The sequence below is a fragment of the Callorhinchus milii genome, unplaced genomic scaffold (genome assembly GCF_018977255.1).
Source record: "Callorhinchus milii isolate IMCB2004 unplaced genomic scaffold, IMCB_Cmil_1.0 Scaffold4, whole genome shotgun sequence".
Taxonomy (NCBI): domain Eukaryota; kingdom Metazoa; phylum Chordata; class Chondrichthyes; order Chimaeriformes; family Callorhinchidae; genus Callorhinchus; species Callorhinchus milii.
The window spans coordinates 52,709,103-52,997,460 of record NW_024704745.1 but is presented as its reverse complement, the minus strand read 5'-3'; the positions used below and the strand labels follow the sequence as shown (position 1 = coordinate 52,997,460).

Sequence of the window (288,358 nt, the reverse complement as noted above, 5' to 3'; positions counted from 1 at the left end):
ATAGGTCAGAGTTTTATGCCCCTTTTATAGAAGGATAAGATCACAAGAGAGGTTCAGATGAAGAAGGTCCTTTTGATCTCATCCTTCCAGAATATCCATCTTACGAACTTTCCATTACGGCCTTAAACTTAAATGAGTCCAGCATTTGGGTCTCTTATCACTCTTCCTGCTAACCTATTCCAGTTGTTAATTACCCTGCTTGTGTTTCCCAATGTCTGTCCTGAAATTGTCCTTCAAAACCCTGAACAGATGCCCTCTTGTCTTGCTATAACTGAAAATATTGCTCTGGGTTTTCTTTTTAGCATCAGTCTGTAGATCCATAGGACCATAGAAACTTACGACACAGAAGAAAGCCATTTGGCCCATCATTTATGTGCCAGCTTCCTCACAAGCAATCCTGTCAGTCCCATTCACCTGCCCTTTCCCCATATACCTGTAGCTGACTCTTTCTAAGGTATCTGTCTAATTGCCTCTTGAATGGATTTTGTCTCAGCTATCTATACAATATCTTTTCAGACCTGAAGAAGCTTGTCTAACCCAGTTGCTCCTGGTAGTTTTTCAGACTGTTTATTTCCTCTGCACTTTCTGAAGAGTTGGGCAGCTCTTTGTCCTAACTCTCTGGAACTCCATCCCAAAGACCTTGCAACTTCCCCCTCTGCCTTCAAACCTGCCTTGAGACCAATTTAACTATGCTTTCAGTCCCCTTTTCCCTCCCCTCCTCAGCTGTCTCTCGCCACCCCCCCAAATTGGACTTGTGTCTTCTAGTCAAGCCCATACCGACAAAATTAAACATCTTTCGTACAGCTACTTTGCCTTTAACTGTCTGAATTGTAGCCATCCTCCACTGCGAATTACTTTTCTCCAATTAAAATAAAATTCAGCTTCTATGAATCTTTGTTCATAGATTCTTAGACCTCAGGCTTGAAATTATTCCTGTCACTTTCTTTTGAACTCTTTTTTCCAACATCTCTATCAATTTCCTTCATTTGTATTCAGAACAACCAGACATCTTCACAAATCATAGTGCAGACCATGTTACATGATACTGTACCTAGAGGTACTCTCCATACACTGGAGATACCATAATAATAATAATAATAATAATCCTTGCATTTGGTATAGCGCTTTTCATGTCGGGAGGAGGTCTCAAAGCGTTTCACAGAACACACTGTAAAGTGAATTGACACTATATTTGTGGGCAAACGCGGCAGCCAATTGCGCACAGCAGTGTCCCACAAATAGTCGTAGATTGAAAATGACCAATTTATTATTGTTTTTGGTTTTGGAGGGATTATTATTAGGCGTGTGGAGTAAGGAAACTTGCCCAAGGTTTCGCCCTCTGCCTGGAATTGAACTCAGGTCTCTCGCTTGCAAAGCGAGTGCTCTAACCACTGAGCTACAGGACTCCACATGTAGTTCTGGGCAATTTGCTACCACTGAATGCAAACAGTTGGCAAAGCCAGGGTTATGTAGGCATTCACCTGCCAAATGCAGTCACTTCACTTTACGGTATATTCTGCAAAGCACTTTAAAACATTCTCCTGACAAGAAAGGCACCATCTCAAATGCAAGAATTATATTTTTGTTATTTTCCCTTCAAAAAGGGAAGAAGTTTCTTCTGGTCTTCTATCCAACATTCCCCCAAAATAAAATTGGTCATTCACTTCACAGCTGTTTGTGGGACATTGCTGTGTGCGAATTGTCTGCCAGGTTCACCTACAAAATACAATCAATGCACTTCACAATATATCCTGACAGACATTTTGATATGTCCTGCTGATATGAAAGGTGCTATACCAAATGTAACGATTATTCTATATTTTTTTATTCATGGGAAGATGGAGGGATTAGATTCAGAAGGTTGAAAGGGTTTGGGAGTTAGGTGGCACTTGCTGTAGATAATGGTGGTAGATAGAAAGGCACTCAAACCTCTCGCTGGTTCCTCCACTCCATTCTCCACTGCACAGTTCATGAATCACTGACATATGTAGCATTACTCCCTATGTGCCTTACTCACAGGGTCATCATGGGAGTGTAGGGCAGTGCCACAATTTGAGATGCACATTCCTGCCAAATGCAAAATGAATGAGGCTGGAGACTTTCTGTTACTCTGTGGTACAGTTCAGACCTGGTAGATATTATGACTAAATTATTGACATACCTCATTTTTAAAGTCAGAACTAAGGGCAGTCAAAACTAAAGCAGGGACTCCTCCCACTCAGGTCCTGTTAACCCTGCAAGCAAAGGCCCCAACGGGTAGAGTGTTCCCAACTGGACAAGCAGTGGGAAAGCTTGCAAGACAGTGCTATTAATGGCAAGCTATCTGGTTTTAGCTTCTTAGACTCCAATAGTACCCCAACTCACACTGTGGGGTCCCCAAGCCTTGGCTCTTGCCAACCTGCATCCAATACTTTCCAGAATTAGGTAAGTAAAATGCATCTCTCCAGGGAGAGAGCACATTCCATTCTAACAATCTGTCTCTGGGATTTTCATGCGTAGGTTGGATGCATGGAAATCTCAGTTTGGTTTGGATATTCTAAAGAATGGTGATGGGTTCCCGCATCTGTCAGACACTTGGCTGACCAAAAAAAAAGTAAAAATTGGCAACTTACTGAGGACTAAGCTATTGCGCAAAATAGTCCTGGAGGATTTATTAGTTTCAGCCCCTTGAGCCCATCTAAAACCTCAGTTTTGTTAATGTCAAAGCACTGGACTCACATAACATGTGCTAAATGGCATTTTATTTCAATATCCTCCTGGTCTGCCACCTCCAAGAAGAGTCATTTAATATGTCTCAGATTAACCTCTTGTTAGTCCTCTTTTTAAATATCCTGACTGCTTTAGCCTGAGCTTTTGTGACTACTTTTAACTGCTTCTCTTCCCATTGATGTGATTTTGATGTCAAATTATTTTCTTTTCTTATACATTTGAATGAGTTCAGAGGTTCAGGTTTTATTGTGTTTGGTTAACTACAATTCGTCTGCACTGCATGGAATACTTCAATAAGGGTTCTCTGTTGTGTGTGCCCTTTTCTAATGGTACATGTCAATAGTTTGCTCACAAGTAGTTATTTACCAAGTGTTTTCAACTATCTGGAGTCAAGAAGAATCAAAACACTTGGCAGAAGGTTTTATTTCAAAATTCTAGGGTGAAATGGCTACCATTACTTCTCAATCCAGTGAGTTCTGGGGAAGAAATTTTTTGATTCCAGTATTATAAGTATTTAAGTTCCAATTGTATTTTGGCTAATAAATAATTTTGTATTGGTTGTGACAAAAATATAGGATTACATGCTTTATGCCAGAGTTCTTAATGACAATAATACTAAATTAAAAAATTGGATAAGGTTGTATTTGACTAAGTTATTGGAATGTATAATTTTTCAATGAAAAGCTTGGCTCGGTTAGTACTACTACGATCATACTCAAAGTCCCACATTGCAACTTTGAGCTCATAACATAGGCCGACATTTTAGTGCAGTGCTGGGGAGCCCTGCTTTGCCGGCAGTCTCATCCTTGGGTGAGGTGCTAAGCTAAGATCCCGTTGATCTGTTCAGATGAAGAAACGAGAGTTTCCTGGTGTGTTCACCAACAATCCTCAACACAAATTGATGATTCACGTGATGGCTGTTTGTAGGACATTCCTGTGCGTAAATTAGTACACAGCAGTTCTCACAAAATTTGTCTACAAAATGTATAGCCACAACATTTTACAATAACTTGTTCTGGTATTAAATGTAAGGATTATTATAATAACTGAGCTGTTCTATTGCATTTTATAAAAATATTAAAACATGAAGAACAAAAAGACTTGCATTTATATTCACGTGAAGGGCACAATATAAATGCAAGTCTTTTTTGTTCTTTTATGTTTTAATGTCTCGGCGTGCTTTATAATGGTCGGGCGGACACCAAGCATGGGGCGAGAGGAGAGGGAGGAAGCAGGTGACCATGGATATGGTGAAATCCAGGTAGGATTAATAATAATAATGATCTTTATATTTGGTAATGCGACTTTCACATCAGGAAGGCATCTCGAAGCACTTCGCAGGAAATGCTGTAAAAGATAGTGATTTTATATTTGTAGGCAAACACGGCAGCCCAGCAATGTCCCACAAAAAGCCAAGAAGTGAATGACTCTTTTCAAATAGTGCTATGCAATCTTTAACTTCCACCTGAACAGGCAGACGGGATCTCAGTTTAATGTCTCATTTGAAATACGGCACCTCCAACAATGCACTGCACTGGAGAGTCAGTCTAGACCAGGATATCCAACCTTTTGGCTGCTAAAGGCCAGATCCTGGATTTGAGAAATATTTGGCCAATATTTTGGGTGTTTCCCTTCCAGAAACATAAAGCTGTGATGATCATATAGAAATCCTTTTTTTTTCTATATCTCTGTCTGTGTGTGTCTCTGTATCTCACACACTCTTTCTCTCTCGCTCTCTTTGTGACTCTGTATCCCTCTGTGTGTGTGTTTGTGTCTTTGTAGCTCTGTGTGCGTCTCTGTATCTCTCGCTCTCTATCTCTCTCTGTCTGTGAAAGTAATTGACAGGTTCTGGTGCTAACCAGTGTCTTACGCTGGTATTTTTCTGGTATTTGTCCCACCGGGTCAGACCAAGCTTGGCTCCATACTAGATGAAATCATCCCCCGGGCTGGATGCAGGAGAACTCATAACTTGAATGATTATAACTTGAATCCTACCTCTCACACCGTCTCCACTTCACTTCCACAAACTGCGTGCGGAGTTCCTCAGGGCTCTGTCCTTGGTCCCCCCCTCTTCAATATATGCTCCCTCTTGGTGATATCACTCGCAGACACGGGGTCAACATCCACATGTATGCGGATGACATCCAACTCTTATCTCTCTGCCTCCACCCTCGACTCCAAGACCACTGCTGTCCTGACAGAATGTCTGTCAGACATCAAGTCCTGGATGAGAGCTAACTTTCTACAGTTAAACGTGGAGTCTTGTAGCTCAGTGGTTAGAGCACTCGCCTTGCAAGCGAGACACCTGGGTTAAATTCCAGGCAGGGTGAAACCTTGGGCAAGTTTCCTTACTCCACACGCCTAATAATAATCCCTCCAAAACAAAACAATAATAAATTGGTCATTTTCAATCCACAACTGTTTGTGGGACATTGCTGTGCGCAATTGGCTGCTGCGATTCGCCCACAGATATAGTCAATTCACTTTACAGCATATTCTGTGAAGTGCTTTGAGACGTCTAGAAGATGTGAAAAGCGCTATATCAAATGCAAGGATTATTATTATTATAAACGTCAACAAGATTGAGGCTCTCCTGATTGGCTCCAGGAAGTGCCTCCACACCTCAGGCACTGACAGCACCACCATCCAAGGACGCACACTCCACCTTACTAAGCCAATCCAGAACCTTGGCGTCTTGTTTGACCCTCAACTGTCCTTTCTACCACACATCCGTACCATGTCCCGCTCTGCATTCCCTCACCTCCACAACATCACTTGGCTCCACCACTGCCTCACCCCTCAGGCTGCCAAAATCCTCATCCACGTATTCATCACATCTAGGCTCGACTATGCCTACTCGCTACTTGTTGGCCTTTCCAACTCTTCCCTCCACAAGCTGCAGATCATCCAGAATTCTGCAGCTCATGTCCTCTCCCAAACCAAGCTCCATGACTCCAATAACCCGACCCCCGCCTGGCTGCACTGGCTACCTATCTCCCAGAGGATAGAGTTCTAAATCCTCACTCCTTGCCTTCAAGTTCCTCTACAGCCTTGCCCCCTCCTAACCTCTACGACCTGCTGACCCCATACCAACCCTTCCGTTCCCTATGCTCAGCAGGCTCTGGCCTGCTACACCATCGGCAGTCGGGGCTTCAGCCTTTTTGCCCCTACCCTATGGAACTCCATCCCACATTCCCTTGGCCTCGTTCCCTTCCTTGCCTCTTTCAAGGCGTATCTCAAAACCCTCCTCTTCGACCAAGCTTTTGGCCATCCTCCCTATTCTCCACCTTCCCTGAGCCCGACCCCCGGCTTGGGTCCAAATCCCTGACTGTCCAGTGCCTTGGGACATCCTGCCGAAGCGAGAGGCGCTATACAAATGTAATCTGTATTGCGTTGTATAACATTCTGACTCAGAGGCAAGAATGTTACCAACTGACCCAGGCTGACAGGACTTGAAGATAAATAGGGAGAAGTATGGTTCCTGTCCTGAGGAAATAAAACATGTCATTACACAGTAACATGGCTGCCATAATTCATTGATTTTTGAATCTTGAAACTCAAACACAATCTAAGGGTATACAATATATTGAACTAATTTGATACTTAATCTTTTAATCTATCAGGTGATGTCTCTGTGACAGCTGCAGCCACAGGCATAGGGAATGTACTGCTCGAGTGTATTTACACATGAAAATCGTACTGCACTTCTAATTAATTTTAAAAGCATTTTTATAAAATGTAATTTTTTTATATAACAGATTACATTTTTTTACTGATGGTATCCAAATGTTACTGAATATTCTCTGCCAAAGCCAAACTGAAATCCATAGCCCGGCTCTTGTAATTTGGGAATTATTTTAATATAGAATCCAGAGTGTCTTTCCCTTTGAAATACTTCATTTTCATCCATATAATTGACTATCATTTGTGAAGAATGTGCAGGCTTATTGTAATAGCAATAATAATCCTTGCATTTTATGTAACGCCTTTCATGTCAGAAGGACATCTCAATTCGTTTCACAGGATTTTATTGTATAGTGGGTGCCCAGTCAGCTGTGTGGGGTGCTTTGGGATCTCCTTCCAATGTAAAATATGCTATATAAATGTAAATAGTTGTGTACCCGTTATCTTCTCATCCTGCATTTGGCTGCTACACTGACTCATTGGTAGAGGGAGAAGCATCCCATACCCTGGAGCAGCTTCATTAATTATAGGGAGGGAGGGGCAGTGGGAAGCTTTGATCTGGCCTGAAAGGTGATATAAAGCTGCCCTACCCAGTAATGTACAATATCAGCTGGCATAGTTTTTTTGCTAGGGATCGGCACTCTGGATCAGCTGCTATTAAAATGATTGTTTAGAACAAAGAGCAGTCTCTTTGGCAGTCTTGCTTTCAGCCATTCTCTAGATCTTCTTCCAGAAGTAACTCTGCTTTACTCCTTCCCTATTTTCAAAACTTTTCTCAAAGCCTACCTCTTTGACCATGTCTTTCATCACCTCCCTCCTACTTTCCTGCCTCCTGCAATTTGCCTAAAACACACAGTCACTATACTTTACAGTAAATCCTGTGAAGCACTTTGAGATGCTCTCCTGACGTGAAAGACACTATTATCAGACACAACTATTATTGTTATAAACACAGAAGTTGCTGGAAATGCAGCAGGTCAGGCAGCATCTATGAAGAGAATAAATGAGTTAATGTTTCATGTCAACGACCCTTTGTCAGAAAGTTCTGCTGAAAGCTCATTGACCTGAAACATTAATTCTTTTTCCTCTCTCCATAGAAATGTGACTGACCTGCTGCGTGTTCCCAGCAACTTCTGTGTTTGTTATCAGATTTCCACCATCTGCAGTAATTTGCCTTTTGTTTAGACTATTATTATTACTAATTTTTACTTTGCCACATTGGTGTATCCACACAACACTTTTAAGCACTCAATCATCAAGTCCAACCTATTCAACCCATCTGTTTGCCAGACTCCCACAACTCCTTACACACAAGCTGCAGATCATCCAGGTCTCTGCAGCTTGTATCTGCTTCCACACCAGGCTCCATGAGTCTATCCTTCCTAGAGATCTTTGCCTCGCCCCCTCCCTCCCCACCTTTAAAGCCCACCTAATGAACTTTCTTTTTAACCACAATTTTGGTTACTTATTCCCCTACCTACCTTACTCAGCTATCTCTATCCCAGCTTGGGCTCCGAGAGGAATAGGAAAGGCACTATATCAATGTAAAATTGTTGTTGTTAATCTATGTGGAAGGTATATGAGTGCTTTTGTTTGCTGTATTGCAGGTATCAGAAATTGCCAAACAGATCAGACAATCCTCCAGGAAATGTTGTTCCATTAATTCCAATATGTGAAAGATATGAAAGAATATCTTCATTTATTTGGAACAAAAATATACAGAATATACTGTAAAGTGAATTGACTATGTATTGTGTGGGCGAAACGCGGCAGCCAATTGCGCACAGCAGTGTCCCACAAACAATTATGGATTGAGGATTGCCCACTATTAAGAATATCTTCATTTATTTGGAGCAAAAATCATTCTGTGTGCACATCTTCAGCCTTTTGACCCCTTCAGACTGAAATTTGCAATAATAGTTAATTATTAATTGTGTTCAAAGTGGTTTTCCTTTGTTCATTGTTGTACTGCACTTTGCAATTTGTATATTTGCTTTTCTTGATCAACCAACTGATCATATATTATTATTATATATGATAGGAGAAATCTGTATGGGTGGGGGAGTGTTCAAAATTTTTGGATGTAATGAGATGGAGACTTACAATACTGTTGACCTGACTTCATGACATTTTTAACCCTCAAACATTTTAAAGTGGTGTTTACATCTTTAGTTCTCCTTGTTGGCAATCGGTGATGTCTTTGTGGTTTGTGCTGAAAGGTTTTCACTTGACAAGTGGAGAAGTGCCTACAGTCTATTTGTCTAATGAACAAAAACTATGCCAAGCTTCTGCAATATTGAGTTACATAAATCCAAACTTGTCTGCTTTTCCTGTCGTCTTTTTGTCTGCCATTATGCTACATGCCTGCAGAATGCAGCAAAGAGAAAGAAAATACGAACTTCTCATATTGTATTTTTTTAGAAGCATTAGCATGCTCTGCAGTGCATTCCAAAGAGGTAACGCATTTCAAGGTTAAGATAACCTTGATAAACAACTTGAGCTTTTCTTTTATGGCTTATGATGCCATCTCAAACCCTGAATGTGTTTTTGCTGTGTAACACAATGCGGACTGTAAGTAATCCAGGTACAATGCACACATATTATTACACGTCTTCCTGATAAGCACTGTTCAAAAATGAGACTGATAAAGCCATAAAGCTTATCAGCCTATTCTAACCTGAGAAAGTGGAGTGCTCATGGCCAGGCGCTAAGCAACAACACAGTCACTGCTTTTTCACAGCTGACCTGATTTATTGCAAGTGACAGACGCTTATAATAATGTTGAATTATAATAAGTGACCCTAATCAGCTATTTTATTACCAACCCTGAAAGTATTAGACCTTGTCTGTCAGAGCTGTATTTAATGATATTGCAGTTGCTTGTTATGACATAGGGAAGATGGAAATGAACTCATTTCTACACTTGTTTCCCCTCCACACGTCTTAGGAAATTTGAAATCTGCACCTGTAAGCATGGATTCAATCCAATCCGAATCAGATTTAACGTAGCAGAAAGCTTACACAGACAAAGTTGCACATAGACATAGCTAGTTTGAAATGCCCCAGGGGATCGTCCCTGTAGAGGAAGCCGAGTTAGAAAATGCACACTTAACTTGGGTTGCTGCCACTTTCATCCAAAGAACACATTATAAATTAAGGATCTTCCTACCTCCTTGAGCTGGGAGACCATAATAATAATGATAATAATAATCCTTGCATTTGATATAACGCTTTATCATGTCTTCTAGACGTCTCAAAGCGCTTCACAGAATATCCTGTAAAGTGAATTAACTGTGCATCGTGTGGGTGAAACGCGGCAGCCAATTGCGCACAGCAGTGTCCCACAAACAGTTATGGATTGAGTGACCAACTTATTATTTTTTTAAGATATTATTATCCCGGAAAAGTGATCCGCCAGTTGACTAACAACCGGGTTTCTACTTACTGCTAGGTAAACAGAGGTCTTATAAGGCTTCAATGTTTAACAAGCAGAAGCCCAGCAAGTGATTACCCTGCTGATCTGTATAATTCCACACCGATTTACTGAAATTGAGACAGTATAAATAATTGTATTATTAGCATAACTAATAATTTCGTAACGTTGCTCAGGCTGGCACCACCCAGAAATGGAACCCAGCTACTGTAAAGTACGACAGGGCAGGATATCAGTTGTCAGTGAGTTAGTACATACATTCCTTCACACAGACTGCTACCACATGACATTGCCTTCTTAGCCCATGACCGCAGTGCACAGCAGTCAGACCTCACATGGTTAAGGTGAGATGAATGGCATGCCCAGTGAAATGACCATTGTTACTGGTATGAACGCCCTTTCCTTTCCACTGTTTACATCTATTGGGTTGTGTTACCCTCAGGTGGCGCTGGAATGCATTCTCTCCAGACAGCTCTCCTAGAAAGCCACCAGACGATTGTCTCTGTTGGTGCAAAAGTCCATTAAGTCTTTCAGCAGACAATCGGCAAGTTTTTCATCCTCTGTCGTGCTTGATTGCCAGGTTTTGATCAGCATGGTGTTGTAGACCCAGTTAAGGCCAATCTTCTCTTCCCCGAACATGGTCTGGTTGCTGGAAATGGTAAAGTTGCTGCTTCGCCTCTGCTGGCCAGAAGTCAGCTTGCGTTTGGAATATGGCAACTGGAGAAACACGGTGCCTGTGACATGGATATACTGCGGCTTGTTCTCCATCGGAAAATTAAAGGCTACGGCGGAGTATCTGTCTTGAATAAATCAAAACCTGGCAATTATGGCTTCCTGTAAACGTTGCGTCCGATCCCAGCACGTCTCTTGTTCAAACCCATCAAAGAGTTCCTTCACTAAGCAACTAATATTCAGGGGGGTGATAAGTTGAGCTTGTAGATCGTGTCCATACAGATAGTTGGGGAATGCAAATGGACCTTCAAAGACAAGTATCAGGAGAAACCCACAAGAAGTGGTTTTCCTGTGCCAGCCCTGTATCATCTCAAAGAGGAACGTGTGATCAGTTTAATAGATTCCTAACTATTTTGGCCAACAGTTGGCATTGTACATTGTTTGATATCACAAGAATGGGCAAGGTACTGAAGTCTATAATAAAGGATGAAATGATCCATGTGAAGAGATCTGCATCTTGATTTCAAAAGGAAGCATGGCATAAAAGAATAAACAAGATTCATTTAATATGAACCTAATATCCACTAAGTAGTTTATTAATTTGTTTTTCTTTAGTCAGTTTGGTGTCTGACACATACGCAAATCCATTAACGTGCTTGAAAGTAAAATAGGGAAAATAGGGTCAAAAGCTCAGCATTCCACTCTATCCCAATAATATCGTCTTAAGACTGCACACACACAAAAATTCTGCATCCTTTCGTCAGAATTCCAATTGGGTGTTTTTGGACAGATAAATGTGGAAACCCATCAACGTGCTTAAGAGCATCGAAAATCAGACTGAGTTTCACATTTCTTGTGTATGGAATGAAATATTTACTCTCCCTGAAAGAATGCACCCTGCTTACCTAATTCTGCGCAAGTTGGCAAGGGCCAAGGCGTAGTGACCCCACCCTGTGGTTGGACTTGTACTTTGAACTCTAACCACCAAAAATTGCAAACCTTGTCATTGAAAGCACTGTTTTGCAAGTTTCCCACTGCTTGTTCAATAATGACCACTTTAGCCTTAGGGGTCTGGGCTTGCAGAGATAACAGGAATTGAGTGAGAAGGATTCCAGCCCTCAATAACTGTATATCAAACAAGTACATCAAACAATGTACAAAGCCAATTGTTGGCTAAAATAATTAGGAATCTATTAAACTTCTTGAGTCCAGATGATTATAAATATCACAGTAGTGGGTAAGGTACCGAAGTCTATAATAAAGGATGAAATAACCAAGAGTCTCAAGAAGGAGAGTATAGTTAATAGCAACCAACATGGAATTATGAAAGGAAATTCATGCCTGACCAACTTTATCAAAATCAAAGAAGTAGCAGATAAGGTAGATAACAGAAATGCAGGACATGCGGTGTAAATAGACTTTCTGAAGGAATTTGATAAGGTGCTGCATAAGAGATGCATGGCTAAAATCAGGGTATGTGAAGTCATGGGAGGGTAGATGAATGGATTGAAAGGTGGCTGAAAAAAAAACAAAGCATAGGAGTAAAGGGCAATTTGTCAGACTAGTGAGAAATAGGAACTGGTGTTCTGCAGGGATCCGTATTAGGACTCTTACTGTTTGCCACGTAAATAAATGATTTGGACTTATATATATGAGGTGTGGTAGCAAAATTTGCAGATGGCAGCAAATTGAGGGGGTTGGTATTAATCATTTTATTTGATGTAGCACCTTTCACATCAAGGCACCTCACAGGATACACTAGAAAGTGTTGTGACTGTGCATTCTGTATCATATGTGGCAACCAATTTGTGCACAGAAACATCCTACAAACTGGGGTATTTATTTGAGGGGTTGTTGGATGGAACATTGAGAGAAACGCCTTTCTCTTTTTTGAATATTTATGGAGAGAGGTAAATGGGTTAGGTTGATGACCTTTTGTCAGAACTCACTTCACATTTCTCTGTATTAATAACCCACTTTCCCCTCTCCACCTTTCTCTTTTCATAGGTGCTGCCTGACCTGCTGAGTGTTCCCAGCAACTTCTGTTTTTGTTTCAAATATCCAGCATCTGCAGTATTTTGCCTTTTTGGGTATAAATATAAGATAGCCATGAAAGATCTAAAATGGTAATCTAATGCTAAAATAGGAGGAACTTTAAGAGGAAACTAAATGCATATATGAGGGAGAAGGGAACAGAGGGATCCAGGAAAGGGGGTTAGGAGAAGTAGGGGTTAATGTGAAGTAGAAATACGGCAGACTAGTCGGGCCAAATGCCCTGTTTCCGTGCTGTAGCGTTATATCTAATACTATGTAATTACTTGATGAATATTGCGGTGTTCTAGAAACATTCTCTTCGTTGGTGGGGCGGGGGAGGAATAAGAGAGGGATATATAACTTCTCTGCTCCTACAGCAGTGAGGATTCAGGATACAATCACCAGTACTGAGCAATAGCTTTGCAATGTGTTAAAATTCTTCTATTGTAAAGTTTCATCTCAGATATAATCAAGCTGGTCTGTGTGGGAAACATGGTGAGAGAGAAAGAGCTTGCATTTTTATAGCATCTAATTGCATCAGCGTCTCTCAAAGCACTTCAAAATATAATTACTGTCAAGTATATTGACTGTTTTTGTAGGCAAAAGCATCATCAAGGATCCAGACAGATATAAAGTGAATGACTAAAGAGTATTGTTGGCCAGGACGCTAGAAAAAACTTCCTCCTCTTTTCAAACAGTGCCATGGGATCTTTAATGAATTTTTGAGAAACACAGGGGTTTGCTTAATGTCTCATGGAAAAGTCAGCACTTCTGACAAGTCTTCCCCATAAAATTCAAGCTCATTTCCTAGCTTGGGACTTGCAGCTATAAATGTCTGAACCAAAGGCAAGAGCGATAATAACTGAACCACACTAAGAAAACAACAACAAGTTGTATTTATATAGCATTGGAGGATTTGCTGAGGCATTAGAAGGTTAAGCAAGCAAAAACAGTCTCAGGGAACAAATATTTACACTTATATATAAATTATAAAGCGCTCTGGGATGCTATTCTGTGTGAAGAGCGCGATATACATGCAAGTTGGTGCTGTTCTATAACACTCAAACAATGGACAGCTGACTGAAAAATGTACCTGCTGATGTGAGAACGTTTTTCTGAGATCTCGAAACGCAGGTCATTGTGACACAGTAGTTCTAGTATTGGAGTTTGGGCACATTCCAGGAACAATTTAAAGAAGTTTTAAACACTGTCTAACCTATCCAGGACCTGACCAGATAGCACTGCACTCTCTAATATGCAAAAAATAATAAACTATCTTCTTTCCCCCAAAAAACTCTAGAATAAATAGTTTGAAGAATAATAAACAAGCAGTATTTTCAATAGTTGTCGATTTGCCTTCATAAGAGCACGTCTTTGGAGAAAAGAATTATGAAATTGCTCAGTTGTCAGTGCATGATTGAAGAGAAGCATTAGCACATTGCGGTGTTGTCAGTACATCAGTAAGAAGAAGCATTTGGAGATTGAGGCATCATAAGTACATCATAATATGAGTGAGGTAAAATTGCTGTCCTGTCAGTACATCATTGAAAAACATGAACAGATTATTGCACTGCCAAGTACAGTAGAACTTGGGCATTGCACATAGGGGTCTACGCTATTTGTGCAATGTACGCTTCATACCAGACAAACAGAAACTGTATGTTATGTTTGTACAGAATTCTTTGTTTCTTTGGGAATGGCAGATTTGGTATGTATCTGATAATCTAGGAATTAAGCTTTTCCATTTCAAGTTGCATTTCCTTGAATTATGATTGTGTAATGGTAAATTATTTTTGAATAAATGTATTCATGTTACATAACAAGGGGAATACATTGTTACTGATGAAATGAAGCCCACTGACTATGTTACCAATGAAATTATATATGATTATCTTGAGTTTTAATATTAGTTTGTGTATGAGCCTAGCTCAGTTGTTAGCACTCGCGCCTCTGAGTCAGAATCTTGTTCAAGACCCATGTCAGCAACCAATCATTTACTGCAAACAATTTCAATCTTTAATGTTGCTCATTTTCAGCACAGACTGTTGTGCTCTTAAAGAATTTCTGGGGGTTATCCTGCTCCATGCTTTCCATGGTGGACATTTGCTGGTATGCATTAAGCACTATTCACCTCTGTTAAAGTTTTGCAGGTATCTTCCAATGTTGTTTTAATTAACTGTTAACATATTTTCAGAAACATGGGAATATTTAGGACCACAATAAACATACTATTCATCAATCAGACTACAGAGTAAAAATAGTTCTGATAAATACTAATACATTATTATATGTTAGCTTGGGTTAGTTAGTAGCACTCAACAATAACTTGCATTTATATAGCGCCCTTCATGTGGGGGAGCGTTCTGGAGGACTCTGGCTTCTGAGACAGATGGTTGTGGGTTCAAACCCTAAGTTTGAGACTTTGAATTTTGGCTGATGCTCAACTGCAGTGCTGGGAGAGCATTGGATTGTCAGAGGTGAGACATTGACAACAACAACTTGCAGTTATGTAGTGCCCTTTATGTGGATTAGATTCTTAGACACTTAATAATTGTGTGATTTAATGCCAAGGAGAGAGACAAGGTGGCCGTAGGCACAGTCAAAGAAGAACATCTTCAGGTGCCATATGAAGATAGGCAAAGAGGGGGCAAAGCAGAAGGATTTAGGCAGTGAGTTCCAGAGGTAAACCAAGCTTCTGCTTACTTGTTCAGTTGGACTTTATAGCTTCCATGACACTATGTGAAAAAAGACGGAAGCTTCTCTCAGCGGCCTGGTCAACAATCCTCCATGTAATTTGATCATTCACTTCATGGCTGTTTATGGGAACTTCTGTGCATAAAGTAGCTTCTGTCCTGTAGCTCAGTGGTTAGAGCACTCGCTTCATAAGCGAGAGACCTGGGTTCGATTTCTGGGAGGGAGACGCCTTGGGCAAGTTTCCTTACTCCACACGGCTGATAATAACCCTTCAAACAAAAAACAATAATAAAATTGGTCACTTCAATCCACGACTGTTTGTGGGACACTGCTGTGCGCAATTGACGGCCATGTTTCACCCACAAATATACAGTCAATTCATTTTACAGTCTATTCTGTGAAGCACTTTGAGACGTCTAGAAAACATGAAAAAGCGCTATATCAAATGCAAGGATTATTATTATTATTCTGTGATTACCTTTAAATACAGTGACTACAATAATTATCCGTTTTGAGATATTTCAACATTATATCAAATATATATCAAATATAAGGATTATATTAAATGTCTTGTAACCCTTGATTGATTTCTTCATCAAATTACCATCTAATTCCCTCTTAACATCCAACATAAACTGTCACCACTGCTTCCCTGGATACATCATTCCACATATTAGACTCTGATAAAAATTATTAAATTGTAACTGTTTGTTCAGTTCTCTATTCCTTCCCTCTTCTGAACTTGAGTCTGTGTCACTGTTTGAAGTGTCATTTTATTTTACATCTTCTATGTCCCACTGTTTTTATAATCCTTGCATTTGATATAGCGCTTTTCATGTCAGGAGGACATCCCAAAGCCCTTCACAGAACACACTGTAAAGTGAATTGACTATTTGTGGGCGAAGAAATGCTGAAGAAATGTCAACGGTTATTTTAATTATGTGGAATTCAAGGATTTTTATTGTTAAAACACAAGTGCACACAATCGTCTGCAGGAACTTGTTAATAGAATTATATTTTATACACACATTATATGCATATCCAGTACAATACAAATGTGTATGTATATAGCATATTTTGTGTCAGAAGGATGTCCCAAGGTGCTTGACAATCCTGGCTTCAACCTGAGTTGTCCAATGCTTAGAAAGGGACTCAAACTGTCTATGATAAAGTGTGTGGGTGTGAGGAGCTACAGGTTGGTGCACTCCTATGCTGGGCATTTCTTTCTTGCTGGAACAACGCTACCTACACTCTTCATCCTGGTGACAGTGGGGCTGACATCACAACCTCGCTCTATACAAAATCCCAACCGACTTTGTTATGCTATGCAAGTATACTTATCCGCAGGCTGTTGTGTTTTTAGTGTTGCCTTGACACAGTCATTTGCACCACATCAGTGCCAAACACATCAATTGTTGAGAAATAGACAGTTCCTCTCTGGTGAGAGGCCACCTGGAAGTGGCTACAGCGTGGCTTTGCCAGCGATGTATACTGGCTGCAGTACAATTCTAGGGTGACTCATTAAATTTAAACCACATGAGTTTGGAAAGTATTTAGACATGCCGCTTTACAGACATTTAAACAGCAAACTGTCTGCCAAAATGACAGATTTCACTAGCAGCTAGAAGTCAGTGAGCAAAAAGGCCAAGTCTCCAGGAGAAACTCCCTTCACTTTTCAATTAGTGCCATTGGTCTTTAATGTCCACCTGAACCAGGCAGACAGGACCTCAGTTTAACATCTCATCTGAAGGTCCTTGGTTTTACATCTCATCCGACAATGCAGAGGGCCCCAGAATTGTATTGGGGTGTCAGCTTAGACTATATGGGTCCAGTGTCCCAACGTGAGTCTTGAATGCATAATTTTCTGACTCAGAGGCAAGTGTCAGGCTGGCATACATATGGAATAATCTTGGCTCCTCACTCACATCGGTTTACAAAATATTCCTAATAAAGCAATGCTTGGTCAATATAATTGGGACCTAATGCTGCTCAGAGCTCCTCAAGCGCTTGCTCCCATTTTAATATGTTGCAAGTAACGCTCTGCTCACCTTGCAACCTCTGTGCATTGTTGAATTTCAGGATCTCAGAGGATTCAACCATCATTTCTAATTTCAACTGATTGAAATATTTTACTGACAGAAGAAGAAATAACTGGTAAACCTTTTTTTACGAGGCAACCTATAGAATGCTCTACACAGATTTGAATGAATCATTTAGACCTTGTTTTACACAAGAGCATGCTCATTGTTGTAATAACTAAAGAGTCACTGAATTTTTTTTCATATTTTGGAAAATTAGCATATCTATTAACGATTAATAAAAACTCAACAAATTGGGATTCACCCGGCTGAAGATACAGCCACTACATTGTACAAAGCACACAGCACATACTTATTCGAATTATGGGCCTAGGTTTGATCCATGCTCTCCAGGAACTCCATGCTGTAGTCCTTCCGACTTGTCCCCTCCCATTCCACTTTCAAAGCCTGCCTCAAGACTCTACGGTATGCTTCGGTCATCTTTCCCCTCTCCAACCTCTTCAGCTTCCAATCTACACTTCACCCCAGCTCAGATGCACTGCCAGCATTGTAAAGGACATTAAGACACCCTCCTGATGTGGAAGCCACTATACAAATGTAATTGTATTGTACATTCCATTTACGATATTGTCTTGGAGAACTTATTGTAATTAGCACCCCTGGATATTATCCTATGCGAAGGGTGCTATATAAATTGCAAATTGTTGTATTGTAAGTTGTGGAGTCCTGCAGCTCAGTGGTTAGAGCACTCGCCTCACAAATGAGAGACCTGGGTTCGATTACCAGCAGGTTGAATTGTTGGGCAAGTTTCCTTACTCCACACGTCTGTTTACCTAGCAGTAATTAGGAACCCGGTTATTAGTCGATTGGTGGATCACCTTTCCGGGGGTAATCATTCCTTCAAAATAAATTGGTCACTCAATCCACGATTGTTCGTGGGACAATACTGTGTGCAATTGGCTCCTGGGTTTCATACACAAAATACACAGTCAATTCACTTTAGAATATATTCTTGTCAGCACTTTGAGATGTCTCACAGACGTGATAAGGCGCTATATCATTATTATTATATCAAATGCAAGGATTATTATTTGACCTTAACAAACTCTTTCACAATGTTAAACACCTCTATCTTGTCCTCTCTCAAACACCTTATCGGCAGAGAAAAAAAATTAACTTGTCCAGTGTTTCTTTGTAGCTGGATCCGCTCATCCCTATTAACATACATTTTTACTGCTTTTGTAATAATGTACCTTGGTTCTCAGTAGAATTTAGAAGTCCAATATTACACCCTCTTTAAGTATCTTTGCAGTCTTTTCAAAGCATAATATTGTTATGATGACTGGCAAATGAAGAATGCCAAGCTTGCTAGTGACGATCAAGGAATTATCTGAAGTTTGACAATTGGAAGAGAAATATTTGTCAGAGAAATATTTTCACACCGAAGATTGTTACGACACAAAATGCTTTGTCACAAGTCCCTGCTCAGGTTTAGATCCCAGCAAAGTTCACAAGTGAATTGAATTTAATAAAATAATCCGTTTATTTGATATAACGCCTTTCACATTGGGAGGACATCTCAAAGCGCTTCACAGAATTTACTGTAAAGTGTAGGACTTTATTTAATGTAGGTGATTTGAAGAGGAAGGATTAAATAAGCATTTTGGGAAAGAGCAGGGATTGTGATTAAGGTTCCCTCCAATGAATAAACTAGCAACAATGTAGGTTCTGTTTTCTGGTTTTGTGACATGTAAAATGGAAATACGTAAAAAACAAAACTACTTTTGCATCGAAATGCAAAATACTGCAGATGCTGGAAATCTGAAACAAAAACAGAAGCGGCTGGGAACACTCAACAGGTCAGGCAGCATCTATGGAGAAAGGAAAGTGAGTCAACGTTTTGGGTCTATGACCCTTCGTTCTAATGTAGGGCTCTGTCCTTGGCCTCTCCTTTTCAATATCTATATACTCCCCCTTGGTGACATCATCCGCAGACCTGGGGTTAATTTCCATATGTACAGATGACACCCAACTCTACCTCTCTGCCTCCAACCTCGATTCCAGGACCACAGACCGCCTGTCAGACATCAAATCCTGGATGAGAGCTAACTTCCTGCAGTTGAATGTCAACATGCTTGGCTCCTGTCAGCACCTCCATACCTTGGGCACTGACAGCTGTAAAGTGTAGGACTTTATTTAGCATCTCCCTCCATGGATGCACTCTACATCTCATGGAGCCAATATGGACCTTCAGCGACCCGTTCGACCCACAACTATCATACCCCGCATCCGTGCCATGACCCACTCTGCCTTTCCCCACCTCCACAACATTGCCCGGCTCCGCCACTGTCTTACATCGCAGGCCACTGAGACCCTCATGCACGTATTCATAACATTCAGGCTCGACTACGCAAGCTCCCTGCTTGTCAGCCTCCCCAGCTTCTCCCTCCATAGACTGCAGATAATCCAGAACTCTGCAGCCTGTGTTGTCTCCTGTACCAGGCTCCACGACCTTATCACCCCCATACTCACCCGACTTCACTGGCTTCCCATCACACAGAGGATGCAGTTCAAGATCCTGATCCTCACTTTCGAAGCTCTCCATGGCCTCGCTCCCCCCTACCTCTTCGACCTCCTAACTTCCTACTAACCTTCCCGCTCCCTCCACTCAGCGGGTTCCACCCTGCTTCATGTCCCCTGCTTCACCATTGGCAGGCGGGCTATCAGCCGCTCTGCCCCCACCCTCTGGAACTCCATCCTGCAGTCCCTGCACCTCGTTCTCTCCCTTGCCTCCTTCATGACCCATCTCAAGATTCTCCTCTGCGACCATGCCTTCAGTCCCCCTCCTTCAAACCCCCTTTCCCCCCACCCTCCCCGATCCCGACCCCCAGCTCAGGTCCGAAACACACCTTGGGACGTCCTCCCAGCGCCTTGGGACATCCTCCCGACGTGAAAGGTGCTATACAAATATAATTTTGTTGTTGTGTTGTTAGTAGCTTGTTCAGTAAAGAGGCTGAGAGTTTGAGTTTGCTGCTGTCTTCTGATGGACATGAGTTTTGAATTGAATTCAAAAGTAGGATCATCACAGGAAGACCATTAGCAGAAGATTTCATCTTTACATCTTTGCAAAATGATGATTGCTGTAAGAATATAGCAGACTATGTCCGCCCGCTGTCCTCTTTTCTATCATTAAATATGCTGTTTTATCAGCACCAAGGACCACAGGCATACTGGAGTCTGGTGTCATTTATTTTTTTACTTGCAAATAAGCAAGTAGAATAGAGGACTTTTAAAGCATAGTCAGTTCTTATTTGATTTCAGGTTTGTAGATTTGTTTTGGTTTTGATTCAATAGAAATGACAGAATTTAGGTTCCATGAGTTCCTGGCAAGAGAAAGGGAGATGTCAGTGATATGTCTTGGAGCTGGATACATACATAACAGCTTCAGGAGTTATATCTTCCAATGCATTACCTCACTTTTGTACTTTGTTGAAACAGATGTGACAGTTGTGACTTAACTCTCACTGAGATTGAATAGAACTGCAAAAATATCATGACAAACCATTACAAATATTTGCTAATAATGCAATTGCAATTTTGTGAATTATAATAACAATAATCCTTGCATTTGATATAGCGCCTTATCACATTGTTCAGACGTCTCAAAGCACTTCACGGAATATATTTTTTGGGCAAAATTGTTCGACTTTTGCTAATATGATCTTGCAAATGGTTAGAGAGAGAAGTGTAATTAACAGTAATTATATGTTAGACCTTTGAAGACCTCGCATCTGAAAGGAGATTGAACAGGAGAATTAATAAAAATCTCATATTATAATATCCTGAACTGATTGCCTTCCTTGAACCTGTACTTCTGTAGTCCTAGCAATTCAGGAACTTTCCATTTCCACACAGGATTTGATGATCTCTCCCTATCTGTAGAAACGTTCATCCACTTTCTGGTTTGATATTCATCCAGCTGGTTTGAAACTTGGTTTTCACTGGTGGTTATAATGTTAATGATATTATTCCCTGGATGCTGGCTCCCAATGCAGCTTGGGCAGAAGAGGACTGAGGTACAAAACTTTACCTTGTCATAGGCTGAAAGACCACTTTGTCTTAAAATGTTAAATTGTAGAAAATGCTTAAACCTGGAAGCTGGCTCTTTTTTAGTAACTGTGAGAAATCGGCTTCCAAATTAAAGCTGAATTTATGAATTATTCCACAATTCTGTAGGCATTTAGGATTTTAAGACTGAATTGTTGAAGTTTTGGTACCTACTTTCTCAAAAGTGAGGGAAAGAGCAACAGTATTGAGTGAATCAGCTCGGGCCACCTTTTTAGTGCCTGGTTGCAGCACACATTTAGCAGAAGGCTAGAAGCAGAGCACTTGGCAAACCTTCTTGTCTAAGACCTGGGATGAGGAGGCACTTTTAAAAAACACAGGAAAAAAAACTTCAAAACAAAAAAGGGCAGAGGAGATCTAAATATAGAATCAGTAACTTACGCCACCTTATAGTCCTAGTAAGATTGTTACATTTATGATGACAGAGAAATTATATAGTAGGCGAAGAATTTGAACTTTGATGCTTGTACTTGCTGATGTGTGTCCATCACAGTCTCAGAGCCTTGTGAGATGTGATCATTCAGACAGTGAAAAGTCTGAACGTAAGGCCACAAACAAGGTTAGTTCTTTGCCTTGGACGCAGTTCAACATCAGGCAGATAGAAATGTTTTTGTTTGGTTTCTGCTCCGTTTCTGATGAGGCAGAGCGCGCAACATCCACAACCCTCAAAAGATTTACTTCTGCATCAACAGTTGTGACAAAACGGCAGCTGGTTGACGTCAGTGAAGTAACCGGTTCACCTGGAAGAGAACATTTGTCTGGATGAAACACTTCACTAAACTTAACTTGTAACCCCAAATGAAAGGGAGTTTCCCACTGGTGCCAGTTCTGAAGGTCAATGAGCATTCTCATGAATCTCTTTGCATGTTTATATCTAAAAGAACACGATGAACTTGGCAGTGACTCTCACGGGGGCAGCGAGCCTTTCTTTTAATTTGCAAAGCAAACTGTTAAGCATCATTGCTTACTTCTTTGAACAGATTTTTACTGATAAAAGTAATGTATGCCAGGTTCAATCTACTTTAAAGTGAATCAGCCAGTTTTCAGCAAATTTGACTCTCCAAGAGGTTCAGGTTGAGATATTAATGGATGAACAATGTAAAATACTTGATTATAAAAAGAAGTTCAGCAGTAAGAACTCCACTAATAAGAATTGAAATGCAGCCTGATTCAATGGGATGATTACTCCCTTACAAAAGGTTTGTGAACTGGGTTGGATTTTAACCTGCAGAATGTCACGTGCCTTTCTTGGCTAGCTTTCCCCTAGCTTTCTCCTCGGGGGAAGCTAGTCGAAAGCATGCTTGAAGAAATAAGTCTTAAGGCGAGTTTTGAAGGCCTAAGATGGAGACGGCAAGGTGGAGTGACACCAGGATGGAGTTCTGGATATTGAGGGCAGAATAGCTGAAAGCTTGCCCACCAGTTTGAACGGAACGGGTGGGGAACATGAAGCAGGCTGGTATTTGTTGAGTGGGATGAGTGGCAGGGGTAGTAGGGTTGCAGGAAGTTGAATAGGTAGGATGGGCTGAGAATCTTGAATTTGATCAACTGGGGACTGGGAGCCAGTGGAGCCAAGTGAGGAAGGGGATGATGGGCACGGCTTAGCCTGGTATGCAAGAAGATATTGGCTGTTGGGTTCTGGATGGTCTGTAGCTTGTGTGAGGAGCGGCTGGGCCATCCAACGAGCAGAGCATTCGGTAATCATACCTGGAAATATTGAAGGTATGGGTGATAGTATCAGGAGTTTGGGGAGAGAGGTAGTGACAGAGGTGGGCAAAGCTGTGGAGTTAAGGAAAATCAAAGTGATTGAGATCCTGGTGCAGAAATGCCACCAGGAAGATCAGACCAGTCACTGGTGGCGTGGATTCTGCCCACTCAGCACCTGTTAACCTGCAAACTCAGTGAGGGTTTCTTGAGGAGGTGGGAGGGGAATGATTTTAGTTTTACGTTAATAAGCACATGTCAGCCTGGCTCAGTTGATAGCATGCTCACTCACCTCCCATGTTGGGACTTTGAACTCATATAGTCTAGGGAAGCATACATATCAGTGTAGTGCTGGAGGTGTGCTGCATTGTTGGAGAAACTGTGCTCTGGATGAGTCATTAAACTGAGGTTCTATCTGCCTTTCAGGTGGGTGCTAAAAAGATTGGCATGATTCGAGAAGAGAAGGGAGTTTCTCCTGTTGTTCTGGCCAACAAACTGCCAAATAAAATTGGTCATTCACCTCATGGCTGTCTGTGGGACATTACTGTGTTGTAAATTGGCTACTGTGTATACCTATAAAATATATAGTTTTTCCTGTGAAGTGCTTTGAGACATCCTCTGATGTGAAAGGTGCTATATCAAATGTAAGGATTGTTATTATATTTATGAATATTGTTGGCTGGTGGTAAATACTGAGGAAAGATTAGTCACTTATCGTTTTATTTTTAGAGTAGCACTGATGATGTGTGAACGTCTGATACAAAATTCTGTGTTGGCTCAGCCCAGAGCACAATACTGCCTGTCAGCACATCAGCATTGTTTTCAGCATATTAGGTGTTTATGATGAGAACCCTAGTATCAATAGCCAATATTCGCTTGTAGTTTGTTGAGATATGTACTTTTATCACTGTGTGCAGTTTTGGTCTCCTTATTTAAGGAAGGATGTACTTGCCTTGGAGGGGGTGCAGCGTAGATTTACTAGGTTAGTACCAGGGATGAAGGGGATGAGTTACAAGGATAGGCTGACCAATTTGGGCCTATATTCTCTAGAATATAGAAGAATTAGAGGGGATCTTATAGAAACCTATAAGATCATCAAAGGGCATGATAGAGTAGATAGTGGAGATTGTTTCCCCTGGTTGGAGAAACTAAAACCAGGGGTCACAACCTTAAAATCAGAGGCCAACCCTTTTGCACTGAGTTGAGGAAGAACTTCTTCACTCAAAGGGTGGTGAATGTATGGAACTCGCTACCCCAAAGGGCTATTGACATATTCAAGACTGAGATAGATAGATTTCTTATTGCAAAAGGGATTAAGGGATATGGGGATAAGGCAGGGTCAGGCTATTAGCTGGAGTTAGATTAGAAGATCAGCCATGATTGAATGGCAGGGCAGGCTCGAAGGGCCGAATGGCCTACTCCTGCTCCTTCATGTTATGTTATGTTATCGCCAATGAAAATGATCACAACACCTCACAATCTTCACCCCATGATTTCTTGATACCTTAAGATGTAACTGGGATTAAAGGGATGGTGTGGAGCAATGATTTTGATGTCAATGGAACATGCTATGTAATAGTCTCTGCAAAGCCCGCTTGCAATAGGTGGCGTTTATGCCAAATTCTTTAAAGTGGTAATTTTCGATGACTGGAGACAATAACATATCAAATGCAAGGATTATTATTAATACTATTATCTGCTAACACTTTCTGATTGTAAAACAAGGACCATATCCCCAAATGTAGGCACAAGGGCAACTATCTTATTTCTTAATAAAAATAATCCTTGGTTTTGATATAGCCCCTTTCAAGTCAGGATGATGTGCATTTCTGTGCATTTTCTAAGCAAATACAGAATGTGTTTTAATAAGAAATGATTGCAGAGCAGAGTACTGTAGTCTGGAATGAGTGAATCTCTCAAGAAGACTTTAGAGGCAAGTGTACAGTTACACAGGATTGTTGGATTAAGGTACCCTTAGCAACTGCATGGCTATTTCGACACAGAACATTGATTAGTGAGTCAAAATCAGTTGCAGCACAAGATGAATGGTGCATTGTGTAACACTGCTCAAGGCATGGTAAGTACTTTATGTACTCATGTAGTAGCAGAAAGCATTAGTTCTTTTTAGCCTGGTTTGTATCATGTAGATAATTGCCTGTTAACGACTTCTTATCCCTATACTTAATCATTGACACAGTTCTTTCAAAAAATAAGTGGGAACAAACTTTCCTTGTTAGTAATATTTTACATGTAGGCACACTGAAGAAGCACATATTCGTAACTTGGAATAATTCAAACTACAGTACTGGATATCCAAAGCCTATGAATTCATCTTGAACCATATAATCAACCACTGCAGCCAAACACTTGTTTCCTGTGTTATTGGAGGTATTTATGTACATTGCTGTCATGTTCCTATTACATCTCTGCTGTATTCATCCATTTGTGCTGGGATGTCTGATAACAATAATAAGATGTCATTGCTGACGTCTAGAAACAGGTCACTCTGTTGCTCGCATTAGTGCAGCCCAGACTGAGCCTGCATTACTGAATGAGAGATATGATGATACATATGACCTTAAGGTATTATTTGTAGATCACTGTGATTTGTATGTTAGGGTGTATTGGGTTATTTCAAAAACAAGATTAATTCTTAAAAAACTTGAATAAATAGTTGACTTTTCAGCAAAATTCAGTAAATTTCTCTTTATTTGTGCCTGAATTTTTAATGTTGCATTGGTATAGCTTGGATTTGTATTACAACACTTTATATAGCAGTTTATATAGTATTATCTCCTCCAGGAGGGGTGGGGTTAGGGTGGTACTAGCTGCAAAACCAGCTGGAAGCTTGTTAGACAGTGTTTTCAAAGTCAAACTATGCAGTTTTAGCTGGTTAAACTCTAGCAGTAGCCCAAAGCACACTCTGCAGTTCCCAAGCCTTGGCTCTCAATATTCTCCACCTAATGGTCTCTGGAATTAAATAAAAACAACATGTCTGTCCAGAGAAAGGGTTTGTATTCCATTCCAAAGACATTGTCATGTGTGGGTGATATATATATATATGGAACTCTCACCCTGATCTGGATACTCTTAAGTATGGTGATGGATATCCCCATGAGTCACACACCTCTTGACCAATAAATATTCTTCTTCTCATAAAAGTGTCAAAGCACTTAACCATAAGACCAGTGGACTCGTGGGAGGAAGTATTTACAGAAAGCAATTTATTAAGGGTGCATTTTATTTGCGACTAATTTAAAATTACATGAAAGCTTTGTATATATGTCTGTCTTTGTGGAAGATGTAACAAGCATAGAATGTAAGTATTTGGCTTCTCAGTGAAAGCCTATATACATTTTTAGGCTGATGAAAAGGTCAGGCACAGTAACATTTCTGCCTGTTCAGAATAGCAAAGTAAGATTCAGGGATGTGCACTACAGAGATGGTGTCAAGCATATAGAGATACTAACACTCAGCAATACAGAACACTTAGAAGTGTTTGATAGTGACAAAGTTAACAGCGAGTATAACAGCAGTGAAGGTCTATCGTTCTGCCTCCACCCTCAACTCCAGGACCACCGCTGTCCTGACGCACTGCCTGTCGGACATCAAGTCCTGGATGAGGGCAAATTTCCTACAGTTGAATGTGAACAAGACTGAGGCCCTCCTGATTGACTCATGCCAGTGCCTCAGCACCGCAGGCTCTGGCAGCATCAACCTCCATGGTTGCACACTACAACTCACCAAGCCAGTCAGGAACCTAAGTGTCTTGTTCGACCCTCAACTGTCTTTTCTTCCCCATATCCAAGCCATGATCCGCTCTGCCTTCCATCACCTTCGTAACATCGCCCGACTCCGCCACTACCTCACCCTTCAGGCCGCTGAAACTCTTGTTCATGCCTTCATCACCTCAGGCTCGACTATTCAAACGCACTGCTTGTCGGCCTTCCCAGCTCCTCTCTCCACAGGCTGCAGATAATCCAGAACTCTGCAGCCCGTGTCCTCTCCCGCACCAAACTCTGTGATCACATCTCCCCCACTCTCGCCCGACTCCATTGGCTCCCTATCCTTCAGAGGATCCAGTTCAAGATCCTGGTCCTCACCTACAAAGCCCTCCATGGCCTCACCCCACCCTACCTCTGTGACCTCCTAATCCCCCTACCAACCCGCCCGCTCCCCCATTGGTGGGAAAGCCTTCAGCCATTCTGTCCCCAACCTCTGGAATTCCATCCCCCAATCACTCTGACTCGCCCCTTCCTTAGCCTCCTTTAAGTCCGGCCTCAAAACCCTCCTCTTTGGCCATGCCATCGGTTACACCCCTTTGCCTCCCCTCTCTTCTCCCCCAGACCCCAGCTCGGGTCTCAAATGCTGTACACTGTCCAGCGCCTCAGGACATCCTCCCGCCGTGAAAGGCGCTATACAAATGTAATCTTGTTGTTGTTGTTGTAGTTGTGAGTACATTGGGAAAGTATTGCAACTTGTGATGTGTTAATATAATGATCAATAGTTGACATCGGCAGATGAAATAGTTTACAATAAGACTGACAGCAAGTAAGAATCGCTTCTTGATTCCACACAATGGTTAGGTCTGAAACATCCTGTGGTCAAATGGTTACGATTGGATTTTGCAAGTACTAAAGTGATACCAGTGTAACTATAATTTTATGTTATGCCACCAGACTGTATACGACCACTGAAATACTGCACTACATGAGCTATCAAGTACAATGGAGGCTGTGGGCTGTCTTTAGTCCAAACAGTGGAGGTGTGGGAGTTATAAGAAGGATGATATGCACAACCTGTGTTTAGCTATTGACTGTCTCAACAGAATTTATCAAAGACATGATCATTATCATTGTTATTTTCACACAACAAATTACATTTATATAGCGTCTTTTATGACAGAACGACGATCCTAGACGCTGGACAGTTAAGTTATTTAGAATCACATAATTGATTAATGGGTCCATTAATTAATTTTTAATAGTACCGGGTGGGGAGGGGTGAAAACGACAACAAATCGACAACAAACTTGAAGTATTCTTAAACAGGTTAATTAATTATGTTCCTTAGTTAATTAAGGAATTATTATAAGAACAGAAGGTGTCTTTAGCAATGTGTCCTGAAATACCTTCCAACTGTAAATGTTGCAAGCTACCAAATTGTATTCCTGTTGACTATTGGGCGAGGTCAGTATTCTACAAACACGGTGGCCCTTCCCATGAACAATAAACATGGCACAGCCAAATTGGTGATGTTACCAAATCCTCCATAGTCTTGCCACACCCTACCTTTGCAAGCTCCTCAAATCCTATTGACCCAGCTGTTCCCTTCACTCAGCAGGCACCAGCGTGCTTCGTGTCTCCTGCCCTGCCGAGCCTATCATCGGTGTTGAGCTTTCAGAATAGTTGCTCCCAATTTCAATCCTGGAATCCCTCTGACCTACCCCCTCCCTCACATCCTCAACACCCTTCACTCTGACTGAGCTTTTGGGCATTTTCCTCCTCCCATTCCCCTCAGCTCCCACCCCCAGCTTGTGTGCCAAGTCAGTATAGTAAATTGCTTTCTAACATCCTCCTGACATGAAAAAGGTGCTATATAAGCAAAAATTTGGATTGTGTATTTGTTATTTAGCATTAAGTTTTGAATCTTTAATTGTGCCCTTTGAATGCTGTTTCACAGGATAATGATGTATCAAAATCAATATCCTATAAAGCGGATCCAAATTCAAACACTATGACTCCACTAAACAGGAAACCAAGATAGCAGTTCTGAGCATTTTTAGCTGCCTTTGGGCACTATCATTATTCAAAAGTTGGAAGTGAGTATATTCCAAAACACATTTCAACCTCANTTTTTAAATAAGATCACAAGATTGGTCTGGATGAAGAAGACACTCCATCACTGCATCAAACTGCTATTTAAATGAGTCCAGTGTCAGGTCCTCTACCAGGCAACCTATTCCAGTCATTGCTTACCCTCTGCGAAAAGAAAAAACTTCCTGGTATCTGTTCCAAAATTACCTTTTACAATTCTAAACCCATGTCCTCTTCTTCTACTGTCACAATACATCCTAAAGTATTGATCTGGGTTTAGCTTTATAACCCTATTTAAAATTTTGTACACCTCAGTGAGGTCTCCTCTGAGTTTCCTTCTCTCACGACTGAAGAGCCCTAACTTATCTAATTGTTGCTCATAGCTCATTCTTCTAACCTGGGGATCATCTTCGTTGCTCTTTTCTGCACTGCCTGGTCACCTCCATATGTCACGTTGACTAGAACTCTGTGAAGTATTCATGGTGCGATCTGACCAGAGCACTGTACAGCCTGAGAATAATGTCTGGGGATCTAAACTCAGCAGATTTAGCAAGATAGCCCATTATCCTCTTTGCAAATAAGTAATAGAATGTGTTTAGAAGGACTGAGGTTTTGACCCTGTGAAGACAGTTAGGTTTGCAGGAGTCCTTTTGATTAGTTTACATTTGACTTGAGTTGTAAGGGAATCCATAATAACAACTGGAATTTATATAGCACCTTTTATGTGGGGCAGTATCTCAGAACACTCACAGGACTCTTGTTTATATGAAAGTTGCACGGTTGGGAGCTCAGATATTACTTTTTTAGTTGTATTTACAGAATTTTTCCAGTGGTCTTAAAATTAGTGCATGCAAATGAAGATAAATTGTATCTTTCTACTGTTTTGGAGTTGTAAGTGGAAGCCTAAATTTTTCCATATACAGATTAAACACTGGGGATTATAAAATGGCTATTTTACAACTGGACCTGGCAGAAATATAATGAGGAAATCTGACTGAATATTATCACATGAGAAATGCATTTTGTTTAGTTATTTTGGGGAAAAAATCTAGAGTACAACAATCTTGCCAAAGACTTTCAAACATTTCATTTCATCCTCTTTGATTAATGCTCTTTGGTGGCAGTGCAGTGCTTATTTTTCTGTCAAAGCTAACATGACAATACTCATTTTGATAAAAGCTTTTCTGATTGTGTCATAAGTGTTTGTTAACTTCTCAGTTCACTAGCAGTTCTATCGGTAGAGTCAGCTATAAAGCGATGGGTCTTTATTTTGACATGGAGAACCAAAATTCCACTATGTTTAATCCAGTGCCCATCTGTTGAGTATTATTTAATGGAAGTGGCTAGATATTCTACATAACCTTTCTGTCTGAATAATCCAGGCTAGTGTTATCAGGTTAATTCTTGCAGATTCTTTTGGCAAATGTTTAGCTCAACAAGTACATGTGACTGCAGAAAGCAAATGTGAGATAAACTGTTGAGTCTTTATATCAAGATCATACAAAGGCAGTATTGTCATGAGATATATATTAACGCACTATATAACCAACCACTTTAAGCAATTCTAATTGTTTAGCATTGGGTCAATATTCCTGCTTGTTCTCACACCAAATCCGTAGTATCTTGTACTTTCCAAATGAAGCCTAAAATGTCAGTGAACAGCCATTTCCTGTCCTCCCACTAGGAGTACATGAATTAATCGCCTAAAAGATATTACATAATAAAATATTAATTTGATTTTTTAAAGCCAATTGGAGACTTACAGATAATGGGCTTTTGTTTATTTTACCCTCTGGTATAATCTAATCTCAGTTTGTTGCACATTTGCCTGTGATTTGCATGACAAGCTTCCAACAAATTGGGGTCTATTGCAGAACCTGACCTTTTTAGTGCTAACAGATTAGTTAAGGCTGCAGGGGAAGATTTTCCCCTTGAATTGCATTATGCAGCAAAAATGCCTGGTTCCCATGTGTGGGTATATATTACTGTACAATTACCATTTATTGCCTTGTGGCGGTAATCCAGTATTGATGGTAATTATTGCTATATACCATTCTGGACTTCATATTAATCACAACTATAATGGAATACAGCAAATGGAGTTAAACAATTAGTAACATTCTGGGAACAATTTCACTCCAGTGAGAAAAACTGAGGGTGCTTAAAATACATTATGTCAAACTGATAGCATGGTTTAATACCTCTCAGTATCTTTCAGTAACAATCAGTTGCAGATATTTCTTAATTTATGAATAAATATGACCTATAATTAGACAACTATTCCATGCCAGTGTTGTCCTAACTATAAATCTCCCAATGAAATTAGTCATTCACTTCATGGCTGTAGGACATTGATATGTGCAAATTGTCTGCCCTGTTTGCCTACAAATGCACAATCAGTAAACTTCAAAGTAAATCATGTGACAAGCTTTGAGATGTCCTTCTGACATGAAAGACACTATATCAATTGCAAGGATTATTGTTATTTGCCATACTCTGGTGTCATCTGCAAATTTCGACAAACAATAATTCTAGTACATATCCCTGCAGAACACTACTTTCTCACCAATATGAGAAGATGCCCTTTAATCCTATTCTTTTTTTTTCCTAGTCATCTTTCAATCCATTCCGCTATCTCTCCAATGACTTCACAAATCTTGGTTTTAACCATAAGTCTCTTAAGTGCCATCTTATCAGAGGTCTTCTGAAAGTCCATGTACACGACATCCATTGCGTTTCCTTCATCTACCTTATTTTTTTTACTACATTTGTCATCTTCTGGCATGAGAGTCTACAGAGTTCTGAGGTTTATATATTAGTGCCTCAGGTATCTTCTCCCTAGTTTAAGGAGGAAACTCCTGAGTCCAATAACTATAGAGATTAGATTAACAGAACCCATGATAGAATCACAGAGGGGTTTCAGGATTTTGGAACAATACATGATGTACAAAAATAACTGTGAATAGATTATGTGACATCGCTGCCTGAGACTTATAATAATGTAAAGTTTACTAATTGCAACTTTGCTTGATGCAAGGCAGGCTGACTTCTACAATTAGGCAGAATGGAAAGTATGCAGAGAATAAAAGAGCATGATCAGAGCCAGAAATGAAAGGAGCCAAGCACAGAAGCACTCTGGGGTGAAAATAGTATGGTATGATATGATAATTATCACCAATTTTGACTCCTGATGTTTCTCACCCACAAAAATATTTCAGGAATGACAAGGATCGGAGAAATGAAAAATAAAAGTGAGAAATACCAAATTAATTTTAATTCAAAAATGAATTTGGAACAGGGAGAACAACAACAAACAACAAATTACATTGCATAGCACCTTTCACGTCAGAGAACATCCCAGAAATCTAGCAACGTGAAGCTTATTTTTTGACAACTGAGTTTTCCGCATTTATTTGCAAGCTTGCTGAAAGTTATGTCCAATTATTTTACATTTTAATATATTTTATATAATATATTTTATATAGTTTACACATGTCGGACACCCTGCCGACTAAAAATATGTTTTGTTTTACCTATTATAGAGGAGTTGTGGAGCCCCCCAATCGCTTTTCCGGGGATAATAATTCCTTCTAAAAAAAATAATAAATTGATCATTCAATCCACGACTGTTTGTGGGACACTGCTGTGCGCAATTGGTTGCCGCGTTTCGCCCACAACCTACACAGTCAATTCACTTCACAGTATATTCTGTGAAACGCTTTGAGACATCTCAAAGAGCGTGATAAGGAGCTATATCAAATGCGAGGGTTATTATGATTATTATTATTATTATGGACACTATTCAGTGGCAAGATACAGAGCTTTGTGATAGGACTGTGAAACATTACATGGGATATATTCAACAAAGAGAAACAAATTATTTTCCCGAAATCTTACTGAAGACAGATGTCTTTGAACCTATGTGTGTAAGAAATTAATATAGCACCATATTTGATTGAATAGTTCTTGAACATCTTCTTAAGAAGATGTTTTGACAACTGAAATCTTCCGAAGAAGACTTTCCCCTCTGTATCCACAAAAGTAAAAATTTTACTGAGCATGGGAGCACAAAAGGAATAAAAGCTGTTGAAATCTTTGGTGAATAGTTCAAATCAGTTATACTTCCCTATTGGTTTGTTGAGTTTATCCAGAGTTCCTGTTCCTGATTGTTTTCCAGAAACTACCCCGATATCATGTTGCATATGCACATGTGTTAATGATGAGAGGACTGGATTGAGCTTGACACCCACTATGAAACAATATTGGCCAGTGCAGAAAGGCCAAGATCGTGGACAGGCTCTTGGAGATCACTTGGTTCCTGTGCAACTGTAGCCCATAGAAGGAACGAGTCACTGTGAAGCAATATTGGCCCACAGTGAGCTCCTTTGTGACAGGAAAAGAGAAACATGGTGGAGAAAATTGGTGAGGTTTTATTTTAAAACAAAACACAACAAAAATGATGAAATGATTACACCTGGTCCAGTCTGGCGTCTCTCCACCGTGGTATTTCCGCAGTGGGTCCCACATACTAAAAATATTTGGACCTCTGATATCATGAGCACACACATCCTGCCTGTTCTGTCACCTAATGTATAATGTTCTAGTTTTTAAATCACTTCATCTTGTTAATAGACTTTTTCTAGGACTCAATGCACTCCTTTGCTCTCTCCTTTATTTTCCTGTTTGTTGCCAGTTCTGCTGAATTTTGATTCAGCCAACATTTCCAGTAAAAAAACAAGAATTCCCATTAATAGGGAAATAGAGAAATAGGGGAAGGAAGATTCTCAGAAATAAGGAAAGATTGCTGGTTAATATTATCACTTTTAACTGGGATTAATGTGTCTTTAGGAATCCAGATAACATAAACCATGGGCACAATTCTTTGAACAAACTAAATATACCAACTCTGTTGGGCAAATACATCATTGTGGGACACTGCTGTGTGCAATTGCCTGCCACGTTTCGTCCGCAAAATATACAATGACTCCACTTTACAGTATGTTCTGTGAAGTGCTTTGAGACGTCTCGATGACATGATAAGACGCTATGTCAAATGCAAAGATTATTATTAATATTAATATATGCACTGACTTATCTGGACAAGAAATCAATAAAGTTTAAGGAAATACTGAATAACACAACTAATCTAAGGGGTAAAATAAGTTTGGCAATTAATCCCCTTAAAAATGAAATGCAGAATTAATGATCTGAAAGTGTAAAACCTTGAAATAGTTGCATGTTATAGGTGGTCAACCCTCAATGCACAAGAACTCACTGGCAATCTCACTCACTAATTCTCACTCATGTGCCTAATGATTACCCACATTTAGGCAAATCAGAGAATCAACCGTTGATTTATGCAGATATAATCATAAGAGCAATTCAGACCAGGTTACATGTGATAATATTCCCTAGCATTCTTAATAATAATCCTTACATTTGGTATATAGAGTGGATTGACTGTGTACTTTATAGGCAAATGTGGCAGCTTATTTGCACACAGCAATGACTCACAGACCACCATGAAATGAATGACCAATTCTACTTAGGAAATTGTTGGCCAGCACAACAGGAGAAACTACTTTAGCTTTTCCAATAATTCCATGGGACCTTTAACACCACCTGAACAGACAGGCATCTCTTGGTTCAACGTCTCATCTGAAGGACGGCACCACTGACAATGCTACACCCCCTTAACATTGCATGAGGCATTAGAGTGTCACCCTAGACTATGAGTCCTGATGTGGGTTTTGAACTCATAACTTCCTGACTCAGAGGCAAGAGTGCTACTAACTTAGCCAGGCTGACACTGCAAGTAGAACAATACAATCTTTTCATTGCATCTTTGTAGAAGCAATGCTTCCTGCACAGTATAGTGCTCCTGTGCTACATCCCAGATTGTCTCTTTTTATTGTGAAGTGTTTGCTTCTCTCAGTAGAGTTGTCAGTATTTTGATTGACAGGTAAAAAGTAACAGCAAACTACCTGCCACGATGAACATAAAATGTTGCCTTTTCTCTTGGCAAAACCTTGATGTCTCTAAATGTTATATTACGGTGTTGATGTAATTGCATTTGCTCTCTCGCTCTTTTCTTCCGTTGAATATTTTTAAACAAATTACAAATCCTTCCATCGCGGATTGGTTCCCTACTTCTGTTGTAAGTGCCTAATGCTTCTCTTTGCCTAAATATAAAAAAAGTTATTGCTGCATGAAGAAACCTCTTCCAAATGTGAGCCATTAGTAGCCTTTCGATTATTGAGTCCTGTAGCTTAATGGATAGAGCGACAGGACCTGGGTTCAATTCCTGGGAAGGGCGAAACGTTGAGCAAGTTTCCAAAGGTGAACCATTCTGCATCAATGTTACGGCAAAGGGTTGATATGACCTGTCTGCATACAAATCATCAAAACCAATCACATTCTGTACATATCTGTATATGTTTCTCTCCAGAGCTCTGCACAGTTGTCAATCTCACCTTTGTCTCAGTGCTCAGCAAATCATCATCCAAATCCATCTTTTGATTTTGTGAATACGATCTTTGTTAGCAAAGACAAAATGGAGCACAAGCTCTGTGAGCATTCCATTTCTGATGGGGTGTGTGGTGAGTTTCAACGTGAAGGAAACTTTCTGCATTTGCTATTGCTCATTTACAGCCCCAAAGAAAATGTTCCAAAAAGAATTTAAAAGTAGCTTCTGAACTGGTAAAATGCAAGCTATTTGCAATTATTGAAGGCAGTTTATCTGAACGTATGGAAGATTAATGCATTTATCTTCTTGAAGTAATTAGTTGCCAGTCACAGCATAGCAAACTTCACCCTGTCTGCAGAATTGTTTTAACAGAACTGCTTCATGCAAAGTTGTATATAACACTTTAAGATGTTCGCAATGTGAAAGCATAAAAGTGCAAATTGTTGTTGTGAAGTATGGTGCCATTTAAATGAGGGAGAAAATAATTTTGAACAGAAATCAGCATCGCTAGGTTTCTTGAAACAAAGCAACATTTAAGGTATTTAATCTTTTTCTCCCCATATTTTTATCCACTTCACACCTCCTCTTCTGTTGGTGTTTTGAGTAATGTTCTCTTCTTTCCCAAGTCCTCACTTTTCACATTACAATTAATTTTTGACAGCCTTTATAAATGGGCTCCACAGCTGAAGCTAATCCTAGGTCTGAAATGTCACCTCATCCTAACCTGCAGAATCATTTTGTTTTAAACTATAAGATTGTCCAGATTTATAGAAATTTATTAAATTCATCTTGATAATAAGGAAACAATAATCCTTGCATTTGACAGAGTGCTTGATCATGTTGTCGAGATATCGAGAAGTGCTTCACAGGATTTTTAGGTGCAGCAACCACGTATTTTGAGGAGGAACAGCAGCCAAGTTGTGAACAAACAGCCATGAAGTGAATGATCAATTTTATCTGAGGGACTGACAGCCAGGACACTGGGCAAAACTCCCTTATCTGTAATTTTGTAACTAGTTTTCTGCAGTTCTTAAAAAGAATTAAGACTAAATTTAAGAATTTGTCAAAATTCTTTGTGATGTTAAATCTTCCGACAAAATATGCTTAGGGGTAAAGACTAGGCAGAATTTGGGGTCTTCTATCCCCATCTGTCATGTTCATATATATATAGCTTCCAGTAGGGGGTGTCTTGAATGTGAACCTTGGCTGAATTTCCTCTCTCAAATTCACAGATATTGAGACTAATTGTAGTGCCCCTAATACAGGCATAACTATGTCCTAATCTGTGGTGTTGATTTTTACAAGAGGGAAAAATTAAAGATCTTCAAAAAAAATTCAGCTGAACCTTTCCTTCATGTGTTTGCAAAAAATATATTTCAATGAAGTTAAGCGCTCTGGGGCACTATATTAATGCAAGTTGTTGTTGTTATCAAATTAAACACCCTTGCCTATGTTACTTTCACCATGGTGAAAATAACACTTAACTCTTCTTCAGACAAAAAATTTTTATGAAGACATGATTGTTGCTTTAGAAATGCTCACTGCACTCTTCTAATATCAAATTAATCAAACCTCAACATTGATGTTACAATCTGTCTCATTGCTTTATATATAAAGTACCATAACAAGTTGCATTGTAATTGTTGGGCAACTATATAATAATAATCATTATTTGATAGCTAAGAATTTAAATATTATTATTAAGTTATTTTAACTGTTATTAAAATAAAATAACTTAGCTATTTTAATAAATAATAATCCTTGCATTTGATAAAGGACTTTTCATGCCTTCCAGATGTCTCGAAGTGCTTCACAGAATATACTGTAAAGTGAATTGACTGTATTTTTTGTGGGCGAAACGCGGCAGCCAATTGCGCATAGTAGTGTCCCATAAACAGTCTTGGATTGAAGTGACCAAAATGTATTATTGTTTTTTTCTATCAGGCGTGAGGCATAAGGAAACTTGCCCAAGGTTTTGCCCTTCCAGGAATCGAACTCAAGTCTCTCGCTTGTGAGTGCTCTAATCACTGAACTACAGAACTCCACACCATTATTTTAACTATTCCTTTGGTTTGTAAATGAGCAATATTAAACATGTATGCAAATTGGATGAATCAACGGAAAATCACAGCTGAGGAGAAATATGCATTGTAAGATGCAGAAAAGGCTTGTGTTCAATTTTATAATTTTTAATTAGCGTCTTGTCATTCCTATGTGCAGTGTCACTGAGAATCAAGGTGGATGTTTCTTTGCAATATGTTGGAAACAAATGAGCCAAACTGCACTCAGAATATAGCCGCAGTTCTGGTTAATTATAACTGATCAAGACATAGAGCTTATGTAAAGTACAGACAGCATCAAAGCTGATGAAAGGAGTGTGGTTTCCGTAGTTTAAATTATTGAAAGCAAAAGGAAAGATAAGATGAAAGCATATCCTGTAGAAACCCTTTCCCAACTATAACCAGAAAATAACTCAGGAAAATTTGTTTTATTCAGTCACTTAACTTCTCATCAAGATAATTATCGCAGTGTGGCACAATCTGCTCATGGAGTTGGTAAAGTTGATAACTGCCATGGAGAACACACTCTCCCTTATCCCCCAAGACTTTGTTCAGCTGATTTCGCTCACAGCAATTTGCTGCACCTATCGAGTTCAGCCCTGATTTTCTTTTAACCTGTCATTATATCACTTGGATTCGAACATTCGATTGTCAATCAGGGCATACAGTTTTAACTCAGCTTTAAAATTTTGGACAGCTTTTCCAGGTGAGGAATGCCCCATGATGTGATAATTATCACCATTCAAGATCATGACTGAGAGTCAATATCACATCATGCATTTTTTACTCCTTAATTGTATTCATGGATCACAGGATTGACCAATTGAGAGTGAAGGATAGCTTCTGCACTGAAACTAACTATCCTGTACTCGAATCTCAATTTCCCACTCTTTCCTGATATCTCTCTAAATTTTTCCTTTTCAAATATTTATCCCAAATCCTGAACAGATATTTACGTATCTCCTTATTTCAAAAAGCTGTTAATCTATACAATATTCATTGGTCTTGCTGACAGTTTGTCCCATGTATCTATTAAGTTTTAATGAATGAAGAATGCTATAAACAGCCTGCAAGGAACAGAAGTTTATTTTTAATGACATGAATAAATGATTGAGTGAAACATTTTATGTTTTCTTAAGAGATAATAATAATAATCCTTGCATTTGATATAGCGCTTTTCATGTCGGGAGGACGTCCCAAAGCGCTTCACAGAACACACTGTAAAGTGAATTGACTGTATATTTGTGGGCGAACGCAGCAGCCAATTGCGCACAGCAATGTCCCACAAACAGTCGTGGATTGAAAATGACCAATTTATTATTGTTTTGTTTTTTGGAGGGATTATTATTAGTGGAGTAAGGAAACTTGCCCAAGGTTTCGCCCTGCCTGGAATTGAACCCAGGTCTCTCGCTTGCAAAGCGAGTGCTCTAACCACTGAGCTACAGGACTCTATGAGATATAAAATGGACAGAAATTTGAACTTTTTCTGAGAGTACAATTTACTCCAGAAAACTACAACAACAACTTGCATTTATATAGTGCCTTTCACATGGGCTAGCGTTCCAGAGTGCTTGGCAGTGGCAGAGTCTGACAACGAGCCAAGGCGAGATGGATGGAGTAAGTGACCGTAAACACGATCAAAAAGGAAGGTCTTTAGGCAGGATTTGCAAGTGGGGAGGGAGGGCGCAAGGCGGAGGGATTGAGGGAGAAAATTCCAGAGTTTTGGGGCAAAGTGGCTGAAGGCACGACGACTGGAGGGGACGAAGGACAAACAGGAGGCCGGAGCCAGCCAAGCGGTGAACATTGAAGGATAAAAGCTGAAAGCTGTTCCTTAAACGAGTCCATTGTGCTGAGCTTCACTTTCTATTTCTACTGATGAACAACTGTCCAGATTGTGGATATACACAGCTAGCAGGTTTGAGTAGCACCACTCCAATAACAGCCTATACAAGGCTGCCACACCTTGCTACACAAGGTTCTAGGATAATAGAGAGAATGTCAGCAGTCTAGCATTTGTCTTTATTTGGCTGTTCCTCTTATCTGCTGCGTAGATTTGGCTCTATAATTGTGTCATCTCAGAGAAGACCTTGTGGACAATATAATAATCCTTGCATTTAATTATGCCTTATCAACGCCTTATCAGGTTTTTGAGACGTCTCAAAGCATTTCACAGGATGTATTATAAAGTGGATTGACTGCGTGTTTTGTGGGCGAAAACATCTGATAAGAGCTGAAGGGTCTGGCTGCCACTGGGCTGCATTTGTTAATGGCTATTGAGAAGTCATTTAACAGCACAATTATGTAATGTTCCCCACATCAACTGAGATGAGGAGCTCTGGGTTTGTTTGAGCTAATGTCCTACAGGCTGTAAGTGGATTGGTAATATTCAAACCTGTTACTTCCACACATCCACAATCTAGCTGTAGTAGTTTCAGAAAGGAATGAAAGAATTCCAACCTTAACTTTTTGAGTGTCTTCACAACAACAACAAGATTACATTTATAGAGCGCTTTTCACGTCGGGAGGACGTCCCAAACACATGACACTGATCTCTACTTGCGTTGATTCTTGAACAGAAAGAATCCACTCTGGAATTTGACCAAAGTATTCGTTTGTGAAAGTGGCTGTGGCAACTCCCAATCAGGATTTATTGATTCCTTAACTGGCAGAACACTGCTAACACCACTAAAGGATATCTTTGGATTCCACCAGTTAATGCAAGCAATCTGCTCTTCCATTGCTTTCTTACATCCTTTAACAATCCTTTATCAGCTTGAATTGCATCTTATAAGACTCCCAATTGTCACTTTTTGTGCACCAATGGTATCTGTTTGGGAATAGTAAAATTCTAATCAATTTATTCTGTATAACCCTATAAGAATTGATAGGATCTTCAAGAGAATATTTTTCAGGACATCTGGTAGAGTTGGCTTAGTTTCTTTCAAAATAAAAGCTTACATTATAGGGGAAAGATGTTCACTTTTACTCTCGATAAAACACCAAGCACCCGATGAACAGCACTTTTGTATTGCCTAATGCTTCTAACCAAAGGTAAATTCAGTAAATTTGTATCAAGCAATTGGGTATAATTTATTTCTCTTATTACATACAATTTCTTAGTAATGAGGTATAGACTTCGAATGTTTCAATGCCTTGACATGAAAGCAAGCAATTAAATTTGCTACACAATAGGTGTTCGGTTTGTTAAAATTGAAAAATGCCATTAATATTCCTTCTAAAGTTCCATATGTGAAGGTTATTTTCACGGCACGTACACATTACCCATTTTTGTCCAGACAGATGGAATTGAAGTCTTATTTCTCTGATAATGGTTAAGCAATTGAAATGAAATCAATTTAGGCAGCCTCAATCATGCTCACAGCGCAAAACCGTCATCTAGTTCAGCAGCAGGTGGTGCCCAATCTAATTGAAAGGACCAACAAGGCGTGACTTCAGAGGCTGGGTTGTAGCATGATGTCGTCGGAGTTTTTTGTTGCATTCAACTTATCTCTATGCAAAGCTGTATATATGCTTGTTGCTGCAATTGAGCACACCGAGTGAGAAATACTGCCCTGCTTCCTACCCTTATATGCAGTGCACTCAAGTAACAAAAAAGTTGCAGTTTATTAAAATTCAATGAGGGAATATTAAGAGTCTGCTGAATAAAAGTTAAATTAATACAAAGAATACAGAACAAGTAAATATTTTTTTTAAAAATCTGTTCTAGCTGAACACACTGAAGAAACCAACCACCCTATCGCTTGGCATAATGCAAAACCAATAATACCAATGCATTGTAATATGTAGTTGATGAGCAGTCATTCCGAGAATTATATTAATTTATCATGTAAAGTGCAGTGACTATGTGTTTTGTGGATATACACAGCAGCCAATTGATGCATAGCAATGTCCCACAAACAGCCATGAAGTGAACAATCAATTTTATTTGGGGGATTGTTGGCCAGGACAGCAGGAGGAACTTTTTTTGAATAGTGCCAAGGGATCTTAAAATGTTCATCTAAATAGGCAGACAGGCCTTCGGCTTAACATTGGATCTGAAGGACATCACCTCTGACAATGCAGAACATCCCCAGCACCACACTGGAGCATCAGCTTAGATTTAAAAGAAAAACAAAAGTCACCGGGAACACTCAGGTCACCCAGTTGTGTTCCCAGCGACTTCCATTTTTATTTCAGATTTCCAGCATCTGCAGTATTTTGTGTTTAGCTTAGATTTTATGACTTCTAAGTCCCACTCGAACCTACAATCTTCTGAGTCAGAGGTGAGAATGCTATCAGCTGAGTCAGGCTGACATACAAATAATAATAAACCTTACGTTTGGTATAGCACCTTTCACGTCAGGAAAAAAAGAAGAGTTTCAAAGTGCTTCACAGGATATATTGTAAAGTGGAATGTCTATATGAATTTATGGGTGAAAGCACCAACCAAATGGAGCATAATGGAACTATTAATCATGATAAATGTACAATACTCTGGTGTTGGGAGTCCATTGTAGTAGTTCCATCTCTTCTCTGGCTTTTTCTTCTGCAATATCAGGACTTCCTGAAGCAGAGACACTGATGACGGTCAAGATAATTGGCTTCTAGCTTTTAAACTCTGGAACGACTTGTTGTACTTGACCTGCTTATTTTTTCTTCAGTTTAAATTAATATACATAGGCCATTCTGCGACACAGCTTTCTAATGCTGATTTGGTTACTTAGCATCGATTGTATGTTGCACATGATTTTTGAAATAAACGTTTGGCAGGGAGGAGCATTCCTTATAACCCGAAAGTATTTTTCTTGGCAAATTATTTTTGCATTCTCTAATACGTGGATAATCATTGGTTTTATTCTGCGCATTGCCCCACCTGAGTTAAACTTGAGGTTGTGTGTGTTTGTGTGTTCTTTTCCTCAGCAATTGTTCTCCTCTTCTGTCCCAAAGGCATTATCTAATTTTTCCATCTCAAGTAACGTTCAACAGCTGGTCCATGGTCCTCAGTTATTCATGTGTGAATCTTGACAGTGAGTGTTGGGCAAACTATTTAACTGGAAGGAAGGAGGTTTTACTGCTGTACCCAATTCTGACCTCACCTGGTGTCTTCGCACATGCAACTTCTAGCAGGATCACAGGATCTCTCCATAGTCCCTATTTTGTACCATATTTGGGGATGAATGTGTATGAGAAGCACATTTGTTGGCCACCTGGGTGTCTGACACATGCAAAAACTGACTACCAAGCTTAAGACCATCCAGATCAGTCAGGAACGTTTACCTGCATCTGGAATGGAGTTTGTACTCTCTCCCTGGAGGGAAAACAGTCTATATACCTAATTCCAGAGAGTATTAGGTACAAGTTGACAAGATGACAGAATATGTATTGGGGCACTGCTGCTGCTTAACCAGGCAACACCACACAACTTGCCATTAATAGCACTGTCTGGCAAGCTTCCCACTGCTTGTCCAGGTTAGAACCTTCTGACCTGTTAGGGCTTTGGCTTATATGGTTAAAAAGTAGCTAAGTGAGAAGAATGCCTGCTGGTCTGCCTCTCCAAGTCCTGCCAGTAAAGCAGGGTGGCTGGTTGGTCATCAACAGTGCCCTGGAATACTGCAGACCCACCTGAGTCAGGAACCAGAATTCTAAGACTGCCATAGAGGGAAGACATTCCCTTGACAAGCATATCATCTTTGAGCCCTGTTGAATACTCGTGTAATTCCTCCCTCCTTGAAGTACTGTTGTCAAAAGACAATTTTCTGATTTTCTTAAGGTATTGGCTATTTGAGTACAGTAAGAAATAATAAAAAAACATCTTATTAGGCACAAAGTAAGAGGGAAAAATTGCAAGTAGAAGAAAAATGCCTAAATACATGCATTAGTTGTGTGAACAGGTCATCTTGTCTGTGATATATAATAATAATCCTTGCATTTGATATAGTGCCTTATCACATTTTCGTGACGTCTCAAAGCACTTCACAGAATATACTGTAAAGTGAATTGACTGTTTATTTTGTGGACGAAACACGGCAGCCAATGAGCACAGCCGTGTCCCACAAACAGTCGTGGATTGAAGTGACCAATTTTACTATTGTTTCTTTTTGAAGGAATAATTATACCTGGAAAAGCGATTCACCAATCGAATAACAACCGGGTTCGTACTTACTGATAGGTAAACAGAGGCGTGTGGAGTAAGGAAACTTGCCAAATGTTTCACCCTGCCGGGAATTGAACCCAAGTCTCTCACTTGCAAGGCGAGTGCTCTAACCACTGAGCTACAGGGCTCCATGTGGAGGCAGGATATATAAAATAATCCCTGCCCCCAGTGACTGGTCTGCCCCTCCAATTCCTGCCAATGAGCCAGCCTGGCTAGTCTGTCATCAGCAGTGCCCTGGGGTACTGTGGACCAACAAGGCTCAGCCATGCTTGTACCACAGAGGGTAGACGCAATTCATATTTCCAACATGAAATAACTGCATGAGTGAAACTGCTGATTGTTACCTTAAGAGCCAGTATATATTAATGTTAACTTTGATATCTGTAATTCAATGTTTAAACTTATTTTATAAAATGAAAAACAGCTAGATTTGTCAGCCTTCACCCTTCCCAACCCCCTTCAATATTTATAAATAAAGCTTAAATCACACACAAAAAGGCTATTGAATCTTTCATCGATTAACATGCTGTCAGGTACCAGTACATGAAAGAACAAATTGATATAGATTTTATACTTCTATCTAATAAAATGTTTAAGTATGGATCCATTCAGTAAACCTGGTTGCAACAAATGGTGTTTTATTTCCATAACTCTATTTATGGAAAAAAATATTGACTAAGAAAAGGTCATTCAGTTCTTCAAACCCATGACAAACTTATCCTACTGTGTATTTTGTTCCACCATTCTAAATTCTTGAAGAAAATCATGAATTGAAATGCCTTGATCACTAGGGAAATCAAATAGAAGTTCTGATGTTCCCACATTTCAACTAGTGTGTACTGTAATCAACATCTGACTGTTTCTCTTACACAGAAATATTACCCCCCACGCCCTGGCAGCACAGAAACCAATGTGTTCTATACTTGTTCATCTCAGTCTGTTCGTATATCCTCCAATACTACTCTCAACCAGACACTTAAACTATTTATTTTGAAGGGAATTAGTTGAATAATCCATTAATTACTCGATTACCTTCTGGGTGTGCTTTTGATTAATAGGGATATTGTATTGATAGTGTTATCTAAATCATATTCAACTAACATACTGCATATGTGTGCATCATTCTTTTATTCCTAGTTATCTTTTTTGTGGATGAAGGTGGCAACATTTTCTTCAAAGAAATCTATTTGTTTAGTGTTAAATTTCTTTTTTTTTAAATGATAAACCAATTTCTAGAACTGAATTGTAATGAAAGTTCTAAAGTCAGTTGAACACGAAGCACTGTGATAGAATGAAGATGTAGGGTAATATATTTTTTGGCAAGGACCTTTTAGATCCAGTATGTTTCTGGATACAAGGAAAATTCAACTACTGTATAATGAGTTGTCAGACTAGTTCCCTTTGATGCTGTAATTTAACAAACCTTAAGAACCAATATGTGGTTCCTTGTCTCCTTCAATTGTATATGGCTCACTGTCCTATGGCATTACACTGGACTTTATACCATTTGTAAGTGCATAAGTCAACTATATAAAATTCTATATCTGAGAAGAAATTGAAATACGTTGATCTTGTGAACCTCAGGGTGAATGGAGGAAACGTTGAAGAATTAATTGGCTTTGTTAATCTGATTTAAAAAAAATAAGGCTTGTAGAAAGGCAGCCAAAAAGAAAAAAAATTGTGTCTAATGTGTTGCCTCATTATTGGACTTCATTGAGTTTAATTTAAAATTAGCTACACAACACTTTCACTGCTGTTCCAATACTATGTTTAGTACAAGGCTAATTAACAAAACAAATGGTGTCATCCCAACATCAAGATGACATGTATGCACTGTTGATGCTCAACTGAAAACATTAAATGCAAAAAATAAATCTTAGATTTTATTGAAAGCAGAAAAAAAGATGTTTTCCACAATATACTTAGAAAATCTACTCCCACTCCCCCTAACACAGACACAAAAATGAGTCTGATTTGTTTTTTCATGTTAAATGTGGTGAAGATATGAACTCAAAGCGACAAAATAACTGCAGTTAATCTCAAGCATGGAGTTTGGTAATGTTAAAGCAGACACAATAAACAGACCCACATTATTCACATGTTAAACAGTTTTCATTTAAGATAGAGCTAGAGAAGCACCAGGTCTTTAATCTTTTAAAACCTGTCGACTTTACATTAGCACGCAGCGGTACTGTTGGTCAGTACAAAAAAGCTACAAACTGACACATATGTACAAAAAAATTAACTATTAAAACAATTCAGTGATGCCAGAAAGTACCAATTAAAAGCACAATATATATTGCTGGTGAACAGATGACAGAATACTGCCACGTGCAGTTGCAGAAACTTGTTGATCGGCTTCAATGTGACCATTACTAACAACGTACGATATTTCATGACGTAGCATGTCATTTGCTGGAGTTTTAAATGCAGCACAGGAATTACAATGTGTAATAAAGTAGCACTAATGATGTCAAATATGCATTTCGGTGAATAACACAAATAAAGATTAGGCAACCATTAGGCAAAAGCTCATAGACAGATCACTGGCTAGTAGTATGTACTATTCATATCTAATCATGCTTTGTTGATAGGTGCACTTGACACTGCAATCAATTAAACTTCTTCAGTGTTGAAATGTCATTCACCGAGCAATTGTAAGTGTTCTCGCTCAAGTGAGGGATGTTGGTGCTGCAAATGGAATATTTTCTATATTGCACCAACTTAAGTATAGCACAATGAAGATGCAATGCACTGCTCAAATTGCCATGAATATGCCTAATACGCAGCCTGAACACAGTCGATCGCAACCACAAACCCATTATGACTTTCACCCCACTCCCAGTACTTGTAGGCTCTGCTCTGTATTAGAAAGAAAATGACCAATTTCAGTCTTTGTCTTTTTAGAATGCAGTTGTGGGGCCCCAGTTTCAAAATGAGGCATTTGTGCCAATGGTCTGAATTTAAACAAAGCCACACATTTGAAAGCACCAACTGTGGCCTGCTCCCCCACCCCCCATCCCACGCCATATTACCTGAAATGTAATATTGGCCAACAAAAGCGGTATGTCTCTTTATATTTGATAACTAGTTGACAAGCTATTTTATTGCAAACTGTTAAAAAACAATAGAAATAAGGTACATTTGCACATGAATAAATCAAAAGCATAAACATGGTGCAACATATTGAAGAAATAATGCAAAAACAGAAACCTTTCAATGAGGAAGGGAGTATTCTATTGGAATTGCAGCCTGGACCATGCTACTGTTTTGAATGCAAGTGATTAGTGATGTTTGGCTTGCTATGGGAACTGGTTTCATTCCTATTGTCTATAGAAATGGCAGAGTTAATCATACTTCTCTATCAGGTTTAGCATTTGAATGCAGCAGTTCAGGAGCAGGAATTTATATCATATCATCACTGCGTGCCAAGGCTTGCTTGTAAATATGATTGCATTCTAGGATATTGTTACAAGCTGTGAGTATTATCACCGAAACAAGTAAGAGTATTTATCAAGCTATTTAGAATTATGTCAATATCTTTTCTTAACTCAAATGCCCTGAGATCAAAGGGGTAAGTGCCAATTTTGAAAAATACCCTTTCAATAAACATTGATAAAGCAGCAATAATTTGTTATATTTTACGTGAATATTTTGAGATTTCTGTCTTAATGTTAGTTTATACACATGCTGGTAATCATCATACTCACTTTTGACATTACATTTCTATCGGGTGAGGGTGCTTTTGCTGATATAAGAAAAATGCTAAAGCTTCCTTTTAAAGAGTAGAATGTATAAGCAGCCTCTCTGCTATATTCACGGCTCAAAAAATAGACATTAATGCACTAAATACTCAACATTCAGTAGTAGATGTCCCCTCATTAAAACATGTGGCATACAGTCCAGATTTATTTTCCAGTTGCTGAGTTTTGAGATCATTTTACCTTTTAAGGATCTGCAGGGAGGCTGGTACCATCCTACAAAAACTTCAAATATACCTTGAAGGATGAATGTTAGCATGATTATGGTCGCAAGTGAACACATACTGCTCAGCCACCCAGGTTTTGGCAGTGCTGAAAGCTCTGACTGGTTTCAGCTCCAGCACCCAAGGCAATGGTATCCTGCCATCAGGGCAAGGAAATCCCTTGGTCACAGACAATCTGTTTGAAGGTGCATGACCTAATGGTATTCCACAATAAGCATAGAACGCCACAACAAAACTTCAGAACAAAATTCCAACAATAATCTGTTCTGCTATTGTTGCTCCTTTGATCTTGTGATGTTGGTGTGTACATGGTTTGCTGAGATGTACAGAATGTAGAGAGCGTATAGAGAGGTACTGACATTTGCCCAAAGCCATTTTTATTTTTACTGTGAAATAGGGCTGCAAGAACTGTGAAAATAGTAGTAATGGATGCATAATAAAAAGCTACATAACATTAATATATTTCCTTTTGGTTTCAAACCCAAGAGACGTATAATACAGTAACTGTAATCATTCCTAGATTTTTACATTTACTACCACATTAATTACACAAACCTTCAAGGTAACTTAAAAATTTAAAGCCGCATGATCCCATCATTTTCTTTCTTCAACTTATATATTTGCTCAAACTTGAAAGCTTGTTTACAAGGCTCCCATACTAAAACATAAAACATGAGTCAAAGCAGATACAGCATAGATTAACATTGGGTAATCTGTAATCGTTCAATTTCTATAGTTCAATACTGCTTTTAATTTGGCATAAATCTAATCTACAGGACTTTCCAAAATAACCAAATGTTAAAAAGTAGTCACTAAACACCCATTCATTACTGAATTATGTGGTGAAATGTGGTTTTCGAACATTAAATGTTGTATCTAACCTGTTATGGTTAACCATGTGGTTATGAGTGAAACAACAGGCTCTCTGAGCTTCACCTATGGTACTAGTCATTTTGTATATCATTGATATACACTTCTAAAAGTAAACAAAATCACACAAGGATCCTTACTACATCTCAGAAACAAATCATTTTTTTCTAGCCTTACAATTAAAGATATTTTGGTAAGTATAATGTGAGAACAGATTCCTAATCTGTAATTATGATGATCACCAATGAATGACAGTACATTCCGCTCCCAATAGAGAAAACTAGTCACTTTAAGTGACTTTTCAGATGGAGATTAAGTGACCTTCTCTTATTATGCCCTATGAGAATAATTCTTCAGGCTTCTCTAGTTCATTGTGCAGAAGAGGAGTCTCATTCAGGATAACGTTGAACAATTAACCTCATCTGTCCTAATAATCTTATCATAGAAAGTTGGGGAAGGTAGAAAAAATTATTTGTGCTATGGAGATCACAAAAGTTACAGCTTATAATAAGGTCTTATTCCAATATTTTTCTGCAGTTGAAAATAGCAGCAACAAGCTCTAAAGCCTGAGGACAAGAGACATTTCTAAACTATTACTTTATACCTCAACAGATAAAACAGTGTGAATAAATTCAATTATGAACATTTGTACATGAGAAGTAATATTTGGGAAGACAAACAATGTGGTAATATGCATAAGCAAAGATAAAAAATGAAATAAGAATTAAGGTACCTTCCCTGCAGTTCACCACCTCTCTGACCAAGATAAACACAGAGACTCACACATATATAGACATATAGACACATACATATGCAGACATATGCACACACACACACATACAGACACACATGCATACAAACACACACAAACAGACACATGAACACCCAAAAACATACACAAAGACATACACGTACACAGAAAGACACATACACACAAGGTCAGACTATAGGTAAGGAGAGCAGGAAACATGAGTAATATCCCTTTTGTAAATAATGATGATTGCTGCACCTAAATATAAACAATAGTTCTTTCTCATTTATTATATCCCTCATGGAGAAACTGTCTGTTAAGAGCACAGCTCTGCCAAACTTCATATCTACAGCTCTTGTTTTATGTTTCTATTCTTCGAAGCAGGAATTTAGGCTATGGATGAAGAGCTGCTCTATGTTCTTGCCAAATTAGATTGAGTTGCTTAGATACCAGCCAGACTTTTACTGAATGTGCCAAAATGAGAGCCAAGACTAGCACTATCTTCGAACATGACATTGAGGTTAATGGCAGTCACTGGCTCCATAGTAGGTGCATGTGGGAACAATGACATGACCAGTAGCCAGAGTGCCAGCTTTTTTGAATTGAGGACCAGGCTGTCCAGTTTCAATAACATTCCTCGATCAATAAGCTTAAAAGATACATTGGAAATGGTAAAGATAGAGCTAAATCAAAAAGAAAATGTTCATGGTATTAAAATATGGGTCAATTCTGCAGTCTTGTCAACAGCGTCCAGTGCTTCTGAGTAACACATGGAATCTGTTTATCAATATTGGAGGAGCCTGCTTCAGAGATTCAAAACATCAGAGTTTCCCTAAAAGATCTTGTGATCATTGTTCTCTTTCAATGAAATGACGGGGGGAGGGGTCTCCTCTTTACAATATTGGGACCAATGTACTCCCCAGACAGGAGAGGCAGGGCTGGCACTGCATTTGACTTATAGAAAATGTGTGTGTGTGTGTGTGTGTGTGGGGTGGGGGGGAGAGGAGGGGACTTGCATAGCTCTTAAAGTGGAAATATCACCATGGGAAGCAAGTGGACTACTTTATAACTAAGCACATAAATTTATAAATTATAGAGATTCCTGAGGAGAACGAAGCATTGCAAGACATTCCAATTATTGAAACAATGCTGACAGAGAACCAACAGTTTAGTCCCAATAATTCCTTGGACATAACAGAAAAATGTATACAAATGCCTTCATTCATTCAATTTCTTAACCATTTTCTGTATTTTCAAGTGAAGGAGCGGATCCTTAGCTAGTCACCAAGGAGATCTTGTACTGCAATTTTTGATGGGCATCTTTATACCTTAACTTTTTCCTAAAGCTCTTACATAAGAGGAGAATGCAATTGTATTCCATGTGATTTTAGTAATCTGGCACTCTGATATGATTTTCACTGTCTGGCAGGTTACCTTTCAAAACAAATGATCTAATTTCAATTCAGAGTAAGGTGGCAAAGTGAAATAAGAATGGCCAGCATGGTTTTCTTTGTGGGTACCTTGTGGGAAGGTTTAATAAGATATCACAATTATAATCCTTGCACTTGATGTGGTGCTTTATCACATCATCGAGAAATCTTAAAGTGCTTCACAGGATTTATTGTAAAATATACTGATTATATATTTTGTAGGCAAATGCAGCTACCAATTTGAGCACAGCAATGTCCCACAAACAGGCATGAGGAGAAAGACCAATTTTATATGGTGGATTGTTGGCTAGGAGTAAAGCCAGGAAGGGAGAATAAATGGAAGATCACTTTATCTCATTCAAAAGCCTTAGGATTTATATGAAATATTATCATTGTAATTCTGGAATTTTTGCCCTGCCTTTAGGGATCGGGGGCACATTTCACCATTTTATATTTTTGGAGTTTTTAACCTGTTATTAATTCCCTTCATTCAGGGGAATAAATTGGGGGAAAGCCCACTGTGATTTAGCACTACTTCACTTTACAGTATATTCTGTGAAGCGCTTTGGGACGTCCTCCCGACGTGAAAAGCGCTATATCAAATGCAAGGATTATTATTATTATTATTATTACCATCTGCCAGCTAGCTAATGCCAACAGTTGAAATACCCTCTGTTATGAAACAATAGATTGACCTGTCCAGCACATAAGCTATTAAATTTCCAGAAACAAACAAACATATTGAATAAGAAAAGAAATATTCAGCTCAGCTATCCCAAGCTCTACCGACAAACCACATATAAATAATAGGCATCAGCATGGACTCCTCCCAAATTAGAATCATAGAAATTTAAAGCAGAGATGGAGAGCATTTGGCTTATTGAGACTTAACCAGCTCTCAGAGCCATCTATACTTTAAATCCCATTGCCCTGCCCTATCCCCATACCCCTCCAAGCCTCTAATTTTCATGTTTGGTCCCTTGAAAGCAGTGAATAATAGGTAAAAACCCCACAAATATAAAATTGGAAAGTGTCCCTGATCCCAAAGGCAGGTGAAAGATACAGTAATACAATGATGGTGATTCATAGAGGTCCGACAGAACTTTTTTATGTGTTTTAAAAATAATACCAAATTAGATTCAGCCATTTTGTCTCATCTGTCGCAGTTTTTTCCAAATTGACCCATATTGTCAAAGTGAAGATTTCACCATTTAATGAGAGATAGCAATGGTATGACTGTGCTGGCAGGTGAAGAATTCCAACAGTAACTCGGAATTTAAAACCAAATGACACCACTAAGCACCTCCAAACCCTTCAAACTAAAGAAACATTGACTAGCTCAAGACAAAACATGTACTGCATTAATTTTTGAAGGCTTACTCTCTCTACTCGTGATGTAGCACCCACTCAAACTATTGGCTTCAGCAAAAAAGAAAGAACTGAAGAAACTGGGGCTGTTTTTCTGATATGACTTTATAAGAGGTCACAAACTCCAATTGAAAAGCCATTTCAAAGTACTGTTCTTCCTCTGATCGTCAGTTACATGATTTGCAACAATCATGGTACGTAGAACATGATGAATGAAGATTTTTTTTGGGGGGATGGGGTTTTTGCAGCTTTAGAACTGATGAACAAAGCATTTGCATTTCAATATTATAGCGGGTGCAGAAACTTTACACAACTTGAAAGTTACAAAATACCATAAAGTACCAAAAGATACAAAATCTTTTTGATCTGAAAGTTACACATTAACCAAACAAGACTGAATTCACATTTCATTGCTTATAAAACATATAGATAGTGCGGCTATTGCAATGAACTTCCACTATAACTGTATGCCAAACAGCATTGCTAATTTTTGTTTGTAATAAATTCAAAAGGAATCTTCATTCGCGGTACTGTCATGGTCACAAAAATAGAGTAAAGCTGTCAACTTGCATAATGCAAAAAAATGCTGCCTGTAAATCAAGGTAATCAGGCACAATGAAAAGAGAAAGTTAATCACTTTTTGTGAAAGAGCAGGGGTTTCACCAGGCCGGCGAGGATCTTGGGTAACTGTGTGGTGATTATCTCCGACATCATCTCTGGGAACTCTACACTCAGTGCCTGGGACTGAACAAAAGTGTTCAAGCAGAACTGTTGCAGCTTCTTGACCAGCTGTTGAAAAGAGACAATGAGGTTATTATTCTCCCTCCCCGTATTTTACTATTCCACCTTTCAAAATATCATATGTGTCAGTTAGCATAAAGATTACATAGATTGACATATAATGTCCAGCATGAACAGGTCATTCAATCCAATTAGTTTATGCCGGTGTTTATCCTACACATGAGTATCAACCCTCTCCTTACTCCCTCCCATTTCCTTCTTCCTCGTGAGTCTAGCTAGATTATGGAGGGAAATGTGTAGTGCGTGAGGTGGATGTGATAATTATCACAAGACAGAGTATTTGACCAGTTTTATCGTGTACTTTACAGCATTTTGGGGGATGAACCCCTTCCCCCCAATGACTTATGGAGAAATATCACTGACTGTTGCCTGGAAAGATATCTATGAATAGAAAAGCTCTTTAAGCTTTGTGGGTAAAGTGCTTTGACAAATCTCCAAAATAAAAATCGTCTCAAAGCACTTATTAATTCTTTGTATTAGTTTTTGATAGTTACTACCAACAGGTAAGCAGAAAAAGATATCCAATACTTGTCAAACTTAATGCAAAAAGCCACAGGTACCGCCTACTTCATGCATGGAGTCCATGAGTTTGGTGAGCTGGTAAAGACGCTGGGGGCTGCCCAGTGCCCCTTTCTCCTGTAAGCTGATAGCTCTACTCAGCTCTCTAATGTAGTCTCTCCGCATCTCTTCAAAGTAAGGTTGGCTCTTGAGGCCTTCCAGGGGAACTGAAAAAACAGAAACCATTTTCTACATAGAGCTTTCGAAAAGAAACTCTAACATTATAACAAGCTTCTCTGGGCAAAATTGTGGTGCAATTTTGTATGTTGCATCATGCCCAAAATTTGCAATAGTCATGTCATTTAGGGAGTGAAGATACATAAATCACATAAATATAAATACCAAACTCCTCTGATTTGTGTTTTTGTTGCTGTATTCCTAGCACCAAATCAATTATCTCCCCATTAAATTGCCCTGAGCCAGATGAGTCATTTATTCACTTATCAAATTATATCCTCTTGGCTGGGGCATAGCAGCATACACCTATGATCTGAAGCTAAAGAGAAGCAAGTGCACAAGAGAAGATTGACAGCAGGGGTGCTTTGAGAGGCTGAGGCTGGTACATTGGATAACTATTTGGAGATGTCACATGGTTGTTAAGTCCCTGTTGATCATAGTCACCTACTGTTGTTAAGTCCGCTAGAGGCACATGGGATCTCTAGGTTTAGGCACTTGGCAAAAGGTAGGCAGTAACTTGGTATATGGACTTATGAATTGGACTCTGCAGTGTTGTGGTCACCAAGGTAATGGATCACTTTAGAAATCCTTTGCACTGTAGTCACATTGTCATGTATGAAGGAGTATAAGACTGCATAATAATTTAGAGTGAATATTTTTGTTTCATTCTGTTTTATTCATAATAAATATAGTTATGGCGGAGTCTTGTTAGTGGTTGCTTCATTAAAGCCCTAACCTGCCTTAAAAATGGTGGCAATAGCCAGTTTCACTGTGCATATGAGGAGCCAGCCAGCTTGGTTCATGCATCCCACCCAAAACTGGACTTGAAGCATAAATCACGACATACAGAGTAAAACAAAATATTGTTACTGAATTGTCAAGATGGAAATTTATGTCACTTAATGAAATAAGGAAGATGCACCCCTCTAGGGAGAGAATGTGCATTCCATTCCAACAATCTGTCTCCAGATTTCCATCTGCAGGTGGGAGGCATGGAAATCTCAGTTTGGTTTGGATACTCTTAAGCACAGTGATGGGTTTCCGCATGTGTCAGACAGTGTCTATAGATTGCAAAATTACTCACTTAGGCAAAAAATACCATTATTATACACTTAAAGCCAGGATTCATTTTGTCAGAGAAGCAGGGAAACAGACATGGAAAGAGCAAAAGGTGGGTAGAGGTTGTGATCAGTCTGTAAAACGGCTCAACATCCAAACTAGGAAAAGTACAAAACATTTATATAATGCCTTTCATGTCAGGAGAATGTCCCAAAATGTTCTGAGGGAAATTTCTGTGATTTATCTTATCAGATTGCACCTTCCTTAACTGGTGCAACATTTCAAAGAGTTACAAAATTTTAAGGTGTAGCTCTGAAAAACTGGTCAGACTCATATCCACTTTTAGAAAATTATAGAGGACAAAGTTATGTGAGTTAGAGCAATGAACCAAAGAGTCAGGCAACAATTCAAGAAAAAAGATAGAAACCACAATAAAATAATAATTCTCACATTTCATATAGCTCCTTTCATATTGGGATAAAGCACTTCATGAAATTTTACTGTAAAGTGTAGAGACTGTGTAATGGTGGGTGAATATAGCAGCCAATTTGTGCACAGTAATTTCTCACAAACAGACAAGAAGTGAATGACCAATTTTGTTTGGGGGATGATTATTATTTGCCAGGATACCATGAGAAGCTCTCCAGGATTCTATGCCGCGTAAAGGGTGCCAAATAAATGCAAGTTGTTGTAGTTGAAAAACTCCTGTCTCTTTTTGAATAATGCCATGAAATCTTTATTATCCACGTGAAAAACTAAATGGGACCTTGCTTTAATGATTCAACTGAAGGGCAGCACCTCTGACAATGAGACACCCCCCAGCACTACAATGGAATGTCACTCAAGACTACGGGAGTTCAAAGTGCAGCTGTGGGGCTTGAACCTGCAACTCAGAGTTGAGAGCCAAGCACAAATAGAAACAAAAAGAAAGAAAAATATCCAGAAAGAAGGGAGAAGAAAAAGGATTAGAATCAACCACTTTCTGATATTTGGTACTTGCCCTTTGGAACTCCACCTGCAGGTCTCTCTGACCTGCTCCCTCCCTCCCTCCCTCCATCCTTCCCCTCTTTCAGTATTTGCCTCAAACTATACCTCTTTGACAATGCTTTTGGTCATCTTTTCCCTCCTCACCCTCCGCTCAGCTCCCACCCCACCTCCGGTGCCCAGCCAGAATTGTCAAGCGTTTTGGGATGTCCTGAAAGCTGCTGTCTAAGGATTTATATTGTACTGTATTGTATTGGAAGGAAAGAGTTGCTAAAAGACAGAAAGAGGGAAAGATTTGATACAGAACAAGAAGAAATAAAACCAAAGAAAAAAGTGTTTAAAGAAATATTTGGTTTAGGACATACAGAAATACAAGGTCTGTCTCAATGTGGATGAACTATGCTCCACTATATTAATAAAAGTCAAGACTGAGCACTTTTATGAAACATATCAGAATATTAACTGGAATATCGACAGCTAAAGCCACAATAAAGTATACAATTTCACTGAAATGAAATTGGTCTGTGCTAAACTCATCAAAACAAATGATCATCAAATAATTCAACATAGCCTTTCACTTGTGGTTGGAATGTGCTCCTAATTAGATTTCGTTCCTGATAGTTTGACGATCATAAGAAATAACATTGCATACGTTGTAAATATGGATCTGGAATTCATAAGACTTCAGATTCTAATCATTTTAAAACATGCCAACTTTTATTTCTGTATCTGCTAATACCAAAGCTTTCTAATACCAGAAAGTAATTTAATTTTCACATCTTGCATTTCTCATTTCATTTCTGTTTCTTCTGGAATATTAGTTAAATGGAAATTCAATGAAAATAAAAGTACTTACTCCAGCTAGATGCAAGAGGTTCTTTTAAAAAATGCACAACATTCCATTGAAAGGTTACACTTTCCTCCTGTTTTTATAAGGTGTAATCTTGAAGTGTGAATTATGTACAGCAATAACATGGTGCAATTGACGCAAATGCAACTTTTACTCTGGTATCAGTAAATGCAGGGTCTTACAGTAGATTTGAAAATATTCAAACCTGTGTTCGACAACCAATCGGGCCAAAGTGGTCTTTATACAAGGATGGCCTTTGAGTAAGGGTTTGTTTGTGTGCAAACCAGACTCTCCTGTTTCAGGGTGGTTGTTAATAGGGGTGTGGTTGTTGAATGGAGGTGGTTGCTTGAACAGGTTTGGCTGTATTCAAAACTTGCTGTGGCGCTTTGTAAATTAAAGGATCTTTATGATCTATGTCTGTTTTGTGTCATGTTTTTGGAGTCGTCATTAGGCGCGTAGTTCTATTCAATGGCAGAGAAGTAACAATGCTGGCAGTCTACGCAAGTCACGTTTCAGAGCGCAGAAAGTAGTACCTGGCACCAATGGCAAGGGGACTGTTTAGAGGAATACTTGAGAACAGTTCCCTCTATGATTCACAAGCAAACACATCCTTAGGTTAATTTCCTTATTAGATTTCATTATTAAAAGGGGAGGTTCAATATTAACTTGCTAAGTAAGTAATTCACTCATGTTGTTATTTTGTCACCACCTCAATTATACAATTTATCCAGCCTGGGAACTGGGCCTACTTTCCTACTGGCCAGTCTGTCGGTCTCCATTACTTTGGCACGTACGGTTATACAAACATGAGAGTGAAACATCTCGGAATGTTAAAATCCATGAACCTTTAGTAGAAATGTAGAACTGCATTTTGGAATTTTAACTGATTTTTTATAACACATTTGAATCTGTAATGAAACATTGTACTTTTGAGTCCACTACTAAAGCCTGGCCAAGAATGTAATCCCCACTCCACCCTAACTGCAGCACAATGATTGGGGCTGGAGATTTCAGCACTCCCATACTTGGTCCCATTAGAAACTACAATTGCTGTGCCAACCAGGAGCATGGCTTTCAGTTTGGTTTCATGGGAAGCTAAATGGCCTGTGTCCAGATCAATGCCGCCATCACTTCCTGCTATGCACATATATAGTAATAATAATAACAATTTTTGCAATTGGTGTCGCATTTTTCATGTCAGAAAAATGTCTCCAAAATTGTTTCATAGAATTTACTGGTAAGTGTAATGACTGTGGCAATCACCACAGGCCATTAGTCTACAGCAATATCTCACAAATAATTTTTAAGTGAATGACTAAATTTATCTGGGAAATTGTTGTTCAGGACACTGCAAGAAACTCCTTTTTCTTTTCGAATAGTGCCTTTAACATCCACCTGAATAGGCAGATGGAACCTAGTATTAATGTTTCCTCCAAAGGACAGAACTTCCAACAATGTAGCATTACCCCAGCGCTGCACTGGAGTATCAGCCTTGACAATGTGAGTTCAAAGTTCCAATGTACGGTTTGAACCCATAACCTTCTGACTTATAGACAAGAGTGCTACTAACTGAGCCACACTGGAACCACCAGTAACGCAGCAAGTGACATAAATGGTGACCTAATGACTCAGAAGTTGGCTAATTTAGTATGAAAAGCTGGCTGCCATGCAGGAACCGAATGGGCTGGCTGAGCACAAGTGCAGTGCATTATAAGTGAATTTGCACTATCGCGAACTGCTTTACAACAGGGATACGTAACATATCTAAAACAAATACTTTTGGAGGGTGAAAATAAAAGGGGTCTCCCTGAGGTTGAATTGGGCTTAAGGTAATACCTAGGAAAAGCTGGGAAATCTGTGATATGGGATAAGGTGTTATATCAAATGCAAGGATGACTTATTTAACTCTCAATCTCCTTTATAGGTTCTGATGCCAGTTCAGTGCCATTACAACGCCCTAGGGGAATGAGAGGATGGATTGCTTTTGTGAGCACAAAAGCTGCAGAGACCACCAATATTGCTTGGTGAAAAGAGTGCCTTCAGTAGGGAAGCACTATCCTCAAGTCATTCTGATAATCTTAAATGTGTAAAAAAATAAATTTGCTTGAAAACAAGGAAAAATTAAATCTGATTTGGAAAGATTACAAATAGCATGCAATACTCTGTACAAGTAATGAAACAATATGTTATTAAAGGATAAGTTAGAACAGGTTTAAGTACTTAATTAAAATAGTTATACTTATGGATACTATTAATCAGTATATAAATGGATATTAGGTTGCCCCCTCCCTATCAACTATCAACAAACTATCATTTACAAAAGTGAAGACTTGCATCTCTGATTGGCTGTTGAAGGACACATTGTGCAATGCTGTATCAAATTATATAATTAGATCAAAATTACACGGACTATTATATACCTACAAGAGATTAAGCATAAATTCTAAATTCTAAATTCATAAGTTCTAAATCTTAAATTCTTACCATCAAATGTGCATTTTAACCCTATAAGAGCCATAGAAGAGTTTTCCAGTCAGAAGCTCCCACTTGTTTTTTGGTGCTATTTTACATCGACAGATTGATCTGGTCACCTCTGTAATGCAGCCAAGTTAATTTTGCTTGTATAGGTTTTTTATTGGCTGCAAACCTAGCTTTCAGAAAATTATGTTGGGTACATGTACAGGTATGTAACAATGCAAGAGCAATAAAAGGACAATTAATTTAAAAAAAATTAAATGCGTTCAATGAGTAATAATTCATGTGAAGTAAACTATAACATATAATACTTTACAGTCAGATCATGCAATGGTTCAGATTCATAAAATGAGATTTGTGTTACAATAGATTGTGTTCTAGAGTGGACGGCAGTCAGCAGTTCCGTGACATTGTCACAAGGACATCATGGCTGAAGTCAATGAACCATGCTACACAAAGGCACAGGAAGTTGACTGGTCAAGGGTGAGTGGTCTTGCAACCATTTCCTTCAGTTGCTGGGATGTCACTGGCATCCAATTTCTGGCCAGTCAATGCCAGAACCCAGAAACGTAAGTAACATAATCCTTGCATTTGACACAGCACCACATCACGGTGTCGAAACATTTCAAAGTGCTGTGCAGGATTTACTGTAAAGTGCAGTGGTGATGTACTTGTAAGTGAATGTGACAGCTAATTTGCACATGACAATGCCCCACAAACATCTAAGAAATTAATGAGCAACTTTGTGCGGGGTTTCTTAGCCAGGAGAAACTCCCTTTTCTTTTTCAAGTATTTGAACCTTTAATGTCTACCTCAACAGGTAGACGGTACCAAAGGGCAGGACCTTTAACAATACAGCGCTCCCCCAACATTATATTGGAGTGCCAGTCTGGACTGTGAGCTCTAAAAGGTGGGAGAGGCTTCAGCCGCTCTGTCCCCAACCTCTGGAATTCCATCCCCCAATCACTCCAACTTGCCCCGTCCTTAGCCTCCTTCAAAACCTCAAAACCCTCCTCTTCGACCATGCCATCGGTCATCCCTCTTCCCCTCCCCTCCCTTCTCCCTCCCTGACCCCAGCTCGGGTCTGAAATGTTGTACACTGTCCAGCACCTTGGGACGTCCTCCCGACTTGAAAGGCGGTATACAAATGTAATCTTGTTGTTGTTGTTGTTGAACTTACAATCTTCTGAGTCAGAGGTGAGTGCTCTCACAGAACCAATGATATACTAAAAATGCATTTCTGGTAGACTGCAGGCGTACCAACCATGTACAGACCTGCAGTATACTGAAGTCTGTATAACAGACTCTGAGTGTATTTCAATAACTAATTTCCAATTGTGAGATAGTCTGTAATTCAGCATGAACATTAGATTCCTGCAAAGGTTTGATTAAATGAAAACCAGCCACAAAATGCTGATTTCCTATATCATTTTTTTATCACAATGAGAAATCATTTGCTCACATTGGTGTCAATGCAATCACTTCTGCATGTGTCAGGAGTGACATTTACGATCAGTAAAAATGACAAAATGTGCAAGTCAATTTTAACATAGAGAGCTGTGTCAATTTCTAAGAGGCCCACACATTAACATGACTCATATTTATGAACCAAGATGAGTGATTGTCCTAATAACTAATTCTAGCTGACAGGACTGTTAAAAAATAAAAGATTTTCCACGTGGGTGAAGAAACTATACCACTGATCAATGATTTTAATGATAGAGATTCCCTGAAAAGTAAAAAAAGTTGCTAAGTACAGTACTATGGTCAATTGTATTCTTCTCATTCAACACCAAAGCCATAACAAGAAAGGTGGTCCCATCTGAGCAACCAGTGGGATACTTGCCAATATTCACAATTGAAAACTGTATTTTGGCTGGTTATACTCCCACTGTAACTGATTGCACATCCTGAAGCCCCAAGTCTTATCTCTTACCAACTTGTACCTAATAGTTTCTGTGAATATGTTAGTGTGCATCCCTCTAGAGAGGGAGCTCTAGAGGGATGCACTTAAGAACTCTATGCTAGCCAAAAATAAATTTCCATTCAAATGTGGAACTCCCAGTAGTTTGGTTTTGGAGACTCTGAACATGGTAATCTGTTTCTGTGTATGTTAGCCCATCAGTAGCTGAGGTAAAATATTGTAAGCTTTCATTAACAAACAAAAAGAGCAAGTAGAGCAAGTATAGGGTGAATAGATAAGGCATTCTTTCGATCAAGTTAAAAAACATTATTTTAACATAGGATTGTGTCCCAGAGTGCTGCAAAGTGGCAAAAGGACATTTATTGACATTGATGTGACCTTACATTGAACATATGAAACACAGAAACTGGAAATGTAAAATATGTGCGTAAGAGTTTTTTTTCATTTTCTACTTATCCATTCCTCTCATGAAGAATTTCCCCTTCTTTCCCCTTTCTGTGGTTTCACAAGGGCTGGTTGTCCTCTGGAACTTCACCAAAGTGGTAATTTTTCATGTGTAAGCCTGATAGTTTGTGGGAAGTCTACTGCATCAAAGCCCAATTTTGTTCTGGCTGATCACACACATACAACACACCAGTAAAAGTTTGTGTGTACTGATCAGGAGTGGTAATTGTAGTTAATTGTTGTCTGCCTATCATTGAGTGCTGAGTGGGAAGGGATGTGTACCTGAGCTGTGGTCAGGAAGATGGTTGCAATGCTGTCACACAATTCATGCTGAGCCGTGTTGCCAACCGGGAAACTTGCAGGGAGTTCATGATACCTACCACACACCTAGTGAGGCTCAAACCTGTGCTTGTCGCGTGTCAGCAACCAACTAGGGACTATACTCCTAAGGGGGAAGTAAGTGGAATCTTCATGTCTCTGAACTGGCTCCAATGTGACATCTTTGGCAATGGATTGTCAGAAGCGAGCCAGCCCTCTGTGACTGTCTCTGCAATCTGGTTCCTGAGCCAGGTGGGTTTGCAGTACTCCAGAGCACTGCTGATCAGCCTGGCTCATTTGTAGGACTTGTAAGAGCAGATCAGTCACTTGGGGCAGATAATCCTCCCACTCAAGTCATTTAACCCTGCAAGCCAAAGCCCTAGTGGGGAGGGTGGTCCAAGATGGACAAGCAGTGGGAAAGCTTGCCAGTCAGATTTTTAACACTATGATGTTCACAATGGCCAGAATACCTGTAGAAAACCTGGTTACACTTATTCCAAATCTTGTATCCAGAGTTGTCAGATAGATATTGATAGTGATATCAAGGTCAGCAATAGCCAGATAGACAAAGACGAGGGTTATGTGCATGATCTTTTAAACCTTTAGCTGAAGACTTATTTACAACATGATTTTGGCTATATTACAAGCCAACAAAAACACCTCACGATGTACTCCATAAAATTACAGGACAAAAGTTATGAGATGTAAACTAGTTCACTTTAAAAGTTATGAGATGTAAACTAGTTCACTTTAAACCTCATCTTTTTCACTTACTTGTATTAAGAAGTATTAAGGTTTTCATGCACAGATATTCCTCCTGGGTCACTTGAAGATGAATGAATTCTTGAGAGATCTGCCGCATTGCTATGCACAGATCATACATCGCAGATTTCTGCATCCGCTGCCTGTAAAACATAACCAGCGAATCTTCACATAATGCGTACATATCAAACTTGCCTTTAGTTCTATGTCATGAATCATTTTGTAAATTGAGGATCTCCATTTTTTATTTCTGTAGAGACCACTCTATTTAGACTTCCTGAATTCCCATGAAATCGTATTCCAATCAAAAACTGAATAAATGGAATCTAAAGTCGGGGAGATTTACTCACGTTAACACAACATTTGCAGAATAACATTATTCAAGCAATGAAACTATTGTTGTGAGAAGAAGGGGATGCACAGGTGAGACCCGAATTGCAGCACTGACTTTTTCCTAATTCCAAATGGGAAAAATGTACTGTATCTCTGCTAAAATTGTGTTAAGTAGAAACAATAAAAGGCAATATTAATAACAGGCATATCAGCCTTTTGTGGGAAAAGTTCATGTTTAATTTTTTTTCAGGTTGGACAATTTTGAAAACGTTTTCTTTTTCAAAATGTCTTTAATCATTAAAGAGCTGAAAGAATACTAGTCAGACATTAAGGATCCCAATTCAGAAGACAACATTTGTAATCATCTTTCAGAAATGAAGTGTCTCAGCATTCTCCATCCTAACACCCATCACAACACTAAATATCCGACAGTAGGAACAATAAGACATCCGACTAAAATTCAGAGATTATACTGTAAATCAATATCAATATAAATCATCTTAAATACTACGAGTGAGCCACTTGAACTATGCAAATGACTTGCTTTCCCACTGTGCACATGAAGGAAAACGTAGGAAATTTTGTTGAGGGCAGAAGTACAGAGGATACATTTTTAACTGTGGAACTCATAGTACTCGTTAAACCTTACAAAATGTAAGAATTAATTTGTAGCCAAATGCTTTTAAGTGGCAGCTTCTCGCATGGCAGCTGCACTGTAGCCAAAAACAATTAAATATTTCTTCAGATGTCTTAAAGGCTAATGTAATTACTTCTCTTTATGGGTCTCTATATTCACTGGGTCACTCCAGTAATGTTATTGATAGGGAATCCACAGCACCAGCTGGGCATTACTGGATGCTTGCTGCTGCTGTGTTGTTTTCCAATACCGAGGAGTTCTCTGGATCCCAGACGAGTCTAATATGTTAGTCTAAAGCAATTGTGTGCTTCTATGACTTTGGAGAAGGATGTCTTACGGAGCAGGAGGAATGGGTTTGCTCAAAAAGAACTTGCGAATAGAAGGCACACAGCAAATTCAATATAAGGAGATCTTTCCAGGCACACTTAGGTATCTTGAGGAAATCTTTTATACACAGGCTTCTTCTGCAGGTAAGCGGAACATAACAATCACAATGCACAATCTTGGTCCCTTTATTTCCTCATAATAGTTCCACAGTTCACAGCAGGGAGAATTTAGCAGAGATTAGATACACTTGTGAAAAGTATACCATGTGGATTCAACTATAAATGTAACTAGATAAGAATGATGCAAAACATAAAACAAAGCAACATTATGGGGCCCAGGAACAGCAGAATGCCACTTCTCTGAACACATTGGCATAATGCCTCCAGTCTTTCTTTTTTCTGTACTGTTATATCACCGTGCGGACTTCCATAGAGTTAACTGAATACTATCTTAAACATTGGGACATCACCCAGTGGCAGTATGGCTCATTTTCATTTCATCTTGAGAGTAAAGGGAATCTTCGTTGATAATTCCTCCTAAACCTCTACAGAGATATATGAAATCTAGAAATATAAAAAAATGTACATAGTGTTGTTGCAATATACCATTTGCAATGCTACCGTTTATCTATCTTACAATTCTAGTTGAACAGAAACAGTCTAAATTTGAATTCTGGTTTATAAAATAACAGATTGCCACTTAAAAAGTATTGCTATGTTCAGTTAATTCTTGTAGATGCTCATTATTGTTTAAGATTGCCAGTTAGACCAATGAATGCAAACTAATTTGAACTTCAAAATATTTATATTCAACAGGTTTCCACCTACCATAAATGCTCTCTCTGTTCTTGGGAATAAAAGTTTGACCATGTGATTATTCTTTCCATATCATTTAAATGTTGCACATTAGTCCCAATTTACCAGTGCAGTGTGAGATGTGTGTGCTGCAGAGCTTCTGAAATGATGTGTATCTTCTGGTCCTCNTTTTTTCCTCTGTGCCCTGCCTTCATTTGTATACGAACATAGGACGTGGTTTGGATCGTACCATTCCACAAATACATGTATGTTATTTGTATAAACATAAATGTTCACAAGCACATTTTTGTCGAGCTGCTTATTCTGTGCAATCTAGCAATATAATAGTCATAGCAATATAACAGTTTAGGTCTGAAAATCAAAGCAGCCAGCAATGAATTCAAGAATCATTACTTTACGCAGTTGTAATGAAAAATAAAGGTTGCTTACTGTAATGTATTATGAATGCTGTTTCTGAGAACAAATATCTTTTTATTGAGTTTTTGCAGTTTTACAACCAACTGTAAATAGGATTCTTTTTCTACACATCTGGAAAGTTGTACTGGTGGTAAATGGTCCAATGGATGTATGCTTTGAATTCATCTCCTTTGCACGAATTGGTGGATGTCAGGGCTCTGTGGAACCCTATCAGATGTATTGGCACTGCAAAAGTAGAGTTTTCTGGCATTTTCATTTAAGGGTCAATAATTGTCAGCTTGTCTGTAGGACAAGAGCTGGATGGGCGCAAATTTCCTGCTTCCGCCAACGTCTTCTGACCCATGGTTCCGACCTCCTCAACCTATCCAACCTGTCCTTAAAACTCTTTGCGCAACCCGTGCGCAACTTAAGGTGTCAGGTTCGATCCCCAGTTATCCTTCCTCCCCCACATCCGGTCCCTGACCAGCACTGCTTTCTTCCACCTCCGCCACACTGCCCATCTCCGACAATACCTCACTCCAAAAGCTGCCGAAACTCTTGTCCATGCCTTTGTCACCTTCAGCTGGACTATTCAAATGCCCTCCTTACCAGTCTCCCCTCCACTACCATCCATAAAATCCAGGTCATACAAAACTCTGCCGGCCGCATTCTTACCCGCACGAAACTCTGCTTCCCGATTACCCCAGTCCTTGCCAGACTGCACTGGCTGCCTGCCCCAGAGAGGATCGACTTCAAGATCCTCACCCTTGTCTTAAAATCCCTCCACTGCTCTGCAACCCCTGAGCTCTCACCTCCTCTCTCCTCAAAACAGTGCCCTTTGCCTTCATTCCACCGGCTCTGGCCTCCTCCTTGTCCCCGAGTCCTCCGCTGCATCCTCGGTGGCTGTGCCTTCAGCCACTATGCCCCGAGGCTCTGGAACTCCCTTTCTCACTCCCTTCGCCTCGCTCCCTCTCTTCCTATTTTCAGGTCTCGGCTGAAGACCTTTCTTTTCGGCTGCGCTTTTGGTCACCTTCCTCCCCCTCCCCCTGGCTCGGCCCCGGGATCTGTTACTGTGAAGCGCTCTGAGACGCCGTTCGGCGTGGAGAGCGCTATATAAATCCAAATTGTTGTTGTTTAAATCCCTCCATTCCTTGGCACTCCCCTATCTCTCTAACCTCCTCTCTCCCCACAGCAGTAACCGCTTCCTCCAGTATCCTGGGTCCAGCCTCCTCCACGTCCTCCGAACCTTCCGTTCCACCATCAGCGGCCATACCTTCAGCCATTACACCCCGAAGCTTTGGAACTCCCTCCCTCAACGCCTTCACCTCGCCCCCCTCCTTCCCCATCTTCAAGTTGCGCCTGAAGACCTTCCGTTTCGATCGCGCCTACGGTCACCTTCCCCCTCTCCCTGGCTTGGTCTTGGACTCCACCATTGTTAAGCGCTCTGAGACGCCGTCCGGCGTGGAGGGCACTATATAAGTGAAAGTTGTTGCTGTTGTTAATTCATACCAATGGAAATTTGGTAAAATCTAGATGTTCATTTGCAAAATACAAATTCTACATAGACACAGATGTTAACAATATTTAGTAGATAGTAGATTCTTTTCTTTCTATTCTTGACCCCAGTATTTCCTCTGGTCTCTAAGAGAATGCTCACATTTCCTCCAATATTGAAGCTGTTGTCATAAATCTTAATTTCTTGTTGGGTTAAGTAGGGGTCAGCCTGGCGCAGTGGAACCATCTTGCCTCTGAGTCAGAAGGTTGTGGGTTTGAGGCTCATATCGGGACTTGAAATCATGCAGTCTAAGATTACACTTCAATCCAGTGCTGGGAGTGCGTTGCATGTTTGGAGGTGCCGTCTTTCGAATGATACGTTAAACTGAGGTCCCGTCTGCCTGTTTAGGTGGATGTTAAAGATACCGAGGCATTATTCTAAAAGAAAAGGGTTCTCCTGGTGTTCTGACCAACAATTCCCCAAATAAAAATTGGTCATTCGTTTCATGGCTATTTTTGGGACATTTCCCTGTGCAATTGTGCTGTTGCATTTGCCTACCAATACACAGTCACTCCATGTCACAGTAATTCTTGTGAAGTGGTTTGAGACATTCTTACAATGTGATAAGGTGCTATATCAAATGCAACGATTCTTATTGAATATTATTATTGTAAATAAATGTTTTCCCTCTTCCACAACTCTTAAACTTTCCATAAGCAGTCGATTTTTCTAAGGTTGAATACATTTAGAGGATCTTTTAGCCGCTCTTTTGTATTTATAGTCTGAACACAAAAGAAAGGCTTTTCACCTGACAAATCAATGCTTTCCTCCCTTTTGGCCTCTTTCTCATTTTTTGAATGTATTTTACGGTCACTGCTCAGTGCCCATGTGAATGTTTCTTTCTCTCTCTCTCTCTCTCTGCTGCTCACTGTTTGAAATAAAAAACTCATCATACTAATTCATTCCTTGCATGGATTATTATATAAGCACCTCAAGACTGTAATTTGTTACTTGACTCAGTCTTCCCTTTCTCCTACATTCTACTGTATGAGACGTTTAAAACATGAGCTTGATGCAATTAACTAATTATTGATTTGTTTTGCTTTCTCTGTCACTCTTGTTAACCTCAGTATATCCTACTTTCCAAGCCTTGGTCCTTCACCTAGACTTCTCAGCAAAAATAAAACCTCCCAATAGGTTATGAACATAGGAACATGATTATGCCATTCAACCCCTTGAGCCTATTCCGCCATTTTATTAGATCATGACTGATCTCTACCTCAACTCCATTTATCTGCCTTTGCTATCCCTTGATTCCTTTACCGAGCAAAGATCTATCCACCTCAGTCTTTAACATTTCAATTGATCAGGCATCCACAGCCTTCTGGGGAGAGAGTTCCATATTTCCACTACCCTTTGAATGAAAAAGTGCTTCTCTCTTAAATTGCCTAGCTCTAATTTTAAGATTATGCCCCTTTGTTCTGGATTCCCCCACCAGAGGAAATAGCTTCTCTGTATCTATCCTGTCGAATCCTGTTATCATTTTAAACACTTTAATTAGATCACCCCTCAACCTCCTAAACTCAAAGGAGTACAAGCCAAGTTTATGCAACCTGCCCTCCTAACCTTTTAAGACCTGGTATCATTACACTGCTTTGATTCCATAAGGAATATTTCAATTTGAAAATGTGTATATGATTTTAGCTACTATCTCAGATGAAGGGTTATTTGTTTTGAAAAGTGTCAAATTACTTATTTAAGATTAATTAAATATGTTATGACTGAATTTATCAAACTTGGCTTGTCAGCATAGCCAGAGGATCCACCTAACAGGTGGGGTAAATTCACTTCAACCCTCCTCCCATCCAACTGTCTTCTGTCTTCACGTTAGAGGACACTGAAAACTTACCGAAAATAGAGGGGAACCTGGAGGCTAATGTTAGTGAGGAACTTAACACAATGAACATCAGTAAATCAATAGTACTAGAGAAATTGACAAGATTAAAAAATAATAAATCCCCTTGATCTGATGGCCTGCATCCTCGGGTTTTAAAAGAGGTAACTGCAGAGATAGTGGATGGTTGTTTTTGATCTTCCAAAATTCTCTGGATTCCGGAATGGTTCCCAGTCATTGGAAGATCACAAATGTAACGCGATATTTAAGAAAGGTGGAGAAAAAAAATGGGGAACTATAGACCAGTTAGTCTGACATCAGTGGTAGGGAAAATTCTAGTGTCCTTAATTAGGGAAGTTGTCTTGGGGTACTTAGAAAATCATAACATGATTAGGCAGAGTCAACATGGCTTTACAAAAGGGAAATCATGTTTAACAAATCTTATAGAGATTTTTGAGGATGTAACTAGCAGGTTAGATAGGGGAGAACCAGTAGATGTGGTGTATTTGGATTTCTAGAAGGCAGTCAACAAGGTGCCACATAAAAGCCTGTTGCATAAGATCAGAGCCCATGGAATTAAAGGTAATATATTAGCATGGATTGGAGAGTGGTTAACAGGAAGAAATCAGAGAGTAGGGATAAACGGGTCCTTCTCAGATTGGCAAGATGTGACTAGTGATTATCAGTCACTGATTCAGAGGGCGGAGCTGGGACAGCGCGGGGAGGAAGGGGGAGCGGGGAGGAGGGGGAAGCAGGGAGGAGGAGGAAGCGGGGAGGAGGGGGAATAGGGAGGAAGGGGGAGCAGGGAGGAGGGGTGAGGAGGGGACAGCGGGGAGGAGGGGGAAGCGGGGAGGAGCGGGGAGAAGGGGAAGGAGGGGGAGCGGGGAGGAAGGGGAGGAGGGGGGACGGGGAGGAGGGCAGGAGGGGGAGGAGGGGGGAGGGGGGTGGAGGGGGCAGCGGGGAGGAGGGGAGGAGGGGAATAGGGGGGAGCGAGGAGGAGGAGGGAGTGGGGAGGGGTGGGGAGGAGGGGGGAGGAGGGGGGAGTGGGAGGAGGGGGGAGGAGCGGGGAGGAGTAGGGGGGAGGAGGGGGGAGCGGGGAGGATCCGGGAGGAAGGGGGAGAGGGGGGAGCGGGGAGGATCCGGGAGGGGGGAGGATGAGGGGGGAGGGGGAGAGGCGGGAGCGGGGAGGAGGGGGGAGGAAGAGGAAGGAGGGGGGAGCAGGGAGGAGGGGGGAGCGGAGGAGGGTGAAGAGGAGGGAGGGGCGGGAGCAGGGAGGAGGGTGAGGAAGGGGAAGGAGGGGGGAGCAGGGAGGAGGGGGGAGCGGAGGAGGGTGAAGAGGAGGGGAGGGGCGGGAGCGGGGAGGAGGGGGGAGGAAGGGGAAGGAGGGGCGAGCGGGGAGGAGCGGGGAGACAGGGGGAGGAGGGAGGAGCGGGGAGACAGGGGGTGGAGGGGGGAGCGGGGAGGAGGGGGGAGCGTGCTCTGTCCTGCTCTCTCTCCGCCCTCCCCGCCTCCTATCCCTGCTTGACCCCTCCCAATGCCTCCCTCTGCTCCAGTCTGAGAATCCTCTGCCGGGCTCATCGCGGCACTCGGCGTTGGGTGTCCAGCAGTAGTCACACCGACTGCCCCATTCCCCACCACATCCGCAAGCCCCACCCCGGACCCAGACCCCAGGGGCTAACCTCTCCTCCCTCATCCGCATTCCCACCCTCCCTGCCAATCAATCCACTACCCTCTCCCATCCCACACATCCCCCTGCCAACTCTCCACTCTGCATTGCCCTTCAAAACGTCTGTTATATCTGCAACCAGACCCTGGCCATCAATTAACTCATCCTCAATGAGAACATTGACATTATGGCCCTCACGGAAACCTGGATCACCCCAGATGACACCTTCCCCCTCACTGAGGCCACACCACCCGGCTACAGCTACCACCATGCCCCAACCGCCATGGAAGTGGTGTGGCCCTCATATCCAGGGTGTCACTTGCCCTATCCTCCGACTCCACCGGCTCATTCTCCTCTTTTGAACACCTTACCTTCTGCCATCCCTCCCACTTCTCTCTAAAAATCCTCTAATTTACTGCCCCCCAAAATCTTCCCCCACCTTCATCTCTGACATATCCACCCTCCTAGCTTCCCTCTGCCTCTGCTCCGACCACCTCATCATCCTAGGCAACTTCAATCTCCACCTCACCCCCTCTTGCTCCACCTCCTCAGATTTCTCCTCTCCTCTCTTAACCTCTCCCTCCACATCCACTCTGTTACCTTGACCTGCTACCCGCTTGACCTAGTGATCCTGGGGCCTCAGCATCTCGGATGTCACCATCAATGACAAGGTCATCTCTGACCACCATTTCAACTCCCATATCCCTTTCCCCACTGCCTCCAAACCTACCCACCATCTTCTACCGCCCGTGGAAGAAGATCTCCCCACAATCCCTCTCCACTGCCCTGGAGTCCTCTGATCTCCTCCCCCTCTTGCCCACCTCCCGCAATAACCCATTGACTGCGTTTACTCTTCTCCACAGCACCCTCTCCATCACACTCAACATCCTTGTCCCCCTCATTTCCCGAACTGCCTCCTATTCCCGATCCTCACCCTGATTCACCAGCCACCTCTGCTCGCTCAAGGGCCAGGTGCAGGCTGCCGAACGCACCTGGCTCAAATCCGGCCTACCACTCCGCTCTCGCCTCGGCCAAATCGTCCTTCTATTCCAGGTTAATCCTAGAGGCGAAGGGCAACCTCAGGCCCCTGTTCTCCACCACCAACCGGCTCCTCCACCCTCCCCACCATGCCTCGCAGATTCTTTCCTCTGACTCTCACTGCGAGGAAATGCTGGACTTCCTCGAGTCCAAAATCGAGGGAATCCGCTCAGCTGCCACTGCCCTCCCAACTTCCACCCCCTCCCTACCCCCACCCCACACTCCGACAACTACCCATCCCTCCTTCCACATCTTTGAACCTGTCACCCCCTCCTCTCTCTTCACCACCATATCCTCCATGAAGCCCACCACCTGCTCCCTGGATCCCAACCCTGTCCCTCTCCTTAAATCCCTGCTCCACCTCTTTGCCCCACTACTCGCCGAAATCATCAATCTCTCCCTGTCATCTGGCACTGTTCCTACCCCCCTCAAAACAGCCACTAGGACCCCCACCTTGAAGAAACCTTCCCTTGACCCATTACAGCTATCCAGCTACCGGCCCATCTCAAACCTTCCTTTCCTGTCCAAGGTCCTTGAGAGAGCCATTGCCTCCCAGCTTCGCTCTTTCCTCTCCTCCCACTCCATCTATGAACCCCTCCAATCGGGTTTCCGTGCTGCCCACAAGGTCACAAACGACATCCTGACCATGTGCGACCAGGGCTCCATCTGCCTCCTCGACCTCTCCGCCGCCTTTGACACTGTGAACCAAACAATCCTCCTCCACCCCCTCTTCTCCCACCTCAACCTTCAAGGTTCTGTCCTTGACTGGTTCAGGTCTTACCTTTTACCACGCCTCCACTTCGTCGCAGTAAACGGCTTCTCCTCCAGCCCCCACACCGTCTCGTGCGGTGTTCCTCAGGGCTCTGTCCTCAGTCTCCTTTTCTTCACCCTCTACATGCTCCCGCTTGGGGTAAATTTCCACATGTATGCAGATGACACCCAACTCTATCTCTCTGCCTCCACCCTCAACTCCAGGACTACTGGCGTCCTGACCAACTGCCTGTCTGACATCAAGTCCTGGACAAGGGACAACTTTCTCCAACTCAACATCAGCAAGACTGAGGCCCTCCTGATTGTCTCGCGCTAGTGCCTCCGCACCTCAGGCACTGGCAGCATCAGCCTCCACGGCTGCACATTCAACCTCACTAAGCCAGTCAGGAACCTGAGTATCTTGTTTGACTCTGAACTGTCCTTTTTCCCCCACATTCGCGCCGTGAATGACACTGCCTACCACCACCTCCGCAACATTGCCAGACTCCACCACTGCCTCACCCCTCAGGCTGCCGAAACCCTTAACCATGCATTCGTCACATCAAGGCTCGATTACAGAAACTCCCTCCTCATCGGCCTTCCCAACTCTTACTTTCACAAGTTGTAGACCATCCAAAACTCTGCAGCTCGTGTACTCTCGCGTACCAGGCTCCGTGACCCCATCACTCACACCCTCACCGGACTCCACTGGCTCCCCATCCCTCAGAGGATGGAATTCAAGATCCTCGTCCTCACTTTCAAGGCCATCCCTGGTCTTGCCCCCTCCTACCTCTCTGACCTGCTGACTCCCTACCAACCTGCCCACTCCCTCCATTCAGAGGGCTCTGGTCTGCTCCATGTCTCCCGCCCAACCTGCCCTACCATCGGTGGCCGGGCTTTCAGCCTCTCTGCCCCCACACTCTGGAACTTCATCCCATGGTCCCTTCGCCTCACTTCCTCCCTTGCCTCTTCAAGGCTGGTTTCCAGACCCTTCTCTTCGATCGAGCCATTGGTCCCCTCCAACCTCTCTTCTTTCTCTCGTCCCTACCCCACCCCTCCCCCATGCTCAGGTCCCGGTTCTTAAGGATCTTGACAGGGTAGATGCCCATGAGATTGTTTCCCCTGGTTGGAGAATCTAAAACTAGGGGTCATAGTCTCAAGATTAAGGGTCAGCCTTTTCGAACTGAGTTGACGAAACATTTCTTCACTCAGAGGGTAGTGAATTTGTGGAATTCTCAACCCCAGAAGGCTGTGAATGCTCAGTCCTTGAACATATTCAAGACTGAGGTTGATAGATTTCTAAAAGATAGAGGGATTAAGGGATATGGGGATAGGGCGGGTAAATGGAATTAGGTTAAAAGATCAGCCATGATCTTATTAAATGGCGGGGCAGGCTCGAGTAGCCTACTCCTGCTCCTATGTCTTATGGTCTTAATGTTGTTGGCTATATTGCAATTCTACTTCTATCTATATGTCACTCTGATAATCTGTAGAGCACCTTGGTTCTTGCCAACCTGCACCTAATACTTTCCGGAATTAGGTAAGCAGGTTGCGTCCCTCCAAGGAAAGAGTGCACATTCCATTCCAACAATCTATCTCTGGGATTTCCATGTGTAGGTGGGATGCATGGAAATCATAGCTTGGTTTGGATATTCTTAAGCCTGGTGATGGGTTTCCGCATGTGTCAGACATCCGGATGACCAAAAAAACCCCAGTTAGTTCCTAAACCCAGAACTGCTGTATAAATGCAAGTAGCTGTCAGACATAAAGGAGCAGAGACAGGGCCCCACACTCAATTGAAGAGAGTCTACCATAGACTCTGCCATTAACACACAGCTAATTCGTGGAGAACCTCTTAATTCAGGATGTATTCTAAATCATACACCATGTGTAACAAGTGTTGATAAAAACACAACAAGTATAAGGACAAGTCTACTCACTCATTAAATATCAGATCTGGAGCGAAGTACAGCATTTTGCCTTTGACATGTTTGTATGACCGCCACCCCATTGCAAATACCATCAGGCCCATCCAGGAATACTGAATGAGGGTCATTTGATCATCTATGTGCAAATTCCGAAATCCTGAAAATAAACAGATAAATGTTAAAACCATAAAGATAGAGAACACAATGTGTTTTGTGTCCTTTCCACAACTTAAATCGTACAATTTACAGGATGCAATTTGCCTGGGTATAATATGGATAATATGTATATTTTTCCCAAACACAACCACCAAATTAGTTATCACTTTTTCCCATAGAGTATACAGAACTAACTTGATGCCACACTTACTCATCCTATTTTGATCTGTCATATTTTGCTGACTCAGATATTAGTAAGATATTTAGCAATAACATCACGATGACTCCTGACTTAGGCTTCCATCATCAAAAGAAAAAATCAATCCGCAGAAATATAGAAATTTACAGTGATGAAATAGGCTATTCAGCCAATCGAGTCCTCACCAGTTTACAGAGCAAGGAGGTCAATTTAATCCCACCACCCCTCCTTATCTGCATAACCCTTCAAGGCATTCTCTTTCGTATGCCTGGTTATTTACCCCTTGAAAGCTATAATGCAGAGTATTCACAACAACTCTCCAGGTGAAAAATTTCTTCTAAGATCAACTTTCTCTGTTTTTACTAACTTATAAATTCTCACCAAACTATATGTTATTTTCCAATGGTAAATGTTCAGCTGACATGAGAAAGCAAGATAACGGAACGCCTTTTTATAGTAAAGACTTTCACTTGAGGTAAAAAAAAACTATCTGGCTTGACACTTCTGCTATTTAGTAGCTACAATTAAAAGACAACAATTTTGAGTTGACAAACACCAGGATTTTCAGAGGAAGGCAAAGTATAGAACCACAATGTTGGACAAATTTGTTTATTTCTGAAAATAATGAGATTGCAGAACTACTTAAGGGAAACTTCTTTGCTTGTAAGCCACAAAGGATTCTGGTGGAATATCCTTGATTGCAGTTTAAGAGTTCATAATGCTAACTTGTAACAATTGACAATATATTTTATTACAAGATAAAGTATCAAGGAAATAAATAACTGTATGATGACTTAGTAAAAATAAGGCTCTCAGTGCACATTAGTTCAGTTGAATTAATACAAGATGAAATAATAACCTCCTAAGATATATGGATACAAACTCTTCAGTAGGAACAGGGTGCAGCCAGATTGAAACACTGATGGCAAAGAGGGCTTGTAATTCACTGACCTGCCAAGCTTAAGGCAAGGGACAGCTGAGTTCCTGTTTTCCAAAGGGAATAATTGTGTCAGATTCAAGGGAAATATATATATTTTTAAAATCTAGGATCAGCTACCAGGGTGAATAGGAACAATGTATTACATAACGTTGTTTTTTGCCAAGAAGTGGTCCTCTTTGATTGTCTCCACAATCTTGACCCTGGTCACAATGATGCTTTTTACAGAGAGAAACACAGGTGAAGAGCCAAAGCCAATAGTGCAGGACAGTAACAAGGTTGTAAACAGTGGGAGAGATGCTCTATCTTCCCTTTTCTATATATTTAAAATAGTTCCTAATCTTGATGGACCGTCACGATACGAGTCCTTTTGAGGAAGTCTCACTTCCGTTCTCTTATAACCTTACCGTACTTCAAGGAAGGAAACACTGTCATCCATAAAAGAAAGTATATTGGTATTTGATATGTGTGGTTCAGCAATCCTCTGCCATCTATTAGCCTAGACTGTTTTGCTATCTGTTGCCTAGTTCTAACTGATGCAGTGTTGCAAATGGTTGCAGCGTTGACTGTTTCCTGTAACTCTCATGCTTAGGATATGTATTTCTATTCAACTTTGGAAAAGTTTACTGCAACTGAAGTAGAAATTCTGATGAGATCCACATGTGCGATGTCCACAAACTATTTAAACAGACAAGAACTTGAAAGAAAGTAATAAAATAGGCATTTCTAACTTTTCTGAGTAAGGCAGTTGAGAATTAAAAAAGAACTGTAAGTACTTCATGGTGCTTATTAAGAATAATCATAGTGAAGAAATGGATTTCAGAAACTTGCGAGTCTAATTTGTGACATTTCTAAGAATACTATCAACCTGTAGGATCTTCTACTCTGAAAGCATACTGTGTCAAGAGTGGAATTGCTGTGAATGAATCAGTGCGACATACTTCGAGTTACCGAAAGGAGTCCATATTTTGTGACTTAGGTTTCTTATAAAGGAATCCTGAGAAGAAATACTTTAAATTAGGCCCTTTCTATTAAAAAAATAATATTTTGATTGGAGAGTACCTGTGCTTGACAGAGTCTAAAAAGAAATACCACCTTATAAGACCATGTTGTTTTAAAAATGTGGCAAAATTGTGGAAAATTCTTATATTCAGTCTTAATTTGGAAACTGAAGAACTGCAGGAAAACAATTTTCAATTTAGGACAGAATTTCTAAATTCTGTGGGATCTAATATTTTAAGACAAAACAGTCCTGAAGGTTTAGTTTTGGATGAAATTGTGGACTTCCAAACTGCAGAATTGTCACGGTAATATTCATATATATGGAGAAACACTCACTTTGCAAATCTGTAACTTCCATGCCTTCTTCTGTTGAGCCAATGCAAAACAAGATTTAGGTATAGGCCCCCCCCAGGATCTCGGTAACATTTATGAATGAGATAAGAGGACTTTCTCTAAACACGATTGGGAACCCATATCTTTCATTGAGGGGGTGGCCTTTTTGCCATGTTGTTTACTTCCACCTCAACAAATAACAGCATTTAAGTGAAACTATTTCTACTTATAATCGTGAGTCCCTTTTTTTTACAAAATATATATAATGCACCCAATTATCCCTTCCTGTGTGCTGTATGAGTGCCTTCACTTCTTGGTAGACCCAATCCTAGTCACCTGAATTTAGGGTACAGCAATGAGAATGTCCGAATCTTATTTCCCCTGTGACCAAAAGGAATTGTGACATTTTTATTCCTCATACACCAAGCAAAAGCATAATTATGAAGGTGAAGAGAGGAATTGTCCTGTATTCTAAATTAATCCATTTACAAATATTCAGAAGCCAACTTAAAAGAAGATAACATAATATACAAAACGTAAATCCTGACCTGTTGGTTTCCATTAAATGAGCAGAGTTGTAGAATTAATAATATCATAATTTGTCAAATTATCTGTTAAAGGAAAATTCTGTTTGAAGGTTGATATGCATAGATTTACATGATACATATTTTAGAGAAATAAGCTAATTTTCCATATTTTTTGCTGTTCAAAATTTTAATTAAATCAAATAAAAAATCATCTTTGATGAAAAATATGGTTTGTGTTAATAATGGTGCTTAAGTGGGTGATGGTTATCCTAGCATAAGATAATCACATTTCACTAGAAGGGAATTGAGAGAAAGCTTTACTTTCTTAAAAGCAGTGGTACGTTCCGGATGTTTCAGGAGATTTGATGTTATCTTTGTCATTCAACCCAGGTCCCGACTGCTTGTTCAGTTGGATGTTAAACACCACATCCATTACTTCAAAAGAGGTTTCTTTTGACCAACAATCCTCCAGATTAACTGGTTATTCATTTTATGTCTTGCAGGAGCAAATGTCTGCTGCATTTGACTATAAAAACAGTCATTACACCTGACAGTAATTATCCATGAAATGCATTGAGACATTTGATATGATAAGTTGCAATAACAATGGAAGTAATTTCTTTGTACTTTGAAAATGGATGAGTGAGTATGGATGCCAAAGATGACAGAACTAATGGAAGATTTACTTTAAGTAGCTGTAGCTTCTGAAATGGTTCTGTCAACAATAACCGTGGAAGGTGCATAAACTTGCAGGGAAAGGGAGGCAGTTTGGTTCCCACCCACACAAGGAATCTAATATTAGCACCAATCATGAAAGATGGCACGCAACTGTGGTAAATATGTGGATATGGGCAATGTTGAGAAAATGCCTGCATTTTTTGTTAGCTACAAATACCACCAGGTAAAAACATGCGATTGTGAACCTGATATAACAGCAATTTAAATTTCGGGTGGGTAAACTCAACATTATAACCAAACAATTAGTTGGCTCAAAACACATTACTTTATCAAGCTTATCCCTTTGCAAGAGTTCAGGAGAAGGGCAGAACTACTGAAGTGTCAAGTACTGTTTCTAAAGTTTGAGATTAGAGACTTCATGACAGACATTGATAAGGAAATAGTAACAGTTCATATGAAAAATGAAGGCGTATTGAAGAATGATATTGTGCTGTGACAAAATAGTTCTTTTGTTTTTTTGCGGCCAGGATGCAAGGTTAGGCAATACAGGATATGATTATTGACCTTTCCAGCCATCCAACACACATTACTGAACCCCTTTCAGGGACGTCCTCCTGACGTGAAAGGCGCTTTATAAATGGAATCTTGTTGTTGTTGTTGTTTCTGCACCAATGCTATAACTTGCTTATATTCCTTGCTGCATTTTGCAAATTATAGGCATTGATACAGAAAGGGGTTCAGTGATGTGTGCTGGGTGGCTGGAGCTATTTGAAAATGCAGCAGTGTCATGACTGAGCTGTGCAGATATTGATTGGTGGCAAAGTTTATGGTATTAAATAAGCTGGTCAATTAGCGGCAGACAACTGCGAACAGCCGTGCCCCACAAACAGTTGTGGATTAATTAATATTTTTTTTAAGGGTTTATTACTCCCGGAGAAGCGATCTGCCAATAGACTAACAACCATGTTCCTACGTATTGCAAGGTAAACAGACACGTGTAGAGTATGAAAATTTGTTTCGCTTTGCCCGGGAATCTGGTTTCTTGCTGGACACGCAATCTTAGGCATTCTGTGGTAAGACACAAATGCTGAACGTTGCCTGTGTGCTACAGAGACTATAACAAAACCCCATAGAATGTGGGTTGCTGTGTGTCTCGTGCCCTCTCCACAAAACTTTTGGTGGCTGAGCCTTCGCTTCCCTTGCTCCAAACCTAACCGTCTCCCCCTTTTGCTTTGCTTGGTGTCCAAGCCCTTCCATGTGAAGTGCTTTAAGATGTTGCTCTATGGGAAGGGTGCTAAATAAATGCAAATTGTTGTTGTTGTTATAGGTTGCACCTTTGATATGTGGAGACTGCATATGCTGACAACGTGACACTACTCTCACTGCTGCTGCTCTGGTTAGTTTGAGTTTCACCAGTTCCTTCTAGGACATGAATGGCTGTGGAAGGTCATTCTCTACCATGAAATATTTTTCTATTACAAAAAGTTAAGGTAATTAAAAATCTAGCTCATAAAATGAAGTTTAACCATTTGATGAATGGTAATTCTGTTGGGAAGGTACCATTCCAGTCTTGTTTACCACCTTTTTTTCTAGCAATTTGTGGTTCAAACAAAACACTTTATTGTCAAAGAGGCACACTCATAGCAAGTGTTGAATGGTGTAATATCATAACTTGCAGTGCTTATATTTTGTGGTCTGGAAAAGCCTATAAAAATATACACAGATGTGAATCAACATGGATTACATGATGTGCTACTCCAGAAACAACTTTTTGCTAAGTCAGCTTTGTGTCTGACACGTGGAAACATAAGAACATAAGAATTAGGAGCAGGAGTAGGCCAACCTATCACCCCGTTTAATTTTATACAAACCAGACAGAGTTTCACATAAGTATGCCACTTACACATGGAAACTCCTATATCTGGAATGGAATTCACAGTCCCTGGAAGCATGAGCCCTGTTAACCTAATTCTGGAGAGGTTGGGAAGAGCCAAAGTTTGGGGACCCAGAATGCGTGTTGAGGTTCTGCTGGAGTACAACCAACAACAATAACAACAAGATTACATTTGTATAGCGTCTTTCACGTCGGGAGGACGGCCCAAGGCGCTGGACAGTGTACAGCATTTCAGACCCGAGCTGGAGTCAGGGGGGGGAGAAGGGAGGGGAGGGAAAGGGGGGTGGCCAATAGCATGGTCGAAGAGAAGGGTCTTTAGGTGGGACTTGAAGGAGGCTAAGGAGGGGGCGAGGCGGTGTGATTGGGGGATGGAATTCCAGAGGTTGGGGGCAGAGTGGCTGAAGGCTCTCCCGCCATTGGTGGGGCGGGTGGGTCAGGGGACGTGGAGCAGGCTGGAGCCGGCTGAGCGGAGGGAACGGGCGGGTTGGTAGGGGGTTAGGAGGTCACAGAGGTAGGGTGGGGCGAGGCCATGGAGGGCTTTGTAGATGAGGACAAGGATCTTGAACTGGATCCTCTGAAGGATAGGGAGCCAATGGAGTTGGGCAAGAGTGGGGGAGATGGGGTCACGGAGTTTGGTGCAGGAGAAGACATGGGCTGCAGAGTTGTGGATTATCTGCAGCCTGTGGAGGGAGGAGTTGGGAAGGCCGACAAGCAGGACGTTTACAAAGTCGAACCTGGAGGTGATGAAGGGATGAACAAGAGTTTCAGCGCCCTGAGGGGTGAGGTAGTGGTGCAGTCGGGCGATGTTACGAGGTGAGGGAAGGTAGAGCAGGTCATGACTGTCTGGCACACTTCCTTCTACTTGTCCAGCCAGGGCCACCCTAATGTTAAGGCTTTGGTTGATAACAGGAGCAGAATAGGAAGGATCGCCGTCCTCAGTGGATCTGATGGGGCAAAGCATGGGAGGTCACGACAATGTGTCAGAAGAGCCTTGAGGATTAGCTAAGGAATATGATTACTGTTAAGACTGAATAAATATGATCAAGATGTACATTTAATATACAAAGCTGCTGCCATCTTGCCACTACCCTTTAGTTAGAGTACCAATAAAGAGGTAGAAGCAACAGTGTATGCATAGAGCATAACATCATCAGTGCTAGTGTCTGAATAGAAACTGAGTCAGATTAGACAGGAAACTGTGAAGGACGGAGACAGAAATATATCCAAGAGACCATACAAAGTAGATGGCCTGAAATAAACAATCCTGTTTGAAGGAAATGGTGGATTACTGGAATTGGAGATGAATTTTCAACATGAAGAATGCAGTTTTCAAAGGCTACATAATTGCAATTCCTTGCAGTCTACATAGGGGATAGTTTTAGAAAAAACATGTGGAAGATCTTTATACAGTTTGGAGAAATGCAAACAAAGCCATGGATGTTATGTACTATAGTTGCCAAGAGCAAACCAGGATACAAGTAATCTAGTAAAAGATTATGCTCCATGCCTCATTTATCAGAATAACCAACAGACAAAGCTACTCAGCTCACATCTGACAACCCTGGCAGAAAGTTGCTTCTGATCTCCTTGGAGATAAAACAGAGCCATTGACAGTGTTGATTATTATTTCAATTACCTATCTGTCTGTTTAAGCAAATGCCAGTAGCAAACTACTCACTCAAGCACTGATATCCATTTGCTCTAGATTTGATGATCCAGAAGATGAAGCACTTTGAGACATCGAGAAGATGTGAAAAGCACTATATCAAATGCAAGGATTATTATTATTAAGAGATCCTCAATGGGTTGGAAAAATATAATAGTGCAAAATGGATTCAATATGATGATTATTCACCATCTTTCAGACTATTAATAATATCATGACATTTTAAAACATGCTGGCATATTTAAGAGTGGGAGTGTAAGATTTGGAAACTCCAGATAAAGCTGAAAATGAGGAGTCTCCATCCATCATTGCTAGGTAAGGCATTAGTCATTAAAATATCTGATATGCCTACTCCACTGTATTTAATCTATGTTTATATCCCCTTCCTTGTCAGTTCCGGATTCTGATAATCAAATTAATATTTGAATATATATGGGATGAGTGAAACGGTTTTATGAAGAGGATGGTAATGTATCGATTTGTGCAAGATAGGTAGATGTGATTTCCCATACATTCTTCTCAAGCTGGCTTATTTTTTTACATATAGTTTGTGCAAGTGGCCAAACTCAGATAAAGCATGTGTTTTGTCTGTGACTGTAATACATCACAGGATCACAACATTGGTCTGGATGCAGCATCCAGTTGGTCTGGATTTAGTCCATCCAATCTCATCCCTGCAAAACACCCATTTTACCATCTCTTATCACTGCATCAAGCTACTTTTTGAATAAGTCTAGCGTTCTGGCCTCAACCACTTTGTCTGGCAACCTGTTCCAGTTGTTGATTATCCTCTGCATCAAGAAAAACGTCCTGTTATTTGTCCTGACTCCCTCGTGATCCATATATATCAAAGTACTCAGCACAGAAAGCTTCATAACCATTGTAAGAATTCAAAGAAGTTTTGTTTCATAAATAACAGGAGATACAGTAAACTTCTGATACTTCAAGGGAAAAGGGCTAAATGACTAGTCATCCAGAGTATCAAGTTAGGTATATCTATAAATACATGTAAAACTAAATATAGTCAGGACAACTTGATAACTTAAGTAGAAGTGACATGTTAAAGCAGGGTAGAGTTATAAAGAGTTCACTGTACATAGATCACATCAGTGTACAAAAAATTAACTTTTAAAACATTTAGATGAAAAATCTAATTTCTGAAGCCTGATATTCCACCTGTCTGAGTCATTTAACTTTAAAATGTAAGACTTGTGTAAGATTTTGACAGTATTTCGGATAGTTTTTAAACTGGGGTTAAATTTGAAAGTTTGTTTTCTACAACCTGAGCTTGCACCCTTTACAACCAATTGACCTATGAGTGGAATAATCTTGCACTATTTATCGTCAAGTCCTGTGAAAAAGCCAAAACCCCAAATTTGTGACTAAAAGGCAAGAATGCTATTAATTAAGTTTGACAGTTAAGAACATTTGAGTAACGGTTTACCATGCTATTATATGCTAAAGATAGTTGCAATAATGTGTCTTCATCACAGGACCTGATTTCATTATCAGCCTAGGCTAATGGATTTACTCTGCCACCTCAATTAATTTCCACTACAAATTGTAATAAACATAATAAAACAATCCAGAGAGCTACCAGCATTAAACATGTAATTTAAATATATTCTGTATCTAGCCGTTGATAGAAAAAAAATTTCATATGGCGGCTGGAGTAGAAGGGAATTTGATTAGTGAGTAGCAATGCTGTCCTTTGCCTTGTGACCCTGAGTTTGGATCGAGGTTACAACTGATATGTTACAACCTCCTAAGAGTTCTAAGCAAAATTAATTTGAGATGCTTCATCTAGTTTTTAGTGGTCAAAGTCCACAACACAAAGATTACTGAGCAGCTACCCATTATGACTTTGGATTGTATGGTTCAGAAATCGATATCTTCAACTCCTCCTTAAATTACAGGTTTGGAAGAACATTTACCCCAAATATTTTTCGGTCCATCATCCTTGTCCTACCACTGAAGACTCAATTCAAACATTTTCCACAATTCTAAGTGATCTTAAATATTAAGAAAATATAGGCTTCCAGCTTAAGACTAGGTGAACATTCAGACCTGGGAAGTATCCTGATAAAAATAGCAAATTTGCAAGAGTCACAAGAAAAGTTGCTGTGGTAAAGAGAAAGACGCTGTTGCACTAGAAAGAACTCATTGTGATGTTCACCACTTTAACATGCAAAACAAAGAAAAAAATAAAGAAGAAAATAAACACTGTACATTGTTTCATTATTATAATTTTTAGATTTTAATCCTATTGTTACCTGGTACGGACTTGGCCCATTTCACAACAGAGACTAGTTGTTTCTCGCACAGCCTGTTCAGACTGGTTAGCAGGTAGTTAGGTGAGTCAGGCTGAGTGTTATCATAACCTGCGAAAATAACTTCTGGTTCTATAACGTGTAAAATGGAAATGAGTGCCGGTGTGAACTGGATCCCTCGAGCTGAAGGAACCGTGATCTTTGGTGCAGCAAGTGGATTCATATTCAGAGTCATGTCTGGCTGCAGAGTTGACTGGTTGTTTCCGATGTGTTTTAGTTTACTGAATTTCCTCAATTTTCGTGCTGAAAAACAAAACAGAATTTCCTGTTCAAAGACTGCACTAAATTCACAATATCAGTGAATTATTTGTCAGTGTACAGACTCACACTCCAAAATTGTTTCAGACAATATCTGTATTTGCTTCAGTTTTCGAATTGCAATTCTCAGAAATTAGCGACCAAGTAAACATGTTTCTCCAAAGAGCTGGGTAATTCACACTATAAAGATATAATATGATGAAATAGAAGAGCAGTATTACCAGGCATTAACACTCAGACTCAGACGAGGCAAGCCACATGAACAGCATATAAGCCATGCAGACATGATCAAAGATATCCTCAGAAGTAAGATTCATATAAATTACTTGAAGAAGCAAATTTGATGTGAGAGGAGGCAGGGGGAAGAGAAGAGTGATTTCAATATACACGGCCCACCCTAAATAGGTAAATGCTATTTAAAAATCTCCTACCTCGTAGGAAATATCCTTATTTAATTTCAGGTTTTTAGAGGCACCATTCTCGATTACCTTTCTAAACAATAAACTGGTCCCGTAATGTCTGCTAGGAAAGTAAGTACTGTATTAACCAAGTATTTCTGTATACCGAATAATGTAACACTGTGTGTGGATCAGTGCTGCATGCTGATAGGAGCCACCTAACTGAGTAAGATCAGTAGCAAGCGGTTGCGTATTTTTTGTTAAGAGACATATAAAAGAAAATTAGATGCATGTAATAATAATCCTTGTATTTGATATAGCATATGAGAAAACTCAAAGCGCTTCACAGAATATACTGTATAGTGAATTGACTGTATATTTTGTGGGCAAAACACAGAAGCCAATTGTGCACAGTCATGGATTGAAGTGACCAACTTTTTAAAAGGAATTATAATCGCTGGAAAAGCGATCCGCCAATTGACTAGGGTTCCTACTTGCTCCTAGATAAACAGAGGAGTGTGGAGTAAGGAAACTTGCCCAACATTTTGCTCTTCTGGAAATCAAACCCAGGTCTCTCACTTGCGAGGCAAGTGCTCCAACCACTGAGCTACAGGACTACAGGGAGAGGGGATTAGGAATGGTGGAGGCTGATATGAGAATAAACAGCTGAATGACCAGTTTCCATGCTTGTAACAGTCTAGATAAATGCAAGGAATATTATTATCATTAATATCATTCCAGATTAACTCAATGGTAATTCAGAAACTGGGCTCAGTCCATGATAACATAGTGAGGGCTCAAACCCACGCTTGTCAGATAACAAATGACCAACTAGTGACTATCCTTCTTGGGGGAAGATTTTTAAGCTTCAAAGCCCTGGTATTAATTTTCAATCCACAACACAGTTTAGCTTCAATAGTTTCTTTATTTCGACCTTACACTTCTACTCTCTTCAACATTCTGTCCAGTCACTTTCCCAGAATCCTATAATGCTTCCTACTTGCTTCTCATTGTCAATGTCCAATTGTTAATTTAGCCTTAAAGCAATATGCAACAGCCCTAATGAGTAGGTGGAGAAGAAGCAGGAAAATTTACTAGGCAGTGCTCTCAATGGCAAATTTGTTGTTGCTTAGACTCCAGCAGTACTCCAACACATCCCCAAAGCCTTGTTTTTTTGTAAACCTTTTCCAGAATTAGGTAAACAGGATGCATCATTCCGGGGAGAGTGTGTGCATTTCATTCCAGTAAACATCTCAGGAAATTTCATGTGTAGGTGGGATGCATGGAACTCTCAGTCTGGTTTCCATACTCTCAGCATAGTGAAGGGTTTCCATGTGTGTCAGACACCTGGCTGACCAAAACAAAAATAGGGGTAAAAGGGGCTCAGTGCACCCCCCAAAAAAAAAATCTATTTGCTGCTTGTCTCTTTAAGAGGAGCTCAGAGGAGGACCACAGGCAATTCTCCTGAGCCTTGAGGAGGACAACAGAGGATGAGTAGGAAAAAACCCTCTTCCAATCATTTGAACAATCTGACACAAATTCTTACAAAAAGTAAAATAACAAAATATCAGCCGATAAACAAATAAGGCCCCCCCCCCCACCCAATACCCAATATAACACAAATATTAGGGATAAAGGCATTTGATCAGGAAGTATTGACACCTAGCAACATCATCTTTTAAACCTCATCACATGATCAATTCTGATGGGTAATATAAGGTTGCACACAGTCTGTGCATATTAATGTACACTTTTCTCTATTTTTGGATCAGTTTCTAATACAACAGGTTTTACACAATATAAAATGATGTATTCTTGATACAGAATCATTTTAACATATTTAGTTATAGTGAAACATTGATCCGTATAATGTGTACATGTTCATAGTTCATCTGCAAAATACACAGTCATCTCAAAGCATTTTGATATATCCTCCTGACGTGAAAGGCGGTATATTAAATGCATGGATTATTATTATTATTACTATCTCTACAATGCGGGCCCAGTCTCCAATGTTAAATATGAAAATTGTAGTAATTCCTTACCTTGTTCCTGAAGTAATAATAATAATCCTTGCATTTAATATAACGCCTTATCACTTAGTTGAGACGTCCCAAAGCACTTCACAGAATATAGTGCAAAGCATCTTTCTCAAGCTACTGTGGTTGATTGGAAAAGTTCCTTTTTATAATCTTCAAGCAGGGAGTCTTTTCCAGTCAAGCACAGTAATCAGTGTCTTTTTGTTGCCTGAAGAATGCAAATTGACATCAGCAAACTGACTGAGGGAATAGAAAATGGAAATCTGTACAGAATAAATCATCAAAGGCAATATCAAGCTTCAAAACTCTCAGAAAGCATGAGCCCATGGTGCTAAGGACAATTTGTTAACAAAACTCCAAAGGACTTAAGGTCTCCCTTTTTATGTCTAAACAGAGGCAGAGAAATCATTAAAATCAATTATATTATCAGCATGGCAGAAATGCGACTGAACTAAATCTGACAATTTTTTAAATCTGTTAAAGGTAGGGGGATTTTGATTTCATGAAACGAGGGGTACCAGTGCTAGGAATTGGAAAATTTTTTGGAAGCCATTGAGATCCAAACTCCAATAACCAAGGGATTCAGAAACCTCACTGAATCTCATAGGCATCCTGCAGAGATGGCCTTCACAGCACAGCTACGGCTGCAAAGCTGACTGGCACTCATACAGCCATCATGCAGCCCTGTACAGAGAATAATAGGTGACAACGCTAAGAACAGTTCTCCCACAGCGACTACAGCACCAGTGACCTAGCACCAGTTGAACAAATCACAAAGAACAAACAAAGAGTCATGCACATCAGTCACATTGCACATCTGAGTAAATCCTATTTTATTCCAATACATCTTGTGGTCTGCGATCTTGTGGATAAAGGAAAAATTCTGTAGGAAAACGATAACCCAACAAAACATATGCAACAAATTGAATAAATGCCTATAGTACAAGAAGGTAATGGTGCTCAATTACATAGTTCACTGAAAGAACTGGGTAATGAGCACCTCTAACACTTGTCTCCTCTCTAGCTGTCGTGGCTGATCTGCTACTGGTGCATTAATGGGCAAACCTCTATCATGTAGTGGTCTACTTGTTTACAAACAGAGAGAGGATAACTAACATTAGCAATCAAAAGAAGTTCTATTTCTGACTTCTTAAAAGGTAATGTTATCATAAAATAATATTTTTTCAAATATCAACTTCCTGAAGTAATTTTGCAAAGAAACAGTACAAAAGGGCAATTTTCAAGAGCTGCTACAATGAGGTCAGCAAAGCATTAAACACTACTCCATTTTGTTAGGATTTGCAGCATAACTCACTCTCCTTACTTTGTGGTTTGAACTGTTCTATCATGCGAGTCAGTTCCTGTTTTCAATAACTTTCTAGACACACAAACTCGTATTCGTCCCAGCAAGAAACTGATCTAGCAGAATGTCTGCCAGACTCTCCAGTCTTCTAGTTTGGAAGCTTCCTAAGTATCTGTATGTGCTGCACTAGGATTGGGATGAGAGGAAGTACAGCCATTTCCCCTTTCCTTGCTTTAAAACACTTTCTGCTTTGTAAACTACGGGGTAGAAAAAGCAGCACTAGCCAGGAAAACAGCAGCATGACTGGTGCCTCTCATCAGGAAAAATGAGAGCAGAACGCTGTACAGCTCAGGGGAAACCCACCTGCATTGAGTCCATCAAATTTGGTCATTCAATCCATGATTATGGGGCATATCTGTGCATAATTAGCTGCCGAGTATCTCCCACAAAATATACAGTTACTTCACTTTATCGTTATACTCTGTGAAGTGCTTTGAGATGTCTAAACAACGTGATCAGCTGCTATATGAAATGCAAGGATTATTATTATCGATTTCCATAAGACTTGGGACCTAGTGCCTCATAGCACCATATAAATTTATAGTACAGAAGGCCATTTAGCAATTCATGTCAGAGTTCTCATGATGAAACTGGAAGCTATGGGGGAACTTGGTCAAATCTTGTCCGAGATTTAGTTCCTCAAATCTGCATAAGGATTGATGTGAGTTTTTTCAGCACAAAGCACCAGATATGCTGTCAATTTTGCACCGTGTTTTGCAACCCCCTTTCTGACATTGGTATGATTTGTATAAGATGTCCTTCTATTGTTTTTGTTCATTTTGTGCATTGGCTTGGATCACAGCGAAATAGTGTTCTTCAGGTTGAAGCCAAAAGCAATACAATTTATTCCTCTTCATACAAAAAGCAGCAGCCATTACAATGAGAACACTGCTATTGCTACTTCAATAGCAACAACAAATTACATTTGTATGGTGCCTTTCACATTGGGTGGACGTTCGAAGGCGCTAAACAGTTCCCTGACCACAAACTCACTTGTCTAACAACTGGAAAACCAACATTCCTGACCGTGTGCCCAATCAGCTGTAGAAATTTTGATGTGCATATTTGATGGTTTTTATATTAAAATAATTTAATAAATAACAGCCAACATGGGTTCAGAAAAGATAGGTCTTGATTGACTAATCTCATAGACTTCTTCAGCTTGGTGCAGAGGTAGCAATCTTGCTTTTGAGTCAGTCATAATAAAACAAATCCTTGCATTTGGGTTCAAGCCCCACGTTGGTACTTGGAATCGAACAGCCTAAACTGACACTCCAATGCAGTACCGGGGGGGTGTTACAATGTCAGAGGTGCATTCATTCAGATGAAACATTGAACCAAGGTCCTGTCTGCCTGTACAAGATAAATTGATTGAATATGTGCATGGGCTAGCAATGATGGATGTTAAAGATTCCATGGCACTTTTTGAAAAGAGGAGTGGGGTGGTGGGGGGGGCTTCTCCCGGTATCTCGGCCAACAATCCCCCAAATAAAATGGTCACTCACTTCATGGCTGTTTGTGGGACAATGCTGTGTGCAATTGACTGCTGCCTTTCACCCACAAAATACACAGTCAATCCACTTTACAGTATATTCTGTGAAGCGCTTTGAGATGTCTCGAAGACGTGATAAGGCGCTATATCAAATGCAAGTATTATCATTATTATATCCTCTAAAGTGCTTTGAAACGTCTCAACAACGTGATAAGATGCTATGTCAAATGCAAGGATTATGTTTTATTATTATTATTTATTGAGGAGGTGACAGCCCAAATTGGCTCCAGGAAGCCATATGAGATACTATATCTAAATTTCCGAAGACATTTGACAAAGAACCACATGAAAGACTCCTTCACAAACTGTGGTCACTGGGTATCAAGGGCAAGACATGGACATGCATTCAGAATTAGATGAAGGGAAGAAAGCAGAAAGTCTTTGTTAGGGGAACTAGGTCAAAATTAGGAGTGCCTCAGGAGTCTGTACTGGGATCCCTCCTGTTCCTTGTATGTATTAAATACCTGGATTCACAGACTTAATATAAGAAAGTTAAATTTGCAGATGAAACCAAGTTAAGGGAACTTTGGAATCACAGGAGGCAGCAAAGGCTCTACAAGAGAACTTGATCAGATATGTGCATGGGCTGGCAATGAAGTTGCAATGTTCTCTTTAATTTTGGGGGGTTAGCCAGGTATCTGATACATGCGGAAATCCATCATCTTGCTTAATAGTATCCAAACCAAAGTGAGATTTCCATGCATCCCACCTACACATGGAAATCCCAGAGATAGATTGTTGGAATGGAATGTGCTCTTTCTCCCTGGAGGGACGCATCCTGCTTACCTAATTCCGGAAAGTATTGGGCGCAGGTTAGCCAGATCCAAGGCTTAGGGACCCCAGAGTGCGCATTGGAGTCTAGCAGCTAAAACTGCATAACTTGCCATTGATTGTACTGTCTGGCAAGCTTTCCTGCTGATTGTCCAACTCGGACCACCCATTAGGGCTTTGGCTTGCAGGGTTAACAGGAGCCCGTGGGATGACACTCTGCCCTCCAGTGACTGGTCTGCCCTCCTAAGTCTTGTCGATGAGCCAAGCTGGCAGTGCTGTCATCAGCAGTGCCCTGGAATACTGTGGACCAGCTAGGCTCAGGAACCGGACTACTGAGACCGCCACAGAGGGCTGGCTCGATTCTGACATTCCTTTGCCAAACATGTCACTTTGGAGCCAGTTCAGTTCCAAGGAGACACAGCTTACCTCCTCCCCAAGGAGGATAGTAGTTGTCATTCAACAGCTGACAAGCACGGGTTTGAGCCCTCACCAGGTGGTACTATTTCTAGTACAATAATACAGTATAGGACGTAAATTCTAAAATTCAGTCTTAATCTGGATCTGGTTTCTGCAGATCTTAAAAACACCAGCTTCCAAATTAAGACTAAATTTAACATTATCAAAAATTCTGCACTGTGTTCAATTATGAAACAATGGTCTTACAGGCTAATACCCTGAGAAATATCAAACCTCTGATATTCTAAGGCGAATGATGGATAGGTAAGTGCATACTGTTGTGACTAGTGTTTCAAAAAAAATTGTGTTTATAAATGCATTACAAAGTAAATTAATTTAAAATCTTTAAAATCTATGATCAAAAAGAAAGTGTACATTATATTTATAAGTTCATGCTCTGCCAATACAGGAACCCCAAAAACCTAGGTTGCACACCAGAGCAATCATTTGGACATTGGAGCTCTAATTTGGGACTTTCAACAAGGAGAAATATGCTTGAGACTATCTGGTCAGGATGACAACACTACCCAGTAAATAGGAACAAGTGTCATGCATTTCCTCTTGAAGCAGGCCATTTCGTTTAGACAAGCTTCTTCAGTAAGCTCCTTTACAGAACCTAAGATTCTATTTTAAAACACTGACAAAAACAATGTGGATACCCAAAGATAACCAGCAATGAAAAGCAATAAAGAGGTTATTAAGTCGGGCTAAATAGGTTTACGAGTGGGAGGATGATTTAGAACTATGAAAATTTACAGCAGTGGGAGGTCATTCAGCATATTTGTGCCTCAATTGCTTCTCGGGAGGAGTGGTCCCATTCTCCTGCCTTTTCCCCATGACCTTTAATATTTGTCTTTTTCAGATATTTATATAATTCCCTCTTGAAAATTAAAATGGATTCTGCTTCATCTATGGTTCCAAGTAAGGATTCTAACACACCTCTGTGTGAAGAAATATCATAATACCTCCCTTAGAAGGAAAGAGAAAATAAATTAGAAAGGAAAATATTTTCACATCAATTATCAGTGAGTAATTCTTAACATCAAAGTGGCATATCTTACCCTGATCCAAAATAAGTACTAGATAGCTTCCTTGATGTGTGTGCACAGGAAGATGTGGTACTGAGTCAGAGGAGCTAGTTATAATCATTCTTCTATGCTTTAATCATTGGTCTTTGTTGGGTTAGCCAGAGCAACGGTATGACCATTACAACTCATCTCAATAGCTTCGGGCATTGGAGGGAAGAAAAAGAACTGAGCTGCACATACCTAGTTTCCTATGACAATTGACGCTCAGCTACTTATGTAATGTACCAGACTGGTACAACTGGTTATTTACTTGATTTATGTTGGGTTTGTGATTAATACAAATATCTGAAGAGGTCATCAGAATACTGCCACATCCATGTGCAAAATAATGAATGCTGCTACGTCAGTCTGGCTCAGCACTCTTGCCTTTAAGTCAGCAGGTTGTGGGTTCAAGGCCTATGTTAGGACTCACAAACTGAGGTCCTGTCTGCTTGTTCAGATGGATGTTAAAGATTCCATAGCACTACTCAAAAAGAGAAGGGAGCTTCTCCCGATGTCCTAGCCAACAATCCCCGCAAAATAAAACTGTCATTCATTTCTTAGTTTCTTGTGGGACACTTCTGTTTGGAAATGGGCTGCTCCATTCATCTTCAAATACAGTTATTGTATTTCATAGTAAATTCTGTGACGCCCAATATGAAAGTCGTTATGCCAAATACAAGTATTATTATTTTTGTTACTGTACACTATATAGCATGTTAACCAAGTACAGACGCAATTACATTGGAGTTTAACTGAAAAAAAAGTAATGCATTTGATATAGCACCTACATCTTGATAAAGAATATTTCACAAATCTGTGCAATATTAGATTAAAAGACAAATTGATTCTACTGACTAGGTAGGAAATTGGGACGTGTAGGTTCTACTCCACTGAAATGAGGTCAATCCACCCAGTTGATAGCACAATCAGAGGGCGGCAAGACTGCAGTAGAAAAGCAATGGGGCTCATCCTCACTGGCACCTTTTCAAAAATGCACAACTCGTGGACTACAAAGGCACATTGTGCTATAACGTCTCTTAGATGGAATGAGTAACTCATATTGATTAAGAATATTTAACCCAGGAAATTGTGTGTCCCTGTTGAAATGAGAGAACCAGCCAAGTGGTACATTATAACAAGTTATTCACTATTACAAAATTCACACTGATTCCCTGTGCCAGCGCAGCACAATACTTGGAGACAGAATCAATACTTCTCCTAATGATCTTCAAAACCCTTGAATATAATTTAAGCAAGATACTGGTTACTGGAAAAGCTGGAGACCAAAGCCATAAAAAAAAGGAACTGGAGTGGCAATATTTAAATGGGTTTTGGGACATCTGAGTATTCAATGTATTACAGTGCTGGGATATTCAATGTATTACTAAGCAGCAGGAAACACCGATAATAATGGAAGCCGGGTTCATTAAGCACTGCTGAAAATGTTTACTATTAAGTATTCCATAGTGAAAAAAGAAACCCACTTCAAAATATTTATGGTAAATAGAAATTGTTTTTATCTGCACCCAATTTTAAAACAATGTAGGACTGTGGTGTAAAGACTCCATTGGCAGGATGTTTGGGCAAAAACATCAGCCAAATTGTGCATAATAATGTCCCACAAATAGAGATCTTTAACATCCACCTGAACAGGTACACAAGACCTTGGTTTAAGTCTAATTGATGAGGCAGCACCTCTGACAATTCAACAACCCCAGCACTCCACTGAGTATCAGCCAACACTGAGCTCAGAACCCTGGGGAGGGATATGATCTGACGACCCTCGAACTTGGAAGTGAGAATGCTACATTACCTGAGCCAGGCTGATACCTGAAATCAATGTAGATACCTTTTTGGGTGGCAAGACTATTCAGCATACCACAAAAAAGGTTGACACTTGGCTAGACTATAATGCAAAAGAAAATTCTCTCCCCTCCCACCACCGCCACAAGCAAGCTAGTTACTGAAATGATTGCTACTTGAGAACATTTAATATTTCCCTGTGATGGATAGCTTTGCTGTACACATATGGGTGTACATTGTTTATTGTTGCCTCACCTTGTTTTGACATAGTGAGCGATGAGTCAACTAATACATTTCCATAAACCTATACGTTTCTTATCTAATAATAATAATAATCCTTGCATTTGATGTGGAGCCTTATCACGTGTTTGAGATGTCTCAAAGGTGCTTCACAAAATATACTGTAAAGTGAATTGAGTGCATATTTTGTGAGCAAAATGCAGCAGCCAATTGTGCACAGCAGTGTCCCACAAACAGTTGTGGATTGAAGTGACCAATTTTTTTTAAGGAATTACTATCCCTGGAAAAGCGATTCGCTGATCGACTAATAACCGGGTTCCTACTTACTGCTGGGTAAACAGAGGCATATGGAGTAAGGAAACTTGCCAAACATGTTGCCCTGCTGGGAATCAAACCCAGGTCTCTCACTTACGAGGCGAGCGCTCTAACCACTAAGCTACAGGACTCCTATATAGAGGTGATTGCCATTAAGTGAGCCAATAGACATATTTAGTACTCTTAGACAATATATTTACCTTTTCTTGTTAAAGACGTTAAAATAAAAAGTTGTTTCATTACTTCTGTGTCCATTCCTTCTATTCCCTCAATGCTTGCCAGATACCATTTCAAAATAAAAGTTAAAATAATGAGGTTCCTGGCTTCACCACTATTTACAGATCCCAATTACAACAACAACTTGCATTTACATAGCGCCCTTCACACAGGGTAGCATCCTGGAGAACTTGACAGTGGCGGAGTCTGACAATGAGCAGTGGGAGAGGGAGGTGATCGTAAGCACGAAGAAAAAGGAAGGTCTTTAGGTGGGACTTGAGGATGGGGAGTCAGGGGGCAACGTGGAGGGCTCGAGGGAGAGAGTTCCAGAGTTTTGGGGCATAGTGGCTAAAGGCATGGTCACCACTGGTGGAATGGAGGGCACGAGGGACAAACAGGAGGCCGGAGCCAACCGAGTGGAGGCCGCGGGCGGTGGAGTGGGAGATAAGCAGGTTGGATAGGTAGGGAGGTGAGATAGCATGAAAGGATTTGAAAACGATTGAGAGGACCTTGAAATCAATCTGTTCGGTGATTGGGAGCCAGCGGAACCTGGCTAGGACTGGTGAAATGGAGGTACGGAGTTTCATGCGGGTGGGTATCTGGGCGGCGGAGTTTTGAATTAATTGGATTTTGCATATGGTGGAGCTGGGGAGACCAGCGAGGAGGGCATTGGAATAGTCCAGCTGGGTAGTGACGAAGGCATGGACGAGGGATTGAGCTGCGTCGGTTGTGAGGTACGGACGGAGGCGGGCAATGTGGAGGAGAGGGAAAAAAGCCGTCCTGGTCAGGGAATGGATGTGTGATAGAAAGGAAAGCTGGGGATCAAACCTGATGCCTAAATTGCGCACGGGTTCAGTGTGTCTGAGGGAGAGCCCGGGGAGGTTGAGGAGTTCATACCCGCAGGAGAGAAGACGTTGATGGGAACCAAAGAATATGGCTTCCATCTGGCTGACATTCAGCTGCAGGAAATTTGCGCTCATTTCACCTTGATGTCCTTCAAACAAGCTAACAGATATCAGCGGACTGGGAGTTGCACCTGGAGAAGTAGATTTGGGTGTCATCCACATACATGTGGAAGTTGACCCCATGTCTGCGGATGACATCACCAAGAGGGAGCACGAGCATGTAATTACCTAGTATATAAAGAAATACTTCCTTGGGGACAGGAAGGACAATTATCTTCTGAGCAACCCTCAACCTATTTCCTCATACTGCTACCTTGGCATATCTCAAAGTATTGTTGTAATATGACCTTCTCTACTCTTCTTACATAGCTCTTTAAGAGCCCCTCTCTTTTCAAAGTTGAAGAGTCCTATCTAATTTAATCTTTCCTCTATCAATGGGGGTAAGCCTAATTGCTTTCCTCTGCACTGCCTCTTGGGCCATTCAGCTCCCTAATGTCACAGTAACCAGAACTCTTCCAGTAAACAGACTTTGAGTTTTTTTTCCGCTGTAAATGATTGATGCTCAACTTTCACGGACCTTACTTGCCTGGTTCAAATCCTACCTCTCCCACCGTATTAACTTTGTCTCCACTAACGGCTTCTCCTCCAGCCCCTGCACCGTCACATGTGGTGTCCCTCTGCCTTTGGTCCCCTCCTTTTCAACATTTACATGCTCCCTCTTGGTGACATCATCCGTAGACATGACATCTCCGCCTCCATCCTCGACTCCAGGACCACTGCTGTCCTCACAGACTGCCTGTTGGACATTTGTCCCGGTTGAGAGCTAACTTTCTACAGCTGAACGTCAACAAGACCGAGGGCCTCCTACTTGGTTCCTGTCAGCGCCTCCAAACTCGGGCACCGACAACATCATCCTTCATGGATGCACTCTATACCTCAAGGAGCCAACACAGAACCTTGGCGTCCTGTTCAACCAGCAACTGTTCTTCATCTCCCACATCTGTGCCATGACCTGCTCTGCTTTCTCTACCTCCATAACATTGCCTGGCTCCACCACTGTCTCTCACCGCAGGCCACCGAGACCATCAGACACGCATTCATCACATCCAGGCTCGACTACGCAAATTCCCTGCCTCTAAGCCTCCCCAACTCTTCCCTCCAGATGCTGCAGATTATCCAGAACTCTGTAGCCTGTGTCCTTCCCAGCACCAGGCTTCACAACCCTAACCACCCCATCCTCCCTCGGCTCCATTGGCTTCTCATCACACAGAGGATACAGTTCAAGATCCTGGTTCTCGTCTTCAAAGCTCTCCACAGCCTGGGTCCTCCCTACCACTGTGACTTCCTAATGCCCTACCAACCTGTCCGCTCCCTCCGCTCGTGGGCTCCAGCCTGCTTCACATCCCCTGCCTTGCCCGCCCCACCATTGGTGGGCAGGCCTTAAGTACCTCTGTCCCCACCCTCTGGAAATCCATCCCACAGTCCCTCCACCTCGTCCCCTTCCTTGCCTCCTTCAAGTCCTGTCTCAAGACCCTCCTCTTCGACTGTGCCTTCGGTCACCCTGATTTGATTTTGCATTTCCCAATTATTGAGATTAGGCTAAATAATGGTGTGTAATTTTTCAGTGTGGTCATGTTATCTTCTTTGAATGTCGGAACCACATTTACCTTTTTCCTGTCTGGTGGACCCTCTCAGGTGTTGATTGACTCCCTCAAAATGGCTGTCAGTACTTCACAAAGCTGTTCATCTTTGTCAATCTAAGTAACTTAGCTTATAGTTGGCCTGGTTAATTGTTTTTTATCCTCTTAAGCCTGCCTGGATCCTCTGCCTCACTAATGTCAAAGTCCTTGACCTCACAGTGTGTTGGATGTTGGAATGTGAGGGTTAAAGCAAAAGAGTTAATAATTTCATATATATAGTATCTCTTGTTCATCTTCTTTCTCACCACACTTTTGAGTCTTTTACAGTTTTCCCTAACTTCCTTCTTATTCTATACTATAATATCCAAAGACATTTTAGCATTATACATTATTCATTTTTCCCTTTCCAGTCTTGGCTCCTCTCTCAAATCTAAAAAATCTGCATCAGAGTTCATCTGATTGAATGTTAATGGCTCCTTATGGTTATATAAATCACAGCAAATTCATGTGTAGCTGAAAACACGTGGCAGATTTATGAATGTTAGTTAAACAGAATAGGAACTCTACATCAAAGCCCTCTTACAGTGCACATAAAAAGGTAAATAATGACATCTTGGATCATTTATTAAGATTTGCCCTTAATAATTGGCTAAGCTGTTGTTTAGTGATTGTCCATTAGACCATTATGAACTAATTCAATACATAAAATAAAAAAACTAGAATTGTTAAAATACTAATATAATACTAATATGGATTATAATACAGTAAGTGCTAAATCTGTGGTACAAAACAATTACATCCCACCTATAATGTTATGTGCACACATACTAGTGTCTCTCAGGTTTTTTGATGCCTGTATATTATGTTGTGGTTACAGGATGCCTGAGAACAGACACTGGTGTAACTATTATAATAGCAATCTGTGCATTTGACATAGCACCTGTCAAGTTGGGAAGGTGTCTCAAGGTGCTTACAAAATTTTATTGTAAAATGTAGTTATTGTGTATTTTGTAGGCATATGCAGGCCTGCTGTGCACGTCAATAACCCATGAACAGCAAATGATGCCATAGGAGAAGGGTATCTCTACCAGTGTTCTGGCTAACAATCCTCCAGATAGAATTGGTTATTCACTTCATGGTTGTTTGCTGTATACAAATTGGCTACAATATTCGTCTACAAAATACACAGTCACTACGCTTTACAGTAAAAATGTTATTAAGCTGAAGAAATTACCTTGGCACTTATTGTTGTCATGTTGTTTATGGCACACGCTAACTATCTCATTCCAAAAACAAAACATAATATGAGATAATGTGAAATGGTCCAGCAGTCATCTTCATAAAGGACATCTTAATTTGTGATAATCAAGTATTGTTTAGCAAAACCCAAACTAATTTATACAACAAACAGAAGGTATGGAAATCCTTGACTTCACTTCAGCAATTTTGTTACTTTTCAAGGTTTCTGATAACGCTTAGTTTTCAGTTCAATCAATGCTAAAACGCAAAACTGTTCCCTAAATAGCCATTAAAATATGTTCATGTAACAGTATGACTAACTACATTCCAATAGTGCAACATTTTTAAGGATATTGGGTGATAAATGGGCTAGAACATTTTCCTTTCACCTCTGGGAACTGTACTCCAATACAGCCAAGATAAATGAGATGGGAATCTCTCTCTCTCCCTATTTTAGCTGCTAAAGGAATATTCTAGGATAACACTCTATATTAACTCTATGATATTTGAATTATCATTATGAAAACTAAAATAAATATTTTAAAATTGAACTTGATCAGAATATCTTAGAAGCTGGTCAGCAACAATTAATTTCTATCATAAATGTCATACAAAGTTCAGATGTTCTGTTATTGAAAATTGTTGGCTTTGTTTGGAAGACCAATATTTATAGTCACAATTTGACACTGGGCTGTAATAAGAGTATGGTGGCAGTTGGTTTTAGAGAATATGAAGTCATACCAGGAGGTATTGCTTAAGGATCCTAATTGAAAGGCAGAACTTGTTTTCCAAAAGATGTACATTTAATATGTCGACTACTCATCCAATACAATGTTTAGTGACCACAATTATATTTCTCTCAAACCTTTACATTATTTTAATCAACTCTATCATATGACCACTTAACAGTCTCTGCTCCAACAGGAAGAGCCCTAATCTCTCCTCAAAACTATATCTTTCATCTCTGGTATCATCTTTGTGAACCTACACTGCACCCACTCCATATCTTTGATATCCTTTCTATGATGTGATGTCCAATACTACACAAAATATTCCACTTGAGGCTTAACCAATGCCTTATATAGATTCATCATCACTTCCATACTTTTGTATTCAACGGTTCTGTATTTATACACCACCTTTCACATCAGCAGGATATCCCAAGGCATTTGACAGTCGTGGATTTGCACTTGACCTGGTTGGATTTAGGAGGGGTAGGTGCCGGGGGTGGGGTCTGGGGTGGGGGGTGTGGAAACGTGAGGCAAGCCAGTGCCTGCCGAGCAGATGCAGTGGGCAGTTTGGTAGGATTTAAGAAGATCGCAGAGGACAAGAGATATTTAAAAGTGAGGATGAGGATTTTGAACTGGGGATGGGAAGTCAGTGGAGCTGGGCAAGGATAGTAATAGTATCGCAGAACCTAATGTGGGAGAGGACATGAGCTGCAGAATGCCGCATGGTCTGCCACTTGTGGAGGGAAGAGATGGGAAATCAGGAGTGCAGAGAATTGGCGTAGTCTAGTCTGGATTAGGTGCCTCCCTTTCTAACAGTCTTCTTGACCTGCAGTCCCACTTTAAATAAACTATGTAATTGTATCTCCAGATCCCTCCATTCCGCCATTCCATTGAAATTATGACACTTATTCTACAGGATATAATTCCGCTCGCTATTCTTTTACCCAAAATTTTCCACTTATATTAATAATAATAATAATCATTGCATTTGATATAGAGTCTTATCACATCTTCGAAATGTCTCTAAGCGCTTCACAGAATATACTGTAAAGTGAATTGACAGTATATTTTGTGGACGAAACGCAGCAGCCAATTGCGCACAGCTGTGTCCCACAAACAGTCTTGGATTGTTGAAGTGACTAATTTATTACTATTTTTTTTTGGAAGGAATTATTACCCCCCAAAAAGCGATCCCCCAATCGACTAACAACTGGATTCCTACTTACTGCTAGGTAAACAGAGGCATGTGGAGTAAGGGAACTTGCCCAACATTTCTACATTATTCTATATTAAATATATTATTCTATATTGAACTCCATTTTTCTATCAATTATAAATCTGCCGACAACACTAACCTGTCAATGTCTGCCTGGAGCTTCTGTCACTTCGTCACTATTAATAACACTTCCTAATTTAGTGTCATCTGCCAATGAAAATATTATTTACTCAACTCTTCCATCCACATTGTTGATATACTCTAAGGAGAAATAAAGAAATCAGTTTTAGCACTGATCTCTGATGTACACCACTAACTATTCTCTACTGATCGGAAAACTCCCTAAATTCCCTACTCGCTCTCACTTGTCATTCAGCCATTCCTCTAATCACTTTACTGCCTTTCCGTCTATTCCAGGTATCTTAATTTTCACCACAAGTCTCTTATATGGCACCAATACCGTCCTAAATTCTAAACACACAATATCGACTGCAACTCCCTAATCCACATTTTTGGTTACCTTTTCAAAGAATTCATTCAAATTAGTTAAACACAATCATCCCTTTACAAACCATGTTGTTATCCAGCTTCGCGACCACATCACTCCCACCCTCGCTCGCCTCCGCTGGCTCCTCATCCCCCAGAGGATTGAATTCAAGATCCTCATCCTCACCTACAAGGCCATTCACGGCCTTGCTCCCTCCTACCTCTCCGACCTACTATCCCCCTACCTACCTGCCCTTACCCTCTGCTCCTCTGGCTCCGGTCTGCTCCACATCCCATGCCCAACTGCCCTACCATTGGTGGCCGGGCCTTCAGCCTCTCAGCCCCTAGGCTCTGGAACTCTATCCCCCAGTGCCTTTGCCTTGCCTCCTCCCTTTCCTCCTTCAAGGCCGGGCTCAAGACCTTTCCCTTTGACCGTGCCTTCAGCTCCCCTCTAGACTCTCTACCCCTTCCTCGCTCCCTCCCTTCCCTCCCCTCACCCTGACCATTTCCCCCATGCTCGGGTCACTGTCCCACTGACCCACTGTACAGCGCCTTGGGACATTCTCCCGACGTGAAAGCCGCTCTATAAATGGAATCTTGTTGTTGTTGTTGTTGTTACAACAACAACTTGCATTTATATAGTGGCCCTCACGTGGGCTAGTGTCCTGGAATGCTTGACAGTGGCGGAGTCTGACAATGAGCCAAGGGGGAGGGATGGGGCAGTTGACTGTAAGCACGATGAAAAAGGAAGGTCTTTAGGCAGGATTTGAAAATGGTGAGGGAGGGGGTAAGGTGGAGGGGTTGAGGCAGAGATTTCCAGAGTTTCGGGGTGTAGTGGCTGAAGGGACAACCAGTGGCTATAGAGATAAAGAAATCCATGACTTCTTAGTACTTTGCATCTGTTATCACATCTTCAAGAAGTCTCAAAGTGCTTCACAGAAAATACTGTGAGGTGAATTGTGAGCAAAATATGGCAGCCAATTGTGCACATTAGTGTCCCACAAACAGTTGTGGATTGATTGACCAAATTATTATTATTATTATGAAGGGATTATTACTCTCGGAAAAGCGATTCACTAATCAACTAAACAGCCGGATTCCTACTTACTGCTAGGTAAACAGAGGCATGTGGAGTAAGGAAACTTGTCTAACGTTTCGCCCTGCCAGGAATCGAACTCAAGTCCTCTCGCTTGCGAGGCGAGTGCTTTAATCAATATACAACAGGACTCCACATTCGCTACTGGATTCCACTCTTCTACCTATCCTAGCATAGCTGTTTGTGGGACATTGCTGTACACAATTGGCTTCTGTGTTTCGTCCACAAAATACAGTCAATTCACTTTACAGTATATCCTGTGAAAGGCTTTTAGATGTCTCGACGACACATCTATTCTGATGTCTGTCTGTCTGCATCTCAAGAAGCACCTCAATAACCGATTGACATAGAGACATGATTTATGCCTCATCAGAAAGATCTTGCACCTAGGAGTGACATGGGCATATTTGTTTTCAGGTAGCCAAGCGGTGGCAGGAACAAAGTAAAGAACACAGATGAAGCTAAGACACGGCAAGAACAAAATTAGATTTTAAAGTGCCTTTCACATCGGAAGGATGTCCCAGTGATTATAAATTATACATTTATATTTATCATTAGAAAGATGCCTAAGCGAAAATCAAACCTTTCAAGGATAAGTAAGTGTGTGTCTGTGTGTCAATCTACATTCCATATTGGATCTTTTGGTTGCAAGTGTAGCTGTAACGGGTACAGCTAATATACATATGTATATGTGTTTGTATATATATATATATATATATAGTTGGTAGCAATCTTCCTCTGGCAAGGGTTGTGTGATCAAGTCCCTATTGTGGGATGTACTCATGCTGTAGGCTAAGCTGACACTCTAGTACAGCGTTAGGCAAGCTCATTAGCGGCAATGTGTCCTTTGGATAAGATGGTAAAACTAAGGTCCCGTCTACCTGTTTAAATGGACATTAAAGATTCCATGGCATTAGTCAAAAACAGAAAATAGTTTCTTCCTGAGTCCTTGCTAAAAATTCTTCAGATAAAATTGGTCATCTGCTTTGTGGGAAGTTGTTGTGTGCAATTGCCTCAAAATACACATTCACTACACTCTACAGTAAATTTTGTAAGTACTTCGAGATGTGTTGAACAATGTGATAAGCCACAATATCAAATGCAACGTTTGTAGGATTAATTTTAATGCATATCATGAATATTAATAATTTGAGATGAAACAAGAGAAATATTCGCAAAAGTATCCTGAACCTATGAAGAATCCTCATTCAGAATTGCACTCTGTTAATAATCCCAGAAATAGAACATCAAAAGATTGAACACCAATGTAGGTGCTATAGTTGTAATCAACAGCTGTAGTACCCATCTGTGCTTCTAATAGATAATAGGCACAATGTTCAAAAGCTTATTTATTATTATTGACTTTCTTAAAAGGTGAGGTTCCATCTGTAACAAACTGATCTGGGAAGATGTTCAGTGACCTGTCACTACATTAATACCTTAGCTTTGATGAGAGGCTGGGTTGACTGGGCTTATATGCCTTTGAGCAGATGAAGTTAAGCAATGGTTTGATTGAGGTATTTACAACAATGAAAGTAATGAAAGTAGAATTTTTCAATGAAGTAACGGAGAGGGTGGATAAAGGTAGTGCAGTTGATGTAGTTTATATGGCCTTTCAAAAGGCATTTGACAAAGTGCCACATGAAAGACTTGTAAGAAAGATAGAAGCCCATGGTATAAAAGGGTCAGTGGCAGCATGGATCCAGAACTGGCTGGGAGACAGAAAGCAGAGAGTTGTGGTGAACGGATGCTTTTCTGACTGGAGGGAAGTGTACAGTGGCATCCCCCAGGGATTGGTATTAGGACCACTGCTCGTCTTAATATACATAAATGATCTGGACTTGGGTATAGCAAGTACCATTTCCAAGTTTGCGGACAACACAAAGTTAGGTAGTGTGGTAAACAGTGAGAAGGATAGTAGCCAACTGCAGGAAGACATAGACAGAATGGTAAAATGGGCAGACACATGGCAGATGAATTTCAATGTGGAGAAATGCGAGGTATTGCATTTTGGTAGAAAGAATGAGGGGAGGCAATATAGGCTGGTAATACAATCTTAAGGGGGGTAAAAGAACAGAGAGACCTGGGGGTGCAGGTAAATGAATCCTTGAAGGTGGCAGGACAGGTAGATAATGCTGTAAAAAGGGCTCATGGGATACAAGGCTTTATAAATAGGGGCATAGAGTACAAGAGTCAGGAGGTTATGATTAACCTATATAAAACACTGGTTAGGCATCAGTTAGAAAACTGTGCCCAGTTCTGGGCACCACATTATAGGAAGGATGTTAAGGCATTGGAAAGGGTACAGAGGAGATTTACGAGGATGGTACAAGGAATGAGGGACCTTGATTATGAGGAAAGGCTAGAGAGGCTGGGATTATTCTCATTGGAGCAGAGGAGGTTACTAGGAGACCTAATAGAGGTCTACAAAATCATGAGGGGATTTGATAGGTTAGAAAGGGAAAAACTGTTTCCACTGGTGGCTGTGTCGGTGACTCGAGGTCACAGATTTAAAATAGTCTCTAAAAGAAGCAGAGGGGAGGTGAGAAGGAATTTTTTCACGCAGCGAGCTGTTCGAATTTGGAACGCATTGCCTGAAAGGGTAGTCGAGGCCGATTCAATAACAACTTTTAAAAACGTGGTGGACAAGTATTTGAGAAGGACGGGTCTGCAGGGTTATGGGGAAAGGGCTTGGGAGTGGGATTGATGTTACATTGCTACTTTCAAAGAGCCATCACAGACTCGAAGGGCCGAATGGCCTCTTTTTGTGCAGTACGATTCTATGATTCAATGATAATTGACAAGTTAGATAGTGGGCGATTTTCCCTTCTGGTAGGGGCATCCACTCTAAAAGGATCTTAAAATTAGACCTAAGACAGTCAGAACTAAGGTCACAAAGCACTCCTTCACCCCAGGGGATCATGACGATGTGGAATGCTCTGCCCCAGAAAGCTATAAGAGAGGGAATCAACAGAATTATTTTTAAAGTGAGAGACACATATACTTGAGTAGTAGAGGTATTAAGGGAGAAGGAGCAGGGGACACTGGAATTAATAGATCTGCCAAGATTTAATAAACTGGTGGAACAGGCTCAATGGCATGAATGGGCTGAATGGCCTCTTGTTGCTGTTTTATCCAAGTTGCAATTGGAGATTCATTGATGATTAATGCACTTTATGAGTAGTTCAGGCATGTTTCAAGCCAAATTTTCAAACGTTTGCCTTTTGGTGCAATTCTCATGCACTTTATAATTGAACTACAGAATTTGTTCTGCTCAATTGTGCGAATATTTATGGGCTGAATATTCCTAGACACATTCCGTTCTTTAATTATCCCTGTGTATAATTAAGGAACACTTTGCCAAACAGAAATTTTAAAATCTGTCCTTAACGTAGCCTTTTGTAGTGGTCTGTGACAGAACGCCCCCCAACTCTTCCTTAGTCTTTACAAGATCATAAGATTCATCTGGATGAAGAAGACACTCCGACCTATCTGATCTTATCCCTCCAGAATACCCATCTACCATCCCCCCACACCTACCATCAAACTGCTTTTTTTAAAAATGAGTCTAGTGCCCTGACCTTGATTACCTTTCCTGGCAACCTGTTTCAGTTGTTGATTACTCTCTGAGAAAAGAAAAACTTTCTGATTATCTATCCCGAAATTGCCCTTCACAACGTCCTGGGTTTACTTTTTCAATTCAATTTAATATTGTATACACCTCTATGAGATCCTCTGAGTCACCTTCGCTCAAGACTAAAAAGCTTTTCTCATAGTCAATTTGTCCATTGTACCTTTTTAAACATTTTTGGGTGCGATTTTGATCCCCAGATGAAATAACATTACTTAAATAATTGATAAATACAAATTTAAATGCCAGTATTTGACAAATTAACGTGAAAATCATGCTCTCCATAGTTCAATGAATGGCTTTCTCTTTTGTGCTGATTCAGGATAAAGACAGGTTTTAAGTACATATTTTAGCTGCAGTTACTGAGTTACTGTACCGTTCCTTAGTTGTCGGTGCAAGAAATTAAAGAATGGATGGGAAAAAATCCACCTGGGTCTCGATTTTCTCTATTAATGTAGCACTGAAGCTTTTTGAGAAGTCCCATTGGCATAAAAATCACTATATAAATGTAAATTGTATTGTAGCATCCAGAATCTGGGAAAGTATTGAATTAGTCTTGTCTTTGAAGTTGCTTTTTGGTAGTTCTTCAAAGAACTTACAGAAAACTGGCTTCAAAATGAAGGCTATGTTTAAGAATTTGCCAAATTTTGGACATTGTAAAATGTTGCATAAATAGAGTAAATCTAGACCCAGGCAGAATGTTTTACAGAAAACTGAAATGTTGACAGCTTTATTTTTGTGAAATCTGAGGATTTTTCTTTAAATTTATATGCTGCAGTACACTTCCAGTTACACAATGAAAGTACATCAGGCTCGGGCACATTTGCAGTGATGTGTACATCTTAGCCAAGCAAGTACATTTGATTTCCAGTATTACAACAACAGCTACTTGCATTTATATTGTACTCTTCAGGCAGCATGGCATCTTGCGGCACAGCACAACAGAGGAGTTGGACAAGAGAAAAAGGAAAGGGAGGAGGCGCGGTTGAAGAATTAGGTCGATTAAGGGAATGCATTGGAGAACTTTGTTTTGTTTTTTCCTTTTGGAGTTTGCAAAATTATGAGTTCTAAAAAGGTCATATGCAGTAAACAAACTCTGCCTTTGATAATGGTGAGGAGTCTTGTCATCATCGTCCTTGACCAGTATAAATTGTTTTTGTTTTTAAAAAATATTCCCATTGCAGATTAATCAAAATGTCCTTCTCAGTTCTCATAGAATGCCTCATAGCCATTTCAATATCAGAAGTTTCTGGGTTCAAAGCCTCACATTCAGACTTGATCTCATTGCTCAGGCCAACATTCCACTGAATTTCTGGGGAAGTGCTGCATTGTTAGAACTGCTGTCCTGCAAATTACATGGTCCCATCTGCCTGTTCAGGTGGATGTTAAAAACTCCACAATACTATTCGGAAAGAGAAGAAAGTCTCTCATGAGGTCCCAATATTCAGATGAATTGATTATTCACCTTGTGGCTGTTCATGTGATCTTGTTGCATGCAAAACAGCTCCCATCTTTGTCTACACAAACAGCCATACATTTTGACTATAATTACTGTAAACTAAATTTAATGTTCAATGTATAAGCCACTATAAAATGACAGGTTCTTTATTCTTTCCTTCAAACCGACAGGGAGTTAAAAAGCAAGCCTTTCAGGAGTGATTGAATTGTAAATTCAGTATCAGTAGCCCTTAGAAAAGAATCACAGCTGGATTTTGTTATTTTGTCAATTCTCTTTTTCCTCTCCTGTCATTCTGGGATATGGTGCTACTGGCAACAGCCACTTATTGGTGCCTCATCCAAATTGCAATGTATGAGCTTTAGACTGCGAATAGTGATAGGCTAATCTTCTGTGGGATGCATCATAGCCAAGACCAATCGTGTTCTCACCCAATGTCTATACATGCTCAATGTCTAGCAAGGGGTCAGTAGAAGTGGAAAGGAGTGGAATTCTTGGCTGAATTACCCGCACTCCAGCCAAAGGCAGTTGAAGCCAATTGTAGTTCTCCAATTGCTGCTCTGCCTGAGATCAGCAAACTGAAAAGAATCGGGAATTGAAACAGCAAACTCCAGAGTTCTGTCTGACTTAGTGTTATTAAATACCACTGAAACCTTGGTTCTTTTTTAACGCTGAAGCTGTACAGTTAATTTATGCTAATGTTTTTAATTTGAAATTATTGGTCTTATAAAGTTATAATAATAATCTTTGCATTTGAGACATTTTGACAATTGATAAGGCACTAAAATGTGATATAGCGTTTATCACATTGTCAAAATATCGCAAAGTGCTTCGCAGGATTTACTGTATACTGTAGTGATTATGTATTTGCAAACAAAATTATTTATCATGGGTAAAACAACATTTTTGTTAATTCCAAGTACAGTGTTGAGCCTCTCATCAAAATGAAACTGCCTAATCCTTACCAAATGTTCACCAATTTTATTTTAAATTTCCATGCTTGCACAAAAGACTTTCTTTGACAATATCCAGTTGAATCTCTAATCATATCCCATACATGTCTTTAATTTATTGCATACTTAACCTCGCCAGAAGGAAAGTTCACAATTTCAAGAACTGAAATTGAAATCTAGGTTTAGAAGACTGATTATTTTCTCTTAATATCTCTCTGAGTGTATTTGTTGTGCTATCCACATTATAATCCAGTAACCCTTTTAAATTTATCAACAACAACAAATTTGCATACCTGAGAAAACCCATCACCATGGTTAAGAATATCTAAAGCAAATTGAGAGTTTGGTGCATCTCCCCTATTCATGCAAATTCCAGAGATATTTATTGGAATGGAATGCACACACTTTCCCTGAAAAGTTACATCCTGCTTACCTATTTCTGGAGAGTATTAGGCACGAGTTGGTAAAAGCAGGCTTGGGGATCCCAGAGTGTGTGCTGAGATACTGCTGGAGTCTAACCAAATAAAACCACAAAGCTTGCCATTGAAAACATTGTCTGGCAAGCTTTCCTGCTGTCAGCACCTTACCCATTGGGACTTTGGCTTACAGGGTTAATGGAAGCTAAATGGGAAGAGTCCCTTCCCCCAGTGACTGGACTGCTGCTCCAAGTCCTGCCGATAAGACAGCATGGCAGTTCCCTGGAATACTACAGACCCACCTGGCTCAGGTACTGGACTACCGAGAATGCTACAGAGGGCTGGCACAATTTTGACATTCCATTGCCAAACATGTCACCTTGGAGACAGTTCAGTTCCTAGGAGACACAGTCCCTCCACCCACTCACCCCCCGCCCCGCCCCCCCAGGAGGGCAGTGTCTTAATAAGAATTTCAAGATTTACTTCAGATTATTACTTTCATGCTTTATAGACTCCAATGAAAGTGTTTTAATCTTCTTGAACAGAACATTTCTTAGCAGAGACGTGTAAGATGATTTTTTATTCATCAGTAAGACATGTCATGAGATTCAAAGTATTTTAATAAGGCATTCTTCTAAGTGATATAGTATAACCTCACTTTTGAAAGGCCTTCAATTACATTGTAAGTAGGCTTTCAGTAATGCTGTCTTTTTAAATACAATCAACATATGAGAAGTAGACAGTTATGTCACGCAAAACACAATCACCTCCTACGTCCTTGTTTACAGACAACTTGATTTCTTTTTCCTGGCAAGATAATTTCATTTTTTAGGCATAGCAGGAGTCTGCAAATGTAATTTGGTAGAGTGCGCAGGTACATCCTGCCCTCAATGCCTGTAGCTCATGTTTAAAGCTGGGTCGATAAGCCCTTGTGAATCTGAGAACCACTGAACAAAACACATCTCAAGTATACCTAACATAATATGTCAGCAGTATTGCATTGCCTAATCCCAGGCCAAATCATCAGAGAGAAAAAGAGAATTAATTGGGCTTGATGTGAGATGCACAGAAGAAAATAGTTATCATAGATTTAAACTTGCTTTGCTGGTGCAATCCTAAAATGTGCCCTCCCTATTTGTTTGTGTTTTATGGGTTCTAGAAACATTTTAATCCCAAATCCTTTTCTTCTGGCATTGTAAACTAGTTCTGTAACATCTACATGAGGGAGTGTCCTTCCATGAAGTGCCATAAAAGACTGAAAGGTTGGTTTCAGAGCAACCAACCCATACACATTTGACAAACTTACCTGCAAACTTCTTCAACCACAACTCTAAATTCAAAAAGTCACTATTATTTAACACAAAATTGATCTTTACCAGTCTCTGCATATGACTTCCTGCTCTGTGTTGATCAATTTGCAAATAATACATCTAAAATGTTAATAATGAGATGTCATTGAATAGGCTAAATATGAGTTTCTCTTTCCCTTCACCTGCACGCATGGTACATCCATGTACCAGATAATCAGAATGATTTGAAGTAAATGATAAAATAAATGAAAGTTTGCAGCACACAAGGAATCCATTCTACCCATTTTTGCTGTGGTTTGGTGGTAGCCCTCCCACAAGATTAATGTACTCTAATCCCAATCTCCCCATAATCTGTATTATGTTTGTCAGACTGGAGGTTATGGGTTCAAGTCCCACATCGAGATTTGAACTCACACAGACATTGCTGATTAACCAATGCAGTGCTGGGGGTGTGTTGCATTGTTGGAGGTGCTGTCCTTCAGATGAGACATTAAACCGAGGTCCCGTCTGCCAGTTTAGTTGGACGTTAAAGATCCCAAGGCACTACTCAAAAAGAGAAGGGAGTTTCTTCCCAGTGTCCTGGCTAATGATGCCCTAGATCAAGATTGGTCATTTGCTTCATGGTTGTTTGTGGGACATTGCTGTGCCCAATTGGGCTACCGCATTCGCCTACAAATACACAGTCGCTACGATTTACTGCAAATCCTGGGAAGAGCTTTGAGATGTGCTCCTTTGTGTAAGGTGCTATACCAAATGCAAGGATTATTATTATTATTTTTCCTCAAATATTTATCCAGTTCTCATTTAAATGATGTTATGGACTCGGCTTCAACAGGTATTTGTGATAAAGCATTGCACATTCTAACAACCTGCTGTGTGTAAGAAAATACGCCTACTTTTTCTTTTCTGGTGATATATTGTCAGAAAGAAATGCATGCTTTGTTTTGACAGCTCAGCTCAGGTTTTTTTCTTTTTCAAGTGAGAAAACCACAGTGGACAGTGATTATTCATGTTCACATTGAGCACAAGAATGAACTCTACACGTAGGCCTGTGTAGTGTCATAGGCAAGAATAGTGTTAAAATTACAGAAACATGACCTTTAAAGCATGTGGTTTGCTGGCCTTGGCTGCAGACTGTGGAAGGTCAAGATTAAAAAATAGCACGTGGACAATACAAACCAGGAATGATGAGGGGGAGAGAAAAGGAGGGATGGAATCAAATAAAGTGACAAGAACAACTTGGATTTAATAGCTCCCTTCATATGGGATAGCGTCTCAGAGCACTTAACAGTGGCGGAGCCCAAGCCGAGCAGGGAGGAATGAGGAGATGACCATAAGCACGGTCGAAGAAGAAGGTTGAGAGGTTTGATCTGAAAAAGGGGACACAGGGGGCAGGCCGGACAGATTGAGGGAGAGAGTTCCAAAGTTTCGGGGTATAGTGGCTGAAAGCATGGCTGTCAATGGTGGAGCAGAGAGGATGAGAGAAAAGCAGGAGGCCGGAGCCAGTCGAGCAGAGGTGGCAGGTGGTGGAGTGGGGGGTAAGCAGATCAGAAAGGTAGGCAGGTGCCAGGACATGAAGTGATTTGTAGACAAGTGTGAGGATCTTGAAGACAATCCGTTGTGTGATAGGGAGCCAGTGGAGCCTGACGAGGATTGGTGTAATGGGGGTACGGAGTTTAGAGCGGGTTATATGCCATTAGAGTTCTGAATTTGTTGGAGTTTGTGCATAGTTGAGCTGGGGAGACTGGCAAGTGGGGCATTGGAGTAGTTGCAAGTACAAAGAACGAGGAGATATAGAACTTTTAATGCCACATTTGTGGAATGGAATGAATTGTCATGGTGAATTTCACTAGTATGCTATATTTTTACTGTCTGGTCTCATGAGTTTGAAGTTAGGGGAAGGCAGTGAACTAAAAAACACCCAGGAAGTTCTACTCCTCTATTTCCCACCGCTGTGCCATTTTCAATAGTTGAAAAGAACACAAAAAATAGTCAGCTCTTTTCAATCATTAAAGTATGAATGGTGGTACTGAGCGCCAGTAGAGTTTGTCTTTAACTTTGAAAGCTTACCTTTTCTGGCAGTGCTTGTATCAACTGCTCTTATACTAAGAACCTTACTGATGCGAAACCACCTTTCCAGGTGGTTTCACTAAGGATTCATTGATGTCTTTTTGCCAATTGTATACTGCATATGGTCAGTGCACGAGTGGATAGAAATTCCACCTGAGTATAGCTTTACTCTATTAATGTAACCTTTCAGAGTATGCAGAATTTGACAAATTGCTGACTTCTGTTTTAATTTTAAAGCCTATTTAATGTAGAGTTTAAGAGAACTTACTAGAAATCCAACAACAAAATTAAAAACGAAGCTGACAAATTTGCTAAATTCTGGACAATTTGAAATAAAATACAATTTACATTTATATATGACTTTCATATCAGGAGGATGCCTTTAAGTGCTTAAAATGCTATGTTAATAAAGTAAATCTAGACCCAGGTGGAATTTCTACCCACAAATACACAATATAAAAGCAGTAGAATTGGCTTAATACAAAAAATATGATCTCCAGAGGTTTAAGACGTAGTTAATTGTACCACACAAGGTCATTAAGTCTCAAGGCAAGCTAAGTTAAAGCTAAGTGCTTTGAGTTTTCTCATATGTTCCTGAATTTTGGGAGCCAAGTTCCTACTTTCCTGCTGACGGATATAATAGTAAGGCTCTATATCAAATGCAAGGATTATCACGTGACTGAATTGTTTCGAAGCACTTCATAGTGTTTTCTGTAAAGTGTAGTGACTATTCATTTGTAGGGGCAACGGCAACGAATTTGCGCATAGCAATGTCCTGCAAACAGCCATGAAGTGACTGATCAATTTTATCTGGGAGACTGTTGGCCAGGATACTGGGAGAAACTCTCTTTTCTTTTCAAATAGTGCTTGGCATCTTTAACATCCGCCTGTACATTGAATTAATGTCTTATCCAAAGGATGGCACATTGAAGAATACAGCACACCTCCAGCACTACACTCTGGAGTGCGAAAAAAAATGGATTTGTCAAATTAAAACCCCATTTCTTACAGAATAGATCTAGGATATGCTACTGAAGAGTTTGCAATAAAGTAATAATCCTTGCATTTGATATACCACCTTATCACGTCTTTGAGATGTCTCAAAGCGCTTCACAGAATATAATGTAAAGTGAATTGACTGTATATTTTGTGGACAAATCTAGACTATGTAGCTTCAAAGTCCTGATGTGAGGCTTGAACCCACAATTTTCTGATTCAGAGTGCTACCACTATGTCAGGCTGACCAGCCAAGCATTCACATTTCAATCTGTCTTTCTCCCTTCCCATAGAAAATTAAAAATTGAATGCCCAGCTTGTTAATGCCTTCATGCTCAGGATGTTGGTAAATAAAATACCTTTCTGTAATTTTTGCTATATTTATTTTATTGGCTCAGTATTTTAATAGACACAATATCATACAAGGTCTATCAGATAACTCATTTTGGTAAAACTGCTATAATTCATTTTATAAAGTAACCTTGATTAATCAAGCTCTACTGATGGCCTAGTAAGTTTATCTAGTAAACAGCTGAGTCATAAATACTGGTTTACGCCCAATTAAATTGTCTCAGACCAAGCAATCTTGTGGTGTTAACAATTGGTGATGAGATAGAAAGGAAAAAATAAACAAGGGATCCTGCTTCTTATCACTGTAAAGTTCCCTGCTTGACATGTTTATGTGTGGTTATCGGGTGAGGACAGAATTGGACTCGGTTGCAATGTCCTTATGGTTAAACAATCCACCATGTTGGATACTAATTAATAAATAAGGACAAATTGACCAGGACCAATGAATCGAGATCAGAAGGGAGAGAAAGCAGGAAGAACTGGGAAAGAGGGTGTTTCGTGTGACTGTTGGATTTTGTAACTGGAGACCCAAACAAAAGAGTGTTCTACACATTATTTGTTGAGAACATAACACACCATACTCTGAGTCTAATTCACACATAATAATGGTTACTTGAATGAGGTACTAGGGGCAGTCAAGATTCATGGAGCTATAATCATAGCCTATAAATAATAATAGTTGTGGTTTCAAGCACCACATTAGGAAGTTTAACTTCATCAGCTAGACTGAATTTCCAGCTGGGGAATTATCAGAGGTGCTGTAAACAACAACAAGATTGCATTTATAGGGTGCCTTTCACGTTGGGAGGACGTCCCAAGGCGCTGGATAGTTGGGTCGGGACCCGAGCAGGGAGGAAATGGTCAGGGTGAGGGGAGGGAGGGGAGGGGGCGAGGAGGGGGTAGAGAGTCGAGAAGGGAGCTGAAGGCACAGTTCAAGAGAAAGGTCTTGAGACCGGCATTGAAGGAGGAAAGGGAGGAAGCAAGGCGAAGGCACTGGGGGATGGAGTTCCAGAGCCTGGGGGCCGAGAGGCTGAAAGTCCGGCCACCAATGGTAGGGCGGTTAGGGCGGGGGATGTGGAGCAGACAGGAGCCAGAGGAACGGAGGGTATGGGCAGGTAAGTAGGGGGATAGTAGGTCGGAGAGGTAGGAGGCAGCAAGGCCGTGAATGGCCTTGTAGGTGAGGATGACGATCTTGAATTCGATCCTCTGGGGGATGGGGAGCCAGTGGTGGCGAGCGAGGGTGGGAGTGATGTGGTCCCGAAGCCTGGTGCGGGACAGTACACGAGTTGCAGAGTTCTGAATGACCTACAGCTTGTGGAGGGAGGTGCCGGGAAGGCCGACGAGGGGAGAGTTCCCGTAGTCCAGCCTTGAGGTGATAAAGGCGTGGACCAGAGTTTCAGCAGTGTGAAGTGTGAGGTAGTGCCATAGTCTGGCGATGTTCCGGAGATGGTGGAAGGCGGTGCTAGTTGTGGTGCAGATGTGGGGAAGAAAGGACAGCTCAGGGTCAAACAGAACCCCGAGGTTCCTGACCGGCTTTGAGAGGTGGAGAGTGCAGCCTTGGATGCTGATGCTGTCAGCGTCTGAGGTGCGGAGGCGCTGACGTGAGCCAATCAGGAGGGCCTCAGTTTTGCGCACGTTGAGCTGGAGAAAGTTGTCTCTCGTCCAGGACTCGATGTCGGACAGGCAGGCTGTCAGGACATCGGTGGTCGTGGAGTTGAGGGTAGAGGAGGAAAGGTGGAGTTGGGTGTCATCTGCATACATGTGGAAGTTAACCCCATGTCTGCGGATGATGTCACCAAGGGGGAGCATATAGAGGGTGAAGAGGAGGGGACCAAGGACAGAGCCCTGAAGGACGCTGCACGAGACAGTCCGGGTGCTGGAGGAAAAGCCGTTAGCAGAGACCAAAGTGAGATAGTAAAGTGTCAAGTGTAGGGACTGTATATTTCTAGGTGTAGTACAACATTCAATTGCACACAGGAATGCCCCACTAACAGACAATCTATTTTGGAGGATTGTTGGTCAGGATACTAGGAAAAACCTCCTTTATTTTTTGAACAGTATGATGGATTCTTCAGTGCTCACACAAATAAAATGATAGGATCTTGGCAATTCCCTAGAACTGCACTGGAGGTCAGTCTAGTGAGCTCAAAGTTGCTGATGTGTTGCTTGAACCCATAATCTTCTGGACCGACAGATCACAACCATCTTTATCAAAACAAAGGCTAGCAAAGAGTAGACAGAACTCCCTGGGCAGAACAAGGTTAGATTGGCTAGGCGCAGTGCGAACATGCTATTTTATAAAGTTTATATAAAACTGACCCAGAGAGTTAGAGTTCTACTGACTGAGCCAGACAGAATTCCCAGTAAAAATAAAGCAGGGATCAAACACATTCAGGAGAGGAGAGAGAAGAAAAAAATATTCCGACAAGCAAAACATTTTTGATGAGCCAAATTAAAACCCCATTTCTTACAACATAGATCTAGGATATGCTACTTATTTTGCAATAAATCAAAATAATAATAATAATAATAATGCTTGCATTTGAAATAGTGCCTCATCGTGTCTTTGAGATGTCTCTAAGCGCTTCAGAATATACGGTACAGTTAATTGACTGTGTATTTTGTGGGCGAAAAAAGACAGCCAATTGTGCACAGCAGTGTCCCACAAACAGTCATGGATTGATTGACCAAATTATTTTTTTTAAGGAATTATTACCCCTGGAAAAGCGATCCACTAATCGACCTACAACCGGGTTCCTACTTACTCCTCGGTAAACAAAAGGCATGTGGAGTAAGGACCAATGTCTCGCCCTATATTAGGGAAGGACCTGTACAATCAACTCTGTCAAAGCTTCAAGGAACCTGAGTGACAATCTTTTAACAATATTCTCTAACATTCTATTATTAGTATTTATTATTATTATTATTTATTTTTATTGAAGGGATTATTACCCCTTGAAAAGCGAACTGTTAATCGACTAACAAACTTACTGCTAAGCAAACAGAGACGTGTGGAGCAAAGAAACTTGTTAATGTTTCGCCCTGCTCGGGAATCCAGGTCCTCAAGCTTTCGAGGCGAGTGCTCTAACCACTAAGCCACAGGACTTCACAATGTACTTTCTATATAAAAGTTGGAACAGTAGTTTTACAAGAACTTTTCCGACACACAAAACTGAGAAATAATACAGAGGGACAAAATCCCAAACATCCCTTCCTCTATGGGAACCCTGAGAAAAGTAGCAACTTTGTAATAGTGGCACTTTGAACCTTATTATATGCAAGTTTAATATTTTATTTAGACCTCACTGTCGAGACAAACTGTATAAAATAAGCATGTTCGGATTGAACCTAGATCCAGCACTAGCCAATCCTGGTGAAGCAAATAACTTTGTTTTGCCCAGGGAGTTTACTCTACGCTTTGCTAGTCTTCGTCTTGGTAAAGATGGTTGTGTTTTGTTGGTCCAAAATGAACTGCTCAGAAAGTAAAGCGCTGTTAAACATTAACATACGGTACATAGTGCAGCACGTCTGAGGCACATTGTGTTCATCTTTTGCAATCCAAGTTTGAGTTCAGCTCTTTATCCCTGAGAAAGAGGATAAATTCTCTCTCTGCTCTCTCAGCTGTTCAGGTTTCCAAGTACAGTGTGTGCTGGCATTCTCAATCCAAATTGCACAACATCAAGGTGCTCTGGAATTCCAGTTTCACAGACTTAGTTTTTGAGAAACACAAAGGCAGTTTGTAGAGAATGGAAACACCTTACTAGCACAGCTGGCAGAATGGGAGTTTGTATTGGGAATGTTCAAGGAGTGCTTGATACTGCGTACAGAAATCTTAGCTTTCAATGTACTCATTTACTGTATCACACTGCCAGAGCCAATTCTTCATCCCCATCAAAGGTGGGAAAAATGCAGTAATGTCCAAAGTGGTCAAAGTTAATGCAGGGACAAACCATTTTTTACACACGGTAATCCCCCCCATCCCGAACATGCTGATATCTGCTGTGTAAGTAACAAAATAAATGGGGCATTTGGATATTTCTGCCACAACTTGTTTGCATTCTGAGACTTGCTGAGCAAAATACATATTCTCATAGCTCACACTGTTATCAAATAGAACAGCGTGGTCCAACAGGCAGCACAAGGGGGATTTTATGCAACCGACGACCATTTCCATCATTCCAACTTCCTTTCCCTCCCGACCTGGTGAACATCCTCCCAGGGCAGCGGCAGGAGCCTGTGGTGGGGAGGACGTAGCGCGCAGAGCCAAGAGTCAGGAAGTCAGGAAGGCAAGCCAGTCTCTTACCAACCATGTCCTCAGCAACCACCGGCTCCTGCCACTGCAGATAGTGACCTGCGCTTGGGAGAAAGAGGGATTGAGACAGGGGGAAGAAGTGGAGGGGGAGGAGGGGGGGAGAGAGAGGGGGGGTGGAGAGAAGGGGAAGAAAGGGCGAAGAGAGAGAGAGAGGAGAGAGGGGGGTGGGGGAGAGAGAGGGGGAAGAGAGGGGAAGAGAGAGGGGGGAGATGAGGGGGAGAGAGGTGAAGAGGGAGAAGTGGGGAGAGAGGAGGGGGGAGAGAGGAGGTTGGAGGGAGAGAGGTGAAGAGGGAGAGAGGAGGGGGGAGAGAGGAGGTTGGAGGGAGAGAGGTGAAGAGGGAGAGAGGAGGGGGGAAGAGAGGAGGTTGGAGAGAGAGTGTCCCCCCCCTTCCCTTTCTCCTTCCCCATCTTTCTCTCCCCTCCACCCTCTCTCTTCTCTCTCTCCCCCCTCTCTCCCAACCCTCTCTCCACCAGCTGGCCCACGCTGGATGCGGCCCGCGGACCTTTCTCAAATAGGGAATGTGTTCCTCAGCAGCCGAAATGCTGGACCATCCTGAAATAGAACATCTGAACGTTGATTTCCCCCAAGGCTGCACAAGTTTAAAGGCAGCCATCAGCACTTGTGAGCTGTGCATTGGTGAAGAAGCTCCTACAGAGCGAAGGGGGAGAGAGAGTGGGGGGGAGAGAGAGGGGGAAGAGGGGGGCAGAGAGTGTGATTGAGAGAGAGTGTGAGGGAGATAGAGTAATTGAGAGAGGGGGAGAGTGTGTGAGAGGGATGGCAGGAGCGAGAGAAACAAAAAGAGTGAAAGAACAGAGAGAGAGGAGAATTGGGGGCAGCTGTGTTGTGGTTCAATGTCAGAACAGACAATCAGAGGCTCCCTCGGGTACCCTTCCCATCCCACTACAATGGGCTCCCACCCTCAGCTCAAATGCCCAGCCGACAATGTGGAGCACTTTGAGATGTCCTTCCAACGTGAAAAAGTTGTGTAAATGTTATGTTTTTGGAAGGGAAACACAAAACATTGCTTATGCGGCCCACTGACCTTTCTCAAATAGGGAATCTGACCCTGGTCTATATAATCATCAGCAGTTTATATATGTATATCTATTTACTGCCTGACTATTGAAATGTGAATTTCAGTTTGATGATTCGTCAGTGGTACAGCACGGTTTTGATTCCTTGTTATTCATACATTTGTCTAATATTTTCCCTAGTTGACAATCAAAATACCAAAGTAAGAACATAATACTGGTATGCAATGTCTGGTCTCGTCAATTGTACATTGCTATTACTGGTGAGTATAGAATTGCAATTTGCGTATTGTGAAAGAAAAAGTATGTCTCACATTATTCTGATTAATAGATTGATCATCATAAAATACATATAGAAATCAGGATGTTAATAGAGGACAGAATGCATTAGAGAGCATTATACAGAGAGCCTCATTACATGGCAATGGTTGGGGTCCATAAAATCCCAACTCACCTTATAACAAGGCCACATAGCCATTTTCACTGTGCAAGTGCACAGCCGACCAGCTGGCTTTTTATGTGCCACTGAGGAGAATCCCAGACTTCCAGGTCATCAGGTTGCCACTTAGACACTTCATGTGTACAGGAAGCGAGCCAATGACAGTGTACATGCACAGTGAATAGGATGTGCATCCCATTCGCGGTACAAATGAGCCAGCACTATAACCAAGCACGTTATAACAGGGCTGCGCCACAGTCAAATTAATCTATCAAGTGATAAGACACAAGTGATATTGTTTCTGTTTTCCACCTGTATAAATAACCCGTGCATCTCATAGAAAGTATCATTGACATTTCTAAATCATTCAATCAGTTATTGGTATCAGTTGGGTCTCTTTCACTGTCTGGTGAAGTATTAACCCTTTATGTATGCATTTCAATTTATCATAATCTTGATCACATTTACTTGTTTTGATGAATTTTTTGTCACTTTTTTTCTCTTACCTCCCAACACCATACCAGCTTGATAGCACTTCCTGAGACGACAGGCTGGACAGTTCTTCCTCCGAATTTTGTCAATAATGCAGTCATTCCTTCCAGCACATAAATATTTATGCTGTCCTGAAAAATTATAAGTGAACAGATGTAAATGGTTTCCAATAAATGCAGCAATATAAATGCATTAACCTAAGCGGAGGATAAAAAAGGACAAGAGATGAGACACTACTCAGTTCAGATGATAAACTAACGAAACACAACTTTCCTATTGATACTTGCTTTTGTTATCGTGCCTAGAATCTCAAAATCCCTCGAAGTACTTTACACTAATTGCAGTTAAGTGTCGTTATTCTGTATTTTTTCACCCACAAACACCACAGTCAATCAACTTTACAATATAATCTATGAAGTGCTTTGAGATCATTAATGACGTGATGAGGCACTATATCAAATGCAAAGATTATTATTATTATTAAGAAGGAGGGGTGAAGTGAAGGTTGAAATTTCCAAGATGAGGACGAGTTCAGAGCAGGAGAGGAAAGCATTGGTTGGTTTGGGGAGACCATAGATTAAGAGAATTTTTAGGGAGAGATGGGTTGATTGGCAGAGAGTGAGGTGTTCAAACAAAGGAAATTCAAAGTTCCTGGAAAAAAAACCTTGTGAAACGCCTTGAGATATCTTCCTGGCATGAAAGGTGTTTTATCAAATAAAGCATTACTATTTTATTTTGACAACATAGACAAAAAAACTGCTGGAAATTTATCAAAACACATCAATGTGTATTAAATCCAAGTTTCATTTTCGCCCATTATTTAAATAACTCTTCTTTTACAAACAGTGCAGATTTGAACTTTAGGAAGAGTACTTGTGAAGGAGAGGTTTGTTCATCCCATTCCTGGGCTGTTTTCCAGAACACTGTGCTGCTATGTTATTCTTCAGGTAACAACAATGGTGCTATGCATTGAAATCATTCTACTGATTTAACAAGAGCAACAATAAATAAATATATTACAAATATTTGTGCAAATTCTTTATAATTTAATTTTCCAATAATATTTATTTAACAAATGCGGTGAGAAATCAATTCAAGAAACTCAATGCGGTCATGCTGGTTCCTTGTAGACAATTGGTAGATCATGCATGAACTCAGTGCAGTTACTCACTGTATAGGCTTTGTTCAAGCATAAAACTGACTGGCAAAGAACCAAAAGACAAAGTCTGACTGCATTTGTGTAAAATTATAGGTAAGAGCCATTTTTAATGATTTTTAACAATAACATTTGTTGCGGTGAAAGCAATTAAAAAAAGTNAAAGCGATTTTCACCCAAATTTTATTTTTACCACAAGACGTGTCTCGTAACAGCTTCAAATGAATTTTTAAATTAGTCCAATATGCTGGCTTCAATCACCCTCCCTAGCATCCTGTTGCAGTCTATGACCCTCTGGGTAAGGAAATATTTTCTAATGTTGATCCTGAAATTGCTCTTTTTGCAGCCCTAAAACTATGTCCTCTTGTTCTACTGTCTTTGTGCATCTTAAAATATTGATCTGGGTTTGCTTCTTCAATCCCATTTAAAATGTTGTATACCTCAATGAAGTCCTCTCTAAGACAATTCCCTTCCTGACTGAAGAGCCCTAGCTTGTCTTATCATTGCTCATAGCTCATTCCTCTGACACATGAAGAAGTTGCCAAGAGGGAAGCTAGGGTTCTAGTTGACTCATCACTCACCATGTCAAAACAATGTGAAGCAGCAATAAACAAAGCAAACAGACGCTGGGCTATTCAGCAGAGCCTCATTAAAATGTGGTGGTTTGGATCCATAAAATTCTGACCTATAGTGAGGTATAACAGCTGAATTTACTGGCATGCAGAAGATTGATTTGGATGAAGAAGACTCCTGCCCAGCTGATCCCATCCTTTCAGAATACCGACCTGACTGTTCTCCCATCCAGCAGCAAACTGTTTTAGTAAATGAGTCCAATGATCTGGTCTCAATCATCATTTCTGGCAACGTGTTAAGAGTTGGTAATTATCCTCCAAGTATAGGAAAACAAGTTATCAAGTCAACTTGTATAGGCTCTGATCAGGCTGCATCTGGAATACTGCATAAGGTTTTTGTCGGCACAACACAACAGGACCTTAGCCTTAGACACAGTGCAAAAGAAAGCAACAAGGATGTCCTCTTGTTCTACTGTCTTTGTGCATCTTAAAATATTGATCTGGGTATGCTTCTTCAATCCCATTTAAAATGTTATTCACCTTTATGTATGCTGTATGCTGGTACAGGTTTACAAAGGCCAATTTCAGCTTAGACATCAGAAAGCATTTGTTTTACACAGTGAGTAATTAACAACTGGAAAGGGTTACCAGGAAGTGTGATTGAAGCCAGGGTGCTGAACTCATTTTAAAAAACAGCATTATAGTGTAATGGAGAGACCAGAGAGGGGCATTGTGGTGGGTTGAGAACAAATTGACCAAATCTCTTCCTCTCAACAAAATGTTGAAACAGTTATAGGAACTAGGAATACAATTATTATTTATTATTATTATTTATTATAAAATTGTGTTAAAATAAATTTAAATTCAAAACTAGTATTAATAATCGAGGTTGTTGCTGAATATATCAGTCAGTATTAGTTAAAGATATGATTTTACAAATACATCTGACAAGAATGAATATGCTTTGAGACCTAAAGTCAACATTCTCTTAATATTTCACATTGTGCAGAATTATTGAAACTTTTTAAATGCAATATGATTTGACTTCATATGAATCTTACCAATACTGTCTTTAAACTGTGCTCACTCTTTACAATGCCAACAGATGGTGCAAAACTCTAGTCCCAATCTACTAAAAAGATCACAAAGTCTAACAAAGCAAGCACAATGTCACTCATACCTAATTTATACCACCAGCACAATACATAAAATACAAGACACCACTTAATAAAAATTCTAAATTCTACCCCAACAGTAACCAGTTAATAACCTTGTCAAGAAATACACTGTCATGTATAACATTCTGCTGTTGCTGTGACTAACTTTTGATATTGTATACCTAATAGGGAATCTACTCATTTCATTCACGATGCTACCAATCGCTGGAACTCCCCTCCTCAGCCCCTCTCACTCTGTCTTTAAACCCCACTTTAAAACCTTCGACCACACTTATGATTTTCTCCCTCTACCTCTTCTTTCTCCTTGCTCGATCGACTGCACCACTGTGAAGTATTTTGAGATGTTATATGACATGAAGGGCGCTATATAAATGTAAAGGGTTATTTTAAACTCTTCAAAACCATACATAGGGAAAAAAATACATGTGTTTATTTTCTTTCTATGATCTGTAAAACTGAAGTATAAATAATTGAAATTCAAGCGAGGTCATTTGCGGACTAAATTGGTTTGAGTCTTCCTTAGTTGCTTTCACTTCATAATAACTTTTCAAATGTTTTCTCCATTTATACCTAGTTTCTAGAGTAAGCAATTCCATTTGAAAAAGAAATCTTCCTTTCAATTGAGCAATCGGTGCACAACTTGTGGAATTGTAAAATGTTAACCAAAGGAATAGTAAAACTAACACAGACATACACAATGATAGAAGAGTCCTGCACATTTACGAATGGACTTTGTGGTATTTCAATTCAAAGATATAATGCTTGGTCCATCATTATACTCCCATATCAGGAGGGTAACAATTATGTAATGTCAAAACATAGAAACAGAGGAACATAGAAATACGAGGAGGCCATTCATCCTATTGAATGTTATCCCTTAATCCCTTAACAGATGTTACCCAAAAATCTGTTTATTTCTCCTTTAAACTTGTATTCCTATCAATTCCTCCTCTATGGCTTTATGGGACAAAGCATTCCACATCTTCGCAACCCACTATATAAACAACAACAACAAGATTACATTTGTATAGTGTTTTTCATGTCGGGAGGATGAAAAAAAAAGAAAAAAAATGCTTCCTGACCTCTAATTGTTCTAGTCTTGATCAGGGATAAGAGTCATCCACTATAGAACCTTTTATTATTTTAAGTAACTCAATCACACTATTCCTAACCTCCTCTGCTCTAAGAAATATAACTCTAATCCACCCAGCCTCTCATCATAGTTAAAATCTTCCAGACTGGATATTAATCTAGCAAACTGTCACTGGCCTCTTTCCAAAACTATTATATCCTTCCTAAGATTAGGTACCCAAACCTGAACACAGCACTCCAAATAAGGTCTGACCAATGCTCTAATAAAAATGGAGCAGTTTTACATTCATCTGAGTATATTTTATTACAGCTAGAAGACAAACACACTCACTGAGAATAAGTTTCAGTCATATCAATTCCATTTTGTGTTGCAGAGAAAACAAATGGTAGCCTATTATTTATTTATAATTTTGCAGTTTCTTTATATTTTAAGATAAATAAATATTCATGCAAGATCCCTCATTAGCCAGTGAGTTAGATTATTGTGCGGCATTTCCAATTAATACATTTTCAGCAACTTTATCAATCGCACTTGCTACATGCTGAGGCCTAGAGGAAGTTTTATGCTCAATGTTGGAATTATTTTCACTTAATTACTGTGCTGCATTGTTGAAGGTGCTGTCCTTTGGATGAGGTGTTATACTGAGGTCCTGACTGCCTATTTGGGTGGATGTTAAGTGACTCAATCACACTATTCCTAACCTCCTCCGCTCTAAGAAATATAACTCTAATCCACCCAGCCTGTCATTATAGCTATGCTGTGGCACTATTTGAAAAGAGAAGGGAGTTTCTCCAGTTACAGTAAAATCCTGTGAAATACTTTGAGACATCCTCCAGATATGAATGATGCTGTACCAAATTCAATGATTATTATTAGAATTTCATATTTTATAAGCAAAAGAAATATCCCTTTATAAGTTCAAAGAGATGCATACCCTTTATATCCTCTAACAGATCTTTCCAAGCACTAGGTCAAACCTGAAGTATGTGGAGGAGATGAGAAGTAAAGGGGAAGACTTTATCCTTTAAAGATTATGTCACGCTGACATCCTGTACAATAATAAATTCAGACTTGAGTGAAATAAGTTCAGCAATCATCCGTACTTATTTTCAGACATACTATAAATATGTCCACCCAGCCTGATAGGAAGAGGGGATGGGCAATGCAGAAATCCCCTGAGAGTGTGGCACTGACAAACCGGTTCTCTGTACTGAATACCGTTCAGGATGATGACACCTTTGGGGAGGGGAGTCAAAAGCAAATGGATGCACAGTGGGACACAGGGAAGCGTGTCAATGCAACTGTCATTGGGGACACAATGGTGAAAGGAGTAGACAGGTGTTTCTACAACCAAAGACGTGACTCTCGCATGGTATGTTGCCTCCCTGGTGCCAAGGTTGAAGACATCATGGAATGGGTGCAAAACGTTCAACGAGGCGAAGGGGAAATTCCAGAAGTCGTGGTCCATGTTGCGATCCATGACGTAGGAAAAAAAAGGGCTGAGATCCTACAGGGAGAGCATCAGAAGTTAGGGAAAAACCTAGAGTAGGACCTCAAAGGTGATGATCTCTGGAATATTCCTGTGTAAGTGAATAGCAAAACAGCAGGATCAAGCACATGAATGCATGATTTGAGACATGGAGCAGAAAAGAGGGTTCCTGGATCTTTGGGACCAGTTCTGGGGCAGGTGGGACCTGTACAAGGTGGATGGGTTAGATTTGAACAGGGCTGGGACAAACGTCCTTGCAGGGAGGTTAACTAGTGCTGTGGGGAAGGGTTTAAACTAATTTCAAGAGGGGAAGGGAATCACAATGTAGCATTAGAGAGGACAAACAAGTTACATAGAGGGCTGGGAGAGACAAATAGCAATGTAATAAGGAGTAATCCAGAAATATTAGGGATTAGACGGGGGAGAAATACAGAACAGACTAAGTTGGCCTTGGAGTGCATGTGTGTAAATGCACGGAATGTGACAAATAAGATTGGGTGAGCTGTAGGCTCAAGTTGCCACATAGGGTTATGATGTAGTGGCAATAATGGAGAGCTAGCTCAAACAAGTGTAAAAATTGGAGCTGAATATTCCTGCCCACAATGTATTCAGGAGGAATATGGAATGAAAAAAAGAAGGGGGTGGCATTATTGATTAAAGACACAGATATGACCCTGGAAAGGGGCAATGTGCTAGAGGGCCCCAAAACAGAATCTATTTGGTTAGAGTTAAGGAGCAGAAAACTCTGTTAGGTGTATACTATAGACCACCAAATAGTGGGAAGAAGATAGACAAGCAAATCTGTAAGCAGATTTCAGAAAGATGCAAAACCAATAGAGTAGTGATAATGGGGGACTTCAATTATCCTAACATAGACTGGAACAAAAACATTGTAAGGGGCAAGGAGGGGGAAAGATTCCTGAAATGTGTGCAAGATAATTTTCTGGATCAGAGTATTTCCAGTTCAATGAGGAAGGAAGCAGTGCTGGATCTAGTTCTGGGGAATAAAGTGGGGCAAGTGGAGCATGTTTCAGTAGGAGAGCATCTGGACAGCAGTGATCGCATTATCATTAGGTTTAGAGTACTATGGAAAGGGACAAGGAGCAATCAAAGGTGAAGATACTCAGCTGGAAGAGGGCTAATTTCAGTGAGTTGAAAAGGGACCTAGCCAAGGTGGACTGGAAAGAAAGACTGGCAGGTAAAACAGCTAACGAGCAATGGGAAGCCTTCAAGGAGGAGATAGTTCAGGAACAGAACAAATACATTCCCACAAATGGGAAAGGTAGGGCATCCAAACCTCCCTGGATGAATAAGAAAACTGGGATTGAAATAAAACAGAAAAAGGAGGCTTATGATAAATGTCAGGTCCAAAATACAGAAGATAATCAAATAGAACATAGAAAGTACAGAGGAGAACTGAAAAGGAAATAAGAAGAGCAAAGAGATTGTATGAGAAAAGTTCAGTGGGTAACATAAAAGGGAACCCTAAGGTATTTCATAAGCGTATACAGAATAAAAGGTTAGTCAAAGGTAGGGTGGGTCCAATTAGGGACCAAAGAGGAAATCTTCTTGTAGAAGCGGAGGGCATGGCTGACATACTGAATGGCTGACTGGTAACATGGGCAGACACGTGGCAGATGAAGTTTAATGTGGAGAAATGCAAAGTGATGCATTTTGGGAGGAAGAATGAGGAGAGGCAATATAAGCTGATGGTACAATCTTAAAGGGGGTGAAGAAACAGAGAGACCTGGGGCTCATATAAGTAACTTTGAAGGTGGCAGGACAGGCAGATAAAGCTGTTTTTTAAAAAAAAGCCTATGGGATACTAGGCTTTATAAACAGGGGCATAGAATACAAAAGTCAGGAAGTTATGATGAACCTTTATAAAACACTGGTTAGGGCTCAGTTAGAGGACTGTGTTCAGTTCTAGGATGTCAAGGCATTCGAGAGGATGCAAAGGAGATTTACCAGGATGGTACCAGGAATGAGGGATTTCAGTTATCAGGAGAGGCTGGAGAAGCTAGGATTATTCTCCTTGGAGCAGAGAAGGTTAAGAGAAGACTTAATAGAAGTTTTCAAAATTATGAGGGGATTCGATAGGGTGAACAAGGAGAAACTACAACAATAACAAAATTAGATTTGTATGGAACCTTTCACATCAGGAGGATGTCCCAAGGCTAACTATTTCCATTGGAGGGTGGGTCGGTAATCCAAGGACACCGATTTAAAATAGTTGTTAAAAGAAACAGAGGGGAGGTGACGAGAAATTTTTTTCACACAGCGAGTTGCCTGGAAGGGGTGGTAGAAGCCGAATCGATAACAACTTTTAAGAGAGAAGTAGATAATTATTTGGGAAGGGCAAGTTTGCAGGGCTATGGGGAGAGAGCGGGGAGAGGGATTTAATTGGATAGCTCTTTTCAAAGAGCCAGCACAGTCACGATGGACCGAATGGCCTCCTTCTGTGCTCTGTAATTCTATGATTCTATGATAAGTGAAGCTGGCATGTATGCATCTGAAAATAAATAGCTGCATGTTAATGCTTTTAAAGATTTTTCCATTTTGGCTGGTTGATTTTTTCCAGCAGCTACACAGATTGTACTCACTATAATCCAGTTTGGCTTGGAGGAAAGAGTTCAGAATTTTATGTTCAATGTGTTTACTTTCTCGTTTCACATTGATTTATATTTAATTTACATAACATGGGATCTATGCATAGGATCAGGAAAGTCCATTGTGATCCAGCAAAGACAAGTATTTTTAAAAAACATTCATATGTGATTATAACTCTTATATGGTCATCAGGACTATAACCTCCTCAATTGATTTATTGGCCAACCAGACATCTAATTATCTCTTGAATTTACTGACACAACCTGCCTCCATCACTGTCCTAGATAGTCTACTCCAGATTTACCATTCTCTATGTAAGTATTTAGGTCTAAACTGTCTCTTTCGCCTTCTTTTCCTTTTATTAGTTTTATTTCCTTCTATCATATTTCTATTTGCTAAATTATATATGATGGTTTGTGCAAGATTCTTTCCAAAATATCTTTATAGTATAAATAATAATAATAATCCTTGCATTTGATATCGTGCCCTATCAGGTCGTTGAGACGTCTCAAAGCGCTTCACAGGATGTAAGGTAACATGCATAGATGATATATTTTGTAGGTGAAACGATACAGATCGAAAAGAAACAATCTCTATCCATATTCTGTTTGTGAATTGCTTTTTTTTGCAAACTATTCAAGATTAAAGCAGTTTTCCTGCAATAACAGCTGTGTGTGACGCTGGAAGCCTGCACTGGCACCATTGTGACATTCCTGACTGGTACTGCTTGTGCTCCAAAAGGAATACAAATACTAGAGATAAGTGCTGACTTGCTACTAACAGCCTATAATGAATTTGGCAGCCAGGGAAACCCACATTTTTTGTGGGACCAGCAAACCTGTGCTTTCGGTGTCTAAAAGTGATCTGCTCTGCTGGAGATTCTCTTCTGCATTGTGTTGATTATACAGTTAACGTATCATCAATAAGGGGAGTCAGTCAGTTTGCTTTCTTAGCACTTTTAAAAATTTGTTTCAACCGTGTGATAGGAATTGGGCACCAGCAAGAACCATGACTATAAATCCAGGTTTTTCCTCACAGACAAGAAAACTGGAAAAAAAAGTGTACATGTTCCTAGTTTTGCAAGATTTCGGCAAGATGTCTGCAAGATGTCTCTAGTATCATATTTAAAGTGTGGTTGGGTGCGGTCGAATGTGAGATGTCATGCATATTTTTACTGTTAAAACTTATACCAAGTAAAAATGGCCGATTGTATAAAAGGATTTAGTTTTAAGGAGAGAAAGGGTATCAAATTTATTCCAGATATATCACCTGCAAGTAATATGACATAATATAATTTGCAATGTTTGCAAACTGGATTAGTTTATTTTTATAATTTATTTATATAATTTATTCTTGGTGTAAGTTGTAAAGGTAAAGAGACAACAGCATTTTACATCTCATAAATGGCACTTTTCACATTGGAAGGAAATCTCAAAATAGATCACAAAGCCGACAGGGAGGTTGAGCTGAGATTTGGGGGGAAACTGGGGAAGGTGCGGTGGTGGGGGTTGGGGGCAGCTTTTTTTGAAAATATATATTTATTTATAAATATAATATTTAGTACAACAGAAGTCCAAAACAAACAACATCTTTTGTTACAATTTTTCCCTTTTCTCCCGATACAAAAAACATTCCTTTGTTTACGGTATATTCCTTCACTCACGCAGGTTGTGTACACGTTTTTGGGACCCTCCCTTTAGTCGGGAGTCGCCCCTGTGTACACCACATCCATGTGCATGCCCGCACACAACCTGATAAGTGATCAAAAGTGAGGTCAAGGGGTCTTTAAAGGTCAAGAGGGAGGGGTCGGGGCAGAGGGAATCCATATGGGGGCTTTTCACATTTAACTGTACATGAACACATCTACAGAATAATACACAATGGCTAACATCCTGCAGAACTCTTGCAAAAATAGGAAGATATGAACAGTATGGTCCAATTGGAAAAATCGGAAGGAGTTTGATTTGCAAGATTTACAAAACGGGAAATAATAAAAATCCCGAAAGTTGGTAAAGTCTAGCAAAAAGTCTGGAATCCCAAACAACCAGAGTCCAGGGTTAACACAAATATGATTTATCAAAATCGCAAATTGGACATCAAGGAATCATTGACACAAATTATATCACAACGTTTTTTTTTGGAAAGAGATGAAATAAAGTTTCTCACACTTTTTTTTGGTCTTTTTTATGTTTGGAGCTAAACCTTTGACAGATTAATTTTGAAATATCAATTGAAGGTGGTAATAATAATCCTTGCAATTGATATACCATGTTAGGATGTTGTCTCAAAGCACTTCACAGGATTTACAGTCAAGTGTAATAATAATAATAATCCTTGCATCTGATATAGCGCTTTTCACGTCTTCTAGACATCTCAAAGCGCTTCACAGAATATGCGGTAAAGTGAATTGACTGTATATTTGTGGGCGAAGCGCGGCAGTCAATTTCGCACAGCAGTGTCCCAAAAACAGTCGTGGATTGAAAATGACCAATTTATTATTGTTTTGTTTTTTGGAGGGAAATGTTTAGTAACATGTATGAAAGATTAACTATGTAATGAAGGTCAAAACTAAAAGAAAATAATAAAATCATTTATGTGTATTGAAATGTTTTCAAAATGTTGTCATTGTAAATATAATGTGCTTGAATGTCTAGTTAATTGTTAAGGCAAAAGACATCAGGCTAAAGGTTAAAGAATCAAAGAACAAAATATTTTAAATAGATTAGAAATCAGCTGCAGTTTCAAAACCAACAATGTTAACGACAGATTTAAACAAATATAATGAAAGAAATAATCCAGTCCAGCAGGAGGCCAGGTGACATTACGTGTCCATCTGAAGGATCAAAGATTTTTTCCAGAGTTTGTAGATTTGCGATCGACACATCAAATGGAATCTCAGATACGGATACATGGGAAGATGTTGAAATGTTCGGTGGCAAATGGCTGTAAGGTGTCCAGGTTCCCCAGCACTGCTCGAATGGCTCCCTCACGTTTTAGTTTTAGCAACAGTCAGATAAAACTATTTTTCTGCTCCATTTGCTAAGTTCATTACAAGTACTGTATACATTGAAAGCTGCAATACACAGTTATTCTGCTCTTGGGGGTAAAAATGTTTTCTGAATGATGGGCTATTAAATACACAAACCAACAAGAGCCACCAATTCTGTTTAATGGTCATTTGTATCACATTAATGGACATCAGCAATGAAGCTGAATTGACACTAATTTTAAGTGGCCAATAATTGTGTTTGAAAGTACATGCTTTGCCAATACAGCGGTGGAGCACAGAATTTTGGGAGATAATGGTGCTATGCCAAAATCTTTTACTTGGATTTGTGACAAGATAGAAACCCCAGAGGACAAACATTACTTCTAGCAGGAAGTTTATGATCATTTCAATTGTTTTCCAAGCACATGATTTGAAATCAATGTTTTTCAGAGGTAGTTCTCTATCATGGAAGCTAAAATTGCTGTTGAGGCCTCATTTCTGATGTTTGACTCTGTGTGAATGGTGCTTTATTTGTAAACATTTTCGAAGAAAATTTGTGTTCTATAAGCTCTGATTTTTTTTCCAGGATAATACTTAAATACTGTTTAAAACATTAAGTACTGATGGTGAATATGAAGATATGAATAGGACTGTACACCCAGCACATTACAACAGTAACAATGCATGAGTGCTGCCAACCGTGGATGCAAGTGACGGGTTTGCTGAAGCCCTGTAGATAAGATTTTTTACTCAGTAGCAGCAATACTGTGTTGACTTATTCCTCTTAGCGCAATCCCAAATATTGCCAGTGAGGTTTAAATTTAGAAATTTGTAATGTATTGATTCGAAATTTCCTAGATATGACAGATACAGTATTGATTCGAAATTTCCTAGATATGACAGATGCAGACTGCCAACATCATTCTCAACAATGTTGTTCATCAAGTTGAGCATTCGACTGCCAGCTCAAGGGTTATTATTATGCAAAAAGCCACTATCCCATTAATTGGCAATCAGATGAGCTGGGAATCAATTGCAAGATCTGCTTTCTGATTTGGAATTGTGTTAGGCGGGGGAGGAGGCAGAGTTGTCCTCTTCTGCTTTGTCCACCAATCCAACAATCATTATATTACACTGGCTAAATTTAAACCTCTTTAGATCCATTCCTCTTATGTTAGACAATTAGGGATCCTAGCTTGACAAGCAATGGGAAGGTGAGAAGATGTTCACAATGGAATGGCAAGCCACATATCACATGTTATTTGTGTCCTTTTATCCTGATGCTGGCATTTTGCTATCAGGAAGGAGTCAAAAGCCATAAAACCTGGTAATGGTTAAACCATTAATTTTTCTGGTTTAAACACCAGCAGTACCTCAATGCACATCTAGGGTCTCTATGTCTTGATTCTTGTCAATACATTGCAGATTTAGGTAAGCATTCTAGACAAAAAGGAATTTGTATATGCAGAACTCTCAGTTTAGTTTGGACACTCTTAAACGTGATGAAAAGATTCCATGTCTGTCACAAACCCACTGACTAAAAATAAGCAGATTATGGAATTTTGAGGATGAATGTTGGAAATCATGATATCTGTGCCTTTTTTGCAACCTATTATCCTGATGCTGGCTGGCATTTTGTCATCAGGAAGCTGCGAAACGCTACTCAACCTGGTGACAGTTAAACCATTCATTTTTCTGGACTGAGTAGTATTTGCCTCAAAATAGATTGGAATATCTTGGAATCCGTGCCACTCGGGGCATAGTGATCTGTACAATGGTTTGCTTTCAGCTGACACTGGACATGGCATGGTCTCCCTATGGCTATGCCTTTTGCGAAGTGGGGCTTTAAATGCCATCAGCCACTGTGGTTCACAGAAATGACTTAACGCTGTACATTTGGGACGTCCCACATCAGATCAACTTAATAATGCGGCAGTATGAAATGCATTTGCAAGTTTATGTTATGATGTGTTTTAAAACACATTACAGTGGAATGATGAATGTTCATTGAAGAAAAAAATGAATTGGAATTTATCCGCACTGGGGCCGGTTCCAATTACTGTGGATAAACAGTTCTCCACTGTATTCGTTAGTGAAAAAGATACAGGGGGAGAGAAAGTTGCGAAAACAAGTCCTTACTCAAGCGTCTTGCTATTTCTTATTGCTTAAATATACATAATTGAACATAATAAATTTCATATAATATATTTCATATGCAAATAGATAAATATTAGAAATGCTAATCTTAGAAATGATAGTGTAAATGAAATAAGTGATGTCCTTTTTATCCAATCATACCTATACGCTTATTTAATGGTATTTTTAAATGTGCAGGAACATGCCCCCTTGGAGCTTGGTGGTTGAAATGTCTCTCTGGGTCTGAGCTAGCTCCAAGGAGATACACCCGGTAAATCCAGCCAGAAACATTGCTTACTGCTTTAGCAGTGTTTTGAACACCGGGCAGAATAGGTTGCGACAGCTAATTTCTGTGACTAACATTCGACTAACATATGACTAATAAGCTATTCTATTCACCAATTTACTTATTTTTAAAGGCCTCGTTAGTTGATGGAGCAGCAGAGCCCTAATTCAATGCTGTGCATTTTACATTTCGAAATACATTGTCAAAGATTTATACTGTAATAGGATGGATACATGAGCACGAAACAAGCCTAGTTGACAGGACCAAAAATTCTTCACTCCAGGCAACTGCAAACTCTGGAGTCTGTTAAAGTTCATCTCATCTTCATTTATCCTTTGGATGGAAAGGAAATCACCTTCATACACAGTATATGTGCTGCTGATAATAGTGCAGGTATTACACTGACTTTCGATCAAGCACAACTGGTGAGTTCCTTATTATACTAAGAGACATTTTTAATGTTGGCATGCATAGCAAGTTTAATGCTGTGTTTGTATTGTACCAAACATTTGGAGGAGAAATTATATCAAATGGCAAGTATATATAGTGGCCAGATACTGTGAATCTTCCTGGAGCCTTACTACTTACACCTCCTGGAGGAAGTAGTTTCATGAGCACTGCACTCTCATTCTTCTATTCCTCTGTCAAACCTCTCACTGCTCTGTTCACCTGTCAAAGTTCTAGTGAGGTTCAAGGGCCCTGGTTACAGTCAGGTGGTTGATCACTTTTAACATTAATTGTCTGCATTCAACTCTAATCTTAATTTTATTTCAGATGCTATATGGTACACTCATTATAGTGATGTGGTCACAAAACATGGAGTACTTTGAGGGTGTCAACCATTGCTTAATAAAAAGCTCCTTGGAGTCAATAAACCAAGCACCTCAAAGTTGGCAAGTTATGTTACAATCCAGCATTATAACATCAAATTCAAATTCATGGCACTGGTTTGATTAGTTGATTAGTTACTGGGAGCCATTTGACATGTTCATTAAGTTGTAATTTCGGGTATGGTAGCAGCCAGAAGTTCTCAGGTTCCCCACAGTTAGTTTACGAGCAAAATGTAAGAACTTCAGGTCACATAAAGTAACTGTATTGTTTGTCAATCCATAACACAGTTTAACTTCAAATGGCTCCTTTATTTCAAGCATCCTCTTCAACATTCTGCACAGTCCCTTTCCCAGAACCCTTTTATGCTTCCTGATCCTTCTCATTGGTCAATGTCCAATTGTCAATTTAGCCTTAAAGCAATATGCAACAGTAATAAATGTTTGAAGCAAAATGAATAAACAATGGCCATGTTAATTGGCATCAATCTCAAAAGTCACAGGATATCAACTATGACACAGGAGCTACGTGATGAAAGTAACCCCACAAGGCAACAACAATACGGCGCTTGACAGTGAAAAGTTTGCACTTGAGCTGGGGGATGGAGTCAAGAGGGGTAGAGCGCAAGGGGGGTGGAGGTGGGAGGATGACCGAATGCACGGTTAAAGAGGAAAGTTTTGAAAAGGGCATTGAAGAAGGCAAGGGAGGGGCGAGGTGCAGGGACTCCAGGATGGAGTTCCAGCGGGTGAGGGCAGAAAAGCTGAAGGCCCGACTATTGATGGTGGAGCAGCTAGGCCATTGCCTGTCGAGCAGAGGGAGCGGACAGATGATAATGTTTTCAAGGCAATGGGTTGGGTAGTCCAAGCTGGATAAGTGGTTGGAAGCTTGATAAACAATGTTTTCAATGGCAACCTATGCGGTTTCAGCTGCTTAAAATTCAGCAGTAACCCTATGTACAGGATATAACCATAGGCAAGGTGAATTTCATTCCAAGTACAGGGAAATTTCTCTGTGTAGATGGCATATAGATATGTAACTCTCAGTCTAGTTTGGATTCTCTTAGTGATGGATTTCCATATATGCCAGCCATCTAACTGACCCCCCAAAAATCAGTGAACTTATCCCTGGTAGTTTAGTCAGTGGAACACCAGTCTTGGGGTGAGAATGCATCTGTGCCGAACTTCAACCTTTTGAAGTCAATCAAATGAGCGCCATCCAAAAGTATTCCCCTTGGAACTTAATGGTTGTCTCCCTGGGACTGAACTGCCTCCAAACAGATATGTCTGGCAAAACAGGGAAGATCTGTAATGCTGTAGCCTCTCTGGCCAAACCATGGTCTCAAAGCCAAAACCCTTATGAGTAGATCATTTCTATCTGAACAAGAACTGTGAAATTTATTAGCACTTCATAGCTGCACAAAACCTCCCTGAGCTTTGAGACTTACACCAGGAAGTGGTAGATGATAGCCCAGCAGTTCCAACATAAGGGAGATTTTTCACACAGGCTTTCGTACTTTCTACTTTTAACGCATTTCTTTTCCAGGACCTCTAGTCTGTGGAAGCCCTTATCTCTCAATGTTCTCTTCCTCCTACAATTTAGAAGCTTTTAAAATGCAAGCTTGGGGTCACCTAACCAGTAATTCTTGATTTATCTTGATTTCTTGCCTACGCTTTTTGACCATTAAGGACCTTGGCCCTTCGCCTAGGTTCTCAATAAAATCAACTCAAAAAGAATCCATGGGAACCACTGGAGTTCAAAATGCATTCACAGAGTAAATGACCCAGCCTTTCTGGCTGAACCATGGTCTCAAATACCCTAATGAGTAGAAAATATAAATGATGCCTCTTGATAAAACATTGTGAACCCATTTTATTCAGCAAGTTTGCGCTCTGATGTCTGCCAGACAGAAGCTGATGGAACATCGGTAGACCTGGAGTCGCAGCTGAATTTGTAGTAGATTTGTGTGTCATCCATATACACATGGAAGTTAACTTTGTGTCTGCAGATGACATCGCCAAAAGGGAGTATGTAGATGAGGAAGAGGAAGTGACCAAGAATGGAGCCCTGGGGTACACCACAGGTGACCGGGCAGAGGTGGGAGGAGAAACTGTCTGCAGAGACAAAGTGAAGGCGTTTTTTAAATAGGAGTCAAACCAAGCAAGTGTGGTCTCACTAAGGTGACTGAGGAGGAGAGGCAGCGGATGAGGATGGGTGGTCCACTGTGTGAAAATAAAGTCATACATTATGTATCTGCCACTCTTAATAATGCCTTCAAAAACAATCAAAAAAATAATAATAATAATTTGGTCACTCAATCCATGACTGTTTGTGGGACACTGCTGTGTGCAATTGGCTGTTGCGTTTTGCCCACAAAATATACAGTCAATTCATTTTACAATATATTCTGTGAAGCACTTTGAGACATCTCAAAGATGTGGTAAGGAGCTATATCAAATGCAAGGATTATTATTATTAACTGATGAATACAAACATTATGTATGTACCACTCCACAGATTAAATAGGACCATTACAACAAACATCAAAAATAAGCAAATATTCGACAAGTGACAACACAGTTATTGTGGAACTTGTAACTACTTTTGATACTGTCAACATAACACAACTTGGGTGCATGGAGAATGCAAACTGGCTGGTCAATTTATTTTTGGTCAACCAGCTGCCTGACACATAGGGAAACCCATCACCATGCTTAAAAGTATTTAACTCAGCCTGAGATTTCCACACGTGCATGCCACCTATACATGGGAATGTCCAAATGTCTGGAATGGAATGCATACTCAGCTGAAGATTTACATCCTATTTACCGAATTAGAAAGTATTAGGTGCAGGTTGGCAAGAGGCAAGTCTTCAGGACTCCAGAGTGTGCATTGGGGTTTAACCAACTAAAACCTAATAGTTTGCCATTGAGCGAACTGTTTATAATGATAAACAATAAAAATAATAATTATTGCAATCCTTGTATTTGATATAGCGCCTTCTCGCATCTTCAAGATGTCTCAAAGCGTCTCACAGAATATACTGAAAGTGAATTGACTGTATATTTTGTGGGCGAAACGCAGCAGCCAATTGCGCACAGCAGTGTCCCACAAACAGTCGTGGATTGAGTGATGAAATTTTTTTTTCATTTGAAGGGATTATTACCCCCTCTATTTATTTTGCCCTATAAATAAACTGAATGGGTTTTATATTGGAAGTATTTTTGTAGAGATACCACTTTAAGGCCACCAACTTTTGATTTAATGACTTGAGAGAATCAACTGATTAATAGAGATGAAAGACTATAAAAATACACATGGGGGAGGGTTGTTATGAAGTAGTTTAGAGCTCTACTGATTTTGATAAAGGTTGGATAAACTCAATAAAACACCTGTATTGTGTGAGTACATATTACAAGTTTGATGACTCGGTTGAACTTGCCCTCCCAGGTAACATGCCTGACCTGCTATTCCAACTATTAGCAATTCAATTGCTCCACCTCCCTTTATACGCTTATTTCCTAATATATATATGTGTGTAAACATAAATAATTAAACATATATATATATTGGCTCTCTGTAGAAAAGAACATACAGTATTGGCTGTTGTGTTTGCCTTTGCAGTGCACAGTATACAACATAGCCTGTGAAGACTTTGAAATGTCCTCCCAATGTGAACGGTACTACATCAAATGCAAGGATAATTTTTATTTGTTTACATTCCATCACTTTGAATGTTTCAATGACTATGTAGTCCACTACTTATTGTTTTCTACCCCTCCCCATGAGTCAAATCATCCCTCATCCTTGTTAAGTTCAATCAATATAACCTCAGGTTACTCATAATAGCTGAGTCATTTTCATTCCTATGTCTAATTCTCTGGGAGTAAAATGTTTGGAAATACAATATTGCAGCCTCACTAAACCGATATCTTCCTTAATATCTTTCCCTCTGTTGAGCGGCAAATAATATTCTTTAAAAATATATGCTGGCTACAAATCTACTCAAAGAAACTTTCTAATTCATTAAATGTCTGTTAAAATATGCTTTCCCATTTTCAATTGCATTATTACTGTTCATCAGTTATGTATTTTCCAATCCCTCTTGCCCTTCAAATACATTTTTAAAAGGTTTCCTTTTTTCTTTAAGCTTCCTCTAATGTATTTCACCATTTAAATTGTTCTCACATTATTATTCTGTATGGAATCTCTAGTGATTTTTTAAAAAAATACAATTTACTAAACTGTCTGGAGGAGTGTATTTTCACACAACACACTTATCTCTGGGCTTCTGTTTCAATCTTTCTCAGACTAATGGCAAGAAAACCTATATATGTTGACCATAGGGGTCATCTTAAATGTAGACAGGCAATCTCAACCCAAGCAAAAGCCTGCAGATTAACTGAGGCTAAAATGTGGCTTATGTTTGGAGTGGAAAATTTCACAAATGCTGCTGTGTTTTAACTTGTGAAGCTGAAGTAAATGAGTACAGTTGGGGAAAATGAAACAATCTTCAGTTTGTATTTCACCATGTTAAACCTGACCTTGGAGTGCTTGTTGCTGATGCTAGTTTTATAGTGTAAACAAAATGTTCCGTTGCCTGTTGCTAGATGAGCACACAGACATGTTTGCATACAGGCAGCACTTAGAGATGTCATACACACACATGCACAACCATCCCCACCAAACGTGTTTAGGAACAAGGGGGGGGCTATTTAATTTATTGAGATTGTTCTGCCATTTTATCAAAACGTAGCATATCAATCTTTTATTCCCATATTTCTGCCTTTCCTTGCATTTCCACCATCTAGGGCAGTGGATTACATATTCTCCCAATCATTTATCTGAGTTTGCAGAATCCCATCTTCAGCTGAGACAAGATGTGCGTCCCCAGCTCTGATACCTTTGGAGAATTCTGCTCGCCACTCCCCCTCACCCACCCCCACTTCCAACAAAAATGTGAGAAACACAGCTGTGGGATATTCATTTTCCGTTTCAAGTGAGCAATAACCAGTGTGTCCAAAGATGGGAAAGCACAGCTCCTCTGAATCCCAGAATAAGTTCCTGTCACAGAATAGTATCAACAATATGCATAGAAATATATAAGATCTATATTGTGTACATATGTGAATACTTTGTAACTGTAACGGCATCATGTATCTTATATTACTCCACAACTCAAAGTACATGAACCTTGTATAACTACTGCAATAAAAAAACTAAAAACAAATAGGAAAATAATTTGCATTCACTTATGGCACACATATTTTAAATATACCATTGTGACAGACTGTCTTCTACATCAGTGAAATATGACACTGAACAGAAAGATTTATATAAGACATAAATGATATTTCATGAATGATATGATGTCTTTGTAAATTTAATTTCAGTCAAACCTTCTTGACCTGAACAAATTCATGGGATACTGCAAATAGTTATGAAAGCAAAAATAGGTGGTAACAGTTTTCAAAAGGTAACAAATGGAAAGCCTGGTGCTGAAGTGGTTATAGTTGGATTGTTGCTGAATTCTGGCACCCTGCAGTCATCTTCAATGGCACTCTGGATTCAATTCATTCCAGATCAGTTAACTGTTTTATTAATTGAATCAGATCAGATAATGACTGTGCTGGGTTACTGATGGTTTGATAGCTCTGTTGTATTTTGTTAAAACAGTATAGCATTTGTGTTTTGTTGAGTCACTCCTGTGAATTGAGTGGCTGAATGGGTGTAGCTAATAGGTCTTATTATGAGGTAATAATCTTTATGTTTGACCTACTTATTAAATGCTGTTGTTTGAATAAATTCACAATTGTTTTGGATAAAGAAAGTCCTTCAACCTATTGATCTCATTCCTCTGGGCAAAGAATTCTTGGTGTCTGTCGTCACGGAAACCTGACTGTCCCCTGGGGAACTCATCCCTCTCATCGAACCCTCAGCACCTGACTACACTTTACACCATGACCCCCAATTGATCTGGTGGCAAGGTGGCCCTTATCGCCCAAACCTTGCTCCGTCTATCCCCATATTCATCTGGCTCCTCCTCCTTTGAGCACCTCACCCAGTACCATACCACCTTTCTTTCCTTCAAAATCACCCTTGTCCACCCCCTACCCCAAAACCACCTGGCTCCTTCCCTCGGACATCTCCTCTCATCCCTCTGCCTCTGCGCTGAATGCCTGCTCGTAATGGACAATTTAACTTTCACCTTAACCCCTCCTACCGCATCTCCCTGCTCCAATTTTGCTGCCTTCCTCTCGTCCCTAAACTTCACCCTCCACCACAAACTCCCCGACCCACAACTGTGGCCACCCCCTTGACCTCGTCATTACATCTGACCACTTTGTCATCTCCCTCCCCTCTTATATCCCTCCCTTCTATCCTCTTCTAAGGCTTCCACCATCATTTGTCACCCTTGGAAGATACCTTACTCATATTTTCTGTATCTTGTATAAGAAACTACCAGTTACAGTAGATAATAGTATAGGAAGGTGAATCTGAGACACATGTATTAGACACTAAGATATATACAGTATGTAATGCAGGTGAAAATATCATATCTTGAGGATATGTGTCGATGAAGCAGTAGAATATTTACAACATTGATTTTCAATTTGAAAATTAAATATGTCTCCAAGGCTTCATATAGGAAGTACACAGAGCACGAGACAGAAAGTACCTACAATGGAATTCTCTATATTTAGAGTTGGTCATTCACTGGCTACAGAATCCTCAATTACTTTTACATATAGTAACAAATGGGCAGTACTGAACTCTGTTCTGACTGGCTACCTTGGTTATGGGGTTAAGTCTCCATCCAACACTTTACAACCGCAATGATAACTGTTGCCATGAGGTTGAGGATGTGCATGCATTCGGCTTGGATTGTAGTAAATCTGGCCAGTGAAGAGAAATAGCACCCGTTTCTTTCCTCTCCAGATGTCGACTCTTCTAAGAACAAGGCAATGTCTGTTGGGCATCTTGATCATAAATTCCAGACTTTTCAGCAGTACTAATGTTTGTGGTATATCTTTCTTTGCTGTTTCTGTGTAGAATTGCTTTATCAACTTGGCAAAATTAGCCTGTATTGCATTTGGCCGCACATCCTATACATTATCATCTCCAGTTGGGTCTCTCTCTTTCTCCTATGTTTAACCCCTACCCCCGAAATATTGACATCATCACCAGGTAGTGGAAGAGGCAATGTCTGTGATGGAGCTGTATTGAATGATGAAAGAGAAGGCAATAACTGTAGATTTTATTGTCAGTAGACAAATGTTGACATGGTTTTGGCTGAGTTGGTTTTGTCCATACAATGCAGCCTGGGTGGTTCCTGGGCTGGAGAGTGGGCTTTAATTTTTTTTAGGGTTATTTGTTCCCGAAATTGGTTCCCTGGAAAGGGCAGGTCTGTTAACCTCCTCTGCAAATTGGACAGCATGCCTAAGATCCCGTACACTGACATCTATTTCTAGATGTTGTAGTAGTTTTACTCTCTGGCTAATATTCTTCACCTGAACAAGTGTTTGATTCCTGGCTATAACAGGAATTTGGATGGTAGCTATCTCATTTGGACTATACAATTTTGGTAGAAATCATTCCTTGCTATGACTGGAAAATGGCAATAAGCTTCTGGGAAGTTCACTGCTAATAAAATCTTAACCAGTGTATTGAGTTATTTTAATTCTTGGATAAACTGGAGCTTTTCCTTTAATGGTGGATTCCGCACACTTTGATTAAAAGATAATCAGTGAAGCAGCAGAAAACTGGTGGAAAAGTCTGGCAGAATAGGGTTCCTGCAGGGGCAGAAATGATATGACAGCTATAAATGATCTCAATATTAATGAAATAACTGTCTCGGACAGATTTTCTCACCCTGATTTTAGGGAGTTATGAATTAAATTCTATGGAAAAGGCTAAATCTAGCTGGTGATATTGTACTATTTGGTCTATTATTGCATCATTGGTCAGCACACATGTCTTACCAAACACTCTGCCAAGATTTCTGAAAATGGAACCCTTCCCCTATGGTTCCCTCTTCCTCAGAGAAGATAGAGAGGGTCTGTTTGAATTATGTATATCTATTAACTCTCATACTCCCTTGATTTAAGACATAAGAAGTGCTAGACGAAAAAAAGACCAAGGTCCATCTAGTTCTCCTTCCACATTCCTGGAGGTCGCATGCACATATGTCCCGAACTACCTATATACTGTATCCCATAATGTTGTTTCCTAAAAGAAAACTATCTAATCTGTGTTTGAAGCAATCAACACTTCCTGCTTCAACCATTTCTCTAGGTTCCACAGGTTTACTCTTCACTCATTGAAATAGCGTTTCCGTAGATTCGTTCTGAATTTACCCCCCTTCAATCGCATGCCGTATCCTCTGGTTTTATTATTTAACGCATGAATCCCCTTTATTCTGGCAATGAGTGGATTTTCTGGCGCCTGTTTCTGATTTGAATTTTGCCTGATGTAGGTTGAGCAGGAGCCATATTAACTAAACTAGGTCATATGTGGGGAAAATGTAGTATTTCAATGGTTGAGGAAATTACATTAAATGACGCTCTGAGAAGATGCTTGCAGTAAAGCATCACACAAGTAGAAAATGGTTAACAGCTAATATTGTATTGTACTAAATTCTGGCTTATTAAACAGTTGCAGAGCTAATTGTGCAGAATGTTTTAGAGAGTTTCTCTCTGAGCTTAGAATCAATGTGGTCAATAGAAGCAGACACAGCATGTGCTGTACTTTGCAGAGTTTGGTACATGAGTTTATTTGTTAGTCTTACCATTCAGGAAAAAGAGTCCCAAAATGCTGTTATTGTGTCCTTGCACTTCAAGAACCAGATTGTGGTGCTGAAAATAGGTTTGCTAAAGTGCTGCTATTGGAAACTTTTGAAAAAGAGAACTTTCAGTCTTTTGCAAAAGATATTCACTGACAAGATTATGAAAGGTTTCATTGCAGACCTACATCAGTTGGAGTAGTCTTTTAGGGCAAGTGCATTCACAGAAATTAGAAAAGGGATATGTTTTTCACAGTCGTGGAAAAAAAAACATTTATAGGATCTTGTTAGTGTTAGATTTACTGTCTTTTAAAAAATGAGGCTAGGGGACTTTCATAATGTTCTGATGGCTTATTAAGTGTCGAAGACCATTGGAATAAAAGGGGGGAATTGATACATGGTTAATCTCCAGACACTTCTCCTACAGTACGTACTAATTTGAACCATTTTTAGATGAAGCCCCTGAGACAGATTGCTCAACTCTACATTATTTGGTAAGATGGCCTTAGATATAACTGTAGTCCTTGAGTTAACTAAATATTTGATAATAGTTCAATATAGGGACAACCACACGTGCTGCAGCAGACTGTCAACTTTAAGAACCAACAATGGTCAAGATCTGTAAGAAGAAAAGTCAGGTCAACATAGCTTTTTGGAGCAGGAAGAGATTATTACATGTATTTGAAGCTTTGGTTTGCTAAAGTGCTGCTTGGTAGTGAAAATAGGGAAAGAGCAAGACCCTGGATTAATAATAATATACAATAATAATAATAATCCTTGCATTTGACATAGCCCTTTTCATGACTTCTTGACGTATCAAAGTACTTCAGAGAATAGACTGTAAAGTGAATTGACCGTATATTTGTGGGCAGAATGCAGCAGCCAATTGTGCACAGCAATGTCCCACAAACAGTCGTGGATTGAAAATGACCAATTTATTATCGTTTTTTGTTTTTGGAGGGATTATTATTAGGTGGAGTAAGGAAACTTGCCCAAGGTTTTGCCCTGCCTAGAATTGAACCCAGGTGTCTCGCTTGCAAGGCGAGTGCTCTAACCACTGAGCTACAGGACTTACATAGTATGTGAGGTTAGAGACTTACAATAATGCAATTGACGCATCTAAAAAGCAGAAGACTCCAGTCTACCAAATCCTTACTATATTGATATTGAATGACAAATGACAAGCCCATTTGCAGATAACAATGCTCTACAAATAGCCAGGAAACAAATGATCAAGTTATCTGAAGGAATGTTCACTAGGAGAAACCCAGAGCCCATATTAATGCCAATATCCACCTGAAAGGTCAAACAGTATCTCTGCTTCACACCTGAGTTGAAGGACACCATCTCCAACAATGCAACACTTCCCCAGTTGTGAGCCCAAAGTTCCGACGGGAAGTATGAACTTGCAACCTTCTGACTCAGAAATAAGAATGCTACCAGCTGAACCAAGCCAAAGGGAAACTCCAAAGGGAAAATGAATATCTAATCCTTGTTCTGTTAGAATTGGCTCACTACAATGTGAATAGATTGCATGAGATTTGAGGTATCAACTCTAGTACTGTATCTGATGTAACAAATGCCATGTACAAGGTAAGTATAAGATTGATCAAATTTGAGTTCCAGTCAAAAAACAAATACAGAGAAACCTTGTTATATGCATTCGGCTGTGTCCAATACCCTGAGGCTACATAATAGATGAGGCAACTTAAAAAAGGCTGAATTCCAGGTTGTATTCTTGACTAGTTTCATTCTTACCTATCCAAAGTCTCCACTTCATATCTGCCAGAAGCTTCTCCTCCCACCCCCAACGTCAAGTTGGGCAGTCCTCAGGGCTCTATCCTTGTTTCTCTCCTCTTGAACATCTACATGCTCAGGCTCAGAGAATTCATCTGCAGGCACGGGATTAACTTCCACGTTTGTACGGATGACACCATATATTGAATAGTACAAAGTGTCTCTCTGCTTCTTCACTCGATTCTAGGACCATTGCGGTTCTAACTCATTACCTGTTGGATATCATTTCCTGGAAAAGAGCGAACTTTCCCCAGTTGAATGTCAACAGACCTTTAGGAAGGTGAGGGAAGGAGCTGTCATGCCTGCAGCCTCCAGGACTTCACAGAGCCAGTGTGGAACCGTGGTGTTTTGTTCAACTCTCAAATGCCTTTTAAACCCGAAATCCATTCTTTGACCCATCCTGCCTTGCCTCACCTTTGCAAAATTGCCTGCCTCCGCTAGCACCTCTCTCCTCAGGCTGCCGAGACAATTATTCCCGCTTTTATCATGTACAGGCTTGACTATGCCATCTCTCTGCTTGCCAGACTTATCAGCTCTTCTCTCCACAAGCTGCAGAGTTTTAAAGCCCTCCACAGTCCTGCCCCACCCTACCTCTACGACGTTCTAAAGTACCTTCCAACCCATCTGCTCCCTCCACCAGACAGGCACTGGCCTATTTCACATCTCCCACCATTCTTGCTCCACTATCGTGGTCGGGCCTTCAGCCTTTCTGCCATCAATCTTCGGAACTCTTTCACCTTACCCATTCCCTTGCCTCCTTCAAGGATCTTCCTCCTTGACCACATCTTCGGTCATTTTCCCGTCCCCACTACCTTTGGCACCACCCTTCTCAAATCGAAACCCCGACTCAGATGCAAACCCTCACAGACAGGGTAGCATCTCAGAGCATTTAAAAGTGGTGGAGCCTGACTCCGAGCCCCGGGGAAGGGGGAGGTGGCTGTAAGCACAGTCGAACAGGAAAAGTTTTCAGGCGGGACTTGAATGAGGGAAGAGAGGGGGCAAGGTGGAGGGATTGAGGGAGAGTGTTCCAGAGTTTCGGGGCATAATGACTGAAAGCATGACCTATAATTGGGGCGGAGGGTGCAAGGGAGGAGCAGGAGGCCGATGCCAGTCGAGCGGATGAGCCGAATGGGGAGTGAGGAGGTCGGAGAGGTACGGAGGTGCCAGGGAGTGAATAATTGTCCATATTCAGCTGCAGGAAGTTTACACTTATCTAGGCCTTGATGCCTGCTAGACAAGCTGCTAGAACATCGGTGGACCTGGAGTTGGTACTGGAGGAGGCAAAGTAGATTTGTGTGTCATCTGCTTACCCGTGTCTGCAGATGACATCGCCCAGAGGGAGCATATAGATAAGGAAAAGAAGAGGGCCAAGGATGAAGCCTTGGGTGACTGGTTGGGAGCGGGAAGCAAAACCATTTGCTGAGATGAAATGTAGGCAGTTGGTTAACTAGGACTCAAACCATGCGAGTGCGGTCCCACTAAGGTGGATGAGGAAGGAGAGCTGACGGAGGAGGATAGCTAGGTCGACTGTCGAACACGGCAGAGAGATCCAGGAGGACGAGGAAGCAGAGGAAGCCCTGATTACAGACAGAAAGAATGTCATTTGTGACTTTGACAAGCGCTGTCTCTGTGCTGTGGAGAGGGTGAAAATCAGACTGCAGTGGCTTGGGGTGGGAGTCGAGGGAGGGTGTGACTGAAGTTGACCTGCAACAATGCATTCCAGGACTTTGGCAAGGAAGGTTAGGTTGGAAATGGGATGGTAGCGTGAAAGATTGGAGGGATCGAGGGTGGGGTTTTTGAGGATGTGTGTGATGACAGCAGTTTTCAGGGGGAGTGGAACAGAGCAGAGAGATTGGTTGATCGTGTCGGCCAGCAGGAGGGAGATAGAAGGGAAATTGAGTGACCAGCAGCTGGGTGGGGATGGGGTCGAGGCAGCAGGTGGTGAATTTCATCCGGGTGATCGTGGTTGAGAGGGAGGAGGGACAAATGGGGGCAAAGGAGTGCAAGGAGAGGGTTGTGGCAGGAGGCGTGGCAGAGGGAGAAGGTGGTGTGGATGGTCTGGGTGGGGTGGAAGGGGATTTAGGGGGGGTGAGGATGATGCAGCCAGGTGGATGTTTTAAATTTTTGAGGCAAAGAAATCTAGGACCTCTTTGCACTTGGCGTTTGATGTGAGGATAGAGGGGGCTTGAGGGGATGCATGGAGGAGGTGATGGATGGTGGGAAGCAGCATCTTTGGATTGTTGTTTGCCTCCAGGATGACTTTGGGGTAAAAGTTAGTTTGGGCCTGTGAAAGGGAGAGGCAGTATGTGTGGAGATGCTCGAGCTACAGCTGGTGGTGAATCGTGAGGCCGGATTTCTGCCCTCTGCACTTGAGCATCCGGGTTTGTGTTTTAAGTGAGTGGAGATGACTATTGTACCAGGGGGAGCGTGTGGGTTTGGAAACAACCTTGGATTTCAGGAAAGACAGGGAATTGAAGGTTGTGGAGAGGCGGTCAATCAGCAGCTTGATAGCAGCATCAGGATCGCTGCGGGTGGAGGGCCAGAGGGAGAGGAGGTCCGAGGAAGAGAGGCCATTTGTAAGGGACTCAAGGGGAAGCTCTTTCCAGGGGTGGAAAAAATGCTGGAGGGTTTAATAATAATAATAATAATAATCCTTGCATTTGATATAGCGCTTTTCACGTCGGGAGGACGTCCCAAAGCGCTTCACAGAAGACACTGTAAAGTGAATTGACTATATTTGTGGGCGAACGCGGCAGCCAATTGCGCACAGCAATGTCCCACAAACAGTCGTAGATTGAAAATGACCAATTTTAATTATTGTTTTTGGTTTTTGGAGGGATTATTATTAGGCGTGTGGAGTAAGGAAACTTGCCCAAGGTTTCGCCCTGCCTGGAATTGAACTCAGGTCTCTCACTTGCAAAGCGAGTGCTCTAACCACTGAGCTACAGGACTCCACAGTTTGAAGGAGGGGAGGGGGATACGGGAGGAGAGGGAGATGAGGAAGTGTTCCGAGATGGCCTTGTCCGTGATTGACAGGACAGAAATGTCAAGGCCATGTGTAATGACGAGGTCGAGGGAGAGGCCACATTGTGGGTCGGCGAGTTGATGTGGAGGGGGGTGGTTTAGAGAGGAAAGGAGGGCAATGAAATCCGAGGAGGTGTTGCAAGGGGAGTTTAGGTGGAGGTTAAAATTACCCATTATGAGCAGGTGTTCAGTGCAGAGGGATAGGGATGAGAGGAGAGAGATATCAGTGAGGAAGGAGCCAGTTGGTTTGTGGGGGCGGTAAACTAGGAGAATTTTGAGGGAGAAAGAGGAGGGATGGTAGAGGGTGAGGTGCTCAAAAGAAGATAAACAGCCAGAGGAATAGGGGGTAGACCAAGGGAAACTTGGGAGATGAGGGCCACCCCGTCGCCATGTTGGTTGGGGTGTGGGGGGTGATGAAATGTGTAGCCAGGAGGGGAAGCTTCAACGAGGGGAACGGGGTCACTGGGGGAAAGCCAGGTTTCTGTAAGCCCAAGAATATCAATGTGCTCATCCAGGATGAGGTCTTGGATAGTAAGGGCCTTGTTGGAAAGCGAGCAGACATTTTGGAGGGAAATGCGGATAGGTTTGCTGGTGGGGGTTGGTGATGGGAAGAGTGGTATAGAGGATTTGAGGTTTGGGGGGGAAGTGACCATGGAGCTTGAGGATCAGGGAGAGTTGGCGAGGGTATGAATGAGGAAGGGGGAAGGGGTGTTTGTCTTTCGGAGGCGGTTGCTGCGGAGAGAGTGAGTGATGGGACAGTTGAGGTGGCTGCTTCGGGACAACCAAAGCCAGGAGCCTCAATGGGAGGATGCTCAGGCTAGAGCAGAGGGAGGTAATGGTGGGGTCCAGGAGAGAGAGAAGGCGAGGAGGGTGGTGGAAGAGAATGACTGTGTGAGTGTAGCGGAATGTGGGGGGTGGAAACAGGAACACTTTCAGGGGCAGAAGCTCGGGTAGGGGCAGTGAGTGGGGCAGCATCAGCCTGCAGGCTACGGGAGACAGCACGAGGATGGAGATGGGGGATGGTGGTCATGGCGTGGATGCCAGAGACCGGAAGGGAAGGGAGGACAAGATAGCAGAAGGATAGTAGGATACACACTATATTTACCCTACCCTGGCAGATTGGCAGTGGCTGCCTGCACACAAGGATGCATAGCGGGCAAAAATCAAGATTAGCTGCGCTTTCTATGCAGAGCATCTGGTCCAGAGCTGATCATAACAACCCGCACTGTAATCAAGGCAACACTTTATTGAAGGCATTATTGCAGGGTTCTCTTGTAATAACCAGAGATACTGAAACACTTAAAAATTTAGACAGAGCAGTATGGAGTAAAATTTGCAGTATTCCTTAAATGTTCCTCAAATGAATGTCAGCCCAATTATTAATGCAGAAATTCATTTGGCCCTTAGAAAATCCACAAATCACATAGCCACTATGCACCTTCAATCCACTTTAAAATATATTCTTTGAAGTGCTTTGAGATGTCTCAACGACATGATAAGGCGCTATTATCAATGCAAGGATTATTATATTTACTGTAAATCCTGTGAAGTACTTTGAAACATTCTCCTGACGTAAAAGGCACTTTATCAAATGTAAGGAATATTATTAGTTTTAATACTAATTTTCAGGTGAATAGCAAAAAACAGCTTGTGGGAAGCTGAACCAAAGAAGTTTTGTTCTGGCAATTTATTAGGGTTACAGGGAGGTCAGTTTGATACTAACTAGATACAAGTTAAAACCAAACCAAATCATTCTGGAAAAGCCAACACAAAACAATGAACAGAGTATTAAAACAGATTTAATGTGAATTTGAAATGCTAAACTCATACTGAACACTGCAAATTTTAGAGATAATACTAGCATTCATTTAAATAACACTTAACACTGGAACTTTTACCCTATGCTAAATGCCAATCTAAAAAATATACAGATGACAAGATTGGTCTGGATTAAGAAGGGGCTTCGGCTCATCCAATCTCATCCCTCCAGAGCATCCACCCGACCACAGTTACAGCATCAAACTGCTTTTTAAATGAGTCTAGTGCCCTAGCCTCTATCACCTTTCCTGGCAACCTATCCCCATCTTTGATTACCCTCTAAATAAAGAAAAACTTCCTGGTATCTGTCTTAAAATTGCTCTTTTCAACTCTAAACCTATATTGTCTTGTTCTACTGCCTTGATACATTCAAAAGCATTGATCTGGGTTTACTTTTTCAATCCCATTTAAAGTTTTATACACCTCAATGAGATCCCCTCTGAATCATCTCTCAAAAATTCAGCGCCTTGGGATGTCCTCCCGACTTGAAAGGCACTCTATAAATGCAATCTTGTTGTTGTTGAAGAGCCCTAGCTTGTCTAATTATTGCTCATAGCTCATTCCTCCAACACTGGGGATCATCCTTGTTGCTCTCCTCTGCACTGCCTTTATGACCTGAACAGTCAGCCCCCTTATGTTGTGGTGACCAGAACTGTATGCAGTACTCAAGGTGGGGTCTGACCAGAATACTGTACAGACTAAGTATGATGTCTGTGAATCTAAACTCAACTGATTTAGCAATATAGTCCAGCATCCTGTCTGCCTTATTACTGCCTCACACTGTTTTGACATAGGTCCCCCCTTGACAAGTTTAATTCCATTCATGGGGTACTTGTGCTTCCTATTCTTTGATCTTCTATGTAAACCAAGAGGGATTTTTGCAGCCTGAGTGGATGAAGAAGTTACTTGAAGAGATCTGAGCATCAAAACTAATTCTGACAAAGATCAATCTGATACCTATTCTTCCAGTGGGTGGAATGTACGTTATTAAAGCTGGAACAAAAGCGATGGCTTGCGCTCATTTGCACATGAAGAGAAGCCTTAAACCCTTGCACAATGTTGGATTTGTAATCTGGCTATCTATAATTCACAGTGCAAATAAATATTGGGAGTAAACTTTCAAGCTATTTGGGTAATATTGGTGCAAGAATTGTGTTACGACTGTATTACAGAAGTTGATGCGGGAACTATTGATCTATTTTTTAAAGACAGATCAGCCCTTACTTCTAGACCAAGACATGTTTGTAGAACTGGTTGGTGGTAAGAAATGCATTTAATTTAAACCATGCTTATCAACAGTGTTTTTAGCTACTGGATCGAAGCCTAATCTGAACATCATAACAAAAGTTCTTGCATTTTGAAAGCAAAGGCATTCAGTTTAGAATGTATTATTTATTGGACAGAGAGTGGCTTCTGTACATTGTTTCTCATAGGCCTTTCACACTGCAAATGCCTGCATCCTTTTTAAGTTGACATAATATGTATATGTATTTAATATGTATTTAAATAGCACCTTTCAAGCACCCTTGGAGCAGTAAAGTGGTGGGGTTGGACATCAAGCGATGTCCTACCTGATCGACCTCAATCATTGAGGTTTTGAGGTGAGATTTAAGGTTCGATAAAGAGGGAGTTCTAAAGATTAGGGGCGCAATGGTTGAATATATAAATAATATAAATGCAAGTTTTTGTTGTGTTCAACAGCAAATCCAAAGCAATTCCACAATTATGATCTCTTAACCACCATGGATTTTTTTTGGTTTGGATTTTCATTTGCTACATTTTATCAAATGCTCAGTGACAAACCCTCTTGTCACTTCTAACCAATTAAGTGCACAACCTGAGATTCTGAATTAAACTCTTCCACTCTGTCACGCCAATGCATTTGCCACAGCTGATGGTTAGACATAAAGATCCATGAGCCACAGAGGAGCTGTATTGAATAAGTATTTATCATCAATAGCAATTACTCTGGAACTCTCTAATGGTTTTGTATGTTAATGGTTTAATACAACAGAACATTTGGCAGTATTTAGCAGTTTAGGTTATTCAGGATTCTGTTGTTAAACTTCTTTTGATCATTAGTTGTCAGTTAAAGTATGGTGCCAACAACTTTGCTGGGAGATTCGCTTCAAGACTGAACAAATCATATTTTCCTGGGTTATAATATGCTCCAGTAATATTAGTCTCTAGCAACCCATACAGCTGAGAGACAACAAATGGCTTTCTCACTACTCAGAATGTTTTTCTATGTGAACATCGTCTCATCTTTAAACTGCAACCTATTTTCCATTTTTTTCTGCTTTAATATACATCTATATCAACTTGAGCTTTAAGTAGAGTTGAAACCTAAACAGAAGGTGGTAAATATGGGGTGTAGATTACCTAAGGAAGCGATGGAGGCAGATTATGTCAGCAAAATGAATAGATAGCTGTTTGACAAATAAATTCAAAGTGGAATATTAGCCGTAAAATAGAATTATTTCCTTACTTTTCCTTAAACTTTGGGGCAAGCCAGATGGAGCACAAAGGTAATGAGCATATTAGACATAAAATAGTGTAGGATTATTTACGTTTTTTTTTCTTTGTAACTAGCCAGATGGGATACAACGTCTTTTCTGGACTCATACAATCCTGTCGCACACATTTCATTTCAAATAGAACAAGTTTGCTTCTATGCTCAATGGGTGCAAATGGCCTCATTCTGTGCTGTAAAATTCTATGATTCTGTACCATCTGTTGCATATTGCTAAATTGGCAATTTGACATTAGCAATGAGAAGCAAGCAGGTAGCATAATAGGATTCTAAGAAAGTGACTGGACATAGTGTTGAAGAGAGTGGTTGAAATAAAGGAACTATTGAATCTAATCTGTGCTGTGGATCGGCAAATAGTACACTATCCATAACGGTACTGCTTCAGGCTATTACCAAACTGGAACTGGAAAGTAACAGTTTTCCATATCCCAGTGTAGCTCGGTATTCCACAGCCTGACAGTGATACCAAATGGAAGGGATTAAGTATGTTTTTGGGCTGGTTTCACGAAAATAAAAAAGGTAAATAAAATGGAATGACCTTTTGTTTTAATGTAACTCATGAATCTCTGTGCTGGTAGGTTCCGAAAAATCTGAATCTGTTCAATCAACACCACCATTGGTAGCACAAAAACCCAGAAACCACTGGCATTTTGTTCTCCAAATGAACCATCCTAGTCTAACCCCACTCTGCTGCTCGCTCCCCATATATTATATACTTAATATTTCTCAGTTAGAAGACGTCTCAAAGCGCTTCACAGAATATACTGTAAAGTGAACTGACTGTATATTTGTAAAGATAAGGTTGGGGATCTTGTTTTAAGTGCCCAGATTTACTATTGTTTTAAAAATTGATATTCAAGATTGTATGATCGAATGTTTTCTGGTTTTCTTTTGATACTTCCCCCTCTGGATGTTTACTATTCATATATAAATTTTGACAGTGAATGCTGACAAGCTATCTGACCTTGGGGTACAATAAAGCTAGACCCAATTCTGTCCTCATCTAATGCGCTCACACAAAAAATTTCCAATCAGGATTCCTGAATAGGGCCTCAGAAACCTGCCAATTTTCCCTCCCCTGTAAACCTGAGGATGTTGAGATCAACTGTGCTCCTCAGACTGAATCAACTAAGTTGGCTCATGCAAATCTGCATCTTCCTGGTCTATATACTTCATTTAATATTCCTCTTTTTCAAGCATCTATCCAATTCTCTTTGAAAAGAATGTATGAACTCTGCTCCTGCAATGGTTTGTGGCACAGAATTTCACATTCCAACCACCTCTTCCTCCAGCAGCCCCTAGCTAGGAAAATCAGCCAGGCTTTCTCATTCCTAATCAGTAACTCAAGACCCCAGTTACAAGTGCTCATTACATGCGGACAGATTGAGCTTGTGATAAACAATGTGCAAGATTCACTGTGTTGTAATGAATTTCCACCTGCGGGAGTTGAGGAGTTGGGAAAAATAACTTCTTTAACAAATACAATTGCATTTCATAAAATGTATTTTTTTCAATGCAAACTTTATCTTGAAACTTTGTAGGTTCAGTTTCATCTATATTCTGCATGTGGGCATGAATCTCTATGTGTTGCAGTGTATGTTCTGTCTCTACATGCAAATCCCTGATTTTTAGCTGTATTTTCCCTGGATAATTGGGTGTACACACTTGGCCACATTACAGGGAGTTGTGCCAGGACACAATGATGATAAACAGGATTAGAGCACAGATGCACAATACAATTGGCATAGACCTGGTGCTACAGGTTGGTTTCAGCATCAGCATAATGTCTTCCTATAGAGTGAATGCCTCTAAAAGCTTCACACAACTACAGACAATCATTTTGCTTTGATGCAAATTGAAGCATTTCTTCAAAGCTTTGAAAATATATTAAAATAAATGAACAGATTAAACAGTTAATACTGTTTGAACACTTATAGATAGCGACATGAATTCATAAGTACTCTATAAACGATTGTAATATGATTCCTGAGTTGTTGGCTCTATAGATAAAAAGATATTCTGCAGCTTTACGTTTGGGTGCATGTAGAAGTTTCAGATTTGATTCCTAAGGAGACCAAATGGATTGAGTATAGTCAATAATACGGTGGATGGATTGTACATGGTCAGTTTATCGAGCATCTATTGCCTTTTCTAGTACCATACTTTCTTATGTTCCTATTAGTTCTACCTTCCAGTACTGTCTCATTTTTGAAGCGTGCACTCTTACTGACTTTTACAATGGCATTTTCTTTTCTGAAACAAAAAACAGTTTGCCCTGACTTGTTCTTATGACCTCTGAATAACTGGTTAGTGACTCAGTTAGGCACTTAGAAGCATTTCACAAGAGCATGAGAGGTTTGGATGAAGAGGTTCATTCAGCCCATTTGATCTTTCATCCACAATACCCTATCGTGCTCCATCTCAACATCAAGGTATTTTTTTTTAAATGAGGCCAGTGTCCACCCTTTCTAGTAACCATTCCAGATATTAATTACCTTTGGCAAAAAAATATTTACTGGTGTCTGTGCTGAAATTGCCCTTTGCAACTCTAAACCTATGTCCTCTTGTTCTGTTGTCCCAGTGCATCTGAAAGTATTGTTCTGAGTTTATTTTCTCAATCCTTTTTAAAAATCATATCTATCTCTGTGAGGTAACCTCTGAAATGACTCTTTTCAAGACTGAAGATCTTTAGCTTGTCTAAATGTTGCTCATAGCCTCTATCACTGGGGATCATCCTCATTATTCTCCTCTGCACTGTGTCTGGGGCAGTGGTAGCCAACCTTTATGGTTCGTCAACAAAAAAAGTGTATTGGATTGAATTTTTTTTGATTTATGGCATAAAAAAGTGAAAACACACTATTGTTCAGACTTACCAAGACTCGTGCGATATTTGAGGGGTGGGTGGGGGGCTTTCCCTGATGGCCCCGGGGGCCACTTCCAGGTTAGCTGCCATTAGTCAGGGGCCTGGTTAGTTATCTCACGTCACAGTAACCAGTGTTGTATATAGTAATCTAGATGTGGTCTGACCCGAGCACTAAACAACCTTATTGTAACTTTTGGGGGATATGCAATCGCCTGCTTTGGCAATATAGCCTAGCATCCTGTTTATTGCTCTCTCGCTCTGTTTTGACATTGTGAGCAATGAGTCAACTAATACCCCCTTTCCTCTTGGCAAGTTCTAACCCATTCACACAATTCTTTATCTATTCTGCCTTCCCACTTTACTGTGTAAATGTTTGGCCAACACTTGAAATAATAGAAAATAACTCAAAATAATTTTAAAAATGTTTTGAGTTCTGATTAGTAGTTAAGCATGAACAACAACAACAATTTGCAGTTATATTACACATTTCATGTTAGGAGAATGTCCCAAGGTGCTGGACAGTCAAGGGTTTGCACCCAAACTGGGGGTTGGAGGATGAATGAAGGAACGGTCAAAGAGAAAGATCTTTAACGAGCCATGAAGGAAGTGAGGAAGGGAGGGAAGCGAAAGGTCTGGGATGGACTTCCAAAGGGTGGGGGCAGAAGGCTAAAGGCCTGGCTGTCGATGATGGTGCAGGCAGGGTGGGGGACATGGCGCAGGACAGTTCCTGCCGAGTGGAGGGAGCGGGAAAGTTGGTAAAGTTTTAGCAGTTTACAGAGATAGGGAGGGGCAAGACAAAGGAGGGTTTTAAAAGTGAGGACGAGCATCTTAAACTTGATCCTCGGGAGGGAAGGGAAGCCAGCGGAGCTGGGCTAAGGTGGGGTGATCGTCTCACAGAGCTTGGTGCAGTACAGGAAATGAGCTGCAGAGTTCTGAATAATCTGCAGCTTGTAGAGGGAAGAGTTGGGAAGACTGGCAAGCAGGGAGTTATCATCTTGGAAGTGATGAAAGCATGAATGAGGATCTCGGCAACCTAAGGGGAGAGGTAGTGGCAGAGGTGGGCAATGTTGCAGAGGTGAGGGAAGACTGAACAGGTCAAAAGTTACGGATTTTGGTTTGAAGAACAGCAAGATCCAGATTTTGATGGGGGTAATTGGGTCAAGCTTATCTCACTTTCCAGTGAAAACGCACTGTATGGTAGTCTATTGATATTGGCAGCCCTTGTAATGCAATTTTTCCCATTATAATCACACGCTGCAAACTTTAATAACCAGCAGAACTTCTCACACTTTCTTGAAACCTCAGCACCTACCATTCAAAAAAAAACAAGTGTACATTACTTATGTTGATAACAACTTTTTGGGGGGCATTTTATTACATCAGTCTCAAAGTGTTCAAAGTAATTACTTGTGTAGTAACCTGTTTTTGTAGGAAAATGCAGCAGTCATCTTGTGCCAGCAAGGTCCCACAAATGGCCAATTAATCTGGGGTGATTGTTGGCCAGGAAACAAAACCAAACTTATTTATGTTTTTAGATAGTGCCATGGGATTTTTAAAAACCTTCTGAAGCAAGCCAACTTTAACCTCAGTTCAGAAATCATGGCACTTCCAACAGTGTTGCTGTTCTTCTGTTTTGTATTAGTGCTAATATCAACCTAAACTATGAACTTAAGTCATGGCGTTAGGTTTGAACTCATTACCTTCTGAACCAGAGGCTAAAGACCCAGATGTCATCAGCATTAATAAATGTGTATGTCTGAAACATGAAGCCTAAATAATAATAATATTTAATATTGTATCTTCTCACATCGTTGAGACATCTCAAAATGCTTCACAGGATATATTATAAAATGGATTGATTGTGTATTTCGTGGGCGAAATGCAGCAGCCTGTTGCGTACAGCAGTGTCCCACAAACAGCCATGGAGTGAGTGACCAATTTTTTTATTTTGGGGGATTGTGGGCCAGGAAACGGGGAGAAACTCCCTTCTCTTTTCGAATAGGGCCATGGAATCTTTAACATCCACCTGAACAGGCAGATGAGACCTCGGTTTAATACCAAAAAACAATAATAAAATTGGTCATTTTCAATCTACGACTGTTTGTGGGACATTGCTGTGCGCAATTGGCTGCCGCGTTCGCCCACAAATATACAGTCAATTCACTTTACAGTGTGTTCTGTGAAGCGCTTTGGGACGTCCTCCCTACGTGAAAAACGCTATATCAAAAGCAAGGATTATTATTATTATTATTATTATTATATATCATCCAAAGGATAGCACCTCTGGAAATGCAACCCCACCCAGCACTGCATTGGAGTGTCAGTTTATACTATGTGGTTCCAAGTCCCAAAGTGGGGCTTGAATCCACAACCTTCTAACTTAGATGCAAAAAAAGTGCTACCACTTCACCAGGCACACAATAGGTACTGGCACATAATAGGCATAACTGGAGTGAGTATGCACTGCAGGACTTTGGAACATGTTGACTTATTTTCTGGAGTGGTCTCCTTAACCTCGGCAAGTGTATTAGTTCTATACATTAGTGTTGAGTTGGAGGAGATTGCTTACATTTGCAGCACAAGGTTATAAAAGCTCAATGTATTAGAGTCAAAGGTCTCTGCAGTTTGCTTTTCAAGCCGAGAAAGAATTATTCATAATTTAATTGGTGAATGAGGTTATTGTCATAGGCATTGTGATTTCTAGATTACATTGCTCAACTATAAATCTTAGCAATAAAAAAAGATAGCAAGTTAACAAATTACCACAAACTGTTCTCAGTAATAATTTAAAAAAAGATGACCACTGTTATCACAAGGACTCACCAGGCATCAGCCAGTCCTTGAAGCCTGCCTGAGAACCCTGTAGTTTCAAACTGATCTAGGTAATTCTGGTGAGAGGATCATATGCTTTTTCTATATTATGCCTTAATATTGGAGAAATTCAGGTCAGATCTATAGAAATTATGATCCAGCTGCCTAATGTTCAGGCTGAAAAGTGGTATCCAGATCACAGTGATTTTGGGAGGAGGGAGTTTGCATGGAGGCTGCAGCAGCAATACAGAGAACAAACTGATCCCTAATGTTAGAGATCAGTAATGACTAGATAAGCTGGGCTAGGCCTGCTCTTCAGCCTTGAAAGGAAATGTCCCTTGTAGGCCTTCAATTGCCCAATATTCCTCATCTCTTGAAAAGCACAAATAGAATGAGTTGTTTTTTTATTTTGGAGATGCACATGCCTTTCCAATTAGTTATTTTAACAAATTTTAAGTAGGGAGTTTCTTCTGCTGTCCTGGCCAACAATCATTCACTTCATGGCTGTTTGTGGCACATTGCTGTGTGTAAATTGGCTGCTAGGTTCATCCACACAGAAAAAACACAGTCATTCCATTTTATCCTTTGAAGCACTTTAGATATCCTTCTGAGAAAAGTGCAATACCAAATTAAGGATTGTTGTTGAGAGGGGCCTTGAAAGAGGCAAGAGAGTGGGAGGGATTCTGGAGTGTAGTTCCAGAGGATGGGAGCAGAAAAGCTGGATGCTATGCTCGACTTTCAATGGTGAGGTAGGTTGGGAGGCACATGGATCAGGCCAGTGCCTGCTGAGTCGAGGGAATGGACAGGGTTGGTATGGTCGCAGGGGTAGAGAGGAGTACAACTGCGGAGGGTTTTAAAAGTGAGGAGGATTTTAAACTCTATCCTCTGAGGAATGGGGAGCCAGTGGAGCCAGACAAGGATGGAGGTGATCGGTTCACAGAGCTTGGTACGAGAGAGGACCACAGGCTCAACTTGCAGCATTAATCCTAATATTAGTTTGTTATGTTTCTGGAGAGGTGATGTTTGCATATTGGAATGAAGTGGGGGGGGGGGGGGGAAACTTGATTCTATAAATGGTTCTCTCAAGATGACTCACTCAGAGTACCAAGCTCTTGTCAGGTCAGCCTGATCTTTTAAATAGAGACAGCATAATTCAGGATTATGTGGGAAGACACATCTTCAGTTTATGGTATCATGACATTAATGGATTTTTTTAATTGCCCTCCTCAGGTCATTGTTTCCACTTTGGATAAACTTTATTAATTAATTTTTCACAGCGGTTTTCCTACGTTCCTAAGAAACTGTTTTTGTTTTTTAAAAAAAAGAGGTGTGGAATGTATTTGTCTTTTGGTCTGTTATGTGTATTGTTCTGATTGGGAACGCAAGTTAAGCAGCAGACCAAAAACACAGCAGGTTTGGACAGGGTGATCTAAGAGTCAAGGACTCCAAAATCAGACTCCCTAAGATTGCTGCCAACAAATCATATCTTTTAACATGAAGTACTTTAAAATGAGGCATGGAACCTTTTTTTTAAACTTTGTTTACTTGCATGATGATTTAATCCCTGAATGTTGCAAATACAATATTTGCAAAAGGCTAGAAGTGCAGGGGGTAGCCATATAATATAAGTCTCCATTCAGACATATGTTCTAAGAGCATGTATTATGTATTGTGAAGATTCTCTTTTAACAAGATAACTATAAATAATCTATGTTCTTTCAGAGGTTGTAGTACATCCCAGAGTGACAAAGTGAGAGACCGTGCTGTTATAAACCAAACAGGACATCTTCAACAATTCCTGCAAAGTAAAGTATTATTTTCTCTGTGGGACTTGTATTACATGCTTTCTTTTACTTGGTTAACAATCCTATTTTAATGCTTTGGAATATTTTATATTGAAGGCCTGTTTTTGTGCTGTACATTTCTATGGTTCTAGTTTAGTTCCTATTAAGAATAAATTAGAAAAAAAATCTTAAAGAAAAATTCACAAGCCTGCTTCAAAAACTATATCATTGAAGCCAAAGAACAGCTTGTGTGGTCCATAACGTCTGGGGCAGGAGACAAACGACAAGCGCAAATAACAATTCATTACTTTCCTTTTCTCCCCTTCCCCACCCCCTCCATGTACACCCTTGAAATACCACAGCAGTCTAGCTTTGTAAATATATATTCAGATTGTGAACATGTTTTATAATGCAATGCTCTCATAGCAGTTAAAAATATTCCAATACTAGTATAATATACATTGTTTACATTATTTTTCACTTTCAGACTGGGCCATCTTAATTAACCTCTGACTAACACCAATTGTTAGGAAATCCCCAAAACTTTAACCACTGTGAAAATTATGTGATAGCTTTCCATTTACTAAGAAAACCATCCATTGGCACCTCTCACCATAGAAAGAGCCTTAGAAGTTAAAAGACCCAAAAGAGCCTGCTTTTCATAATTCGTTGCTAAACATTGCTGTAAAGCTACTATATTAGTCCTAATGCACAAAATGAAGTGAGTACTTCACAATATAATATTTTACAACCTGCAATTATTTTCTTCCAACTGCACTGGAGTGCTTTTATTTGGGGTGTAGAAGGAAACATGTGATGTGGCCCAATTACAATCACTTCCATATGATTTCAACAAACTGATTTTTACAATGTGATGATAAATAAAAATAAATACCAGGAGTTGCCTAGTGCCAACTAGTCTTCTCTGCCAACAATAAATAACAGTGAGGATTCAAGTAGTTTTGAAATCATGCCACTATTGCCATGCATGTTTTGCACAGTAACTATCTCCAATCCTGCACCCTTCTGCATGCTGTGTTGTCCCAAACATCATCAAAATTTTAATTAAGGATTTTCTTGTGATTGTAAAATGGAATTATGATATAGTTTGTTTCATCAACAAATTGCATTTATACAGTGCATTTTATGTAGGAGAACATTCAAAGTGCTTAAAAAATGGAATGAGAGCCAAGCTTAGGGGGAGATGGAAGAAGGGAAGGTGGCTAAATGTGTGGCTGACAAGAAAGGTTTTAGACAGACTTTGAAAGGAGAGCGAGACAGCAGGGCACAGACATTTTGGAAGAATTCCAGAGAGCGGAAGCAAAGTTGCTGAAAGCCTGACCAACCAATGGTTGGTGGAATGGGTAGGAAATATGAAACTTGCCAGAATTGGGGTGAGCAAGCAAGTAGGATTGCAGGTGCCACAGTTGGAGAAAGTTGAGTCTCATCCAAGACTTGATGTCTGTGAAAATAGTAACATTTAAGTGCTTTGAGATGTCCTGTCAACCTGAACGGCATTATACAAATGTAAAGGTAATGAAATTTAATTATTTGGGAGGATCTGATTGCAATGTTTGTTCTGAGGATACAGTTCAAGATCCTGGTCCTCACCTTCAAAGTCCTCCATGGATTTGCTCCCTGATACCTCTGCAACCACCTAACCCCCTACCAACCATTTTGCATTAACAAATTGCATTTTTTCTATCTATCTGAATACATTATCAAGGAATAAAATTGTACTTTTTTTTAGTAAAATTCAAAACACTTACCTTGTTGCTATGTCTCTAGCTACAGATATCAGCCACTTGGCCAGCAATTGTTATTGCACTGAAATTGTGAGGGACCCGCTACAACAACTTGCATTTATATACACTGTATATCATCAATGGGAAGGAACAAAAAAAACAGGCCAGAGGCTCATCAAATCTGTATAAATACCTTTAAATACCATTATAAAACACTACAGCTACAGTCCTGTGTTCAGTTCTGGGCACCACACTTTAGGAAGGACGTCAAGGCATTGGAGAGGGTGCAAAGGAGATTTACTAGAAATGAGGGAGTTCAGTTATCAGGAGAGGCAGGAGAAGCTAGGATTATTCTCCTTGGAGCAGAGAAGGTTAAAGGGAGACTTAATTCAAGTTTTCAAAATTATGAGGGAATTCGATAGGGTGAACAAGGAGAAACTATTTCCACTGGCGGGTGGGTTGCTAACCTGAGGACACCGATTTAAAATAGTTGTTAAAAGAAACAGAGGGGAGGTGAAGAGAAATTATTTACACAGCGAGTTGTTCGGATCTTGAATACATTGCCTGAAAGGGTGGTGGAAGCCGATTCGATAACAACTTTTAAGAGAGAAGTAGGTAATTATTTAGGGAGGACAAGTTTGCAGGGCTATGGGGAGAGAGCAGGGGAGTGGGATTGAATTGGATAGCTCTTTTCAAAGAGCGGGCATAGACACGATGGGCCAAATGGCCTCCTTCTGTGCTATATAATTCTATGATTCTATGAAGTTTGCTTCCTGACAAAATAACTCCCCTGCTCTGCTTGCCTCATAGGAAGGAGAAATCTCCAGCAGTCAAAACAAATTGTGTGTTCAGTTTGCACAGTGCAGTACATTTGAAGTGGTAGAAGTTAAAGACAGAAAAAGAGGAGGAAACAGAGTGGTAGAGGGAGAGACTAACAGAGATTAGGACTGTAAGAACTGAATGCTCAGCCGCCAACTGTGGTGCGGAAAGGCTGGGGAAACAAGCCTGAATTAACTGAGCATAACACAGTGCAAACATTAACCATATTGCAGCACAGACTAAAGACACTTACTATGCACACCTGTATATATACGTAATTAACTTTCACTCACTCTACACTGTAATTTACAATGCAGTTCCAAACATTCAGCCACAGTAATGGCAAAATATTAAGGATAATTCCATATGACATTGCTTGTTGGAAAGAATTTGCTTGTAAAACCATTAAACGCCAGAAAACATTAGCTTTCTTGGCTGTACATGGATTGCAATCTGGCATCATGAACGCCAACAGATGTGTTCTGCAAAGGACTAACCCACTGATTTTGAAGCAGCAGGCAGTGGAAATTCACTCTTAGATAATTTGGATTCGTCTTATGCCAGATTGGTATCTGGGAAATGAGAACCGGGGCTGGGGAGGGGAAGGTCACAGGAAAGACTGTTAAGCGTCCTCATGATCTCGTTTTTCTGTATGGTTACATTTACACCTTTGATATTTTTAGCGTGCTGTTGCTACGGAACAGCCATGAAAAGCCGTTGATTCAGACTCATAACTGTGAAATGGACGATGATTTTCTTTCACATTATCTTTATTTCATTTTGTATCACTTGCAGTCCAACTTTTTAAATAGTTTTTTTTAACCTCCTGGCAGTATTTTGACCAACTGAGAGGAGCCGATAGTCACATCGCTTCTTCACAATTAACAGTAACAACAACAACAAAATTACATTTGTATCACATCGGGAGGACATCCCAAGGTGCTGGTAACCGATCTGTCAAAGGCTGGTAAGCAGACGTATATGTGACGTTTGGAGTTCCCCTTTCTACAGCAATAAGTGAGTAGTGTAGCCACAGGTAGACATTTTCAGAAACACTGAAAGATCAGTTTTCTTTAATCTCTTTTGAAACTGTTCTACTTGGTATAATGTATGCAATTGTACATCCTATTAAACCCAACTGGATCTTCACTTTATACTTCAATTGTCTGTAATTTACAGCAATTGGCATTTATACAGCGCCTTTCATGTTGCGACTTCTTAAAATGGTTCACACAATTGACTAGGTACCCAAGCTTGGTGGGTGGAGGGTTGAAATGTTTACATTTACCAATTTGAATATTTTCTGCTAGTCAATATGTTTATCAACCTTGGCAGTATTAGTTTATAATGGCATTTTCTTTCCATAAACCCACACTGGGTCAATAACAATAATTTGCACTTAGATAAGGCTGTTTACAGAGGAGAATGTCATAGAGAGAGAGAGTGGGAACTCAAGCAGGGTGGGCGACAGCAACAACAACAACTTGGATTTATATAGCGCCCTCCACCCCGGACGGCGTCTCAGAGCGCTTCACAGTTTCGGATGCTGGGGCTGAGCCAGGGGGAGGGGGGAGAAGGTGACCAAAGGCGCGGTCGAAAAGAAAGGTCTTCAGCAGAGACCTGAAAATGGGAAGGGAGGGAGCGAGACGAAGGGAGTGAGGAAGGCAGTTCCAGAGCCTCGGGGCATAGTGGCTGAAGGCACGACCACCGAGGGTGGAGCAGAGGACTCAGGGGACAAGGAGGAGGCCAGACCCAGAGGAACAAAGGCAACGGGTGCTGTTTTGAGGAGAAAGGAGATCAGAGAGGTAGGGGGGTGCAGAGGAGTGCAGGGACTTGAATACGAGGGTGAGGATCTTGAAATTGATCCTATCTGGGATAGGCAGTCAGTGCAGTCTGGCAAGGACTGGGGTGATCGGGGAGCGGAGTTTCATGCGGTTGAGAATGCAGGCAGTAGAGTTCTGAATGAGTTGGATTTTATGGATGGTAGTGGATGGGAGACCGGCGAGGAGGGCGTTGGGGTAGTCCAGCCGAGAGGTGACAAAGGCATGGACCATAGTTTCAGCGGCTTTCGGGGTGAGGTATTGGAGGAGATGGGCGATGCAACGGAGGTGGAAAAAGGCGGTGCTGGTGAAGGACCGGATGTGGGAGGAAGGATAATTGAGGGTCGAACCTGACGCCTAGGTTGCGTACGGGAGACGGAGGTTTAACCAGAAAGTGGCCAAAGGGAATGTCAAAGAAAGGTTCTTAGATGGATTTTGGAAATCAGAGGTGGAGAAGGTATGAGGGAAGAGAATCATTGGGAAGGAAAGGAGCAAGGTGGAGAGATTTGGGGAGAGAGTTCCAGATAGATTCACTAACCAATGCATTTCTCACTGGTTAATAAGGATAAGTGACAATCCCTAAAAGCAGGGTGGTCCGCATCTGGCCACCCATCTATCTCCATAACCTGTAAATGTTAAGTTTCTGGAAGGGAACACACAAAAATATTGCTTATGCAGCCCATGGATATTTCTCAATGGGGCATCTGGCCCTCGGCAGCAAATAGGTTGGAACACCGTACCCTAAAGTATCAAGGTTTTCATTCTATCGATTAGATTCAAATCTATTTCCTTCAGTCGGCTGTGAACATTTTCCCAACTTTCAGGCTAAGTTATTAGGGGACAGAAAAAACCCAGCATCACCTAACAGAAAAAAAATTCTACCTTCAACAGCTCTTTTGAAGAAAACCTTACAACTTCCACATGTAAGGACTCCGTAGTGACATCCCGAGGCTTCATCACCGCAGATCAGACACAGCTTCTGAAGACTCAGTCCAGAGGTAAAGTGGCCTCTCCCATTTTCTTGCCTTTAAAGGAGAGAAGAAAACAGTATTCAAAGTGGAGTACCTATCTATTAAAAATAATTACAGCAAAAGCATTGACTTAAAAAGTCTCTGCAGATAGCTTTACTGAAAATTTCTAATTTTACATCACTTTACTATCTGTAGGACGTGCATTTAATAACATTCAGGTCAGCCACTTGTAGGCTAAGCAATTCACTCTCAAACCTTAAACAACAGACTGCTGCTAACTAGCTGTTTTTAAATTGATAAAAATTGCTAATTGGTGAATTTCTGTTAAACTGTTCTTTTGCACTGAAAGGCATTTTACTTTGTTAAGTTGCCTCTCTGCCAGCCAGAGCCAATTATGTTTTATTTTGTGTGACGGCAAGAGAAGTAGAAATATCTTTATTCACTTTCAGAATACAGTAAACGCAGATCAGTATTGGCATAATTTTTATTTATTCTGCAGAACGTGCAGAACATGTATAAAAGAGAGCTGCAAGCAATAACAACCTGGATTTGTATAATATCTCAGAGCCTGTAGCTAAAGACTATATTGTGTGCAATTTGGTCTCCTTATCTAGGAAAGGATATACTTTCCTTAGAGGAGGTGCAACATAGGTTCTCTAGGTTGGTTCCTGGGATAAGGGGGTTCACCTATGAGGATAGGTTGAGTAGACTAGCCTGTATTCTCTAGAATATAGAAGAATTAGAGGTGATCTTATAGAAAGCTATAAGATTATTTTGGGTCTTGACAGGGTAGACAGTATGAGACTGTTTCCCCTGGTTGGAGAATCTAAAACTAGGGATCATAGTCTCAGGATTAAAGGTCAGCCCTTCAGAACTAATTTGAGAAAACATTTCTTCACTCAGAGGGCAGTGAATTTATGGAATTCTCTACCCAGAAGGCTGTGGATGCTCAGTCATTGAACATATTCAAGAGTGAGATTGATAGATTTTTAAAAACTAAAGGGATTAAGGGATATGGGGATAGGGCAAGTAAATGGAATTAGGTTAGAAGATCAGCCATGATCTTATCAAATGGCGGACAGGCTCGAGGGCTCGAATGGCGTACTCGTGCTCCTACTCCTTATATTTTTATGTAACACCCTCACTAAATCAGATTTGGCTAAACGAAATTCATGATTTTGGTTCTTCACGGGAAATTATCAAACCCAACACAGGAGAGATGAAATTCAAGATCACAATTGGTTTGGATGACGAAGGCCCTTTGGCCCACGATATGTCATACCTCCAGAATACCCACCCTACCTTCCTCCCATCACAGCATCAAGCTATTAATAATAATAATCCTTGCATTTGATATAGCGCTTTTCACGTCTTCTAGACGTCTCAAAGCACTTCACAGAATAGACTGTAAAGTGAATTGACTGTATATTTGTGGGCGAAACGCTGTGCCAGAACAGGATAGGAAAAAGGGGATAGGAGGGAAATGAATGAAGACAACATCAACGACATACAGATAGCTTTTGAAAACAGAGACTAAAAGAGCAGAGGGATTTATGGATCGAGTTCCAGAGAACAAACGCAAAGTGGTTAAAAGCTTGCCTAGCAATGGGAGAACATTTGAGCGGAGATCACAAAGGTAGGGTGGAGTAAGAGTGTGAAGGATTTTAAGTATCCATCTTAAATAACCACCAAGGCCATTTCCCATGGCTTTAGGCTGAATATCTTTTTTAAAAAAAGATTGTGTGATATTTTGTACGAATCGCCCTGGTAACTCAGCTTTTAAATTCAGACTAAATTTGAGACTGTTTTCTAAAATTCAGCACAATGTTGAATTTTAAGGCAATGATTTTAAATCTATGCGGATATTTTAGAGTTAACTAACAATCTGCAATATCTTACAACAACTTGCATTTATCATAGAACCCTTCATCTAGGCTGGCATTTTGAGTGTAGAAGTCTGAGCAGTTTAGGTTTGGATTGTGCATGTTTGGAAACTACCTGACGCTTTGAACATTAATTTTCATGGAGAATTTTCCATTTGTCTAATTTATAGTGTGCAACCAACAAAAAAATAGGAGCTCTACATACCAAGCACTGGCGACTTGTGCTGACAGTAATCTCTGTGCTTTAGTAAAAATATTCGGACAGGATACAATGTAGCAACAAAAAAGACTACACCATGTCTTCAACCATTTTGAGTAACACAAACCTTGGACAAAGACCAGTCCTTAAAACAAACTCTTTACAAATATCTGGGTGTCAACACAATAATCTCATAGATGACTGTAAGGCATTGTATAAACTGATGGACATGTTCCTCTTGCATTGAAGAGCTCAAGATCTTTTAGCTTACGTAACAGAAGAAAATCAGAAAAAAGCCAGCAAACAAACCACCAACCATTTGGGCCACCTGCCTTTTATCAGATTTTTCCATTTTGGGATTTACAATCCACCATTTGTGATTCTTGCTGAGAAATTCTCAAGCCACAAGCCCACAATTAACACAACAAATTCAGTCTGCAAATGCCACATTTTAGATCCAATTCTCTTACATCCTGTGAATGGTGCTCAAGATTTGTGTATTCACAAATGATTCAAGGCCCTGAATTTTATATTTTTTGCCATTATGAAAACACCTTATTTTTCTCTCAAAAAAAATTCCCCAAATTCCCAAATTAATCTAGTGTGCAGTTGTTCCCAAGAAAATAGGACTTCAGCTGCCAATTTGTAATACGGTTCCAATGTTCCAATCTAAAATGTCTTCTGTACAGAAAATTCTACCACAAATATTTGTAGCTCCTATGATTAAATATAATCCTTCTTTTCAGTGTGCTTCCAGCCACAGTCTTCACCGAGCAACTGCCAAACTGTCTGCTTATATCCATACATAACCCACACTGCTGACCTTTTAAGCAATACAGACAAGCCACTTTATTCCATTGGATGCAGCAACAATAAGCCTGGAAGGACAGCAATAATGATTAGGAACCCAATGATAATCACGATGAAAAGCTTTGAGAACGCCATTGTGAAATTAACCATTAAAAAGACTCCAGATTAACCTAAAATCATTGTCCAAACTGTCAGTCTGATTTTCGCTGACTCTTTTTTATTATAAAACATGACCCATTTAATTTCTAAGGAAATAGGCTTGTCAAACTTCTTTTTGTTAGACTCTGAGGGTTTGTAGTTCTCCTTGATATCCTTGTGTTGTCATTTCATTACAGATTTTAGATTGTTCTATAAATGTCACAGTATGTACGAAACCAATGGGATATCTGGTGACGCTTTGTGTTGGTTTCACTTGTTGACACATTATTGGTGTATTAAAGAACAACTTTTACTTCTGTTACAATATGATGCTGCCTCACTGTGATTGAACCTAATAAAAACACATGGAAACAACGGATGGGCTTCCAATTGGAAAATCTGGCACTAATAAGCACAAGATTAGTTTGAATGAAGGAATATATACCTATTTCGGTGAACCTATTTCAAAATAGATGGAGTACATGTATGTGTAGGTATGTTTGAAAAGCGTTAACTGACTCAGATGACAAGCTTCGCAACACAGTATCCTACGCAGATTTTCCAGGTGACAGGAAAAACCATTGCAAATTCCAATGTATAAACAATAGTCAGAGGGGTATTTATGCCTCAATTTTAACAATGAATGAGCTGATATCTTGCCACCTACGAGTGTGTACTCTTGTCTGCCGCCACTCCCTTCACAAACTCCTCCAATCGGGTTTCTGTGCCATCCACAGCACAGAAACAGCTTTGGTCAAAGTGACAAACGACATTCTGTCCATCTGCGACCAGGGCTCCCTCTGCCTCCTCATCATCCTCGACCTCTCTGCTGCCTTCAATACTGTTGACCACTCTATCCTCCTCCACCGCCTCTCCTTTCACCTCAACCTTCACGGTTCTGTCCTTGAATGCTTGAGATCCAACTGTCACACTGTCTCCACTTCATCTCCACAAACAGCCTCTCCTCTAGCCCCCACAACGTCTTGTATGGAGTTCCTCAGGGCTCTGTCCTTAGTCCCCTCCTTTTCAATACCTGTACGCTCCCTCTTGGAGACATCATCCCCAGATATGGGGCCAATTTCCACATGTATGGGGTTGACACTCAACTCTATCTCTCTGTCTCCACCCTTGACTCCAGGATCGCTGCTTTCTTGACAGCATGTCTGTAGACATTAAGTCCTGGATGAGAGCTAACTTTCTACAGTTGAACGTCAACAAGACCGACACCCTCCTGATTGGCTCCCATCAGCGCCTCTGCACCTCAGGGGCTGACAGCATCACCATCCAAGGATGCACACTCCACCTCACTGAGCCAGTTCAGAACCTTGGTCTTGCTTGAGCCTCAACTAGCCTTTCATCCATGCCATGACCACACTGCCTTCCCACTGCACCACTGCAACATGATTCCCAGCCTATGGAGGGAGGTGCTGGGGAGGCCGACAAGCAAGGAGTTTGCATAGTCAAGCCTCGATGTTATGAATGCGTGTATGAGGGTTTTGGCAGCCTGTGGTGTGAGACAATGGCAGAGGCAGGTGATGTTGCGGAGGTGGGGGAAGGCAGAGTGGGACATGGACATGGCACAGATGTGGTGTAGAAAGGATAGTTGAGGGTCAACAGGAGGCCAAGGTTCTGGACTGGCTTAGTAAGGTGGAGTGTGCATCCTTGGATGGTGATGCTGTCAATGCCTGAGGTATGGAGGCACTGACGAGAGCCAATCAGGAGTGTCTCAGTCTTGTTGACGTTCAACTGAAGAAAGTTAGCTCTCATCCAGGACTTAAGAAACTTAGAAGTGCATAGGTAGGAGCATGGAAATCCAGTATATTCCTGGAGGATTAATGGTAATGGTATTTATGTACATTTTAAATGACTGGGAACATATGAAAAGTTTTTTTTTAAATCTGCAGGTTTCTTTTGCAATTTGTCAGCTTCAGTCACTGAGAATGGATAAATGAGTAGGGGATTAAATCAATAAGTGGACACATTTTAGGAGCAGAGCAAGGTAAATAATACTTGCTGATATTGTTTTGTCATTTCCTGAAGTTGAAACTGATATATAATAGGCAGATACAGGAAAATAGCTGTTTATTCTCACTCCCTGCATTGAGAAGAACTTAGGAACAGGAGATCAGGAGGATGCCATTCAGCCAATTGAGTCTGCTTTGCCAGTTTATGAGATCATAGCACTTCTTTTATTCATGTTTCCTATTTTTTTCCCCCAACGTTTAATATCCTTACTCTTTCTTTCTTTAAATTAAGAACATGTCCCTTGTTTTGATTCCTCTACCAGAGGGAAGAATCATTCCCCTATGGAGCTTTCTGTTCATTAATTTTAAACATATTGTAACTGTTTGGGAGGGAAGGCATCAAGGAAGTGGTTAGTATTTTATCAGCCTCACCATCCCTACGCAGAGACTTGTTGAGGATAATCTGGAGACTTTGTTTCACGGTGGATTTTGCAACGACTTTCTCAGAATTGTAACAATGCCAGTGATGTCGTTTTACAGTGATGCCTCCTAGGCTCCCGATTCTCTTATTGTTAAAGCATATTTGAGTGGCACAACTTGTTTATATGATAATGGAATGATGTGTGCTGCTTTTCAGCAGACGGAGGGAGATACTTTGGCCATATGAATAAGATCACCTGGCGAGGATCAACTCCACCACCATTGTCATCAAACGTACTACCAGCAGTACCATCACAGACACTGGCACTCATGGAGGAAGCATTATGAACATCACTAACATTTTGTACTTATATAACAACAACTTGCATTTATATAGAGCCCTTCATACGAGGCAACGTCTCGGAGTGCTTAACAGTGATGTAGCCTGACGCCGAGCCAGGGGGAGGGAGGAGGGGACTGTAAGTACAATCGAAGAGGAAGGTCTCCAGTCGTGATCTGAAAGAGGGGGCAAGGTGGAGGGATTGTGGAAAGAGAGTTCCAAAGCTTCAGGGTATTGAAGCTGAAAGCTCGGATAGCAATGGTGGAGTGGAGGGGACGAGGGACAAGCAGGAGACCAGAGCCAGCTGAGCAGAGGGAATGGGTAATGGCAGTTCGGAAAGATACGGAGGTGCCAGGGTGTGAAGTGATTTGTAGACGAGTGAGAGGATCTTGAAATTGAATATAGTGGCCTTCACAGAGGGTAGTGTTTCAGAGCACTGAAGAACATTAGAAGGAGAGACCACTTAGCTATTGAGCCTGTTCCATTTCATTAGGCAATGGTTTATCTGCAACGTAATACCTTTTTCCTGCCCTTTCACCATATCACTTGATACCCTATTCCCATTAAATATCACCCTCCTCCATCTTAAATATTTCGGTTCACCCAGCATCCACAACCTCTATGTAGGGAATTTCTACAACACTTTGTGTGAAAAAGTATCAGCATTGGTGAAGCTGGGTGCCAACAGAAATGGGATCTTACTCAGCTCCCACATAGGATAGGATAGGTTGTAGGTCCTGAGAATACATCTCAATATGTGAGTGATAATGGCTTTACAAACAAGGCTGTTCAAAAGAGGAATGTGAAGTAATAAGAGAACTGAGAGCAGACCTTCTGATCTCATCCACTAATAGTTCCTAAGACAAGTAGGTCCACTCTATGGCACTGCTGATGACAGACCAGTCTTTCTGGATCATCGGAAGGACTCTTCCCACTCAGCTTCTGTTAACTCTGTAAGCCAAAGACCTACGGTAGAGTGGACAAGCATCAAGAAGCTTACTAGGCAGCGCTCTCAAAGGCGAGGAATCGGTATTCCCAGCACACTCTCTGGAGTCCGCGAACCTTGGCTCTTGCACACAAGGACAAACTTCAATGTAGTAGTACTAGAGTGAACGGGAGTAAATTATATATGCCACATTAGTGCTCATTCAAGAAGGTGATCAAATAGGGAATTGTATTTGAATCCCTTCAGAGGCTATTTGACTATGTTTGCAATCTCCACTGCCTACAGTGCAGAATCAAGCTTCCAGTTTAGCTTATTTGTTAACATAATTCTGCATTTTGCAGAGAAAGATTCTCCCAGTGATTGAAATAGTAACAATTAGTCATGTGAAAAAAATCCAGCGATCAACATTTTTTGTAGATGTTGCATGTGACCAGGATATTCCTATTCGACCATACGTTAATGGTTGTTTCATGACTAAGACCTTATTTATGCACAAGGGAAATGATCAGGATGTAATCACACAAGCCTGCTGCTATGAATATATGTGCAAAACACATAAAATCTAAAAGAAGACGGGATTCAGAGGGGTAGGATAAGAGAATTCTGAATGGGACAGATGATTCCAAAAGCTTTCAAACAGCAATATTTCACCTCTGACAGGCAAGGGATGATTCAAATAAAATGGGAAGGGAATAAAAAATCATAGCCAAGAAAATAAAGAAACAAAACAAAGAGATTGATGCAAAATGTTTATTCCAAAGACAGAAAGATAGGCAAAAAGGTATGTGAAAGACAATATGATACTGTATGAAAATAATAATAATAATACTTGCATTTGATATAGCGCTTTTCACGTCTTCTCGATGCCTCAAAGCGCTTCACAGAATAGACTGTAAAGTGAATTGACCGTATATTTTGTGGACAAAACGCGGCACTCAATTGCGCACAGCAGCGTCCCACAAACAGTCGTGGATTGAAATGACCAATTTATTATTGTTTTTTTTCTTGAGGGATTATTATCAGGCGCGTGGAGTAAGGAAACTTGCCCAAGGTTTCGCCCTGCCGGGAATCGAACCCAGGTCTCTCACTTGCAAAGCGAGTGTTCTAACCGCTGAGTTACAGGACTCCAGGAATAAACTAAAATAACTTGCAATGCTATATGTCGAAATGTTTCCCTTTTACAGGCAATTACTGATCACTAACAGCTGCGAAGTGAATAACCAATTTATATGGAGAAATAACTGCAATACAAATTGCCTTCTCTTTCTGAGTAGTGTCATGGGACCTTTAACATCCATCTGACCTGGCAGATGAGAGCTCAGTTTAAAGGCTCATTAGAATCATAGAACCTCCAACAATGCAAGGCTCCCGCAGTACTTCACTCAGTCCATCACCGTGGACTATCAGTTCAAATCCTGAAGTGGGGCTTGAACCTTCCGAACCCAAGGGGAAAGTACTACCAACTGAGCCAGGCTAACTAACACATTAAGGCACCACTGAATAACCACACTATATTATCTGACTGCAGTAATAATATTTATTTGATACCGAAATACTAATACTTAAATCAGTGAAGCACAAATGTTAACTGTTACTGTATAATTATACGGTTGAATATAGTTTATTTTTTCACAGATTTCACTCAGCAACTGAAGAGCTTAGTGCAATCAAAAGCATCTTAAGGAGGGGAATGTCACATCAGCCATGGTGACAAATAACAGTCTCATATAACATCTATATGGTTGCATCCCAACACAGAAGGAGGAGGACAAGGTGTTCCACTGGTACATACATCACACTGATTCAAGAGATAACATAATGCTCCATCTTTGGGCCTCAAAATATTTTAGAACAATGTAATTATGTATTAGGAGCCTGTATTCCATATCGAGAAGAATATCTTCCTTTGGATATATGACATCTATGCTTTCTGGCAGATGAACCCCTTTTTCCTTGTGTTGGTCGGTGGAGAATGCCTCATTTGCTTTCACCTCCCAACTATATATTCAAGAATCTACTCTCCACGTGAGCTTTATTACGCAGCTTCCACGTTCATAGACATATATATGATGGATTTCCTCATCCCTTCCCAAATGAAAGAGTACAGTTCTACCCTGTCTATAAAATACCCGTCTTTCTAGGTAATATTTATACACTGGAGGTTCCCTTGTTTACTTGCCTCTCTGTCATTAATACTGACATGGATAATCATACTCTGAACCCAGTGGAGCTTTAAGCTTTAACAGTATTCCCAATAACCTTAAATTTGGGTCATTATCAATGACAACCCCATTTTCTTGGAGATCAGATACATCACCAGTTCGCCAAAGTTTTATTTTAGAATTGATTCACATTATGTGCAGTAAATCTTCCGCTGAATCCCTCCAACCATCCAACATTCAACAAATTGCCCAGTTTAGCTACTCTATATGGAGTGAAATGATTGTAGAACAACTGGTCAAGAGATTATAGACCAAATGCAAAGTGTGTGTCAGTTGCCAGGATCCTTGTCCCAGATCTTTTTGTATTTCGCTAATTGTACTCTCAGATATTGTTTCTCCCACAAAATATACAGTGAATTCACTTTACAGCAGCCTTTAAAGCACTTTGAGACATCTCAGAGACGTGATAAGGCATGATATCAAATGCAAGGAATATTACTATTATTATTGTTGAGTATCAGGTTTTGCCATGAATTGAGGTTTGCTGGTTTCCTACAAGGTAAAGTTCACAATTTTTGAGAAATTTAAAAAAATGCCCCTTCTCTGAAGTGATCCTTTGACATGCCTTTGAGATGCATAGTGACAGTTTCAGACAATAATATACAACCAACTCAATCAACTTCCCAAAAGATCCCACAAGTGCCTGCAAAGGTCTGCTTAATCTTCAAGGAGAACAGGTTGATTAAAATTCCCAAAGAGATTCATTGGGATGCTTTGCTCGCCTTAGAGGAGACACTCCCCAGGAATAATGATCGAAGAATATACATGCTATCTAGAAGTCCCAAACATAACTTCTTGTATGCTGTAAACTGAATGCAAATAAACCCCAAATAAAACACTTAAATATTGATGAGGACAATTAGATGCCTCTCAAATCCCTCCCTTAATCCAATATTTAATCCATCATTTATTCTGTTCTTTCTGACTAAAACCATTAGATCCTTCAACTCTGATAACAGTCCACAAACGTCAAACTCAAAACTACTGTAGAGAGTCAGTCACTCTTTCCTTCTATCACAATTCATCTAACACATCTCAACTAAAGTGTTATACCTCACAATCAACCAGATTATTTTGAGGACAAGAAGTGCAACCAAGCCTTCTTCTTCCCTGAATGACTATAACCAGGATTCTGCACCAGTCACTCAACGTTCTTTTTGTTTCCCTCTTGCTTCCCAAATAAATGGTTATTGTCAATTCTCTTTATATTAAACTCTTTCAATCCAAATGCCAAAGCCATAATTTTCAGACTGAAATGTCTTAAATTGTAGCTTCTGCAGGCTTTTCCTTAGAAGTGTGACATCTTCAGCCTACAGTTTGCTCTATGAACTTAACGTTTTTGTGAGATTTCTTGATCTACTTTTAGGTGAACAAGATAGAATGCACCATACCAGTTGTCTCATTATGAAGAAGCTTGGTTGTTTGTAGGATATTGTTGTGCAAATTGTCTGCTGCTTTCTCCTGCAAATACATAATTACTTAAGTAATTACTGCAAAGCATTTTGAGACATTGACATCATAGGTGCAATATCAAATGCAAGGACTATTTATTTTATTATTAACAAGCCTCAGGTCATCTTTCTTTGTCCCCCATTTTGGAACTTGAGCATTTTGAGAAGAATGATATACAGGTTTGAAAAACGAGGCTGTCTTGCTGTGTCATGACACCCAACTTTATTTCTCTGTCTACACCCTCAACACCAGCACCAATGCTGTCCTGATAGACTGTCTGTCAGAAATCAAGTCTTGGATGAGAGCTAACTTTTTCCAGTTGAAGGTTAACAAGCCCTAGGCCCTCCTGCTCGGCTCCCGTCAGCACCTCCTCACCTCAGGTGCTGACATCATCACGATTCATGGATGTACAGTCTATCTCATTGAGCCGGAGCGCAACCTTGGGGTCTTGTTCGACCCTCATTGTCCTTCAAACCACACATCCGTACTGTGACCCGTTCGGCCTTCCCCCACCATACAACATTGCACGCCTGTGCCACTATCTCTCCCCTAAGGCCGATGAGACCCTTTTCCAAGATTCACTATGCTAACTCCCTGCTCGCTGGATTCACTTACTCATCCATCTCCACAAGCTGCAGATTATTCAGAACTCTGCAATTTGTGTTCTCTGCTGCACCCCCATTGTCCCCCAGCTTCACTGGCTCCCCATCCCTCCAGAGGATTGAATTTAAGATCCCATCCTCACTTTTAAAATCCCCCATGGTCTTGCCCCTCACGACCTCTGCAACCTGCTAGAACCATACAAATCTGTCTGCTCCCTCCACTCGGCGGGCACTGGGCTGCTCCATGTCCCCTGTCCTGCCCGCCCATCGGAAGTCAGTCCTTCAGCTTTCTGTCCCACCCTCAGGAACTCCATCCCAGAGTATCTTTGGGGAATCTTAGAAACATATAGATAAATGTGACATTTCTTTTCAGATCGCAGAGTAGTTCGATAATTCTGAGATGGTTATAAAATGTTACATTTTTACTCTAATATATACATGTAACCTTGTGTACGTGCAATATATGTGCAAGATCAGGGAAATAATTAAACTATTTTCTGACGAAGGACCACATCTCTAATGTTAACTTACATTTGAGATGCTGATTTATCTAAGGTCCATTTCCAGCATTCTCTGTTTTTATTGAATCAGACTTGCCCTTTAATTATTGTACGCTGAACAAAAACCATTGGTTATAGAATTATTTGAAGTGGACTACAGCATCCTTCAATCAATTCTCAGACCATACAAATTATCGTCATTTTGCCTGAGCAAGAGTGGAGCACGTAGTTAGAAAAATAACTTCAAGATGAAGATTTGAACACTTACATTGGGAAATAAATCGGAGAGACAAGGCTGTCTCTTGTGAAGCATTTCCTCATGCGCTACTGTACATGTGTAGTGAGCCCACTTATGACAAAGCAGATGCTGCCATCTTCTTTGCTTAATAAACAAAAACACAGTTCAAGAGCACACAGAAGAGTCTGACTGTGGCAAAGAAATCGTATCTAAGAACTGCTTTTCTGGTCATTGAACAGATGAAGATTACAGCTTTTGCTTAAACTATTGCCCTGCCCCTAAAATAATTGGCATAATACAATTGTGATCATTCTGTTATAGGAGCAAGACCTGTCAGGTGTTACTTAATGCTGGAATTATTTTGAAAAGTTATGTCCAATAACATCTCTGAGACACACGTTTGGATGGTAGATTCTCTCCCATCCCCATAAAAAATGCTTTTAACTGAATACAAGTAAATTCAAATTCCCTAAATTTAATTGTTTAACTCCTAACTTTTGTCAACCTAAAGTTAAATCAGTGAGCATGCAGCACAAAGAATAGTACTGTATTTATTAAGCCAATACTGAATCACGGTTTGCGTTGAAACGTCCAACAGACAAATCCCAAGAGCAACGAACTCTGTAAAATACCAGCTTCAGCTAATGATGGTTCCACCATTATCAAAGTGTATTTAACCATCATATTCAGCTCTGGATGCCAACCGGAGAAAGTCGGTGAGCAAAAATGAAGTGTGCCTTTATTTTATACAATATTTATCAGACAATGACAGTTTGGAATATAATAAAGCATCACTCTGGATTTACATTTTACTTTCAATTTATTTCTCCCTTTATCACCAGATATTGTGAGGCGAATAACAAGACAAGAAATGAAAGGCAATGAATGTATAAATGTAAACTGTATCATAATTTTAGGCGGCAGTGGCAAGATTAGAGGTGGCGAGGGAAGAATTTTGGGCATAAAACCATACCTTGTAGTTTCCAACAATTCCACTGCTATAGAAAAGTTACAGTGGAGAAGAATTTTTTTTAAGAGAGATGTTTACTATCCAACATAGAAATCAAATACTGATATAAGGATAGAGTAATATGACCTGAGAAGAAGTAGATGTCAATCTGCTTAAGTGGGCCTTTGAGGAAGAATGTGACGTAACCAACAAAACATTTAATGGTATTTTTATACTGTTATAAATGTTCAAACAACTAGATGTGCTATTAAGTTTGCAAGAACATTTGGCCATCAACCATAATTAAAAGAATCCAAATATTTCTTCATATAGCACTCATTACCACGATTGTAAAAATATACAGTTATCACTTAGCATTGCAACTTAAGACATGTCAGAGCAGTTGCCTGGAAAAAGAATGACAAAATAATCTACGTTTTCCTAATGCTGGCTGATTTTTAAATGTTGCATCATAAAACATTATAATTTGATTTAACATGCCTTACAATAATGCTGCTTTAAATTCACAAATGCTCCACTGCCTTATCATATATTCTATGGGCTGTTAATTAATGTTTTAGCCCTCCGCGCATATCTTTCACAATTCAACCTCTTTGAAAACCAAGATAAATGTAGGGATGATAATAGTGACCAAATGTAAAGAGAGCAGGGAACCAAGTGCAACAGAGGAAAAAGGTGAGAGAAAATGAAACAAACCTAAATCAAAACTAAGGGAGGAGTGAAGAGGAGTGAGATAGAGCTGGGACTTATTCAATGCAATTGGCTATGAGCAGCAAAGTAAAGATTAGAACATGTACAAAATAAAAAGGTATAACAATGAACGTGGTAAACCGATGAGGAGTTTTCTGGTTCAGATGTATAGTAGCTATGGGCAATGGCATCTTATTAACAAGGACAATAGAAGAGATGATATAGCCAAAATGGGAATGTGTGATATTTAATACCGTTTCAATCCTCGGTCCATTAGATCAATGTTGAATGAAGATCCTTGACTACCTGTTTTTGAGGTGGACATTAGAGATCCTATGATATCATTTAAAAGGGATAGAGGGTTTATCCCAGTGTCCTCGCCAACAATATTTCAGATAAATTTGTTATTCTTCTCATGGTTGTTTTTGGAACCATGCTGAGTGCAAAAAGACTGTCAGGTTTGTGTGCAAAAAGAGTCATTATACTCAACATTATAATATGCTCCTCCAATTATAAAACAACATTTACACTGGAACTACTTTATAACCGAATTGCATGAATTTGGTTATAATGTGGCTCCGGTGTAAACCTCATTTGCTCCGTTAGATTCCTATTAAACAACTTCCAGATCATTAAATCGCTAAGGACATCACTTCTTGTCTTGCACATGTGCAAAACATAAGAGGTCTGATGACGATAACATGGCAAATGTTATTTTATGAATCCCAACCATTGCGTTATAATGAGATGCACTGTACTGTAAAGTGCTTTGAAACATTTCTATATAAGACAGTATAAAACTGCAATTTTTAAAATCTTATATAGCTGTGCATGTTACATTACGAATTCAGATCATCAATAGAGCTGAGAACTAATGGATATCAGGGTCAGGTAAAGCCAGATGTTTGAAGGCCAGAGCACTGACATCAGAAGCGAAAGTGAAATGTGGAATAGTAGGTTTCTTGTCAAGGAAGTTACTACCCTAGTCTTGAAATGAAAAAAATCAAGATTGCAATGATAGCATCAATTGTTCTGAAAATTAATTATTTTGAAATGTAACATAGCTCAAGGCGGTGGGTAACATTTCAAACAATAATAAGTTCCACTGTGTAAGGAGAGTACATAAGTAGACTCTATCAGACATGTCACTTATTTTAGGAAAACTTTTGTCTTGCTCCAAGCATGCAATTGAGAAAATGAGAGAAAAACAGAGAAGAAGTAAGAAAGAAGCAGCAAATGAGAGAGAGGAAGAAATAGAGTGAAAGAGAAAGAAACAGAAAATGAGAAGCACTGAACTACACCGTCATTCATTAGAGTTCATGTATACTCCAGTCACAAGAGAGTCATAGTCAAAACTATTACTTTGTGAAATGTATATGAAGAAGAATTATCCACATTTAGAACCATAGAAATGTACGGCACAGAAGAAGGCCATTCAGCCTATCTTGAAAGCAATCCTTTCAGTCCCACAATCCTTTCAGCCCTTTCTCCATACTCCTGTAGCTGACTCCTTTTAAAAGAGCTACCTGTCCAGTTNAAAAAAAGCTACTCTTGATCCTTTCAACCTCGCGCACTACCGTCCCATTTCAAACCTGCCATTCCTGGTCAAAGCCCTGGAACATGTTGTTGCTAACCAACTCCACCACTCGCTGCCTCCAATCGGCTGATTCTGGCCTCCTATTTGTCCCTCGTGCCCCACATTCCACCATCGGTCGCCGTACCTTCAGCCACTACGCCCCAAAACACTGGAACTCTCTCCCTCAATTCGTCCACCTTACCCCCTTCCTCCCCCCCTTCAATTCCCACCTAAAGACTTTTCTATTTGATCGTGCTTACGGTCTCCCCACCCGGCATGTTATCAAACTCTGCCACTGTGAAGCGCTCTGGGACGCGTTAAGGGGCCTATATAAATGAAAGTTGTTATTGTTGTAGTTCCTTCTTGAAAGCCAACATGGATTTTGCCTCAACTCCTGCTCCCAGCAAGTCGTTCCATATATTAACTACTCTGTGTGTGAATAAAATTCTCCTAAATTCCCCATTTGCTCATTCACTATCTTAAATTGATGCCATCTAGTTATTGACTCACTGGGCAGTAGAAATAATTTCTCCCTATTGTCTATCAAAACACATCACAAAGACCTCTATCAGGTGCCCCTCAACCTTCCCAATTCCAATTCCTTCAGTCTCCACTCATTAGCCAAACTGCTAATCCCCAATATTAACCTAGTAAATCAACAACAATAAATTGTATTATATAACACTGGACAGTCAAAGGTGTGCACCTGAGCTCGGGATTGGAATCAAGAGGACTGGAGAGCAAGGGAGCTGAGAGGATGACAAGGAGTAATCCTGAAATTATAACCCTCAAGGTCCTTCACCTCAATGTATCCCCTAAATGATTAAGGGCAGCCATTAGTAGTCATGGGTCTGTGGGATCTTACAGTACAGGTAGCAATAATGTTCCTATGTAAATTACATCCTCCATCATGATATTTCAATGATACCTATGATGAAATTTTGTTACATACAATTCTCAAACTATAGAGCATATTGTGAACATATGTGTTATATAATATGGCTACCCATCAGTTTGGTTGAAAGCCTTGAGTAGCTTATACCGAGTCTTCTCATACTATCATAAACGTGTGCATTCTGTACGGTTTTAGCAATCTGTTTTGTTCCTGTTACAATTTCCCCAATTAATTCCAGATTCATATGTACGCTAAAGTTCCCATGACTCTATCCAAAAAGAGTTTCTTCTGGGACATTATTGCTGTCTTGGCACTCCTTGCCACGAATCCTCCAAATAAAATTGGTCATTTCACTTCATGGCTGTTTGTGGAACATTGGACATTGATGTATGCAAATTGTTGCTCCATTTACCTACAAATACCCAGTCACTACACTTCATAATAAAATCCAGTGAAGCATTTTAAGACATCTCAATGATGTGATAAGGCACAAATGGAAGGTTGATTACATTACTATTGTGCAGTATGCAAGAAACAGGAATAGATGATATGAAATAAGAAATTAAAGACAAAAAAAATTAAACTGATGAAATCCTAGCTATCATATAATCCTTTCTTGCATTTGATTTAGCACCTTATCATGTCATTAAGACATCCCAAAGCCCTTCACAGAATATATTGTAAAGTGGATTAACTGTGTATTTTGTGGGCGAAACGCAGCAACCAATCGCATACAGCAGTGTATCACAAACAGTCGTGGATTGAGTGACCAATTTTTTTTGAGGGATTATTACCCCGTAAAATGATCTGCCAATTAAACAACAGGGCTACTACTTACTGCTAGGTAAACAGAGGTGTGTGGAGTAAGGAAACTTGCCTAAGGTTTCCCCGCCAAATCCAGGTCCACTCACTTGCGAGGCAAGCATACTAGCCACTAGGCTACAGGAATCCATATAGTGAAGGACTGAACCATACAGACCAGGGAAGTCACGGGTTCAATTTCCTGATTTGTACAGGTAGCTGATTTCAGCTGAAGCTGGTGGTGAAGCATCCCAAAAAGGTTTAGCATTCTTAAGCTTTAGAGTGGGTACAAATAAAAAAGGGTCAGCTTTCCTTCTTATCACTGTTCAGTTTCCCTTGCTTCCATATCTCTTCTCCACCCATGTACAGGATCTTAAGAGTTAAACAGTCAACTAACACAAAGAAATGTCCAAGCCTATGTAGCATATGTGGAACACTCAGTCTCATTTAGATACTCTTAAGCGTGGTGATTGTTTCAGCATGTGTCAGACACTCTGCCAACCTAGAAAAAATTGACTGTCCAATCTTATACATGTTGAGTGGCTATTTAAACAATGTATTGTGACGCTGTTAACCAAATGAAGTTCTGCCTTCAAGAGAGAAGGTATGAACAATAATTCAAATGGAATCTCTATCTCCATTTGGAGCTGTCTGAGTGGCATAATAGAAACTTTCCCTGCAATAATATTTTTCCCTTTAGAAAAATTGATTCAAAATACAAAAGTGCAAAGAGGTGTCAAAACACCTTTAGAAAAAATGTTTAAATACACAAAACAAACTGCATCTAGTTTGGTAGGCAGCACTCTCTCTCTAAAATAACTGGCTTTTCCCTCTGGGCTTCTGTCATTTATTTAAGTGAAGACAAAGTTAAGCAGTTGCAAAAGTTCCGCATATTTTACCATTTGCTTTCCAACAGCACACAATGTAGTACAGCCAAATTAAAAATGTGTTTGTATTTTAAATGATTTTATATAAATTATATATATATATTTAAAATATTCCATGATTTGTTTGCCAAATAATTCTTATTTTACTTTGAATAGTCCTTTGTTAAAACAAATGCAAATTCCACCTTATTCTTCTTATTTATTACTAGAAACAACTTGGAATTCATGTGCTTTTGGTGCATTTAAAGTTTAGAGTAAGATTTGAAAAAATAGGAACTATAATCATAAGAAATGCTTAATTTCTATATTATTGGATCCCCAGGTTAGATAAGCAGGGTGCATCCTGACAGGGAGAAGGTATATATTCCATTCCAGATATAGAGAAGTTGCATGTGTAGGTGGCATACATATCTGGAACTATCATCCCATTTTGGATACTCTTAAGCATGGTGATGAGTTTGCACAGGCTGCAGACATCCGGGTTAACCAAAAAAAATGTTTGTGTGTGATACAACAGCGATAAAATCAGAAGATCTTGAAGTGCTTCACAGGAATTGCTGTAAAAAAAAGACTAATTGTACCTGAAAGCAGCAACCAATTCCATACAGCAATGTTCCACAAACAGGCATGAAGTAAATGACCAATTGTATCTACATTCATTGTCTAAGCTTACACATTAAGATTGATCACTTCGACAGCTACTGAAATATTGTAGAATAATAATAGGTTAGCTGTAGTCAGCATCTTTAGCAGTGGAAGAGAAAGATAAATGATAACTACAAAACGAGTGCATAAATGAAGTGGCAATTTGTTCTCCCGTCATGAAAGCCACCATGTTGTTAAGCATCAATTCAAATTGCAGTTCAAATTATAAGCATGCTCCGTGGATGATATCAGATACCTTTTGCATAGATACATTGATGAGAAAGAGCGACAAAAAGAGAACATCAAGTTCTCTTCCAGGAGAATGTCCCTGCCCCACTTCACCTCCCACACAATATTCATCTACCCATCTCTCTTGGTGCTGACCACTCGATCCCTCCTAGGAGAGGAGGAAAAACAAAATACAAATGCCATTTCACAGAAAATAAAATTTGCCTGGAAAAATTCTTGAAGTCTCAAAATTCTCGACTCTCGAAGGCAGTCAAATGAGCTGCTGTACCTTTATTTATGTCACATGACAAATTATCTGTAGCTCTTGATTCTCTCTTCTTTAAGAAATCTGTCTGAATTACTCTTGAACAAATATCATGTGGCAGCCTGTTCCCTTCAGGTGAAAAAGTGGTTCCTCATGGCCAGCCTAAAGTGAAGTTTCGCTTGAATTGTCCATAGCAAGCAACTGAGAAACGAGGAATCCCAGTGATTTATATTTGAAAAAAACGAGATCTCAATTTAAGGCATCCCAAACTACTCAATGAAATGACCGTCTTAACTTAAATACCTGCTATGTTATGTATTTTATTTTGACCTGTGTTTCTTTATAATACAGCATCTTATGGAAAGTTACAGAGCACATTTCGAATAAATAAGATGCAGTGGACAATAAATTTCAAGCTGTACTCATGTGTGTTTAATAGACATCATCTTTCACGGTTGATTACTGCTTAATGGATAATGACGAGCACCCCTGCTGAGACTTTTTACAGGTAACATGCAGCTCATTGGTATTTAACATTTCCTTTTCATTAACAACTGGTTTTGCACTTGATCAGTAATGCAGGTAAATATGAGACTTACTGTGGTGTTGTCTGTCAGATTATGTTTCCCTTAATTCAATGTAACCTAGGGCACGCTCATTCAATCAGTTATGCACTGGGAAACAGTTCACAGATATAATACGCATGACTTACAAAGACATAACAGACAACACTTTGTTGTAATAAACCCCTTTTTGCAGCTCTGCTGAAGCAACAGCTGGTTTATTTTGGGTAGAATTTAAAATGCACAGATACATTTTTTTTGCCTTATGTTGCTATTTTTCGACAGTTGCTAAACAACCAAGATCAGTGGTACACGGAGGTTACTATTAAACTTTACACCTCATATGATGGTGTTTGTCTTAAAGCTCCAGTAATCCACCAATAATAATATTAATTTCCATTGAATTTTAGAGTATTTCCAAAAATAACCCAAAACAAAAAAAAGGAGAATGCAAGTTTGCCTTGGTACAAATTGTACCTGACATCTACCTTTTTATTTGAAATGGAAGCGAGTTGTCATTATATAACTGCCATATTTATCTTTTGTACAATTAAATTATTAAATAAATATTTAAATTAGTCATGATGATAAAATAACTTTTCAGCAGTGGATCACATTTCACATTTTTATATTTTATATTTTGTGTGTGTGGCGGGGGGGGGTGGTGGGGGGGGAGGGGGAGACCAGAATATAAAAGACGTTAAATCAAATACAAGAATTTTTATTACTATTAATAATAAATTAAAAATAAATATTTTCCTCACAGTATCGGATATCAGTGCCAAGAAACCATTTTGCATTTGTTACACAGTATGACTGTCAAAGCACGAATACAGCCCGAGGCAGATGCAAAGTGTTGCTTCTTCTACTGCACCAGAGTAAATTTTCCATTTCACACACCAACCTCTCCCAGTGGCTGGTCTGAGAGAGATTGTCAATTTGTACTGAATGTGAAGTTTGTGTTGTAGTCATTCTGAAGGACTTTGAGACCTGGCCAAGTACAATTTATTTAGTGCTCTTTGAACCCAGGGCCCAGCGATACAAGAGCTGTGATCAAACCGAATCTGCCACCTGGACCACTGGAGTCCTGTAGCTCAGTGGTTAGAGCACTCGCTTTGCAAGCGAGAGACCTGAGTTCAATTCCAGGCAGAGGGCGAAACCTTGGGCAAGTTTCCTTACTCCACACGCCTAATAATAATCCCTCCAAAACCAGAAACAATAATAAATTAGTCATTTTCAATCCCCGACTGTTTGTGGGACATTGCTGGGCGCAATTGGCTGCCGCGTTCGCCCACAACTATACAGTCAATTCACTTTACAGTGTGTTCTGTGAAGAGCTTTGGGACGTCCTCCCGACTTGAAAAGCGCTATATCAAATGCAAGGATTATTATTATTATTATTATTATTAACAGTTGTATTGGTACGGAGCTACAAGTTGAATTAAAATAACTGTAGTTAGGTTAAATGGAATACAAAGAGAAAGAGAATCGGAGAAATGAATGCTGAGAGATATAAGTGGACAGGTATTTAGAATACTTTATTGGACTATAAGAAGATGTAGTTTGGGAAAATGGGCAGTTCCTGTTGGAGTGAAGAGTCATTTTCTTCTTTCTCTGCACACTGCCCAGCTAACACTCAGCTCCTGTTAACCCTGGAAGCCATAACCCTAAGGGAAGGACGGTCCTACCTGGACAAGTAGCAAGAAAGCTTGCCAGACAGCAATATCAATTGCAAGCTATGCGGATTAGCTAGTTAAACTCCAGCAGTACCCCAGTGCAGCCTCTAGGGGCCCCAAGCCTAGGTTCTTGCCCTGATACTTTTCGGAATTGGGTAAGCAGGATGCGTTCCTCCAGGGAGAGAGTGCACATTCCATTCCAACAATCTATCTCTGGGATTTAGGTGTGATGTATGGAAATCACAGCTTGGTTTGGATACTTTTAAGCACGGTGATGGATTTCCGCATATGTCAGACACCTGGCTGAACAAAAAAGCACACCTCTAAAACAGTATCTTTTCCTTGAAATGATCCTGTGATCCGATGCTGAAGAGCATTTTAACTCTGATTTATCATCATGACTAATTTAAAGGTAACACAATCTTCTGAAATGTAGTGATTGTAACAGAACGCCATAGCTGTATGGAGCTTCTCCAGTCTAATTTTTATATGAACTTACCAAGAGGAGACTGTCTGTGTGCTGTATTCGTAATTCATTCTGTTAATCAAATGTAACATTAGGATGAAAAATATATGAGGTCTGATAATTATCCCCAAGATTAATTATCACATTGCTGAAAATTGCTGTCCAAAAGCAGAGTGGTCCAACCTTTTGGCTGAATGCAATGTTTGAGAAAGTCTGCGGGCTACATAAGCAATATTTTTGTGTTTCCCTTCCAAAAACATAACAGTTACACAGAGGCTTCTTCACGTACGAAGGACATCTCAAACTCTTGACATTGCTGGGCTGGCTCCTGAGTTGAGAGCTGAAGGATGGAGGGCATAAGATGACCGAAAGCACGGTCAAAGAGTTAGGTATTCACATGCTGTGAAAGAGGGGAGGGAGGGAGGCAGCTTACGAGTCGGAGGGACTCCGGGTATGGAGCTCCAGACAGCAGAGCAAAATGGCGATTGTGAAAATCGGAAGATTGCAGAGGTAGGGTGGGGATAGGAGCTTGAAGGCCATGGAGGAGTTTCTCTCTGGGGAAAGAGGGAGTTTCCTGTCAGTAAATTGCACGGCACGTCTCTCGGTCTATCCTAGATGCCTGCCTGGGAGGCCCTGCTTGAGAACTGAAACTCTGGCCCCACTTCCCCCCCTCTCTCTCTCTCTCTGCTCTTTCACTCTCTGTTTTTGTCTCTCACCCTCTCCCTCATGCTCTCTTTCCCTCCCTCTCAATCATTCACTTTCTCTCGCCCCCAACTCTCAATCACTTTTTTTCTTTCAATCACTCTCTCTCTCAATTACTCTCTCACACATACTTTCTCTCACTCTCTCACACACACTCTTTCTCTCTCAATTTTTCTCCCCCACTCCCCTCTCTCACACCTTCTCACCGACACTCCCTCTCTCTCACTCCCCCTCTCTCTGAATTATCAAACTGATCGATTTCAAGATCCTCTCATTCGCTTTCAAATCCCTTCATGCCCTCGCACCTCCCTACCTATCCGATCTGCTTACCCTGAACTCCACCACCTGCTGTCTCTGCTCGGCTGGCTCCGTCCTCCTGTTTATCCCTTATCCCCGCCGCTCCACCATCGGTGGCCATGCCTTCAGTCACTATGCCCCAAAACTCTGGAACTCTCTCCTTCAATCCCTTCGCCTTGCCCCCTCCCTCCCCACCTTCAAATTCCACCTAAAAACTTTCTTTTTTGATCCAGATCTCAATCACCCTCCCACCTCACTCTCCCCCTGGCTCAGCGTCAAAGATTCTGCAACTGTCAAGCACTCCAGGACACAACTCCACATGAAGGGCGCTATATAAATGCAAGTTATAATAAATAAATAATAATCCTTGCATTTGATATAGCACTTTTCACGTCTTCTAGATGTCTCAAAGCACTTCACAGGATATATTGTAAAGTGAATTGACTGTATATTTGTGGGCGAAACGCGGTAGCCAATTGCGCACAGCAGCGTCCCACAAACAGTCGTGGATTGACTGACCAAATTATTATTTTGTATACTTTTTTTCTTGAGGGATTATTATCAGGCGTGTGGAGTGAGGAAGCTTGCCCAATGTTTCGCCCTGCCGGAAAGCAAACCCATGTTTGTCGCTTGCAAGGTGAGTGCTCTAACTACTGAGCTGCAGGACTCCGAAAAACTGTAGTTGTTGAATCACTCTCTCTCCCCTATCCCTCCTTCTCTCTGTTCCTCTCTGCCCTCTCTCGCTCATTCTTAATCACTCTCTCTCTCCCCCTCTGTCAATCACTCTCTCAATCACTCTCCCGTTCTCTCTCTCAATCACTCTCCACTCTCTTTCGTCTCTCTTTCTCACATACTCTCTCCACCTTCCTCTCTCACACTCTCAATTCCCCTCGCTCACATCCTCTTTCCTCTCTCACACACTTTCTCTTTCCTCTCAATCTCTCTTTTCCTCACACTCTCTCCCTTTCTCACACAGTCACTCACTCTCCCCCCCACCCCCCCATCTCAATCACTCTCTCAATCTCCTCCCTCTCTCACACACAATCACTCTCTCTGCCCTTCTCTCTCAATCACCTACACAGCTCACTATCCGGCAGTGGCAGGAGCTGGCGATTGGGACCTTCCCTCTGCTCAGGAAAGGCTTCCGAAAAGACTGCAACAACGGGCAGCATTTCCACTCCCCGGGGCTCAATGTTGCGCAATGTGTCAGGAAGTCCCTCTCGAGCTGAGGGGAAGGCAAGCGGGTCTCTTAACCAACCTCCACACCTAACGTTGCCATGAGAGGATGGGTCACTGAGGAGGAAGGGAGCGGGCAACCTGGAAATGGTTTTGGGCTGGATGAAAACATACCTGCCACCAATTGGATGGCCCTGGTATAATGCATCTAATCAATGAGTTATCTATGTAACTCTTTGGAAGTTTTTCATGGTCAACATATTGGTCTAACTGAGCTAGGCTGGTATCCCATCAATGACTTTCCACTGGTGACAATAACAATGGTAGAAGCTTCTGCCGACCACAATCCATCTCTTTATAGTGAAACTGAGAGAGAGGAGCCTCAATAACAAAACCTGTTGACATCTAAAGCCTACTTTTATATTGCAGTTGTCAGCAATGTAACAATAAGAATCAGTGATAATTAGCACAGCATTTTTCACTCCATTATTTTCAAACCACTTGGCGGACAGCTAATGAACACACTTATTAATCCAATGGGATAATCCAACACTTATTATACCGATGGTAAATAAATGGTTTACATATCATATGAAATACTCTGATCCTTGCAACCTGTCTGAGCATTGATGTGTCCAAGTTAAGCCTATCTGAGGATGCAACAGAAAGGGGGTTCTCAGTGTACAAAAGTGGTTTGGTTTTAAATATATTCATAAAAATAATCCTTGCATTTGGTGCAGCACCTTTCACTATGGGATGAGGTCCCAAAGCATTTCAAGGAATATATTTGGTAAATTGCAGTGAATGTGGGCAAGGAAAATATCTATGCAACTGTTGTTGCTGTTAGATTTGTTCAGTAAATTCTAACACCTCTGTGAAAAAATGCTATTATTTTGCAAGCGTGACCGAAAATGCTCCTAAAGGGATTTGGTATAAAAGTGGCATCTTTACAACTTCTGTTTAAGAATGAAACAGCGGGGAGCATTTCTCTCTTCCACTTTTGTTTGACAGATTATATTATTAGTGTACCTGATTTTTTTGTACTGTAGTTACTGAGGACCCAGTAACATTGCAAGGAATACTTTTATTTTTATTGGGAAATGTCTAATGCTGGGAATGTGCAGGCACAGGCAGTTAAAGCTATTGTAGTAATAATAATAATAATAATTCTTGCATTTGATATAGCATTTTTCACGTCTTCTAGACTTCTCAAAGTGCTTCATAAAGTGAATTGACTGTATATTTGTGGGCGAAATAGTATGTACTATGCACCCATTTGTTGGTCACTCTGCCTTCCAACAGAACAACGAGGAAAGTATTTAGTAATACATTCTTACTGCTTCCACGATTCACAATGTTGAAACTTGCCTACCAGCACTACAAAGTAGTGTTACAAATTGTCATTCAAATTCCGAGCAAATGCTAAATTCTATCCAACTGGGATTCTGTGCGAATAAATATCCAGGAAAGACACCAAACGGATTTTAAAATCAAAGCAGAGGGGAGGCTTTGGACTTTGAACTCACCTAATCTCGGCTGACTTTACAATACAGTACTTGTATTAGGGCCACATTGTTGGAAGTGCTGTGCTTCAGATAATAAAATAACAAAAGCAAAGATACTGTGAACTAGGACAATTAAAAAGAATCTTAGATTGAATCTCAACAGAGTTCTGAAATGCACAAAGAATGAAGTAGGGTGTAGAAAATCTCAGTACAGTAAAGTGAAACTGAGGATTTACAATCTTTGGGACCAGCTGTATTTCCAAATGAAAGCTATTAACTCAAGAATGAAGGAAATATATGTTTCTATATTTAGAACTGTTTCTGTGTTGCCTTGTCTTTGTAGTTCATCACTTCACCCTATTGTCTTTGTAGTTCATCACTTCCCACCCTATCAAAAACCGCCATCATCACTCCTATCCTTAAAAAACCCTCCCTGGACCCATCTTTACTCTCAAACTATTGCCCCATCTCCAACCTCACTTTCTTCTCCAAGATCCTGGAATGAGTAGTTGCTTTCCAGCTTCCTCTCCCGCCGCTCCTTTCACAATCCCCTCCAATCGGGTTTCCGTGCGGCCCACAGTACAGAAACAGCCCTGGTCACAGTGACAAATGACATTCTGTACATCTGTGACCAGGGCTCCTTCTGTCTCCTCATCCTCCTTGACCTCTCTGCTGTCTTCGACACTTTCGACCACTCTATTCTCATCCACCGCCTCTACTCTCATCTCAACCTTCACAGCTCTGTCCTTGACTGGTTCAGATCGAATCTCTCACACTGCCTCCACTTGACCTCCACAAACGGTTTCTCCTCTAGCCCCTGCACCGTCTTGAGTGGCGTTCCTCAGGGCTCTGTCCTTAGTCCCCTCCTCTTCAATATCTATATGCTCCCTCTTGGTGACATCATCTGCAGACATGGGGTCAACTTCCACATGTATGTGGATGACACCCAACTGTACCTCTCTGCCTCCACCGTTGACCCCAGGACCACTGCTGTCCTGACAAAATGTCTGTCAGATATCCACAACAACAAAATTACATTTGTAAAGCACCTTTCACATGCGGAGGATGTCCCAAGGCACTGGACAGACAGAGTTACTGACCCAAGCTGGGGGTCAAACAAGAAGCCAAGTTTCAGGTCTCGCTTTAGTAAGGTGGAGTGTGCAACCATCAAGTCCTGGATGAGCGCTAATTTTTGTCAGTTGAACGTCAACAAGAATGAGGCTCTCCTGATTGGCTCCCGTCAGCGCCTCCACACCTCCACAACAAGTAATGTCCTTAGTCGCTGTCACCATCCATGGTTGCACACTCCACCTTGCTAAGCCAGTCCGGAAACGTGGTGTCTTGTTTGACCCTCAACTATCCTTTCTACCCCAAATCTGTGCCATGACCCGCTCTGCCTTCCCTTAACTCCGCAACATCGCCCGGCTTCGCCACTGTCTCACTCCGTAGGCCGCCGAAACCCTCATATATGCTTTCATAACATCGAGGCTTGACTATGCAAACTCCTTGCTTGTCGGCCTCCCCAGTTTCTCCCTCCATAGGCTGCAGATCATCCATAATTCTGCAGCCCGTGTCCTCTCGCACACCAGGCTCCATGACCCTATCACCCCCATCCTTGCCCGACTCCACTGGCTTCCCATCACATAGCGGATACAGTTCAAGATCCTGATCCTCACCTTCAAAGTACTCCATGGCCTTGCTCACCACTACCTCTGCGACTCTACTATCCTGTTCATTCCCTCCGCTCAGCGGGCTCCGGCCTGCTTCACGTCCCCACCTCGCTCGCCCCACTATTGGGCCATCTACTACTCTGCCCCCACCCTCTGGAATTCCATCCCGCAGTCCTTCCACCTCGCCCCCTGCCTTACCTCCTTCAAGACCCATCTCAAGACCCTCCTCTTTAACCATGCTTTCGATTACCCTGCTTCGACCCCTGCCCTCCACCCTCCCCGATCCTGACCCCCAGCTCAGGTCCGAAACTGGAATATCCAGCGCCTTGGGACATCCTCCCGACATGAAAGGCGCTATATAAATGTTGTTGTTGTTGTATTTGTACCTTCAGCCACTATGCACCGAATCTCTGGAACATCCCTGCTTCAATTATCCACACCCCCTCTGTACCTACTTTGAAATCCCACTTTAAGACTTAGCCCTTTGACTGCACCTATGGTCACTTCCTCTTCCCCCTTCAGCATCCAACTTTGTCACTGTTCAGCATTTTAAGGCGCTATCTTTTGTGAAGAGCGCTATATAAATTCAAGTTGTGTTCATCTGTTAAAGCCATGAGAAAGCACACGGTATCAGCATTGTAATTCTAAGAATCAAAGATAGCGAAGAAACTGACTTCGGCTCGTGGAATTCAAACAATCTGATTCAAAGTCGATATCCCTGGCCACTGTGAAAGCTAGCAAGGTGAGGCTGCTCACTGTCACATGTCAGGAGAGATAGGAATCAGGAATCTGTAGGCTCATGTGGAAACTATTTTTTAAATTTTCACTTTCGGCTGAGTTCAGCTATGTTTGAATTCCAGATACCCGGAATCCTGTAAAGGACGTTACTGCATATTGATTTCAAACTATTTTGATATATGAAACAACAAAAACTGCAGAAATTTTAGGTGTCCCTTCCCAAAAGATATGTCTGAAATCTATCAGTTTGTCAGTTTAAGATCATACATTAGAAGGTTTGTGAAGGGTTTTACGAATATTGCACAGCCCTTTAATGTGTTATCACAGATCAAGAGTGGGGAAGGAAAAGTGTTAGATGGGGAAATAGGAGATTGTATAAAGTGTAAGACTGTATTCCTGAAAAACCTCCAGAGAGCATCTTATAGTGCTGGTATTCATTTCTCATTTTTGATACCTGGTGGATCAAACATTTACAATCAGAACTAATACTAATGTATATAAAGAAGCAGAGATCTATTTGGTGGAGTCCTGTAGCTCAGTGGTTAGAGCACTCGCTTTGCAAGTGTGAGACCTGAGTTCAATTCCCGGTAGGGTGAAACCTTGGGCAAGTTTCCTTACTACACACGCCTAATAATAATCCCTCCAAAAAAATCAATAATAATAAATTGGTCATTTTCAATCAATGACTGTTTGTGGGAAATTGCTGTGCGCAATTGGCTGCCGTGTTCGCCCACAAATATACAGTCAATTCACTTTACAGTATATTCTGTGAAGCGCTTTGGGATGTCTAGAAGACGTGAAAAGTGCTATATCAAATGCAAGGATTATTATTATTATTATTACCTGGCTGGGGAGGTTTACCGGTAGGACTTCAGAATTGAGTACTGCCCAATTTGAGTACTGCTTATAACATTTACGAAAAACGGTGTCCAAAGATTTACGCCTTTACATTGCCAAGCACTTCACCAAACACAAACAGTGTTAACTGAAGCCTTCTGGCCAAGTCTACGTGTTTACTGGGGTTGGGAAACTTGAAAAAGCCACCCAATAATTAGGACTTGGGGTATCCTTCAAGAGTCACAGACATGAACACTAACCTGGACATTAAGAACTGTACAAAGTAGTTCTAAAGCTATGTGTAAAAACACTTTCGTTATGCGAATTGTGTAAATCATGTGTTCTGAAATAACAACAAGATTACATTTGTATAGCACCTTTCATGTCGGGGAGGACGTTCCAAGGCACTGGACAGTGTACAGCATTTCAGACCCGAGCAGGGGTCAGGGGGGCAGAAGGGAGGGGAAGGGGGGTGGCCGATGGCATGCTCGAGGGTCTTGAGGCGGGACTTGAAGGAGGCTAAGGAGGGGGCGAGGCGGAGTGATTGGGGGATGGAATTCCAGAGGTTGGAGACAGAGTGGCTAAAGGCTCTCCCGCCAATGGTGGGGCGGGTGGGTCGGGGTACATGGAGCAGGCCCGGAGCCGGCTGAGCGGAGGGAATGGGCGGGTTGATAGGGGTTTAGGAGTTCGCAGAAGTAGGGTGGGGTGAGGCCATGGAGGGCTTTGTATGTGAGGACCAGGATCTTGAACTGGATCCTCTGAAGGATAGGGAGGCAATGGAGTCGGGCGAGAGTGGGGGAGATGGGGTCACGGAGTTTGGTGCGGGAGAGGACACAGGCTGCAGAGTTCTGGATGCAAACAATAACAATAAAAAGTATCGTAGAATTGCTGGAATCCTGTTCATTGGCTTTAACTATACAATTAACCTGTTATACATCCTGTAATTCGTGCCATACTGCTTGCAGTTCTCAAACAAAACAATAACAATTTGGTTACTCAATCCACAACTGTTTGTGGGACATTGCTGTGCGCAATTGGCTGCCGCGTTTTGCCCACAAAATATACAGTCAATTCATTTTACAATATATTCTGTGAAGCACTTTGAGACATCTCAAAGATGTGGTAAGGAGCTATATCAAATGCAAGGATTATTATTTTTATTTATTTATATAAGCTTTAAACAGCTCGCACAATTCATTTCGCTGTTAAGTTAAATGCATTTTCACCTCTAACCACATGCTTTGACTTAGTCAGGTCAGGCATGGGTTAAGAGAATATCATAACATCAGGTCAGTGTTCTGTCTGATGAAGCAGGGTGGGGATCAACGAAATGGTAAACTATCTTTTACCTCAGTCCAATCAATATAGCATACTAGACTCAGTGGACTGGGGTAGCACTGAGGTATGGTGTTTTCATTAGTTTTCATTGTCAGTTTCAACCACAGTTCATTCTGTTCAAAGTACTTGTTTGTCTATAACTACCCAGTTACCACACTTTGTACAGTGATTCCTGTGAAGCACTCTGCAATGTCTCAATTAAATGATGAGGCACAATATCTAATACAATGATTATTGTTACATAAAAGCTTTGTGGAACAAATGTTTGATTGTCCCACTGAAGGATATTTTATCACAGAGTAAAGAAGACTCCTGTGACATCAGCACTCAAAAGGTTTGAAAATGAAAGCAACTATTGCTCTTCCTCTTATGTGAAGTGAAACGTAAAAGCCCGAAACTGAAGCAAAGATGAATGGATGGTAACCACAATTATATAATGCAAGTGGTGAATTTGGTACAGCCTAAGTGACAAACTGGATAAAGAGCAGGAAACTTCCCATTTGTTTGCAGTGGCAAACTGCACAGATTTCTCTTGTTAAAATCCAACAGTCCCCCATGGCTTGATTCTTGTCAACCTGTGTGTAAAAACTCCAAGACTAGGTAAGCAGGATGGTGGGCCCTCCAGGAGAGAATGCACACTCCACACCATAAAACAGAAACAATACATACAGAATGTGGAACTCTTAGTAGTTTGATTTGGCTTAATCACAGTGATGGATTTTCACGTGTGTCAGACACCCGAGTGACCAAAACAAAAAGCAGATTATTTGCTACATTGGTTTGTTTATAATATTTGTTTATTAAATGCCCCATTATTTTGTATCACTCGTGTAGGGCTGATGAATATGGTAGTTAAGGAGATTAGTGTACACCAAGGTGGAAGAAATAATTTATAACTTCTTGAGCTACCATAAACATTGTAACCTATCTAGATATTCAGCCAGATCCTTAAATCTATCTATCTATCGATAAGACTAAAAGATGACATTATATTTTATTTTCATTTTGTAGTTAGTAGCAATTGGCCAACATGGATTTCTATCTATTATGTGTTTCCATTGTATTTTACAGATACAGTAAACTCAAAGTAAATTAATTCATGATTTGCTGATCTGTTTCTGGCTGATTATACTTCCATTTGTCTTTTTCAAATAATTAACCTTGCTGATCTTTATTTACTTTATTAAACTTAAATTGCATTTTTCAAATTAGTTGTCCAAGTAATTTCATACAGGTAATAAATGATCGTTGCATTTGATTTGGCACCTTTTACATCAGGAGGATGTCTCAAAGCACTTCACAGGATTTACTCTAAAGGGTAGTGATCGTGCATTTTTGTACGCAGGTACATGTATTATACAGTAGTATAAATGATCTATTTCAAAATAAAAAAGCCATCTTTTTGTCAATTGTGCAGCAGCAGGGAATATATATTCAGGCATGTTTCAGGATTGTTCAGCATTTACAAATGGCTTGTGTTTGTTTTGTTTTTGATGTTAACGTTCTTTGTGTTGCACCTATTAATCTCCAGATTTTTTCTACAATGTTTTATAACCTTTTAAAATGCATCGTACTTCCGGTGGACTGCTCTGTAATTGTTGAGTGCTCCACTCTTGTACTTTTGATGTTCAATTTTTAAACATGTGCTAATTCCTGAATTAAGGTGGTTGCAGTATTTCCTTTTGTCATGTTTATTTTTTTACTACTATTTTTGAAATAAATGGTATAAGTGGCATTGGCAACTTGCAGACATGGAACTGTGCTTTGTTTGAAACAGAATAGGAAAAAAGACCGTAGAACATAAAAGCACCATAAAACACACATTGTATTATTAATATTATTTTAAATATTTTGATAAAAGGATACTCCTTACTTTTCTATAACTCCCTTTTTTTCTCGTTTTCTGCATGCCTTTCTAGTTTTTATTTAACCAAAGCATTTTCAGGTGATATTTATCTTCAAAGTGCTTCCCCTTTCCTCACCAGGTTTTTACCTTTGGTTAATATATATTGTTTAATTTTACTGTTGTATTTCTTTCAGTAGGTTTGTTTCTTTTATTCCCTTTCATGCATTTACTGAATTCTATTTTTTCCAGTTCTTTTACTTTCAGTCACCTGCATATTTCTTTCATTTCTCTGTTACAGCTTGGACTTATCATTTCTGCATGGCTCAGTGGACGTGTTTTTACCCACTCAGGCAGCCGTGAGTATTTATGAATACTCAGTTGTTGGAAATTCACTGGGCACACAGTGAAAACCTTCACAAATTACAAACAAAAGAAGTTCTTCAGATCTAGTGCCGTGAAAACGGTATATTTAAAATTGAATAGTTACTTTTCCCTTCCCCGTCAGAACCAACTCAACAAAGAGGTAAGGAAAAACTTGAACATTCAAGCAAAATGCACACAAACAATTGCAACAAACCTGCCAGCTGCTTTTAGCAGTGGGAGGTTTAACAAATAGAACAACATTTACCATAATGTAGCCTGTAATTAATAAAGGAACTCAAGACTTGAAGGTTCAAGTTAGCACTGTGTTGCCTGCCAACTGCTTTGGGATAACATGAGGCTCCCCAGCTTTAAAATTCTAACCTTCACTTTTTGTCCTGTATAATTCATTAATAACACATAAGGAGACCTTTAAATAGTTACATATCAACAAAATTTATATTGAGAGCTATAATGTTTGTCAAATATAAATTAACTGCCGTGCCTAAAACATTGGTGATATTGTATTTTATTCACACCGTAAAGTTAGGGAACAAAACTTTAACGTTTAAATAAGTAGGCTGAAGCAGAGATGAGGCTTTGCCCGTACACATCTGAAACTCTCATATTACATCATACCCACTTATCATGCATGATAAATCATATCATTCAAATGCCCCTGAGAACAACTTGAAGGTTAGCCTCTACTTTTGCTAGTAATGAATAACAGTATTGATAGACATACAACCATTCATGCTAAATACTATGAGAATTCAACTTTTGTTCAAGTGTGTATAAACTTGCTTGTAAATGTCCCATATCTGAGTAAGATTTGTTCAAACAGGGAAGAGGTGGCAGATTTGAGTTTAACAAAACTGACAACACAAAATAGAAATACCAATTTACATTAACTCAAGGTTGAATTACACAGGCATTGATCATTANTTTTTAAAGGGTGTATTTCCAAGTCATTCTTCTAAGTTTACATTTATCATATATTATACAATGTATTATACGTGATTTTATTTTTATTATTCAATGAATTTGGCCGACTACATGCTCTCTGTATAAAGAAGTTCAAGCAGTGAAACACCCCTTTTGATCGTACGAAGAAGTATAGTTTGCAAAGTGTGTAGATAAATGAATAAACCATTGTACTTTATTGTTAAAATGTTGGGAGGAAGAGAGAAGAGAGTGAATTTTAATCTGATCAAGGTGACCAAAAGTCAATACTTTTCCAGTTTTGCTATCCAGTGTCAATATCAACATCAAGCACCAACAAGTCTGATAACAACAGCTTAGATTTAAGACAAAACCACTCTGCTCTGTTCTGAGTTATGTTTTAACCCCATACCGCAGAGCAGCACCACCACTTCACCTGTATTATTTTTATTTTAACTTTGAGATAAAATTTGGTGCAAAGTTTGCATTGGAAAACAGAGCAATTTGCCATTTCAGGCACAGTGTCATCACCGATTATTAGGTCAGGTACATGTGTTATAAACAGATTTAGAGCTCCCTTGATTTTGCCTCAACAAAGAATCTCAGCTACAACCGAAGAACAGAAAGAACTCCCTACTGCATCAATGCAGCATTATCCATTTCTCACACTAACCTTTCTTGGTAGTCCGTCTGAGCAAAATTGCCGATTAGGCAGTTTTGGGGTTTATATTCACTTGGAAATCAGTTAATACTGTCCAAAACCATTTCTCATAAGAACATTACAACGAGGAGAGTTTCATCCTAGAAATCTTAACTGAATTTCAAACCAATTCAGATTCAGAAAAATAATAATATACCAATCCACTGCTGCACTTACTGCTCTGTGCCAGTGTGAAATGTTAGTGTTTGTAACCAAACAATCTTTTACACTTTAATTGAGACAGATAATGATCGGTATATTGTTCTGGCAGATTATTAATTCTTGTTACGGATTGTCTTAACCATGTTCAATCAACAGACCCTTGCTACAAATTAAGTGAGAATACTTTTGGACATGCAGAATATCTGTTTGGGCAGAATTCAATCCCATTTCCCAGAAATAAAAACACAATACTTCAAAGACTCAGGCACTCAGTCTGCACCCAACTATAATATCTAGCTAGTAAATCTTGTTAGTTGAAAGCACCATCTTGATTTATCATTGTAAATGTAATTTGCTTTGTAAAAATTTTAAAAAATATTTTAAAGAAGTATTTAATTTCTATAATTCAAATTTATATTTTTTTGCCTTGACATAAGTTTTTCTATAATTTTTAAAAAATAATTTTAAGAAAGGAAGGAATTGTAATAATTATTCAGTTGTAATTGCAGAAAGTGCAGCAAGCCAGAGACAGTGTAGATTGGAATTACTGTTCTCCCTCAAACTTTCAGTCAAAAACCCTTGCCAACGGTGTCTGATCAACTATAAATAACAACTATGGAAATTCCCTTCACTACCCTGGCCAAAATTTTGTGCAAAAAAGAGAAAGGAATAGACCCAGGCTGGGAAATGAGAGAATAAAAAACTATAACAAGTTGGATTCATCTACAAATGTAAGGTGGGACATTGGGTCAGATTGCACTGTTGTTAAAAATACGAAAGTTAAAAGATTTTCTTAAAAAGTTTGCCCTGCTATTTGATATGGGTGAAAAGAGAATTGTATGAATCGAGGGAGGCATAAATTCTAGAGAAGTTGGCTAAATCTAATTGATTAATGTGTCTAAAATGTTACATGTGACTAGATGGATAGCTGGAGATGTCGGGGACTAGAAAATACAGGTAGTTTACACTGCTGCTTGTTAATTATCTTCAATTAATATCACAGGGAGGTAAATGCAGACACTACCATATCTCGTACCAACATCAGATACACAGCATATAGCCTACACTCAACAGTTGAAAAAGTTGTTCATTTGCAATATAAAATTACGGTCAAATGTGTTTATATGTATATGTATCACAACTGTTTCAGTGTCACTTAAAACTCACAGCATCTAATTTGTGCAACGATGGCCTGAGCTTCCAGTGCATCTCGTTCCCATGATTTACCACTGCAGCCTTCAACCAAAGGGAATGCAGTTTTGTAAACGGGAACTGACAACTGTGTGAAGTGGTGGACACTGAAATTAACAGATCGCCAGAGCTCTGTCTGACTGAACAGAACAAATTGGGAACGAACGATTTTTTTTCTTTTTTTTTTTCGAAAACAGAAACAAATGCAATGAACCAGAAAGCGTCCAAATGGCCTGAAACGACTGAGAAGGAATACTTTGAAAGCCGCTGCCTACCTTAACAAGCCCGGGTATTGAGGGTAGCCTTGGGCATAGTTGTCTGGTAGTCCTTTGGTCCCACCTTGGTAGCCGAAATAAGTAACCGGCTGGTACCAGGTCACAGGGGCTGAGGAGGTGGAGGGCATGGTATCGTCTTGGTTGAGGAAGCTGGAGCCCAGACCTGACTCAAGCCCATAGGAGTCGGTGGCCTCAGTTTTAAACATAACAGCGTCTTCAGGCGGTTCTCCTCTCGTGATTGGCCTCTGTTGGGAGGCCACATAGTCAGTGTATGGACTGTAGCCAGTGGGCATGTAAGCGAATGTGTCATTGGACTCCTCGTGCAGACCCAGGCCGGGAAGCTGGTGGGGGTGGGGGTGGGGGGTCCTCTCTGTCCTGGTGCTGGACGATCCCGGCGTCTCGGTGAAGCTGTAGGAGCTGGAGATGTCGGGGATGTAGGGGACGTGATCGCGGTCGTTGGCGGTGAGAAGTTGGTGAGTTCGTGCAGCGAGATAGATGGGGTTGAGGGGCAGACAGGGGAAGCGGAAGATGTTGAGAGGCGACAGCTGCCCCCGGGGGCTCGGGTGAGACCCCTCGTCGCTCTCTGTTTTCATGGCCTGTGGGGTCCCGGCGTCTCTGCCGGGATCTAAGGAACTTAGACCGTCTCCGGGAGTAACTTTGCCGAGTTTGGGTTCCGTGGCCATGTCCCTGCCGTCCTCCAGTGGCCAGGAGGTGCCGGGGTCGCCGCATGGCTTTGCCCCCCCCAACCTCTCGGACCCACTCAACCCCAGGTCGCAACTTCTCCAGATCGGCTGCTCGGAGGCGTCTCTCAGCTCCGAGGCGGACGCTGACAGCCCGAGGCTCCCCAGGTGTTCCGGGGCAGCAGCCTCTCTGCTGTCGGAGTTCTTGTTGGCTTTGCCCCCCAAGTCCGACGCCACGTCGTTCTGCGGCAGCAAATCGTCCATGTACAGCCCCATGGACTCGGACACGGCTTTCAGCAGGTCCGTGGTGCACTGGTCAGCGGCGGCTCCCGTCTGCAAAGTGTAAGCCGGAGCCTTGTCCGCCGCCTCTTTCTTGCTCATGTTTTTCATCCCGGCGCCGCTCGGGAATGTCGGGCGGGTGGGTTTGGAGGGAGAAGGGAAAAAGCAGACGGATGATGTGTTGGCTTTTTTTTTTTTTCCTTCTGACCAGCGAGCGTCCGGGGTCCTCTCTCAGGTGTGAGCCTCGCCGCCAGTCCCTCTCCAGCCGCCCCTCCACACGGGCTCCATCCCACACACCTCCCGCTCACCGCACTGTCAAAGCCGACAGGACAACAACTTCAACAAACTTTCCTCCCCTGTTCACCCCCCCCCCCCTCCCCCCCTCCCCCCCACACCCCTCCCCCCTCCCCCCTCCCCCCCCCCACACCCCCTCCCTCCCCCCCCCCCACACCCCCTCCCTCCCCCCCCCCACACACAGCTTCCATTACACACCATTTATTATTTCAGTCTTATTCTACTTCAAACCGCGCACAGTTAACATAAGCGCTCCCACAAACACATTCATTGCCGTGGGATCAGACGGGATCTAAAGATGACTTATTTTTTTTGGTCACAGACAGACACATACACACAGACACAGACAGACGAACACAGACACAGACACACCCACACAGACACCCACACGCACAGAAACGTCTCTTCCCCCTCTACTGTGAAGTGGGAACATCACCGACTCTTTCTGCCTTTTCACCCATTTCAACGATTTCAATTCCAACAGAGAAAAAATCCACTCGTATTCGGTAAAACCTCACCCGATCCCACGGGGTTTACAACATGATTTAAAAACGTTCAGATTCTTTTTTAAAAAAAGATAACATGACACCCTTTCCCACTTCACACACACACACACACACACACACACATATATGCATATATATGTAAAAATATGTCGATATAGATATGCCAGAGAGCAAAGTATTATTGTTGCAGAAGTTTTTTTCTTTTAACAAACTCTGGCGTTGTGGAAGAGTCGGTGTGTCTTACGTATAACTCGACACTGCATGTTAATATAAACGGGATGAGGGTATAGAATAAAAGGGCTATGAATGCAATCTGTCGGATTGCAACCATCGTGATGCAGACTGGGCTCCTCTGCGCTGAGCCAGTCAATCACTCCTTACCTGCACAGTGACTGAGAGCTGAGCCTCGCTGTGTGTCTGTCAGTCTGTCTGTCTGTCTGTCTGTCTCCCTGTGTGTGTGTGTGTGTGTGTGTGTGTTACCCTCGCTGTCTCAGCTCCCCCTCTATCTATCACGTGTGGGTGAAGATGTGAGACTTTACGTACTGTACAGCGATGATCACACGTCACAAAAAGTTTGCTCCTGCAAAATTTAACTTACAAGGTAGAAACATCCGGGGTCAAGTGTCCTGTCCTCCCCTCCCTCTGCCTTAAAACTGCCTGGTTTCTTTTCCCCTGGTTACAGTGTCCTGCACTGGCCCGGGGAGCCTTCTCTCTCAATTGCAGGTCAATAAGATCACACGATTCAGAAGTCTAGCAACTTCCAGCTGCTCTGGGCTGGGCTTTCAGACTGGATTGAAGGTGAAGAACACTCAATTGCTCAGCTCCCAATAAAATCCACACCATCCTCTCACACTGATGCTGAGGGCAATTCCGCAGTCTTCCCAGTAAGTCTCCCTCGAACTAATAAGTAATCTGCGAAGGGGTGTAAAACGCAGACTCGAGTCTTAACGCCTGGTTCCTGGATTTGGTCACAGAAAAAGGGAGAGAGAGGAACACACACACACACAACACGCACAACACACACACGCAAAAGGATGCTGCGGGTTTTGAAACGTGGGCAGTGAAGATCGCGCTGCAACTGAGTTGCCAATGTCAACAAAAAAAAGTTGCACATTGCATATATGTCAGCGGAGACTTTGTCTGCGTTTTGCCAAAGAGGTCGAGAATTGTATTTCATCAATGGTAACCAGTGTCCACACGGTAACAAAGTTTATTATTTGGTAAACAATGAATTACATTAAAAAAAAGGGGGGGCGGGGGGGGGGTGTGAGGGGGGCTTGTAAGCAGGAACGGTCAACAAAAGCACAAGGGGATAAAATAACATCCTGCGACTCAAGCGTTGGAGACTTGACGTCTGAGCAACGAAGGGGTATATGATCTCCTTAATCTGCCTGTCGTTGCAACAGCGTTCCTACCAGTTGATACATTCATGGAGGTCAATTGGCTTTGCATCTTTGAAAGGGATCTTAAACGTGAAGGTCTCTGAATTACATTTGACAGCAGGTGCAGGAAAGGCTGCATCTCGCCTTTATTTGTTTTTTTTAAATAAAAAGGAAATCGCTTACATGCAAAACCAAGTCGCTTCTGTTTTTTTTTGTGTGATGTAAAATAAACTGGTGAAAACATTGCACTCGCTTAAAATAACTTCCTAGAGAAAAACTTTCTTTTCTTTCCCATTCTCTCCCCAAGAGTGTCTATTGGGGAGGATTGTGGAATGGGAGAGGTCCAGATGGACATATGGCCATTCTGCATTTTAAGCCGAAAGAGTGAATGAAAACACTTTCTGTTGTTGACCAGAAAGTGTAAACCAACGGTCAGTTTCTGTTCTGATGCAGCATTCACATAGGCTTATTTTCCAGTAAAAGTTACAGAATCACCATCAGGATTACAATCTGACACCAATTGTAGTAAATTTCCCATTGTTATCCACACTGATATCATTTAACGTCCTCCCGACGTGAATGGCGCTATACAAATGTCATTTTGTATTCTGTTATAAAAATCCTTGCATTTGATATAGCACCTTATCACATTTTCGAGACGTCTCAAAGTGCTTCACAGAATATGCTTTAAAGTGAATTGACTGTATATTGTTGTGGGTGAATTAACAGCAATTCTGTATCACTGAGGATCCGACCGCACAGTGGGGTCTACCATAAATAAGTTCATCGCTAAAAATAGTGCCCTTTTGGTTACATCTGTATGGGAGGTCAATATTTTCAGTGAACAGTGCAGACCAGAACCTGGTGATTATTTACCAAGTTGGCTTGCGGCGCTGGCAACAATATGTGAATCCTATGGAATTCTTTGCTTTAAAGCCGGAAGATTAATATACAACCTAATACATATTCAGAGGACACTTCATATATGTACCAAATCGTGACTTTTGTTCAATAGAGGTGCGACAGCAACAAAACAATTAGCATGTTACAACCTGCAATGTTAAGTAGGATTTCACAGCAGTAAGGTAGGCACACCCCTTTGTTAAACTATATACAGTATAATATACCATACTCGTCTGCATGGCAAACTTAGAAACACCTTGATTGTATCGAGAAGGGATTTTTCAAGTGGAACTATTAAAACAACATAGGGAGGCATTCTCCTGAATGGAGCTTTAATCCTTTCAGAAAATGCTTCAGCTAACATAGAATGGCAGGCAATGTGCCTTGTGATGTGGCATTAGATTACAACAACATGCATTTGTATAACATCTTTACTTAGCATAGTGTCTTAGAGCTCTTCACAGTGGCAGGCTTATACCCTAAGTAAGGGAGGAGGGGCGCGACTAGTGAGTATAGGCTTTGTTGAAGAGGTACGTCTTAAGGTGAAATTTAAAGATAGGTAAAGAGAGACTGACATGGAGGAGTTCCAGGAATTAGGGGCGTAACACATTGAAGGCATGGACACCGATTATGGAGCGGTTGGGGGACACGCAGCAGGCCTGTGCCAGTTGAGCAGAATGGGCGGGCAGAGGAATAGTATGAGCAGGTCAGTTTGCTAATTGCCCACCATTTACAATCCCTGATAATTCTTTGTTGAGAAAGGAAAGCTATGGAGTCCTGCAGCTCAGTGGTTAGAGCACTTGCCTCGCAATCGAGAGACCAGGGTTCGATTCCGGGCAGGGTGAAATGTTGAGGAAGTTTCCTTACTCCACATGCCTCTGTTTACCTAGTCCTAAGTAGGAACCCAGTTTTTAGTCGATTGGCGAATCGCTTTTCCAGGGGTAATAATTACTTAAAATAAATAATAATAATAAATTGGTCATTCAATCCATGACTGTTTGTGGGATACTGCTATGTACAAATGGATGCCGCATTTCTGCCACAAAATATACAGTCAATTATTCAGTTTACAGTATATTCTATGAAGCGCTTTGAGACGTCTCAAAGATGTGATAAGACGCTATATCAAATGCAAGGATTATTTTTCTGTAAGTAGCAAGGAAAGCACAGATGGAGGTCAGGCCTGGGACCGTGAAAATACAATGCTGTTTTAATTTTCAGGAAACAAAAATTAAAATAGTGTGATGTTCCACTTGGTAGAAAACTATTAAGTTGAAACCGGTACTAAAGTAATTAGAGATAGCTGGCTCAGAAACTATGTTTGTTCTAATTTGTAAATATAAATTTAATTGTGCCGGTTCAAAGGAAGTTTTAATCTCCCTCAGTGGAGAGTATCGGAGAACACGCCTCGATGGTGTGCAAGTGTGAGTGTGTGTGTGCATCGGGTAACACCCTGGTGGATGTTTTTTGGTCTGCCAGGTGTCCAGCATACAGAAACATATCATGCTTAAAGGTATCCAAATCAGATTGAGCATTCCACCAATGTATGCCAACTGCCCATGGAAATTCCCCTGTGTCTGAAATGGAATGTGTACACTCTCTGGAAGGATGAACCCTGGTTACATAATTCGAGGGAGTATTAGATTCAAGTTGGTGAGAGACAAGACTTGGGGACCCCTGAGAGTGTGTTGGGGTACTGCTGGAGTTTGAGAATTTGAGAACGCTATCGATCAAACCTTCAGTTGCTTGTCCCGATCAAGACCCTATGGATGTAACAATGGCTGAGTGGGATGAAACCATGCCCCTAGTAACTGGTCTGCTCCTCCAATCCTACCGATCAGTCATGCTGACTGTTCTGTCATCAGCAGTACCTTGGAGTACTGCAGTCTGTTCTGGCTCAGGAACTGGACTACCGAGACCACTACAAAAGCTTGATTCAATTCTGTCATTCCATTTCCAAGCACAACACCTTGAAGTCAGCTCAGCTCCAAGGAGGCCCGGCTTACCAACCCCACCCTCCAGAAGATAATCGCTAGTTGGTAATTTAACAAGCCGTTACTATATGCAAAGTAGGTATCAGGAACGTTCTGCCAGTTTCCCAGTGAACAGCCAAGCAGAAGGTCAGCATGAAATATGTGAGTATTGCTACCATCATCCTGCTCACAGATTGGACACACATCCCTACCCATTGAGCATTTGGGTCCAACAGTTGGAGGTGAGCAGCTTGAGCAGCTGGTTCGATTTCTATCTCTCTCACCGTCTCCACTTTGTTACCTCTAACGGTTTCTCCTGCAGCCCCCGCACTGTCACGTCTGGCGTCTCCCAGGGCTCTGTCCTTGGCCTCTCCTCTTTAATATCTACATGCTCCCCCTTGGTGATGTCATTCGCAGACATGGGGTCAACTTCCACATGTATGCGGATGACACCCTACTCTATCTTTCTGCCTCCACCCTCAACTCCAGGACCACTGCTGTGCTGACAGACGGCCTGTGGACATCAAGTCCTGGATGAGGGCAAATTTCTTACAACTGAATGTGAACAAGACTGAGGCCCTCCTGATTGGCTCGCGCCAGCGCCTCTGCCCCCAGGCTCTGACAGCATTAACCTCCATGGTTGCACACTTCAACTCACCAAGCCAGTCAGGAACCTAGGTGTTTTGTTCGACCCTCAACTGTCTTTTCTTCCCCACATCCAAGCCATGACCTGCTCTGCCTTCCCTCACCTCTGTAACATCGCCCAACTCCGCCACTACCTCACCCCTCAGGCCGTTGAAACTCTTGTTCATGCCTTCATCACCTCCAGGCTCAACTATGCAAACCCCTACTTGTCGGCCTTCCCAACTCCTCCCTTCACAGGCTGCAGATAATCCAGAACTCTGCAGCCCATGTTCTCTCCCGCACCAAACTCCGTGACCCCATCTCCCCCACTCTCACCCGACTCCATTGGCTCCCTATCTTTCAGAGGATCCAGTTCAAGATCCTGGTCCTCACATACAAAGCCTTCCATGGTCTCGTCCCACTCTACCTCTGTGACCTCCTAACCCCCTACCAACCCACCCATTCCCTCCATTCAGCTGGCTCCGTCCTGCTCCACGTCCCCTGACCCACCCACCCCACCATTGTTGGGAGAGCCTCAGCCACTCTGCCCCCAACCTCTGGAATTCCATCCCCCAGTCACTCCACCTCGCCCCCTCCTTAGCCTCCTTCAAGTCGCGCCTCAAGACCCTCCTCTTCGACCATGCCATCGGCCACCCATCCTTCCCCTCCCCTCCCTTCTCCCCCTTGACCCTAGCTCGGGTCTGAAATGCTGTACACTGTCCAGCGTCTTGGGATGTCCTCCCGACAGGAAAGGCGCTATACAAATGTAATCTTGTTGTTGTTGTTACTATATGAATCAAGGTAAATACCAAGCGCTGGATATGAGTGTGTGTTCACAAATCCTGACTCCAGATATCGTCTTCCAGCAGCATTCATCCCAAGTCTGAGAGGTTCCTCAACAGCTATTTGAGGAATAACTTCCCCAACTCCCAGCTGTGATCCAAAAAATCCTGACTGTCCAGTGCCTTGGGACGTCTTTCCAACATGAAGGGCACTATGCAAGTGTAATTTGTTGTTGCTGTTGACGTACATCCGTATTCATCATGGTAAGGGGATTTCTACACAACAGCTTGTGATGTGTTGACCACCTTGATGTTCTAGTGATCCAATTCCAATGTGATGTACAAGGCTACTCAATACTAACTACCCATAGAGACAGAGAAATTTACAACACAGGAAAATGCCATTTGGCCATCATGTATATACTGGCTCTTTTAAGACCCATCCTCATTTACCTGCCCTTTCCCCTGTAGTTGACTCCTTTTTAGGTATTTATCTCATTCTCTTTTCCCTTACCCAAGCAGATTTTGTCTCTTTAGATATCTGTCTAGGTCCCTCTTGAAAGCTGATATGGTTATGTTTTGATTACCACATCTGGAAGGGTATTCCACATACTAACAACTTTCTATGTAAGAATAATTCCTCTTAATCTCCCACTTTGCTCCCTTGCTAATAAATTGATGCCCTCTAGTCACTGAGCAAACAATGATCTGCTAGGAACTACCCTATGACCTACCAGGAATCAATCATTGATCTATTGGGCCTACCCAATGCCTTACCAGGGATCCCCAGTGACTTGATAAGGAACCAAGGTCCGTCCTCACAGGGGCATGTCAAAATTGACTACAACAGCTGCAGCATTGTGAGTCTAGATCTTATCCTCTGCTCTAAGAAGGAAAAATAACTCCATCTCCAGAAATGCTGCCTGAATTAGCTAGCAGTTACAGTTAAGGGCCACAACTAGTGTTTGTGGCCAACTATTACTCCATTATAGACTTCTCTCGGGAAGTGAGACAATGGGAGAGGATTATGTAAGTACTCACTGAATCCTAAAGGTCAAGTAAAAGCTCCATACTATTCACCCAACTGCTTAAAGCTGTTTTGCTTCTCTCTGGAAACAATCCTTGTGGAGAAAGCTACAGGAATTGGGACTAGAATAATTAGCAACAGTGGGGAGCTCAGACTACCATCGGCTTGATAGGCTGAATGACCTGTTGTACGCTGTAATTTGGATGAATCCTCTCTCTCTCCACATGCTCCCCCCATTGCTACAGCACAAGACAGCTGACTTTTTCTGTTTAAAGGAGCACTACTTTGATATAAAAAACTTGCAAATGTTTTAATAGATCACAAATGATGCTAAAATATAAATCTCAACAAAATGCCTATCACGTCAGTTGTAAGTCAAGAAAATGACAGATGGCTCTTCTCCATCCCAAAAGATTTGTAATTTGCTGTCAAGACTGTGCCCCTGTACGATCACAGTGTTGCAATGTTTGAGAGTTGCAAAAGTTGATAAGGTTCATACACAATGGGATGATTATCACATCACTACCTACTGCATTTGTCACCACCAATAGTTGCAATTAGCAATAGGATCATTATTAGCGATATAACATTTTCGTGGAAATTAAAAATAGTACAAATTTTGCACTAAATAAAACACATGAAACTTGGTACTACAGCTACCGAGTGATAATTACATTGAATATACTTGAACTGATCTTTCTCCTGTCCTCATGAAGGCAGTTACTCTTGCTGGACCATGGCTCTGCTGGTTTGGGTGATGCCAGCGATGTCCACTACTGCAACAGGTGAAGTAAAACTCGACCTTGTGTGTGACATGTGGGATCAGCGACTAGCAGATGACGTAATTCAGTGACTGCTTCTCTTGGGATACAATGCCAAGTGTCTCTTGAGTCAGCAGTGCCACCTTGTTTACATTGCAGTACTACCACTGAAGGCAGCAGGGCTGTCATTTACACAATATTTCAATGCCCAGATCGAGAAACGTATATAGGCAGCATAAGCATTATTTTATCCTGATCAGCCAGTCCTGATACTGGACAGAGCCTAAGCTCCTGGTGACTGTGTCCTGATTGGCCAGACCCTACCGTTGCTGGGTGGAGCCTTATCTTAACCTTATGGTGACCATTTCCTGATAGGCTCCGGGTGGGCAAGTTGCCTGTATCTGCTCGTTGTACAATGAAGTTGGAAACCGTTTAAGGATTGGATGAAATCATCGCCTGGGCCGGACGCAGCCCGCGCACCACCAATTGGACCACCCTGGTCTAGGTTGACACTGCAGCACAATGCTGGGGAAGCGCTGCATTGGGAGGTCCATTTTTCAGTTGAAACGTTAAACCGAGGTCCTGTCTGGCTCTTCCACTACACTTTACAGGAATGAAGATCTCTGAGAGGTGTAAATGGTGTAAAGAAGCACTACATTATATCAAATGCAAGAAAAAATATTATTTTACAGTCTAATATGTGGTGACATATAAAAAGATTTCTATTAGTAACTTCTGGTAACAGGAAATGCATCATGCCAACTCACTAGGCCTCCAGGAACTGAAAGTGGAACGTGTCAGAGAGGAGCCCTCAGTGGATCAGTGTTACACAATATTTACACATTTCTGATTATGACAAGCTATGACAGAGTTGCTATTGGCAACTTCTGTTACAAAGTGTTGCATATTTGTCCCTATTCTGGTTATTCCATAATCAATAATATTGTGTAAAGTGTTTTGGGACTTTAAGTTATGCTATTTTAATGTAACTAAATTAGTCTCTTTCGTCGGTAAACATCTGACATCTGATCTTCATGGTAATATCCTCAATTTCCCCATTGGTGGTAGGCCCAATTTTAGCAATCAGCTGCCATCCCTGTGAAGATCAGATGTTCTGGTGAACATCAGACAACACACTGAGGATTTGTAAAAGGAATCTTTTGGGTTTGTATTATTTTACAAATAGTAGTTTTTTACCAGTTGAGCCACTGCACTATTCATTGTATAGCAACTGGTGGCTAACCTATGGCCCACGGGGCTGTCGTGAAGCAGCCCCACAAACATTAGCGCAAGTCTAGGTATGTCCATGCTCCATTGGTAGTGCTTTTTAATTTTTTTCTTAATTGAATATGTGTTGATTTATTCAATAAATAATATTCAATAAAGAAATTTATGTTTGTTGGCCATCAATAAAGGTTAGATATAGGGTCTGAAAATCATAAGTCAGGTACGATGTTTGTAAGTCCTCGTTTAAGATGCCGTGATGGGAGATGGCTATTCTGGAAGGATGGAATCAAATAGGCCAAAGGGCTGTCTTCATCTGAATTTCTCTTGTAAAACGACAGGGATCTGTGATAGTTTATGATAGTTGATAACTTTGATAAGTGATAGCCAAGATTAGGACCAGGCACTTGCTAATATTGGTATTACAGTGTAATGGTAAAATAACTCTTTTGGGTGCTCTCTAAAAATGTATCCTAAAATTAGATTTTAAAAGATATTTAAAATTATAAAAGGATTCAATAAGTTTAGAATAAATAAGCAATTTGCGCAGACCAATGTCTCACAACCAGCCATGAAATGTTTGACCAATTTCATTTGGGAGATTATTGGTTAGGACTTGGTGAGAAACTCCTCTTTTCAAATAGTGCATTGGGATCTTTAACATCGACCTGAACAGGCAGACAGAACTACATTGGAGTTTCATCTTAGAATATCTCAGTTCCAAGTATTATTGGAAGATCCATTAGAGGTATGTTACCACACATAACAGCAGGAGGAACTGTGACTTTCAGGTGTGGTCAGGAATGGGCATTTATATATATATGTATATACACACATTTATATTATATACATATTATATATATATATTTTATGTAAACATATCTAAATGTAAGAAGACATTTTTATTCAGTTCATAAATTCTATCATAGCCTTAAAAGTACCAAACCTCAGTTAACACCAAAACTTTGAAAAATTAAAATGAGGAGAGTCTCTATAAACAACAACAAAATTTCATTTATAGAGCGCCTTTCACGTCCGGAGGATGTCCCAAGGAGCTGGACAGTCAGGGTCAGGACCCGAGCATGGGGAAGGGGTGGGGTAGGGGTGAGGCAGAGAGGTGGGAAGGCGACTGAAGGCACAAGAAAGATGTTATTCTGCAGAATGGAGCAGATTTGATGGGCCAAATGATCTCTTCCGGTTCCTTACCTGTTCCTGAATTTATCACATGACAGGATATCAGTGCAACAAGCTCCTCTGTACACCTTTTTCAATGCACCAGCAGATAAAAATCATCTCAATATATGTTTGGCAAAATCTGCCTCACATAAACAATTGGATGGAATGATATTGCTCAAGAGCAACTGCCAATTATGTAATGAAGACCTATATGACTTCACAAAGTGTAGTGCAGCAACAATGACAGCTTCAAATGGGATTTCCCCATTATAATTGCACATCATCAAGTTACTTTTTCATTTTCAATCTACGACTGTTTGTGGGATATTGCTGTGCGCAATTGGCTGCCGCGTTCGCCCACAAATATACAGTCAATTCACTTTACAGTGTGTTCTGTGAAGCGCTTTGGGACGTCCTCCTGACGTGAAAAGCGCTATATCAAATGCAAGGATTATTATTATTATTACTGAACATAAAGCCAACAGAAACTGCAATCCTCAAGTGTGCTCAGGAATGGTTTGGGCCATGATCTCCACTGGGGTTAATAATAACTTACTGACACTTAGTGTCAAAGTTCACACATAAATAAAGGTCATGGAGGGAGGGGAGGAGCTCAATGGTGTGTGTGAAATTCAATGGAAGAACATAGGAGTTAGACAACAACAATTTGCATTTATTTAATGCTTTTCACATGGCGTAGCATTTTGGAGCACTTAACAGTGGCGGAGGCTGATGCCTAGCTTGGGGAAAGTGATCGTAAGGATGGTTGAAGAGGAAGATTTTCAGGCATCATCTAAAAAAGAGAAAGAAGAGGCAAGACAACAACAATAACTTGCACTTATATAGCGCTCTCCATGCAGGGTAATGCCTCAGAGTGCTTAATATTGGTAAAACCTGACACCGAGCCGGGTGGGAGGGGGCGTGAAAGGTGGCCATAAGCGCGGTCGAAGAGGAAGCTCTTTAGGCGGGACTTGAAAAATGGGAGAGCGCGCAAGGTAATGTGGTAGATGGAAGAAGGTAGTCCTCAGGGTCCAGATGTGGGGGAGGAAGGACAGCTGGGGGTCGAAATGGATGCCTAGATTGCGCACTGGTTCAGGATTCTGAAGGAGAGCCCAGGGAGGTTGAGGTGTTTAGATCTACAGTAGCGAAGATGTTGATGGAAGCCAAGGAGTATGGCTTCCATCTTGTCCGTATTCAGCTGCAGGAAGTTTACACTGATCCAGGCCTTGATGTCTGCCAGACAAGCTGATAGAACATCGGCGGATCTGGAGTTGGTACTGGAGGAAACAAAGTAGATTTGTGTGTCATCCGCATACATGTGGATGTTTACTCCGTGTCTGCGGATGACATCACCCAGAGGGAGCATGTAGATAAGGAAAAGAAGAGCACCAAGGTTGGAGCCCTGGGGTACCCCGCAGGTGACCGGGTGGAAGCGGGAAAAGAAACCATTTGCCAAGATCAAATGGAGGCGGTTCGTTAAATAGGACTCGAACCATGCAAATGCGGTTCTGCGAATGTGTGGAGTCCTGTAGCTTAGTGGTTAGAGTACTCGCTTCTCAAGCGAGAGACCTAGGTTTGATTCCCGGCAGGGTGAAACCTTGGGCAAGTTTCCTTATTCCACACACCTAATAATGAGCCCTCAAGAAAAAAAATTGGTCACTTCAATCCACAACTGTTTGTGGGACACTGCTGTGCACAATTGGCTGCTGTGTTTCACCCACAAATATACAGTCAATTCACTTGAAGCACTTTGAGATGTCTAGAAGATGTGAAAAGCGCTATATCAAATGCAAAGATTATTATTATTATTACTAAGAGGGATGAGAGAGGAGAGCTGATGGAGGAGGATGGCTAGGTCGACTGTCGAACACAGAGAGATCCAGGAGGACGAGGAGGCAGAGGGAGCCCTGGTAACAGATAGAGAGAATGTCATTTGTGACTTTGACAAGCGCTGTCTCTGTGCTGTGGAGAGGGTGAAAACCAGACTGCAGGGGCTCGAGGAGGGAGTGGAGGGAGAGGTGTGACCGAAGTTGAGCTGCAACAATGCATTCCAGGACTTTGGCAAGGAAGGGAGGTTGGAGATGGGATGGTAGTGTGAGAGATTAGAGGGATCGAGGGTGGGTGTTTTGAGGAGGGGTGTGATTACAACGATTTTCAGGGGGAGTGGAACAGAGCCTGAGGAGAGAGGCTGGTTGACCGTGTCAGTCAGCAGGGGGGAGAGAAGGGGGGAGTTGAGTGACCAGCAGCTGGGTGGGGAGGGGGTCGAGGCACTTCATCCGGGTGATTGTGGTTGAGAGGGAGGAGGGAGAAATGGGGGCAAAGGAGTGTAAAGAGGGGGGAGTGATAGGAGCCTTGGTGGAGGGAGAATGCAGTGTGGGGTGGGAGGATGATGCAGCCAAGCGGATGTTTTCAATCATTAAGGTGAAGAAATCAAGGATCTCTTCGCACTTGGCGTTTGATTTGAGAATAGAGGGGGCTTAAGGGGATATATGGAGGAGGTGATGGACGCCGGAAAACAGCGTCTTTGGATTGTTGCTTGCCTCTAGGATGACTTTGGAGTAAAAGGCAGTTTTGGCCTGTAAAAGGGAGAGGCAGTATGTGCAGAGGTGCTCAGCTGGTGGTGAATCGTGACAGAGGGATTGAGCAAGAAAGTTCCAAATTTTGGGGGTGTAGTGACTGAAAGCACGGTGGAGCAGAGAGGGTGAGGTACAAGCAGGAGCTAGGCGAGCGGAGGCGGCAAGGAGTTGGGAGTAAGCAGGTCAGGGAGATAGGGAGGAGTTATGAATTAGTTGGATTTTGTGGATATTGGGCCTCACTAGATAAGGAAGAAAATACAGTTAGAAAAATTGTTGAGGAAGAAATTATAACAATTGTTATAGAAATTACAACAATAACAACTACAACATGTATTTATATAATAATGATAATATAACAATACTTGCATTTGATATAGCGCCTTATCACGTCTTCGACACGTCTCAAAGTGCTTCACAGAATATACTGTAAAGTCAATTGACTGTATATTTTGTCGGCGAAACGCGGAAGCTAATTATGCACTGCAGTGTCCCACAAACAGTCGTGAATTGAGTGACTACATTTTTTAAAATATGTTCATGTATGTTATATATGATCTAATATCACCTATATCATTTATAATGGATGTCTTTATTCTTCATTCTTTTCTTTTGGTGTTTATTAACACTTGAAAAATACAGGCAATCAATGCCTTAATAATTTATCAATTGCTCCATGGGGTTCAAATGATTCCTCTTACTTTTAAATTTTTCCTGCCTTGTAGGCTTTTTTTAAGTGAGAAATTCTTCATGGCACTAATCGTAGTAACATTTATGCTGTGCTTAATAAAGATTCATATTGTCACAAGATTTACACTTACAGCATGAAGAATGTTTCACCTTGCATATCTACTTCCCCACAAAGCTATCAAACTGTCTCTGTAACTGGAAGCTCATTTGAGTCAACTATTTACTTTAATATGTGATGCGATCTTTTGAAACACAGCAGCTACTCTTAGTGCTCTGTGTAAATGAAGCTTGCACAATAAGCAAATATAATTGAATATTCCCTCTAATGAAAACACAAAAGAAGTTAGCCTGCAGTCAAGTTTAACTTTTCTTAAATAATTTATTTCCATTCCCTTCCCAAACTTCAAGAGCTCAACTTTACTAACAACATCAACCGAGTGAATATTGTCAAGTCTTATCTGAAAATAATAATCCTTGTATTTTATATAATGCCTTTATTACATCATTGAAACACTTACAATTCTGCAGTTTTACCCTAATGTCTACTATGGTGTCAGCCTGGCTCATTTGGTAGCGCTCTCACCTCTGAGTGGGTTCAAGTCCCATGTTACGTTATTATAGTATATGGATTATTATATCATTTTGTTGGTTCTTTGATCTCACAGTGCAGGCATCTGCTTATTCGGATGGATGTTAAAGATCCCATGACACCAAGGGAGTTTCTTCCAGTACACTGAAAGAAAAAAACCTGAAGAAAAAAATTGGTCATTTACTTCATGGCTGTTTGTGGGACATTGTTTTCTCAAATTGGCAGCTGTGTTCATCTACAAATACACAGCTACTACACCTTACAGTAAATCGTTTAAATCACTTTGAGACATGTGAATTGAGATGCAATGTGATAAGGTACTATATTAAATGCAAGAATTATAATTATTTATCAAATGAGGCATTTAATTCAATAAGTTCTTCAAGTACAGTAAAGGTTTGATCAATCTGATTATTTGCAACCTCTATTTCTCCATTCAGGGTTCAGTGGTTCCTTACTATCTGTTTTCCTGACTTCAGAATCAACTTGATTTTGCTTAATTCTCTGTTTCTGCGATGACTTACTTTCAGGACCAAGATTTCCTGGATTAGATTTTGGTGATAAACAAACATAAATGTAAATGGAATCTAGATCCACCTTGCATATTGTACATGGATCTGGAGATTCCCGTGCTTCCCTTGTTTCAATAGCTGTCTGTGATGGTGCCCATAACGTTTTTCATCACTCTTTACACTGTAAGAACAAGGAGTTAATTTCTTTGTTTTTCTCAATTGTTTGCTGTAATTTCCAGGCATAAATAATAAGCATTTGATACAACACCTTGTACATCATCAAGATGTCTTCAATTGTTTCACAGGAATTACTGTAAGGTGTGGTGACTGCATTTTACAAGCAACAAGTTTCCACAAACAACCCTATTGACCACCCCCCTCCCCCATTACAACAATTTGTATCTCGGGAATTGTTGGCCAGGACACTGGTAGAATTTCAAACAGTGGCGTGAGATCTTTGTCCTTCTTTGCCTTTTGGCAATACCTTTTACACAATTCTTAGTTCATAAAGGCTTTGGCTTCTGTCAGAAAAGAGGGGCATTTGAGTTCTTTGTTCCATTAGTTCTTTGTATGAGGAGTTAAGTAAAGATTATAATGCTATGCTCTGGTCACCCTCAGCTGTCTTTACTACATCTCAATTGGACCATGTATATTTTGTAAATTATCTCACATACTTAACATCTTAATTTGGAACATAAGTAATAATCCAAGTTTCCAGGTAAATGGATAAACTCAAGGTAGTTTGATGGTAATCTGTTGCATTTGTACAGTTATTTCCATCCAGGAGCAACAAATCTATGCTGTTTTGATTATGGCTTGACAGGAACATTGTGTGATTTTTTTTGCTCTGTAATTTGTAGTGTAAGTTACAGATGCCACACACAGTTCTAGTCTTCGACTTCATTGTTCATGCTGGGTTAGTAGTGAAATTGTTGGCCAAATTCAGACACCCTTCAATCCTAATATGGCTGGAATAGTTTTATCTCCGTCTCATATCTCTGAGTGGATCAGTCTACTTCGTTTGAACAAGACTTTGTGTTATACAGGCAAATTCACGAGAGATAATAATACATTCTGATCTGAAGACCACTGTAATTTTTTGCCAGTGTGTTTCACCTTACAATTTACATTTATATTGCGTCTTTTATGTCAGGAGGATATTCCAAAGTGATAAAATGTACATGCTGGGCCTCCAGAGCTGGGAGGTGGGTGGATGGGGGGGGATCCAAGTGGAGTGAGGATGGGAAAGGTGACCACAAGCATGTTCTGTGGTTTTATGTAGGAATTCAGGCAAAATGTTGTTTTGAGACAAAAATATACTGCATCATAGTGACCACCTCCATTCTTTTTAGCTTTGTGTAAAAGTATTGTACTTAATAAACACTGTTCTTCTTTGACATTATCTTTCTAGGCAAATAAACTTGATGTAAAGTGTCAGCAGTTACATATCCTTGCCTTTCTTATACATGATCAGAATGCATATTGACAAAATAACATTACATTTAGGGATTTGAATGATATTCTATACCTACAGGGTGAAAAATCTGAAATTTTAGAACAGATTTCACAAGATTATAAGATTGGTCTGAATCTCATCCTTTTAGAACGCTTCTATCACCTTTCCTGGCAAGATTGCATCCTAAAGAATTGATCTGGATTTCCTTTTTCAGCATCTATTTGCACAAAGGAACCCAAGCTTAAATGGAAAATAACACATTGAAGTCTATTATATTGCCAAATCAGTTTGGATATATTTTCAGCTTTCATTTTCAAATGAAATTAATTAAATCTAATCAGATGAGTACTGTACTGTAAAATAAAAAATACCTGCTCTACTTATAGGCCGTGCTTAACGATAAAACATTTAGAATAAATGTAGCCCATTAGGTTAAAAAAAAGATGCTCCAATTATTCTTTGATGAATCTCACATCCAGCATTCAGGCTCTTGGTATTGGAATCTGCATACCTGCTCTATGCTGTTCCATCGTGACCTCAAATTGTGACTCCAAACTGTCATGTCCTTTCCTCTCCATATAGCCATATTAAATGTAGAAGGCAGTTGGCTCCTATGATTTTGACTATTACCATTAGAGCTTTGCATGTTCTGCTGATGTAAAAGGCGCTATACCAAATGTACCAATTATTGTCATTATCTTTAACATTCATCTGAACAGGCAAAAGGGATCTCAGTTTAATGTCTCATCTGAAGAATGGCAGCTCCAACATTGCAGTAAACCCCAACATTGCCAAGTGTCAGCCTAAATATTTTGAGTGTGAGCTTGCTATCCACATAAACCAAAGGGCTACATATAAATGCCCAATGCCCTCAAAGCCATGCGGCACACTCAAGATATTGCAAGATCCCTGCTACCTGTCCTTTCTGGAATACTAGATTTTGTGGGTAAATGAAGCAACTACGATTATCTGTCAGTACAACTCAATACAGATATTTGACTGATATTGTTTACATTTCCAGCTGATAACTCTACATAATGCAAGTCAGGCTTCATTCACCTTTACTGTTCAGACAGAACTGTTGGTACAGATCTGTGACCACTTACACACCTGTTACATCTTCCCCAATAAGTCTTAACCTGTCCATGCACTGTTCTTTCACTGTGGAGTCCTGTAGCTCAGTGGTTAGAGCACTCGCCTCACAAGCAAGAGAACTGGGTTTGATTCCCGGCAAGGTGAAACTTTGGGCAAGTTTCCTTACTCCACACGTCTGATAATAATCTCTCAAGAAAAACTATAATAATAAATTGGTCACTTCAATCCACGACTGTTTGTGGGGCACTGCTACACGCAATTGGATGCCACGTTTCGCCCACAAAAACGCAGTCAATTCACTTTATTCTGTGAAGCACTTTGAGACATCTAGAAGACGTGAAAAGCGCTATATCAAATGCAACGATTATTATCTACCTCTCTGACTTGCTGACTCCCTACCAACCTATCCGCTCCCTACGTTCAGCGGGCTCCGGCCTGCTCCATGTTTCCCGTCCTACCATCGGTTGCCGGGCTTTCAGCCCCTCTGCCCCCATACTCTGGAACTCCATCCCATGGTCCCTTTGCCTCGCTTCCTCCCTTGCCTCCTTCAAGGCCGGTCTCAAGACCCTTCTCTTCAATCGTGCATTTGGTCGCCCTCCCACCTCTCTCCCTTTCCTCACACCTGACTGTTCAGCACTTTGGGATGTCCTCCCGACGTGAAAGGCGCTCTATAAATGTAATTTTTTTGTTGTTGTTGTTCTTTCAATATTTGCGAATATACATCACTATACACTATTTCCCTGGATTGCCTGCTCTTACTGCAGTGAAATATCTGAGTAGTCTTTGGGCCAGTTTCTGTCTGCATTCCTTTTACAAACATAGTTGGGCAATATTAGAGGCTGCCATGCTAAATTCAATTGGGAAAACCGTGGTACGTATCTTAAAGTACTCTTGCACAGTTTCCCAGAAATAAGTCAATAGTACACCCCTCATGAAAACAGTAAATAAATTATTAAAATAAGGGTATTTTATAAAAAGAATTCATCCTATAAACCTATCCAATTCTTCACATAAAACCATAGAAATTGCAGCAGGGGAGAGGCCATTTGGGTCATTGAGCCTAAGAGGTAGCTACTTCTATTGTTGGAGCTCCCTGCCACTACAAAGCCTTATTCTTTCCCCATAATTTCTTCATATGTTTATCCAATTCCCTTTAAAATGTTATTATGGTCTCAGTTACAATAGCTCCTTATGACAAAGCATTTCATGTTGTGAAAGGCAGTATAAAAATATAATTTTGTATTATATGCTAACATGTACTTCATTGCTTTAAGTGGTGACAGTCCACATCAAAGTACCATTACCCCAAACAGCTCCAAAGCCACACATGGAAAATTTGTTTTATTTGGGTTTAAAACATACCTTCTTTTACACGCTAAACTCAATTATTTACTGCTAAATAATAAACTAGGGAGAATTTCAAAACAGAACTGGACTTGTTCCTGTCATCTAAGATGATCAAAGATTATCAGATTTAGAACCAGATACATCGAAGGAATTTTGTGGGTGGTGGATGGATATGTTTGATGGATGTTGTTCAGTTACTATATTATGGATTATGCACTCTGCAAAGACCACAAACAATATCCTCCATCCAATAGAGAATTACCTCCCCTCCCACCTCCCACTTCCACCACCTTGCTTTGTTATCATGTCTGTACCTGACTCCCACCGAAAATATTAGTTCTCAGTATAATGGAGCCCCCTCAAACATATTTAATTCTGGTCTCTGACTCCCTGTGGAAGGATTAGTTTGCAGTGTGATAACACCCCCTCAATGGCATTTGCCTGTGTCTCATTCTCTGTGGAGAGATCAGTTTTTAGTATGGTAGACCCCTTTCAATGTTATAAGGAATCATTAAAGTGTTCTGACTCCTCTAATCGAACACATATTTTTGGGTTATGTGTTTGCAGGATTTCTTTGAACTTATTCTTTCTAGATTGATCTAGCATTTTTAAATCTGTCAGTGGTTAACTGGTTTCCAATGAATGGCCTGACTGTTAAATAAAAATTAAATTTATTCTTTATAATAATAATAATCCTTGTATTTGATGTAGCATCTTCTAGACGTCTCAAAGCGCTTCACAGAATATACTGTGAAGTGAATTAACTGTATATTTGTGGGCGAAACGTGGCAGCCAATTGTGCACAGCAGTGTCCCACAATAAAACAAAATTACATTTATAGAGGGCCTTTCACGTCGGAAGGACGTCCCAAAGTGCTGAACAGTCAGCTGTCGGGGCCCGAAAATGGGGGAGGGTTGGTGTAGGGGTGAGGGAAGGCAGAGAGGTGGGAGGGAGACCAAAGGGTCTTGAGACCGGCCTTGAAGAATGCGAGGGAGGATGCGAGGTGAAGGGACTGTGAGATGGAGTTCCAGAGTGTTGGGGACAGAGATGCTGAGAGCCCGACCACCGATCGTAGGGCAGGTTGGGCGGGCGACATGGAGCAGGCCTGAGCCTGATGAGCAGAGGGAGTGGGCAGGTTGTTTGGGAGTCAGCAGGTCAGAGAGGTAGGAGGGGGCAAGGCCATGGATGGCCTTAAAAGTGAGGATGAGGATCTTAACTTCAATCCTCTGGGGGATGGGGAGGCAGTGGAGTCGGGCGAGAGTGGGAGTGATGGGGCCGTGGAGCCTGGTGCGTGAGAGATTATGAGCTGCAGAGTTTTGGATGACCTACAGCTTGTGAGGGGAAGTGTTCTGAAGGCCGAACTCAAACAGTCGTGGATTGAAAATGACCAATTTATTATGTTTTTTTCTTGAGGGATTATTATCAGACGTGTGGAGTAAGGAAACTTGCCCAAGGTTTCACTCTGCCTGGAATTGAACCCACGTGTCTCGCTTGCAAGGTGAGTGCTCTAACCACTGAGCTATAGGACTCCACATGTGTTTATTGCCTTGGTCTGTCTCAATCCTCAGGAGACCATGTCCTCCTTCATTAACCAGAATACCATCACAGTGGCTTTCATTCCTTCAAGATCATCAATGATTCAACGAGTACACTGCAAGGACTCATTAGGAATTGACCCAGTGTCAAACAGCATGGAGAAGAAATTCCATCTCAGGAAACTGACCGTTTGTTAAGACAAATTTTGGACACTTGGAAATGCTAGATAAATAGTAATAATCCTTGCATTTGATATAACGCTTTTCACATCTTCGAGACATCTCAAAGGGCTTCATAGAATATATTGTAAGGTGAATTGACTGTATATTTGTGGGCGAATTGCGGCAACCATTTGCGACAGCAGTGTCCCACAAATGGTCGTGAATTGAATGACGAAATTATTATTATTATGAATAAAGTGAATCATTATTATTGTGATTAGAGTGAACCAACTAGAGTGAAACCCAAGTAGAATGTCTATGTGTGGCTACCAATACCTTCCAGAAAGACTGCTTGAGTAGACTGGGATCTTTGTTCAATTTAACTTGCCAGAACTTAACTTAGGAACGCATCTAATGTTGATGCTGTGTTCCAATAAATGGAAGGAATATTTCACTCATGGGCACAGCCATCTTTCAATTTGAAGAGTTTGCAATTCAGCCTCATATTAAAAGGAATAAACTTGCTTTTAACAGGAAGTCAAGAAGCAGTCAGTACTCTTGTCTAAATCATAAATTTCGCTTTAAGTGGCAATGAACCCTAAAGCTGTCATGTTTTTAGTTCTTGCTGGTCTTTGAGCATTCGAGTAAACCCAACAGCCCAAGTCACTGGGTTGAATTCAGTATAGGCATCATCAATATGAGGTGCGGCAGTTTTATTACAAAGGTTTAAGACCCCTCTAAAATTTTTGTGCGTCATTTATTTCCGGTAAGTCAAATGCATCCACATCTGAGAACATTCAAAGATTTTGTTTCGAAGGTTAGTGCTTATCTCAGCCATCTGTTTAATGCTGATATTTCTAGGATTATTGGACAGACTCAATCCATTTGTGGTATGTGTACCATTTGAGTTGTAAAAATAAAAGCAATGAAGATGCTACAACATGATAGTATGGTCATCCTGTCCTCCTACAGTCTCTCAACATCCTGAGCCATTTTATAACTTTCTTATCTTTTCTGTGGTTGTCTGTAGAATGGACAGCTAAACTCCTGTCATACTTCCAACTGCAATAATATTGATGTGAAAAGAACATTTCTCACCAGGAAGAGGAATGAAGGAGGTTGTGGAATGAATTGGCTAGGTGGTCCACAGAACTAGTGACACATAATTATCACATAAAACACATTATGTAGCATTGCCAATTTTACCCCAATATTTTTTAATTAAAATGAACAAGCATTACTCCAGATACAAGGGAATGAATCCCAGCAGGCCTGGGCTATGGTAAATGAAACATTTTTCTCTTCCAAAGCCAAGTTGTCAATGTTTAACTGGGAAATTTCTAATATGTGTATCCCTTGGGAATGTTTTAGTGCTTTATTCTTGGACAAAGTCTATTGAGCTGCATAATATTAATATATCAAAATATCAGTGGACGTTTTTGGTCAGCCGGGTGTCTGGCACATGCTGAAACCCACCATCCTGCTAAAGAGCATCCAAATCAAACTGAAAATTCCATACATTCCACCTAAACATGGAAATTCCAACGATATTTGTTGGAATGGAATGTACACTCTCTCCCTGGAAGATACATCCTGCTTACCAAAGTCCAGAAAATGTCAAGTGCAGGTTGACAAGAGCCAAGGCTTGGGGACCCCAGACTGTAAGTTGGGGTAATGCTGCAGTCTAACTGGCTAAAACCACGTAGACATAGCTTGCCATTAAAAGTACTGTCCAGCAAGCTTTCCTATTGCTTGACCAGCTAGGACCACCCTACCCACTAGGGCTTTGGCTTGCAGGGTTAACAGGAGCTGAGTGGGATGACTCCCTGCCCCCATGACTGGTCTGTCCTGCTGCGTTCCTGCCAATGACCCAGGCTGGCTGTGTTGTCATCAGCATTGGAATACTGTGGATCTGCCTGGCTTTTGAACTCTATCCTCTGGGGGATGTGGAGCCTGTGCAGTCAGGCAAGGGTAGGGGTGATAAGGTCATGGAGCCTGGTGCGGGAGAGGACATGAGCTGCAGAGTTCTGGATAATCTGCAGCTTGTGGAGGGAAGAGTTGCGAAGGCCGACAAGCAGGAAGTTGGCATAGTCGAGCCTATATGTAATAAATGTGTGGATGAGTTTCAGAGGCCTGAGGGGAGCGGCAGTGGCGGAGCCGGGCGATGTTCCTGAGGTTGGGGAAGGCAAAACAGGTTATGGCACGGGTGTAGAGTAGAAAGTTGATAGTTGCAGGTCTATCAAGACACCAAGGTTCTGGACTGGCTCAGTAGGATGGAGTGTACATCCCTGGATGGTGATGCTGCCAGTGCCTGAAGTGTGGAGGCGCTGACGAGAGCCAATCAGGAAGGCCTCGGTTTTGTTGACGTTCAACTGGAGAAAGTTAGCTCTCGTCCAGGACTTGAAGTCTGACAGACATTCTGTCAGGAGAGCAGTGGTCCTGGAGTTGAGGGTGGAGCAGAGAGATAGAGTTGGGTGTCATCCGCATACATGTGGAAGTTGACCCTATGTCTGCAGATGATGTGACCAAGAGGGAGTATACCGATATGGAAGAGGAGGGGACCAAGGGCAGAGCTCTGAGGATTGCCTCACGAGACAATGTGGGGGATGGAAGAGAAGCTGTTTGTGGAGACAAATCTGGAGACAGTGTGAAAAGTAGGATTTGAATCAGTCTAGGACAGGATCATGGAGGTTGAAGTGAGTGAAGAGGCGGTGGAGGAGGATAGTGTTCAGCAGTGTCAACTGCGGCAGAGAGGTCAAGGAGGGTGAGGAGACAGAGGGAACCTTGGTCATGCAAACATAATAATAATAATGATAATAATCCTTGCATTTGATATAGCGCTTTTCATGTCTTCTACATGTCCCAAAGTGCTTCACAGAATATATTGTAAAGTGAATTGACTGTATATTTGTGGGCGAACGCGGCAGCCAATTGCGCACCCCGGTGTCCCACAAACAGTCGCGATTGAAGTGACCAATTTATTATTGTTTCTTTTCTTGAGGGATTATTATCAGGCGTGGGAGTCAGGAAATTTGCCCAAGGTTTCGCCCTGTCTGGAATTGAACTCAGGTCTCTCGCTTGCAAAGCGAGTGCTTTAACCACTGAGCCACAGGCAAACATGCATGACATAAACCAATCCAACAGGCAGCCCACGGCGCAATTTCAACCAGCCTCCCTCCATTTCATCTGGCCCACCCGCTCGCTCCAAAATCCATAACTGTTATGTTTCTGCTACGGAAACCACAAAAATATTGCTTATGTTGCCCGCAGATATTTTCACAAAAAGAGTGAAAGGAGAGCTGAGGAGAATCATTGCTGGGATGTGCAATGCCCCACCAAGTAAGCTATCTGAAATATATCCTGGAAAATGTATGGCGATATGGTAAGGCTATGGGACGAAATTAAGAGCTTACTCTGAGAGCCGATGAAGACTTCATGGGCTGAATAGCCTCCTTCTGTGGTGTAAATGTCTTTAATTCTGGAATTCTAAAGTAATTCTAGAACAATATTTTCAGATACGTCAAGGCAGCAGGACAATCACGCACGTTCATAGCCGTGAATGACAAATTTTAAGACACGGATGATGAGATTCAGTGAAATCCTGATAACTCGTCAAGAGTCACGAGCCACTGTCTCACACCGCAGGACGCCAAATCCCTTATACACGCATTCATAACATCGAGGCTTGACTATGCAAATTCTCTGCTTGTCGGCCTCCCCAACTCCTCTCTCCATAGGCTGCATGTCATCCAGAACTCTGCAGGCCGTGTCCTCTCCCGCACCAGGCTCTGAGATGTCCTCCTGATGTGAAAGGAGCTATCCAAATGTAATTTTGTTGTTGTTGACAGCATGATGACTTAAGTGGTAGTGACATGTTAAGCCAGGGTCGAGTTACTAGGAGTTTACAGTGTTTATTTTACAAGGAAATGTGGTTGATGTCATCTAAGAAACAGTTTGATGCTGTAATGGAAAGACATAAGGATAGCCATTTAAGAAAGATGAAATCAAATGGGCTGATGAGTATTTATTGCCACTGTACCTCGCTGTGATCCTGGGATAGGTAATAATGCAGCATTGGATAAACGGAAATTTGGCCTTTTTTTCTTCTTTTTATAGAGGAAGAATGTGCAATGGAGGGTGGGTTTTGAAATAATAATAAAATAATCCTTGCATTTGATATAGCACCTTACCACGTCTTTGAGAAGTCTCAAAGCGCTTCACAGAATATACTGTAAAGTGAATTGACTTCATTTTGTGGGCAAAACGCAGCAGCCAATTACACCCAACAGTGTTTCACAAACAGCCGTGGATTGAGTGAACAAATTATTTTTATTTTGAAGGAATTATTACCCTGGAAAAGTGATCCACCAATCAAGTAACAACCGGATTCCTACTTATTGCTAGGCAAACAGGCGTGTGGAGTAAGGATTGCCCAATGTTTCGTCCTGCCAGGAATCAAACCCAGGTCCTCTCACTTGGGAGGCAGTACTCTAATCACTAAGCAATAGGACGCCACAATAAGCACAACAACAACTCTGAAAGTGTTCTGAAACTCTGGAACACTCTTCCTCTATCCCTCCGCCTTGCCCAATCCTTCCCCATCTTTAGGTCGCGCCTGAAGACCTTCCTATTCGACCGAGCCTACAGTCACCTCCTCCTCCCACTGGCTTGGTGTCGTGCCCTGCCACTCAAGCACTCTGGGATGCTGCCCTGCTTGAGGGGTGCCGTATAAATGCGAGTTGTTGTTGATTAATGGCATGAGTGCATTAAAAAACTAAGGTAAATGGAAAATTAAGCCAAAGGCACTTCACCTTTTGTGTAGCTGTAAACAAACAACGAGATCCTTTTTAGAATATTTGCCCATGCTAATTAATTTATTGCACACAGTGTGATTTTTATATGGCTGAAATGTGGTAAAATAACAATGTTTTGTTAAAGTAAAATCATATTAAAGATGCATACGCTGCTTTGTTATTATCTATTGGCAGGCAACCTCGGTTTATTTTCTGGTACTGGTTTAATTCATTCCTGTGCGCTGTCAAACCTATCAAACTTCATTTATTTTCCAGGGGAATCGGCAATATTGTTTAAAATAAAAGACAATGACAGCTTCTTTCTCTCTGTCTCACTTCTCCATACGTTCACAATCAGTCCAGCTCTACTCAGGGAAACCAATTTGTGAATTGTTTTGTTTTATCTAAAGAGAAAATGATACTGCTTGCAGCAGTCTAACCTTGGCTGTACAGTTGACACAGTTGTTGGAGTAGAAGATTTTTCTAACGTCAAACTGCTTATTTATTCATTTATTACCAGAAAATTAAAGAACTGGATTTAGCTGACCTTCAAAACATGTCAACGCTTTTATTACCAGATTCTCTTTCTTCCAGTCACAACCTTTTTGCAGTAACAGGACCATTTTCTTGCCAGTCATGTGACCCATTTAGAGGTTGGCCAGTGCTTGCTTCCTAATAATCCAACATAATTTGTCATTACCTGTGGCCAGACAGCAGTATTAATGTTCATCTGCAGACGAGATCATGACCTACTGACTCAATCTCTTTGTGGAGCAGGGAAAGCAACCATGAAAACATAAATAATTGAGATTATTGCTACATTTATTTTTGAAGCACTTTGGCCTAACAATTAATTGTAGCATTAGAATATTCTGGCACTTTTGAGAATATCAGAGGAGTTTGATTTCTATTTGCAGTGTTGTATATTCTGTAGTTATGATGCCAAACTAACAAGTTTTCCATGTCAGTGTTCCAAATCAGACAAGCCTTCTGGGTTGGTCTTTGGCTACAGCTTATTCATAACTAGCAGGTCACACAAGATCAGTAAAAATAATAGCTCCTAGAATATGCTGCAGTGTGATTATGAATCCTATGGTATCAGAAAGGCTAACTAAGTTGTCAATGTATTTTTTTCTGTAGCTTTTTAGATAAGTGATACTTTAAAACTGTACAATATTTTAATCACGTCTTTTCCTCTGCTAATCTGTCTTGTTCTGTTTCAACATTAGGAATGATAACAATAACTTAGGTGCTGATAGCATTAAACTACTTTGATGCACATTCCATCTGTCAGAACTTGTGCAGAACCTTAGTGTCTGGCAACTGTCCTTTAAACCTCACATCCATGCTCTGACCCAGTCAGGTTTCCTCCACCTCCGCAACATTGTCCATCTCTGGGATTACCTCTCCCCTTGGGCTGCCAAGACCCTAATCCATGTATTCATTGCATCAGCTCTCTGCTAGATTGCACCAGCTCTCTGATTGCGACTAGTTGCCTCATCATTTCACAAGATGCAGACTATCCAGAACACTGCAGATCGTGCCCTTTCCTGTATTAACCTCCTGTGAGCATATCATTCACCCGGCTCTACTGGCTCCCCATTCCAGAGCAGATTGAGTTAACAGCCCTTCATGTGGGGGTAGGGTCTCAGAGCATTATTATTCCTTTTCCACACTTGTCCCTGATTGAGTCCCCCGAAATAAGCATAGGATGTGCACACATCTTTGTGGAGGAATATCTAGGCACCTATTATCTAGGTAGATAAGACACACCATACCAACTGGCATAGAACTGACCTTTGTTTAAGATAGAGACATTTATTACTGAAATCAAAACTTGCAAAAAATAAAGGATGTTTTACTACAAGGGACGTGTTCCACTTCTTACCTGCTGTACAGCTCATTGTGTCGGTCCTTTCTACAGTAGCCTCTAGCATTGTTACGCGAACATAAAACAGCCATAAATCAGTACTGGTCTTAAAACCTATCAAAAATTACAGAACTTTGGAGTCCTGTAGCTCAGTGGTTAGAGCACTCGCTTTGCAAGCGAGAGACCTCCCGGCAGGGCGAAACCTTGGGCAAGTTTCCTTACTCCACACGCCTAATAATAATCCCTCCAAAACCAAAAACAATAATAAATTGGTCATTTTTAATCTATGACTGTTTGTGGGACATTGCTGTGCGCAATTGGCTGCCGCGTTCGCCCACAAATATACAGTCAATTCACTTTACAGTGTGTTCTGTGAAGCGCTTTGGGACGTCCTCCCGACGTGAAAAGCGCTATATCAAATGCAAGGATTATTATTATTATTATAACTTACAAAATAAAAAATGTTGGTATGAACCTAATTGGATCATGAGGTTATGTTTTTACAATGATAGCATGGATTTTTTTACATTGCAAAAAATCCCTACAGAATTTCATGAGGATTTAAGCATCAGTTTTGTATTATTTTCCTTTCCAAATTCTGTCACTAACTGTACAAATATTAAAATGAAATTTCAAACCCGCAGTGTTCTATAACCTGACTCAATTCAATTCATGTTAAGATATTAATTAATTTGCCATTTTAAATCAAAACATTCAGATAAGGTGTGATACATGGATGGAGACCGGATGGGGATAGTTAAACAGTGGCTGTGCAATACATGAGATGAATGGCTTGCATTATGTCTGCAATTGATCATCTTATATTGTATTTTTAGAAAATACACAGATGAGACATGATTGCTAATAGTGCAGGTCATCACCAAGGGTGACAAAGAGCAGCAGAGAAAGAAGATAAAGTACAAAATACTGCAGATGTTGGAAATCTGAAACAAAAACAGAAGTCACTGGGAACACTCAGCAGGTCAGGCAGCAGCTATGGAGGAAGGAAAGTGAATCAACGTTTCGGGTCAGAAATGGGGCATGTTGGGAGGGAGAAGCTTTTAAGGGCTAACGGAGAGGGGGAGGCAGGGCAAGGAAGACAAAGGAGAAAATGGGGTAGAGGACAGGGTTAAAGAGATATTAATAATGCAAAACAAAGAGGGGGGGGGGGGGGGAATTGCAACAAAGTAGGCAGACCAGAGAGAGAAGAGATGTTTCTAGGACCCAGATTACGTGGTAATGGTGACAGAAGGGGGAAGGTGAGCGGTTATGGTCTGAAATGTTTGAAATCGATATTGAGGGCAGAGGGCAGTAAGGTCCCTAGCAGAGAAATGAGGTGCTGTTCCTCAAGCTTGCGTTGTGGCTCATTGGAACAGCGTAGGCGACCATGGATGGAGAGGTCAGAGTACGAGTGGGAGGGAGAGTTGAAGTGGCAGGAAACCAGAAGCTCACGGTTGTGCTTATGGACAGAACACAATTACAGTCATAATTATAGTATAATTATATATATAATATAAGTCATAATAATAGACAGTCACCCAATCTGCGTTTTGTCTCCCCAACGTAGAGGAGACCACATCGTGAGCAGTGAATGCAGTAAACTACATTGGTGGTCGTGCACGTAAATCACTGTCTCACTTGAAAACTGTGTTTGGGGCCCTGGACAGTGGTATGGGAGGAGGTGAAAGGGCAGGTATTGCATCTCCTGGGCTGGCATGGGAATGTGCCAGGGGGAGGAGAGCAATTGTTGGTGGTAATGGAGGAATGAACCAGGGAGTCACGGAGGGAACGGTCCCTTTGGAATTCTGAGAGGGGAGGGGAGGGAAAGATATGTTAAGTGGTTGGATCAAATTGCATTTATATAGTACATTTCACACGGGGTAAGGTCCCGGAGCACTTCACAGTGGTGGATTCTGACCCCAAGCCAGGAGGAGAGGGAGGGGGTGGTGACCGTAAGCACAATCGAAAAGAAAGGTCTTTAGGTGGGACTTGAAAGTGGGATGGGAGGTGACAAGGCAGAGGTATTGAGGGAGAGAGTTTCAGAGCTTTGAGGCATAGTGGCTGAAGGCTCAGCCATCAATGGTGGAACGGAGGGGACGAGGGACAAACGGAGGCCAGAGCCAGTTGAGCAGAGGCAGCAGGTGGTGGAGTGGGGGCTAAGCAAATTGGACAGGAAGGGAGGTGTGAGGGCATGAAGGGGCACTTTGATGAGACACCTCAAAGTGCTTCTCAGGATAGACAGTAAAGTGAATATAATCAGAAGCAGAGGTGAATGGGATGGGATGGAAACCAAAACTACACACTGTCGCATTCCATAGTGGTATATTGATGCTTAATGCTCAACATCGCCTACTTTTTATATACAGTAAACTCCTGATAACTCAACCCTGGCTAACTTGTCACTGCCACTTAAGTTGCTACCCTGTCAATAATATCCTTGCCACTTCCCATGCAGAATATTAACAAGCAACTTCACTTTACTTCTCACTCCACTTAAGATGTAACTAGTCGCATTCTAGAAATTTACGTAAATAGACTCAGTGTAAAATCGTCGTGTGTAAAACTCACCGTGACCTGAAGGACACTTAAAGATATTTAGTTTTAACATATAACCTGAAAGTACAGTGTCTTTGTTCTTTAATACCCTACAGTACATCTCGGGTAGATTCTAATAACACTGAGTAAAAAGTTTTAATATCTACATTAAACTCATCATTCCAAGGGAAAGGGGCTCAGTGATGAGTTATCCAGAGTGGCAAGTTAGGCATAGGCCCTCACGTAGCATCAGTACATCCTTAATACACTACAGCATGTCTTCTCCACCATCGGCAAGTGCGTAGCTTCTAAAACAGTGACAGAAATAAGCGATAGGAAATAGAAAATATCCACATTTATGGTCACATACGCCTATACATATACTTTACTTAAACAAGTTTTAACAAAGATACTGGCAATTGCGGGGGTCGGGCCACTCCATCACACTGAGAGCCACTCGTTCTACACAGGCGCATTATGTGTTGGTGTATACAGTATATGCTCACAGCACCCTGGGCACCTTGCACCTAACTTGCCACTCTGGATAATTCATTGCTGAGCCCTTTTTCCCTTGGAGTGATGAGTTATCCAGAGTTTACTGTAGATATTATTAAAATTTAATATAACATTGTTAGATTAAAAATTCATCGATTTCAAATTCAGCTGCAACATTTTGTTTTTCATGAACCACATTAAATGCTTTCTTCTCCATTTCACCCAGGAGTTAGTTGAAGCTGTGCACCATTATAATAATAATAATAATAATAATAATAATAATAATAATCCTTGCACTTGCGAAAGTGCCTTATCACGTTTCGAGACTCTCAAAGAGCTTCACAGTTTATACTGTAGAGTGAATTGACTGTATATTTTGTGGGCGAATGGCGGCAGCCAATTGCGCACAGCAGTGTCCCACAAACAGTCATGGATTGAGTGACCCAATTTTTTTTTAAGGAATCATTACCCCCGGAAAAATAATCTGCCAATCGACTAACAACTGAGTTCCTATTTATTGTTAGGTAAACAGAGGCGTGTGGAGTAAGGAAACTTGCCCAATGTTTCGCCAATATTTATTAGTAATAATATACAGGCAGGGGAACGGGGGCAGTGCATTGTGAATCATTTTAGGACTCTCTAAAATCTTGTGCTAAAAAACAAAACAATAAAATAAATTTGTTTCTGGGAATAATAATTTTAGAAAAAAAATCCATTATTCATTTCTGATGTCTTTGAAATTTTGTTCTGAGTTCACCCTTTGATGTTATGACATTAGTTGGCTAGTTGAAGAATTTATTATTGTTATGCTTGGTTTCCTCATAACACAATGACCTCTTGGAAAGAAACTGGCAAAGAAATCTGATGCATATGAATGTTATATGTACAGCTTGTTAATGGGAGACAGCTGGTGTATTATCTAATGTAAGGCTAAAAAGAAAAGTTGGTCACAGTTGCAAGAGGCAACAATTGACATATCAATTGACATCAATTGACATATCTCTTCATAGAAACAATAATGTATAATGAAGGCTCTTGGTGGTCTTAAGGATTTGTGAAGATTAGTAGCAATGGCCCTTGACGAAGAGGGACATTATATCCATAATATGGCAATGGGTCAGTTTAGCGGTAAATTTGATGTCTATCATGTTGAATGTGTGGGAGATGGATCCGACCCCAAACTTTGTTCTCTGAGAAAAGGTCTTCAATTCCCTGACAGCGGACACCAGTTGATACATGTTTTTTGCACAGCAAAATCTTAGTATCCCATCAAAACAAATCTGCGCTCTGAAAGATATATAATTCTTAAGAAGGCATCAGTGGGTATAAAACTTGACAATGTGTTCAATCTTTTATAAGAATGTCACCACAACCCAGTTTTGAAATGTTACAATAAGTAACGCTATGCTTTTGGTCAGCTTTATCCACCCCACACTCTTCACCCTCCCACCCCTGGCTCAGATGGCCAGTCAGTTGTGTAAAGCACTTTCAAATGTCCTCCAGGCTTGAAAGGTGTGATTTATTTTGTATTGTAATAATGGGTTTGCAACAATGCAAACCTATGTCTGAGAAAAACTGTTAATCGAATATACAACATTCAAGTGTCTCAAAGTCGAATACAGAAACTATTTTGCAAAGCAATAGCAAGAAATCGTTAGGATGGGAAATTGATGAACACTGTGATAATTTTATATTATTCGTGGATCAATTTCCTTAAAACTAAAAAAGGAAAAATAGTATCTGTCTATTTAATACAATTGACAACATAACTGGGATACATCAAAAGTTTCATTCAAAGCTAAAGGTAAATGATGTACTTTGTTTATCTTGCTTATTTTAAAACAGAGCATCTCTCCTAGATCTGTCCAAATTCCTGATCCCACATTTTGAATTAGATGGGTGATTGGTTTAAGGGAAGATCTGTATCGCTGATGTATACTGTACCGAGTGAAGAATGGCTGCTAGGGAGGTTTAATTAAAACAAGCTCAGAACCGAACAACAATAAAAACAACAATTTGCATTTATATAGCGCCCCTCACACAGGGTAGCGCCCCAAAACAACGCAAACTGCTTGAGACAAAGCAAGTTTACATTTGAATGAAAGAGAGATCCACTTGCTTGAGAGAGAGGGAGAAAGAAAGAGAGAGTGAGAGAGAGAGAGAGAGAGAGAGAGAGAGAGAGGGAGAGAAGAAGGTTATGCTTGAAGACTTAGTTGAGGATGGGCAGGAGGCTCATGTGTAGCATGAATATATATTCTAATATATTCTCATGTATCCTAAGAGAGAGAAACTATCTGTGAAGAGTTCTGAACTGTGACTTTCTGCAATAATAATAATCCTTGCATTTGGTACAGCGCCTTATCACGACATTGAGACAACTCAAAGCACTTCACAGAATGTATTGTAAAGTGAATTGACTGTATATTTTGGCGCGAGACTTTCTGAAACTACTTTTGGAACAACTAGTGAACTCTGTTGTGTGTAATTCCTCCTATTACTTTTCCGTTTTTTTACTTAGATTTTATACTAGATTTTATATACTTATATTTTAGTAGTTCATTTTGTAGAATTAAAGAATTCTAATTTGAAAATATTGCCGCTTGAGGGATTAATGACATCTTGTCATAAAGGAAACAATTGTGAGCAATGTATTTCGGTTTTCTATTGTCCAATCTGGCAGTAGAGTTTAACATTTGTTGCTACAGGACGGACATTAGCCAAGATTAATGGTATAATATCCACAGCTCAAGTTGTACAGGCTTGAGAAAAGCCATTTTTCGGTACAGCTGGAAGATGTCGATCTGCTAAAAAAAGAAAAGCGTACACCGAAGCAATCATTAAACTAAAACCAGATGTTAAAAATTGTGACAATTTAGGTATACTTACTAATATTACTACCAAAATAAGGTAGTCTGTCTGTGGGGGTCTATACAGTTACATGAAGCATTTTTTTTCTTCAGAAACAATCTCAGAATCTCAGTTTTTCTATTAAAGACTTGACAAAAAGTTTTAAATAAATGAAAATATTGTAAACCTTTCTTTCAACCCTTTCTCAAAATAAAAATTAAAGCAGCAGATTATGCCCCTAACTTTGACGAGATCTCAGATGGAGGGAAGGCATAATTCATTGACAGCTAAAAATAATGATCTTTCTGTAATGTCTTTGCAATGGGATTTTACACTAAAGAAGAGATCCATATTTTTATCGATTAACAATAAACAATAAGTGCCTTTTGTGTAGGAAGGGCGTCCAAAGACGTTGGAGAATTAAGGGTTTGAACCCGAGCTGGGGGTTGGAATCGAAAGGAATCCCAAAAGGTGGCAGAGTGGGGGTGTGAGTGTGGCCGAAAGTACGGTCAAAGAGGACGGTCTTGAGACAGGCCTTGAAGGAGGCAAGGTTGGGGAGTGGCAAAGGGATTCGGAGATGGAGTTCCAGAGAGTGAGGGCAGAAAATCTGAAGGCCTGAATGCCAATGGTGGGGATCAGTGTATAGGAGGCACTTGAGTTCTAAACACAGTGTTTTTCTATTTTTAAAGCAAGACACATTAAAACTTAGAAGCAAAAGTACTTTGTCTAAATTGCAGCAACAGTGCAAATGCGGTCTGAATTTAAGCATCAAATTAAGCTTCTGTTTGAAAAGTGTGCATATTTTTGGGTATTCTCTGAAGCCCTATTGCCTTTTTTTATTTGAGTGCCCATCGATTTCTTCTTTTATTTAATCCCAGCCTTTGATACTGCCTCCCTTTCTTTATGCTTTAATGATCAATTCCCCTTTCTCTGATCTTGTAAGAGCAGCCATTGTCCTTGACCGAGCTTTTGTCCTTCACTGTTGCTTAGATGTATCAGTAGAAAGATACTAAGTTAGAGATATTAGCCAAGGTATTTGGTTAGTTGAAAAGTCAACACCACTATCTGATTAAGGGGGTGGTATTTATAATGAAATACAGCTGCTAGTTTATGGAATACTGATAATGATGTGAGACTGAATGAATAAGAAAAGCCACTGCCTTAATAAAAAAGGTGTTTTATACATCTTCACCATCATACAAAGATCGGGTAATTCACGTCAAAAAGTGTAACTTTCTCCCTTACATGTGATGTTAATGAGATTAAAATTCCATGTGGATTCACTGCCTCTTATCCTGACCCAAACAAAATAAAAAACAGTAATTTTTGGTTTTGGAAACTTTGCCCTTCTTAATTTGTCCAAAATAGAAGACTCCATTCAATGACCAGGTTAACTCTTTCTTTGCCAGAGATAACTTTTCCTGTGGACCATCCAAGAGTTTACTTGTTTGCTGCCCACATTCTGGTTTTCATCTGGGATGTGATCCTTGGCTGTATAAGAAGTTTTGAGCCAATAAAAAATAGCTTTTTTTGAAAGGAAGGTTATACCTTAATACCACCTTAATATTATTATTATTATTATATTTATTATTATTATTACCTGGAAGCGAGATTGTAAAATAGATCTTAAAGTTAGAAATATATAGAAAAAAAATTAGACAGAATATTACAAAAAGTAAAGTAGCAATAAAATAGGATGGATAGGGAGCAGAATATGGAAGAAGAAAAAAATTAAGGATGATAGGTAAATGGTTTTGAGATTTTGTTTAATGGCATTTCTTATAGTAATGAAGATCGCATGAATACTTCCTTAAATAATAATAATCCTTACATTTAGTATAGTGCTTATTACATCAAAGGACATCCCAAAGTGCTTCACAGGATATACTGGAAAGTGAATGACTGTGTGTTTCTTACTGTAATTATAGGATTTCTTTTAAAGTCATAATGAAAATGCATAGAACTATTCAGTTCCTCAGATACGAGAGTCTATGTGGAACCCTTGGCAGCTCAGGGTTAAAATAATATAAAACACACAAATATATAATGGGAACTCGGAACAACATTATCATGAAGTTTGTTTCCCAGTTTGTCTCCTGCACAAAGTTTCTGCAACTCAACTCACAACTTAACAGAAAAAGGCTTCGATAGTTGAAGAGAGGCATGTCAGATGGGATGCAAAACATCTCTGGAGTTTCCCCATTTATGTCTTTTTTTTCATAGGTAACAGCTTACAAAGTTATTCAACGCCAACTGCGAGGAGATGCTGGACTTCCTCAATATCCACATCAAGAGGTCCGCTCAGTTTCCTTTGCCCTTCCGACGACTACACCTTCCCTATCTCTCCCTCACACCCTGGCCCCTACCCATCTCTCCTTCCACACATTCGAACCTGTCTCCCCCTCCTCTCTCACCACCACTATAACACAGATGAAACCGACCACCTGTTCCCGACCCCATCCCTACCCCTCTCCTTACCTCCCAGCTCCACCTCCTTGCCCCTCTACTCACAGACATCATAAACCTCTTCCTGGCACTGTTTCTACCCATTTCAAAATGCCCTTCATCACTCCTATCCTTAAAAAAAGACCCATCCTTGCTCTCAAACCACCGCCCCAACTCCAACCTCCCTTTCCTTTCCAAGGTCCTGAAATGAGTCATTGCTTTCCAGCTTCACTCCTTCCTCTCCCGCCATTCCCTTCAGGAACCCCTTCAATTGGGGTTCCGTGCCATCCACAGCTCAGAAACAGCTTCGGTCAAAGTGACAAATGACATTCTGTCCATCTGCGACCAAGGTTCCCACTGCTTCCTCATCCTCCTTGACCTCTTTGTTGCCTTTGATACTGTTGACCACTCTATCCTCCTCCACTGTCTCTCCTTCATGATTCTGTCCTTGAATGTGGTTCAGATCCTACCTCTCACGCCATCTCCACTTCATCTCCACAAACGGCTTCTCCTCTAGCCCCCGCACTGTCTCATATGGCGTTCCTCAAGGCTTGGCCCTTAGTCCTCTCCTCTTTAATATCTATATGCTCCATCTTGCTGACATAATCCGCAAACATGGGTCAATTTCCACATGTATGCAGATGATATCCAACTCTATCTCACTCCCTCCACCCTCGACTCCAGGACCACTGCTGTTCTGACAGAATGTCTGTCAGACATCAAGTCCTGGATGAGAGATATCTTTCTACAGTTGAACGTCAACAAGACCAAGGCCCTCCTGATTGGCACCTGTCTATGCCTCCACACCTCAGGCGCTGACAGCATCACCATCCAAGGATGCACACCCCACCTCAATGAGCCAGACCGGAACCTTGGCATCTTGTTTGACCTTCAACTGTCCTTTCTTCCCGACATCCATCCCATGACCCACACTGTCTTCCCCAACCTCGCCCGATTCCACCACTGTCTCACACTGCAGGCCACCGAGACCATCATACACGCATTCATAATATCCAGGCTCGACTATGCACTCTCCTTGCTTGTCGGCCTCCCCAACTCCTCCTTCCACAGACTGCAGATCATCCAGAACTCTGCAGCCCGTGTCCTCTCCCACATCAGGTTCCACGACCCTATCACCCCATCCTTGCCCGACTCCACTGGCTTCCCATCACACAGAGAATACAGTTCAAGATGTTGGTTCTCACTTTTGAAGCCCTCCATGGTCTTGTTCCCCCCTACCTCTGTGATGTTCTGTCCGCTCAGCAGCCTCCGGCCTGCTTCATATCCCCCGCCTCACCCGCCCCACTATAGGCGGGCAGGCCTTCAGCCATTCTGCCCCCACCCTCTGGAACTTCATCCCTCAATCCCTCGCCTCGCCCCGTCACTTACCTCTTTCAAGATCTGTCTCAAGAGCCTCCTATTCAACCGTGTCTTTGATCAAATTCATTCCTCTCCTGCCCTCCACCCTCCCCGATCCTGTTCCCCATCTCGGGTCCGAAACACTGATCGTCCAGCGTCTTGGGGCGTCCTCCTGACGTGAAAGGCGCTATAAAAATTTAAGTTTGTTGTTGTAATTCAGGCATCACAGGGTAGATCTTGTGTAAAATCATTGTAAATATACAATCCCCACGAGAGCTCACACCCTCACTACCTCCATGCACACATTTTTCATTCTAGATGGGTAGCAGTCGGAGAAAGTGTTTTAAGTTTTCTATACAAACCTATTAAACCTATTTTTTTTAAACTTCCTATTAAAAATAGCACTTCTCCACTTCCTTTTCCTATTTTATAAATGCATGAAACATAATGTAATATGGAAATCTGTTCACACTGCAAACAGCTACTAAGACTGCAGTATAAATCAGAGTTCAGCCAATGCTGATGCTGGGGATCAAACTGCAGACACCACCTGGAGAGGATGGTTGTTTCAGGAACAATGCGTGCAAACAGTTTAAAGGCAGAAAGTGTGAATCAACCTGGGCTCACTTCCCACTCAGTTCACTGAATGCTTCTGGTGGTATAGACGTAATTAAAAACTTAAATTTGATTCCAGAGTTGTATGCACAAGCTAGTTACACATGTGTTAATTCCTAAATTGAATGTTTGGGATGGAGGGGGAGATAAAATGCAGTGTATCTTAATGTAGTTTGGGGAAGGTCTCTATCTGTAGAAACCCATCACCATACTAATGGAATGCAAACCAGACTCAGAGGTTTATACCACATATGTGTATACCATGTACACATGGAAATGTTCCTGCAATTGGAATGAAATACAACTTTCCCACCGGAGAAAGCACTTTTAAGCGTACCGAGACACTACCCCATGTGAAGGGCACTATCTAAATGCAAGTTTTTGATGTTGTTGCTGCTGTTGTTGGAGGGCAACACACTGTTTACCTATTTCTGGAGGGTAATCGGTGCAAGTTGGCAAGAACCAAGGCTCAGAAACCAGATGACCGAGACCTACATAAACTGTTGACTTAATTTTGATATCCCATTGTGGAGTCTTGTAGCTCAGTGGTTAGACCACTTGCCTCACAAGAGGGAGACCTGGGTTCGATTTCTGACAGAGTGAAATGTTGGGCACGGTTCCTTACTCCACACGTCTCTGTTTACCTAGTAGTGAGTAGGAACCTGGTTAGCAGATTGCTTTGCTGGGGGTAATACTCTCTCAAAAAAAGTAATAATTTGGCAATAATAATAAAAAATACGTAACAAGGTTGTTACTTACTGCCAGATAAACAAAAGTGTGTGGAATAAGGAAAACTTGCCTAAGGTTTCTCCCTGCCCAGGAATCGAACCCGAGTCCTCTCGTTTGCCAGCTAAGTGCTCTAACCATGGTTGTTGGAGTTCTGTAGCTCAGTGGTTAGAGCACTCGCCTTGCAAGTGAGAGAGCTGGGTTTGATTCCCAGCAGAGTGAAACCTTGGGCAAGTTTCCTTACTCCACACACGCCTGATAATAAGCCCTCAAGCATAAAACAAATAACAATAATAATTTGGTCACTCAATCCCTGGCTATTTGTGGGACACTGCTGTGCGCAATTGGCTGCTGCATTTCGCCCACAAATGTACAGTCAATTAATTTTACAGTATATTCTGTGAAGCGCTTTGAGAAGTCTAGAAGACGTGAAAAGTGCTATATCAAAATGCAAGGATTATTATTATTATTATTATTATTATTACAGAACTCCACAATTGCTTGGGACTAGCTGCTTGTGACTACTTGCCTACTTAGTGCAAACCTAAATGTACATAGAAAACATGGTAATTCAATTTTTTTAAAAGGAATTTGCACACGTATTATTATATCATGCATCCATCTAGTGTATTAATATTTTCCTTACTCCACATGCCTAATAGTTTCCTTACGCCACACGCCTAATAACAATCCCTCCAAAACAAAAAACAATAATAAATTGGTCATTTTCAATCCACGTCAGTTTGTGGGACACTGCTGTGCGCAATTGGCTGCTGTGTTTCGCCCACAAATACACAGTCAATTCACTTTACAGCATATCCTGTGAAGCGCTTTGAGACGTCTGGAAGCCGTGAAAAGCGCTATATCAAATGCAAGGATTATTATATTATTATTATTATATTATATTCAACCTGTTCTGGGCAAACCTACCTATGCAAATCTCATGGAGTATAAACATGAACTGGTTGACCAAGTGGTTTGTATCCATACTGTACATTCTTTGTAAATGAGAGTCTTTTATAACTGATTGGGTGTCATCATTGTGAAACAAACTTACTCCAGTTAGCAAATAATACTCCTTTCTACAAAGCAAATTAAACATTTAGACTGATCCTATGTTAATGACACTCAGTTTAAATGTCTTTTAGTAATTACTTATTTCCTTGAAATAATTTTTCAGTTAAAGTAAGGAAAGAAACTCATTAGTTAGGTTTTACGGCAAAAAAGCCCATATTCAAATAATCAATGGTTCTATTCATTAATAATAATTTTTGAAATACCATACATTTAATTTATATAATAATTGTTCCACAGCATATTACTCCATACCACAAGTTTAAAACATCAATTAAAATGTTGATTNAAAAAAATACTTGTAGATTGTGGGAATGCAAATTCAAGCTTCGATTTACAAAAAGAGATGTTTTTTATATTTATAGCACCACAATAATTTCAGACTAGTGCTGAATTGAAATCTTGGCAAGGTATGGTTCAAGGATTTCTACTGTGAAGTGAGTTAAATATCATTGAGGGTGAGAAAGGCAATTATCAATCCAGGTCATGTCTGATTTGAAATTGGGCACATGCCACCTAATTTCTCTTTCTTTGGTTCAGTGAGAAATAGAATGTGCTGAGAGTGTTTAACAGCCTTCAAACACAATTAAGTGTAATGAATGTACTGGGAAGTTCAATCATTTTGGGGTTAAAATAATTGATTTTTTGCACAGTTTTATTAAATTGTGAATGCCCTGCTGGGAGTATGGATGAGACAGGATTCACATTAGCTGTGTCAGTCTGATGCAGTGGTAACACTCTTGTCTCTGAATCAGAAAGGTTGTGGGTTCAAATCCCATGTTGGGACTTGGAATCACATAGTCTAAGAAGCAATGGTGGGGGAGTTGTTACATTATCAGAGGTGCTGTCCTTTGGATGAGATATTAAACTGAGGTTCCTGCTGCTTGTTCAGGTGGATGTTAAAGATACCATGGCACTATTCTAAAAGAGAAGGGAGTACCTTGTGGTGTCCCAGCCTATAAACTCCCAAATAAAAAATTGGTCACTCGCTCCACAGCTGTTTGTGGGTCACTGCTGCGTGCTACTGGCTGACGTGTTTCGCCCACAAAAACAAGTCACACCATTTTACAGTATATCCAGCGAAGCGCTTTGACAAGTCTCAATGATGAGATAAGGCATTATATCAAATACAAGGATGATCACTTATATTAATTAAGGAATTATTGTTATAGTTTTCAAGAAAGAAATCGATAGATATCAAAAAATAAGTAAGTTGAAGTTTGAGGTAGAAACATGGGCCAAATGCCCTCATGTTGTGTTGTTCATTTTATGGTTCAATGGGTATGGGGAAAAGTCATTTAAGTGGATTACTCTGCTCAAAGAGCCAGAACAGATACAGTGCGCTGAATGTCTGCTTTCTGTGCTGTAAAGTTCTCTGGATAAAGAAGATCTTTCAGTTCATTTGATTCATTTGATTCCTTGCTTCCAAAGTACTCACCCCAAATCTTCCCAATATAGAAACAACAACAACTTGCATTTATGTAGCACCCCTCATGCAGAGTAACGTCCCAGAGAAATAAGTTGTTTCTTGAATGAGTCCAGTGTCCTGGCCTCAGGCATCATGCCTGGTAACTCATTCTAACTATTGATTATCCTCTGTATAAAGAAACACTGTCTGATGTCTGCTCTGAAGTTGCCTTTCACGACCCCGAAGTTAACTTGGACTGCTAACTTGATGTATCTGACAGCTTTAAGATAATATGACTTCTCCATTCCATTATTATCTAGGAACATAAGGTAGGCCATTCTGCACCTTGCGTCTGTTCCGCCATTCTATAATATCATGCCTGATCTGTACCTCAACTCTAATTACCCGCCCTTGTCTCATATCCCTTGATACCCTTACCTAACAAATACCTATCCACTTTGGTCTTGAAAATTTGAACGGATCCAGGATCCACAGCCTTTTGGGGGATAGAATTCCAGGTTTCTACTACCCTTTGGGTGAAAAACTGCCTCCTGATTTCACTCCTAAATGACCTAGCTCTAATTTTAAGATTATGCCCCCTTGTTCTGGATTCCTCCACCAGAAGAAATAGTTTCTCTGTATCTACTCTTTCGAATCCCTTTATTATTTGAAAACAAACTCAATTAGATTACTCCGTCAACCTTCTAAACTCAAGGGAACAGAGACCAAGTCTGTGCAACCTGCCCTCATAATTTAACCCTTTAATCCCTGGTATCATTCTGTTGAATCTGTGCTGCACCCCCTCTAGAACTATCTCTCTCTCTGCAAATAAATCCCTTACTTTGATGGTGGTGCACAAGCACAGCAACTAATAATAATAATCCTTGCATTTGATACAGTGCCTTTTACTTTAGGGGGCCATATCAGAGCGTTTCACAAGATTTCCCATAATATGTAGTGGCTGTGTATTTTGAAATGAAAGAACTGATGCAATTTTTTTTAAAATCATGATTGTCCAATGAAAATTGAGCACTGTGCAGCACTAATAATTATACTAATAATTATACATTAAATATGAACACATAAACAGGTTTGTTAGCATAGTGATTTAAGCCACTAACCTCTGGGGCTGTAGGCCCCACGATTGGCAGGAGAGCCTTCAGCCACTCTGCCCCCAACCTCTGGAATTCCATCCCCCAGTCACTCCGCCTCACCCCTGCTTAGCCTCCTTCAAGTCCTGCCTCAAGACCCTCCTCTTCGACCATGCCATCGGCTACCCCCCTTCCCCTCCCCTCCCTTACCCCCCAACTCCAGCTCGGGTCTGAAATGCTGTACTCTGTTCAGCGCCTTGGGACGTCCTCCCGACATGAAAGGCGTTATACAAATGTAATCTTGTTGTTGTTGTTGTTGTTGTTTGGGTTTGAATTCAACCCAGACTAATGGGATGGAACTCTTTTCACGGTCAGCTGTTAGCTATTGAATTTGAGCTCGTACCCACAAAATGCCCATAATTTAATACAAAGAGAAAGGAATAGTGTGGGATCTGGGACAGATCAGATCGGTAGTATGGATTGCTCTTTTGAGATTGCAGCTAAGGTATTTGGACAGAATGGAAACAGTTTATTTTGCTTTGAACATTTGCTTTGAACAATGCTATTAGCATTGTTGCTTATATTTCAAAACTTCTGTGATTCCTCTTTCCCACTATTGTTTCTTCCTGGATAAAATTGATCATATATTTCATGGCTGTTTATGGGACTTTGCTGTACACAAATTGGCTGCTGTGTTCGATAATAGAGACACAGTTATCACACATGACAGAAAACTCTGTGAATTGCTTTGTAATGTTCAAACATAATAGGTGTTTAAATATATCATAACATATCAAATACAAAGAATATGTTTTGATGGTGATTATTATTAAAGGTGTCACTGATTGCTTTGCTAAAGTGAAAGTTCACCTCTGTGATTCATTTTCCCCCCTACGTCCAGTTGAGTTGGTCTTGGCAAAGAAATTCTTCCATTGTTCTATTCTATTCTGTTTCACTACAGTGGCTAAAATTAAGTTTTATCCCAAACTCCATCTAAAAAGCATTCTAACAATGTCACTGACTGCTGCATGGCCATGGGGAAACATCTATGACATAACCAATGTGTTCTTCGCATAATATAAGAGCCATAAGACTTCAGCTGTGCCACTGATGGAAACTTAAATTTGATCTGAATTCTGCTTATTTTGTTCTTTTCCAGTTCCTCTAGCATATGAAGCTCCATAAAACCAAAGTTTGAGCCAACGAATTCCTTCTTTTACCCCATTTTGTTTATCTTCACTACACTTTTTATCCTTCGATTATGGGGCTTGGCTCTTCATCTTAGTTTCACGATTTAGAAAATATCTTCCTGAATTTAAAATAAAGTGATGAGAATGCTATGTTAAATGATTTGGTCTGTGATTTTAGTTCTTAAAAGGCACCTCTAAATGTTTCTTCTGTTTTATATGTTACTTTATGTATTGTATTTTAAATAGAATAAATGGGAAAATTGCACATATCTATCTGAGAGTTTACATTAATTTATATGTGGTTCTATTCAACAGGTTAAAGAACTTGTATTTGCATTTTATTGTGTCTTATCACATCAAAATATCTTCACAAGTCACAAGATTGGTTTGAGTGAAAAAGGGCCTTCGAGCCTCTTGTCCTCTTGTTCTACATCTTGTTGCATCATAAAGTATTAATCTGGGTTTACTTTTTCAATCAATTTAAAATTTTATACATCTTTATGATGTCCCCTCTGAGTCATCTTCACTCAAGGCTGAAGATTCTTAGTTTGTCTAATCGTTGCTTCAAGACATTCATGACCAATCTCTATGTAATGACCAACATTGTCCTATGAACAACTAACACAAGATCACAAGATTGGTTCAGATGAAGAAAGCCCTTCGGTCCATTTGATCCCATCGCCAGAAAACCAATCCTACCACACCCCCACCATAGCTTCAAACTCTTTCTTAAATGAGACCAGCATGCCCGCCTCAACAACTCTTGGTAACCATTTCCAGTCACAAGATACTTCCTGGCATCTTCCTATAAAGTGATTGACCAATTTACCATGGGTGAATGTTGGCCAAGACATCAGGAGAAACTCCCTTCTCTTTACAAATAGTTTCATGGGATTTTTAACATCTATACAGGCAGCACCTCACTTTAACATCGCATTCGAAAGACAGTACCTCAGACAATGAATCACAGCATTGTATAAATCCAACATATAATAGTGCTCCTCCAATCAATGTAGCGTTCCACAGTGTCAGTCAAGACAATGACAATCCATAATCTACACCACAACATAGGCCACAACCTTCTTAATAAAGGCAATAGTGTAACCAATTGTTATTTTTTGCTTTGGATTGTAAATACTATCGAAGGGTAAATATGAAACATGCAATTACTCAGGATATTTGAAAACTTCTTTTCACTTATCTACTTTTTTAGTCCAAGTTATAACAATATTCCTTGCATTTGGTATCACACCTTATCACAGATATGACATCTTAAAGCACTACCAGGATTTACTGTGAAACACGGCAGCACAATTGCACATAGCAATGTCCCACAAACAGCTACGAAACAAATGACCAATTTTATTTAGGGGATTGTTGACCTCGTGTTGCTGAGTTACTCTTAACGAGGAACTCCTTCGCTTTCGAATTATGCGATGGATCTTTAGTGTCCACCTGAATAAGCAGATGGGAACTCAGTTTCACATTTATTCTGAAGGACAGCATCTCCGACAATGTAACACCCACCCCCAGTGCTGCAGTAATGTGCTGACTCTCCCGATTGATTTCAAGTCTTAGACTATGTGAGTTCAAATCCCAACAATGCTATGCATGTGAATCGAAAGAACCACTCTGACATCGACAGAGTGCTTTGGCTGACTGTAGAGAAAATCTTGCTCCTGGATTCATCATAGTATGCACCACACAGACCAGTGGGCTTCATAAAGTGACCCTGTTTCTTTGCATAGCCCCATCTCTACAGCATCGGTCTGGGTATCGAGATTATAACAAAGCAGCATTATACTTGGAATTCGAGTTGCTTTTAACGGGATTCTAAAACATCTGTACAGAATGCCAATGCTTTACCCACCACTTCTCCCACTGCTGGGATCCTTTCTCAGGCAGTGTTATTGATGGAACTCTGTTCTTTCTACAGGTTTAAATGCAGTTAACCTCTCTTTGATATAGGTGACCTCTGAATGCTAAACCAGGGTTGCTGGAGCATTTAATAGAAGACTTGTGTGTTGATACCCCCAATAAATTTTCTCAGGCCTTCTTTGCTCCCGTTGGGCCAAATTCATTAGATATCTGTCCTCCAAGCATTTGTCTCTGACTTCACTTGATTGTTCTGCCACCTATTATACAAAGAAAAAATATGATCTACATCCGCCTCAACACCTCCATCTACAGGCTGGAAAATCCAGGACCTTCCAATGCTACAGTAAGTATTTAAAACTGCAATGCTGAAATAAAATAAGTGGTTTATGAACAAAATGAACAATGTCCCTATCAATGGCGAGCCAGAGAGTTACTGGTCTGTCATGTAATTTTCTGTAAAATAATTGTTGAGAGGCTGTCATGCCTTAGTATATGAATATTTTACAAGATGAGTTCAGATGAAAAGGCCCTTTGGCCCATCTGAGTTTGTCCCTTCAGAATCCCCACTTTACTGTCCACCCATCATAGCATCAAGCTGTGTTTTTGTAAATGACAGTTTCTTGAGACTGAAGAGTCCTGCAAGTATGATGGTCTAAATTTGATATTTGGTATAGATATAGTATTTGATATAGCATCTTTCATATCTGGAGAATGTCTTAAAGTACTTCACAAGATTCACAGTAATGAATGTGTATTTCTAGGCAAACATGGCAGCAAATTTGTGCATGGTAAATAGCTAAAGATTTGTAGCTTATTTAATTTATCAGGTAAATCATGTATTTATATTTATTTCAACAACAACTTGCAGTTATATAAAGCTTTTCACACAGGGTAGTGTCTCAGAGTGCCTATCGGTGGCGGAGCCTGACAACGAGCTGGGTGGAGAGGGCAGGTGACCGTAAGCATGATTGAAGAGGAAGATCTTCAGGCATGATCTGAAAATGGGGAAGGAGGGGATAAGATGGAGGGACTGAGGGAGAGAATTCCAAAGGTTCTGGACATAGTGGCTATAAGTACAGCAGCCGATGATGGAGCGGAGGAGCCGAGGGACAAGCAGGAAGCGTCAAGTGGTGGAGTGCAGAGTAAGCAGGTCAGAGAGGTAGGGAGGTGTCAGGACCTGAAGGGATTTGTAGATGAGTGTGAGGATTATTAGGGTAGAAAACGCACAAGTCGAATTATTTTGTTCCAGCTATCAGCTATTATAAATTATGACTTTAAAAGAGCCTTAGTACCAATCAACAGGACTATGCACTAAAACAGTATCTGCAATTTTCAACTTGTTTAACAATTCCATAATTGCTCGTATTGATGACCTATAAATCATTCATAGAGTCCTATAGCTTAGTGGTTAAAGCACTCGCCTCGCAAGCGAGAGGATCTGGGTTTGATTCCCGGCAGGACGAAACACTGGCAAAGTTTCCTTACTCCACTTGCCTCTGTTTACCCAGCAATAAGTAGGAACCAGGTTGTTAGATGATTGTTGGGTTGTTTTTCAGGAAATAATAATTCCTTCAAAATAATTAAAAATAATTTGGTCACTCTATCCATTACTGTTTGTGGGACACTGCTGTGTACAATGGGCTGCCACGTTTTGCCCACAAAATACATAGTTAATAACTTTACAGTATATTCTGTGAAGCACTTTGAGACATCTCGAAAACGTGATAAGGCACTATATCAAATACAAGGCTTGTTATATATATATATATATATTCATAGTCATAGGCCTCCAGCATTACATCTAGTTGGTGCCTGCCTGCTCCAAATGCACAGCAGATCATGGAAACAAGTGAATTAAATATTTTATATACAATTGTGACTTATGGCAAGGTCGAAAAGGAGGGTCATGAGAAGGGTCTTGAAGGAAGCAAGGGAGGGGTGAGGTGGAGGAACTGCGGGTTCGCTCTCTTCCAGAGAAAGTTGTCTCTCATCCAGGACTTGATGTCTGAAAGCAGATTGTGAGGACAGCAGTGGTCCTGGAATCGAGGGTCGAGGCAGAGAGGTAGAGTTGGGTGTCATCCGAGCACTTGTGGAAGTTGACTCCATGTCTGCGGATGATGTCACCAAGGGGGAGCATATAGATATTGAAAAGGAGAGGCCAAGGACAGAGCCCTGAGAGATGCCACACATGATGGTGTGGAGGCTGGAGGAGAAGCTGTTAGTAGTGACAAAGTGGAAACAGTGGGAGAGGTAGGATTCAAACCAGGATAGGGCAGGTCCACGAAGATTGAGCTGAGAGGAGGTGTGGGAGGATAGAATGGTTGACAGTGTCGAAGGCAACAGAGAGGTCAAGGATGACAAGGAGGCAGAGAAAGCCCTGGTTGCAGATGTTCAGAATGTCATTCGTGATTTTGACCAGGGCTGCCCACAGCGTGGAAATCTAATTCGAAGGGTTCAGAGAGAGACTGGCAGGAGAGGAAAGAGCGAAGCTGGGACATGACGACTTGTTAAGCTTCAGTGTGGTCAAACCAGATCTGCCGATCGACCATTAATAATAATAATAATAATAATCCTTGCATTTGATATAGCGCTTTTCACGTCGGGAGGACGTCCCAAAGCGCTTCACAGAATATACTGTAAAGTGAATTGACTGTATATTTGTGGGCGAACGCGGCAGCCAATTGCGCACAGCAATGTCCCACAAACAGTCGTAGATTGAAAATGACCAATTTATTATTGTTTTGGGTTTTTTGGAGGGATTATTATTAGGCGTGTGGAGTAAGGAAACTTGCCCAAGGTTTCGCCCTGACTGGAATTGAACTCAGGTCTCTCACTTGCAAAGCGAGTGCTCTAACCACTGAGCTACAGAGGTTTGATTTGGTCCAAGTGCGTTCGGCAGTGCACACTTGTGCCTTGAGGGATTATTGATAGCTGATGTACCAGGAAGATTTATGGGAATATACGGTGGTTCGGGAATTGAGAGGGGCAAGTGGGTCAAGGATGGAGGAGAGGATGTTGCGGAGAAGAGAGATTGAGGAGGGTAGGTCATTGTGAGAGGAGAACCAGAGGGGCAGGAGATCAGATGACAATAGAACCATAGAAATGTGTAGCATAGAAGAAGGCCATTTGGCCAGCATGTATTTGCTGTATTTTTTGTAGAGTAATCCTTTAGTCACATGTACCTGTCCTTTCCCTATAATTTACCTGCCGTTGTTTCAGCTCTTCAGCTCGTGGAGTCCTGTAGCTCAGTGGTTAGAGCACTCGCTTTGCAAGTGAGAGACCTGAGTTCAATTCCAGGCAGAGGGCGAAACCTTGGGCAAGTTTCCTTACTCCACACAGAGCCTAATAATAATCCCTCCAAAACTAAAAACAATAATAAATTGGTCATTTTCAATCTACGACTGTTTGTGGGACATTGCTGTGCGCAATTGGCTGCTGCGTTCGCCCACAAATATACAGTCAATTCACTTTACAGTGTGTTCTGTGAAGCGCTTTGGGACGTCCTCCCGACGTGAAAAGCGCTATATCAAATGCAAGGATTATTATTATTATTATTCAGGCTAGTGGTTCCCTAAATTAAATGAGGTCCTGGCTTAATAAAGTAGTTCAGTGGTAGGTACAAATCAGGATTATTTTAATGAAGTTTTTGCCAGATACGATTCAAATCAAAACTGTTTGAGTACCCAAAATTCAGTAAATAAAATAAATCAGATGAATCAGAATCTTACTATAATCTTAATACAAAGTCAGCTCAGTTCAATTGATAGCAACCTCACCTCTGAGTCAGAGGTTGTGGGTTCAAACCCCACATCGGAACTTTGAGCTCACAGCTGACGCTCCACAAGTCGGAGGTGCAGTCTTTCTGATGAGTCATTAACTGAGATCCCATCTGCCTGTTCAGGAGGTGGTAAAGATCCAATAGTACTAATTGAAAAATGAGTGTTTTAGCCAATAATCTCTCAGACAAAATGAATCCTTCCCTTCATGGCTGTTTGTGGGCCATTGTAATGTGTAAATTAGTTACCATGTTCACATACAAATATTTCACATAGAAATACACAGTCACTACAGGTATAATAAAATTCTTGGAAGCGACACTTCAATGATGTGATAAGGCTGTATATCAAATGCAAGAGTCAGTGTTATTATTTATTTGAAGATGTCAAGTAAATGTTGTTCTATTCTGTACTTATGGATTGGAGTGGTTAAGTTATGGCTCGCTGGCTGAGCAATCCCCATCTCAAATGCTATGTGAGGATGTTGTAGACTGGGGATTGGTACTGCATGCATAAACATTTCTAAGGGCCCAGGACAAAAAATATTCAATAGTCCATCTGCAGTTAGCAACAGGAAAGTAAAGTGAAGACACATCTCCTTGGTAACTAAGACGTTTGTATGAACAGGATGGTAAAATATGATGGGTACACATACAGACTGGATACTATTGCAGTAAATACAGTTTACACAGTGCAGAACTAATTACGTTTCCAGTCCCCAGTTCCAGCCCTATCTGAAAATATGGCAAAGTACATAATTTCCGAATAATTTCCAAATAATCATCTCCATTTATGGAGATTTTAATTTAATGAACATATCCTGGCATATCCATGTAATGAGGAAGAGATTTTGAAATGTCAGACGATTAGATATTGCCAGGATACAAAAGTTGCAAACCTAATTCAGTACAGAGTGATGTTCTCCTGAGCAAACTGAATGTGACTTCAGTATTCCAATTCAACTTGTTTTTGCCCACTGCACATTTTGGCATCAATTTCACCTAGTAATTGAATAAATACCAACCTGCTTACCCCCACTTTCCACCACCCGTTGCCTCCGCTCAACCAGCTCTATCCTCCTGTTTGTCGTTCGTCCCCTCCGCTCCACCATCAGCGGCCATGCCCCAAAACTCTGGAACTCTCTTCCTCAATCCCTCTGCCTTGCCTCCATCCACCAATCTATCAGTCCATTCATTCATTCATTCATTCAATTATCCTTAGTGCAACACATTGTGTCATTGCCTCATAGCGATGTAGAGAAGTAAGCAGCTTGTCACTTTTTGGGGCAGTTGATCAATGTTCCAATGCCATGTACTGCAGAAGCATGTTCCATGGTGCCTAAGCATAGAAAGATACTGAAAACCTTCATCTTCAATCTACAGCCCCCTCCCCCCTCCCCCAGCTCAGCTTCAGATTCCGCCATTGTTAAGTGCTTCAAGACACGATTTAAGACTGAGATAGATTTCTTATTGCAAAAGGGATTAAGGGATATGGGGATTAGCCAGAGTCAGGTTATTAGCTGGAGTTAGATTAGAAGATCAGCCATGATTGAATGGCAGGGCAGGTTCAAAGGGCCGAATAGCCTACTCCTGCTCCTACATGTTATGTTATGTTAAGTTATTATGTTACTACCATGCGTGAAGGGCACTATATAAATGCAAGTTGTTGTTGTTAAACATAGCGAAACTTTGCAAATCATCTTCATATTCATAAATTCATAAATATACTAGTGTGCCTTCAGCTGGCCTGATGCCACCTTCACATCTGTATACAATAATAATAATCCTTCCATTTGATATTGTGCCTTCCATATCCTCAAGAAGTCTCAAAGCGCTTCACAGATATTTCCTTTGAAGTGGATTCACTGGGTATTTTGTGAGCAAAATGCAGCAGCCAGTTGCACACAACAATGTCCCTCACACAACCATGGAGTAAATGACCAATTTTATTTGGTGGATTATTAGCCAGAACACCGGGAAAAACTCTCTTTTTGAATAGTGCCATGGGATCTTTAATGTCCACCTGAAAAGGCAGACTGGACCTTGGTTTAACATTTAATCCGAACAATGGGACCTCCACAATGCGACATACCCCCATTGGGGCTGACACTCAAGACTGATTCCAAGTCCCAATGTGCAGCTTGAACCCACAACTTCTGACTCAGAGGCAAGAATGCTATCATTACCCTTACATAATCTAGATGTGTTGCAGGTTGACACATACAGGCAATGTAATGGTTATGTTCTCTTGCAAGATAAGCAGCCTTCAAAGTTATCAAAATAATAATAGTCCTTACATTTTATGAAGCATATGTCATCACAATGTCTCAAAGCGCTTCACAGGAATTTGTGAAGAGTGCTGCGATTATAAAGTCTAAACATTTAAAAATCTAATTTTTAAAATGTCATTGTCCACTCTTACTGTTCTTGTGATAATGTGTACCACATTATTCTGCTATTGAGTGTAGTTTTAGAGATTTGGCACTGAAGTCACACCTCCAGACCACAGCCTCAGTTATTTTCAGAGAAACATGGAGCATTATATTAAAATAATGTAGGTGGAAAATACACAATGAGAGTTCTGTACACCGACCTGTCACCTAGCAACCGATTTAATAGGTTACCTACCAGTCAATTTTTCCTGCAGAAATCTTTTGCTTATTGTCTTGAATTGGCATGGTTACATTATGGTTACTGCTTGGCTAATTGCTAAATCCATTTGTGATGATATACATCACATCGCAGCTGCCCATTTACAGCCTTTCCTATGGATATGTTGACTGATAGGCTCCTGTGGCCAAAAGAGTGGGTACCCCAATCATTTGGAGAATTTTGGACAGTGTAATATCCTCTGAACCAAAGCAGTGGCTTAAAAACTTTGTGAGAAGAACACTAGTCATTACTGACTGGCTGTACTGGCAGGGAGTTTAGACATTATTAGTGGTTGAGCATAAGTCATCTCCACTGTTACCAAAAGAGATGTGGTGTGAATTTATCATACCAACTTCTCTAGCATTCACTTATTGGACTAAAGTTTGTAGCATTTCATAATGCATTCTGAGTGTTAATTAACAAAAATAATATGCTTTGAAATGCTGCAAAATATATTCCTTTGAATCTGAAACTCTGACAACTATTAGGCCAATTAATGCAATATATAAATCCTAAAGGATTTATGTCATTCTTATAGCTTGCCTATAATTGCTATCCACTTAAATCAGGAAACAAAATCTAAACAGAGAAGCTTTTCATACTCTGCCTCAAGACGGATTGAGCAGAGATATTTGTCAAGCCCTTTTTTTATATGTAATTGAAATTTTCTCCTGCATTTCTTTTTCCACAGGTGCAAACTTGTTGAAGCACAAAAGCAATGTCGTGGACATCTAGAAATAGTGTAAAATGCCTTTAAGTATTTCACAAAACATAAATTTTGCCATAGCATGTTTCAGTGCAATTTATGCCACTTTCTTTGAAGATCTGTGCTTGACTAGCTTTGCACTAACTTTGTTCTGACATGAAAACTATACTGTATTCTTTGTAACACTATTCCTTTTAATTTCAGGTAAATTCAGCTGAATCAGACATGGGTCTCTGTTTCCTTTAGCACTCTTTAACTACAGAATCTTTGTCCTTCAATGTTTACAATACTGTGTCTGCACCAAATTGCTCAACACTAGTCACTTTGAATATTGTAAATTCATTGTTGCCAGTAAGCAGCTCATCCGGATGCTGGACTTATTTAAGCACTAGTTGATGCTGTTTTGGGAGGATGGTAGGGTGGGTATTCTGGAAGGATGAGATCAAATGGGGTGCAAGGCCTTCTTCAGCCAAACCTTGTGATCTTTAAACCTTACTTTTAAAATGTATATTTCAACAGGTGTCCTTTTTTGTTTTTCCTTATTGTTGCTCGCTTGTATTCATGAGTAAATTGCCATGACTTAATGAACTGTAAATGGAATGAGTTAACAGATAATGCTTTATTAATGTGTGGTCTTATCCTTACTGTGAGATGAGAGAATGGTGCTTTGGATCAAGTAAGGTGTAGTACAACTGTAAGTGACAACACTGGAAATAGGTGGGAGGCTTCAGTCGACGATAAGATGAGCTGATGAGCTTGCATCAAGTTTACATGTAGCAGAACATAAGTCAGAACAGGCAATGATGCTGCAGACAGATGCACCAGCAGAGCTTTAGGGGCAGAAAAAACAGGAGAAAGTGATGATGGCACTAAAACTGAATGTAGCGCCCATGCACCATCCAATACAGCAGAAGGAGGTGGCATATGTCGTCTGTTCAGTGTAGGGGAAGGAAGGGGTATTGTACACTGTTCAGGATAGCAGAATATGTTTAATTGACCATCTGAGCTGTTTGGACGAACAGCAATAGCATTGGCAGAGATATTTTGTAAGCTCTAAGACTTGTTTCTAACCTGGGCAATTTTCATAGGTTGCTTCACATTTTAAGGCTTGCAATATGAAGAGTTAGTTACTGGCAGACTTTTCTCCTAATATGTGCCAAGAGATGCATGCATTCTCTCTTTAGCAATGTGATGAACGGTTGAAGTGCAACTTTCTATTGATATGGCAGCTCTGGAAACACTTTCTTTCTGACAGCCCTGAACATTGATTGCTTAAGTTTTCATTTCTCGGCTGGAAATGAGGTGGCAAATTAACATAAATTTGAAGCAACAGGATAATTCACTCACTGTTGTGGCACAGATACTCTACAATTGGCCGAATGGCTCCCTTTGCACTGAAATATTCTGCATTTCTACATTGGATAGAATCCTGAGAAAAGTGCACGTAACGTGACCTTGAATAGAAAAGATGATAAGAAGAAATCATTTGACAAAATAATAATATCTAAAATTGGTGCAGGCAACTAATGAACCCCAGGATTGTACCATTTGGCTAAATTAATTTCAGGACATGGGTGGCTCTATATATATATATATATATTTTTACTGTTAGGATAAATTAATATATTGAATGAAGCCAATTTAATTCAATTAAATTGAACACTCTGTTAACTATGAGTATCAACTATTTAAACAGAATGAGATGAATTTCACTTAATATAATGCTCTTTTCCAATTTTGAATACATTTGTTTTCAAAGGGACTGAAATGTTTAAGCTTTACTGTTACATGATTAGATGCAGTCAACATGTTTCTCTTTGTGATAAAATGTTACCCTGAACCTCATTTGCCTCACTAATATCACTTGTAAATTGCACTGAAGCTCTATTTTCACAGTGATGTCAGAAGGAGCTACAATTCCAATGCTCACTTATGAAATAACTTTGATGTGAAGTTGAGGAAAACAATCCTTCATCTTTGATTCACTGCACTGGCTCTCCTCTGCCAGAGTGACTTTACGCCTTTCAATGATCAAAATCAACTGGCTAAGTATGGTAGTCAATTCCGTTAATTTTTACATAAATGTCATAATTGCACAAGGGTCAACACTAGTTTGAAACTTTAAAAAGCTTAAAACTATATCTGTTTTGCCTGTTCAGGCAGATGTTAAATATCCCATGGCACTATTTGAAAAGAGAAGGGAGTTTCTCTTGGTATCCTGGCCAACAATCCCATAAATAAAATTGGTCATTCGCTTCACAGCTGTTATCTAGGATATTACTGTGCTCAAATTGACATTCACCCACAAAATACTCAGCACTGTATTGTACAGTATATCCTGTGAAGCACTTTGAGACAATGTGAAAGGTGTTATACCAAATGCAAAAGATTATTATTATTATGATTATAATTACAAACAACAACAACAAAATTATATTTATAGAGCGCCTTTCACATCGGGAGGACGTCCCAAAGTGTTGAACAGTCAGGTGCCAAGCATGGGGGAGAGGTGGTGCAGGGGTGAGGGAAGGCAGAGAGGTGGGAGGGCGACCGAAAGCCCGATCGAAGAGAAGGGTCTTGAGACCGGCCTTGAAGGAGGCAAGGGAGGAAGCAAGGCAAAGGGACCGTGAGATGGAGTTCCAGAATGTGGGGACAGAGAAGCTGAAAGCCCGGCCACTGATGGTAGGGTGGGTCAGGTGGGAGACATGGAGCAGACCGGAGCCCGCTGAACGGAGGGAGCGGGCAGGTTGGTAGGGAGTCAGCAGGTCAGAGAGGTAGGAGGGGGCAAGGCCATGGATGGCCTTGAAAGTGAGGACGAGGATCTTGAATTTGATCCTCTGGGGGTTGGGGAGCCAGTGGAGTCTGATGAGGGTGGGAGTGATGAGGTCGCGGAGCCTGGTGCATGAGAGTACACGAGCTGCAGAGTTTTGGATGATCTGCAGCTTGGGAAGGGAAGAGTCAGGAAGGCCGATGAGGAGGGAGTTCCTGTAATCGAGTCTTGATGTGACGAATGTGTGGGTGAGGGTTTAGCAGCCTGAGGGGCGAGGCAGTGGCGGAGTCTGGCAATGTTGCGGAGGTGGTGGTAGGCAGTGCTGATCATGGTGCGGATGTGGGGGAGAAAAGACAGTTTAGGGTCGAACAAGACACCCAGGTTCCTGACTGGCTTAGTGAGGTTGAGTGTGCAGCTGTGGAGGCTGATGCCGCCAGCGCCTGAGGTGTGGAGGCGCTGGCGTGAGCCAATCAGGAGAGCCTCGGTCTTGCTGACATTGAGTTGGAGAAAGTTGGTCCTCGTCCAGGACTTGATGTCGGACAGGCAGTTGGGCAGGACGCCAGTAGTCCTGGATTTGAGGGTGGAAGCAGAGAGGTAGAGTTGGGTGTCATACGCATACATGTGGAAATTTACCCCATGTCTGCGGATGATGTCACCAAGGGGGAGCATGTAAAGGGTGAAGAGGAGGGGGCCGAGGACAGAGCCCTACAAAGATATGTGGCTGACTGGGCATTAAAAATATCACAAATGAGATCTACCCAGCCTGACAGGTCTGAATTATGTAAGGTAACAGAGAGGAGTTATTTATCCTATCAATTTGGGTGAGACTCAAGCCCAGATTTCACAAATGAAAAGACAGCATGCTATTATTTTATGCCATCCAATCTCCAGGCAGTTGATATCTTGTTCATCTTTCCATTTTTGAAGGAGTCTGTCTGTGCGGTGGTATCTTGTTAATATTATTTTGTGTCAGAGGGAATGTAATGTGGATCCACGTATTAGGATCTGTCCTGAATCAACAACCTAAGTCTGAAGAAGACTTCAGTATAATGGAACTCACATTATAACAAGGTAAAAGCATGACATTATATTAAAAGTATAAGTTAGATCCTTAGATTTCACAGTTCACAACACAGGTCAAGATATCTGTAACTACAGTGTAACTCCTATTATAATGCAGTGCTTTGGGACTATAAAAATGTTCAGCTTCTGTGTCGTCAGGCTACCGCTTATGTTATTTCTTGCACATTGTGATTTTACACATCACAGTTCATGCAATAAGTAATAATAAGTTGTGAATTAAATGATGATTTAACAAATAACAGGTCCAGGTCAAAAATCAACCAAATAAATAAAAATAGCCATTCACGTCATGGCTATTTATAAGACATTGCTGTGCACAAATCGGTGGCTGCATTAGCTGATAAATACACAGTCACTACACTTTACAGAAAATTTTATGAAGTACTTTGAGATGTTTTGATGTGATGAGGTGATATCAATTGCAAAGAGTGCTATTTAAAGTGAGAGGTATACCTGATCACAAAGGACAGATTCTGAATTCATTCATATTTCTCATCTGATTTAGATCTTACCCTTACTTAAGAAAATAAACTGTAATTTGTGTAAAATACATTGAATGGGTAATCCTGTCGAATAAATTTAAATAGAATTACAGAAACATCCAGAAACAAAAGATATGTTCCAGTTTAAAAAGAAGTCCATGTTTCTGAGTATCCCCAAAAAATAAATCCCTAAACTTCACTGAGCTGAAAATGACCAGACATGCGACCTCCAACCGTAGAAATACATAGAGAGTTTGAAATGAATTAAAACTTCAAAAATCGATTCAGATTCCAGTCCCTATTAACAGTTCGTCTGTTTAATGTGCCTTTTATGCTTCATTTTAACTACACTTTTAGTGTTCCTTCAATACAGTTTTCACATTGAATTAATACTAATATTAGTTCAGTGTCATTCTAGTTTTAGTGGTATTGATTCAATTCTGAGCATTTCTCCAAAACATATCCAAGTAGTCATATGGAATAGAATTTGTGCTATTGGCAGCTATACAAATCTGATTATATTGCAGCTGAACCCCCCAAAAATGTGAATTATTAAAGCTATAAATTGGGACAATTTTATATTAATTTGGTATTTAATCATAGTGTGCATTTCTTAATGAGAGGAAAGAAGAAAAAATCAACCAAGCCTGAGCCACATTGTTAAAACAATAACCTTTACTCCATTAGAATGTGATTTAAAAAAATTGGACATTTATAACACTTCTGGACCCTTAGGTCACTTCCTTTGATTTGATTACAGTTGAACTAATCTGGTCACTCAAGAGACTGGGCAAGAGTGACCTACTTGGTGAGGTGACCTGATTACTGATACAGGTCGAGTGATTCAGGTCACTTTGTAATGTTAAGGACATTAGTAATGGGGAATGGTGATGAACATTCAACAACCATACTTTGCAATCTCATTAAAATAAAAGCATTGTCACATTTAAATAAAAGCTGTTTGTATTCAGCCTACCTTTTGAGAATGAATCCAACTTGTGTTCTGCCAATGCCATAGATCACAGCTAATTGTCTATCACTTATGCCTGGACTGTTTTTGATTAAGTCCTCTCTCTCACGTAAGGTCAACTCCTTCTGTGGTGGCATATTTGCAGCATTTTCCGTTCGTGCCACTTCCACAATCCCAACACTCCCCGGGCCGCACCGCACATGAGCGACCGCCCACAGTAGCAGTGTTGAGGAAACAGCATGAGAAGCCCAAGGTCTAGTGCACTGTGTACAGATTAGAGCAGAGGTGGGTGTTTGAAGCGGAGGTTGGGCCTGTAGCGGCTGTAATCAGTGATCGTTGTCCTGAATAGTGAGGTGCCCGGTTTACTGAAGCAGACAGACAGCCTATCTTTTAACATTGACAGTGAAAGAGACTGTGAAAATGTGCCCGCAATTGTGAGGTGTCTGGATTACTGAGGTGACCTCAAACCGGGTTTCTACTGTATATACACTAGTGGCACTTCCGGTGAATAACACAGTGGTGTTAGCGATACGTCCTACATACATGTACCATGAATAGAAGACACAAAAGTCTAAAACATCCAACATCATCGGTGACATAATGACCTGTAAAGCAACCATTCTTCAACGTGGGGGAAGCTGGCTAGTCAGCACTGGAAGCTGGATGTACCGATCATCCAATTAGAATGGGCCTAGAATGGGCCTATACCGAAACCATCGCTCAGTCCGGCCACATTCTATCAGGGATGTCCTGTACGAGTTACAATTGAGACTGTACTCAAATATTGGTGATCTTAGCATTTGAAAAGTATGCTCTTTCCCAGAAGAAAGAATAATAACAATAATATAATAATAATATAATAATCCTTGCATTTGATATTGAGCCTTATCACGTCTTTGAGAAGTCTCAAATGCTTCACAGGATATACTGTAAAGTGGTATGATTATGAGTAATTTGTGCACAGTAGCTTCGAAGTGATTGATGTTTGTCTGCAAAGATAAGAAAATGATACATTTAAATGAAAAGACTGCCTGTTTAAGTTTCTGTGCATGGTGCTCCGTGAAGTGTATGCACACGCTGTGCTGGGACATCACCCCCATGTGGTGCGTTACTACTCGGCATGGGCAGAGGTGATCACATGCTCATTCAGAAGAGTCCTGCAATGGTGGCAGCCTGGCAGACGTAGTGATGGAGAACCTGCAGAAAAGAACTTCACTTTCTGAAGGAGAATTGAAGGAGATTCTGTTGCAAGTATCCATGGGCCTGAAATACATCCACAATTCTGGCCTAGTTCATATGGACGTGAAGCCGAGCAATATTTTCATTTGTAAAAGAATGATTGATGCTAAGTCTGGATGCTTGGAAGAAGACAGTGATGGTGTTTTGACCACAAATATACTATACAAATTAGGTGACCTTGGCCATGTGACCTCAATCTCAAATCCCCAAGTGGAGGAAGGAGACTGCCGTTTCTTAGCCAATGAGATATTACAAGAGGACTACTCTAATTTGCCCAAAGCGGATATTTTTGCCCTGAGTCTGACCATCACCCTGGCTGCAGAAGTGGAAAGACTGCCTTACAATAACGTGGCCTGGCATTTCATCAGAAAAGGCAACCTTCCCACAATACCTTTGCAGTTGTCACATGAATTTTATGGTCTACTGAAGTTGATGGTTCATCCAAATCCAATTGAGAGGCCTTCAGCAGCTGCCTTGACCAAACACCCCACACTTCGCAGAACAATGGGAAAATCAGCAGCACAACTCCATAAGGAGCTCAACATAGAATGCTTCAGGACTGCCATGTTGGAAAGGGAGCTGATGAAAGCTCAGCTGTCACAGGCCTTACCTCGGACAGATCCCACAGAAGTCCTCCACCCTTGGAAGAAGGACCTCCTGCCAGGGAAGAAGAACCAACTGTTGGTGGGAGGCAGAAGCAATCGGTCAGTGAGCTTCAACTGTGGTGGCTACTGAAACCATCTCTGTGCAATGCTCTCAGGAAAGACTCGAACCTGATGAACCAGCTTATTCCAATCCCTCCAAAACAAAAAACAATAATAAATTGGTCATTTTCAATCCACAACTGTTTGTGGGACACTGCTGTGCGCAATTGGCTGCCGTGTTTCGCCCACAAGTATACAGTCAATTCACTTTACAATCTATTCTGTAAAGTGCTTTGAGATGTCGAGAAGACATGAAAAGCGCTATATCAAATGCAAGGATTATTATTATTATTATTAAGGTGAGTCTGAAATAATAACTGACAACTTCATTGGCTTAAAGCAAGGGTCTCCAACCAGTCAACTGGTCCAACTAGGTGATGCTCTCATGCATGATCAAAAAAACAAGGGGAAGGAGCGATAGAACTATATTGTTATTGAGTCCAGTTGAAAATGAAGCCAGATGCATAAAATATTTCATGCATCTCAAAATAAAAATATAAACTTTATTGTTTAAACTGCGGTAAACACTGCATGTGTGAGACCGGCTGGAGACCCCTGGTTTAAAGGGTAATTGTCTGCTTGTGATATATGTATCCACTTTTTAGTAGTATGCACTTAAAGTTGAGTTATTATTAGCTTTTGGTAGACATTACAATTGAAGAGATGATGATGCTTTATCTGTTTTGTCATTTTAAAGATGACACTTGTTCCCAATGTGGTAGGAATTAGTTGCACTAATTTTGAAAGAATGACATGTATTGTACCGGGCGACAGGGAAATGATGCTGGTTTTGTGCGTTGGGATAAATGTTTGTGTGAAAGGTGCTATATAAATGCGTTTTGTTGTTGTTTTACCTGAGCTATCTGGGGTATGAGTGAAAACTGTACCACAACAACTATAAATAATTATTTTGCACCCCTCACACAGGGTAGCATCTCAGAGTGTTTTGGTACAAAGGTTTGGTACATCAGCTGAAATACTTTTGTAGCTTTGCAAAAATTCCAGGCATAATCACTATTTGAAAAGAAATTGTAATCCAGTGTAAAAAGAAACACTGAACAGTTTGCTAACAGGACTGCAAATTTCTTGTACATATAAATCAAGTCCACCTACAATACAATACAATTTAGTTTAGTTGCCAGAAGGGTGGCAACTGAAGAGAGCGGAGACTGGAAGGATGACCAAAGGGAAGTCTTGAAGCTGACTTTGAATAAAAACAACAAATGTAAATATTTTTCACCTTTCCCGCATTTCACATTGGGAGGATGTCCCAAGGCACTGGACAGACAAACATTTGCACCTGAGCTACGAGGTTGGATTTGGGTGTGTGTGTCGAGGTTAAGAGGATGGAGTTCCACAGAGTGGGAGCAGAAAGGCTGAAAGCCCGATCACCGATGGTGAGTGGTATAAATCAGGCCAGTAAATGTAGGGAGGGAGGGAGCGAGTCAGAAGAATTCTGGGATGGATTTCCAGAGAGTGCGGATAGAGACAGGTTAGAATAGCTGAAAGCTCGCCTGCAGTCTATTATTTCCATGTCAATTTATTTCTGATCATGTGACTTTTGCTCGAAAACCATTTCAACTTGACAAAACCAGGCTGATCTTATCAGGGGCCAATTATACTCATCAGTGTGAAGCATGAAGTGCATAAATTGAAAAGGGCCTAACCTCAGGCTCAGAATTTTCCTTTAATACCGTCCATTTCCATCCCAGACATTATGCAATGCATCAGCGCAAAATCTTTAAAGCAGTATTTTGATTAAATCAAGATAGGAAATATAATTGACTAAAGTAGAAATCAGGAGAAGAGTGTTGTTTGGATGTAGCCATATTAATTTTCTATTATCGCACACTGCAGCATTTCTGTTTCAGAAATACTTTAGGCCATAACTGACATACACATTTGATAACATCAGTACAAGAATGAGGTTGTAACTTCAAGTGGTATTGCTTTGTAGCTACAGATAATAAGCTACTATTAATCTTTCTCTGCAGGGAATTAGAATCTCTTCCAAACAATTATTATCGTTGAAGAAGTAAATTATAATACATTGGCATCTTGGCACAAAGAGAGGTGTCAGAGTTCAGCCCTATTATTAGGAAACATATGTATGTATAGAAACTATTGGCGAACATAGCTGTGTTCCACTTTCTGTGAAAAGTTTATTTTTGAAAAGCTGCAAGTGGTGTTTTTTGACTATTAAAATGGACTTGAAAACTTTTTAAAATGGTTTCAACTTACATATCATAATGCTGCAATAATAATAACGATTCGCATTTATATATCACCATCCACGTGCGGAGCACATCTCAAAGAGCCTCAGCCAGCTGACTGGGAGCTTAAGCTGAAAGTCGGGGCGGAGGAAGTGACCAAAAGTGCGGTCGAAAAGAAAAGTCTTGGGGTGTGTTTTGAAGATCAGGAAGGGGAGGGGGGAGACAGAGGGACTCTGGAATGGAGTGGGCTAGTGGCAGAATGTCTGAAATCTCACTCACCAATGGAGAAGGTAGATTAGGCAGGGGAGGCAACACTATTTAGCAGGCTGGGATTTGTTGAGCAGAGGCAGAGACGGTGACAGTGGGGTGAAGCAACCCTGAAACAAACAGCAATACTGTAACAAATCTATATGTATGTTGTCAGCCAGAATATATAAATCCTCTACAATAAAATAAATAACAAAATAAGTTAAAATATGTGCTCTTGACAAAAAAATCTTTGTTTGCTCTGACATTACTTTTCGTAAGAAAGTCATTTGAGATTTCATATTCTGGACATTTATAATCCTTGAATTTGATATAGCACCTTACCACATTGTTGGAATGCCTCAAAGCACTTCAGCAGATTTACTGTAAAGTCTATAAAGGCTGTGAATTTTGTAAGTGAATGTGGCAGCCAATTTGTGCACAACAATGTCCCATAAACAGCCATGAAGAGAACAACTTTATTTTTTAACACGTGTGCCAGCCCTGCTTGGTTGTAGCACTCTCGCCTCTGAGTCAAAAGGTTCTGGGTTTAAGCCCCAAATAAGGACATGAACTCACATTGCTAACACTCCAATGCAATGTGTTCCATTGTCTCCAATGGTGGTGTTTTCCATCGTCAGAGGTGCCATCTTTTGGATGAGATGTTAAACACACGTTCTGCCTACCTGTTCAGGTGGACTTTAAAAATCTCATAGCAAAACTCGAAAAGCGAAGGGAGTTTCTTCCAGGATCCTGTCCAACAAGTCCCCAGGTAAAAATTGGCACAGTATTCATTTCATAACTGTTCGTGGGACATGACTGTGCACAATTGTGCCGCCACTTTCACCTACAAATACAAGTTTCTCCACTTCATAGTAAATCCTGTGAAGCATTTTGAGATATCCTCCTGACATGCTGTATCAAATGTAAGGATTAATATTATTTTAATGCAGAGTTGATATTCTGGACACCATGTCCCACAAAGACCTTTGAGACTACAGTAGAATCCCATTAAAGAGTGCCTTATTATAATGCAGTGTCACTTATAACGCAATTGCATCATAAGTGGGACCCAGACATTCTTTAACTTAAAAATCCCAAATTTCTAAATCATTGGCCAGTGTACGTTCACTTCAAATTCTGCTTGAAATCTTGTCACGCTTCAAAACATGTCATCTTGAAATTGTGTGTTGCATGTGTTTTGAAGCACAGAGACATGATTTCAAGTATGATAATGGCAGATGAGCTGGCCAACTTTTTGCATGTGACCACATTCTGCAATTGACTGTCAGGGTTTACATGCTTTTTGCACCTTTTTGTGAGATTTATCCCAATTCTTAATTATAGTTCTCCTAGTTCATAATAGTTTTGCTTTGTTTCTAGCTTTCCATTATCTGATTTCTCCTTCTTTTAATGAACTTATTTTTGGTTCAATTGGTGGAAACCTTTGTCAAATATTAATACTTCTTTTGTCCGATAGAGATTGAGGATCTGAAATTATAGAGCATCCTAATCTAGTTGTCTTAAAATGTAGGATGTCATAGAATTGAGGAAATATCTTCAATTCAGTTTTAAATTGGAAGTTTGGAAATTTAAAGAACTGCAGAAACTTGACTTACAAAGTAAAATGGGATTTAACAATTATCCACAATTCAGAGAATTTCTACAAATCTGTAAATTTTGAGGCAAAACTGTCTTAACAGGCTAACACCAGGTGGAATTTCAGGACTCCAGTGCATAGCTGGAAACTGGATAATATGTTAACTATCATGTAGTTAAATGCTGTAAAAAACATATTACTGAAAACATGTGTTATCCAAAAAGGAAAGAGTTCTGGTAGCATATTGGTAAGAGTACTCTCGGAGGGGTAGAGAGCAGAGATGGGTAGGGGTAGGAGGGTGATCAAAGGCATGGTCGAAGAGGAGGGTCTTGAGATGGGCCATGAAGAGGCAAGGGAGGGGGCAAGATGAAAGGACTATGGGATGGAGTTCCAAAGGGTAGGAGCAGAAAGGCTTTCAGCCGATGGTAGAGTGGGTGGGCAGGGGACATAGAGCAGGCCGGAGCCCGCTGAGTGGAGGGAGTGGACAGGTCTATATGGAATTAGCATGTCACAGAGGTAAAGCGGAGTAACGATGTGGAGGGCTTTGAAGTACATTGTGAAGGTACAATCTTTGACGTTGGCCCTCCTGTGGACCGAAATGAGACATGCAGTATGTCTTTTTGCAGGACCCAAAACTTTGACTCACTTTCCTTTCTCCATAGCTGTGCCTGACCTGCTGAGTGTTCCCAGAAACTTCTGGTTTGGTTTCAGATTTCCAGCATCTGCAGGATTTTGCGTTTTGTTTTATGTAGTATTTCATGTGTCTTATAAGGTACTGTTTCTACAGCATCATTTTTGCCCTTCAGCAGATTAGTGATCGATTAATGTCTATTCAAGATACCTATTAACATTTTTCATACACATTACCTTTATACAGCGATGTATTCCTTAGGAAAATTAGGACATCATAAGTTTCGATTGATTTTCCTAAGTGATATGAATATGCCCTGTCGGTGCCAAGTAGGTACCTGTGTTACCTTGTGGGCAATCCTAATCGGGTAACAAGCTTGACACTAATCCAAAAATGGACCATATAGACAGTTAAATTGGCAGCAATCTCACTGTATTCATTGCATGTTTGGTAAAACAAGTTTGAATTCTGAGCAACTGAATTCTTAATTTTGTACTGAAATATAAATTAAATTAGTAGGTTTCTGTTCAGGACAATTGTTTCTTCCAGGAGTATAATCTAGGGTGCGCGCACACTCAAAGTCCCACATACTCCTTTTTTTCAAGGCAGTGATATTTGCTCTAAAAAAAATATTTTGTTGCAAGCCCTGACCTCCCTCCAATCTTACTTTACGTGCCCTCTCCATTCATCTCTCTATAATGATAGGCAGTTGTTTATGAAGCTGTAACCTTGTGCCCATAGAGTGCATGTGTTCTGGAGAATTTCTAGTTTCTGTGTTTTTTTTAAACTAAATTTTTAAACCTTGCTCCACTGAAAGTAGTAGAGGTTCATAATAATCTTCAAAGAACACATATTGTTGATTGAATTTTTTTTAACTCATTAAATTTTTTCGACACATTCCTTTTTTAAAAAAAATGAAGCGATTATGGATTATAAAGTATTTCCATTTTCTCCCTTCTTTCCTGTAGCCTGTCATATGGTTCCATGGGCATCAACTGTTCTCCTCTTTGCACATAGAAGTGTCCCACAAACAGCCATAAACTGAATGATAGATTGTATGTGGGGGATTGTTGGCCAGAGCACTAGGAGAAATTCCTTTCTCTTTTGAATAGTGTCAAGAGATCTTTTCCACCTGAACATCAAAACAGGACCTCATTTGAAGGATGGCGCCTCCAATAATTCAGCACATCCCCAGTACTGCACTGGAGTATCAGTCTAGACGTGGGACTCAGAGGTTAGAGTGCTACAACTGAGTCAGGCTGACACCCAATGTCCACATACACACACATACACACAGTCTCCTGCTTATAAAATTTCTTCAATAAAGCATCCTGGTTAATTGTGTTCCAAGCACTGCATGGTAAATAGTAGACTTACATAGATCAAAGTATCTCAACAACAAAAGAGCAAACTACAAGAAGGAAAAATATCCTATTGATTAGTTTGGAATAGTCAAAAGCAAAAGACCTAAAACTGCAAAGAAGTCGAACAGTCTGGGTCATTAATAAAGAGATTAACATCTCCTCCTGTCAATCAAACAATTGATTCCCACTAAGTTATAGGAACAAAGTTGAGTAACAAGTATGTAAAAATTCCTGTACATCTCTTACTTTTGAAATTTTGATTCAAGATTCTGCGATAACCAACTGAAGCATTCAAAAGTAATCACACCTGAGCATCCGTGAGGTAAGGAGAGAATTTATTAATATCTTAAAACGTAGCATCAATTAGATGTTACCAGAGAAGAGGGTTTTAATTTACGAAGAGATACTTGAAAAGTTATGGCATTTGTCTAGAACAGAAAAAGTGAACTGATAGAGATCTTCAAGATGATGAATTCCAGGCAAAATTGAAATTTCCAAACATAGATTGTAAGCATATGTGGAACTCTGTCTGATTTTAATACTCTTAAACATGGTGATGGGTTTCCACTTCTGGCTGACCAAAATATATTGTGAATTGTTACAACAGGGTAAATATTAATATATTATTTCCACTGCTCAGTGAATCCGTAACAAGGGGCATAAATTTAAGATAATCACAAAAGTAATTAAAGAGGAAGTTAGAAACAAATGTATTTATACCAAAAGTGGTCAGAATGTATTCTCTGCAACAAAACTATTGTTGAGGCAAAGTTGGGGTTATTTTTTAAAGAAAGGATTAAGATAAATGATGGAAAAAGTGGAATAAAATAAGGGTTTGAAGAATAGGCAGGCGAGATTAAGTGTCTCATGTTGTAGTATATTCTCCATTTACAAAATTTCTGTTTGTATCATCTGTAGTATTAGTACACAATATTTGTTATTGCTTGATTACGGTCATCAAATTGTCTTATCAGATCCGTATAACCTTTACTTGTAAACATTAAAACTCTGAGGAATTGAGACCGTTTTTTTAAAATAAATTGTATGTCTAACACAGATTTGTATTGATCTGGTGTGAGATGCAATTTGTATTTTGTTACACAAGTATCAAATAGTCCTTAAACGTGGCTTACTAAAGGATCCTATTTAAAATCGCCACATTTTAGTTCTGAGCACCAGATGTCCTTTGACATACATAGTGTTTTAGTTGAGTATGATGAGTTTGCCTTTCACAAGCTATTTTGTGTGACACGCTTGTTCTCAAGATCTCTGATTATATTCATTTAGTAACTAATTCATTGAATGAGTGGTATTTTGAGTATTTTGTAGCATTGGGTTTGTTTTTTTAGCTTCAGGATTTGTAAGGAGTGCAGATAACATGTCAGCTGTCAGCTTGTTTCCATTGAGATACTTTCATGTGTTAAATAGCATTGCAGGATCAAAAATTGCTCAAAGGAAGAAACAGTTCTGTACTGGTGGGCTTTGAAAACAAAGTTAATTTTTTAAAGAACTGCCCTTCAGGACAACAGTCATTGCTGACTCAAAACTGACAATTTAACAAAGTGTCAGAGAGAAAGATAGAAATGCTGACCACATCAGGTATCATGGGAAACAATGGGAAATTAGTCCGTCAGTGTGCAAGTAAGTCACTTTTAGGAGCAAAAACCTATAAATAAGATACTGTCGTGACTACTACTAGTGTTTTAAATAAATGCCCTGTGTGAAGGGTGTTATATAAATGCAAGTTGTTCTAATCTTACAGTTCCAGCGAACCATTACGTTCAGCACTTTGTACTTCTTCAATTTCTCCTCATTTAGGATCCACAACAGAGCCTTCTCACACAGAGGGGAAGTATCCGTTAAAATGTAAATTTTGAATTTAGGAATTTCTGACTTTGGATTTTTTAAAAAAAGATATTGTATTATATTTGAATGTGTTCAAATGCACATTCATTGGCTATCGAAAACAATAAAAGAAACAACTCTGATAAAAGGAGGAGGGACACGGTCTTCATTAAATCGTATATGGGAAATGTTCACAGGCATTCAGTACATGACACAAATGGAGTCAAAACACATGTCTGTGCCATTTATGTTGTGCTGAAAATTATTCAGGTCAGATTAATTTCCTAATACAATGGAACCCCATTATAAAGCAATCCCTTTTAACATGGGTGCCCTGCAGACATGTGTTAGGTTTCAACTTGTACAGCTGACCATCTTCTGGCAAAATTGTCAACTTGTGGGTTATCATATCATCCTCTATTACACTTCCTTCACACTGCACATGTATAGTAAGTGACATCAATAGCAACCTAATGGCCTATATCTGGTTGTAGAGATTATGTTGCTAAAATACTTTTTTCTGGCCACCAAGCTGCCACTTTCCTAAGGAGCACTTTGTCATCTTCATTGTATATAATGGACTGATTGTATATATTACAGTAGTCTTGCTTGCTTCAGGATTAAATTCCATAAGACCATAAGACATAGGAGTACTGACCATCTTCTGGCAAAGTAGATCATTCAGCCCCTCGAGTCTGCCCCCGCCACTTAATAAGATCATGGCTGATCTTCTAACCTAAGTCCATTTACCCACTCTATCCCCATAGGGCTGGATTCATTTACAGCTTGTGGTAGCTGTAGGGAAAAGCTGAGAAGACATATGTTGCTCTAGCTTGTGCAGTAGTATAGTTGGAAACAGGATCAGTTGCACTGCTCATGGTTAGCCGTCTTTCCCTTTTTCCTCAGTATACCAGTTCCCTATACAACGCGCTGCATTGTTTGAGAGGATCTCGCTGTGTTGGCCCCCAGAAGTGGATCCAGATTGTTTGGTATATTTCCTATTTTATGCAGAAACCAAACAATGTTACCAGTCATGCTTACTTATATGTCCAATAGATGCTTTCTGCACAGGTGGGAGTAGGGTTGTGGGACAACATGCACATTTTTGCTGCTACCAATGAGAGTTGTCATTTTAAGTGACCGATCATTTACGTAGTGGGATAATGATTTCTTAAAGCTGAGATCAATAATGGATTGATTGTCAGAGCATTTATGGCCTCTGACATTTCACATTGCTGTCCAGAGATCTGTATTAGAAGGCATACAAGGTTTGTAACCTCTCCTGCACCCACAAGACAGGGAGTGATGGAGCCTGTGAGGATGATGTGGGATGTTCAGTGGATGAATTTGACCTGCTAGATTAGATGCTTTGTCTCTAGGTGTCTCTCCACTGTTCCTCTATTAACAAAAGCATTTAGGCTTCCCATGGGGTCTACTTGTGTGCAGGTGAATGGATTGTATTGGAGACATGAGTATAGATGCCTTTTTGAGGCCAGAAGCCAGAATATCCTTTGAGGCACCTAACACTGAATGCAATGCTTCAAGGGTGGTCCCTTCAGTGAAGTGGATAGCTGCAGCAATACTTCCCTGTTTTTGTATTCTGTGCCTCTTGTTTTGAAACCCAGTAACCTGTTAACTTTTTAATAGTTCTCTGCACTTATGAATTAGCTATAATGATTTAGTTAGCAGCAGATTCAAAGCTCTTTGTTCATCTGACATTTCCATGTAAGATATATCCAACCCTTATTTTATGGACAAAATGCATTACTTATACATTTAACTATATTGAATTCCACCAACTCACCTAATCTATCAAAATCTGGTTGTAAACATTTGCATTGTTGTGCACAGTACATCACATTTTCAAGCTTGTGTCATCTCCAACCTTGAATGTATTCCCCTCCATAGTCAAATCAAGAATTGATATATGTGGATGATGTCTACAAAATAAGTACAGATCTCTGGGGAACTTCATTTGGCAAATTCCTGCTAACCCAAGAACATCGCCTTCACCCTAAAACTGACTTCAGATGACTAACTTTCCATGTCAACAGGTGCCATTTGACGTTGGTGCAACTTGTTTTTTTACACCTGAAGTGGCAGCCTAAGGCAAGCAAGAATTTCAGAGATGTACCACATCATCCTTTCTGATGCTGTGGGGGACAGAGCTAAACAAGGGTACTCCTGTGATGTAAATTTTTGTCAATGCCCAATTAAGACCAAAGCTGCTGAGGGACTTCATTGTGCTGGGAGTTCCATCGCACAGGGTATAGAACGAACAGTCTAACTTGAAACAGCACTGAAAGAGTGAGTATATATGCAGCATGTGGTTTATCAAAATGGATATTTGCAACAGTATTTTATGGAGGGGGTTTTGAGGCCTCTTTGACAAGTAGGCAAACTGCCTACATTCCTAGGAATGCGTGATTCTATTTTCCTCTGTTGGCCCACTCTGAGGTTTAGGTAATTGAGGTTCAACAACAACAAAATTACATTTGTATAGCACCTTTCACATTGAGAGGATGTCCCAAGGTGCTGACAGTCAGTGTTTTGGTCCCAAGCTAGAGGTTGGGATCAGGGAGGGTAGAGGGCAGGCGAGGTAGGAGGGTGACCAGATGCATGGTCGAAGAGGAGGGACTTGAGACAAGTCTTGAAGGAGGCAAGAGATGGGGAGAGGCAGAGTGACTGCGGGATGGAGTTCCAGAGGGTGAGGAGCAGAGTGGCTGAAGGCCCACCCACCAATGGTGGGGTCAGCGAGGTGGGGCATGTGAAGTAGGCCGGAGCCTGCTGAGTGGAGGGAGCAGGCAAGTTGGTAAGGGGTTAGGAGGTCACAGAGGTAAGAGGGAGCGAGGCCATGGAGGGCTTTGAAAGTGAGGACCAGGATATTGAACTGTATCCGCTGTGAGATGGGAAGCCAGTGGAGTTGGACGAGAATGGGTTTCGCGGAGCCTGGTGTGGGATAGGACACAGGCTGCAGAGTTCTGGATGATGTCCAACCTACGGAGGGAGGAGTTGGGGAGGCCGACAAGCAGGGAGTTGGTGTAGTCGAGCCTGGATGTTATGAATGTATGCATGAGGGCCTCGGCGGTCTGCGGTGTGAGACAGTGACAGAGCTGGGCGATGTTGTGGAGGTGGGGAAGGCAGAGCAGGTCATGGCACGGATGTGGGGTAGAAAGAACAGTTGAGGGTCAAACAAGACTCCAAGGTTCCAGACTGGCTCTGTGAGGGGGAGTGTGCATCCTTGGATGGTGATGCTGTCAGTGCCTAAGGTGTGGAGGCGCAGACAGGAGCCAATCAGGAGAGCTTTAGTCATGTTGATGTTCAGCTGTAGAAAGTTAGCTCTTATCCAGGACTTGATGTCTGACACATTCTGTCAGGACAGCAGTGGTCCTGGAGTCGAGGGTGGAGCTAGAGAGATAGAGTTGGATGTCATCTGCATACACGTGGAAATTGACCCCATGTCTGCGGATGATGTCACCAAGAGGGAGCATATAGATATTGAAGAGGAAGGGACCAAGGACAGAGCCCTGCGGAACGCTGCATGAGATGGCGCAGAGGCTAGAGGAGAAGCCATTTATGGAGATAAAATGGAAACGGTGTGAGAGTTAGAATCTGAACCATTCAAGGACTGAACCATGAAGGCTAAGGTGAGGGTAGAGGTGGTGGATGAGGATAGAGTGGCCTCTGAAGACAGCAGAGACATCAAGGAGGATGAGAAGGCAGAGGGAACCCTGGTCGCAGATTGGACAAAACATCATTTGTCACTTTGACCAAAGGTGTTTCTGTGCTGTGGGTGGCACGGAAACCCAATTGGAAGGGTTCGTGAAGGGAGTGGTGAGAGAGGAAAGAGCAAAGCTGGGAAGCAACGACTCATTCCAGGACCTTGAAAAGGAAAGGGAAGTTGGAGATGGGTCAGTAGTTTGAAAGCAGGGAGGTTTTTTTAAGGATAGGAGTGATGATGGGTGTTTTGAAAGGGAGGGGACAGTGCCAGTAGACAGGGAGAGGTTTATGATGTATGTTAATAGAGAGGCAAGGAGGTGGAACTGGGAGGTAAAGAGAGGGTTAGGGATGGGATTGATGGTAGATTTCATGTGCATTATAGTGGTGGTGAAGAGAGAGGAGTTGGAGACAGGTTCGAAGTTGTGGAGGGAGGGATGGGTAGGGGCTGGGGTGTGAGTGGGTGGTGAGGTGGGGGTAGTAATTGAAAGGGCAGGGGCAGGTAAGGGGATTGCTTGACTTTGGTTTCAAAGAAATACGTTATTTCCTCACAGTTGGCTTCGGAGGAGAAGATGGGTGAAGCGTGAGAGAGTGGGCGGAGGAGTCGGTTGGTAATGGAGAAGAGGAGTCTGGGGTTGTCCTTGGCTTCCAAGTCACTGTTGAACTGTATTAGGTTTGAACAAAACTTGAATGAAAACCAAAACATCAAACCGTCAGCTTCACTTTTATAAAGTCAAGTAAGAAGGGTCCCCTGGTTCTAACTCCTTTCAATAAAACATGCTGTTTGATTGTTTTCCAAGTGCTGTTATGGTAATGAGTGTGTAATGCTTTTAATTGTGGGGACCTGCAACCTGCACAGATCAAATACCTCAACAACAAAAGAGCAAACTACAAGAAGAAAAATATCCTATTGATTTCTTTAGAATGATCAAACACAGAAGATCTAATACTGCAAAGAGAAATCTAACTGTCTGTGTCATTAATAGAGAGATTAACATCTTCTTTTGTCGGTGGAACGATTGATTCGCACCAAACCATTGGAGCGCAGTTGAATAATGGGAAGTAACTAGAAGTTTGTAACCCATAAATCCCCAAGTACTAACTACTTTCTTCAATATTCTCAGGTGAAAATTGGAACAAGTTTATCTGGTTGCAATCCACTCAATTTTCTACAAAAATATTTGTTTGTCGTAATTGTTTTTAGCTTATCATCTTCATTAAACATCACTTTTCCCTGTACCAGATGGTATCACTTTGCCTCTTTCCAACATCAAAACCAAAGTTTTGCAATGTCTGCATTCTCTGTTCTTAATGACCCACATCTTCTTTTACCCCTTCTTGTGGAGTCCTGCAGCTCAGTGGTTAGAGCACTTGCCTCGTGATTGAAAGGACCTGGGTTTGATACCCAGCCAGGCGAAACGTTGGGCAAATTTCCTTACAGTAAGTAGGAAATTGGCAGATCACTTTTCCGGGGGTAATAAAAAAAATAATAATTTGATCACTCAATCCACAACTGTTTATGGGACACTGCAGTGCGCAATTGGCTGCCGCATTTTGCCAACAAAATATAGTCAGTTCACTTTACAGTATATTCTGTGAATTGCTTTGAGATGTCACAATGACATGACAAGGCCCTATATCAAGGGTATGCAAGGATTATTATTAATATTTTTCCAAATGTATACTTAGAAATCAAATTTCTGAACAAAGAAACTCAATAAATCTTGTGTAACTAATAAACTCACTCGCAAAAGTGCCCTACTACACAAGCTAAGAATTTGATAAAGCACCTTTCACATCAGAACGACATCTCAAAGTGCTTCACCGGATTTACTGTGAAGTGTAGTGACTGTTTACTTTGTAGGCGAATGTGACAAACCATTTTGCACACAGCAATGTCCTACAAATATCCATGAAGTGAATGATTAATATTATTGGGGGACTGTTTGCCAGGACACTGAGAGAAACTCTCTTCTCTTATCAAATAATGCCATGGGATCTTTACAGCCACATGAACAGGCAGAGAGTTTAATGGCTCACACGAAGGAAGCCATGTCCAACAATGCAGCACACCTCCAGTGTTACATTGGAGTGTCATCTTAAACTAGATAATCTCAAAGTCTTGATGTGAGTCTTTCTGACCTTCTGACAGAGTGGCAAGATTGCTACCAACGGAGACAGGCTGACACCTAAGTTCTTAATAGAACTTAGAAAAAAAGTCTTCAAAATTAAGTTTACATTTAAGAATTTGGCAAATTCTAGACCTTGTATATTAGCGACACTAATAGAATAAATCTAAACAAACTCAAGTGGAATTTCTCGCTTCCCATATATTAGATCTTGAGAAGTAAATGGAGATGGTTACATGCATTGCTCCTCAATGGCTTTAATGGCGAAGAAGAGCACAAATCCACAAGCGAAGAAGAGGAGTCATTATGGAAAAAAGTTGGATGTAAATAAGCTAAAGAAATGTTGTCACAAACACTCCCAGTAGGCTTCTCTGCAAAACTGTCACTTTATTTCTGGTATTATATTACCACATTGCTTGTCAGCAGGGACACTGATTCATTTATCTGTGACGGTTACAATGCACAGTAATGTGTTGGAAATCATATGTATTCCAACAGTAATCATTTAATTTTATTGGTGAAAATGAACAGTCTCTTTGATTAGACTAACATTTACATTTCAGATTTATATAAACACTTTTCAACATATTACGCTGCTTTCAAAATTTAAAATTAATGGTAAGACCAAATGTGCTTTATTACGTAAAGATTCACTATGTAGACTATAGAACCTAATTACTGTCGACTATTCTTACCTATCAGCAGTTTTTGTAGCTTGTTAAGCAGAAAATAGCACATTTTTACTGTTTTGATTCTAACTTTATTACTTGAAATGCAAAGAACAGTGAAGCATGCTCAAGTAAAGAAGATTAGATTTTTGACAAGGGAATGAATTCATGATGATGGATTTCAGCTGAAAAGCAGTGAGCAGGAGCACAAAACCTATATGCCTAATTAAAACAAGTCCCCATCAACTGCTTAGTGGGTGATACTGAGATTTTAGACAGCATTGTACTCGCAGATATCTTGGGAAGAGTAACAAAAAATGCTTGATGAAAAGGCAAGTGTGAGGTGAAAATAGAATGAAACAACGGGATGAGATAGATGGATGAGTGGTACTTCTCATTCTGGATCTGAAGACTGAATGCAGCTCAGTGAATAAGCCTCTTCTAGGGAAAACAGAATTATTCTGCCTGCACTGCAGTTGTCCTCAGTAGAACACAACAACAAGATTACATTTGTATAGCGCCTTTCACGTCGGGAGGATGTCCCAAGGCGCTGGGAACACCAGGAACTGGATACAAAAAACAACATTCCTAGACTGCCTAGCTCGAGATGCTGTGAAGGATCATAGAAGTTACTGGACACACATTTTATAGGGATGAATGTCAAACACACTGCTTTGTTGAGGTTGAAATTCAGGGTATTTGTGGCATTGAACCTTTATGGGTCCAGACCTTCTGAGCCCCTGTGGCTAATACATTATAATAATAATCCTTGCGTTTGACATAATAATAATCCTTTATGTCTTCAAGACATCTCAAAGCGCTTTACAGAATATTCTCTAAAGTGAATTGACTGCATATTTTGTGTGCGAAACGCGGCAGCCAACTGCACATAGCAGTGTCCCACAAATAGACGTGGATTGAGTGACCAATTTTTTTTTAAATGATTATCCCCAGAAAAGTGATCCGCCAATTGATCAACAACCAGGTTCCTGCTTACTACTAGGTGAACAGAGGTGTGTGAAGTAAGGAAACTTGCCCAACGTTTTGCCCTGCCTGGAATCGAACCCAAATCTCTCACTTGCGAGGCGAATGCTTTAACCACTGAGCTACAGGACTTCACACATATAGCACCTTTATAGATGTGCCATATAGCACAACTTCTAGGCATCTCAAAGCACTTCACAGAATATATTGTAAAGTGAATTGACTGCATGTTTTGTGGGTGAAACACAGCAGCCAATTGTGCACAGCAGTGTCCACAAACAGTCGTAGATTAAGTGACCAAATTTTTCTTTTTTAAAAAAATTTTGAAGCGATTTTTACCATCAGAAAAGTGATCCGGGAATCGACTAATAACCGGGTTCCTATTCACTACTAGATAAACAGGGACTTGTTGAGTAAGGAAACTTGCCCATGATTTGCCCTGCCTGGGAAGGTCCTCTCGCTTGCAAGGCAAGCGATTTAACCACTAAACTACAGGATTCCAATGTGCCATTAAGTACAACCATTTGCTAAGTCACCAATGCTTTGCATTGCAAAACTATCAGATAAATTCAGTAAGAAGATGATGCATACCAGTGTGGTCAAAAAATAGGTCTTCATGTGGGATGTGAAAGTAGAGAGGAAAGGAATGATGTGAAGGGAATTTGGGGGCAAAGTTCCAAGGGGAGGGGGCAAAGTGACTGACAGCTAGCCTGTTGACAGTGGGAGCAGGCAGTAGGCATGAAGCAGATAGGATTGGCAGAGCGAAATAAGTGGTCTGGGAGTAGGATAGCAGGAGATTGAAAATAGGGTGGGTGCAAGATCATTGAAGCATTTGAAGGTGAGAACGAGAATTTTAAAATTGATCAATCTGTAAATTAAACACCATTAACAACAACAACAAAATTACATTTGTATAGCGCCTTTCACATCAGGAGGACGTCCCAAGGCGCTGGACAGACAGAGTTAACTTCAGTAACTGATCACTTCACTAACGCTACTGCAGTAAGTCATGGTTCCTGTAATGCTGAAAGAGGAACCATCCAAAACAAACCATGCAAATAAGCCAAAGGAGGAGAATTTCATCTGTACCCGTTGGTCACAACATGAAGCGAGTCATAGAAACAGCCATAGATATTCAGAGGATATGAACACTAATGTTTTGTAAACTGTCAAAGAAAAGAAAGTAAAAGACCCAGAAAGCAAATCTGGAATTCTTTTAGTATTATGTTTAGTGTTAGTGTCACCTGGATCAATTGATAGTATTCTCGCCTCTGAGTCAGAAGGTCATAGGTTCTAGCCCCACATTGGGTCTTTAAACTCATAGTGCAAAATGACACTCCAGTACAGTGCAGAGGGTATGCTGCGTTTTCAAAGGTGTCACCTTTTGGGTGAGATGTTAAACTGAGGTTCCATCTCTCTGTTCAAGTGGGTGTTAAAGATCCTATGGCATAATTCAAAAAGAGAAGGGAGTTACGTCCTGGACAACAATCCCCCAAATAAGATTGGTCATTCACTTCATGGCTGTTTGTGGGTTATTGCTGTGCACAAAATTGGCTGACGCATTCACCTACAAAATACAGTCACCACACTTTACAATGTATCCTATAAACCACTTTGAACCATCCTTCTGTATCAAATATAAGTTTTTATATTATTATATTTTGATTACAGCAATTCTGTTCTCCTTTTGTATTTCAATTCTTTCAACCTCTCCATTTTCTTTATTTTTTTATCTGACACCTGCAGAAACCCATCACCATGGTTAAGAGTATCCAAACCAAACTGAGAGTTCCATGCATACCACCTACACATGGAAATTCCAGAGATATTTATTTGTATGGAATACTTACTCTCCCTGGAATGACGCATCCTGCTTACCTAAATCCGAGAATATTAGGCCCAGGTTGGCGAGGCTTGGGAACTCCAGAGTGTGCATTGGGGTAATACTACCACTGGGCACTACTTCTGGAGTCGAACCAGCAGAAACCATGTGGCTTGCCATTGAAAGCACTGTCCAGCAAGCATTCCCGCTCTCCAGCTAGGACCACCCTACCCGTTAGGGTTTTGGCTTACAAGGTGAACAGGAACTGAGTGGGAAGAATTCCTGCCCCAGTGACTGGTCTGTTCCAAGTCCTGCTGATGAGCCAGGTTGGCTGGGCTGACATCAGCAGTACTGCAAACCTGCTTGGCTCAGGAACTCGACTACTGAGACTGCTACAGAGGGTTGGCTCAATTCCAATTCTGACATTCTCTTGTCAAACATGTCACCTTGTAACCAGTTCAGCTCCAAAGGAGATTCTTCTTACCTCCATCCCCCAAGGAGGATAGTCACTAGTTGGTCAGCTGCCACTTGACATGTGTGGGTTTGAGCCCTTACTAAATGGATGGCAGGTACCAGGAACTCTCTGCAAGCTCCCTAATGAGCAACAGCATGAAATGCATGAAAGCATTGCCACCATCTTCCTTCCCACAACTCGGACATATATCCCTTCCCATTGAGCAAGGGTTCCACCATCTGGAGGTGTTGAGCTTGAGCAGCAGCTGCTTATTTCTCTGCAAGCGAATCAAGGTGGATTCCAAGCTCAAGATGTACGAACATGTGTTTATGGACTCTAGATAATGCAGCTGTCACCAGAAACAACAGAGTTTTCTCATAAGCTATCTGGTGGACATCTATCTTTGATGCACTAGAAGGACCTTCACAGAACAACTTGTCTTTTTTCTCTAACTGATGCCTTTTGTATATCACTGGATGCGGCTTAATAAAAGTTGAGTTCAATAACATTATGGACTCAAACTGAGAAACCTGTCTACCTTACAAGATATTTGGGACTGCTCTGACTCAGCAGATCTACAGACAGCAAAATCCTATGCACTGCGTTAGGAAGCAAGTCTGATTAAGCCTGAATGACTTGTGAGGTAAAGATCTGATTTTCAATTAAAATTACTGCCAAGATACTCTTAAAGGTGGGATAAGAAGAGAATTAAGTTGAATGTAAGTGTAATAAGAAGAGCTGTCCCCTCAATTTATGCTTTATGGTGATTAGGAGTGCTATAGCTTGTGGAGTCTTGTCATTTATGGAGTCCTGTAGCTTAGTAGTTAGAGCACTCACCCTAGGTTCGATTCCCGGGCAGGGCGAGACATTGGGCAAGTTTCCTTACTCCATACACCTCTGTTTACTTAGCAGTAAATAGGAGCTTGGTTGTTACTCGATAGGCAGATCACTTTTCCGGGGGTAGTAATCTCTTCAAAACAATAATAATAATTTGGTCACTCAATCCACCACTATTTGTGGAACACTGCTGTGTGCAATTGGCATTTCGCCCACAATATACAGTCAATTCACTTTAAAGTATATTCTATGAAGTGCTTTGAGGTGACTTGAAGATGACTTAAGGTACTATATCAGATGCAAAGATTATTACTATTATTATAAAGTACAGTTTGGTTTGCACTTTCTTACTGAATTCCTATTGTGGCATATGTTGGTCTGTATCACGCAAAGGATACAGTTGAAGATCCTGGTCCTCACCTTCAAAGTCCTCCATGGTCTTACTCCCCACTACCTCTGTGAACTCCTAACTCCCTACCATCCTGCTTGCTCCCTCCGCTCAGCAGGCTCTGGCCTACTTCACATCCCCCGCCTCACTCGCCCCACTATTGTCATTCTGCCACTCTGTTCCCACCCTCTGGAACTCCATCTCGCAGTCCCTCCCCCTCACCCCCTCTCTTGCCTCCTTCAAGAGCCATCTCAAGACCCTCATCTTTGAGCGTGCTTTTGATCACCCTGCTTCCCCCCCCAACCTCAACCCTCCCCGATACCAACCCCCAGCTCAGGCCCGAAATTCTGACTGTCCAGCACCTTGGGACGTCCTCCCGACGTGAAAGGCACTATATAAATATAATTTTGTTGTTGCTATTGTCTATCGTACCTGTTGTTTGCTCCTGTTTTTTGCTGTGCAAATTTGATGCAGTTCCTGCTTATTCAGCAGTAAGGATTAATTATGGATAGTTTGGGTTTTAATGCTGCATAATTAATTCAATTCAATTTGTCCTTGAGGCAGACTGAGCTGACTTAACAAATTAAAAATATATGGGTTTGTGTACATTTAGGGTGTTAGAAGTAGGTATTTCATTTGTAATGTGTCTTTACACCGTAGAAGACCAGAAATTCTCTATTAATTAAATGGTTTGAAAGGAACAAAATGTAAATTATTGTGTTAAAATATATAAGAAATTCTATGGGCCTTTTTTTGTGGTGCAAACATTTGCTATGTTCTTAGACAAAATCCTTAATTAGTCCTCATTAATGAGTGGGGTACAAAGCAATTTTATTTTCCTATTTAAATGTCTTTTCAGGGGCTTTTAACATCAATGCTAATATACAACTAGTTTTTCTTGACGATAACAAAAAAAATTATTATTTAATAACAAGAAAAACATTGTGATCATCAGTTAAGATAGGGCATAAAGCCATTTGAATATTGCACTCATGTCATATTTTTTGTCCACATAAGGTTGTCTTCATTTCTGTGTCCAGTGTTTTTTTTCAAAATAGTGCAATCTAATTTCTGTTACAATTCAGCAAAAAAGGAGTCTGGTTGAGCAAATTTCCAATAATTAAACTCCTTGCCTGTCACTGGAAAACCTGTTATTCTCTTGTTTGCTAAGCAAATGTCATGGCAATGCTTTTAACACCCATTCTAATCCAAGTAACATTTATTTTAACTGAATGATGTGTCAATAATAATAATAATTCTTGCATTTGATATCGCGCCTTATCACGTCATTAAAATGTCTCAAAGTGCTTCATAAGATATACTGTAAAGTGACTTGACTGTATTTTGTGGGTGAAACATGGCAGCCAATTGTACTCAGCAGTGTCACACAAACAGTTATGGATTGAGTGACCAATTTATTTTTATATATTTTTTTGAATGGATTATTACCCCTGGAAAGTGATTCGCCAATCGATTAACAACTAAGTAAACACAGGAGTGTGTGTGGAGTAAGGAAACTTGCCTAAGTTTCTGCCCTGACCCAACCAGGAATCAAACCCGGGTCCTCTCACTTGTGAGGCGAGCGCTCTAACCACCGAGCTACAGGACTCCACTAGTATCACAAGATGTCGCAGTTAGCAGAGGGGAAATAGGAATCAGGGAGCCTGGTGGAGAAAGTGTGACGGGCATTGATTCTCAGCAGCATGTACTCAGTGAGCTGCACTGAGGAGACAGATGCTGACACACCAAGGACACACAGATGACCCTCCTATGGGCAACAGGTCTCAGCAGAAGATTGGCAGAGGTCTGGAGGAGGGCACTTTGCCATCCTGGCCACTAACACATGGTGCAGGGCTTAGGACAGAGGCTGCGAGAAGACGTTTGGCTTCCCACACAAAGAAATATAGATCATCTCTCACAAAAGTTAAAAACTGTGGCAAGCAAGACACATTGCAATGAATTAACCAATCTAATGAATGTAACGTTATCAAACTGATTTACAATACTACTACTGCTACTAATAGTAATACTAATAAACAAAAATATAATCCCTAGCAATGTGGGATCGAGTTTTTATAATAAAATAGTAAGGCGCTGTTTGACACAATGGGCTCACAGATTTCCTTTTCTCTTCTGGAACCTTACTTTGAATCTAGATCACACTGATGGGTGAAATATCTTTTTATTCTCTTTGATCAAAAAAAGATAGAGCAGAATGAGATTGAGCAGTCGCAACTCAGCTTCTAGTGTGCTTATGTCCTCAGCGCAGAATTGCCCATAATTCCGTACCAATCGGCATTAAATTGAAATGTCACTCACAGCCCATAAGTGATGGTTAATGTGGGAAATGAAAATGTCATATCGACACAGTAACAGAAAAGGATGCTCTTCCAAGATACTAACTGACATTCTTCTATTTGTTAAAAATGGGCATGAAGCTTGCTTAGCAAATCTTTGAAAGGACCACTTATGAAATTGCATGAGCTCCTTCCTAGCTTTTCTGAACTCAGAGTGTAAGAAATTAGGTAAGCTTTCCATTGGAGAAATGTATGATTTATTTAGCTTTCATGAAATTATGAAATTACATTGCTGACATCATTTGCAATAACGTGTTCCTCACACTTCAAACATATGTAATAAGCCAACTGAGCCATATAAATTTCCTACTATTCGAGATAACGGGTTGTGGACTTTGTAAAGACAAGTAGCTCCACTAATCCTTACTTGCAGACAGTAATGGAAAGACCTTTTTGGTGCAGAAGGTCAGACTCCCATCGATCCCCAACATGCAAACAAGGTAGTTGTAAATAATGAGGTCCTTTTTTGAGGGGTCAGCCTGGTGCCTGACACATGAGAAAACCCATCGCCATGCTTAAGAGTTACAAACCAAACTGAGATTACCATGCATCCCACCTATACATGGAAATCCCAGAGACAGACTGTTGGAATAGAATGCATGCTCTCTCTCTGGAGGGATGTATCTGGCTTACCTAATTCTGGAAAGTCTTAGGCGCAGCTTGGTAAGACCTAAGGCTTGGGGACCCCAGAGTTTGCGTAAGTGGTACTGCTGGAGTCTAACAGTTAAAACTGCATAGCTTGTGATTAATAATACTGTCAGGCAAGCTTTCCTGCTGCTTGTTGAGTTAGGTAATCCTACCTGTTAGGGGGTGGGCTTGCAGGGTCTTAAGGTGGGATTCAGGCAGAAGTTTGTATCTTATGCAGGCTGACCAGGTAAGTTCACACTTCAGAGTATTATAAAGGGGATAAACATTTTGGTTTTTCTTTCCACTACTCTGTTTCCTACTGGACATAAACTGTTACCTATCAAGATTTTCATCAAGATTTACATTTTGTGTGGGCTCGGTCCCGCAGGAATAGACTGATCTCAAATTAATCGTCAAAGTTTCTCAATGGTGATGCCATGGTTTATTCTCTTACAATACAATATTATACAATTTACATTTATTTAATGCCTTTCATGTTGGCAGGATATCTCAAAGTGCTTGACAATGTTGAATGGGTACCCGAGCTAAGGGTGGGAGCTGAGGGATTTGGAGAGGGAAATGTTGACCAAAAGTATATTCAAAGAGTTATGTTTTGAGAAGTATGTGCCTTGAATGAAGGAATGGAACAAATGAGTTGGAAGGACTCCTGGAGTGAATTCCAGAGAGTGGGGCAGAATAGCTGCCCATTCGATTTTACCTGTCAATAACACTACACTCTTGTTCTAGAAAAGCAAACTCTTATGTACTATTCATTGGTTTTACTAGGTATGAACCTCCTACTGCTGTTATGATACTTCAAAATATTAGCTTTAAACTGATCAATACCAGTTAAATATTGTGTTAATATCTACCTTTGATGTAATCTCTCCACTATATAATGCTGTGCTGTGCGCAATTGGCTGCCGCTTTCGCCCACAAATACAGTCAATTCACTTTACAGTATGTTCTGTGAAGCGCTTTGGGAGGTCCTCCCGATGTGAAAAGCGTTATATCAAATGCAAGGATTATTATTATTATAATGCTTAAAAATGTCTTCCTTATAGAGTTATGGCAAAGTTTCAACAAGCTGAATTATCTTTTCATCATCCATTACGGTTAAAGATTTCAATGATCCTGTCTGAGAGCTCAGAACACTGAGGATGCTAAATAGAGATGAATTGTTTGTTGTCATAGTGCCCTGACATTCCACCCCTATTCACTCGATGACTGGTTTAATCAGTCACCACAAAAATATTGTGCCAATTGTTAGGGTAGAGGAGAAATAGCTTTACTCTACATCTGGTCTGCACTACACCTAAGACAACAACAGCAGCAACAACAAGATTTCATTTATAGAGCGCCTTTCACGTTGGGAGAACGTCCCAAGGCGCTGGTCAGTTGGGTCAGGACACGAGCGGGGGGGAAATGGTCAGGGTGAGGGGAGGGAAGGGAGGGAGGGAGCGAGGAGGGGGTAGAGAGTCGAGAGGGGAGCTGAAGGCTCGGTCAAAGAGAAAGGTCTTGAGACCGGCCTTGAAGGAGGAAAGGGAGGAGGCGGCGAAGGCACTGGGGGATGGAGTTCCAGAGCCTGGGGCTGAGAGGCTGAAGGCCCGGCCACCGATGGTAGGGCGGTTGGGGCAGGGGATGTGGAGCAGACCGGAGCCAGAGGAACGGAGGGTACGGGCAGGTAAGTAGGGGGATAGTAGGTCGGAGAGGTAGGAGGGAGCAAGGCCGTGAATGGCCTTGTCAGTGAGGATGAGGATCTTGAATTCGATCCTCTGGGGGATGGGGAGCCAGTGGAGGCGAGCGAGGGTGGGAGTGATGTGGTCCCGAAGCCTGGTGCGGGACAGTACACGAGCTGCAGAGTTCTGAATGACCTGCAGCTTGTGGAGGGAGGTGGCGGGAAGGCCGGCGAGGAGAGAGTTCCCATAGTCCAGCCTTGAGGTGATAAAGGCGTGGACCAGAGTTTCAGCAGCGTGAGGGGTGAGGTAGTGCCGTAGTCTGGCGATGTTTCGGAGGTGATGGAAGGCGGTGCCAGTTGTGGCGCGGATATGAGGAAGAAAGGACAGCTCAGGGTCGAACAGAACCCGAGGTTCCTGACTGGCTTTGAGAGGTGGAGAGTGCAGCCTTGGATGCTGATGCTGTCAGCGTCTGAGGCGGAGGCGCTGACTCGAGCCAATCAGGAGGGCCTCAGTTTTGTGCACGTTGAGCTGAAGAAAGTTGTCTCTCGTCCAGAACTCGATGTCAGACAGGCAGGCTGTCAGGACATCGGTGGTCGTGTAGTTGAGGATAGAGGAGGAAAGGTAGAGTTGGGTGCCATCCGCATACATGTGGAAGTTAACCCCATGTCTGCGGATGATGTCACCAAGGGGGAGCATATAGAGGGTGAAGAGGAGGGGACCGAGGACAGAGCCCTGAGGGACACCGCACGAGACAGTGCGGGGGCTGGAGGAAAAGCCGTTTGTGGAAACAAAATGAAGACGGTGGGAGAGGTACGACCTAAACCATTCAAGGACAGGGCCTTGAAGGTTGAGGTGGGAGGACAAGCGGTGGAGGAGGATAGCGTGGTCGACCGTATCGAATGCTGCCGATAGGTCGAGGAGGACGAGGAGGCAGAGGGAGCCCTGGTCGCAGATGGTCAAGATGTCATTGGTGACCTTGACCAGAGGGCAGTTTCTGTGCTGTGGGCAGCACCGAAACCCGACTGAAGGGGTTCAAATAGTGAATGGGTGGAGAGGAAAGAGCGCAGCTGGGAGGCGACAACTCTTTCAAGGACCTTGGACAGGAAGGGGAGGTTGGAGATGGGCCGGTAGCTTGATAGCTGCGACGCATCAAGGGAGGGTTTTTTCAAAGTGGGAGTGATGGTGGCAGTTTTTAGGGGAATGGGAACAGAGCCAGAGGAGAGGGACAGGTTGATGATGTCTGTGATAAGTGGGGCAAGGAGGTGGAGCTGGGAGATAAGGAGTGGAGTGGGGATGGGGTCAAGGGAGCAGGTGGTGGGTTTCAGGGATAGGATGAGTTTGGTGACAGAGGGTGGGGAAACGGGTTCGAAGGTACATAGGGGAGGATGGGTAGGAGTTGGAGTGTGGGAGGGAAGGATTGAGGGGTGGGTGGAAGTTGGAGGGGGAGTGACCGCGGAGCAGATTCCCTTGATTTGGGATTCAAGGAAATCCAGCATCTCCTCGCAGTGAAGGTTGGAGTAGGTGACCTGCATGGGATGGCGGGGGGGACAGAGGAGTCGGGATGTGGTAGAAAACAGAAGCCTGGGGTTGTTCTTCGCCTCCAGGATTATCCTGGAGTAGAAGGATGACTTGGCCGAGGCTAGAGTGGAGCGGTAGATTTTGAGGAGGTCCAGCCAGATTTGTCGGTGGACCGTTAGGCCAGATTTGAGGCAGGTGCATTCAGCGGCCCGCACCTGGCTCTTCAGTGAGTGGAGGTGGGTGGTGAACTAGGGGAGGAGCGAGAGTAGGAGACAGTAGGGGAGGTGATGGGGGCAAGAGTATCGAGTGTGGAGGAGAGGGTGTTGTGGAGGAGGGTGAGAGCAGAAGAGGGTCAGTGAGGGTTGAAGGCCAGAGGGAGAGGGGTTCAGAGGACTCCAATGCAGCGGTTAGGGATTGTGGGGGTAACTTCTTCCAGGGGCGGTAGAAGATAGTGATGGGTCTGGTGGAGGTGGGGAGGGGGGTGGAGGTGCTGAAGGAGATGAAGTGCTTGATGTTAACCTTGGAAGCCGGGAGTAAAAACGACAACAACTTGGATTTATATAGCACCCTCCACCCTGGACGGCATCTCAGAGCGCTTCATAGTAGAACCAAGGGAGTGGGAGGAAGGTGACCAAAGGCACGGTTGAAAAGAAAGGTCTTCAGCCGAGGACTGAAAATAGGAAGAGAGGTTTCCATTCCTCAGCACTGACAAGCTTCACTTTGGCAAGCCCCCCCAAACATTTATGGCAAATAACCACAGAAATACACACAGATTCAAGAAAGGTAGTGTCATTTGTAGTATGTGCTTGAATGCATTTAATCCGCATGTACTACTGAATAGGTTAAAATAAATCATATCTGCACAATAGTTCATTTATCGGAACTGAGTGGTAAATTTCAAAGTACGTTAGTGATACAGTATAATATCCATTTTGAGTGGAGCTTAAAAGGATTCACTGCTACACTGCCTTGTCTATCTATCTATAAAACTGAAGATTGATAAACGTTCTAAAATCTTACCTGCTTGAATGAAATTAGATGAAACATTAGGCTATCACAAAGACAAATCTAGCACTGAATTTTAGGCTTGTCTGACACTGAGAAAATGTCATTAAAGTCCCATTCACTCAATGTTCTGTGTAATAGTTGCCATATCATACTTCATTTTTGTTTCATTATTACCCCAATTTTTGGTTGATTGTATCTGAGCCCAATTTTGTCACTCTGGGCTTGCCTTGGATTCATTCTTCTATCTGTTTCTGAACTGAACTAGAAAATTGCCAGGAGTCAGGCTCGTAAATTAGAACCACTGGACATACTATTTTTAAGAAATTTGTTTCCATCAAATTTGTTTGTTGCCCTGCTTGTAGAGGGCATACGGCTGCCATTTAAACATATAAATCAGCACAGCTTTCCATTGCAAATACTGGCAAAATTCCTGCTTCTTGTCTAGCTGGTATATCCTGTCTGTTAGGGATTTTGCTTGCAGAGTTAACAGGAGGCAAGTAGGAAGGCTACTAGCCCTGGTGACTGATCTATTTGTCCAAATCTTGCTGATGCGCCAGGCTGGCTGGTCACTTATCAGCAGGACTTGAAGTACCTTACCTGGTTGAGCAACCGATTATTCTGAATAAAATAAGAATAATAATCTTTGCATTTGATATAGCACCTTATCACTTTGTTGAGATGTCTCAAAGCGCTTCACAGAATATACGGTAAAGTGAATTGACTTTATATTTTGTGGGCAAAGTTTATAGTTCTATATTATGTTTGCTATCCTGAAGGACACACACTATTTTTTACTCTGTCCTGCTGAAATTAATGCCTGTTCAGCAAAGAGAATAGGGCAATGGGTTGACCTCTATCTGGCTTCCAGGGACTGGTGTTTCAAGGCATTTGCAGTAACTCCTTGTTGCATTCTCCCCACCCCCTTTCTTGCAGGGATATGCTCCCTAAGAGTCCTCCATGAAACAGCATAGCCACTAATGGTGCCTCTGTGGAGTGTGACTTAAACATGCTTTTATTGACTAGTGGTACTGCCTACATTGGTTCTCCTATAACAATAGCACTTTGGGAAGTGTCTTTTTAAAAGAGTTTTGTAAAGCTATCTAATGGCTCATTTACTGAAATCCAATATCGAGTGAAATTGAACAGTGCAAACCCAGGGTTTGTATTGCTTCACACCATAACACAAAGGCACAGAACTCAAAGGTTCGCTTTGAAAATCTTATTTTCAGTTGGTGCTGCTAGATCATAGAATTATGTTATAATTGACATAATTACCTTAGATGTAGAAAAGCAAGATTTTTTTCAGTTGAACGACATTTAGCATTTTGAGCTGCTGGGAGAATTTTATGCTCAGAAACGTTGCTATGAGTTGTGGCACTGAAATACTTTTTTGATTTAAGATAAATCACTTTTATGTTTATGTTCATAAACAGTGCTGCAGATTTGTGCTTGGCCACTATAGAACGGATGATGATATTAAAACCCTGAGTAAATTCTGGCACATAGTAAAAAACACATTCAAAAGTCTAATTATTATGTGAATACATTTTTGTAGGGACTCACCTCTGAGTGCATGTATTGGTGCAAAGTGTTGGTGATGTTAGTGAAGGAACTAACATCCTGTAGTTGGATGTCCTGTAGCTCAGTGGTTAGAGCACTCACTTTGCAAGCGAGAGACCTGAGTTCAATTCCAGGCAGGGCAAAACCTTGGGCAAGTTTCCTTACTCCACACGCCTGATAATAATCCCTCCAAAACCCAAAACAATAATAAATCTGTCATTTTCAATCCACGACTGTTTGTGGGACATTGCTGTGCGCAATTGGCTGCTGCGTTCGCCCACAAATATACAGTTAATTCACTTTACAGTGTGTTCTGTGAAGCGCTTTGGGACGTCCTCCCGACGTGAAAAGCGCTACATCAAATGCAAGGATTATTATTATTATTAAAACAGTGACGTGAGTATTTCTTTGAAAAAAATATTTCATGAGCCATAAGATTTCTTTAAATTAAATGATAGAGTGGATGATTTTCCCTGTGATTCTATCACAACCATCAAATACATTGAATAAAAAATAGATTTAGATGAAATTCATAGAAATCCTAAAATTCTCAGCCAAGTGGCTGACACATGTGGATCCATCAACATGCTTAAGAACATCCAAACCAGTCTGAGAGTTCCACGTGTGTATGACGACACATAGACATTTCCTTATGCTGGAGTACAATGTACATTCTCTACCCGGACAAACTAACTTTACTGAACTAAACCTGGACATTATTAGGGGCAAATTGGCAACAGCCAAGTCTTGGGTACCACCAGAGTGTGATGTTGAGTACTGCTGGGATGTTACCATCTAAAACCATATGCCATTGTGAGCAACATGCCCGAAATTAAATCTAGTCTTTGATTCTGAAAATTTAAAATTTAAGATGGTGTAGAATTATGGAAAATTCTGTAATTTACATACACATCAACAATTCAATCTTAAAATGTCAGTCCTTTTTAAGAACCGAACAAAACCAGCTTCCAAATTAAGGCTGAATTCAAGAATTTTCTACAATTCTGCATGACATTAAATGTTATGATGTAATGGTCTTACAGACTAAGGCTAAGTGGAATTTTGAGTCAACTGTCCTTTTGAAAACCTGGAGCAAAAGGTTTTGCTTTTGTAAAAAGCACAAGTCTCCTTGTGCAGGATACCAGCAAAGTTGAACTATTATTGACATTTTACACTGGAATATTTTAAGATGCAATAAAATATATTCTACCCCGTTTTAACTCATACACATTCTGCATTCATGAGCTACTGTTTCAAGCTATCTGGTGCCCAACTTTAAAATCCTTAATGAAGTTTACTTAATTTACTAGAAACCTTACTGATGTGAGCCACTGTTTGTTATTTGAATGAATGACTGAGGTAACATCTTTCTGAGAAATGCTGAACAATATTTGTTTTCCATTTTGGCCTCAAGATCAATGCAAACAGGAGTTTAATTCCAAATGGACATTGTTAAAGTACTGAGACAATCTATTGTACTAAACTAACTCTCCATGGACCTTTAAATGTTATTTGTTTCAAAATTGAAAATTATTTAATTTAATAAATATGCACATGGTTTGTGACACCAAATGTACTAAAGATTTTCCCCTGGGTTAGTGAGAGCAGATTTATTGGTATGA

At 40.8% G+C, this 288,358-nt stretch overlaps 2 protein-coding genes and 1 non-coding gene across 3 annotated transcripts; 1 reads left to right on the top strand and 2 right to left on the bottom strand.

Annotated features, from left to right (window-relative positions):
• Positions 1-51,254: 51,254 nt before the first annotated feature.
• Positions 51,255-199,405, bottom strand: LOC103184039 (progesterone receptor). The gene is made up of 8 exons (XM_007901877.2): positions 198,813-199,405; positions 163,609-163,751; positions 118,611-118,727; positions 83,288-83,587; positions 73,635-73,779; positions 62,356-62,486; positions 53,360-53,517; positions 51,255-52,780 (listed from the first exon to the last, which is right to left on the bottom strand). The coding sequence occupies exons 1-8, from the start codon at positions 199,403-199,405 to the stop codon at positions 52,625-52,627; spliced, it is 1,743 nt and encodes a 580-aa protein (XP_007900068.1). The 3' UTR covers positions 51,255-52,624.
• On the bottom strand, positions 93,669-93,740 carry trnat-cgu. Its single transcript has one exon. It is a non-coding gene; the product is annotated as a tRNA-Thr (tRNA).
• A 58,790-nt stretch (positions 199,406-258,195) lies between the features above and the next one.
• Positions 258,196-259,120, top strand: LOC103185136 (wee1-like protein kinase 2). Its single transcript, XM_007903502.2, is given in 3 exon segments — positions 258,196-258,274; positions 258,277-258,294; positions 258,297-259,120. Coding segments are annotated over 3 exon segments (921 nt in total).
• Positions 259,121-288,358: the final 29,238 nt, after the last annotated feature.

What these genes read in the sequence shown, in the direction of transcription:
- LOC103184039 (XM_007901877.2), bottom strand. Translation starts at nt 199,405, where the DNA reads ATGAAAACAGAGAGCGACGAGGGGTCTCACCCGAGCCCCCGGGGGCAG. An exon ending in AGCTGGTATGGTGTTGGGAG is followed by an intron (nt 83,588 to 118,610) that starts GTAAGAGAAAAA and finishes TTTGTTTTTCAG; the next exon opens with CACGAAAATTGAGGAAATTC. An exon ending in CCAGATCTGATATTTAATGA is followed by an intron (nt 62,487 to 73,634) that starts GTGAGTAGACTT and finishes TATGTTTTACAG; the next exon opens with GCAGCGGATGCAGAAATCTG.